The sequence below is a fragment of the Dendropsophus ebraccatus genome, chromosome 8 (assembly GCF_027789765.1).
Source record: "Dendropsophus ebraccatus isolate aDenEbr1 chromosome 8, aDenEbr1.pat, whole genome shotgun sequence".
Lineage (NCBI taxonomy): Eukaryota > Metazoa > Chordata > Amphibia > Anura > Hylidae > Dendropsophus > Dendropsophus ebraccatus.
In genome coordinates, this window is record NC_091461.1 from 124,569,436 (window position 1) to 124,857,793 (window position 288,358).

Sequence of the window (288,358 nt, forward strand, 5' to 3'; positions counted from 1 at the left end):
TGTGATGGTGCCCAAGGCGAGAGCTCCCGGACCCCCACCACCCCCTGCCTCTGATGGTCAGGATAATGGGCAATTCAGCTAGATGCCCCCCCGTCCCCCCTTTTCCCATCAATTCCTGACATTCCTACTTCTAATACATTCCAGTTCTCAGTCTGGCTCCTTCATCTGTAATACGCTCCATTGATTCCTGCAGCTTCTCTTCCCATTATATATATATATACACACTGGGAAAAGGGGCAGGCAGAGGAGGCGGCTGCTCGGGGCTCCATAGAGGAGGGGGCTTCATTTACAGTTATCTCCTCCATTTATGGTTTTCTACTAATGTAAGTTTTTCCGTATATGTAAGAATTACAGGGACAGTCAGGCTATGTTCACACTACGTTTTCTGGATCCGCCCACCGACTACTGAAGACTATGCTTCTGAGTCCGGCAGAATTTACATGTATATTTGTAATAAGGGCCAAATGCAGTCACTACTCGTGCAGGAACTCCATTTAAGGGGTTGTTCACTAATTATTTTTTTCTTTTAAATCAACTTTTCAGAAAGTTCTATAGATTTGTAAGTTACTTCTATGTAAAAATCTCCAGTCTTCCAGTACTTATCAGCTGCTGTATGTCCTGCAGGAAGTGGTGTATTCTCTCCAGTCTGACACAGTGCTCTCTGCTGCCACCTCTGTCCATGTCAGGAACTGTCCAGAGCAGGAGAGGTTTTCTATGGGGATTTGCTGCTGCTCTGGACAGTTCCTGACATGGACAGAGGTGGCAGCAGAGAGCACTGTGTCAGACTGGAGAGAGTACACCACTTCCTGCAGGACATACAGAAGCTGATAAGTACTGGAAGACTGGAGATTTTAATAGAAGTAAATTACAAGTTTCTGGCACCAGCTGAGTTGAAAGAAAAAAACATTTTTGGTGAACTACCCCTTTAAAGTCTATGGGCCCATCAGGAACACACATCAGCTTGTAACCAACATAAAGTGCGGACAAAGATGGAAAAGGTGATGTGAACATGGCCTTATATAAATCAGCTACCACTACCACTACTACCAAGGGGGGCGCCAATAGAAGAAAGGCACGGAACAGGTTAGTGTAAGTGCAGACTGCGCACAGGGGGGTAACATGAAATCTCAGCCGTCATTCAGTGTAGATTAGGATCAGCGTTTATTAGAGGGAAGCCTTGGAATCCGACCAAACCCAACACCTAAAGTATGATCAGCGCGGCTGCACCAAGGCGTAGAATGGTTTCCTTTGTTTAGGTCCTTTCCCTATATTACACCCCGGGCAGTAAGGCCACGTTCACACTTCCCTAATTCCGTCCTCAATTGCCGACAGAACATAGGACCAATGTTACTCAACATACTCGCTTGTACATGTGTACGGGGCCGCGATCCGTGTCGCTATGTCTAAGCAGTGCTAATGTAGTGCTCCATGCTGCACTATGGATGGGCGAATGTGCCCCAAGGCCTAAATCTACCTTGTCTGACACTTCTGCCATGTTCCATACACCTGTATGACATTTTCAATAAACTTTCTGTAACTAAACTGTACAAGCAAATTTACTTTATAATATATCTTATCAGAGAAAAATGCTTCTCTCTCCATTTCTTCGGACTACATTTCTGGGAAGAGTGGCGGATAGACAGAAGTGACAGTCACACTAGGAGGCTCCAGCAGCCTGTAATAAGCCTTATATTTAAAGGACAATTCCGGTAAGGTTTTTTTTCAGGCAATTAAAATAGATTATAAAGTTATATAACTGTAATGTGCTTTAATCTTCTGCCCCCCCTACGTGTGCGATAAACCGCGATATTGATTTTGGCCAGTATCGCCCAGCCCTAATGACAGCTTCTCTTGCTTCTCTCCTTTTTGTGGAACATATGAGCAGGCTCCGCCTAGCTTCTAGCAAGTTCTAGAAAGAGCTGGACCTTCCACACTACCTGAAGCAGTCCCCACTACAGCCTGCGGGTGTCACTGTTGCTGCACAGTTAGTGTAGTGTGTGTGAGGCCATGTAACCCGTGAAGGACATTGCTTGTATTCTCTCCTGATTCTATAAGTATATAAGACACTAGAGACAGTGGTTGTTCCCCGAGGTGGTGAGTATACACCTCACACATTATGTTATCCATTGAAAGGGTATTCTCCCCCCAGAATGTTATCCACAGGATACAGGATTGCTTGTGAATTAGTGGGGGTCTGGCCACTGGGACCCCCAAAGATCCTGAGAATGCAGTAAAATTGTATTCTTATATCTTAAGTGAGCAGCATGTATGTGTGGGGGCCCAGCTCCATTCATCTCTATGGGCCCCTCCATCACTGCTGATCAATGCTTGGCAATGTGTGGAAGACCCATAGATGGGAAATGGATTGTTGGCCACACAGGTACAGCTATGGCTCTAGCCCTGTTTTCCAGGCATTTTCCAGGCGGTTCCCGGGTGTATCTGTATGGAGCCGGCAGGGACATGAGCGCACAACGTACGAAGCAAAATGAATCTCACTCTCTCATCTCTAGCTGTGACTATTGTTCAAACTGCCTGAAACTGATACTGGATGAAGGACGAACCCCGGTGAGTAAATACCGCCGTAACAGCCATGGCAACTGCTACAGGGCCCGCCACATCAGTGGGCCCGGTGACCTGCTTAAAGGACAAGTGCCATGAAAAACTTTTTCCCAGTAATTGAAGCACATTACAAAGTTATATAACTGTAATATGCTTCAATCACCTATCTGCCTCCCTTACCTGTCTTTTCCCCCCTCCACCCCCCACCAGGAAGTGTAAGAAACTCACACAGACCTGATTACTGTCGTCACCATCACCAGGCAGCTCCTTCTTGTGAGGATGAGTCATCAGCAGGAGGGCTGCTCTAGCTCCTGTTACACCAGCCTCCCCCTCCCCCTCCTTGTCAGGTGACTCTGCTCCCTCAGCTTATCTTCTCTAGTGACATGACTCCTTCACTGAGTCCACGCAGCAGGAGAGAGGGTATGTGGGGAGGGGGGAGAGAGGGTATGAGGGGAGGGGGAGAGAGGGTATGAGGGGAGGGGGAGAGAGGGTATGAGGGGAGGGGGGAGAGAGGGTATGAGGGGAGGGGGGAGAGGGTATGAGGGGAGGGGGGAGAGAGGGTATGAGGGGAGGGGGGAGAGGGTATGAGGGGAGGGTGAGAGAGGGTATGAGGGGAGGGGGGAGAGGGTATGAGGGGAGGGGGAGAGAGGGTATGAGGGGAGGGGGAGAGAGGGTATGAGGGGAGGGGGAGAGAGGGTATGAGGGGAGGGGGGAGAGGGTATGAGGGGAGGGGGGAGAGAGGGTATGAGGGGAGGGGGGAGAGGGTATGAGGGGAGGGGGGAGAGAGGGTATGAGGGGAGGGGGGAGAGAGGGTATGAGGGCAGGGGGAGAGAGGGTATGAGGGGAGGGGGAGAGAGGGTATGAGGGGAGGGGGAGAGAGGGTATGAGGGGAGGGGGGAGAGGGTATGAGGGGAGGGGGGAGAGAGGGTATGAGGGGAGGGGGGAGAGAGGGTATGAGGGGAGGGGGGAGAGAGGGTATGAGGGGAGGGGGAGAGAGGGTATGAGGGCAGGGGGAGAGAGGGTATGAGGGGAGGGGGAGAGAGGGTATGAGGGGAGGGGGGAGAGAGGGTATAAGGGGAGGGGGGAGAGAGGGTATGAGGGGAGGGGGAGAGAGGGTATGAGGGGAGGGGGGGAGAGAGGGTATGAGGGGAGGGGGAGAGAGGGTATGAGGGGAGGGGGAGAGAGGGTATGAGGGGGAGGGGGGAGAGAGGGTATGAGGGGAGGGGGGAGAGAGGGTATGAGGGGAGGGGGGAGAGGGTATGAGGGGAGGGGGGGAGAGAGGGTATGAGGGGAGGGGGAGAGAGGGTATGAGGGGGGGGGGGAGAGGGTATGAGGGCAGGGGGAGAGAGGGTATGAGGGGAGGGGGGAGAGAGGGTATGAGGGGAGGGGGAGAGAGGGTATGAGGGGAGGGGGGAGAGAGGGTATGAGGGGAGGGGGGAGAGAGGGTATGAGGGGAGGGGGAGAGAGGGTATGAGGGGAGGGGGGAGAGAGGGTATGAGGGGAGGGGGGAGAGAGGGTATGAGGGGAGGGGGGAGAGGGTATGAGGGGAGGGGGGAGAGAGGGTATGAGGGGAGGGGGAGAGAGGGTATGAGGGGAGGGGGAGAGAGGGTATGAGGGGAGGGGGAGAGAGAGTATGAGGGGAGGGGAGAGAGGGTATGAGGGGAGGGGGAGAGAGGGTATGAGGGGAGGGGGGAGAGAGGGTATGAGGGGAGGGGGAGAGAGGGTATGAGGGGAGGGGGGAGAGAGGGTATGAGGGGAGGGGGGAGAGGGTATGAGGGGAGGGGGAGAGAGGGTATGAGGGGAGGGGGGAGAGAGGGTATGAGGGGAGGGGGGAGAGGGTATGAGGGGAGGGGGGAGCTGCCTATGTGCTGGAGTCAGTCAGAGGGAAGATAAGCAAGTGAGATGTGACAAGTGATGGCTTGCAGTAGTTCAGCCAATGGGAGCTGAGCAAGCCTGTCACCTGACAATGCAGGGGAGGGGGGAGGCTGGTGTAACAGGAGAAGGAGCTGAGAGAAGAGCTTGGTGACGGTGACGACAGTAATCAGGTCTGTGTGAGTCAGGACACTTCCTGGTGGGGGGTGGAGGGGGGGAAAGACAGGGAAGGGAGGCAGATAGGTGACTGAAGCATATTACACAGTTATATAACTTTGTAATGTGCTTCAATTACGGGGAAAAAGTTTTTCATGGCACTTGTCCTTTAACTCTGTAATGTCCCTGATTAGCTGTTCAGGACCTTTGTCCTGGAGATGGCCAACCAGGGATATGGTGTGTACTGCAGTCGGGCCCCCTGCTACACTAGGGGCCCGGCACCTCAGACTCCCCTCCTCCGGGCTCCTGGGACACTTACTGCTGGACAGGAGCCGCAGGGGCTGCACACAGAGGGAGAGGGAGAAGTATGAAGGACCTGAGTCACATGACCTGCAGCTGCAGGTCCTCAAATTTACACTGTGAAGATCGGCCTGACTGCAGGAGAGGGGAAGACTGAGCTGTAATGGCTGCATGTCAGTAAGTATATGTGTGTCAGTAAGTATATGTGTGTGTGTCAGTAAGTATATATGTGTGTGTGTCAGTAAGTATATGTGTGAGTGTGTCAGTAAGTATATGTGTGTTAGTAAGTATATATGTGTGTGTGTGTGTCAGTAAGTATATGTGTGTTAGTAAGTATATATGTGTGTGTGTCAGTAAGTATATATGTGTGTGTCAGTAAGTATATGTGAGTGTGTCAGTAAGTATATGAGTGTGTGTCAGTAAGTATATATGTGTGTGTGTGTGTGTCAGTAAGTATATGTGTGAGTGTGTCAGTAAGTATATGTGTGTTAGTAAGTATTTATGTGTGTGTCAGTAAGTATATATGTGTGTGTGTCAGTAAGTATATGTGTGTTAGTAAGTATATATGTGTAAGTGTGTCAGTAAGTATATGTGTGTTAGTAAGTATATATGTGTAAGTGTGTCAGTAAGTATATGTGTGTTAGTAAATATATATGTGTGTGTGTCAGTAAGTATATGTGTGTCAGTAAGTATATGTGTGTGTGTGTGTCAGTAAGTATATATGTGTGTGTGTGTGTCAGTAAGTATATGTGTGTTAGTAAGTATATGTGTGAGTGTGTCAGTAAGTATATGTGTTAGTAAGTATATATATGTGTGTGTGTCAGTAAGTATATATGTGTGTGTCAGTAAGTATATGTGTGAGGGTGTCAGTAAGTATATGTGTGTCAGTAAGTATATGTGTGTGTCAGTAAGTATATGTGTGAGTGTGTGTGTGTCAGTAAGTATATATGTGTGTGTGTGTCAGTAAGTATATGTGTGTGTGTGTGTGTCAGTAAGTATATGTGTGTTAGTAAGTATATATGTGTGTGTGTGTCAGTAAGTATATGTGTGTCAGTAAGTATATGTGTGTGTGTCAGTAAGTATATATGTGTGTGTGTGTGTGTCAGTAAGTATATATGTGTGTGTCAGTAAGTATATGTGTGAGTGTGTCAGTAAGTATATGTGTGAGTGTGTGTCAGTAAGTATATGTGTGAGTGTGTCAGTAAGTATGTGTGAGTGTGTGTGTCAATAAGTATATGTGTGAGTGTGTGTGTCAGTAAGTATATGTGTGAGTGTGTCAGTAAGTATATGTGTGAGTGTGTCAGTAAGTATGTGTGTGTTAGTAAGTATATATGTGAGTGTGTGTGTCAGTAAGTATATGTGTGTGTGTGTGTCAGCGTAGTGTGTGTGTCAGTGGATTGCATGTTTGTGTATGTAGCTGCTGCTATTCATTCTGAGCTCTGATCTTAGTTGTTAGACCCCCCCCCCTCCCTGCTCCATTACATATGGAAGAGGTTTCCCCTATATTTTGCCCCTCTGTAGTATTTATCAGGTGATTTACAGGTCTGAAGATGTTCTGCAGCAGCTGCTATCCATGCTGGGTTCTGATTTTCAATGCTATGATCATCTATCACATGATCTCTGTGCTGGGAGATGTCTTCCCTCTATCCTGTCACCTCTGGCACTTCTGCTGTGTAATTCCACATAAAGTCCACTTCAAAAGATGTTCTGCAGCAGCTGCTATCAATGCATTGTTAATCACAAGGGTCCCCACCACACATAAATATATTTATCTCACACTTTAGCTTATTTCAGCAATCAGTTGATTGGTAGTTTTGCTACTAAAGATGTTCTGCAGCAGCTGCTATTAATACTAGGCTTTAACACTTAACAAATTTTATAAGATGGTATAGAATGTGTTTAAATATGAATCCCAAGTGTGTATAAAGTGACCAGTGCACCGTGCCAACGGTAAGTATGTAAAAAAATACACAAACAGATGACATCTCGATAAAAGTGATGTATACTGGTCTGCCCTGGATGACTGTGCGCTCCTATCCGGACGGGTGTTTCAGCATCTGCCATTGCCAGGGGGTTGACAAAGGCAGATTCCCAAACGTGTGCTGGGGCAGGGGTGTGTGGTGATCCCACTGATCGTCTGCTAGGATTAGGGGCAGGGGTGCATAGTGATCCCACTGATCGTCTGCTAGGATTAGGGGTAGGGGTGCATAGTGATCCCACTGATCGTCTGCTAGGATTAGGGGCAGGGGTGCGTGGTGATCCCACTGATCGTCTGCTAGGATTAGGGGTGCGTGGTGATCCCACTGATCGTCTGCTAGGATTAGGGGCAGGGGTGCATGGTGATCCCACTGATCGTCTGCTAGGATTAGGGGCAGGCTTGCATAGTGATCCCACTGATCGTCTGCTAGGATTAGGGGCAGGGGTGCATGGTGATCCCACTGATCGTCTGCTAGGATTAGGGGCAGGCTTGCATAGTGATCCCACTGATCGTCTGCTAGGATTAGGAGTAGGGGTGCGTGGGGATCCCACTGATCGTCTGCTAGGATTAGGGGTAGGGGTGATCCCACTGATCGTCTGCTAGGATTAGGGGTGCGTGGTGATCCCACTGATCGTCTGCCAGGATTAGTGGTGTGTGTTAATCCCACTGATCGTCTGCTAGGATTAGGGGCAGGGGTGCGTGGTGATCCCACTGATCGTCTGCTAGGATTAGGGGCTGGGGTGCGTGGTGATCCCACTGATCGTCTGCTAGGATTAGGAGTAGGGGTGCATAGTGATCCCACTGATCGTCTGCTAGGATTAGGGGTGCATAGTGATCCCACTGATCGTCTGCTAGGATTAGGGGTAGGGGTGCATAGTGATCCCACTGATCATCTGCTAGGATTAGGGGTGCATAGTGATCCCACTGATCGTTTGCTAGGATTAGGGGTAGGGGTGCATCGTGATCCCACTGATCGTTTGCTAGGATTAGGGGCAGGGGTGCATAGTGATCCCACTGATCGTCTGCTAGGATTAGGGGTGCATAGTGATCCCACTGATCGTTTGCTAGGATTAGGGGCAGGGGTGCATAGTGATCCCACTGATCGTCTGCTAGGATTAGGGGCAGGGGTGCATGGTGATCCCACTGATCGTCTGCTAGGATTAGGGGTAAGGGTGCGTGGTGATCCCACTGATCGTCTGCTAGGATTAGGGGTGCGTGGTGATCCCACTGATCGTCTGCTAGGATTAGGGGCAGGGGTGCATGGTGATCCCACTGATCGTCTGCTAGGATTAGGGGCAGGCTTGCATAGTGATCCCACTGATCGTCTGCTAGGATTAGGGGCAGGCTTGCATAGTGATCCCACTGATCGTCTGCTAGGATTAGGGGCAGGCTTGCATAGTGATCCCACTGATCGTCTGCTAGGATTAGGAGTAGGGGTGCGTGGGGATCCCACTGATCGTCTGCTAGGATTAGGGGTAGGGGTGATCCCACTGATCGTCTGCTAGGATTAGGGGTGCGTGGTGATCCCACTGATCGTCTGCCAGGATTAGTGGTGTGTGTTAATCCCACTGATCGTCTGCTAGGATTAGGGGCAGGGGTGCGTGGTGATCCCACTGATCGTCTGCTAGGATTAGGGGCAGGGGTGCGTGGTGATCCCACTGATCGTCTGCTAGGATTAGGAGTAGGGGTGCATAGTGATCCCACTGATCGTCTGCTAGGATTAGGGGTGCATAGTGATCCCACTGATCGTCTGCTAGGATTAGGGGCAGGGGTGCGTGGTGATCCCACTGATCGTCTGCTAGGATTAGGAGTAGGGGTGCATAGTGATCCCACTGATCGTCTGCTAGGATTAGGGGTGCATAGTGATCCCACTGATCGTCTGCTAGGATTAGGGGTAGGGGTGCATAGTGATCCCACTGATCATCTGCTAGGATTAGGGGTGCATAGTGATCCCACTGATCGTTTGCTAGGATTAGGGGCAGGGGTGCGTGGTGATCCCACTGATCGTCTGCTAGGATTAGGAGTAGGGGTGCATAGTGATCCCACTGATCGTCTGCTAGGATTAGGGGTGCATAGTGATCCCACTGATCGTCTGCTAGGATTAGGGGTAGGGGTGCATAGTGATCCCACTGATCATCTGCTAGGATTAGGGGTGCATAGTGATCCCACTGATCGTTTGCTAGGATTAGGGGCAGGGGTGCATAGTGATCCCACTGATCGGCTGCTAGGATTAGGGGTGCATAGTGATCCCACTGATCGTCTGCTAGGATTAGGGGTAGGGGTGCATCGTGATCCCACTGATCGTCTGCTAGGATTAGGGGTAGGGGTGCACTGATCCCACTGATCGTCTCACTGCTGAGATCTCATCCCAGGATACAGTCGGGGGGAGAGCATAGCTGCGTCTTTTTCTGTCTGTCAATCAAATCCCACTTGTTCACTTCATTAGAGTCTGGACAGAAAGGGGGACATTTATCAGGACTAGTGTATGAGTAGCAGTCCTATGTAAAGTCCCCAGTTTCCCAGACTGATTTGCTAGGAGGCGCACACCTCTTGGCGCAGGTAGGTAAGAGACAAGTAGACAAGGGGGAGGGGGGCATTTTAAAAGTTTGCTATGGGGCCCAGCCATTTATAGTTACACCCCTGGACGAGCCAATGATACTTTGTAATCTAAAGGACAAGTGCACCAGCAGCCTTTCCATCTCCCATTCCCTTTAGCAGAAGACTCAGAGGAGGAAAAAGACCAGGCCACCCCCCCACCCCGACTCTGACAACATCGTCACAAGATGGCGCCCGGGAGAAGAGGACGGGGCTTGACTGTTATTAGGTATGTATACTTTATTTAACTGGGGGGATGGGGGGTGGTTGTCAGCTTATTGACACACATTACAAAGTTTTATAATAAGCTAAAAAAAAGAAAATCATTGTCCTTTAATTTATATAGGGGACATTTATGCTGGGTTTACACGGAACGATTATCGTGCGAATTTGCACGATAACGATCAAATTCAAACGATAATCGTACGTGTAAACGCAGCAAACGATCGAACGTCGAGCGAGAAATCGTTCATTTTGATCTTTTAACTTGTTCTTAAATCGTCGTTCGCAAAAAATTCGGCGATCGTTCCGTGTAAACAGTCGTTCACTGATTTTACCTATGTGTGAGATAGGCTTAAGCGATCGCAAAACGAATTTTCTGTACGATATATCGTTCCATCTAAACGCTGATCGTTATAAAAGAAAAATCGTTACTTAGAAATCGTTAATCGTACCATTGGGCGAATTATCGCTCCGTGTAAACCCAGCATTAGACTCTGCTCCTTGACTTGTTTCCTTGCTACACCACAGCAGCACAGAGGACAACAAGAAAAGCAGCTAGGTCTGTTGTATCATCTGGAAAATATTGGGACAGTTGTGTCCCCAGCAGCACCTGGTATGTGTAACCGATCCTCTGTGTATATAGGGTATATATGTTGGATATTAGATACAGTCTGTTCCTGTTATCGGGAGAGGCAGAACACACTGTTCCTCAATGAGATTATGTCCAGAAGAACATCTGCCCCCTGTATGTTACCTCTCGTAGCTTCTGGGAACGGACGGAAACATTTCTCTGCATACATGTGAATGACATCGGACGCTCTTCCTGCATCGCGAGCTTTAATGTTTAATGATGAGAACAACGTAAGTCGTCTGTAATAAGAAGGTCTGTGTGAGGTGAAGACAAGGAGATGTGAGGTCACTCGAGTGGAGTCACTTTTCTTCCTAATGGAAATGAGGAGCAGGAATGGAGAGTCCGCATGATGGAGAGCAAGTGAAGACGATGGCCGCCTCGCCTCACACAAAACATACTGGAGGGACCAATGAAACCATCCACTCCAGGGTTGTATTCTACATTTAGGTGTTACTGTATGTGCAATATATATATATATTCTGTCATAGGGATTTAAAAATAAAACATCAATCGAAAATTTGTGGAGCTTTTTCTCCAAACTAAAAAAGCTGAAAAACAAACAAACTTAATTTGGGGCTATTTTACTATTGTCCTCCACTTGTAGGGAGGTAGGGAGGGTTTGCCTGAGTCTTCTGTTCAGTGGCTGTATATATTTTAACACATGGGTTATGGTAATATTGGACTACAGTGATGTTGGGCTATGGTAATGTTGGGTTATGGTAATATTGAGTGATGAGCGAATAGTGAAATATTCGAATATTCGATATTCGTACGAATATCTCCCGAATATTCAAATATTCGATCGAATATTCGATCCCATTAAAGTCAATGGGAACAATTATTCAATTATTGAAAAACATCTATTCGGCCACTTGGAGGTAAAAACCGGAAGCTGGGGGATTTGAACGCTTATCGAATATTTTTCGAATATACTGCGAACTATTCGATAATATTCAATAGAACGAATACGTTACTATTCGATCGAATATCTATTCGATCGCACAGAATTCGCTCATCACTAGTAATATTGGACTATGGTAATGTTGGATTATGGTAATATTGGACTATGGTAATGTTGGATTATGGTAATATTGGACTATGGTGATGTTTGGTTATGGTAATATTGGACTATGGTGATGTTGGGCTATGGTAATGTTGGGTTATGGTAATATTAGACTATGGTAATATTGGACTATGGTGATGTTGGGTTATGGTAATATTAGACTATGGTAATATTGGACTATGGTGATGTTGGGTTATGGTAATATTGGGCTATGGTGATGTTGGGCTATGGTAATATTGGGCTATGGTGATGTTGGGCTATCTTAATGTTGGGTTATGGTAATATTAGACTATGGTAATATTGGACTATGGTGATGTTGGGCTATGGTAATGTTGGGTTATGGTAATATTAGACTATGGTAATATTGGACTATGGTGATGTGGGGCTATGGTAATGTTGGGTTATGGTCATGTTGGGTTATGGTAATGTTGGGTTACGGTAATGTTGGGCTATGGTAAAAGCCCAATGGAAAAGTAAAGGCACTGGAAATGCAATGCCACACAAACAAGCCAGGAAGAAGCTAAAACTGAAATAATAGGAGACAGGGGCGTTGACATATGATGGGTTTGTGGTCAGTCAGGGGAGGGAGGCCCAGTGGAAAGTTTGCTATGGGGCCCAGCCATTTCTTGTAACGCCCCTGATAGGGGGCATTTTTGCACCATCCAATCAACATTGTTAAGCAAAGAGACTGAACTCTTTGGGGGAGATTTATGAAAGGGTGTAAATATACACCTGGTCTAAACTGCCCACAGCAACCAATCACAGCTCAGCTTCCAGCTCTGGTAAAATATAAGAGGAGCTGTGATTGGTTGCTGTGGGCAGTTAAGACCAGGTGTATATTTACAACCTTTTATAAATCTCCCCCTTTGGGTTCAGCAATGTTCTCCAAACCTGAACGGCCATCATATGACTCCCGGCAGCTGTGGATAGGGGAAAAGTACATTTTTCTTGGACACCCTCTTTAAGACTTTCATGGGACAATTATCGTGCGAGAAATGTTTATATCATTCAGATTTAAGTCGTATTCATTTGGCGTGAAATGCTGAATAAGAAGTTGCTTGTCATTGATCTCATCTTTTGTGCTGACATAAAGGTCATTGTCAATCTTCACAAGTCTTTCAGCGTAAACAGACGTCATCTGAAGGTTCGCAGGGATCGGTTCGATAACTCTACCAATACTGCTTTACCAAACAATATGAGAACAAACTTAGTTTTGGAGTGATTTATCTTTTCGTATAAATGTCTATCGATCACGACAACAAATCATCGCTGTTCACTAAACTATCACTTTAAGGACTTTTCTTTACATCTAACCAGAGCCTTAAAGGGATTGTCCAGGGGATAAAGCATTCTGCCCACCGATGCTAATCTTTTTCTCCCCCTCCCTTGGGAGACGTAGGGAGAGTCCACAACATCGGAGATAATGTGCAGCTATCTGACATTGCTGCCGTTGTTTCACCCACACGCTATGATCAGGACTTGGTCCCGCCAGCCAAGTAAGCCATCCGAGACATGGGATCCAAGAAAGTGAGTGCTGGGGAGCAGAAAGTCACAGGCTTGTTGGCTACATGGAGCAGATGGTTCTTTTCTGCCGATAATCTTCTATGTTTCCGATAAAATACATGAGCTATTTTAATTCTGTGGACCCATTGTAGTCTACAGAGGGGGATGAGAATTCGTTTGCACCCACATCTGATGTGTCATCGGTATTTTCGTTTATTTTGCGCCTGTTTTTCACACTATTTCCTTACTAGAAGATGCACAGTATTTGCTGTACAGAATACAGATGCAGTAGTGAAGCAAAGCTGATGACTTCATCTATAATCTGTCCATATGCTGTACGTCTCCTTATACGCTTCTCTGTATCTCGTGTAACCTTCCTCACATGAACCCTACAGGTGACTACATCAGCCTTTCCTCGGGACAGGAAAACTCCTTTTAGTTTTTTTCCTCTTCATCGGCGCACAGCTCCGACCTCAGAGGTTCAGTGTCCAGCACGTCGATCTCTGCACAATCTTTAGCCAAGTATATTCACCGTACTGCATTACACGCTGGCTGCTTCCACCTCACCACAATGAGAGGTGATCCCGGCCAATACAAGGCAGAAATATATCAGGATTTTGTCACAGCCAAACCTGAACTCCTTCCCAGCCTCTGAATTGTGTATTTCATAGTTTAAGACTGGCAGCCATATTGGCACTGAATCAGTTAAAGGATGCAAGTTATTATATATGCCTCATAAGTACATTGCATACGGCCAATTGCAGCCGTGATGGACTGAACCGTGGCTTTTACGCTGCATTAGTCCATAGGCAGAAGCTTATTTTTCTTATGCCTAGAACCACTACTGCCCATACCCCCTCCTCTATTCAAATCCTATCCCGATCATTCCCAGTGGTCTGGAGTGCTCGTCTCTATCCAGCATGCGCTGGTGGAAGATCTCAGCCGGTACCCTGCAATGGGCCCCTAGCACTTGTTGGCAGAAATGACTTGCTCCGATCAGCACAGATAGTACTTCAGAAGGAGAGAAAAAAAAATAAAAAATAAAGAGGGGGGGGGGGGGGGGGAGAAAGGGAAGGAACACAGGGTGAGAAGTGAGAAAAAGACTCGAAGATGAGAGAGAGGAAAGAACGAGGTATGTAAGCGAGGCATAAGACAGGGAGGTGGCCCGCCAGCCGAGGACGGCAGAAAATGTAATGGACAACATAACCTGGGCAGAGAGAAAGAGAGACACGAGAGACAATTACTGGAGAGACACAAAGGACAATAACTGGAGAGACATGAGGGACAATAACTGGAGAGACATGAGGGACAATAACTGGAGAGACACGAGGGACAATAACTGGAGAGACATGAGGGACAATAACTGGAGAGACATGAGGGACAATACCTGGAGAGACATGAGGGACAATAACTGGAGAGACTCGAGGGACAATAACTGGAGAGACATGAGGGACAATAACTGGAGAGACATGAGGGACAATAACTGGAGAGACATGAGGGACAATAACTGGAGAGACATGAGGGACAATAACTGGAGAGACATGAGGGACAATAACTGGAGAGACACGAGGGACAATAACTGGAGAGACTCGAGGGACAATAACTGGAGAGACATGAGGGACAATAACTGGAGAGACTCGAGGGACAATAACTGGAGAGACATGAGGGACAATAACTGGAGAGACACGAGGGACAATAACTGGAGAGACTCGAGGGACAATAACTGGAGAGACATGAGGGACAATAACTGGAGAGACTCGAGGGACAATAACTGGAGAGACATGAGGGACAATAACTGGAGAGACTCGAGGGACAATAACTGGAGAGACATGAGGGACAATAACTGGAGAGACACTAAGGTCAATAACGAGAGAAAGAGGGACAATAACTGGAGAGACATGAGGGACAATACCTGGAGAGACATGAGGGACAATAACTGGAGAGACATGAGGGACAATAACTGGAGAGACATGAGGGACAATAACTGGAGAGAAAGAGGGACAATAACTGGAGAGAAAGAGGGACAATAACTGGAGAGACATGAGGGACAATAACTGGAGAGACATGAGGGACAATACCTGGAGAGAAAGAGGGACAATAACTGGAGAGAAAGAGGGACAATAACTGGAGAGACTCGAGGGACAATAACTGGAGAGACATGAGGGACAATAACTGGAGAGACATGAGGGACAATAACTGGAGAGACATGAGGGACAATAACTGGAGAGACATGAGGGACAATAACTGGAGAGACATGAGGGACAATAACTGGAGAGACATGAGGGACAATAACTGGAGAGACTCGAGGGACAATAACTGGAGAGACATGAGGGACAATAACTGGAGAGACACGAGGGACAATAACGAGAGACTCGAGGGACAATAACTGGAGAGACATGAGGGACAATAACTGGAGAGACTCGAGGGACAATAACTGGAGAGACATGAGGGACAATAACTGGAGAGACTCGAGGGACAATAACTGGAGAGACATGAGGGACAATAACTGGAGAGACATGAGGGACAATAACTGGAGAGACACTAAGGTCAATAACGAGAGAAAGAGGGACAATAACTGGAGAGACATGAGGGACAATACCTGGAGAGACATGAGGGACAATAACTGGAGAGACATGAGGGACAATAACTGGAGAGACATGAGGGACAATAACTGGAGAGAAAGAGGGACAATAACTGGAGAGAAAGAGGGACAATAACTGGAGAGACATGAGGGACAATAACTGGAGAGACTCGAGGGACAATAACTGGAGAGACATGAGGGACAATACCTGGAGAGAAAGAGGGACAATAACTGGAGAGAAAGAGGGACAATAACTGGAGAGACTCGAGGGACAATAACTGGAGAGACACGAGGGACAATAACTGGAGAGACTCAAGGGACAATAACTGGAGAGACTCAAGGGACAATAACTGGAGAGACATGAGGGACAATAACTGGAGAGAAAGAGGGACAATACCTGGAGAGACACGAGGGACAATACCTGGAGAGAAAGAGGGACAATACCTGGAGAGACACGAGGGACAATAACTGGAGAGAAAGAGGGACAATACCTGGAGAGACATGAGGGACAATAACTGGAGAGACATGAGGGACAATACCTGGAGAGACACGAGGGACAATAACTGGAGAGACATGAGGGACAATAACTGGAGAGACATGAGGGACAATAACTGGAGAGACATGAGGGACAATACCTGGAGAGACATGAGGGACAACACCTGGAGAGACACAAAGGACAATAACTGGAGAGACATGAGAGACAATAACTGGAGAGACATGAGGGACAATAACTGGAGAGAAAGAGGGACAATAACTGGAGAGACACAAAGGACAATAACTGGAGAGACATGAGGGACAATAACTGGAGAGACATGAGGGACAATAACTGGAGAGACATGAGGGACAATAACTGGAGAGACATGAGGGACAATAACTGGAGAGACATGAGGGACAATAACTGGAGAGACATGAGGGACAATAACTGGAGAGACATGAGGGACAATACCTGGAGAGACATGAGGGACAATAACTGGAGAGACATGAGGGACAATAACTGGAGAGACATGAGGGACAATACCTGGAGAGACACAAAGGACAATAACTGGAGAGACATGAGGGACAATAACTGGAGAGACTCGAGGGACAATAACTGGAGAGACATGAGGGACAATAACTGGAGAGACACGAGGGACAATAACTGGAGAGACATGAGGGACAATAACTGGAGAGACATGAGAGACAATAACTGGAGAGACATGAGGGACAATAACTGGAGAGACACTAAGGTCAATAACGAGAGAAAGAGGGACAATAACTGGAGAGACATGAGGGACAATAACTGGAGAGACATGAGGGACAATACCTGGAGAGACATGAGGGACAATAACTGGAGAGACACGAGGGACAATAACTGGAGAGACTCGAGGGACAATAACTGGAGAGACATGAGGGACAATAACTGGAGAGACACTTGGTGAACAAGGTGTAAAGTTTAAAAAGTTGTTAAGCACAATAGAAGTTTGCACAAAAATGTCACAACTTTTTACAGTCTTTGTCTAATATAGATGCAGACTGCCATTCACTCCCACGTCTTCCCTACTGTAATGCTGGGCTGATTTTTATGATTCTCAGACCATAGAACCAGCCTAGGAGCCGTCTTGAAGATGAACTCAAATTTTTTTCTCTGCTTTTCAATAGAGATGAGATGAAGGTATAGTGTCATATACTGGTAAATGGCATCCATCTCTAAATGACGGCTTATGGACCTATAGATGGAGTATGAGCTGAGAACGGACTAACCCGGGGTCAGCAATGCTCTCCATGCTCTCCTATGGCAGTAAAACGCTTGTCTGCATGAGGCCTTATACACTACGTGAGCTCATGAATTCCTTTTCGCTAACATTTTACATGCGGCTGCTGCTGTATAATGCCATGAAAATGCTGGATGTAGCCGAAGGCCTACAGGGCAAACCAATAAAACAATCAAATGCTTTGAAGAAAAAGAACACATCAGTATAAGAGGATAACAAGTCCTTCCTCAAATCCTCTCCGTCTTGTCAGCCGCCACTTGTCATCCGGTGGCTCCTGTCCAGTCAGGTTGTTATCACCCGGATGATTGATGTTTGCTAAAGATCCATGTCTTCAATTATTGACTTGCCTGGAGCGGTATATTGGATTTACCTTACAGAAGAGGGCCCTGCGGATTGCTGGGAGGGTTGGTTAGCTTTATTAGGCCAGGTTCACACTGGGATTCTTCAATAAATGTAAAATTCCTTTTTAGTGTTGAGCAGAGTTGCCGAGATCTCCAGGTTCAGCAAATTCTCCATGCTGAAGGTTCTGCATTTCCCTTCCGGCAGCTGGAGAAGTTGGATGCTGCCCTAGGGCTGCCGGTGAAACAAGGATACGGCACAGGCTCGGAGAACGTGGCTGAACCCGAACAGCTCGGAAACTTTGCTCCCCATTAGTCCCGTGTTGTTGTTTTTTTGGAGTAGGAGACAATAGAAAGACTTTTTTAAAGCATAAGTATCATTTTTACAAACTTCTGAAGGTCAAGTCAGCAGTTTTGATCGGTGGGGGTCCGGATGTAAAAGTACTCAATCCTCCAGAAATTTGATTTTTGCAAATTTGCTAATTTAAGGGGAACTCCAGAGACTGAATAAAAATATTTATTCTTTGTTTATGCGTTGCCTTAATAAAGTTATATTACTTTGTAATATAATTTTATTTAAAAATAAATAATAGTTTCTTATGTATATATAGGGAGGGATTTACCAAGACTGGCGTACCCCCAGGGGCACAGCTAATGTCCCTTGGGCCTTGATGCAAGAGTTCAACTTGGGCCCCCCCCTTCCTCGACCAAGTGATGCGATAGAGAGAGAGAGAGAGAGAGAGAGAGAGAGATAGGAGATAGATAGATAGATAGATAGATAGGAGATAAATAGATAGATAGGAGATAGATAGGAGATAGATAGGAGATAGATAGATAGATAGATAGATAGATAGGAGATAGATAGATAGATAGATAGGAGATAGATAGGAGATAGATAGATAGATAGATAGATAGGAGATAGATAGATAGATAGATAGATAGATAGGAGATAGATAGATAGATAGGAGATAGGAGATAAATAGATAGATAGATAGATAGATAGATAGGAGATAGATAGGTAGATAGATAGGAGATAGATAGATAGATAGGAGATAGATAGATAGATAGATAGATAGATAGATAGATAGATAGGAGATAGATAGATAGATAGATAGATAGATAGATAGATAGATAGATAGATAGGAGATAGATAGGTAGATAGATAGATAGATAGATAGGAGATAGATAGATAGGAGATAGATAGATAGATAGATAGATAGGAGATAGATAGATAGATAGGTAGATAAGAGATAGATAGATAGATAGATAGATAGGAGATAGATAGATAGATAGATAGATAGGAGATAGATAGGAGATAGATAGATAGATAGATAGATAGGAGATAGATAGATAGGAGATAGATAGATAGATAGATAGGTAGATAGATAGATAGATAGATAGATAGATAGGAGATAGATAGGAGATAGATAGATAGATAGATAGATGGATAGATAGATAGATAGATAGATAGATAGATAGATAGGAGATAGATAGATAGATAGATAGGAGATAGATAGATAGATAGATAGATAGGTAGATAGGAGATAGATAGATAGGAGATAGATAGATAGATAGATAGATAGATAGATAGATAGATAGGAGATAGATAGATAGATAGATAGGAGATAGATAGATAGATAGATAGATAGATAGATAGATAGATAGGTAGATAGGAGATAGATAGATAGGAGATAGATAGGAGATAGATAGATAGATAGATAGATAGATAGATAGGAGATAGATAGATAGATAGATAGGAGATAGATAGATAGATAGATAGATAGATAGATAGGAGATAGATAGATAGGAGATAGATAGATAGGAGATAGATAGATAGATAGATAGATAGATAGATAGATAGATAGATAGATAGATAGATAGGAGATAGATAGATAGATAGATAGATAGATAGATAGATAGGAGATAGATAGATAGGAGATAGATAGATAGATAGATAGATAGATAGATAGATAGGAGATAGATAGATAGATAGATAGATAGATAGATAGATAGATAGATAGGAGATAGATAGGAGATAGATAGATAGATAGATAGATAGATAGGAGATAGATAGATAGATAGGAGATAGATAGATAGGAGATAGATAGATAGATGATAGATAGATGGATAGGAGATAGATAGATAGGAGATAGATAGGAGATAGATAGGAAATAGATAGATAGATAGATAGATAGATAGATAGGAGATAGATAGATAGATAGATAGATAGATAGATAGATAGATAGGAGATAGATAGATAGATAGATAGATAGATAGGAGATAGATAGGAGATAGATAGATAGATAGATAGGAGATAGATAGATAGGAGATAGATAGGAGATAGATAGATAGATAGATAGATAGATAGATAGATAGGAGATAGATAGGAGATAGATAGATAGATAGATAGATAGGAGATAGATAGATAGATAGATAGATAGGAGATAGATAGATAGATAGATAGATAGATAGGAGATAGATAGGAGATAGATAGATAGATAGGAGATAGATAGATAGATAGATAGATAGATAGGAGATAGATAGATAGGAGATAGATAGGAGATAGATAGATAGATAGATAGATAGATAGATAGGAGATAGATAGATAGGAGATAGATAGATAGGAGATAGATAGGAGATAGATAGGAGATAGATAGGAGATAGATAGGAGATAGATAGATAGATAGATAGATAGGAGATAGATAGATAGATAGATAGATAGATAGGAGATAGATAGACTGTGACACTGTTTGCAGTCACAAGAGTGATTGATCAATGGGGCGGCGGCGGGCGGGCACAGGGTATAGAAAGCCTCAGTGCTGAGGCCCCCCTCGCTGGCGGGCCGGGTCGCAGTAGCGACCGCTGCGACCACGGTCGCTACTGCAGTGCGTACCCCCTTTTCTCCTGCTAAATTCCCTAAGAGGTGCAGGCCCCTTTGTTAATGTCCCCTATAGATTTCTGATGACTGGCAGCAGTAAGGGCGACACGGCCACCTCTGCAGGGCTCTAAGGCACACAGCGCTATACAGAACAGGGTCCCCCCCCCTCCCCGTAGGACTCTGTACACTTTGAGGCTTAGTGTAGGCTTGGCTTGAGTAGGTTAAATCAGGTTTTAGGTTGGGTTGACTTGATTTGTGTAGGCTAAGGGGCCACCGAGGGGCCTTGTCTAAGTAGTAGCAGAACTCTGCCAGGATGACTTGACTTGTAGGAATCTTGATAGAAGATACTTGTACTCACATTTTAGGAGTGCCAGGTCTGGTATTGCGAGCCCCGAAGTTTCACAACCAGGCAGAGCTAGCCACTCAAGGTTCCCCAAGATGGCCGAGTGAAAATCAATGTAGTACTTCGGCTTAGTGACACTTTGCCCCACTGCAAACAAACCTTTGCTTGCTTTCTTTGTAATGCCCTGACTAGATAAGAAACAGTCATCCCTGATGTAGACAACGCTATCCCCTTTGGGTTGTTACCCCAGCTTTTACTTTAGCATTGCACAGATTTTAAAACACACACTAGCAAGAACTCCTCTCACTCTCCTCTAGACTAGTTCACCCACCCAGATACCTACAGGGAGTTTTATTGTGGATATATTTGTCTGCCATTGTTGAGGAAGCTTCTGGAACTGTGTGTGTGATAGACTGGGTGCCACTCACACCACAAGCTAAGGATTGGACAATACTAACACAAGTGAGACCTATTACATGGGGCGACTGGAGGAGCAAACAAGCTGTTCCCTGCTCTGCACTCACCTTCTCGGGGGGTAGCTGCGGGTGGGCTGCCCCGAGAATCGCTAGATTGTCCAGACTGCCCGAGAGGATAGCAGCGGGCTGCTGCCACCGCTCCTATCCCACAGAGCGGCGGCAGCAGATCGCTGCTATCACAGTCGTTTGTCTTCCAACATGTTGAAAGGCAAGCGACAGCAACGATCAGCCGACATCGTTCATGTCGATTGATCGTTGCCTTCTATTACACCGGACGATTATCGGCCGTAACGGCCAGTATCGGTCGAATGCAGCCAATAATCGTTCCATGTAATAGGGCTTAACCCTTTTTCCACCTCCAGCTGTGCAATAGATAGGAAAGTGAGACACCAAGTGGCCAGAATGTAGAAAGCAGCCTTCAGTCCGGAGCATATATATATATAGACACTAGACACAAGAATACCTGACAACAGGTGGTGCTAGACGTAGTGGCACTCCTCCTCTGGGTAACTATACAGTGGTACCTTGGTTTAAGAGTAACTTGGATTGAGAGCGTTTTGCAAAGAAGAGATCACAGTTTTTCAATATTGTAACTTGGATTAAGAGCATTGCTTTGGTGTAAGAGCTTCCTGTACTGGGTGGGAGGGGGAGTGGGGGAGTGACATGGTCTGCATAGCGGGGTCTACAGCCCTGTACTCTGATCCAGGAAGTCTCCCCACCTTTCAAATCATAGCAGATCCACTTCAGGCTGGGGCTTACATCAGGGGACAGGACTGTGGAGGTATTCTCTCCATAGCTGTAACCCCTCTCTCCCCAGACAGAGAGTGCTCCATGTATCGCCAACATATGCCCTACTCATTCCTTCATGCTCCCTGCAGTCTTCGTCAGCCCTTGTGTTTCCCATCCTCTCCATTCCTGCTATAATGTGCCTACACTTACACTCAGCTATACACAGTACTGCTATAATGTGCCCACACTCACACTCAGCTATACACACTGCTGCTATAATCTGCCTGCACTTACACTCAGCCATTCCCACTGCTGTATTGGAAAGTTTCTGTCTCTGTCCTCCTGCACAGCTCTGTGATTCTAACTCCCTGATTGGTCCATGCTGAGCACAACAGCCTGTTGTTCTAGCCTGCAGTTACTATACATAACCACATTCTGCTATACTGTACAGTAACTTATATATCACATATCCAGCTGCTGTGTTATCAGGGTTATACAGTTACTATACATTATATACCACATGCTGCTATACTATACAATAACTTATATATCACATATCCAGCTGCTGTGCTATCAGGGTTATACAGTTACTATACATTATACACCACATGCTGCTATACTGTACAGTAACTTATATATCACATATCCAGCTGCTGTGTTATCAGGGTTATACAGTTACTATACATTATACACCACATGCTGCTATACTGTACAGTAACTTATATATCACATATCCAGCTGCAGTGTTATCAGGGTTATACAGTTACTATACATAACCACATTCTGCTATACTGTACAGTAACTTATATATCACATATCCAGCTGCTGTGTTATCAGGGTTATACAGTTACTATACATTATACACCACATGCTGATTGCTATACTGTACAGTAACTTATATATCACATATCCAGCTGCTGCTGTGTTATCAGGGTTATACAGTTACTATACATTATACACCACATGCTGCTATACTGTACAGTAACTTATATATCACATATCCAGCTGCTGTGTTATCAGGGTTATACAGTTACTATACATTATACACCACATGCTGCTATACTGTACAGTAACTTATATATCACATATCCAGCTGCTGTGTTATCAGGGCTATACAGTTACTATACATTATACACCACATGCTGCTATACTGTACAGTAACTTATATATCACTTATACAGCTGCTGCTGTGTTATCAGGGCTATACAGTTACTATACATTATACACCACATGCTGCTATACTGTACAGTAACTTATATATCACATATTCAGCTGCTGTGTTATCAGGGTTATACAGTTACTATACATTATACACCACATGCTGCTATACTGTACAGTAACTTATATATCACATATCCAGATGCTGTGTTATCAGGGCTATACAGTTACTATACATTATACACCACATGCTGCTATACTGTACAGTAACTTATATATCACTTATACAGCTGCTGCTGTGTTATCAGGGCTATACAGTTACTATACATTATACACCACATGCTGATTGCTATACTGTACAGTAACTTATATATCACATATACCAGCTGTTGCAGTGTTATCAGGGTTATGCAGTTACTATACATTATATACCACATGCTGCTATACTGTACAGTAACTTATATATCACATATCCAGCTGCTGTGTTATCAGGGTTATACAGTTACTATACATTATACACCACATGCTGCTATACTGTACAGTAACTTATATATCACATATCCAGCTGCTGTGTTATCAGGGTTATACAGTTACCATACATTATATATCACCTGCTGCTATACTGTACAGTAACTTATATATCACATATCCAGCTGCTGCTGTGTTATCAGGGTTATACAGTTACTATACATTATACACCACATGCTGCTATACTGTACAGTAACTTATATATCACATATCCAGCTGCTGTGCTATCAGGGTTATACAGTTACTATACATTATATACCACATGCTGCTATACTGTACAGTAACTTATATATCACATATCCAGCTGCTGCTGTGTTATCATGGTTATACAGTTACTATACATTATATACCACATGCTGCTATACTGTACAGTAACTTATATATCACATATCCAGCTGCTGTGTTATCAGGGTTATACGGTTACTATACACTATATACCACATGCTGCTATACTGTACAGTAACTTATATATCACATATCCAGCTGCTGCTGTGTTATCAGGGTTATACAGTTACTATACATTATACACCACATGCTGCTATACTGTACAGTAACTTATATATCACATATCCAGCTGCTGTGTTATCAGGGTTATACAGTTACTATACATTATATACCACATGCTGCTATACTGTACAGTAACTTATATATCACATATCCAGCTGCTGCAGTGTTATCAGGGTTATACAGTTACTATACATTATACACCACATGCTGATTGCTATACTGTACAGTAACTTATATATCACATATCCAGCTGCTGTTATCAGGGTTATACAGTTACTATACATTATATACCACATGCTGCTATACTGTACAGTAACTTATATATCACATATCCAGCTGCTGTGTTATCAGGGTTATACAGTTACTATACATTATATACCACATGCTGCTATACTGTACAGTAACTTATATATCACATATCCAGCTGCTGCTGTGTTATCAGGGTTATACAGTTACTATACATTATATACCACATGCTGCTATACTGTACAGTAACTTATATATCACATATCCAGCTGCTGTGTTATCAGGGTTATACAGTTACTATACATTATATACCACATGCTGATTGCTATACTGTACAGTAACTTATATATCACATATCCAGCTGCTGCAGTGTTATCAGGGTTATACAGTTACTATACATTATACACCACATGCTGATTGCTATACTGTACAGTAACTTATATATCACATATCCAGCTGCTGTTATCAGGGTTATACAGTTACTATACATTATATACCACATGCTGGTATACTGTACAGTAACTTATATATCATATATCCAGCTGCTGTGTTATCAGGGTTTTACAGTTACTATACATTATATACCACATGCTGATTGCTATACTGTACAGTAACTTATATATCACATATCCAGCTGCTGCTGTGTTATCATGGTTATACAGTTACTATACATTATATACCACATGCTGCTATACTGTACAGTAACTTATATATCACATATCCAGCTGCTGTGTTATCAGGGTTATACGGTTACTATACACTATGTACCACATGCTGCTATACTGTACAGTAACTTATATATCACATATCCAGCTGCTGCTGTGTTATCAGGGTTATACAGTTACTATACATTATACACCACATGCTGCTATACTGTACAGTAACTTATATATCACATATCCAGCTGCTGTGTTATCAGGGTTATACAGTTACTATACATTATATACCACATGCTGCTATACTGTACAGTAACTTATATATCACATATCCAGCTGCTATGTTATCAGGGTTATACAGTTACTATACATTATAACCACATGCTGATTGCTATACTGTACAGTAACTTATATATCACATATCCAGCTGCTGTGTTATCAGGGTTATACAGTTACTATACATTATATACCACATGTTGCTATACTGTACAGTAACTTATATATCACAGATTCAGCTGCTTCTGAAAGTTTGTTTCATCTCTTCTACATATTATTCAGAATAATAATCAGTATATTTGGGGTGTGAAACCAATTGTCTGCAGATCAGTGATTTGCTTTGGTATAAGAGTGATTTGGATTACAAGCGCTGTCCCGGGACGGATTATACTCCTAATCCAAGGCACCGCTGTATATGTATAGTTTTTTATGTACACATTATTTTTCACTGACTGGCAGCAGTAATGCAGTGACCGGGTTCTGAGGGTATTATGCAGCAGGTGGGCTCTGGTGTTCGTACTGGGACACTTGTCACGGTTGCCAGGAGTGGTGATACCCACCCCCGGACACACGGGCACTGCGCTTAAAAAAAAAGGGTGAACAATAGGCGTAGGTGAAGGTTCAGGTATGGCTGGAAAAACAGCACAGAGCCCAGCGGGGGTGGCGGTCACTGACCGACACGGTGTGGAGTTAGCGTACGTACCCGCGTGGTGTTGATTTTTAATATAGGCCAAGCAGCATTAGTATCAGCCGTAGGTGGGATGTGCAGCCGCTCCTTTCTCTCCAGTTTCCGTGTTTTACAGAGTCCAGCACTTAACCGAAGGTGACCATACAGGTGAAGTAGTGCGTGAGGTGAGAAAAGCTAGTAGTGTGACTTGAGTTAGAGGAGAGCATGGGGACCGTCTTGGGGGCCTTGTCTACTGTAGTAGTGTACTCTGCCGGTATTAGTGTAGAGAATAGTAGAAGAGAATACTCGTACTCGTGTTTAGATAACTAGGTATCTGACCGCCTTCTGCCCAATCAGATCAGGGAGTGCCAGGTTGGGTAATATGAGCCCCAGGCCTATATAACTGGGCATAGTAGGCCTCCCGAGACCCCCAGGAGAGCTGTGCGACAATCAGTAAGATACTTCAGCTTTCTGCTCTTTGTCTTACTGTGGATCAGTTGCTTGACGCTGGTAACTGTCCGGAGAGTAGTGGAGAAGGATCCCTGGCATGGAGAAGGTTTAGTACTGCATCATCAGGAAGTCTCTGACAAGAATCTGTCTTGGTCACTGACAAGGGCTCTGGCCAGGCCCTGTTTCCACTGCAGCAGGAACTCTCTCTCTCTGTCTTTGTCTGTCTCTCTCTCTGTGTCTCTCTCGCTCTGTCTTTGTCTCTCTCTCTCTCTCTCTCTCTCTCTCTCTCTCTCTCTCTCTCTCTCTCTCTCTCTGTGTCTCTCTCTCTCTGTCTTTGTCTCTCTCTCTCTGTCTCTCTCTCTCTGTCTCTCTTTTTCTCTCTCTCTGTCTCTCAATGTCTTTGTCTCTCTCTCTGTCTCTCTGTGTGTGTCTCTCTCTCTGTCTCTCTGTCTCTCTCTTTGTCTCTGTCTCTCTCTCTTTCTTTTTCTCTCTCTCTCTGTCTTTGTCTCTCTCTCTGTCTCTCTCTCTGTCTCTGTGTGTGTGTGTGTCTCTCTGTCTCTCTCTCTCTCTCTGTCTCTCTCTCTCTTTGTCTCTCTCTCTCTTTCTTTTTCTCTCTCTCTCTCTCTGTCTCTCTGTGTGTGTCTCTCTCTCTGTCTCTCTCTCTCTCTCTCTTTGTCTCTGTCTCTCTCTCTGTCTCTCTATGTCTTTGTCTCTCTCTCTCTGTCTCTCTGTGTGTCTCTCTCTCTCTCTGTCTCTCTCTCTCTCTTTGTCTCTCTCCCTCTTTCTTTTTCTCTCTCTCTCTCTTTGTCTCTGTCTCTCTCTCTGTCTCTCTATGTCTTTGTCTCTCTCTCTCTGTCTCTCTGTGTGTGTGTCTCTCTCTCTCTGTCTCTCTCTCTCTCTTTGTCTCTGTCTCTCTCTCTTTCTTTTTCTCTCTCTCTCTCTCTGTCTTTGTCTCTCTGTCTCTCTCTCTGTCTCTGTGTGTGTGTGTGTCTCTCTGTCTCTCTCTCTCTCTGTCTCTCTCTCTCTTTGTCTCTCTCTCTCTCTTTCTTTTTCTCTCTCTCTCTGTCTCTGTGTGTGTGTGTCTCTCTCTGTCTCTCTCTGTCTCTCTCTCTCTCTCTTTGTCTCTGTCTCTCTATGTCTTTGTCTCTCTCTCTCTGTCTCTCTGTGTGTGTCTCTCTCTCTGTCTCTCTCTCTGTCTTTGTCTCTCTCTCTCACTTTCTTTTTCTCTCTCTCTCTCTTTGTCTCTGTCTCTCTCTCTCTCTTTCTTTTTCTCTCTCTCTCGTCTGGCTCTTTCTCACAATACACTGACAAAAAAGCAAACAAAGGAAAACTCTGACCAGGAACTAACTGAGCGTATATAGGGGTGACAGGGTCTAACCTCCTATTGGTGGGGCTGTATAAGGGGAAGGAAAGTGTAGTTGGTTGAGAGCTGTGTGTGGCCCCGGCACCTGTAATTGGTCAGAACAGTAGATAGTGCAGCGTTAACCCTTTTGTCCTTCAGCTGTGCGCATACAAACAGGCAGTTTAGGGGAACAGAGACATCTAGTGGGGAAAATATAAATAGCAGCCCTATCCCCTTCTGTGGGACACCTATTACCTCTTATCTAGGCGACACAAGACTTAGTGGACCAGCCGTTCCGGGACACTACAGTAAGAGGCAACACTGGTCTCTCTGCTGCCACCAATGTTCGTGTTGGAAACTGCAGGATTGTCTAAGCCCTGGTCGCTGCTCTGATCCAGTGCTGCCGCACACAGAGCACATAGGTTGTGTATTAGGATATATAGTACCAGGTGTGCGGCAGCCAATATAATATACAATAATAACAACAATAATATGTAATACAATATACTATACAATACTAATAACAATAATAATATAATATATTATAATATACAATAACAATAATAACAACAATAACAATAATATATAATACAACAATAATAATAATAATAATAATAATAATAATAACAACAACAACAATAATATATAATACAATATACTATACAATACTAATAATAACAATAATAATAATATAATATATTATACAATACTAATAATAATAGCAACAATATAATATAATATACAATAATAATAATGATAATTATAATAATCTGTATATTGCTGCATCCTTAAGGAAACAACATGATAGTCAATTGGAACACAAGGACCTTTGGATGAGGTGACATGCTGGGAATTGTAGTGCAGTCACATGGCGTATGTCATAGTCCTGACCTGACCGGTCAACAATGAAGGATGCAATGAATCAGATAATGGGATTGTATACGTTCAGGTCCCAGTAATTGCAGTTCTAATCCCAGTTTGGGAGACTGTGACCTGTAATTAGGAAGAGACTTGTCATGTGGATGAGCAGTGATCTGTGTGAGACGGCTGCAGCCTGCTGACTCCTGGGACTTGTAGTCATTATAGTTAATTCTCAGTTTGTTTAAATTGAAGATACTAAAACATTATAATTATTACTTTTATAATCTTTTTCTACTTTCTTAATTTTTTTATTATTTTTTTTATGTTTTATTGTTCTGTCACCCCTCACCGGCCGCACACCCCTCACCGTCCGCACACCCCTCACCGTCCGCACACCCCGCACCGGCCGCACGCCCCTCACCGAACACAGAACAATGCTGCTCCTCATGTATATACAAAGGACAATGCTGCTCCCCATGTATATACACAGAACAATGCTGCTCCTCATGTATATACAAAGGACAATGCTGCTCCCCATGTATATACACAGAACAATGCTGCTCCTCATGTATATACACAGGACAGTGCTGCTCCTCATGTATATACACAGGACAGTGCTGCTCCTCATGTATATACACAGGATAGTGCTTCTCCTCATGTATATACACAGGACAGTGCTGCTCCTCATGTATATACACAGGACAGTGCTGCTCCTCATGTATATACACAGGATAGTGCTGCTCTTCATATATATACACAGGATAGTGCTTCTCCTCATGTACATAAACAGGACAGTGCAGCTCCTCATGTACATACACAGGACAGTGCCACTCCTCATGTATACACACAAGACAGTGCTTCTCCTCATATACATACACAGGACAGTGCTGCATCCCATGTACATAAACAGGACGGTGCTGCTCATCATATACATACACAGGGCAGTGCTGCTCCTCATATACATACACAGGACAGTGCTGCTCCTCCTCATATACATACACAGGACAGTGCTGCATCCCATGTACATACACAGGACGGTGCTGCTCCTCATATACATACACAGGACGGTGCTGCTCCTCATATACATACACAGGACAGTGCTGCTCCTCATGTATATACACAGGACGTTGCTGCTCCTCATATACATACACAGGACGGTGCTGCTCCTCATATACATACACAGGACAGTGCTGCTCCTCATATACATACACAGGACAGTGCTGCTCCTCATATACATACACAGGACTGTGCTGCTCCTCATGTATATACACAGGACAGTGCTGCTCCTCATGTATATACACAGGACAGTGCTGCTCCTCATGTATATACACAGGATAGTGCTGCTCCTCATGAAGAGCAGCACTGTCCTGTGTATATACATGAGGAGCAGCACTATCCTGTGTATATACATAAGGAGCAGCACTATCCTGTGCATATACATGAAGAGCAGCACTGTCCTGTGTATATACATGTATATGCACAGGATAGTGCTGCTCCTTATGTATATACACAGGACAGTGCTGCTCCTCATGTATATGCACAGGACAGTGCTTCTCCCCATATACATACACAGGACAGTGCTGCTCCTCATGTATATACACAGGACAGTGCTGCTCCCCAAGTACATACACAGGACAGTGCTGCTCCCCATGTATATACACAGAACAGTGCTGCTCCTCATGTATATACACAGGACAATGCTGCTCCTCATGTATTTACACAGGACAGTGCTGCTCCTCATGTATATACACAGGATAGTGCTTCTCCTCATGTATATACACAGGACAGTGCTGCTCCTCATGTATATACACAGGACAGTGCTGCTCCTCATGTATATACACAGGATAGTGCTTCTCCTCATGTACATACACAGGACAGTGCAGCTCCTCATGTATATACACAGGACAGTGCTGCTCCTCATGTATATACACAGGACAGTGCTGCTCCTTATGTATATACACAGGATAGTGCTTCCCCTCATGTATATACACAGGACAGTGCTGCTCCCCATGTATATGTACAGGATAGTGCTTCTCCTCATGTATATACACAGGACAGTGCTGCTCCTCATGTATATACACAGGATAGTGCTTCTCCTCATGTATATACACAGGACAGTGCTGCTCCTCATGTACATACACAGGACAGTGCTGCTTTTCATATATATACACAGGATAGTGCTTCTCCTCATGTACATACACAGGACAGTGCAGCTCCTCATGTACATACACAGGACAGTGCTGCTCCTCATGTATATACACAGGACAGTGCTGCTCCTCATGTATATACACAGGACAGTGCTGCTCCTCATGTATACACACAGGACAGTGCTGCTCCTCATGTATATGCACAGGACAGTGCTGCTCCTCATGTATATACACAGGACAGTGCTGCTCCCCATGTATATACACAGGACAGTGCTGCTCCTCATGTATATACACAGGATAGTGCTTCTCCTCATGTATATACACAGGACAGTGCTGCTCCTCATGTATATGCACAGGACAGTGCTGCTTCCAATAGTTTAAAACATGAAGTACAGCTGACAGATACCCATTAAAGTGTATGGAACTGAATACCTGACAAAACCAGAGGACATGGGTGGCACTGTTTTTTCTGTGTTTTTGCCTATGCATTGGTATTGAACTCCATAACTCTCGATTGTTGACCATGATAAATGTTGGAGATGTAACCAAGATGACACAAGAATGTTATCACACATCTGGTTTCCCTGTGTGGTGTCCCAGCACAGGGTACTGGTTCTTGGCACCTGTGTAGGTAACTGCCTTAGGTTGACACGAGTGGGAGTTGGTGCCACTGTATTATTGTGTTTTCCCCACTAGGTGTCACAAGTAGTAAGTTAGTTAATGGCTGAGGGTCGAATTGAGTGGATGTGTGAGGAATAGTTTCGCCACGAAGTTCTTCTTGTGAAAGCTAAAATAACTATGCAGTGCTAAGCTCTACAAAGTGGACAGAAGCCAAAAAGGGAACGCCAGGAACCTTTCAAAAACGTGCAGGTCAGTTACCTGAAGCTATAGGAACTGACCCAGTGGGACAAAGCTACATTACGTCAACGTATCCCACTGCGCAGCGCAGGATGACTTGAAAATCCTGGGAGTCTGCTTTACCCAGATAACCGACAACTGGGGCTCATATTACCCACCTAAGATGGCTAGCCTGCAACTAGGGGGCATAAGGCGGTCAGAGACAGCAAGTCATCACTGGATACAAGTATTTTCTTTCATCTCTTCTGCTACTTCACCTGTTCTAGCAGAGCACACTTACTACATTGGACAGGGCCCCTCTGGCAACCCCTCTTCTCTCTCTCTCTCTCTCTCTCTCTACTGCAAAGCACCTACCTACTACTACTACAAGTACTGGTTCCTTCTCAACTGTAAGCACCAAAGTTTCTGTAAAGATTTGTACTGTTCTACTGCACTGTAATCACGTGTACTGTTTGCACCAAGTTACTCTCCAGTAAAGTATCCTCTTTTTGTCAAATGCATTACTCTTTGAGCACCTGCACCTACACACTTCTGTATACTTGGGTTATCCTCTTTCTCTGGCACTGCCAACAGTCCGAGGTGGGTCTAACACCCCTCAGGCTACCCTGACAAGTGCCCAAGTGCCCCTAAACTCTCCCAAGGCTACCGCCCACCATACCTGCACTGGATTCCAGAAATACTGGACTGATGTAAAGGTTTTTGCTCCATTGATACCTCTTACCTCTGAATTAGTAATACTGCAGGCTTCCATATCCTAACCCAGGTATAAGAACATTCTACACCTCTCGAAAAAAAAATAAAAATAAAATAACCCTGTCAACTGACAAACATTTGTTGGGTGGTTGTTGGCCATATGACCCCATGTAGTATGGCTCGAGGGCTCAGAAACAGAATTGGAGTATCCCTTTAACCACCTTCTTTTTAATATTTGGTAATTGCTGTTTTATGTGACCGTAGCCATACAGAGGCCATTAAGCTTATAGCGAGGGTCGTGAGCAGACGTGTATCTTCTATAAAGTCTCTATCCAATATAAGGAATTAACCTTCGATGTAGCAGAAGGACACTTGTTTATAGTCAGATAAAACGAGCATTTACAAATGGAAAAAGTGTAAATCAATGTCTGTCACCGGTGCCCCAGCAGCCAACCATGAGTATTTTATGGTTCTCGGTATTAATTATTACCTACTGGAAAAAGGAGAACATTACAGGGCATTGTAGAAAGTCATATAGAGGGGAGGGTCCGTCAAAGTCAAGATGGACTCCACACCTAGTGGCGGAAATGTCTCCTTAGAGGAAATCTCATATTATAGATCAATACAGTGCTGATCTATAATGCAGCTGATCGGAGAATAGTCAGTATTCACGTGGGCAATGATTTCTGTGGGTCCATGTAAAAGCCTAGATGGGCCCCACTCACCCACTGGATACATGCCCCCGCCCTCTAGATACATGCCCCCCACTGGATACATGCTTCCCACTAGATACATACCACCCACTGGATACATGCCTCCTACTAGATACATACCACCCACTGGATACATGCCCTCCCCACTAGATACATGCCCCCCGAATGGATACATGCCCCCCCACTGGATACATGCCCCCCACTAGATACATACCCCCCCCCCCCACTGGATGCATGCTTCCCACTAGATACATACCACCCACTGGATACATGCCTCCCACTAGATACATACCACCCACTGGATACATGCCCCCCCACTAGATACATGTCCCCCCACTAGATACTTACCACCCACTGGATACATGCCCCCCACTGGATACATGTCCTCCCACTAGATACATACCACCCACTAGATACATGCTTCCCACTAGATACATGTCCTCCCACTAAATACATACCACCCACTAGATACATGCTTCCCACTGGATACATGCCCCCCCCCACTAGATACATGCCCCCCCACTAGATACATGCCACTCACTGGATACATACCACCCACTGAATACATGCCCCCCACTGGATACATGCCCCCGCCCACTAGATACATGCCCCCACCACTAAATACATACCACCCACTGGATACATGCCACCCACTGGATACATGCCCCCCACTGGATACATGCCCCCCCACTAGATACATACCACCCACTAGATACATGCCCACCCACTGGATACATGCCTCCCACTAGATACATGCCACCCACTGGATACATGCCACCCACTGGATACATGCCACCCACTGGATACATGCCCACCCACTGGATACATGCCACCCACTGGATACATGCCACCCACTGGATACATGCCCACCCACTGGATACATGCCACCCACTGGATACATGCCCCCCACTAGATACATACCACCCACTAGATACATGCCCACCCACTGGATACATGCCTCCCACTAGATACATGCCACCCACTGGATACATGCCACCCACTGGATACATGCCACCCACTGGATACATGCTTCCCACTAGATACATGCCACCCACTAGATAAATGCCACCCACTGGATACATGCCACCCATTGGATACATGCCCACCCACTGGATACATGCCCACCCACTAGATACATGCCACCCATTGGATACATGCCCACCCACTGGATACATGCCCACCCACTAGATACATGCCACCCATTGGATACATGCCCACCCACTGGATACATGCTTCCCACTGGATACATGCCCACCCACTGGATACATGCCCACCCACTAGATACATGCCACCCATTGGATACATGCCCACCCACTGGATACATGCCCACCCACTAGATACATGCCACCCATTGGATACATGCCCACCCACTGGATACATGCCACCCACTGGATACATGCCCCCCACTAGATACATACCACCCACTAGATACATGCCCACCCACTGGATACATGCCTCCCACTAGATACATGCCACCCACTGGATACATGCCACCCACTGGATACATGCCACCCACTGGATACATGCTTCCCACTAGATACATGCCACCCACTAGATAAATGCCACCCACTGGATACATGCCACCCATTGGATACATGCCCACCCACTGGATACATGCCCACCCACTAGGTACATGCCACCCATTGGATACATGCCCACCCACTGGATACATGCCCACCCACTAGATACATGCCACCCATTGGATACATGCCCACCCACTGGATACATGCTTCCCACTGGATACATGCCCACCCACTGGATACATGCCCACCCACTGGATACATGCCCACCCACTAGATACATGCCACCCATTGGATACATGCCCACCCACTAGATACATGCCACCCATTGGATACATGCCCACCTACTGGATACATGCCCACCCACTGGATACATGCCCACCCACTGGATACATGGCACACACTGTCACATTCCTGTTACTGGACACTTGCCACCCATAGGACACACGCCAATGCATACCCCATATAGCCCACTCTGCATTTTCACATACAAGTGGTACCTCGGTTTTCGAACATAATTGGTTCTGGAAGGTTGTTCCAAAACGGAGCAGTTCGAGAACCGAGCTGTAAGTTCCCATAGGGAACAATGTAAATGTGATTAATTGGTTTTTACACTCCGTGGGTCAGGTGCAGAGCACCCGGCCCACAGAGCGCAAAAACACTCCACATCCCCCGCAACACTGAGAGGCGGGAGCGGGCGGCTATTTAAACTTGCCGCCGTGCTCCTGCTCCAATCAGCTGCGGGGGACACCCTGTAAAGAAGGGGGATTCCCCTCATAATGATGGGATTCCCCACTTCTTTACAGGGTGTCCCTGGCAGCTGAGAGGAGCAGGAGCACGGCTGCAAGTTTAAATAGCCGCCCGCTCCTGCCTCTCACTGCGGGGACAGGCTGTAAAGAAGCCGGCTCCCAGCGCTGTCCTCCTGTCTCTCCCCACCAGCCCCCGCCGGCCCGGAGCGCTTCCGATAAACTTACCCAGCCTGTACACCCCTATAGACTGTGGCGCACCCGTGCTGTTGCGACCGCAGCCCCGCTCCACAGCTTCTTGCTCCCTGGTTTGCGGGGCTGTGGGAGTATAGGAGGAGTATAGACGGGGGCTGCGGGAGTATAGGAGGAGTATAGACGGGGCTGCGGGAGTATAGGAGGAGTATAGACGGGGGCTGCGGGAGTATAGGAGGAGTATAGACGGGGCTACGGGAGTATAGGAGGAGTATAGGAGGAGTATAGACGGGGGCTGCTGGAGTATAGGAGGAGTATAGGGGGAGTATAGGTGGAGTATAGACGGGGCTGCAGGAGTATAGGAGGAGTATAGACGGGGGCTGCGGGAGTATAGGAGGAGTATAGACGGGGCTGCGGGAGTATAGGAGGAGTATAGGAGGAGTATAGGAGGAGTATAGGAGGAGTATAGACGGGGGCTGCGGGAGTATAGGAGGAGTATAGGAGGAGTATAGATGGCGGCTGCGGGAGTATAGGAGGAGTATAGACGAGGGCTGCGGGAGTATAGGAGGAGTATAGACGAGGGCTGCGGGAGTATAGGAGGAGTATAGACGAGGCTGCGGGAGTATAGGAGGAGTATAGATGGCGGCTGCGGGAGTATAGGAGGAGTATAGACGGCGGCTGCAGGAGTATAGGAGGAGTATAGACGGGGGCTGCGGGAGTATAGGAGGAGTATAGACGGGGGCTGCAGGAGTATAGGAGGAGTATAGACGGGGGCTACGGGAGTATAGGAGGAGTATAGACGGGGGCTGCAGGAGTATAGGAGGAGTATAGACGGGGCTGCGGGAGTATAGGAGGAGTATAGGAGGAGTATAAGAGGAGTATAGACGAGGGCTGCGGGAGTATAGGAGGAGTATAGACGAGGGCTGCGGGAGTATAGGAGGAGTATAGACGGGGCTGCGGGAGTATAGGAGGAGTATAGACGGGGGCTGCGGGAGTATAGGAGGAGTATAGGAGGAGTATAAGAGGAGTATAGACGAGGGCTGCGGGAGTATAGGAGGAGTATAGACGAGGGCTGCGGGAGTATAGGAGGAGTATAGACGGGGCTGCGGGAGTATAGGAGGAGTATAGACTAGGCTGCAGGAGTATAGGAGGAGTATAGACTGGGCTGCGGGAGTATAGGAGGAGTATAGGAGGAGTATAGACTGGGCTGCGGGAGTATAGGAGGAGTATAGACAGGGCTGGGGGAGTATAGGAGGAGTATAGACGGGGGCTGCGGGAGTATAGGAGGAGTATAGACTGGGCTGCGGGAGTATAGGAGGAGTATAGACTAGGCTGCAGGAGTATAGGAGGAGTATAGACGGGGGCTGTGGGAGTATAGGAGGAGTATAGACGGGGCTGCGGGAGTATAGGAGGAGTATAGGAGGAGTATAGACGGGGCTGCGGGAGTATAGGCGGAGTATAGGAGGAGTATAGGAGGAGTATAGGAGGAGTATAGACGGGGGCTGCGGGAGTATAGGAGGAGTATAGACTAGGCTGCAGGAGTATAGGAGGAGTATAGGAGGAGTATAGACGGGGGCTGCGGGAGTATAGGAGGAGTATAGACGAGGTTGCGGGAGTATAGGAGGAGTATAGACGGGGGCTGCGGGAGTATAGGAGGAGTATAGGAGGAGTATAGACGAGGTTGCGGGAGTATAGGAGGAGTATAGGAGGAGTATAGACGGGGCTGCGGGAGTATAGGAGGAGTATAGACGAGGCTGCGGGAGTATAGGAGGAGTATAGGAGGAGTATAGACGGGGCTGCGGGAGTATAGGAGGAGTATAGACGGGGCTGCGGGAGTATAGGAGGAGTATAAAAGGAGTATAGACGGGGCTGCGGGAGTATAGGAGGAGTATAGGAGGAGTATAGGAGGAGTATAGACGAGGCTGCGGGAGTATAGGAGGAGTATAGACGGGGGCTGCGGGAGTATAGGAGGAGTATAGACGAGGGCTGCGGGAGTATAGGAGGAGTATAGACGGGGCTGCGGGAGTATAGGAGGAGTATAGACGGGGCTGCAGGAGTATAGGAGGAGTATAGACGGGGCTGCGGGAGTATAGGAGGAGTATAGACTGAGCTGCGGGAGTATAGGAGGAGTATAGACGGGGCTGCAGGAGTATAGGAGGAGTATAGGAGGAGTATAGACGGGGCTGCAGGAGTATAGGAGGAGTATAGGAGGAGTATAGACGGGGGCTGCGGGAGTATAGGAGGAGTATAGACTGGGCTGCAGGAGTATAGGAGGAGTATAGACGGGGCTGGGGGAGTATAGGAGGAGTATAGACGGGGCTGCGGGAGTATAGGAGGAGTATAGGCGGGGCTGCGGGAGTATAGGAGGAGTATAGACGGGGGCTGCAGGAGTATAGGAGGAGTATAGACTGGGCTGCGAGAGTATAGGAGGAGTATAGGGGGAGTATAGACGGGGCTGCGGGAGTATAGGAGGAGTATAGGAGGAGTATAGACGGGGCTGCGGGAGTATAGGAGGAGTATAGACTGGGCTGCGGGAGTATAGGAGGAGTATAGACTGGGCTGCGGGAGTATAGGAGGAGTATAGACGGGGCTGCAGGAGTATAGGAGGAGTATAGGAGGAGTATAGACGAGGCTGCGGGAGTATAGGAGGAGTATAGACTGGGCTGCGGGAGTATAGGAGGAGTATAGACGGGGGCTGCGGGAGTATAGGAGGAGTATAGACGGGGGCTGCGGGAGTATAGGAGGAGTATAGAAGGGGCTGCAGGAGTATAGGAGGAGTATAGGAGGAGTATAGACGAGGCTGCGGGAGTATAGGAGGAGCATAGACGGGGCTGCGGGAGTATAGGAGGAGTATAGACGGGGCTGCGGGAGTATAGGAGGAGTATAGACGGGGCTGCGGGAGTATAGGAGGAGTATAGACTGGGCTGCGGGAGTATAGGAGGAGTATAGACGGGGGCTGCGGGAGTATAGGAGGAGTATAGACGGGGGCTGCGGGAGTATAGGAGGAGTATAGACGGGGCTGCAGGAGTATAGGAGGAGTATAGGAGGAGTATAGACGAGGCTGCGGGAGTATAGGAGGAGCATAGACGGGGCTGCGGGAGTATAGGAGGAGTATAGACGGGGCTGCGGGAGTATAGGAGGAGTATAGACGGGGCTGCGGGAGTATAGGAGGAGTATAGACGGTGGCTGCGGGAGTATAGGAGGAGTATAGACGGGGCTGCGGGAGTATAGGAGGAGTATAGACGGGGGCTGCGGGAGTATAGGAGGAGTATAGACGGGGGCTGCAGGAGTATAGGAGGAGTATAGACGAGGCTGCGGGAGTATAGGAGGAGTATAGGAGGAGTATAGACGAGGCTGCGGGAGTATAGGAGGAGTATAGGAGGAGTATAGGAGGAGTATAGACGAGGCTGCGGGAGTATAGGAGGAGTATAGACGAGGGCTGCGGGAGTATAGGAGGAGTATAGACGGGGCTGCGGGAGTATAGGAGGAGTATAGACGGGGGCTGCAGGAGTATAGGAGGAGTATAGACGAGGCTGCGGGAGTATAGGAGGAGTATAGGAGGAGTATAGACGGGGGCTGCGGGAGTATAGGAGGAGTATAGGAGGAGTATAGACGGGGCTGCGGGAGTATAGGAGGAGTATAGGAGGAGTATAGACGGGGGCTGCGGGAGTATAGGAGGAGTATAGGCGGGGCTGCGGGAGTATAGGAGGAGTATAGACGGGGGCTGCAGGAGTATAGGAGGAGTATAGACTGGGCTGCGGGAGTATAGGAGGAGTATAGACGGGGGCTGCAGGAGTATAGGAGGAGTATAGACTGGGCTGCGGGAGTATAGGAGGAGTATAGGGGGAGTATAGACAGGGGCTGCGGGAGTATAGGAGGAGTATAGACGGGGCTGCAGGAGTATAGGAGGAGTATAGGAGGAGTATAGACGAGGCTGCGGGAGTATAGGAGGAGTATAGGAGGAGTATAGACGGGGCTGCGGGAGTATAGGAGGAGTATAGACGGGGGCTGCGGGAGTATAGGAGGAGTATAGACGGGGGCTGCGGGAGTATAGGAGGAGTATAGACGAGGCTGCGGGAGTATAGGAGGAGTATAGACGAGGCTGCGGGAGTATAGGAGGAGTATAGGAGGAGTATAGGAGGAGTATAGGAGGAGTATAGACGAGGCTGCGGGAGTATAGGAGGAGTATAGACGGTGGCTGCGGGAGTATAGGAGGAGTATAGACGGGGCTGGGGGAGTATAGGAGGAGTATAGACGGGGGCTGCGGGAGTATAGGAGGAGTATAGACGGGGCTGGGGGAGTATAGGAGGAGTATAGGAGGAGTATAGACGGGGGCTGCGGGAGTATAGGAGGAGTATAGACGAGGCTGCGGGAGTATAGGAGGAGTATAGGAGGAGTATAGGAGGAGTATAGACGAGGCTGCGGGAGTATAGGAGGAGTATAGACGAGGGCTGCGGGAGTATAGGAGGAGTATAGACGGGGGCTGCGGGAGTATAGGAGGAGTATAGGGGGAGTATAGGAGGAGTATAGACTGGGCTGCGGGAGTATAGGAGGAGTATAGACTGGGCTGCGGGAGTATAGGAGGAGTATAGACGGGGGCTGCGGGAGTATAGGAGGAGTATAGACGGGGGCTGCAGGAGTATAGGAGGAGTATAGACGAGGCTGCGGGAGTATAGGAGGAGTATAGACGGGGCTGCGGGAGTATAGGAGGAGTATAGACGGGGCTGCGGGAGTATAGGAGGAGTATAGACGGGGCTGCGGGAGTATAGGAGGAGTATAGACGGGGGCTGCGGGAGTATAGGAGGAGTATAGACGGGGGCTGCAGGAGTATAGGAGGAGTATAGACGAGGCTGCGGGAGTATAGGAGGAGTATAGGAGGAGTATAGACGAGGCTGCGGGAGTATAGGAGGAGTATAGGAGGAGTATAGGAGGAGTATAGACGGGGCTGCGGGAGTATAGGAGGAGTATAGACGGGGGCTGCGGGAGTATAGGAGGAGTATAGACGAGGCTGCAGGAGTATAGGAGGAGTATAGACGGGGCTGGGGGAGTATAGGAGGAGTATAGACGGGGGCTGCGGGAGTATAGGAGGAGTATAGGAGGAGTATAGACGGGGCTGCGGGAGTATAGGAGGAGTATAGGCGGGGCTGCGGGAGTATAGGAGGAGTATAGACGGGGGCTGCAGGAGTATAGGAGGAGTATAGACGGGGGCTGCAGGAGTATAGGAGGAGTATAGACGGGGGCTGCGGGAGTATAGGAGGAGTATAGACGGGGGCTGCGGGAGTATAGGAGGAGTATAGACGGGGCTGCGGGAGTATAGGAGGAGTATAGACGGGGGCTGCAGGAGTATAGGAGGAGTATAGACTGGGCTGCGGGAGTATAGGAGGAGTATAGGAGGAGTATAGACGGGGCTGCGGGAGTATAGGAGGAGTATAGACTGGGCTGCGGGAGTATAGGAGGAGTATAGGAGGAGTATAGACGGGGCTGCGGGAGTATAGGAGGAGTATAGGAGGAGTATAGACGGGGCTGCGGGAGTATAGGAGGAGTATAGACTGGGCTGCGGGAGTACAGGAGGAGTATAGGAGGAGTATAGACGGGGCTGCGGGAGTATAGGAGGAGTATAGACTGGGCTGCGGGAGTATAGGAGGAGTATAGACTGGGCTGCGGGAGTATAGGAGGAGTATAGACGGGGCTGCAGGAGTATAGGAGGAGTATAGGAGGAGTATAGACGAGGCTGCGGGAGTATAGGAGGAGTATAGACGGGGGCTGCGGGAGTATAGGAGGAGTATAGGAGGAGTATAGGAGGAGTATAGACGGGGCTGCGGGAGTATAGGAGGAGTATAGGGGGAGTATAGGAGGAGTATAGACGGGGCTGCGGGAGTATAGGAGGAGTATAGACGGGGCTGCGGGAGTATAGGAGGAGTATAGGAGGAGTATAGACGGGGCTGCAGGAGTATAGGAGGAGTATAGACGAGGCTGCGGGAGTATAGGAGGAGTATAGACGGGGCTGCAGGAGTATAGGAGGAGTATAGGAGGAGTATAGACGGGGCTGCAGGAGTATAGGAGGAGTATAGACGAGGCTGCGGGAGTATAGGAGGAGTATAGACGGGGCTGCGGGAGTATAGGAGGAGTATAGGGGGAGTATAGGAGGAGTATAGACGGGGCTGCGGGAGTATAGGAGGAGTATAGACGGGGCCTGCGGGAGTATAGGAGGAGTATAGGAGGAGTATAGACGGGGCTGCAGGAGTATAGGAGGAGTATAGACGAGGCTGCGGGAGTATAGGAGTAGTATAGACGGGGCTGCAGGAGTATAGGAGGAGTATAGGAGGAGTATAGACGGGGCTGCAGGAGTATAGGAGGAGTATAGACGAGGCTGCGGGAGTATAGGAGGAGTATAGACGGGGCTGCAGGAGTATAGGAGGAGTATAGACGGGGCTGCGGGAGTATAGGAGGAGTATAGACGGGGCTGCAGGAGTATAGGAGGAGTATAGACGGGGGCTGCGGGAGTATAGGAGGAGTATAGACGGGGCTGCGGGAGTATAGTAGGAGTATAGACGGGGCTGCGGGAGTATAGGAGGAGTATAGACGGGGGCTGCGGGAGTATAGGAGGAGTATAGACGGGGCTGCGGGAGTATAGGAGGAGTATAGACGGGGGGCTGGGGGAGTATAGGAGGAGTATAGACGGGGCTGCGGGAGTATAGGAGGAGTATAGACGGGGGCTGCGGGAGTATAGGAGGAGTATAGACGGGGCTGCGGGAGTATAGGAGGAGTATAGACGGGGGCTGCGGGAGTATAGGAGGAGTATAGACGGGGGCTGCAGGAGTATAGGAGGAGTATAGGAGGAGTATAGACGGGGGCTGCGGGAGTATAGGAGGAGTATAGACGGGGGCTGCGGGAGTATAGGAGGAGTATAGGAGGAGTATAGACGGGGGCTGCGGGAGTATAGGAGGAGTATAGACGGGGCTGCGGGAGTATAGGAGGAGTATAGACGGGGCTGCAGGAGTATAGGAGGAGTATAGACGGGGCTGCAGGAGTATAGGAGGAGTATAGACGGGGCTGCAGGAGTATAGGAGGAGTATAGGAGGAGTATAGACGGGGCTGCGGGAGTATAGGAGGAGTATAGACGGGGCTGCGGGAGTATAGGAGGAGTATAGACGAGGCTGCAGGAGTATAGGAGGAGTATAGACGGGGCTGCAGGAGTATAGGAGGAGTATAGACGGGGCTGCAGGAGTATAGGAGGAGTATAAGAGGAGTATAGACGGGGCTGCAGGAGTATAGGAGGAGTATAGACGGGGCTGCAGGAGTATAGGAGGAGTATAGACGGGGCTGCAGGAGTATAGGAGGAGTATAGGAGGAGTATAGACGGGGCTGCAGGAGTATAGGAGGAGTATAGACGGGGCTGCAGGAGTATAGGAGGAGTATAAGAGGAGTATAGACGGGGCTGCAGGAGTATAGGAGGAGTATAGACGGGGCTGCAGGAGTATAGGAGGAGTATAGACGGGGCTGCAGGAGTATAGGAGGAGTATAGACGGGGCTGCGGGAGTATAGGAGGAGTATAGGAGGAGTATAGACGGGGGCTGCGGGAGTATAGGAGGAGTATAGACGGGGCTGCGGGAGTATAGGAGGAGTATAGACGGGGGCTGCAGGAGTATAGGAGGAGTATAGACGGGGGCTGCAGGAGTATAGGAGGAGTATAGACGGGGGCTGCAGGAGTATAGGAGGAGTATAGACGGGGCTGCGGGAGTATAGGAGGAGTATAGACGGGGCTGCGGGAAAGGGGTTACATTAACTCATTTCAACATTTGGGACTTTGGTTCTGGGAATGACCCTATAATCAGGTGGGTTATCAGATAAACAGCACTATTGGGAATGCAGTTTTGGCCGCGGGAACTTGGAAGACACAGAAAAGAAGAAGTTTTCTGAATTATGTAACAAAAACTGAAGAAGTGAAGAAAGATCCCAAAATGATCATCTCCATACATATCATAGCGATAAAAGCCAATGTGCCGAGGCAAGTAGTCCTTAAAGGGGTTATCCAGCGCTACAACATGGCCATTTTTTCACCACTCTTGTCTCCAGATTGGGTGGGGTTTTAAGCTCAGTTCCATTGAAGTAAATGGAGCTAAACTGCAAACCGCACCTGAACTAAAGACAAGAGAGGGGCAAAAATGGCCATGTTTTTGTAGTCCTGGATAACCCCTTTAAGGTTCTGTATAGTAGAGATATATGCCGCCATATAGTGTCTCCATATTGGGAAGGATAGTCTGGGGCAGGCTATCCTACAGGCGGTGTGTTACAGTTCTCTACTGCTCAGATATTGTATGGAGCTGTAATAAGAAGTGCGCATGCGCTCGAAATGGCCGTCGTGTGTGATGCACCTGTGAGATGTGGCGTCTGACGTCCCAGATACATGCACTGATCCCATATTTTAATCGTGAATAAATAAAGAAATACTGCAACAGAACCGGTGAGTGCCCGCAACTTTCTTCTCTCTACTTCGTCGAGCTGTAATAAGACTTATTCTCTAGGGTTTACCCCAAGTGACTGACTGGTCCCAGTGGGCGATCACTTCTTTACCAATCGCAGTGTCCTCTAGTGTTCAGTCGGAATTTTTTCCTGTATAGTCGTGATTTTTGGTGTTTGCAAGTTACTAGCAGTGAGTGAGCCTCACCAGTCACATACACAGCTCTGTGCACTATAGTCATGTGGAAGGTTTGGTGCTGCTTATATCGGGTGTATGTAGGGTGGGCCCCTAGAATTATATTCCCTGGTGGGCTCACGGTACCCCAGTCAGACACTGCGGTAGGTTATAGTTTTCTGCATAACCAGGTGTCCACAAGGGCCGCCGTGCAAGCTCCTCCTCCTCTTTCTGCTGTAGACATCCATTGCCTGGTAGACACTCCTGGTATTATTGTATATCAGACATGGAGACCACCATGTATTGCCTTAATGATTTCTATTGTTTTGTACTTAATTCCTGACAGACAAAGAATTCCTGAAAGAACTTTGAGCGGCGTCCTGGAATCACTCAATGAAGAACGTCCCCATTTGTTCCTTCTCCCTGGATGATGATCCCACCGCTGCCACCAGAAAAGTTAAGTTGTCCCGACACATCACACTGGTCGCTGCGTTTTCTTGTCTCCCAGTAAGTGTTATTTTTTACAGTGATGGATCAATGATAAATCATAGTTTTATTGTTTCTCCTGAGTTTACGTTGCTCATAGTTAGGAAATACACAGATGGTGACACAGAATTTTCACTTGTCATTTTTACAAACATTCTGATACATGAATTATTGCAATGGAAATCTGCCTTGTGTGAACATAACCTTAGATGGCGGATTACAGGGTACTATAACAGGGAGGCAGTACTATCTGTGCCTACAGCTGTATCACCTACAGGAAGAAGCAGAGGGAAGTACTATCTGTGCCTACAGCTGTATTACTTTACAGGAAGAAGCCGGAAGGCAGTACTATCTGTGCTGTATCACTTACAGGGAGGAGCAGGGAGGCAGTACTATCTGTGCCTACAGCTGTGTCACTTACAGGAAGAAGCAGGGAGGAAGTACTATCTGTGCTGTATCACTTACAGGGAGAAGCAGGGAGGCAGTACTATCTGTGCTGTATCACTTACAGGGAGAAGCAGGGAGGCAGTACTATCTGTGCTGTATCACTTACAGGGAGAAGCAGGGAGGCAGTACTATCTGTGCTGTATCACTTACAGGGAGAAGCAGGGAGGCAGTACTATCTGTGCTGTATCACTTACAGAAAGAAGCAGGGAGGCAGTACTATCTGTGCTGTATCACTTACAGGGAGAAGCAGGGAGGCAGTACTATCTGTGCTGTATCACTTACAGGGAGAAGCAGGGAGGCAGTACTATCTGTGCTGTATCACTTACAGGGAGAAGCAGGGAGGCAGTACTATCTGTGCTGTGTCACATATGGAAGAAGCAGGGAGGCAGTACTATCTGTGCTGTATCACTTACAGGGAGAAGCAAGGTAGCAGTACTATCTGTGCTGTGTAACATATGGAAGAATCAGGGAGGCAGTACTATCTGTGCTGTATCACTTACAGAAAGAAGCAGGGAGGCAGTACTATCTGTGCCTATATATAGAATGAAATGAAGGAGGTTCAGTCATTTTAGCCACCTTAACCATGAGGGAGGGATAGTTGGGACCCTGGTGGAGTAATGGCCGCCCTGGTATTGGCTTCTACTGAGGTGGCACCATCTGCGGCAGAATTTAGTAAATCCAGAAATAAATCCTTTATATCCAGAGCAGTAACATCATCATCATCGCAGCGGCTGGCCTTCCTCACCGGTGATGTCACTACCTGGAAATCCTCCCATCAAAATCCAACTGAAGGAAATATTTGTCGAGTCGGTAGACGTGGGAACGTCCTGCTAATCTAACCAGCTGCGGAACAGAAGCGGCTAATTGTTTGCTCCCACTTTTATTACAGTCCAGGCCGACTGGTCAACGACTAGACAGGAATCAGAAGCAGTGGCGAGCGTGCACTCCGTCAGTCCCAGAGTAATATAAGTGACAGCGGCGCGGATCGCTGCGATGAATAACGGCCCATTAACGGCGATGAAGGAGAGAGTGAGGGACGGGGCGCGGGGAGGAAAGGGTGGACGCAGGAGATAGCTGAGGAGCAGGACGGGATGTCAGAACCCAGGAAAACACTCAAAGGTTTGAAGATTTTTTTGTTGTTCACTTTAAGCTGCCAAAATTTGAAGTGGAGAGTGGTGAGCTTGGGAATGAAAGAGAGAAGGGGGTGGAGAGTAAGAGAGAGAAGAGAGAGAGAGAGAAGAGACAAGAGACTAAACACTCCGGGATCTGGATGTGGAAATGATCAAACTTGTTATGAATGGATTAGTAGCCGCAGCCGGAGAAGCTTCACGGGGGGATAAGCCGGAGCCAATCTAGGTGATGGGAGCCCTGGGAGCCTAGGTAAGAGCACCCTGCTGCTGCTGTGTATATGGATGAGGTGATGTCCGCCCACACACGGCTGACTGTCTGTGAACTGGTGACCCTGCATCTCTGCCCGCTGTGGATGAAGCCGCCACCTTCTCCTCTTCACCCCCCCTCACTTTACTTCTTCTTTATCCTCTTCCTTATTTCTATGAAGAACAAGTGTATCCCGGTCACTTGTCACAGGAGACCCAGGAGCCAGCGCTCCCGGGCACACACAATGGGCTCCTGTGCCAGGAGGGAGCGGGCAAAGCCGGGCTGGATTGGCAGCGGCTTCACAGCAAGGTCGTAATCTTTATTCCACAAATATAAAGTGACGGCTCCTGTTTGTTCTCGATTTTCTTTCCATCAAACACCTAATCGCTGGGTCCTGACTCTCCTCTCTGTTTGTTTTAGTAACACCTCCGTCCGTCTGTCTTTTCCAGTATCTTTTTTTTTTTTTTTTCTCATTCCCTTTTTTTTTTCCCTCCGGCAGAATGAATAAAGTAGTACAGTATGTGCAAGCGTAAATCAGCCCTGAGTGCGGGGTCTGGAGAGGGGCACCGAGACGTTATTTTTCTACTCTGTGGCTTGTTCCTCGCAGGACAGGCAGGTGTGAAAACAGACATGTTCCCTGGGATTTCCGAAAAAAAAATTAAAAAAAATTGCAATGATGAAAACAAGCGTGGAGTGAAGGTAGTGAGGGCTGGGAGAGGATGAGCTCATCCTGATATGAAAAGCCCACCTGAATAGGGACCTGCTGGAGCGAGGGGGTCCATAGCCTGGGGGGCGGGGTCTGAAAATAAAAAAAAGGGGAAAAAAAAAGAGGAGACCCTGACTATGAATAGGAGGAAGGGGAACAGAAAGAGGGGCACCGGGAGGGGGCAGGGGGGAACACCAGAGGAGAAGAGAGATAAAAGGACGGAGGGATGGAGTCATAGAGGAGACAGGAGAACACCAGAGGCAGGAGCTCACCTACCGACTGCCAGGTAACTCAGCCACAACCGTCTGCAATATCATGCTGCAACTAACACCAACAGGATGACTGCAGCCACTGCTCCAGAGGAAGGGAAGCCAGTCAGACTTATTCATAGGTGTCCGAGATCACTGGGGTCCTGCCAGCCGGAGACTAGAGAGAGATCATCTATCGGATGGACGGGACACGGCAGCTTACTGAGGAGGGGTATGTAGAGGATAGTCTAGGGCGGGGGGTCTCGTGTGCTATAGATGATGATGACCACCTATACAATGGCACATGAGATGCTCCACGCTGTGGGATGGGGGTAGACTACCTGAGCTGTGTATGATGGGATGGGGGTAGACTACCTGAGCTGTGTATGATGGGATGGGGGTAGACTACCTGAGCTCTCTATATGATGGGATGGGGGTAGACTACCTGAGCTCTCTATATGATGGGATGGGGGTAGACTACCTGAGCTCTCTATATGATGGGATGGGGGTAGACCACCTGAGCTGTATATGATGGGATGGGGGTAGACTACCTGAGCTGTGTATGATGGGATGGGGGTAGACTACCTGAGCTCTCTATATGATGGGATGGGGGTAGACTACCTGAGCTCTCTATATGATGGGATGGGGGTAGACTACCTGAGCTCTCTATATGATGGGATGGGGGTAGACTACCTGAGCTCTCTATATGATGGGATGGGGGTAGACTACCTGAGATGTGTATGATGGGATGGGGGTAGACTACCTGAGCTGTGTATGATGGGATGGGGGTAGACTACCTGAGCTCTCTATATGATGGGATGGGGGTAGACTACCTGAGCTCTCTATATGATGGGATGGGGGTAGACTACCTGAGCTCTCTATATGATGGGATGGGGGTAGACTACCTGAGCTCTCTATATGATGGGATGGGGGTAGACTACCTGAGCTGTGTATGATGGGATGGGGGTAGACTACCTGAGCTGTCTATATGATGGGATGGGGGTAGACTACCTGAGCTGTGTATGATGGGATGGGGGTAGACTACCTGAGCTCTCTATATGATGGGATGGGGGTAGACTACCTGAGCTCTCTATATGATGGGATGGGGGTAGACTACCTGAGCTGTGTATGATGGGATGGGGGTAGACTACCTGAGCTCTCTATATGATGGGATGGGGGTAGACTACCTGAGCTATCTATATGATGGGATGGGGGTAGACTACCTGAGCTCTCTATATGATGGGATGGGGGTAGACTACCTGAGCTGTATATGATGGGATGGGGGTAGACTACCTGAGCTGTGTATGATGGGATGGGGGTAGACTACCTGAGCTGTGTATGATGGGATGGGGGTAGACTACCTGAGCTGTGTATGATGGGATGGGGGTAGACTACCTGAGCTGTGTATGATGGGATGGGAGTAGACTACCTGAGCTCTCTATATGATGGGATGGGGGTAGACTACCTGAGCTGTGTATGATGGGATGGGGGTAGACTACCTGAGCTCTCTATATGATGGGATGGGGGTAGACTACCTGAGCTCTCTATATGATGGGATGGGGGTAGACTACCTGAGCTCTCTATATGATGGGATGGGGGTAGACTACCTGAGCTGTGTATGATGGGATGGGGGTAGACTACCTGAGCTCTCTATATGATGGGATGGGGGTAGACCACCTGAGCTCTCTATATGATGGGATGGGGGTAGACTACCTGAGCTGTGTATGATGGGATGGGGGTAGACTACCTGAGCTGTGTATGATGGGATGGGGGTAGACTACCTGAGCTGTGTATGATGGGATGGGGGTAGACTACCTGAGCTGTGTATGATGGGATGGGGGTAGACTACCTGAGCTGTGTATGATGGGATGGGGGTAGACTACCTGAGCTGTGTATGATGGGATGGGGGTAGACTACCTGAGCTCTCTATATGATGGGATGGGGGTAGACTACCTGAGCTGTGTATGATGGGATGGGGGTAGACTACCTGAGCTGTGTATGATGGGATGGGGGTAGACTACCTGAGCTCTCTATGTGATGGGATGGGGGTAGACTACCTGAGCTCTCTATATGATGGGATGGGGGTAGACTACCTGAGCTGTGTATGATGGGATGGGGGTAGACTACCTGAGCTCTCTATATGATGGGATGGGGGTAGACTACCTGAGCTGTGTATGATGGGATGGGGGTAGACTACCTGAGCTGTGTATGATGGGATGGGGGTAGACTACCTGAGCTGTCTATATGATGGGATGGGGGTAGACTACCTGAGCTCTCTTTATGATGGGATGGGGTAGACTACCTGAGCTGTGTATGATGGGATGGGGGTAGACTACCTGAGCTCTCTATATGATGGGATGGGGGTAGACTACCTGAGCTGAGCTGTGTATGATGGGATGGGGGTAGACTACCTGAGCTGTGTATGATGGGATGGGGGTAGACTACCTGAGCTCTCTATATGATGGGATGGGGGTAGACTACCTGAGCTGTGTATGATGGGATGGGGGTAGACTACCTGAGCTCTCTATATGATGGGATGGGGTAGACTACCTGAGCTGTGTATGATGGGATGGGGGTAGACTACCTGAGCTCTCTATATGATGGGATGGGGGTAGACTACCTGAGCTGTGTATGATGGGATGGGGGTAGACTACCTGAGCTGTCTATATGATGGGATGGGGGTAGACCACTTGAGCTGTATATGATGGGATGGGGGTAGACTACCTGAGCTGTATATGATGGGATGGGGGTAGACTACCTGAGCTGTGTATGATGGGATGGGGGTAGACTACCTGAGCTCTCTATATGATGGGATGGGGGTAGACTACCTGAGCTCTCTATATGATGGGATGGGGGTAGACTACCTGAGCTGTGTATGATGGGATGGGGGTAGACTACCTGAGCTGTCTATATGATGGGATGGGGGTAGACTACCTGAGCTCTCTATATGATGGGATGGGGGTAGACTACCTGAGCTGTGTATGATGGGATGGGGGTAGACTACCTGAGCTCTCTATATGATGGGATGGGGGTAGACTACCTGAGCTCTCTATATGATGGGGATGGGGGTAGACTACCTGAGCTGTGTATGATGGGATGGGGGTAGACTACCTGAGCTGTGTATGATGGGATGGGGGTAGACTACCTGAGCTGTATATGATGGGATGGGGGTAGACTACCTGAGCTGTGTATGATGGGATGGGGGTAGACTACCTGAGCTGTCTATATGATGGGATGGGGGTAGACTACCTGAGCTGTATATGATGGGATGGGGGTAGACTACCTGAGCTGTATATGATGGGATGGGGGTAGACTACCTGAGCTGTATATGATGGGATGGGGGTAGACTACCTGAGCTGTGTATGATGGGATGGGGGTAGACTACCTGAGCTGTCTATATGATGGGATGGGGGTAGACTACCTGAGCTGTATATGATGGGATGGGGGTAGACTACCTGAGCTGTATATGATGGGATGGGGGTAGACTACCTGAGCTCTCTATATGATGGGATGGGGGTAGACTACCTGAGCTGTGTATGATGGGATGGGGGTAGACTACCTGAGCTGTGTATGATGGGATGGGGGTAGACTACCTGAGCTGTGTATGATGGGATGGGGGTAGACTACCTGAGCTGTGTATGATGGGATGGGGGTAGACTACCTGAGCTGTGTATGATGGGATGGGGGTAGACTACCTGAGCTCTCTATATGATGGGATGGGGGTAGACTACCTGAGCTCTCTATATGATGGGATGGGGATGATCAATCACACAGGACTATTATATGTATGTATGTAGTATGTGCTGGTGCAAGGACAGGTGCTGGAGGTAATGCCTGTAACGTATAACTATAACTCCAGATGTGTGAGACTTTATATAAGAAGCATTTATATCAGAGACTTTATATAGAAGACAGATGGATGGAAGTGATTTCTGTACACTGCTATCCCTGTATCATCCCTACACTATATACACTGCTATCCCTGTATCATCCCTACACTATATACACTGCTATCCCTGTATCATCCCTACACTATATACACTGCTATCCCTGTATCATCCCTACACTATATACACTGCTATCCCTGTATCATCCCGACAATATATACACTGCTATCCCTGTATCATCCCTACACTATATACACTGCTATCCCTATATCACCCCTACACTACAATATATACACTGCTATCCCTATACAATCCCTATATCACCCTACACTACACTATATATGACTATATATATGAACGGAAGAGGCTGCAAAGTCATTTAGCAAAGTGTGAAGCAAATAAACAATTGTCTAAGTGACAAGAAAGCTCAGACATAACTTTTGATCAATAGCTGCCCATGGTGAGAGTAACAATTCCTTCCATACTTGGTATTATCAGTTCAGTCTCCTTCCCCCAGTTCTCAGCTGCTGCTTTCTGCTCAAGACATAAAAATCTGTGTGAGCTTTTCCTTATGTATCCCCCTCCTCCCCCCTCCCTTCTGAGACAGCTGATGTAAACATGTCCCTGGCAGGATGTATCTGCAACATTGTAGCTTCTTTGTAGTGCAGGAGAGTAATCACAGTGAGTTCATCAGCAACTTGACCTTAGAATAACCTCCCAGCATTACAACTGTTGCAGATTTGGGGAGGGGAGAGAGAGAAATGGGTCACCTCCACAGCATCAACACAAGGAAGGGTTACCTCAAAAAATCAGCCCTGGTCTAAGCAATGAACTGCTGCTGCTGATGGTGGTGGGAAGATTATATTCAGGAGGCAGCTCTGTCTACATAATACTAAAAAGAAGAGGGTAGAGGGAAGCCTTGATTTACCTTTCAGGCACAGTGTGGACCCTCTGGGCTCAGCCTAATAACACACAGTCCAGACTTTCTCCACTGTATAACACCACTAAAACCCCCACTTCATGTCTATCATCTTGGAATCCCCCTGACAACAGGCAGTGGGCAGCAGCTTACCCCTAGTGGCCAAGCTTTCTTCTGGGATATGGAGTCATAAGTTAGCGATCACACTTACTGTCACATTGAGGAAAGCGATTTGGAATAGACGGTAACCATTGATATTGGTATTGCCCAAAATGTTGCTTACAATCAATAGTATCAGCAAATAGGAAAAACTTTGTGTTATATTTTATTAGAGGGAAGTGCCTCTTTCTTTATCATTCACTATTTTCCTGCAGACTCATTGTTTACTTAGCAAAAACTGCTATGAGACAAGATGGACTATCAGCTAACTGAGGGATCTGGTTACAGATGTCCATAGAAGTCTAAAGAGGGAGAGGGGGGTGATAGGGACTGGCAAGAGACTCCAGCAGACACAGAGACACAGCGATAATAATAATAATAATAATAATAATAATAATAATAATAATAATAATTTTTATTTATATAGCGCCAACAGATTCCGCAGCACTTTACAATTCTGGCGGTACAAACGTAGACAAAAAATAGACGTTACAGAGAGATATATATATAATTATCAGTCATACATGAGGAGTGAGGTCCCTGCTCGCATGCATGCGCTTACATACTATCAGGAGGGGGTGCGAGACAGAATGGCAGAGGGGCAAAGTGCATCATTGTTCTTATGCAGCTAGTAGTGAGTAACTCATTCCAGGATTTAATTCACAGCTAATTTTACTCAGTACTTCTATATAATGTCCTCCATGCTACTGCTTCTGTCCTAGAGACATATAGACAGGGCTGTGTTACCAGCTGCTGCTGCCCTAGGCGCAAAACCTGAAGCCGCCCCATCTTGAGGAGCATTGGGGAGCCTGGTTTCAGCCACATTCTCTACATGGAGAAACATTGTGTGAATCGCAGTTTTCATGGTTTTCAACGGTTTAAACATAAAAAATTTCCACATTTAATCAATGATTAGAAGCGTCTGCATATTGTCTGAGGGAATTCTCACCACAGGATTGGTAGACGCTCCAGGCGTCACATTTATCACCGCCACACCAGGCCTGACCAATACCACCATATTGTGACTGGATAACACCTCCATACCAGACCTGACCAATATCGACACACTGTGACTGGATAACACTGTCATACCAGACCTGACCAATACCGCCATACTGTGACTGGATAACACCACCATACCAGACCTGGCCAATACCGCCATACTGTGACTGGATAACACCACCATACCAGACCTGGCCAATACCGCCATACTGTGACTGGATAACACTGCCATACCACACCTGACCAATACCGCCATACTGTGACTGGATAACACTGCCATACCAGACCTGACCAATATCGACACACTGTGACTGAATAACACTGTCATACCAGACCTGACCAATACCGCCATACTGTGACTGGATAACACCACCATACCAGACCTGGCCAATACCGCCATACTGTGACTGGATAACACTGCCATACCACACCTGACCAATACCGCCATACTGTGACTGGATAACACTGCCATACCAGACCTGACCAATACCGTCATACTGTGACTGGATAACACTGCCACACCAGACCTGACCAATACCGCCATACTGTGACTGGATAACACTGCAATACCAGAACTGACCAATACCACCATACTGTGACTGGATAACACCACCATACCAGACCTGACCAATACCGCCATACTGTAACTGGAGAATACTGCCACACCAGACCTGACCAATACCACCATACTGTGACTGGAAAACCCCGGCATACCACACCTGACCAATACCACCATACTGTGACTGGATAACACCACCACACCAGGGTGTGCTATAGAGATATAGGTGAGCAGGATCTCCTCTCTTCTGAGGGTGTGCTATAGAGATATAGGGGAGCAGGATCTCCTCTCTTCTAAGGGTGTGCTATAGAGATATAGGGGAGCAGGATCTCCTCTCTTCTGAGGGTGTGCTATAGAGATATAGGGGAGCAGGATCTCCTCTCTTCTGAGGGTGTGCTATAGAGATATAGGGGAGCAGGATCTCCTTTCTACTGAGGGTGTGCTGTAGAGATATAGGGGAGCAGGATCTCCTTTCTACTGAGGGTGTACTGTAGAGATATAGGGGAGCAGGATCTCCTCTCTTCTGAGGGTGTGCTCTAGAGATATAGGGGAGCAGGATCTCCTCTCTTCTGAGGGTGTGCTATAGAGATATAGGGGAGCAGGATCTCCTCTCTTCTGAGGGTGTGCTGTAGAGATATAGGGGAGCAGGATCTCCTTTCTACTGAGGGTGTGCTATAGAGATATAGGGGAGCAGGATCTCCTTTCTACTGAGGGTGTGCTGTAGAGATATAGGGGAGCAGGATCTCCTTTCTACTGAGGGTGTACTGTAGAGATATAGGGGAGCAGGATCTCCTCTCTTCTGAGGGTGTGCTCTAGAGATATAGGGGAGCAGGATCTCCTCTCTTCTGAGGGTGTGCTATAGAGATATAGGGGAGCAGGATCTCCTCTCTTCTGAGGGTGTGCTGTAGAGATATAGGGGAGCAGGATCTCCTTTCTACTGAGGGTGTGCTATAGAGATCCTAGGTGCATTGCCCCCTGGGAAACATCAATATGCAAAAAAAGAGCCTGTGGAGCCTCATTAAAGAGTCTCAAAATCCAGGAGTAACCAGATATCCCTCCGGGAAGGACCCGGCCAGGGGCGGCTCCTGCAGGGAAACCACCAAGCCCCCCATATTAAGTGGCCCTATAAGTCGATGTAATGACAAGGGAAAAAACAAGGCCAGGTATCCATCCATATACAGCTGTTTCGGGGTGTTGCCCCTCATCAGTGTGGAGCAGGATTCTGGCTAGGTGGGAGCAATGCCTAATAGAGCCATAAGAGAAACAGATCGCTGATCTCTGTGAGACCGGCCAAACGATAACACTGCTGGCTGCTGGTTAAAGCGCTCAATGCAGTGACATCCTAGGTGACTTGCTACCTAGGAAACATCAGTATCCAAAAAAGAGAGCCCGTGGACCAGGGGCGTGACTAGAAATGGCTGGGCCCCACAGCAAACTTTTGATTTGCCCCTCCCCCCCCCCCCCCCCCCCCCCGACTGACCACTAAACAGTCAAGTGAAGTCATAACTACATAACTGCTCTGGTCAGGAGTGCTTGCAGTTAAAGGGACATTTGCAAAACCCAAGAGACCAGCAGGGCCACCCGGTGCTGCAAATGATGACGGCTCAGGGGGGCCCAGTGTATTGCAGGAGCAGGCCATGGGGCCCCCTGATGCGGCGGGCCCCATAGCAGCCGCTATGGCTGCTATAGTGGTAGTTACGCCCCTGCCGTGGACCCCTGGCTGGGTCCTCCCTGGAGGGATATCTGGCTAGTCCTGTGTTTTGAGACCGTTAATGAGGCTCCACAGGCTCTTCTTTTTTAATATTCATGTTTCCCAGGGAGCAATGCACCTAGGATGTCACTGCATTGAGCGCTTTAACCAGCAGCCGGCAGTGTTATCTTTGGCTGGTCTCCCTGAGATCAGTGATCTGTTTCTCTTATTATTTATTCTGGTCCTGGATAATCACTTTAAGAGTATATTCACATGTGACGACATCTCTGGGACTGCCCCCTTCATGTGGGTATGGCTGGGAGAGAGCCATGTGCTTCCCGCCAACTCCATGATGATGACCCGCGGGGACCGGAAGATCAATCACCTTTCTGTTAAAGACCGCCTACTTTCTGTTAAGCCCCACCCACCACATTAGCTTAGTCTAGAGTAGTGTAGAGACACTTTTTTTTTTAAATGCAAAATAACGGCGACTTCATGAGCCCAAACATTGGGGCGGCTGGTATCTGCTTCCTCCCCATGTGTGATGGCTGCAGCTGTCCGCAGGGGCCGGATAGGGGCCGGGGAGTTTATTATGTGGATTATTGTGTGATTATTACGGTCACTTTTCCGTTTTATTCCTCTCACACACAGCACACTTGTCTTTTACTATTATTGCACATTTATGGATTCTGTAACCGCATTTACTTCAATGTTTGCTTTAAAAACTGCGGCCGCCGATGAAACGTCTTTTATTAAATCCTTTAAGTGATTGCTATATTATTGTCACAGGTTTCTAGAATCACTTGGGAAAAGCTTATGGGGTTGTTAAGGATCAGTAAAGGATCAGACAAACATGGCAGCTTACAAAAGTGTAGGTTTTCTGCTGTGTGAGGTGCACATCACTCTATTACATCACTGTATTACATCACTCTATTACATCACTCTATTACATCACTCTATTACATCACTGTATTACATCACTGTATAACACTCTATTACATCACTCTATTACATTCTATTACATCACTCTATTACATCACTGTATAACACTCTATTACATCACTCTATTACACTATTACATCACTCTATTACATCACTGTATTACATCACTCTATTACATCACTCTATTACATCACTCTATTACATCACTCTATTACATCACTGTATAACACTCTATTACATCACTCTATTACATTCTATTACATCACTGTATTACATCACTCTATTACATCACTGTATAACACTCTATTACATCACTCTATTACATCACTGTATAACACTCTATTACATCACTGTATTACATCACTGTATTACATTCTATTACATCACTGTATTACATCACTGTATAACACTCTATTACATCACTCTATTACATTCTATTACATCACTGTATTACATCACTCTATTACATCACTGTATAACACTCTATTACATCACTCTATTACATCACTGTATAACACTCTATTACACCACTCTATTACATCACTGTATAACACTCTATTACATCACTCTATTACATTCTATTACATCACTGTATTACATTCTATTACACCACTCTATTACATCACTCTATTACATCACTCTATTACATCACTCTATTACACTCTATTACATCACTCTATTACATCACTCTATTACATCACTCTATTACACCATTCTATTACATCACTCTATTACATCACTCTATTACATCACTCTATTACACTCTATTACATCACTCTATTACATCACTCTGTTACATCGCTATTACATCACTCTATTACATCACTCTATTACATTCTATTACATCACTGTATTACATCACTCTATTACATTCTATTACATCACTCTATTACATCACTATTACATCACTCTATTACATCACTCTATTACACTCTATTACATCACTGTATTACATCACTCTATTACATTCTATTACATCACTGTATTACATCACTCTATTACATTCTATTACATCACTCTATTACATTCTATTACATCACTCTATTACATCACTCTATTACATTCTATTACATCACTGTATTACATCACTCTATTACATCACTCTATTACATCACTCTATTACATTCTATTACATCACTCTATTACATCACTCTATTACATTCTATTACATCACTCTATTACATCACTCTATTACATCACTGTATTACATTCTATTACATCACTGTATTAGATCACTCTATTACATCACTCTATTACACTACTCTATTACATCACTGTATTAGATCACTCTATTACATCACTCTATTACATCACTCTATTACATCACTCTATTACATCACTCTATTACATCACTGTATAACACTCTATTACATCAAACTGTATGGGGCCCCATGAATCCTGTACACTCCCCCCCCCCCCCTCGCCAAACACAGACAATGACGCACATATACACACACAGAGGCACCAATAACATATATACAGATACGCCACTGACATACACACATATATACGCTGTAATGTGATGACACTAGTGCTGATGTATACACCATGAATAGACTGTACACAGGGAAATCATCTCAGTGTAATAAGAAATACTCAACCAGAAATAAAAGAAAATGCAGCAGATATTAGTGGTGGGTTCTTTTATTAGTGCCCAACATTAATAGAAGCTGCTGCAGAACATCTTTGGGAGCAAACCTGTCAATCACTTCAGACACAACTGACATACACAAACACACACATATACTCCAGTGTTACAGACATTGCTGATATACACACACATATAGCCACAGATACACATACTGACATATACATATATACAGATACATATATACACACAACTGACGTACACAAACACACACATATACACCAGTGTTACAGACACTACTGACACAAACACACACACACACACACACACATAGCCACAGATACATACACATACTGACATATACATATACCCACAGATACATATATACACTCACTGACACAAATACACAGCACTTACAGCTCCCAGGCTCCCCCCCCTCCTCCTCCTGTAGTCCGGGCTGATCTTCACATAGAAGTATTCAGGACCTTTGGGTCATGTGACGCAAAGGTCCTTTATCCCTCTCCTGTGCCGTGCAGGACCTGGCAGGTCCTGCTCCTCTGTTCAGCCCGCTCACCCGGCACTACAGTGAGGGGGCTGAACAGTGCAGTGGGGGTCCCTCTTCCACTGGACCCCTGGGGGAGCGGGGTACAGTGGTCGGATGTCAGTGTTAGTGCCTACCATGAAGGCAGTGCAGGCTTCCTCGGGCCCCCTTCCTGCAGGGGCCCCATAGCAGTCGCCTTCCCTGCCTTCATGGTAGCTACTGTACGCCACTGCTCTATTACATCACTCTATTACACTCTATTACATCACTCTATTACATCACTCTATTACATCACTCTATTACAACACTCTATTACACTCTATTACATTACACTATTACATCACTCTATTACATCACTCTATTACAACACTCTATTACACTCTATTACATCACTCTATTACATCACTCTATTACACTCTATTATATCACTCTTTTACATCACTCTATTACATCACTCTATTACATCACTCTATTACACTCTATTACACTCTATTACATCACTGTTACATCACTCTATTACACTCTATTACACCACTCTATTACATCACTATTACACTCTATTACATCACTCTATTACATTCTATTACATAACTCTATTACATCACTCTATTACATCACTGTTACATCACTCTATTACACTCTATTACATCACTCTATTACATCACTCTATTACATCACTGTATTACATTCTATTACATCACTCTATTACATCACTCTATTACACTCTATTACATCACTCTATTACACTCTATTACACTCTATTACATCACTCTATTACACTCTATTACACTCTATTACATCACTCTATTACACCACTCTATTACATCACTCTATTACATCACTCTATTACACTCTATTACACTCTATTACATCACTCTATTACATCACTCTATTACATCACTCTATTACATCACTCTATTTAATCACTCTATTACACTCTATTACATCACTCTATTACATCACTCTATTACATCACTCTATTACACTATTACATCACTCTATTACATCACTCTATTACACTCTATTACATCACTCTATTACATCACTCTATTACATCACTCTATTACATTACTCTATTACACTCTATTACATCACTCTATTACACTCTATTACATCACTGTATTACACTCTATTACACCACTCTATTACACTCTATTATATCACTCTATTACATCACTCTATTACATCACTCTATTACATCACCCTATTACACTCTGTTACATCACTCTATTACATCACTCTATTACACTATATTACATCACTCTATTACACTCTATTACATCACTCTATTACATCACCCTATTACACTCTGTTACATCACTCTATTACATCACTCTATTACACTATATTACATCACTCTATTACATCACTCTATTACATCACTCTATTACACTCTATTACATCACTCTATTACATCACTCTATTACACTCTATTACATCACTGTATTACATCACTCTATTACATTCTATTACATCACTCTATTACATCACTCTATTACATCACTCTATTACACTCTATTACATCACTCTATTACATCACTCTATTACACTCTATTACATCACTCTATTACATCACTCTATTACACTCTATTACACCACTCTATTACATCACTCTATTACATCACTCTATTACACTCTATTACACCACTCTATTACATCACTCTATTACATCACTCTATTACACTCTATTACACTCTATTATATCACTCTATTACATTCTATTACATCACTCTATTACATCACCCTATTACACTCTGTTACATCACTCTATTACATCACTCTATTACACTATATTACATCACTCTATTACACTCTATTACATCACTCTATTACATCACCCTATTACACTCTGTTACATCACTCTATTACATCACTCTATTACACTATATTACATCACTCTATTACATCACTCTATTACATCACTCTATTACACTCTATTACATCACTCTATTACATCACTCTATTACACTCTATTACATCACTGTATTACATCACTCTATTACATTCTATTACATCACTCTATTACATCACTCTATTACATCACTCTATTACACTCTATTACATCACTCTATTACATCACTCTATTACACTCTATTACATCACTCTATTACATCACTCTATTACACTCTATTACACCACTCTATTACATCACTGTATTACATCACTGTATTACATCACTCTATTACACCACTCTATTACATCACTGCATTACATCACTCTATTACATCACTCTATTACATCACTCTATTACACTCTATTACATCACTCTATTACAACACTCTATTACAACACTCTATTACATCACTCTATTACATCACTCTATTACACCACTCTATTACATCACTCTATTACATCACTCTATTACATCACTCTATTACACCACTCTATTACATCACTGCATTACATCACTCTATTACATCACTCTATTACATCACTCTATTACACTCTATTACATCACTCTATTACAACACTCTATTACAACACTCTATTACATCACTCTATTACATCACTCTATTACACCACTCTATTACATCACTCTATTACATCACTCTATTACACTCTATTACATCACTCTATTACATCACTATTACACTCTATTACATCACTGTATTACATCACACTATTACATCACTCTATCACTCTATAACAGTACTTATCAGCTGTTGTATGTCCTGCAGGAAGTGGTGTATTCTCTCCAGTCTGACATAGTGCCCTCTTAAAGGGATTGGCCTCTTTATTATCATCTTTTCCAGTGTTATAAAGTTATGGGGGAGATTTAGGAGGTGCAAAGCAGAACTGGCCCAGTCGCCCCCGGCAGCCAATCAGATTCCACCTCTCATTCGTCACAGATTCTTTGGAAAATGACATGCGATGCCCTGGCCCCTAGGGGCCACTCCGCAGTGTAGATGGTGCTAACAGACAGGAACCGGGGCAGCTGTAGGATAATGTGGTCACGGTGTAGGTACGAGGGTGATACAGCTGGAAACCGGGCTCCTGACCCTGCGGGAATACTGGGCATGCGATTCTTCGTTGTCCTTAGTCAGGGCACCAATTATCACACCAATGCCAAGGTTCAGAAACAACGGTAGTTGTGTATTTATTGTAACGGTGGTAACTAGTAGCAACAGTCTCTCCGGATGCAACCGGGAATAAGGCAATCTTGAATAAAGCAGAATAATGGGTGATGCTGCAATAGGCTGTGAGATTAGCGTGCTGAATGATGGGAGTAGTAGTGATACTGAAGCAGAGATGCTGGGTGGAATGAGACTTGAATGAAATACTTGCTGTTGATGATTTGAGAAGATGATGATGAGAGGAACTGAAGAATGGCTGAAGAATCGACACCCAGATGAGAATCTTGAGACTTGAGACAGGAACACAGCCAGTGGACTGGAGCAGCAGAGCACACAGAGGCCTCTCTCTTAGCAGGGAGAGAGAACGGACACAACTTGTCTCCTGAAGGTGGAGAACAAGACTACACTGTGGTAGCACAGGAAGTCACATGGTAACCCCAGCCAAAAGCTCGATGACCATTGGTGTTACCATGGAAGCAGGGCACAGTCACGTGACATCCAGCCATTGCATCATCACACCATTAGGCATATACAGAGAAATATACATGAGGAGTACCATACTTGAACACTAGGAGGCGACATAATACCATTAGACACTGATACCTGAGTACACATGCAATAAATGAATGAAATAGCAGACCTGAATACTGAGAAGGGTGACACAATACACGCAGTTTGCAGTGGACCATAGCTTTCCAGAACTGGTTATAACAAAAGTGTGAGCATAAGAAGGGCTGTTCTGGGACACTGCAGACAGGTGGAATCTGATTGGTTGCCGTGGGTAACTAAGACCATTCTCCTTTAGGGTGCCTTCACACCTACCGTATCGCAGCAGAAAATCCGCAGCGGATTTACAGTGCGTATTTAATGCTGTGTGCATTCATTTAGTTAAATCTGCTGCGGATCCGCAGTGGATTTTCTGCTGCGATACGGTAGGTGTGAAGGCACCCTTACAGCAGTTTGATAAATCTTGGTGCTGTAATTCTTGTCGTGTAGTCGTGCGGCCAAGCACAGCGCTAGAAGTGTAAGTCATCACAGCACATAGAAAAAACGTACAATAATGTGGCCGACCCCTTTAAGAGTCTGTGGGCCGGACTGTCCCTCTAATTCTATAGACACACAGGATTTCCCTATGAATGTCCCATAACAGAGAGGTGTATACAGGGGGCTGCAGTATATACGGGGAGCCTGGACCCCTGGGACTCCCAGTAACCATGTGCTCGGTGCAGATGGTGGGCGTCACATGTCCCCTTTAATTCTCGCTCCTTACAAGGTTTTCTCTTTGTATTTTCCTGCAGGAATTTGGAGCGTCACCAATTCACAAAGAACACAGAAATCCCAGAAAACCCTGAAACGAGATAACATTCTTTGTCCTCCTTCATAGTACGAGGAAACAAGGCCCGGCAGCGGCCAAACATTGTTATACGAGATCCCTCAGCCAAATATCTGCCCATGGATTCTGTGTCCTCTGCTGTATCCCAGGCTGCGAGGTAGCCGCCATCTTTGTCCCCTCTCAGTCCCCGGTGATGCATCTGCTGCCGCCCCCGTGCATGCTCGCAGGGTTTACGTGCTCTATGGTATCTCAGTATTTTAGGTAAGGATTCCGCCCGTATTTATTGCTGGAGAGTGCCGGAATATTCCATACGGTGGCGGCGTGCATTGCTCCAGCTGACAGCACACCTGCCGCCTGCTCCATGCTCCCTAGAATCCTACTGGGCCTGTAGCAATTGCTTCCCTCCTTACCGCCCACACTGAAGAGAGGGCCGGCAGGTTATATATATATATATATATATATATATATATATATATATATATATATATATATATAGATGAGAAGGAGAGAAAGGGAAAGTTTACTAGAGATCTGAAATATGGATGTGGAGGCCATGTGCTAAACACATGCGTCCGCTCAACATCTGGCTCAGGAACATAGATTAGGAATCCACCGGGGATCAGCCATCCCAGAGCTCCTGCACTACGCAGAAAACACTAGCTACCGGAACTAAAAAATGTAAAGGAAAAAGGGCAACAGTGGCCGGCCACCAAACACATGTCCAAGGCCTGAGTGTCCAATGAGAAACCAAGACCGGATTCGGCATCATGGAGGACATTCATACTTTTGTTGACGCAGACAAAGAGAATCTCCCCAACCTAATAACCCCGCCAGACGTCGTGTAGATATAGATGTATGGTCCAGTTCCTTGACGTGGCTGTGGTCATTGTGCGTTCCTCCATTGTACTAGTAGTGTTTGGCCGGTGAGGACCAAGATGAGATGCTTGGAGATACCTTTTTTGACTTTTATCTTCTTGACTTGTTGGGGAAGACCCCATAAAGAGAACCCAACTCTTCAGTACAAGCAAGAACTGGTTTTGAGAGCTGAACAATTGAGGTTACTCTCTATGAGAGAGTCCTGTAGACTTGGTCAGGAGAGAAGGTCCTTGGTTAACTTCCAGCTCCCTCCCCAGGAAGTGTACCCTATTAGAGAGCATCAGTTCAGGACAGTAGACAAGAGCGTTGATTGCCTATCGAAGGATGGGTCAGAGGACTGTGGCAAAGAAAGGAAGAGCAGAGATACAATCCATCGCTCTATGGTAGAGACCAATGACTGGACCATGATCCACAACCATAGACCGCGCACTAACACCTCCAGCAGGCACTCTCTCAGGAGAGGCACAAAAACACTGCAAGAACATTTTGCTCCTCTGAAAAGAAACACAAGATTCCGCCGAGATACAGAGCCAAGTAACGTGCAAAGGATATTATCCGATTACTCCGGACCCTTCTTACTACAAAAGAACAGCTCTGCCGAAGGCTCCGTCTACTTCTCGGGTGCACACAGTCGACTGGTGTTGAATCCGGAAGCCGAGCAGCAAATACCTCGAGAAACTTTCACTGTAGAATTATGGGTAAAGCCAGAAGGAGGACAGAATGGTCCAGCCGTCATAGCAAGTAAGACCCACTCCTTGTATCAGTGTTCAGGTGTCTTTACCTGTGGTCGGTCGATCCCAATAGTCAGGTGTAGAATGATAACTTCCTATAATTTCTTATAGCCGCCAGGAAGGAATTGCATGACCCGTAGAGTGTTTTCCAGAGATTATTTCTAGTACGTTTTACTACTCTTTCTACTTTAACAGGTTGTGGGGAAGCAATAGGAGGTGAAACAGGGATGTCTGCTGCCACCAGTGTTTGTGTGGGGAACTGCAGGGCATGAGCAGTGAGTCAGTGAGGACCAGGGCATGAGCAGTGAGTCAGTGAGGACCAGAGCATGAACAGCGAATCAGTGGGGACCAGGGCATGAGCAGTGAGTCAGTGAGGACCAGGGCATGAACAACGAGTCAGTGAGGACCAGAGCATGAACAACGAGTCAGTGAGGACCAGAGCATGAACAGCGAGTCAGTGAGGACCAGAGCATGAGCAGCGAGTCAGTGAGAACCAGGGTATGAGCAGCGAGTCAGTGGGGACCAGAGCTTGAGCAGCGAGTCAGTGGGGACCAGGGCATGAACAGCGAGTCAGTGAGGACCAGGGCATGGGCAGCAAGTCAGGGGGAACCAGGACATGAGCAGCGAGTCAGTGGGGACCAGGGCATGAACAGCGAGTCAGTGAGAACCAGGGTATGAGCAGCGAGTCAGTGGGGACCAGAGCTTGAGCAGCGAGTCAGTGAGGACCAGAGCATGAACAGCGAGTCAGTGAGGACCAGAGCATGAACAGCGAGTCAGTGAGGACCAGAGCATGAACAGCGAGTCAGTGAGGACCAGAGCATGAACAGCGAGCCAGTGAGGACCAGGGCATGAACAGCGAGTCAGTGAGGACCAGGGCATGGGCAGCGAGTCAGTGAGGACCAGGGCATGAACAGCGAGTCAGTGAGGACCAGGGCATGGGCAGCGAGTCAGTGAGGACCAGGGCATGAACAGCGAGTCAGTGAGGACCAGGGCATGGGCAGCGAGTCAGTGAGGACCAGGGCATGGGCAGCGAGTCAGTGAGGACCAGGGCATGGGCAGCGAGTCAGTGAGGACCAGGGCATCAGCAGTGAGTCAGTGAGGACCAGGGCATGGGCAGCGAGTCAGTGAGGACCAGGGCATGGGCAGCAAGTCAGGGGGAACCAGGACATGAGCAGCGAGTCAGTGGGGACCAGGGTATGAGCAGCGAGTCAGTGGGGACCAGGGTATGAGCAGCGAGTCAGCAGGGAGCTGACTCGGCAGCTGTGAAAGTAGATGGTAATAGTATACAAGGGATGGATGACACAGGATGATAATGATCGCTGGGGGTCTCCTGGCCTGGACCCCCACACAGCTCACACAGGCTGGAAGGAGAAAGAAGGGAACAGACTGCTGGGGAGAAAGAAGCCACCAAACTGTACAGACTGAAGGATCTCAGGCACAAGGACCTTCCCAATCAGCCAATCAGTGTCCGCAGCGATGGACTGCCTCAGCAGCTGATTGGCTGAGCAGGAAGGTCACTGTGTGACACAGCACAGGAAGTGAGATAGCGGAGGTCAGGATAGGATTTCATTCCTGTTTAGCTGCACCCTGAGCACAGTTAGTTAGACAAACACTCTCTGGAATTCCCCCTTTAAGGCTCCAAAATTATTTGAAAAGAGGGACATAGACACGCCCCAACCAGTGGCGTAGCTACCATGAAGGCAGGGAAGGCGACTGCTATGGGGCCCCTGCAGGAAGGGGGCCTGAGGAAGTCTGCCCTGCCTTCATGCTAGGTACCGACCACTGTACCCCCAGTGGTCCAGAGAGGAAGAGGGACCCCCACTGCACTGTTCAGCCCCCTCACTGTAGTGCCGGGTGAGCGGGCTGAACAGAGGAGCAGGACCTGCCAGGTCCTGTACGGCACAGGAGAGGAGTGAAGGACCTTTGGGTCACATGACCCAAAGGTCCTGAATACTTCTATGTGAGGATCAGCCCGGACTACAGGAGGAGGAGGAGGGGGAGCCTGGGAGCTGTAAGTGCTGTGTATGTGTGTCAGTGAGTGTATATATGTATCTGTGGGTATATGTATATGTCAGTGTGTGTGTATATATGTATCTGTGGGTATATGTATATGTCAGTGTGTGTATATATGTATCTGTGTATATATGTATCTGTGGGTATATGTATATGTCAGTGTGTGTATATATGTATCTGTGAGTATATGTATATGTCAGTGTGTGTATATATGTATCTGTGTATATATTTATATGTCAGTATGTGTATGTATCTATATGTGTGTGTATGTATCTGTGGCTATATGTGTGTGTATATCAGCAATGTCTGTAGCACTGGTGTATATGTGTGTTTGTGTATGTCAGTTGTGTCTCAAGTGATTGACAGGTTTGCTCCCAAAGATGTTCTGCAGCAGCTTCTATTAATGTTGGGCTCTAATAAAAGAACCCACCACTAATATCTGCTGCATTTTCTTTTATTTCTGGTTGAGTATTTCTTATTACACTGAGATGATTTCCCTGTGTACAGTCTATTCATGGTGTATACATCAGCACTAGTGTCATCACATTACAGCGTATATATGTGTGTATGTCAGTGGCGTATCTGTATATATGTTATTGGTGCCTCTGTGTGTGTATATGTGCGTCATTGTCTGTGTTTGCCGGGGGGGTGGGGGGCGTACAGGATTTATGGGGCCCCTTACATTTTTTTGCTATGGGGCCCTATGAGTCCTAGCTACGCCCCTGGCCCCAAACGAACCCAAAAAATGCCCCCTAACCACACCCATGCACCAGGACACGCCCCTTAACCACGCCCAAACACTTCTCCCACAATGCCACCGCTGCTACTGTATAATCCACTGTACAAGGATCAATATCACCTCATCCAGTCATATAGACGTATCCCCAGCCCCACACAGGCTCTGTACACCATATACATTACAGTGCAGTTATATCAGGTGACTCACAGGGGACGTCTTCTCTGATCGGAGTTCTTCCCTTTTCATCTTCTTCTCCATTTGCCCTGGGCCGTTATGAGAACTTCTCCGAGCCACAAATCCACAGAATCTGCCAGACAGACATATTAGTCTCCTCACTCTGTCACCATCTCCATCTCTCTACACACTGCACATCTGTATTGGTCCCTGTACACCCTCATTTAGTGGGTAGGCTGCCTCTATGTGATCCCCTTATAGTATATGCCCCCCTCTGTGTAACCTCCTTATAGATGTATGATAGATAGTATGTCTCTTATAGTATGTCTCCCGTTGTGAGATCATAGCAGAGACACACTATAAGAGACATCCTATAAGAGACACACTATAAGAGACATACTATAAGAGACACACTATAAGAGACATCCTATAAGAGACATACTATAGGAGACACACTATAAGAGACACACTATAAGAGACATCCTATAAGAGACACACTATAAGAGACACACTATAAGAGACATACTATAAGAGACATACTATAAGAGACATCCTATAAGAGACATCCTATAAGAGACACACTATAAGAGACACACTATAAGAGACATACTATAAGGGACACACTATAAGAGACACACTATAAGAGACACACTATAAGAGACACCCTATAAGCGACACACTATAAGAGACTTTAGGAGACATACTATAAGAGACACGCTGTACAAGACAAGCTATATGTATGGCGGCAGGATCAGCATTGTGCGCTGTATGGCGGCAGGATCAGCATTGCGCACTGTATGGCGGCAGGATCAGCATTGTGCGCTGTATGGCGGCAGGATCAGCATTGTGCGCTGTATGGCGGCAGGATCAGCATTGTGCACTGTATGGCGGCAGGATCAGCATTGTTTGCTGTATGGCGGCAGGATAAGCATTGTGCTCTGTATGGCGGCAGGATCAGCATTGTGCACTGTATGGCGGCAGGATCAGCATTGTGCGCTGTACGGCGGCAGGATCAGCATTGTGCTCTGTATGGCGGCAGGATCAGCATTGTGCGCTGTACGGCGGCAGGATCAGCATTGTGCTCTGTATGGCGGCAGGATCAGCATTGTGCTCTGTATGGCGGCAGGATCAGCATTGTGCGTTGTATGGCGGCAGGATCAGCATTGTGCACTGTATGGCGGCAGGATCAGCATTGTGCTCTGTATGGCGGCAGGATCAGCATTGTGCTCTGTATGGCGGCAGGATCAGCATTGTGCGCTGTATGGCGGCAGGATCAGCATTGTGCTCTGTATGGCGGCAGGATCAGCATTGTGCGCTGTATGGCGGCAGGATCAGCATTGTGCGCTGTATGGCGGCAGGATCAGCATTGTGCGCTGTATGGTCTGATTGCTTGGATATGAATGCTGTGCGGGTGCTGTGGCTGTGCAAGTGCTGTGGTGACTCTGCAAGTTCTATTGCGATGGCTGTATAGGTGCTGTGGCGGTTGTTGTGCAGGTGCTGTGGCGGTGGCTGTGCTGTGGCGGTTGCTGTTCAGGTGCTGTGGCGGTGGCTGTGCAGGTGCTGTGGCGGTGGCTGTGCAGGTGCTGTGGCTGTGCAGGTGCTGTGGCGGTTACTGTTCAGGTGCTGTGGCGGTGGCTGTGCAGGTGCTGTGGCGGTGGCTGTGCAGGTGCTGTGGCGGTGGCTGTGCAGGTGCTGTGGCGGTGGCTGTGCAGGTGCTGTGGTGGTGGCTGTGCAGGTGCTGTGGCGGTGGCTGTTCAGGTGCTGTGGTGGTGGCTGTGCAGGTGCTGTGGCGGTGGCTGTGCAGGTGCTGTGGCGGTGGCTGTTCAGGTGCTGTGGTGGTGGCTGTGCAGGTGCTGTGGCGGTGGCTGTGCAGGTGCTGTGGCGGTGGCTGTTCAGGTGCTGTGGCGGTGGCTGTGCAGGTGCTGTGGCGGTGGCTGTGCAGGTGCTGTGGTGGTGGCTGTGCAGGTGCTGTGGCGGTGGCTGTTCAGGTGCTGTGGTGGTGGCTGTGCAGGTGCTGTGGCGGTGGCTGTGCAGGTGCCGTGGCGGTGGCTGTGCAGGTGCTGTGGCGGTGGCTGTTCAGGTGCTGTGGCGGTGGCTGTGCATGTGCTGTGGTGGTGGCTGTGCAGGTGCTGTGGCGGTGGCTGTTCAGGTGCTGTGGTGGTGGCTGTGCAGGCGCAGAGGATTGAAGTAATAAAATGACCCTCGTCCACATCACCCCGTGCTCTACAGGGACAGAGCCGCAGCCTACATGCTTCCAACCTGCTGATCATGGGGGTCCCAGCAGTCAGACCCCCACTAATCTGCTGGTTACCCCCTCTGAAGGATCTGCTAGTAAGGTCTTGGTGGCAGGTGCCGGATTACACCCCCCTCTGAGGTCTTGTGGAGTCCGGGCATTGCTTAGGGGGTCCTATACAATTATAGGCAGGTTGTTTGGATGTTGAGGCTATTTAGCATGTTTGAGGCTACCCAGCATTGTTACACTGTATTGTTCTGGGAAATACTGAGACCACTTGAGGTGAAAATTGTTGCTCGCCTCTAGTTACAAATTGTTTTTCTAGAAGTTTTGCGTTTGGCAGCGATGTAAATGCTAAATTCTCCCGCTAACTCGGTAATGATTACAATCTGCAATTTGGGAGCCCGCTCTTTATTTGTATGTTCTGCAAATTCCAAACCATAAAATAAGGACCACATAGAGGTAAATGATACTGCGGGATTTCTGTAACACGGAACATTCCGCCACATTCCGCAGACTGGAGAAAATAGGTTAACAACAAAGTCAGATTATCCCATTGTTATTAGGGCGATTGTTCTGGGAATGATGGGGGATGCCGCGTGATGGGGACTGATGTGTGATGGGTGATGCGTGATGGGGGCCGCATGATGGGGGATGCCACGTGATAGGAGCTGATGTGTGATGGGTGATGCGTGATGGGGGCTGATGTGTGATAGGTGATGCGTGATGGGGGCCCCGTGATGGGAGATGCCACGTGATGGGGGCTGATGTGTGATGGGTGATGCGTGATGGGGCCGCGTGATGGGGGCCGTGTGATGGGAGATGCGTGATGGGGCCGTGTAATGGGGGCTGCGTAATGGGGGATGTGTGATGGGTGATGAATGATGGGGGCTGCGTAATGGGGGATGTGTGATGGGGGCTGCGTAATGGGGGATGTGTGATGGGGGCTGCGTAATGGGGGATATGTGATGGGGCTGCATGATGCGGGTTAAGAAGCCACATTCCGTGGCCTCCGGGCGGGGGGGTGTCATTAACTTCGGAGATCGGCCAGACTCGTCAAACAACGAACTAGGACAAGTGCGGCTTTTGTCGTCGGACTCATCAGGTTGGATTCTCACACGTCTCATGGTTTTTTACCTGCAGCGATAAGTCCATCGATTGTTTAACGATTTTAGAGCGACAATTTTTATGCCAATCAATGTTTAGATGGAGATATAAATCATTAAACGTTTTTACGATCGCTGTAAGATCATTCAAGGCGTCTCACACATTAGGGTGAATCGGCAACAGACTGTTTAGATGTAGGATCTGGGAATTATTGGTGAGCGACCAGCGATGATGTGAGAATCTGCTGAAGGATCAGGAATAACGATTTCTCACTTGTCGCTTCATCGTTAATTGTGTTTACACAAGCCGATAATCGCTCAATGCCATCGCTATTGGCAGATCTGACCGATAATCGCTGCCTGCACACGGACCCTAAGCCCCTGGCTCTGAAGATTGATGGATGACGGTTATGATGTGAAGCGATTACCGATGATTAGTCTGTGTATAATGACACGGAGCCGTCTACTCATTGATGATTACTGGGATGGAGATGAATCTGACGGGTGTAGTCAGACGAACCAAACGGCAATGATCACAGCGATCACCGCGGAGCGCTATAGAGGCGACCGTCCATGTGGCTGCATTTTATTGCCGTATTACTGACACAGCGCTCAGATCTCGCCCGGTTCTAATGAAGCAAACGCCGCTCATCATGGGGCTGTATGGCGATCTGTAGGATGACTGTACCAGGCCTCAATGGTATAAAGGGGACCTGCTTGTAAGAGGGGCCTGATGCCTGCTTGTAAGAGGGGCTCCCGTCCTGCTTGTAAGAGGGGCTCCCCGCCTGCTTGTAAGAGGGGCTCCCCACCTGCTTGTAAGAGGGGCTCCCCGCCTGCTTGTAAGAGGGGCTCCCCGCCTGCTTGTAAGAGGGGCTCCCCACCTGCTTGTAAGAGGGGCTCCCCGCCTGCTTGTAAGAGGGGCTCCCCGCCTGCTTGTAAGAGGGGCTCCCCACCTGCTTGTAAGAGGGGCTCCCCTCCTGCTTGTAAGAGGGGCTCCCCGCCTGCTTGTAAGAGGGGCTCCCCACCTGCTTGTAAGAGGGGTCTGATGCCTGCTTGTAAGAGGGGCTCCCCACCTGCTTGTAAGAGGGGCTCCCCACCTGCTTGTAAGAGGGGCTCCCCACCTGCTTGTAAGAGGGGCTCCCCGCCTGCATGTAAGAGGGGCTCCCCACCTGCTTGTAAGAGGGGCTCCCCGCCTGCTTGTAAGAGGGGCTCCCCGCCTGCTTGTAAAAGGGGCCTGACGCCTGCCTGTAAGAGGGACTCCCCACCTGCTTGTAAGAGGGGCTCCCCGCCTGCTTGTAAGAGGGGCTCCCCACCTGCTTGTAAGAGGGGCTCCCCGCCTGCTTGTAAGAGGGGCTCCCCGCCTGCTTGTAAGAGGGGCTCCCCGCCTGCTTGTAAGAGGGGCTCCCCGCCTGCTTGTAAGAGGGGCCTGACGCCTGCTTGTAAGAGGGGCCTGACGCCTGCTTGTAAGAGGGGCCTGATGCCTGCTTGTAAGAGGGGCTCCCCGCCTGCATGTAAGAGGGGCTCCCCACCTGCTTGTAAGAGGGGCTCCCCGCCTGCTTGTAAGAGGGGCCTGACGCCTGCTTGTAAGAGGGGCCTGATGCCTGCTTGTAAGAGGGGCTCCCCGCCTGCTTGTAAGAGGGGCTCCCCACCTGCATGTAAGAGGGGCTCCCCACCTGCATGTAAGAGGGGCTCCCCGCCTGCATGTAAGAGGGGCTCCCCACCTGCTTGTAAGAGGGGCTCCCCGCCTGCTTGTAAGAGGGGCTCCCCACCTGCATGTAAGAGGGGCCTGATGCCTGCTTGTAAGAGGGGCTCCCCACCTGCATGTAAGAGGGGCTCCCCGCCTGCATGTAAGAGGGGCTCCCCACCTGCATGTAAGAGGGGCCTGATGCCTGCTTGTAAGAGGGGCTCCCCACCTGCATGTAAGAGGGGCTCCCCACCTGCATGTAAGAAGGGCTCCCCACCTGCTTGTAAGAGGGGCTCCCCACCTGCTTGTAAGAGGGGCTCCCCACCTGCATGTAAGAGGGGCTCCCCGCCTGCATGTAAGAGGGGCTCCCCACCTGCATGTAAGAGGGGCTCCCCATCCTGCTTGTAAGAGGGGCTCCCCGCCTGCTTGTAAGAGGGGCTCCCCACCTGCTTGTAAGAGGGGCCTGATGCCTGCTTGTAAGAGGGGCTCCCCGCCTGCTTGTAAGAGGGGCTCCCCACCTGCTTGTAAGAGGGGCTCCCCACCTGCTTGTAAGAGGGGCTCCCCACCTGCTTGTAAGAGGGGCTCCCCGCCTGCTTGTAAGAGGGGCTCCCCGCCTGCTTGTAGGAAGGCCCCCCCGGAGTGTGATAGATGTTAAAGATAATGGGGCACCTTGTTTATTGTTTTAAATGATTTGCTTTTTAGCCCCTGATGCCCTGAAGCCAACACTTTTATTTTGCTGGTGTGCCCCTATTGCAGGGATGTAGCTGCACTTTCCCCTGAATAGTCAGGATTCCTGCCTCCTCAGCCTCATATTCACACCCCCTGAGCCTGATTCCTGCCTCCTCAGCCTCATATTCACACCCCCTGAGCCTGATTCCTGCCTCCTCTGCCTCATATTCACACCCCCTGAGCCTGATTCCTGCTCCTCAGCCTCATATTCACCCCCTGAGCCTGATTCCTGCCCCTCAGCCTCATATTCACACCCCCTGAGCCTGATTCCTGCTCCTCTGCCTCATATTCACCCCCTGAGCCTGATTCCTGCTCCTCTGCCTCATATTCACCCCCTGAGCCTGATTCCTGCCCCTCAGCCTCATATTCACACCCCCTGAGCCTGATTCCTGCTCCTCTGCCTCATATTCACCCCCTGAGCCTGATTCCTGCTCCTCTGCCTCATATTCACCCCCTGAGCCTGATTCCTGCCTCCTCTGCCTCATATTCACCCCCTGAGCCTGATTCCTGCCTCCTCTGCCTCATATTCACCCCCTGAGCCTGATTCCTGCCTCCTCTGCCTCATATTCACCCGCTGAGCCTGATTCCTGCTCCTCGGCCTCATATCCACATCCTCTGAACCTGATTCATGACCCTCAGCCGCATATTCACCCCCTGAGCCGTATTCACACTCCTCGCGTCTTAGCTAAGCATTCCCTCCGCTTTTTTAAATATAGTTTCACACTATCTGACTATTTAGAGAAAGGGATCAGGGAGGGAACCTAAGGCTACAGATCTTATTCTCTTTTGTGCTTTCAAGTGACTAGTGGTAATTTGTTTCCAACTGATGAGGTTACACTCCGCACCCCGGTTTGGAGACTAAGCCCCTGAGTCCCCTGTTGGAATAGGGTGGTGGTGGCACCAGGGCTCCATTTGTTTTCTATGGGAGCACTAGTGATAGCCTAGAACTGTACTGAGTTATCCCCACATCTTGGATAGACAATGAGTGGAGTGGCAGGGGATTCTGAGCCCTGTGAGGATAGGGTTAAGTGTTACAGGCTGATGGCTAGGTGACTGGTTCACATTTTTTAAAATTCAGAGTTTGTGGGATGTTCCCAGTGTATAGAGGTTAGTTCCTAACGTAAGGGGTCCAAGGAAGGACAACTGGTAAACCTGTGTCAGGGCTATGGACATCCAGGTCTGATACGCTATCCCATCTGGTCCAATTTCATCAAAGAGCTTGTGTAGCAGAAATGTGTGCCAGATACCACCGGACACCTTCAGAGGAGGTCAGAGAAGCTCACATGGCTGCCAATCACAGCTGGTTCACGGCCAGGAAAATGATTTCATGACATGGAAGGAGAGGAGAGGCTTCCCCTCTCAGCATCTGAGCAGAATAGCTACAAGGGGAGCTCCACATGGGTTATGGATGAGGCTCCTTAATCGTCTTGTATAAGGAGAAAACAATAAAAAAACAGATTAGTAGGGCGTAACCTTCAAGTGGTCAAAAGAATTCATCAGGAAACCAGCAAGGAAAAAATCTGCAGGATGGGGAAGGTCAATGGTCCTGCAGACAGTGGCCGCCATCATCTAAGGAGGATCTCATACATGGAACTTCTTATCCTTCATTGTTTCTCTGCTGATAGACATTGTAGTACACGTCTCCTCGCCTTCTGCAGATTTATTCATTTGCTTTTTTCACCGCGGTTAAGCCTTTGGCCGGGGACGTATCTCCAGTCAGCACAGTCTCCGTACAGCTCTAAATATATGAAGGCTTTTCTGCTCAATGAGACATAAGGTGTTAATAGCGGCTGAGCCGTCTCCAGGATCCGGCGTCTGAGTGTCACAAAGTGGCTGAAGTTTGTCATTAAGTCATTGGGCCTTGGGGAAACAGCTTATCCCAACTCCCAGGATCACAGAGTAACATCTACGTCAAGGGCAGAACATACATTGTATAAATCACTTATTATTTCCCGGTTTGGAAGTTTGAGATGAAATAACAACTTTTGTGCCTGACAGTTCCTTTATTCTGAGGCCGTTTGAGCCTTAGTTCTTTCCACTGGGTTCACTGTGGTGCATCCTTAAAGGGGTATTCCGAACTAGTGACGTTATCCTCGATACATAGGATGGGGTATAACCAGCTCAGTAGGAGTCTGACGGCTGGGGTCCCCGCTAATTTAGGGTAAATTTAGGGTTTGTCCAAAATGAAGCTTAAATTAACCGCACTAAAACAGCTTAACGATAGCAGGAGAATCACTGTGTTAATGTGGTTCTGCAAGTTCACTACCCAGTCCACCCCCCCGTGTCTCCTGCTGATCGAAGACGCCTCCACTTCCTGACTGAGTTGAGAGTTTAAGCCCACTCATCCAATCACTGGCTGCAGCAATGTCCCGTCTCAGTCAGTCAGAGCCTATGCTGACCACAGCCACCTCTGGCCCCCCCAGCCAATCACCGACAGCCTACTCAGCCAATCACCGACAGCCTGCTCAGCCAATCACCAACAGCCTGCTCAGCCAATCACCGACAGCCTGCTCAGCCAATCACTAACAGCCTGCTCAGCCAATCACTAACAGCCTGCTCAGCCAATCACTAACAGCCTGCTCAGCCAATCACCAACAGCCTGCTCAGCCAATCACTAAAAGCCTGCTCAGCCAATTACTAGCCACAGTGCTGTCCCGTCTCGGTCAGTGATTGGATGAAGGGGGTGGGGGAGGCTGGGATTAGTGGGGGCACCGGAGACCCGTAGGAGGACACTGGGGGAGCATGGACAGGTAAGCATCTTTACACAATTTGCAAAAAACTTGGCTCTGTGACGAACCAAACCTTTTGCAACGTTCGTAACAAATCTTGGTTTGTGAAGTTTGGTTCACTCACCTCTATTCACCACCAATCATGAGAATCACAAAAAACTGCCCTACGAATAGAGAGAGTGCACTGCACATGTACAACCAGCAATCCAACCGTTCTCTCTCAAACATTGCTCAGTACTGATCCCAATAGTGTTCAGAAGCCCAGCAGAGGATTGGTAGGATTGTGGACTCTGCAGTGGTTGATCCCTGGGGGGAGCACCTAAATGGTTAAGATGTAGCTCCCAGCAGACTTACGTGAGTGGTGTGCACTCACAACCGGCTCTGTACAATGAGCAGTTGTACATACAGTCCTATGTGCATCACCACCAGTAATGTGGAGTTCAGCAATAGACAGGAGTCTTCTGTGGTGCCTTACGGTGATGGTGTAGGCTTCCACCCATGTGTTCTGTAGTCAGAGTGGCCTTAAAGAACATCTAGGTAAAGTATCAGTGTAACAATGTGCACCAGCTGAGCTTTAGGTAGGACTTTAATAGATGTTTCTGCCGTGGTCACTGGATAACGCCCTGTGGTGATGGTAGCACAGCAGAGCTGCCACCTACATACTACCATCTGGATATTGAATCTTGTTTGTAATAAATGGTAGTTTTAGTTGTGAGGATAGTTATGGCATTAAACAATACAACATGGAGGTATCACCTGGAGCATGTAACGAATACTCCGGTGTTGGACATGGAGGTGGCTGAACATAACACTATGCACCTACCTCCCCGGCTCCAGCGCTGGGGTCTGCTGTTCCAGGTTCCTGGTCCCCCCGGCTGCTTTCTGGTCTGAGTGGGGTCCATCCCCGGCAGCTGAGCGTCACTGACACATCACGACCCAGGTCCCCGCTCAGGCCAGGAAGCGGCTTGGGGACCGGGAACCGGAGTGGGGGACAGCAGATCCCAGTTCTGGAGCCGGGGAGGTAGGTGCATAGTGTTATGTTCAGCCACCTCCTCCCCGGATGTTTTGAAATAAAGTCAGACCCTGGGCTTCCCCTTTATTACCTTTCCACCGAGAGATGATGTTAGTTAAGAGAAGGGTTGAGTATGTTGGGTTTTCACTCCCTGGAGGGATAAGTTGTCACCAGAGCTGTTGGGTTAGGATTCACCTTATAGAAGTTCCATGAATGTTTTTCCCTGCCGGATGTTCTTGAATATGGGGAGGTCAGGAGAGACAACTACCGGCCAGGCTCTGCTAGGGTGGTAGAGGTTTTTCCAGCAATTGTGCATTATTCTAGAAGGAAAACTGAATGGTTTAATGGATGGCATAGATCTACAGATACATAAAGAGGCCTCACCTAGAGCAACAGATAATGAGACCTCTCTAGTTCCTAAACTCTCTGTTTTGTTTCCACTGCTAGTAACCCAACCAGGGCTCAATGTTCTCTTTGTCATCATGGTTAACATCCAGCACACAGACCATCACAATGACCACCCCACCAATCGTTTGATTTTTGACCAGACTTAATGTACTCTTTTAGCTTTATGATCTCCGCTGGACTTCTCTACATAGAAAGCTGACCTAACATGACCCAACCAGTCCTGCTCGCTGTTATAAAATCCTCCGGCCCTGTAAATATTACCCTGTGGTCCACAAGCCTTAGCGCTTCAGAGGACATCCAAAAACACTGACTAATATGACCTTGTCTACCTAAAACTAGGCAAATCCTAAAACTAGGGCAGCCAAGAGACCTAAATATGACACCTAGGGTTGATCTGACATGTATATGTGCCATGGGCCCTAAAACTTTCTACTGGCTCCTTTATTAAGCGTGGCACCTGAACCAAGTTATGGATCTGTAGCCTCAATTCTCATAAATGAGGCCGGCTGTGGGTTGGCAACAAGTGCACTCGAACTGGAGCGATCTGCGTCTTTTACACAAAATTCTAATTTTACTTTACAACAGAAACTTTTGGAGCAGAAGCCCAATATTTGTCTAGTAATATTGCACGTCTGTTGACTCGGCTGGGATTTGCCAAAATTACATGAAAAAGTTGGATGACTTTTCAGTATTCTTGGACAGACGCATATGGAAACAGAGAATGTTGACAGCCGCGGTGATCCGAAAATAAGGTGGACTGAGGTGCCGGTCTCAGGTAGCGCTAAACGGAGGGAAACTACTCCAACTTTTTCTTGTTTCTACTGTTTGATTTAATGTTTTTCTAGTTAGAAAATGAATAATTTGTGGGGAATAAATGGTTTCCTAGGATGTAAGAATGAGAAGCAATGGACACACTGGACAGAAGGGAAGTTTATACCAGAGAGCAGAACTTCTCAGACCTCAGCGATTCACAGAGGGGTTTCCTACTTTTAATACCCCCCTTGCCATGTTGCAGCCCCAACTTATGACTAGCCGGGTTATCCTGAACCCAAACAGTTGGGCTTCTCCACTGAACACTATCCACCTAGTTCAATGACTTCCTTTTATTTCAATGTGTTTAGCTCTGATATGGCCGGCTCTTTACCAGCCACTGGGATTAAACAGGGACAGCTTTTCTCCTCTCTTGTGGTCCCAGTGATTAGTCCCCTGCCGGGTTCTTTAGTCTCTTGTTGAAGAATCATATAAACCTTTCAGGGCTATCCACATAAAGTGACAAATGTTACAAAAGTGGAGATTTGAAGGCTGAGACCTCCACCAGTTGTAGGAACATATGACCCAAGGCACCACTCCTCCCTATTGCAGTTAAACTAGTGGGGATGTGTCTAAGGGGGGGGAGGGTCTCAGTACATTAAAGCTTTATTCATATAAAGCTTCATTGTTCTGTTATCACCTGTTCTGTGCAAAGTGCAGATAGTAGTGCAGAAAGTGCAGGGTAACTAGATAGGACACATGGTGGAGTAAGGGGCTAGGTCAACATTAAGTGCTGGGGCCTCTCACCCCTTTACCTAATTCTTCACATAGTCTTCTGAGATATTTTGTGACTTCTTTAGGGAAGTGCCACCTTGACATAGAAGTAGTTGTGGCACAATAACTGTACCATGAAAGATGTATTTCTGTTCTGATAGTAATAATGCTTCCTGCTGTGCCCCCATATAGTATAAATGCCCTCTGTACCCCCATACAGTAATGTCTTCTGTTGTGCTCCCCATATAGTAATAATGTCCCCTGCTGTGCCCCAACATAGTAATAATGACTCCTGCTGTGCCCTCCATATAGTAATAATGTCTCCTGCTGTGCTCCCTTATAGTAATAATGTCCATTTGTACCCCATACATTAACAATATCCCTGTGTTTCCCCATATAGGAATAATGCCTCCTGCTGTGCCTCCATATAGTAATAATGCCTCCTGCTGTGCCTCCATATAGTAATTATGCCCCCTGCTGTGCCTCCATATAGTAATAATGTCCCCTGCTGTGTCCTCCATAAAATAATAATGTCTCCTTCTGTGTCCTCCATATAGTAATAATGTTCCCTGCTGTGCCTCCATATAGTAATAATGTCTCCTGCTGTGTCCTCCATATAGTAATAATGCCTCCTTCTGTGCCTCCCATATAGTAACAATGTCCCTGCTGTGCCTCATATAGTAATAATGTGCCCTGCTGTGCTCCCATATAGTAATAATGTCCCCTGCTGTGCCCCCATATTGTAATAATGTCTCCTGCTGTGCCTCCATATAGTAACAATGTCTCCTGCTGTGCCCCCATATAGTAGTAATGCCCCCTGCTGTGCCCCAAATAGTAATAATGCTCCCTGCTATGCCCTCCATATAGTAATAATGCCTCCTGCTGTGCCTCCATATAGTAATAATGTCTCCTGCAATGCCTCCATATAGTAATAGTAATAATGTCTCCTGCTGTGCCCTCATATAGCAATAATGCCTCCTGCTGTGCCTACATATAGTAATAATACCCCCCGCTGTGCCCTACATATAGTAATAATGCCTCCTGCTGTGCCTCCATATAGTAATGTCTCCTGCAATGCCTCCATATAGTAATAATGTCTCCTGCTGTGCCCTCATATAGCAATAATGCCTCCTGCTGTGCCTACATATAGTAATAATGCCCCCTGCTGTGCCCTCCATATAGTAATAATGTCTCCTGCTGTTCCCTCATATAGTAATAATGCCTCCTGCTGTGCCCCATATAGTAGTAATGCCCCCTGTTTTGCCCCCATAAAGTAATAATGTCCCCTGCTGTGCCGTCCATATAGTAATAATGTCCCCTGCTGTGCCGTCCATATAGTAATAATGTCCCCTGCTGTGCCCCCCATATAGAAATAATGCCCCCTGCTGGGCCTCCATATAGTAATAATGTCCCCTACTGTGCCCCCATATAGTAATAATGTCTCCTGCTGTGCCCTCCATATAGTAAAAATGTCCCTGCTGTGCCCCATATAGTAATAATGCCTTCTGCTGTGCCCTCCATATAGTAATAATGTCTCCTGGTATGCCCTCCATATAGTAAAAATGTCCCTGCTGTGCCTCCATATAGTAATAAAGCCTCCTTCTATGTCCTTCATATAGTAATAATGTCTCCTGGTATGCCCCTATGTAGTAATAATGCCTCCTGCTCTGCTGTGCCCCCATATAGTAATAATGTCCCCTGCTGTACTCCCATATAGTAATAATGTCCCCTGCATGTAAGATCCCCTGCTCCATATAGTAATAATGTCCCCTTCTGTGCCCTCCATATAGTAATACTGTCTCCTCCTGTAGCAAAAAATATTGTATATAACACAATACATCCCTTTATGGTTGTGAATTCAATCAAATTTGCTCAGATTTTTGGAAATTCCTTTTCAGTCGATAACCTATACATATATATGTAGAATTAACTCCAATGGCTGTTACACCAATCTCTGTAGATTTGCTCATCTCTAATAGTCACCTACGCATAGAACTAAACCAGCACTAAACATACAACATCAGCGGATTTTCTGTGCAGCTCTGTGCAGTCTGTTGTTCTCTGTTATCAGCCATATGAGACTGGGAAGCAGCCGACTATAATCGCTATCTCACATATCTACAGCTCTGAGAACCTTCTCGGCTTTTTAGCGCAGTTTCTAGCCGTTTAACCCTTTCCTTTTAGAGCAGTACCCGACTTTGACCACTAGAGGGAATTATTGCTTCAAAGATTTAGCTCAGAGAAATTATTATTTTTCAGAAATTGGAATTTTTCTTTTAATGAAAGAGAAGCTGATGGAGGCCGTAATGAAGCTCGGCCACTATTCTGGGCCGCTGATATTTATTGCTTTGCTATGACCTTTTCACCAGTTCTAAGTATGCATGGAAATTGACACAGGTCCCTGGCTTGTTAAGACATCACATTGGAGCCGCTGCCAGCCGGGCCCTGTGGGCTTCTTGGCCTGGAGAAGTGGACATTTGGGGGAAGCTCTTGCAGATTCTGACATATTCTGACTTTCATTGTGCAGGCAATAATATTTGTCATTGTCTAACCTGTTCTCCAGGCTCATCAATAGGCGATGCTGCTCTTCCTCACATGACCTGCAGGGGGCAGCATTGTAACTCTTTCTGCTTTTCTGTGTTTTCAGGGTTTCTGCTGCTTCTCATCAGTTTTAGAGGAGCTGTGACTTCTGTGTAATAGGTATTAGGGCTCAGGATTTTCCATCAGGCCTGTAAGATACGCACTTTGTATTATGGCCATATGTGATGCGCTGAATAACCACAAAAACCGCGCTTCACAGTAAATCAACAGATTAATGGAAATCACAATGTGAGCTGATGCTGCCCCAGGTGGAGGGGGATAATGGCCGTCTCCTCCATAGCCGCAACTACACAGTCTCTGTACTGCAGACACCCGGCCATGTAATACTCAGAGAACTACAGTATACTGGCGACACCTGATCCAGGCAAAGCATCGACTATAACTATAGAGCTACAGAACCATAGACTATAACTATAGACCAATAGAATATAACTATAGGGCAATAGACAATAACTATAAAGCTACAGAACCATAGACTAAAACTATAGAACAATAGAATATAACTATAGGGCAATAGACAATAACTATAGAGCCACAGAACCATAGACTAAAACTATAGAACAATAGACTTTAATTATAGAACCATTGACTGTAACTATAGAGCCATAGACTGTAACTATAGAGCTATAGACTGTAACTATAGAACCATTGACTGTAAATATACAGCTATAGACTGTAACTATAGAGCCATAGACTGTAACTATAGAGCTATAGACTGTAACTATAGAGCTATAGACTGTAACTATAGAGCTATAGACTATAACTATAGAACCATTGACTGTAAATATACAGCTATAGGCTGGGTTCACACTACGTATATTTGAGGCTGTATGTTTGAGGCTGTATAGCAACCAAAACAAGGAGTGGATTGAAAACACAGAAAGGCTATGTTCACATAATGTTGTAATTGAGTGGATGGCCGTCATTTAATGACAAATATTTGCTGTTATTTTAAAACAACGGCTGTTATATTGAAATAATGGAAGTTATTTACCGTTATATGGCGGCCATCCACTCAATTTCAACATTGTGTGAACAGATCCTTTCTGGGTTTTCAATCCACTCCTGGTTTTGGTTGCTATGAGGACCTGACATGAGGACCAAATACAGCCTGAAATATACATAGTGTGAACCCAGCCATAGACTGTAACTATAGAGCCATAGACTGTAACTATAGAGCCATAGACTGTAACTATAGAGCTGTAGACTGTAACTATAGAGCTATAGACTGTAACTATAGAGCTGTAGACTGTAACTATAGAGCTATAGACTGTAACTATAGAGCTATAGACTATAACTATAGAACTATAGACTGTAACTATAGAGCTATAGACTGTAACTATAGAGCCATAGACTGTAACTATAGAGCTATAGACTGTAACTATAGAGCTATAGACTATAACTATAGAGCCATAGACTATAACTATAGAGCTATAGACTGTAACTATAGAGCCATAGACTGTAACTATAGAGCCATAGACTGTAACTATAGAGCCATAGACTGTAACTATAGAGCCATAGACTGTAACTATAGAGCTATAGACTGTAACTATAGAGCCATAGACTGTAACTATAGAGCTGTAGACTGTAACTATAGAGCTATAGACTGTAACTATAGAGCCATAGACTGTAACTATAGAGCTATAGACTGTAACTATAGAGCCATAGACTGTAACTATAGAGCCATAGACTGTAACTATAGAGCCATAGACTGTAACTATAGAGCTATAGACTGTAACTATAGAGCCATAGACTGTAACTATAGAGCTATAGACAGGGATCATACTAAATACCTATTCAAACGGATAAATATGAACTTAAAAATCGACCTACGCAATAGAGAGCGACTGTGAAACTGTTTGTACTGAGATGGTGGGGGAGGAGTGGGTGCAACAGCCAGGGCTGATCTAGATGGGAAAGTCGGGATTCCTGACCAGCTGACCCCATGCTAAATAAAATTAAAATAATACCTTAAATAATGTGAGTTAAACTTGAATGGAGGATGGAGGGGGGGTGGGGGGCTTTTGCACCCCATGGAAATGAATGTGAAAACTATTTGTATTTTGTGGAATTTGTGCTATAGAGATCAAAACAAAAAATAATTGATTTATTCTTTCAGACATCTGATGACATAATACATTTTGATGTAAATTGCTTATTTTGATAAAGAAAAAAAGTGGGAGTTAAAATTTGTAATTTTTTGATGGCTCAGGGCTAAAAACCATGAGGGTTATGTCCTTCCTTCACCCTACAGGAATTACCTAAGGGTTGTAGTGTCCTAAGGGAGCGTTCCTTAGGGACCCTACTAATGCAGCAAAAATCATTCCTGCAAAACCTGCACCAAAAAAAGTCTAACGTACCAAACAGCATTCTGATACCAGTTTATGACCTCATATGTGGGAGAGAGTGCACAACAAATTATGTGTTTTATCTTATGAAAATGAAAAATGAAAATGGGGCTAAACAGTGGCGTAGCTACCATAGTTACAGGTAAGCAACAGCTATGGGGCCTGTGCAGGAGGGGGGGCCCGGGGGAGAAGGTAAGAGCTATCCTGTCTCCTTTTGCTTAACCCCTTATGTATTGCAGTGTGTAAGTGACCCAATGTTTACTTACATGCTGCAACACAAAAAAGGGTTAACAAGCAGAATACAAGGAGATCTCTGCTTCACTGCTCTGATAACCCGTGACCTCTGCTCTCGCCTGCAGATATCTCTCTGTATGCTGAACACTGGGTCACTTACACACTGCAGTACATAAGGGGTTTAGCAGAAGGTAGTCCGCTCCTGCACCTGTGTAACCATAGTGGCTCCTAATGGGCCCTTATAGGTAAAAACAGTGGACCGTCATAGCAAGCAGCCATTGGCTCTCTGCTCTGCCAATCTCTTGTAGCTGCAGGTAGCATTCTGCCTCTGGCCACATGAGATTTTATTTGTTGTGTGTAGGGGAAGGGGGGGCCTTTACAATTGCTATGGGGCCCCGTGAATCCTAGCTACTCCTCTGGGGCTAAAACAAAATTTTATTGTGAAAAAACAAAGTTCAGTTCTGAAGACCCTAGAAAAAAATCTGTTTTTTGAAGTTTTTATAGAAAATTTGAAAAAAATTATAACTTATAATCCTTTTAATTTCCTTAAAAAGTAAAGTGGGTGCTCCAGGCAGCAGTGAAAATCCAGGGGTGCACAGGAAGGAAATAATAAAGAAGTCCTACACATCCCCCGCAGTGAAGCGTCACCTGTTCCTCCTCCTGAAGCTCCCAGTCCGGTGACGTCATGGTCCTGACCAATAAGTGGTGGGACAGAGCTGCAGTCACTGACTGGCTGAGCGGGTGGTTCCTTTGAGGTTGTGACAAAACTGAAACTCAGGACATTTAGGAGCCCCGTGATGAGGAACAGGAGCGGTGCTGCGGGGGTTATGGGGTCAAGAAAGTTGGTCTTCTTTATTATGTTCAGTAAGGGGTTCAGAGCGTCTTCAAGTGCAGCCAAAACTATGTTGAGGAAACTCCTCCGGAGGATTGCCATAGCAAGGAGTTAGCTGTGCTCTACAAGGTAGGTTTATTCCGAGTGACCAGCCTCAGAAAACAACTGGTAACCGCAAGTTGGATTAGAAGCCAAGGAAATTCTTGGAATTCTGAAATTGAGTTCAAGCAGCAAACACATCTCAACATCGTATCCTCAGAGGAAAGTGCGAGAATCAGGCCTCCATGGTGGGATTGCTGCATCTAAACTACTACTGACAGAGGGAAATTAGAAGCCACCTTGACCGGCCAAGGAACACGCAATGGAGATCAAGTCAGTGGAAATCTGCTACCTGGTCCAAATCTGAGATTTCTGGTTCCAGCTGCCGTATCATTATAAGGGGCAAACGTGCCCAACATGGCCACCGCAACGTTAGGCAGCTCTCCTCATCCCATCTGCTCTCTTCTTACTTGGCTTTGACTTTGTTTTAAAAAGTACTGACCCGAAACACGAGTCCACGATGAATGACTAACGCAAAAAGTTGGACTAAAACGGTAATAGCTTCTTGTTTCTAAATCCATTTAAATTGTTATGATCTGTCCATAAAACGAAACCTATGAGGCTGACGATAGGATAGGTAGAGTGATAGATATTCTAGAAAGACTTAGAGGGGTATTCTAGAAAGACTTAGAGGGATATTCTGGAAAGACTTAGAGGGGTATTCTAGAAAGACTTAGAGGGATATTCTAGAAAGACTTAGAGGGATATTCTGGAAAGACTTAGAGGGATATTCTGGAAAGACTTAGAGGGATGTTCTTGAAAGACTTAGAGGGATATTCTGGAAAGACTTAGAGGGGTATTCTAGAAAGACCTAGAGGGGTATTCTAGAAAGACTTAGAGGGATATTCTGGAAAGACTTAGAGGGATATTCTGGAAAGACTTAGGGGTATTCTGGAAAGACTTAGCGAGGTATTCTGGAAAGACTTAGAGGGATGTTCTTGAAAGACTTAGAGGGGTATTCTAGAAAGACTTAGATGGGTATTCTGGAAAGACTTAGAGGGATATTCTAGAAAGACTTAGAGGGGTGTTCTGGAAAGACTTAGAGGGGTATTCTGGAAAGACTTAGAGGGATATTCTGGAAAGACTTAGCGGGGTATTCTGGAAAGACTTAGAGGGGTATTCTAGAAAGACTTAGAGGGATATTCTGGAAAGACTTAGAGGGATATTCTGGAAAGACTTAGAGGGGTATTCTAGAAAGACTTAGAGGGATATTCTGGAAAGACTTAGAGGGATATTCTGGAAAGACTTAGAGGGATATTCTGGAAAGACTTAGAGGGGTATTCTAGAAAGACTTAGAGGGGTATTCTGGAAAGACTTAGAGGGATATTCTAGAAAGACTTAGAAGAATATTCTGGAAAGACTTAGAGGGATATTCTAGAAAGACTTAGAAGAATATTTTGGAAAGACTTAGAGGGGTATTCTGGAAAGATAATCGGCAAAATAGAGACAATGGTCAGCAGAAGAGTCGATCATTAGCTAATCGTTGTCTTGTGTTACAACAGGTGTGAATTTGCTGTGATATAACAGGTGTGGACTTGCTGTGCTACCCAACTGGTTTTCACTTAAATTTTGGAGCGGACTCTAAATACCCTGTAGCTTTTCACTCTGGATGTGGACTCTGAACACCATGTTGCGTCCATAGAGTGGTTGGCCCAATGGATCAGAAAACACTAGTGTAGGGCAGCAAGGGGTCAGGCAAAGGGAAGTCAAGGTCCAAGCGTAGGTTGTGGGAAGACAGTAAGACAGTATGGTCAGCAGTAAGCAGATAGGACAGATTCAGGATCAATGGTTTAGGTCAAGCACATCACGTTAATACGGTACAGAACGGTCAGGCAGACATGGAGCTGAGCGGCACCATACACAGGATTTCAGATCAGCTTCACAGAATACTATTCTGTTACTAGAGTAGACTGTAAGGAGCACTACCCGCCCCCATAGAGATGCTCTGTCCCACCCCTGGGCATCCCGCTCCATTCATTATCATTAGAAAGGGGTCGGCCAGCTGGGGGTAGATTGGCGCTATGGGGGCGGGCAGTGCTCCTATTGGTCTTACCGGACCATGGAAAACATGACTAACTGCACCGGAACAGAGGAAGAAGGCAAGAGACGTACTATAAGAGACATCCTATAAGAGACACACTATAAGGGACGTACTATAAGAGACATACTATAAGAGACACACTATAAGGGACACCCTATAAGAGACACACTATAAGAGACATACTATAAGAGACACACAATAAGAGACATACTATAAGAGACACACTATAAGAGACACACAATAAGAGACACACAATAAGAGACACACTATAAGAGATACGCTATAAGAGACACGCTATAAGAGACATGCTATAAGGGACACACTATAAGAGACACACAATAAGAGACATACTATAAGAGACACACTATAAGAGACACACTATAAAAGACACACAATAAGAGACACACAATAAGAGACACACTATAAGAGATACGCTATAAGAGACACGCTATAAGAGACACACTATAAGAGACACACTATAAGAGACATACTATAAGAGACACGCTATAAGAGACATACTATAATAGACATCCTATAAGGGACGTACTATAAGAGACATACTATAAGAGACACACAATAAGAGACACACTATAAGAGACACACTATAAGAGACACACAATAAGAGACACACTATAAGAGACACACAATAAGAGACACACAATAAGAGACACACTATAAGAGACACACAATAAGAGACACACTATAAGAGACACACTATAAGAGACATACTATAAGGGACATACTATAAGAGACATACTATAAGGGACATACTATAAGGGACATGCTATAAGAGACACAGTATAAGAGACATACTATAAGAGACATACTATAAGAGATACTATAAGGGACATACTATAAGAGACACACTATAAGAGACACACAATAAGAGACACACTATAAGAGACATAGTATAAGAGACATAGTATAAGGGACATACTATAAGAGACACAGCTTCCTCCTCAGCATCTTCTGTGCAATAGGGACATATTAGCAGGTTAGGTTCCTCTAACCTGCTGATAGTTTCCCTTTAAGTAGCACCCTACAGGCCGGATGAGCAACAACAGTAGAGGAGGTTGCAGACAGAAAGAGAGTGGGGAATGGAAAAAAAACCCCGGGGTGGCAAAGGTGTCAAAGGTCACCTCCAAGTGGTCTGTCCTCTACGTGACCTTGTGGCCCATTATAGTATCAGAATCTGGGTCCACTTGAATATTGGCTGGTGGGCCCAGTTATATCGAGGTTCCCATAGATCCGCAGTCCTGTACCTCTGGAATAACCTGCAGATAATAAGTGAATCCGTGTTGTAGAGCGGTTGTGCCGGCGGCGTCCGCTGCTGCCCATCCACTCTCTAACACCTTGTACATTAAAGATTCAGTGGTAATAGCTCGTACTGTACTTAAGTGAAAAAAACAAGTAATTGGTAGGAAGGTGATGTTCTTCTACTCAGCTACAAAATGTATCATCCTCAGATTAGCTTTATTAGTTTTAATAATTTCTCGGCAATGATCGGGTTTTAGCTGTTCGTGTCATTAAAGATTAGTGGAGAATTCTGCAGCTTTACATGAATGTCTGTAAAAAATGCTAATGTTCTCGTATAATTAAAGAGGACTGGTAGCGGTGGTGGAGACGCAGCGAGTAATGACCAGGTAATGGTGGAGGGAAGCTCCTGTGACCCGGCGATTTACCACTCTGCATGGAATATCCATTTAGTAAATTGGCACGCAAAGGGTCGTGTTTCCCAAGAGTGAGAGGATGACTGGTGCGTCCTGTCCTTCCTGGACTGTGTATATTAGGAACAGGGGCTGCTGGGACCCTCATAGACCGGGACCATTTGCAGACACTACACTACTCTTACCCATCCATAATGTGTCCTAGTGCATAGATGTGAGGAGCCCACAGCACGTATTGGGCTCGGTCTGTTCACATTATTTGCAATTTTTTTTTCCCTTATAAAATTCAGTCCCAGTGCACTTCAAAAATATTGTTTGAGTAGTTATGAGTTGGGCAATAAGGGGTTTGCCCATACCTATTCCGTAAGTGTTTCTTACAGATGTACAGAGATCTCAGCCGGGGAGTGAAGCACACAGCCGTACTCTTCTCCTAGCTCCTTCTAATGATAGGTTGGGTGTGATCGATCAAAATGCAACCAATAAAAATTTTTTTACACGTCTTAGTGATGTGTTTCTTACCAAAAGACAGGGTCATTTTAAATAGGGCAGGTGTGTGAACTGAGGCATTGGGCATGTTAAAGTCCAGACAGTGGGGGGGGGGGGGGGGGGGGGGGGATGAGCTGTGGAAAGTGTCTCCAGGGCAAGCTGTAGTCATCTTTATTAGTGTTGAGCAGAGTTACCGAACCTGAATTATCGGTATTTGACCCCTGGCGCCTGGAGAAGTTAGATGACTAAAAAACATGGTTGAAGCCATAGGCTATAGGCTGTATCAATGTTTTCCAGGACTGCCTAGGGCACCATCCAACTTCTTCAGGCGCCAAGAGTCAAATACCAAGTGTTCGGGTTCGGAAAATGTTGCCATATCTGAACAGTTCAGCATCTTTACTATCTGGGAAATTAGACTTAGATATCCATTAGACTTAGATATACATTAGATTTAGATATAAATTAGACTAATGGTACATTAACAAAGACAGATTTTTCAGACAGATTTTTTAAGCCAAAGCCAGGAATGGATTTCAAAAGAGAGGAAATCTCAGTCTTTCCTTTATGAAATGTTCCCTGTTTATAGTCTGTTCCTGGCTTTGGCTTTAAGGACCTGTCAGATAAATCTGTCTTTGTAAACGCACCATTAGATAAACATTAGAATTAGATAATTAGTCTTAGTTGTAAATTAGACTTAGATATAAATTAAACTTAGATATAAATTAGACTTAGATATACATTAGACTTAGATATAAATTAGACTTAGATATAGATTAGACTTAGTTGTAAATTAGACTTAGATATACATTAGACTTAGATATACATTAGACTTAGATATAAATTAGACTTAGATATACATTAGACTTAGATATAAATGAATACAGTCTACACTGTAACATCCAGCATCTATGGAGCTGTTTATCCACGTACATCTCTATCTACATCCAGCACTGGAAGTCACGATGAACTCTCGGCAGGCGTCATAAGGATGTAAGTGGGTATTAAAATATGCAATAGCCTTTTAGGTGTCAGGCGCGGATGTGAAGTTCTAATACATCATCCTCTACAAGCGGATAAATATTTCAGGTGCCTCTTACCTTTCTCCCACTTTATTTGTGGATTGCACTTGTCTGCTGCCCTAAGGTTGTGAAAACTTCTGCTTCTGCTTTAATTATAGAGGGAAGAATTGAAAAATGCCTTTTGTAAAGTCAATTGTCAGGCGGTTTTGACTCGCTGGGAAAATGTTTATCAAAATCAGCAGATTGAAATAGGTTTTTTTATGTTAATTGGGAAATGCACTTTTTACAATGTGTTGATTAGGTCCTTGAGAAACTAATGATACTATGAATCCCGGAGACTACCTGCGACTTCACCATAATCCTAATTCACACTGACGAGATCTTTTTCTGCAGTCATTGGGACAAAACTCAAATTGGCTTTATTACCCTGCCATCTCTTCCTGGCTCTCACATGGGTTGAAGGTGATTTTGCTTTATCACGACGAGTAATAGATTTAAAGGGGTATTTTTATCTTATCACTAGGATATGTTATTACTTAAAGGGGTAGTCTGATTTAAGGGGGTACTCTGATGGTTTCTTTTTCTTTCTAATCAACTGGTATTAGAAAATTATATAGATTTGTAAAGAATTCCATTTAAAAATCTCCAGTCTTCCAGTACTTATCAGCTGCTGTATGTCCTGCAGGAAGGGGTGTATTCTCCACAGTCTTCCAGTACTTATCAGCTGCTGTATGCCCTGCAGGAAGTGGTGTATTCTCTCCAGTCTGACACAGTGCTCTCTGCTGCCACCTCTGTCCATGTCAGGAACTGTCTAGAGCAGCAGCAAATCCCCATAGAAATCCTCTCCTGCTCTGTACAGTTCCTGACATGGACAGAGGTGGCAGCAGAGAGCACTGTGTCAGACTGGAGAGAATACACCACTTCCTGCAGGACATACAGCAGCTGGTAAGTACTGAAAGACTGGAGAGAATACACCCCTGCACACCAATGCTCCGGTCCCTGCACACCAATGCTCCGGTCCCTGCATACCAATGCTCCGGTCTCTGCACACCAATGCTCCGGTCTCTGCACACCAATGCTCCGGTCTCTGCACACCAATGCTCCGGTCTCTGCACACCAATGCTCCAGTCCCTGTACACCAATGCTCCGGTCCCTGCACACCAATGCTCCGGTCCCTGCACACCAATGCTCCGGTCCCTGCACACTAATGCTCCGGTCCCTGCACCCCAATGCTCCGGTCCCTGCACCCCAATGCTCCGGTCCCTGCACACCAATGCTTCGGTCCCTGCACACCAATGCTCCGGTCCCTGCACACCAATGCTCCGGTCTCTGCACACCAATGCTCCGGTCTCTGCACACCAATGCTCCGGTCTCTGCACACCAATGCTCCGGTCTCTGCACACCAATGCTCCCGTCCCTGCACACCAATGCTCCGGTCCCTGCACACCAATGCTCCGGTCCCTGCACACCAATGCTCCGTTCCCTGCACACCAATGCTCCGGTCCCTGCACACCAATGCTCCGGTCTCTGCACACCAATGCTCCGGTCTCTGCACACCAATGCTCCGGTCCCTGCACACCAATGCTCCGGTCTCTGCACACCAATGCTCCGGTCTCTGCACACCAATGCTCCAGTCCCCGGCTACTTCCTGGTCTGAGTGGGACTTGGATTGTGACGTGTCAGGTCTAGAGTCTAAATCTAAATCCAAGGTTTGATCAAACTTGAACATTCCCGAACCTGCCGCATTAGATTGCTGATGTCTTCATGGTCTGTGGGGAAGGCGGAGCGTGCCTGGGGACCGCATGGAATTCCGGGATTCAGCCTATTACCTAGACTATTACCTAGGCTGAATCTGGGAATTCCAGGTGGTCCCCGGGCACGCTCCGCCTTCTGCACGGAGGTCTGCTCAGCCAGTCAGCGGTTGTAGTGGGGTTCCGCCTTGGCTGAGTGGACCTGACACATCCTGACACAGATCCCCACCGGACCAGAAAACGTCCGGGGACCCAGGGACTGGAGCAGCAGTGTGGGGTCACCAGCATTGGAGCCAGGGAGGTAAGAGCATGTTATTTCCTTTATCCTTTCCCGCCACTTGTTAAAAAAATAGGTCTGTCCGGATTTCTTCTTTAAACCTTAAAGGGAGGGAATTTTTAAAATCAAGTTATGTTACTGACCACCACTCGCCGGTCATCCATCATCACAATGACACAAATCTTCTATAATATATCCAAACAGAAATACAGATAAGTAATACAGCTGTTTTAGTATTTAACTAGGATAATACACGTAGGAGATGACGTCCCTTTCACGTTCTCTCTTGTATTTCCCCCCAGGCATGTTTGACAATTGCTCCCACGTGGCCAGTGACCGCGGTTGGTCCATCGGGATTCGCCCAGCCGTAGCAGAAGAAAAAAGAGATGCACGTTTCTACTTTTCCCTTCGGACTGACCGCTCTCAGAGTGCCACAGTCTTGATGTCTCCACATCGATACCAGCCCGGCATCTGGACACATATCGCTGCCACCTATAATGGACAACAAGTTTTGCTCTACATTGACGGAGCTCAGGTTTCTAGGGCCAAAGGTCAATTGGGTCCTCTCCATAGTCCCTTTATTTCTTTATGTAGATCTCTTATGCTTGGAGGAGACAACTCAGAACCCGGTAACTACTATCGGGGTCACCTTTTCTCCATACGCCTGTGGTCGGAGGTTAGGACTCACCGTCAGTTACGATGGGAAGCCCTAAGAAGATCTTCTCCGACCTTACCACTCACTCACTCAATTCTGTCCAGTCATATCTGGAGTCTATATAAAGATGGAGTTCATCCAGAAGTGATACCAGGGCTGATGCCAGAGATGGAAACCATCTCTACTATTTCACTCCCTCCTTGTGGTCGAACGCTTTGTGATTTACCTGATGTGACTAGCGGGTACAGCAGGCCAGAAGTAAAATGGGAAAAAGTAGTCCATTACCGGGTGGTAAATGTGTGTGAAGATGATGGCTCCAGACCATTGGTAAGCACTGAACAGATTCAGAGACAGCATGAGGCCTTGTCCAATGCGTACAGTCCGCACGGCATCCATTGGCAACTTAATGTCGTAGAGATTCATAATTCCAGCTTACGAAATCGAGTAGTGTTGTCTGGATGTGAACCAGGCCGAGTTGGCAATGATCAATGTGACTCTGAATGTAAGCACCCCCTTACTGGCTATGACGGTGGAGACTGTGGTTTCTTCAGGCCTTGTAGTTCCAGTAAGAAGGGTGATGGGGTGTGCCACCTGGAATGCAACACAGCAAGGGATGACTATGATGATGGAGACTGTTGTCCGAACAAAGAATCGGGAAATAGTACAAAGACATGCTTTGATCCTGACGCACGGGGAAGGTAAGGGATCATTCTCTACTCTTATGTGATTGGTTTATGTTGACATCATTTGAATTTAGTGGGACAAATGTTTACTTAAAGGGGAACTACAGTATTAGCAGAGGAATCTCATCTGCTATGTCTCAGGAGATGCGAAGGAGGAAGCTATGTCTCTTATCTTCCTCCTCGGCACCGGCTCCGGTGAAACCGTCAGAAGCAATGCCTGCCCCCATAGTGGCCTGGGATGGAGTGGGCTGGCCGGACATGAGCCGGATCGGCACTATGGGGGCGGGCAGTGATCCTAAGGGTCTCACTGGACTGTGGAGAAAACCACTGACTGCACGGGAATGGGGCAGAGGAGGAAGGTAAGAGACATCCCATGAGAGACATCCCGTAAGAGACATCCCATGAGAGACATCCCATGAGAGACATCCCATGAGAGACATCCCGTAAGAGACATCCCATGAGAGACATCCCGTAAGAGACATCCCATGAGAGACATCCCATGAGAGACATCCCGTAAGAGACATCCCATGAGAGACATCCTATAAGAGATATGTTATGAGACATACCTTCCTCCTTGGCGCCTCCTGTGCCATAGGGACATATCAGCAGGTTAGATTCCTTTCACCTGCTGAGAGTTTGCGTTTAAAGAGGTATTCCCGTCTATATATGTATAAGTGTCTGATAGATGATCCCAGCTCCCCAGCTTCTTCATTTTAGTTGCAGATGGAGAGTTAAGAACTTGTGAACTGGCCGATTAACGCAGTTTGCGCATCTCCCCTTTAATGGGGGTAGCTAGACAAGGCTGGGGCCGGGCTAAGCTGTTACTGTAAGCAAACGATATGGCTTGTGGTGTTACGCTGCTCCACAACCACCACTAACATCTATGGAAACTAAGGTGTTTGGGCCTCCAGGGGCCCTTGGGTCTACTTGTGAGGCCCTAACCACAAGATTTAGGTCCCAAAAGTGGATATCCTCTGAGAAGGCCTCTTTTAATGTAACATTTGTGAGGATAACTGTAAAATAAAGGTGTATATAGAATTAAGGAACTGCAACAACATCTACATCCCCTAAACCAGGCACCTGTGATGTTTTATCATGAAGAGTCCATGTCAAGAACCTTCTAGAAATTCCCCTAGACATCTGCACTATAAATCTAAGCTCGGTTCTTTCTTGTAGTTATTCCCTTCCCTGTAGCAGCGGTCTCCATCCATTTGTAGCTGGTGTGAGACACTTCTGCATATGATGATGTTATATACTGATATACTGTATATGGTTTGCACCAACTTCTAGTAACATAATGATATTTCTGGTGTCGCTAGAGGACAACGATTTGTATAGCTGGAGATGCAGATGTTACCGGTTGGGGGACACTCTCTGGAGCGTCACAGATGTCCGCAGGTTGAGGTGTGGTTGGTTGGTTGGTTGGTTGGTTGGCAGGTTACTAACTCATTGATTAGTTATTAATTCACTTGATTTTTGCGCCTATGTAAGTTAAATAGTAATTAAATAGGTTTAAAAGTGAACTAGAAAAGCTCAGAGAGCGCCGTGAAGCTGCAGCCACGGTGCCGGGACGCAAGCAAAGGGCAAGAGAATGTACTGAAACTGGTTGCAGGATGAGTCTCCACCGACTCCAAGATTTTGATTGGCAGAAATCTAATTGCTGAGACCCCCAGCGATCACTAGAAGGAATGGGAAGCTAAGCCGAGCTCTTTCCCGTCATCATCTTGCTGCACATTCTATAGAAAGGGTTTGGTATCTGTCCCGGCTGGGAGAAGAAGCGCCTAGCTGAGTGCTTCTTCCCATTGGGTTTATCAAGACCCCCTACTGATCAAAACCTTAGAAATGATAGTAAAGGGGTAGTTCACCAAAAAAGATTTTTTTTTTCAAATGACTTTTAAGTGTTGCCATACTTATCAGCTGCTGTATGTCCTGCAGGAAGTGGTGTATTCTTTCCGGTCTGGCACAGTGCTCTCTGCTGCCACCTCTGAATTTTTTCGTGAACAACCCCATTAGACAAAACTCCCCTTTGGCTTTTTAGTTCCTGGATTTCTTTCTTTTCTCTTTTAATTTTTGAAGTTGATGAAACATTTCACTTGTTTCTGAGAGGAAACTATTTGTTATTTTATATAATAAGAGACGATCTAATGATGCCACATGGTTACAATCCTGCGCCCCATAACAATAAGACTTATAAAGCCGAGGAGTACTTTGCCCCGGTGAGGTCGCCCCCCCCCCCCCCGCCTGTATGAGAGCGCGGCGGCGTCCTGATACGTTGCGTCGGTAACGCACCCGCTCATTGTTCCTGCCATACAAATAAAGATTAACATAGACACATAAAAAGAGATATAAACAAACAATTTGAATTGCTAATTTCCACATATTTTACCCGAATCTCAATCTTGCATGAAATGAATATGCACTATTTGACAAATATGCTGACGCTTTGGGTTTTTTCTTTGCCGGATGCGATTTCACTGACTTTTCCCATTTATTAAATTTAAGGCATTTATTAATTCAGCTGAACCAAGAAATAAATTAATCAAGTCAGCGAGAGTTTTCCAGCCAATTGCAGAGAATTCAACAAGTTTTGAATAACAATGAGGCCCCGGACTCGGAATGAGTGCGGCAACACAACCGGACGGCAACTCATTGATTGGTTCATATTTTAGTCCCTGGCAATAGAATAAATATTGATCGAGAAGTCAGCAATGGGTCTTAATAAAGACGTCCAGAAAATCAGCAGAATTCCTCGGACTCTGATCTTTGCAACTCAATTTGAAATTTGGCCGTCACTTTCACCACAGACCCGACTTATATCAAGCCTTAAAGGGGTTGTTCACCAAACTTTTTTCTTTCAAATCACCTGGTGCCAGAGACTTGTAATTTACTTCTATTTAAAAATCTCCAGACTTCCAGTACTTATCAGCTGCTGTATGCCCTGCAGGAAGTGGTGTATTCTCTCCAGTCTGACACAGTGCTCTGCTCTCTGCTGCCACCTCTGTCCATGTCAGGAACTGTCCAGAGCAGGAGAGGTTTTCTATGGGGATTTGCTGCTGTTCTGGACAGTTCCTGACATGGACAGAGGTGGCAGCAGAGAGCACTGTGTCAGACTGGAGAGGTTACACCACTTCCTGCAGGACATACAGCAGCTGATAAGTACTGGAAATCTGGAGGTTTTTAAATAGAAGTAAATAACAAATCTCTGGCACCAGTTGATTTGAAAGATTTTTTTGTTGTTGTTGGAGGAACTACCCCTTTAACACAGCTAAAGATTTCCATAATGTCCCCATAGAGAACAGAGGGAGCACTGGCTGGGCACATTTTTGTCCCTGTTCTTGTGATCAAAGTCCCAAAATTAAACTCCCCGTCCCCCTCCTGGTCCAGGGAACAATGGCAAATTACAAGTGGGATTGATGAGAACAGATCGCCCATGCGCAGTCGGCACGTCTCTCATTTTCTATAGGACTGACGCACGTTTCCGGGTTCGGCCTTTGAAATGTCCGACTGAATGAAGCTCCAACCGTAGGACACCGCGCCGGACAGTTATTCCGGGGGTCGTTCTATTTCTGTTCTCATGATCAGGTCCCAGTGGTTGGATCCCACAGATCAGCATGTTATCCCCCACTCTGTGCATAAGGTAGAGCAGGTCAGATAGGAGTTCCCCTTTAAGCAATTATATCATTGGAAGTCGTGGTAAATGGGAGGAATCTGCAGGAATTGTGAACAGTTAAACTGCGATTTTCCCCTTTTACATTTGTACAATCTGCAGAAAAAGAACTTCCAATATTTTATGGATATAATTAAAACTAAAACTCTTTCCTACAGACATGAATTAATAATATTCTAGCGATAGAGCAGAGGCGGAATCCGTGTAACTAAAGAACTCCGAGCTGAATTGATTTAAAGAACAGCTATGCTAATATCAGATGTTTCCTTTGTTTGAGGACGTGAAATCTCATCTCTGCGTTACGAGGCCACAATCCGGTAATGTCACAGCTCGGCATCTGGTGCTCGGTTTGCCAGGCTGGCAGAGGTGGCTCCGGGAAGTCTGCTCCGCGCTCCGTAGGGTTGTGGTAGGATTAGGGTTTGGGTTCCATCCCGGCAATCTTTCTTACAATTCCCTGGAAGGAGCAAAAACCAGGATCCAGAGGAATTCTGTGAAGTAAAAAGAGTAATGAATATCTGAGCAGATTCTAGGACCCCTCCAGCTCTCCTGACCCTCAAATCCACAGCAGACCTCCTGGAGCCACCTCACCTGGCAAAGCCCCTGAGATGCAACCAAGAATCCAGAATCCTAAGCCGTAAAAGAAATGAGGTGCCCCAAACCCGTCATTAGGCCGAAGGCCATTGTAATGTGTAATATGTTATTATGTTGTAACGTGAAGACGAGAAATAGCTAAACGTTATGTAACACAATGGGAGGAATGTGCTAGAATAATGGTCTGAACACCCGATCCCGTCCACAAAAGGAAAAATGTGGTCTGCACAACAACGGCTTCCATATCAGATGCAGGTTTTCTAGGTCAAACACTTTAAAAGCAAAAACAAAAACAGGAACAGAAAAGAACAGAGACAGGAAAAGAAACAGAAAAGGAGCCGAACAGAACAGAACAGAACAGAGACAGGAAAAGAAAAGGAGCCGAACAAAACAGAACAGGGACAGGAAAAGAAAAGGAGCCGAACAGAAGAGAACAGGAAAGGAAAAGAAAAGGAGCCGAACAGAACAGGGACAGGAAAAGAAAAGGAGCCGAACAGAACAGAACAGGGACAGGAAAAGAAAAGGAGCCGAACAGAACAGAACAGGGACAGGAAAAGAAAAGGAGCCGAACAGAACAGAAACAGAACAGAACAGGGACAGGAAAAGAAAAGGAGCCGAACAGAACAGAAACAGAACAGAACAGGGACAGGAAAAGAAAAGGAGCCGAACAGAACAGAAACAGAACAGAGACAGAGACAGGAACAGAAAAGGAGCCGAACAGAACAGAAACAGAACAGAGACAGAACAGAGACAGAGACAGGAAAAGAAAAGGAGCCGAACAGAAGAGAACAGGAAAGGAAAAGAAAAGGAGCCGAACAGAATAGAACAGGGACAGGAAAAGAAAAGGAGCCGAACAGAACAGAAACAGAGACAGAGACAGAAAAGAACAGAGACAGAGACAGGAACAGAAACAGAAAAGGAGCTGAACAGAACAGGGACAGGAAAAGACAAGGAACCGAACAGAACAGAGACAGTCAGTATCCTCCTCCACTCCAAGGCGAGTAAAACAGGCGCAGGTCCGAAGGGTAATAGTGATATTAAATATCATAAAATTTATTAAAAGAATTATGCCAGCGACACAACACGTTTCGAGACCGGTCCAGCCTCTTAATCAAGTGTCTCGGCACAATCATTTAAGTAAACGAGCGCTGATCTGCTAGATGGGCGCTCGTTTACTGGATTTATTAGACGGCTCGATACCGGTTGTATGGACATTGTTAGCGATGTCCATGCAGCCCTTGCCCAAACACATGATACCTTACCTCTCCTCACTCCCAATCTTAGACTGCAGTGCAGAATGTCAGACCTGTTCCCGGAGCTGCATTTACAATTCTGCTCCTTTAAGGCTATGTTCACACGGTGTATAAACAACGGCAGTTATTTGCCACTCAAAACAATGGCTGCTGTTTTAAATGCAAATTGCACTGCAATCTTTGGACAACGTCAAGAAATAATTGACATGATCATTACTTCGATGGCTGTAGGAAACAACGGCAATTGTCTAATACATTGTGTGAACAATGGCCATTCTTTTCATAAAAAGTACGTTGTGTGAACATAGCCTTAAGCTTAAGTTGCCAGTCAATGAAAGTATACATAAAAAATTGTTTATTAAATCTTTATTACAAAATGATAACATTTTATAAAAGAAATAAAAAAAATAAATCTCCAGAATACCCCTCTAACACGATCCTGGACACAAATATCTGTGAAAGGGTTTTTTTGAATACCCCTTTAAGGATATATCCAAAACAATGAGCAGAACTATGCATACAGCTCCAGAAGGTAATATACACAGTAACTCAATACAACTGGTGAATCAATGCAGAATAGGTGAAACAATCTGTTGTACAAAGTCAATGAATTTTTTATGCAGCATAGATTATATGTAACCTGTAAAATGCTGAACACGCTCTTTATCTTTATTAACCCTTTTCAGCACTAACTAATAGCTGTGTCTCCATCCCTGTGTCCATTAAAGTGGCTTCCGGGCCAAGAAGGTCCTCAGGGTTTTATGAGGAAACACGTTGTGTGCATGATAATTCATCTTAATGCAATCTCCTAATAAGACCGGCCGCAGAGGAGCTCGGAAGACGGACCTTCACATTAATCTGAGCCGCTGATCCAGAAAGGTCCCGAACCTGACTGGAAATGGCTTCATTGTATTTTTCGAGTGATGTTCTTCCCATCTTGGGGTCCTAATATTCAGGACATGGGATGTAGATGAAAACTGATCTTTTTCTCCCAGTGTGTTCTGGATGGTGAGGAGACCCTGATTCCAGTGCTCGGCCGTCTGTCCCTGGATGGTGATGAGACCTCGGTTCTGGTGCTCGGCCGTCTGTCCCTGGATGGTGATGAGACCTCGGTTGCGGTGCTCGGCCCTCTGTCCCTTTATGGTGATGAGACCTCGGTTCTGGTGCTCGGCCATCTGTACCTTTATGGTGATAAGACCCCGGTACCAGCGCTCGGCTACCTGTCCCTGGATGGTGATGAGACCTCGGTTATGGTGCTCGGCCATCTGTCCCTGGATGGTGATGAGACCTCGGTTATGGTGCTCGGCCGTCTGTCCCAGGATGGTGATGAGACCTCGGTTGCGGTGCTCGGCCGTCTGTCCCTGGATGGTGATGAGACCTCGGTTGCGGTGCTCGGCCGTCTGTCCCTGGATGGTGAGGAGACCCTGATTCCAGTGCTCGGCCGTCTGTCCCTGGATGGTGATGAGACCTCGGTTGCGGTGCTCGGCCGTCTGTCCCTGGATGGTGAGGAGACCCTGATTCCAGTGCTCGGCCGTCTGTCCCTGGATGGTGATGAGACCTCGGTTGCGGTGCTCGGCCGTCTGTCCCTGGATGGTGAGGAGACCCTGATTCCAGTGCTCGGCCGTCTGTCCCTGGATGGTGATGAGACCTCGGTTGCGGTGCTCGGCCCTCTGTCCCTGGATGGTGATGAGACCTCGGTTGCGGTGCTCGGCCCTCTGTCCCTTTATGGTGATGAGACCTTGGTTGCGGTGCTCGGCCGTCTGTTCCTGGATGGTGATGAGACCTCGGTTCTGGTGCCCGGCCGTCTGTCCCTGGATGGTGATGAGACCTCGGTTGCGGTGCTCGGCCGTCTGTCCCTGGATGGTGAGGAGACCCTGATTCCAGTGCTCGGCCGTCTGTCCCTGGATGGTGATGAGACCTCGGTTGCGGTGCTCGGCCGTCTGTCCCTGGATGGTGAGGAGACCCTGATTCCAGTGCTCGGCCGTCTGTCCCTGGATGGTGATGAGACCTCGGTTGCGGTGCTCGGCCCTCTGTCCCTGGATGGTGATGAGACCTCGGTTGCGGTGCTCGGCCCTCTGTCCCTTTATGGTGATGAGACCTCGGTTGCGGTGCTCGGCCCTCTGTCCCTTTATGGTGATGAGACCTCGGTTGCGGTGCTCGGCCGTCTGTTCCTGGATGGTGATGAGACCTCGGTTCTGGTGCTCGGCCGTCTGTCCCTGGATGGTGATGAGACCTCTGTTCTGGTGCCCGGCCGTCTGTCCCTGGATGGTGATGAGACCTCGGTTGCAGTGCTCGGCCGTCTGTCCCTGCATGGTGACGAGACCTCAGTGGCAGTGCTCGGCCCTCTGTCCCTTTATGGTGATGAGACCTCGGTTGCGGTGCTCGGCCTTCTGTTCCTGGATGGTGATGAGACCTCGGTTGCGGTGCTCGGCCGTCTGTCCCTGGATGGTGATGAGACCTCGGTTGCGGTGCTCGGCCCTCTGTCCCTTTATGGTGATGAGACCTCGGTTGCGGTGCTCGGCTCTCTGTTCCTGGATGGTGATGAGACCTCGGTTGCGGTGCTCGGCTCTCTGTTCCTGGATGGTGATGAGACCTCGGTTCCGGCGCTTGGCCGTCTGTCCCTGGATGGCTGTATATGTCCTAATTTCATTGCTTCTTGCATCACTTTGCTGCATTTCTCTTGCTCTAATGTTTCCTTTTTAGCATATTTATGACTGGAATATGACACCATATTGACTGTTCTGCTAGTTGACGTTGTTACCGTAATGACTTGATCTCATCTGAGAGATTGTCACTGGTTCTTGTGATAACAATAAAACACATTTCCTAATTGCAGACTAAATAAAAGCGTTCTATAGAGACAAGTTTTGTTTAATGACAATTTGCTTCATCTTCTCTTTTGCATCCTAATAGGGCGTATATGAGTGTAAAGGAGCTGAGGGAGGCCGTGCAGCTCAACAGCACTGCGTTCCTGAATGTTTTCTTTGCTGGTTCTGCAGGGGAGGAGTTGGCTGGAGCCGCAACGTGGCCGTGGGACAAGGATGCCCTCGGTGTGCAAGGTGGGTGTGGCCAATCATTTACATAATCATTTTTTTTTCTTTCAAATCAGCTGGTGTTACGCTTATTATTAGGGTTGGTACGAACCCGAACTCTCGGAAATTATTCCCGCTGTCTGTCCGCTCCGTGGAGCGGGTGGATACAGCGGGAGGACCGCCTGGAAAACTGGGATACAGCCATAACCATAACTGTATCCACCTGCTGCACGGAGCGGGCAGACAGCGGGAATCTGATCATACACCCCCTCCATGTTAGCCCACCATCACTCTGCTAAGCTCTCTTGCCGCATCGGCTGTAGAAAGTATCTAAAACTCATAATAAATGTGTAGACCAAAATGCCGTCAAATCTTTCACCTAGTTCCTGATGCCGATTGGCCGTATTGCATATTCTGTATTAGGAACCATTTCATGGCTGAGCCGATGCTCTGTGATTTCTAACCCGTCCATCATTGTGCTCGGAGGCCACTGAGGTTCCCAGCCTCCTTTGTCCACTATATGTTTGTTTGCCGTAAATCCCGTCTTCCTCCAGCTCCATCTCAGTATATATATATATATGGATCACTTTGCCGGCCTGGTGTGCATTACAGAGCCTTTCATCAGATAGTAATTTCGCCGGGCTCCTTCTTTTAAGTGCCAGACATATTAATTACACAGCAATCGCTTTAAGCAACGTCGTTCCCTCTTATTTAAAATAAAAAAGTAACAGAAACTTCTTGGCAGGAAAGATAACGGCCAAAACAAAAGGCGCTGTTTCTTTAAGTAATGGGTATATTTCCTCCCATAGTAAGGGATGGTTTTCTAAGTGGCGGCTGATTTATTTCTTTGTATTATTCAGTCGTCTTTTGGAAACGTCCCTATTTAAATTATAGACACGCTATTTAATTTCACACTTCTAAAAAAGCCCTGAGTCCTGTGTAATTACAGCTGGAGGGGAAGTTACTGGAATATGACCAGATCAGTGGACAATGGAGAGCCAATTTAATTACATCAAGAGGGATGGATGCTCCGGACATTAAGCATTGCATTGTGGTTAAAAGTCGCTTTGGATTGCACTAAATGACCATCACTATGCTTCAGGTTTACAACACGCCGAGCTTCAATGTCATATGGAGTGCCGCTATCTCTATTTATTAGGATACTGGTCACTTCCAGCTTGCTCTGCAATTTATGAGCGCACCGTCAGGGGAAGATGTTGCATACAGATTTTCTTCTAGAACGTTGTTCTTCTTCTGCTAATTCTCTGGAAGGGTTTTTAGGGTTTTATTAGATGGTCCGATCAGTAATATAAATGAGTGCCGATCTGCTATAACACGGCTCAATGATTGTTCAGCAAGGGCTGCAGGGACATCATTAGTGATGTCCATGCAGCCCTTGTCCTTATACATTACCTCTCCAGCCAATCTCTGTCCGGGACCGCCGCGTTGCCAGGAGAACAGAGGGCAGGAGAAGACCGGGAGCGTAAAGAGGTAATGTATAAGTTGTTCAATCGTTTGCCACCAGCCTCACATCGCCGAGGATTTTAGGTTCGGACCTAAAGACACGATCAGCCGATGATTGTTTTCTCTAGAGGGATAAACCTCTTCTGCTGATCACTCCGTGTAATAGGGCCCTATTACACGGCCTGATTACTTTCTGTAAGGGAGCGTTGTTCTCCTAGATACTGAACCCATACAGTGCCCTACATACCTCGCTACGCTCCTTGACGTCCTGCTAGTTCCTGCTTGGCCCACCACTGGCACTGGCACCACTGAAGTCACAGGCCGCTTAGCTAATCACCAGGACAGTGCCGCAACGCTATCCTGGTGATTGGCTGAATGGCCTGTTACTTCAGGGGTCTATTCCACGGAGCGATAAACGGCCGAATCGGCCCAATTCGGCCGATTATTGCTCCGTGGAATAGAGAGAACGATCAGTCGATGATCGTGTCATCGTCTAATCGTTCATTTAGGTTCATACCTAAAATCATCGGTTGCCACCCGCGCATCACTACGTGGAATAGCGGGCGTGGAGGCGACCGACGATTACACAAACGTCATACATTACCTGTCCAGGCGCAGGTCTTCTCCTTCTCCCGGTCCCGCCCAGTGGCATCAGCTTCGGAGCGACCCGTCTGAGCTGACAGAGCGATCAGCCAATCACTGGCCAGGACTGCCGCGGCCAGTGATTGGCTGAGCGCTCTGTCAGCTCAGACAGGCCGCTCCAAAGCTGATGCTGCCGCGCGGGACCAGGAGAAGAAGAAGACCTGCGTCTGAACAGGTAATGGATGGAACAAGGGCTGCAACGACATCAATAACAATGTCCCTGCAGCCCTCGCTAACGATTGTCGGACCATGGAATAGGCCCAGTAAACGAGCGTGGAATAGGACCCTCAGACAGTGGCAGGAGATAACCGAGCAGGAGCTAGCAGGACGTCAGGGACCATAGAGTGGTATGTAGGGTTGGCTCTCAACATCTTCTAGAAGGCAACCACATGTGGAAGTAATTTGGAAGCCATTCACTTTCCTCTAGTATTAGTTTTTTATGGTATAAATCTCCTTATATAACACTTTATAATATGAGGAATTTTGGGAAGTCAGTCCATTGATCTGTGTTCTACGCCCATAAACCATTCTTGAAGAGTTATCTTGCCGTTAGAAGCCGTTACTATTAGGTAGTCCTCCTACTCCCATGAGCGGGTGTACAATGTTTAGGCAGATGATATTCCTACATGATGCCAAGCTTTGCCCATCACGTTGGCTCATCCATCTGGCCTCCTTCTTGTAGTGTCTCTCTGCCATCTCTTGCCTGAGTAAGTTACACACATACACACAGCTATCTGCACCATCTAGAAACCAAAGTCATTCATCAGAGCTGGCCACCTTCTGCCAGTGCTCTGTGGTCTAGTGTCATTGCCCATGTATCTGTTGCCTTCAGAGGTGGACGGATTGGCATGGGCACTCTGACCAGTATGTGGCCACACAGCCCATACACAACAAGCCATGGTGGGCGGCATGTCCAGACACTTTTGTATTACAGCCAGAATTAATGGTTTTCAGCAGAGTAGTTTTTCTGTGGCATCAGACCAGATCGGCTCCATTCCTCTAAGACGTCGATAACCCTTCGGCCCCAATGACCCGGTCACTGGCTCATCATATCCCCTTCCTTCCACCACCTTTGGTAGGTTCTAACCACTGTATACCAGGAAGAGCTGTCATTTTGGAAATTCTTTTAACCATCACAATTTGGCCCAGTCTTGTGGAGTTCCTTAGCCCGACAATTTACCAACATTAAGCGGACCTGTAAGTAGCTTACTGCTGTGTATAAGAACAGTGAGGTGGAATTGGGATTCTTACCCTGAATCAGAAGATAATATACACTGATGTTACGTCAGTCCGTTGCTGACAGGTCCACTTTAAGGAACTGACTGTTATATAATATATCCCACCGCTTGCCAGGTACCATCATCAGTGCTCTGACTGTTCTATCTATGTACTGAGTGTAGAATTACTACAGCAAGTAAAAGTAGACCTGGTGTGTAGATATAGAGGTTGGGTCTTGGAGTCATTTGCTCCGGTGGGCCTACAGAACCCCAGACTGATCTGTGACCACCTTGGTTTTTGGTCAGATGTGACCAAATCTTGTAACTACATGAAGCCAAATAACCCACAAGAACGAGTAGATTTCCTCTTGATTTTTCGATGAGTTGCGATCCATAATGCGGTGTAATGATCCCTATCAGGTACCAGTGATATGATTCCTTTCATCCCTCAGATAATTTTACTTATCCATCAGGATCTGGAATATCCACTGGACTTTACGTGATATGTGATATTATTGTGTATTGCAGGGGGCATAGTCCTGAATACGTCTTATTACGGAACGCCAAGCCACACCAACACAATGATTCACGAGGTTGGCCATGCTCTGGGACTTTACCATGTGTTTAAAGGAGTCAGTGAAGTCAGTGAATCTTGTGACGATCCTTGTAGTGAAACTGAACCTTCCATGGAGACTGGAGACCTGTGCGCAGACACCGCTCCCACGCCAAAAAACAAGCTGTGCCGAGACCCCGACCCCACAAATGACACCTGCGGAGCCATGCTTTACACTGGAACTCCTTATAATAACTACATGAGCTACTCAGGTGAGACTACTGCCTATGGATATATATATATGCATATAACTATGGAACCACGAAGGTTCAACGTGTTTGGCACCACTCATATATCAGGCCAGCATTCACCCAATGGAGGCCAAACGTGTGTCCTATCGGCCATTGTCAGGGTGGTATTTGTCAATGTATATAGTGGGGGACCGCACATATAGCGTACAGTGGGATTAGGATAGTAAAGCCGGAAAAATAACCGATGGGGCCAGTTCCCTCTGGAGCAACAACCACCCAGGGGTCCTGTTACCTGATATTGTCCTGTGTAATAGGGATTTGTGGGCTGATCGACTGTCAGTCACATGTGTGACATCTGATAGCAGGCAGCGCTCCTTACTGTCTCACCGGACCAACTAATTGTACTGGAACGGCACCAAGGAGGAGGGTAAGAGACATCCTATAAGAGACATCCTATAAGAGACATCCTATAAGAGACATCCTATAAGAGACATCCTATAAGAGACATGCTATAAGAGACATGCTATAAGAGACATACTATAAGAGACACACTATAAGAGACATACTATAAGAGACATACTATAAGAGACACACTATAAGAGACACGCTATAAGAGACATCCTATAAGGGACACTATAAGAGACATGCTATAAGTGACATACTATAAGAGACATGCTATAAGAGACACGCTATAAGAGACACACTATAAGAGACATCCTATAAGAGACATCCTATAAGAGACATCCTATAAGAGACATGCTATAAGTGACATCCTATAAGAGACACACTATAAGGGACATACTATAAGAGACATGCTATAAGAGACACGCTATAAGAGACATACTATAAGAGACATCCTATAAGAGACACGCTATAAGAGACACCCTATAAGAGACATACTATAAGAGACATCCTATAAGAGACATGCTATAAGAGACACCCTATAAGAGACATGCTATAAGAGACACACTATAAGAGACATACTATAAGAGACATACTATAAGGGACACGCTATAAGAGACACGCTATAAGAGACACACTATAAGAGACATACTATAAGAGACATCCTATAAGAGACATCCTATAAGAGACATGCTATAAGAGACACCCTATAAGAGACATGCTATAAGAGACATACTATAAGAGACACACTATAAGAGACATACTATAAGAGACATACTATAAGAGACACACTATAAGAGACACACTATAAGAGACACCCTATAAGGGACACACTATAAGAGACACACTATAAGAGACACACTATAAGAGACACACTATAAGAGACACCCTATAAGGGACACACTATAAGAGACACACTATAAGAGACACACTATAAGAGACATACTATAAGAGACACACTATAAGAGACACACTATAAGAGACACCCTATAAGGGACACACTATAAGAGACACACTATAAGAGACACACTATAAGAGACACACTATAAGAGACACCCTATAAGGGACACACTATAAGAGACACACTATAAGAGACACACTATAAGTGACATACTATAAGGGACACACTATAAGAGACACGCTATAAGAGACACACTATAAGAGACACATTATAAGAGACATATTATAAGAGACGAGCTGTAAGAGACATACTATAAGAGACACACTATAAGAGACATATTATAAGAGACGAGCTGTAAGAGACGTACTATAAGAGACACATTATAAGAGACATATTATAAGAGACGAGCTGTAAGAGACATACTATAAGAGACACACTATAAGAGACATATTATAAGAGACGAGCTGTAAGAGACACACTATAACAGACACACTATAAGAGACATATTATAAGAGACGAGCTGTAAGAGACACACTATAAGAGACATACTATAAGAGACATAGCTTCCTCCTCAGCGTCTCCTGTGCTATTGGGACATATCAGCAGGTTAGAGTCGTCTCACCTGCTGAGAGTTCCCCTTTATACCAGGCTCCTTCCTGTATCTCTGGGCACTTCCCCTCACTCCCGCAGTGCGCAGGCTGGAATCCTTACTGTCTCTGATTATACCGTAGTTTACATTGGGGGTTCGGGATAGTCCCAGCATATACTGCACCTTCCATAGAAACCAATAACCAGATAGAAACAGAGCCTGAATTACTTCATTTCATGAGCTGTTTTTTTTTTTTTTTGGATATCTGTCAATTTTGCGACCAAATAACGGCCGTTATTTCTGGATGACAGCTATACATAAAAACATCCGTCAAACGGCCAAAAAGTGACGTGTGGTTGTGGCCGTTATCAGTGCATCCACCTGTCCCTATGTTGTAGTAAGTTGCTATAAAATTAGAGAGAACTCTGTATAGCCAGGTATCCGCCAGTCACTCTTTCTAAAGAACGGACACAATGTCTGCATCTCCCCTGCAGAATCCCCTGAAATAGACAGTCACTCTCAGAGCCGTGGTTACAGGAGCGCTGTACTGATGGAAAAACCCTTTAAGCTTCCATAGGATTTATTTATTTGTACATTTTTCCTCGGCCACCGTTTTTCTATATATCCCTTTAACTTGTATCTATAGGTGAAAACATCCAAAACGAGCACAATGCGTAAAAAGAAGGAAGCCGCCACTTTTATCTACTCTGTCAGTGAACTATGTGACACTTTCACGGCTCCGGAGACGCATGCGGCAGTAAAATCCTTCCATTACTGATTCCTATTAGTGATACAACCAGCAGCAGAGTTTTCATTACCGCCTGCGCTCTGTTAATGTGCCGCGCTGTGTTACTTAGATATTACACAATCCCGGCCTCCTTGCCCCTTAGTCTTAGTTTTCGGGATGGAGCGGCGTCCCTGCTGCGTCTTACAATTGTATGTTGTCTGGCTGTGTATATAGATATAGGATATAGGAGGCCCCTATAGATGGGAAACATTACAGTCATGGCGTGAGAGCGAGGAGAGCGAGGCAATGTAATATATATATCCTACATATGGCGAGCAGACCACCGACTCACCCTCTATGTCACATCATAACTCTTATCATCTACCTGTGCGGTGGAAATGAGCGCACCACGGACGCAGCCTGACCTAGTTATTAGCAGGGAATATGCGGGAACTCTTCCTGCTTTCCACATGCTTAAAGAAGTTCACAAAAAGTTATTATTGGCCCCCCGGTAGGCGCTGGCACGTGCACTCACCGCAGCTGATCGGTGTCCCGCGGCGAGGCTTCGTTCTGGTCGCGCGGTGCCATTCAAATCCGGCGCGCACTTACGTCAGCCTCTGCTGTGACTCCTCTTCTGTCTCCTGTGTACGCCGGAACTCACCCGCTGCAATGCATTCTCTATGGAAGCGCCTGACTTCTGGCGTTCAGTCACAGGAGACAGAGGAGGAGTCACAGCAGAGGCTGACGTAAGCGGGACCGGTACGGAGCCACACCGCAGGACCGGAACAGAGCCACACCGCGGGACCGGAACAGAGCCACACCGCGGGAGCGGAATAGAGCCACACCGCGGGACCGGAACAGAGCCGCACCGCGGGACCGGAACAGAGCCGCACCGCGGGACCGGAACAGAGCCGCACAGCGGGACCAGAACAGAGCCGCACCGCGGGACCGGAACAGAGCCGCACCGCGGGACCGGAACAGAGCCGCACCGCGGGACCGGAACAGAGCCGCACCGCGGGACCAGAACAGAGCCGCACCGCGGGACACCCATCAGCTGCGGTGAGTATACGTTCCAGCACTGACTACGGGGACCAATAATAATTTTTTGTGATCTGCTTCTTTAGGTGTCTCCATCATTAGAGCTTGTCCTGGAGCAAACAGCGGAGCAGAGATGTGAGCCCAGAGCATAGAGCAGGGGGGGGGGGGGGGACCTAGAGCCCTCCAGCCGTAACTCCAGCAGTATACAGTGGTAACTCCAGCAGTATACAGTGGTAACTCCAGCAGTATACAGCGGTAACTCCAGCAGTATACAGCGGTAACTCCAGCAGTATACAGCGGTAACTCCAGCAGTATACAGCGGTAACTCCAGCAGTATACAGCGGTAACTCCAGCAGTATACAGCGGTAACTCCAGCAGTATACAGCGGTAACTCCAGCAGTATACAGCGGTAACTCCAGCAGTATACAGCTGTAACTCCAGCAGTATACAGCGGTAACTCCAGCAGTATACAGCGGTAACTCCAGCAGTATACAGCGGTAACTCCAGCAGTATACAGCGGTAACTCCAGCAGTATACAGCGGTAACTCCAGCAGTATACAGTGGTAACTCTAGGTGGCTAGGCCTCTCCTGTGTGTATAGTGCTAAGCTCTGGAGTGAGAAGTGTGTGGCAGGATGTATGTGTGTGGAGAGATGATGGCGGTGTGTGGAGGGATGATGGTGGTGTGTGGAGAGTCTGGTGGTGTGTGGAGGAATGATGGTGGTGTGTGGAGAGATGATGGTGGTGTGTGGAGAGATGATGGCGGTGTGTGGAGAGATGATGGTGATGTATGGAGAGATGATGGCGGTGTGTGGAGGGATGATGGTGATGTGTGGAGAGATGATGGTGTGTGGAGGGATGATGGTGGTGTGTGGAGAGATGGCGGTGTGTGGAGAGATGATGGTGATGTATGGAGAGATGATGGCGGTGTGTGGAGGGATGATGGCGGTGTGTGGAGGGATGATGGTGGTGTGTGGAGAGATGGTGGTGTGTGGAGGGATGATGGCGGTGTGTGGAGGGATGATGGTGGTGTGTGGAGGGATGATGGTGTGTGGAGAGATGGTGGTGTGTGGAGGGATGATGGCGGTGTGTGGAGGGATGATGGTGGTGTGTGGAGGGATGATGGTGGTGTGTGGAGAGATGATGGTGGTGTGTGGAGGGATGATGGTGGTGTGTGGAGGGATGGTGGTGTGTGGAGAGATGGTGGTGTGTGGAGGGATGATGGCGGTGTGTGGAGGGATGATGGTGGTGTGTGGAGGGATGATGGTGTGTGGAGGGATGATGGTGGTGTGTGGAGGGATGATGGCGGTGTGTGGAGGGATGATGGTGGTGTGTGGAGAGATGATGGTGGTGTGTGGAGGGATGATGGTGGTGTGTGGAGGGATGATGGTGGTGTGTGGAGAGATGGTGGTGGTGTGTGGAGAGATGGTGGTGGTGTGTGGAGAGATGGTGGTGTGTGGAGGGATGATGGTGGTGTGTGGAGAGATGATGGTGGTGTGTGGAGGGATGATGGTGGTGTGTGGAGAGATGGTGGTGTGTGGAGAGATGGTGGTGTGTGGAGGGATGATGGTGGTGTGTGGAGAGATGATGGTGGTGTGTGGAGGGATGATGGTGGTGTGTGGAGAGATGATGGTGGTGTGTGGAGAGATGGTGGTGGTGTGTGGAGGGATGATGGTGGTGTGTGGAGAGATGATGGTGGTGTTGTAGTATACCAGAGCATGGTTCCTGTGGCTGGGCTGAGGATGGCACCTGTCAACAAGTGTTATTATATATTTAACATGTTTTATGTGCAACTATTCTGTGTATTTCTCTGTACCAGTAATTGGCAGGCAGAGATGGGTTACATACTTACACTGCACACTACACAACAGCGACATCTACTGACCTTAGTGGGAACTGCTCTAGGTAGTGTGGTAAGCTTAGAAGTTGCTAGAAGGGGGTGTGGTTATGCAGATAGGCCCCCTATATAAGGCTGGCTGTTGCAGTGTTTAGCTGAGACAAGTTGAGACAAGTGACCAGCTGTAGAGGGGATAACATCACCTCAGGAGATCACCACAGAGAGAGAAGCTGCTGAGGGGAACAAGGAGAAAGATCTTACACAGAGCAGCAAGAGAACAGACAGCTGGAGGTGAGAGAAAGAGAGACCCTGAGAGACAGTTTGTCAGGTGCCCCCTCAGGAAAGGGCCCGCACATATACAGTCAGTGGGAATCCTATAGACAGACACCCAGTGGAGAGACTTGGCTGTAGGAGGGAGCAGAGTTAACCTAGGCCTCGGCACCCATCTTCCTGACATTCGGGGGGTAGGATTGACTAGGACCCCTGGATCCTCTGGGACCCGAAAGTTGTGGCCTAAGGCCCGGCCCAGTAACTTTGCAGGAAGCTCCCTGGCAGATACGGAGGGGAGAAGCAGACTCAAGCGCCATTGGGAGAAGTCCACAGGATCACAGTGCTCACCAGCGTCCCACACGTACTGGCAGACCAGGACCTAAGGCAGGTCGTCCCTCTAACACCACCAGGCTCTCACAAGTACAGTAGCTCAGTCAAAGCCGCCAGTATTCACCACTGTATACTAAAGGACTGTATACCACCTGCACGTCTAACAGTAAAGGAGTTGTTGTTACACTGCCTCCCTCCTTGTCTCCCTGTTTTCTGGTCCACCTGCACCACACCACCATCAAGGGCCATATTACCAGGCAGCAGTATTTTGGGGTTGGCCCCGGGGGAACTACAGGTCCACACCACCGACCACCTTACACACGGGTGCAGCCCCCCTACAGAAACCGCTGCAGCAGCCACAGAAGAGAGAGAGATACCAGGGAAGCGCCAGAGAGTCCCCCTGTACCTGCAGAAGCCCTCGTGCCCACCTGTGACTGTGACAAGTTCCAGCCATCCTGCAGGTATAGCACACTCTCCCTCTGCAGCCCTCAGTGCATCCCCTCACAGAGGAGCTCAGCGCCACGCTCAGGAGAGACTACTACCACCATCATCCTCTCCTCATCCCCCTCACAGAGGAGCTCAGTGCCACACTCAGGAGAGACTACCATCACCATCATCCTCTCCTCATTCCCCTCACTCTCTTCCCGTTACCCCGGCTCGCTGCAGTGTGTGGAGGGATGATGGTGGTGTGTGGAGAGATGATGGTGGTGTGTGGGGAGATGATGGTGGTGTGTGGGGAGATGATGGTGGTGTGTGGAGAGATGATGGTGGTGTGTGGAGGGATGATGGTGGTGTGTGGAGGGATGATGGTGGTGTGTGGTGAGATGATGGTGGTGTATGGAGAGATGATGGTGGTGTGTGGAGGGATGATGGTGGTGTGTGGGGAGATGGTGGTGTGTGGAGAGATGATGGTGGTGTGTGGGGAGATGATGGTGGTGTGTGGGGAGATGATGGTGGTGTGTGGGGAGATGATGGTGGTGTGTGGAGGGATGATGGTGGTGTGTGGGGAGATGATGGTGGTGTGTGGGGAGATGATGGTGGTGTGTGGAGAGATGATGGTGGTGTGTATAGAGATGATGGTGTGTGGAGAGTCTGGTGGTGTGTGGAGAGATGATGGTGTGTGGAGAGATGATGGTGGTGTGTGGAGAGATGATGGTGGTGTGTGGAGGGATGATGGTGGTGTGTATAGAGATGATGGTGGTGTGTGGAGAGATGATGGTGGTGTGTGGAGGGATGATGGTGGTGTGTGGGGAGATGGTGGTGTGTGGAGAGATGATGGTGGTGTGTGGGGAGATGATGGTGGTGTGTGGGGAGATGATGGTGGTGTGTGGAGGGATGATGGTGGTGTGTGGAGAGATGATGGTGGTGTGTGGAGGGATGATGGTGGTGTGTGGGGAGATGGTGGTGTGTGGAGAGATGATGGTGGTGTGTGGGGAGATGATGGTGGTGTGTGGGGAGATGATGGTGGTGTGTGGAGGGATGATGGTGGTGTGTGGGGAGATGATGGTGGTGTGTGGAGGGATGATGGTGGTGTGTGGGGAGATGGTGGTGTGTGGAGAGATGATGGTGGTGTGTGGAGAGATGGTGATGTGTGGGGAGATGATGGTGGTGTGTGGAGGGATGATGGTGGTGTGTGGAGGGATGATGGTGGTGTGTATAGAGATGATGGTGGTGTGTGGAGAGATGATGGTGGTGTGTGGAGGGATGATGGTGGTGTGTGGAGAGATGATGGTGGTGTGTGGAGAGATGGTGGTGGTGTGTATAGAGATGATGGTGGTGTGTGGAGAGATGATGGTGGTGTGTGGAGGGATGATGGTGGTGTGTGGAGAGATGATGGTGGTGTGTGGAGGGATGATGGTGGTGTGTGGGGAGATGATGGTGGTGTGTGGAGAGATGATGGTGGTGTGTATAGAGATGATGGTGGTGTGTGGAGAGATGATGGTGGTGTGTGGAGGGATGATGGTGGTGTGTGGAGAGATGATGGTGGTGTGTGGAGGGATGATGGTGGTGTGTGGGGAGATGGTGGTGTGTGGAGAGATGATGGTGGTGTGTGGGGAGATGATGGTGGTGTGTGGAGGGATGATGGTGGTGTGTGGGGAGATGATGGTGGTGTGTGGAGGGATGATGGTGGTGTGTGGGGAGATGATGGTGGTGTGTGGGGAGATGATGGTGGTGTGTGGAGGGATGATGGTGGTGTGTGGAGAGATGATGGTGGTGTGTGGAGGGATGATGGTGGTGTGTATAGAGATGATCTGCCTCAGACCTTGGACTATAACTATCCTGTGGACCTTTCCTCCAATGGTGCCTGAGTCTTTCCCTCCTTGTCAGCTGGGCAGCTTTCTGCTTAGTATCTAGGCCGGGCCATAGGCCACAACTTGCAGGTCCTAGAAGTATCAAAGGTCTTTGTTCAACCTCCCCTTTGAATCCTAGAAAGAGATGGCACAGAGGCCTCAGTTACCTCTGCGTCCCAGTATACTCAGGTCCTCCTGCTTATGCTTCCTGTCCTGAGGATTCCCACTAACAGCAGAGAAGCACCTTGTGTCTCTGTAGATTCTCCCTCTCTCCCCCCTCTCCCTCTCTCTCTCTCTCTCTCTCTCCCTCTCTCTCTCTCTCTCTCTCTCCCTCTCTCTCCCTCTCTCTCTCTCTCCCTCTCTCCCCCCCTCTCTTTCTCTCTCCCTCTCTCTCCCTCTCTCTCTCTCCCTCTCTCTCTCTCTCTCTCTTCCCCCCCCCTCTCTCCCCCCTCTCTTTCTCTCTCCCTCTCTCTGTCTCTCCCCCCTCTCTTTTTCTCTCCCCCCTCTCTCTCTCTCTCTCTCTCTCTCTCTCTCCCCCCTCTCCCCCCCCCCCTCTCTCTCTCTCTCTCTCTCTCTCTCTCTCTAACTTCCAGCTTTCCTTCTAATTTTGTTCAGTTTCTCCTTCTCTTTTATAGCTTTCACCTTCTTTAGCACCTGACAGGCTTGTCCGGCTGACCAGGCCACAGAACGGCCCCCAGCTGCCCTGCACACTGACAGAACACTACTTCCTGCTACAGCTGGGGTTTGTGAGGAGGCTGCTCCGCCTACCTTCTAGCAGGTTCTGGAAAGAGCTGGAAAGTCTACACTGCCCAAAGCAGTTCCCACTACAGCCTGTAGGTGTCACTGTTCCCTAACAGTCTGTGTAGTGTGTGAGGGGTGTAACCCATTCTCTGCCGGCCAGTTACTCTGCTACATAGAATACATAAGAACATCTTACCTTATAGAATATACAATAAACCACTTGTGGACAGGAGCCACCCTAAGCCCGGCCGCAGGAACTGCGCTCTGGTATACTACATACATATTGTTCTGTGGGTAGTTTGGGGTCTTTCCTGCCTAGAATCAGCTATATCCTCCCTCTCCCTACTCCAGCCTCTCTCCCTGACTAGCTGCAAGATGGCGTCTGACGACGAGCAGGAAAAGCCAAGTTCTTCTACCCTAGAGGTCACATGAGTAAGCCAGCCAATGAATGTAAACTGTTCCTGGGATGCCAGTGTGCTCCTTGGGCCCCTCACCACCCCCTGCAGTTATTGGCTTGAAAAAAAGCCGCAACCATGGTGGGAGGGGAACTAATTTTTACTGCGTATTTGGTCAGATCCTCAGATATGAATATATCGAATAGTATAGCTTTCCATCAGTCAGCTACTCAGTCAAGTACTACTCGCTCATCTCTAGTAACAATATAAGGCTATGTTCACATAACATATTTTTTTATGACAAGTACGGCCGTTGTTGCTCTTCAAAACAACGGCAGTTCTTGTCATCAAAAAATGTGTTGCATTGAAATCAATGCGAACAACGGCCATTGTTCAATACGGCCATGGAAGTAATTGACATGTCAATTATTTCCGGTCATTGTGCATTAAAATCAATACAAGTTTCACTGCAACAACGGCTGTTGTTTAACATTCAGAAGAAGGGCCGTTGCTTATTCAGTGTGTGAACATAGCCTGAAAGAGTTTTTTCTCGCTCCTACAATTAATAATTTGCATGAAATGCTCTATTAGGCTATGTTCACACAGCATACGAAAGGCCGTTGTTGCACTGAAAATTGCATTGATTTCAATGCACAACGGCTGGAAATAATTGTCATCGATTATTTTATGTCAACCAAACCCTCTGCCAGCGGTGAGTTTAGCCGGCATCAGTGTAAAGTATATGGACACATAACATAAATGGATTTTTGGTGGTTTTAGAACTAGAGGCAGACAGGTTAGTGACGCTTTATGCCTCTGCGGCATTCGCATTGTATAACCTGACTTCGGAATACCCCTTTAATTATTACTGAAAACGTCTTTGTCCTTAAAATGTCTGACCCTGAAGGGGTTATTCTGTAGATTTGGAATCGGCAGGCGCTCTGGTTGTTCCTAATTAGTGACAAGCGAGCATGCTGGTCCGAGCTTGGTACTGGATGGAGTATTAGGGTACTCGATGGTACTCGTTACTCGGACGAGCATCTCGCGATACTCAAGAAAATCTCATCATCCGTTTCCGATAAGTTTGGGCGCTATTTCTCAGCCAATAAACATGCAGGAGACTCTTTGGTACATCCTGGGATGACGTGGGACCCATACATGTCGATAGCAGCGATTGGTTGGTCAGATCAGATGACCCTGCCATATAAAACTGGGCGGGGGCAGTGCTGGCTTCAGACGCATGCTGTGAGAGATCAGGGAGAGAGCTGCTGCTGGTCAGGGAGAGTGTCAGTGTAGGATATAGCCTTCCAGTAGGCCGGGTATATACCAGCAATACAAACACACAGACCTTTTATTAATACTATTACTACAGACTGCTGGCTGGGAGTTGTAGTGCTGCTACCGCGATTTCACCAGCACACTGTGGTGACCGGCTGCTGGCAGAAAGGGGGCATTAGGTGTTGTATACACCCCCCTAAGAAGTGCTCAGTACTATTATATTGGGACCTCTACTATATTTCCTGATCTCTGTATTTCTTACACAAGATATATCTAAGCTCACTACTGCTTGTTCAGTGTAAGGGGGTGTCACAGAGTGTATATAGGTGCAGCCACCAACACATTGTATCCCACAGCTGTTGGCCAGAATTAGGCATAATGGTGGCATTAGGCGGCCTCAGAGGCGTCCATACAAGCTGCCCCTGCTGTTTCCTGTCCATTTCCGTGGTGTTTCCATCATTTTCTGAGGTTGACAGGTTTTCACACGACCTTCCCTCTACCGAACTTGGGTCCCCTGCAAAAATGCTTAAGTTTCCCATTGACTTCAATGGGGTTCGTTACTCGAAACGAGCACTCGAGTATCGGGAGATATTCGTCTCGAGTAACGAGCACCCGAGCATTTTAGTACTCGCTCAACACTATTCCTAATGTAAGATTACCCAGTGTCCAGGGTCACGGTGTTCATCCTTGAAGGGCTATCTACACAATGATGACATTTACATTTCATAAAACAGGAAATAATATGGAAATTACAAATCTGCAAATAAATTCTATGGTGCAGGGGTGTAAAACGACACGAGGGGAAACCAGGCCCCATGTCCTTCTCGGAGATCCTGCAGAAGAGGTTGGATGAGAGCGGCTGCTGCTGTGGGGAACCCTGGCACTGCATACATCTCAGCAGAAGAGGCTGGATGAGAGCAGCTACTGCTGTGGGGAACCCTGGCACTGCATACATCTCAGCAGAAGAGGTTGGAGGAGAGCGGCTACTGCTGTGGGGAACCCTGGCACTGCATACATCTCAGTCAGAAGAGTCTGGAGGAGAGCAGCTACTGCTGTGGGGAACCCTGGCACTGCATACATCTCAGCAGAAGAGGTTGGATGAGAGCGGCTGCTGCTGTGGGGAACCCTGGCACTGCATACATCTCAGCAGAAGAGGTTGGATGAGAGTGGCTGCTGCTGTGGGGAACCCTGGCACTGCATACATCTCAGCAGAAGAGGTTGGATGAGAGCGGCTGCTGCAGTGGGAAACCCTGGCACTGCATACATCTCAGCAGAAGAGTCTGGAGGAGAGCGGCTGCTGCTGTGGGGAACCCTGGCACTGCATACATCTCAGCAGAAGAGGTTGGAGGAGAGCGGCTGCTGCTGTGGGGAACCCTGGCACTGCATACATCTCAGCAGAAGATGACTGTGTTGTATATTATATATCGCATATATTATGAATGTTCTGGATTTGATCCCAAGTCCTCTCTCTTCCCATCACAGATGACGACTGCGCCAACAGCTTCACCCCGAACCAGGTGGCCCGGATGCATTGTTACCTGGATCTCAAATATCAGAGATGGACTCGCTCCCAGAAACCTTCACCTGTTCCTTTTGCTCCAATAGTAACGAGACAGGGTCCGAACTTTATCACCATCCGATGGCTGCCGCCCATCAGCGGAGAACTGTACGAGAGGTAAGAGACTCTATGTGCTACACTATAAGTTACTGTACAGTATAGCAGCATGTGGTGTATAATGTATGGTAAGTGTATAACCCTGATAACACAGCAGCTGGATATATGATATATAAGTTACTGTACAGTATAGCAGCATATGGTATATAATGTATAGTAACTGTATAACCCTGATAACACAGCAGCTGGATATGTGATATATAAGTTACTGTACAGTATAGCAGCATGTGGTATATAATGTATAGTATCTGTATAATCCTGATAACACAGCAGCTGGATATGTGATATATAAGTTACTGTACAGTATAGCAATCAGCATGTGGTATATAATGTATAGTAACTGTATAACCCTGATAACAGCAGCTGGATATGTGATATATAAGTTACTGTACAGTATAGCAGCATGTGGTGTATAATGTATAGTAACTGTATAACCCTGATAACACAGCAGCAGCTGGATATGTGATATATAAGTTACTGTACAGTATAGCAGCATGTGGTGTATAATGTATAGTAACTGTATAACCCTGATAACACAGCAGCAGCTGGATATGTGATATATAAGTTACTGTACAGTATAGCAGCATGTGGTGTATAATGTATAGCAACTGTATAACCCTGATAACACAGCAGCTGGATATGTGATATATAAGTTACTGTACAGTATAGCAGCATGTGGTGTATAATGTATAGTAACTGTATAACCCTGATACCACAGCAGCTGGATATGTGATATATAAGTTACTGTACAGTATAGCAGCATGTGTTATATAATGTATAGTAACTGTATAACCCTGATACCACAGCAGCTGGATATGTGATATATAAGTTACTGTACAGTATAGCAATCAGCATGTGGTGTATAATGTATAGTAACTGTATAACCCTGATAACACAGCAGCTGGATATGTGATATATAAGTTACTGTACAGTATAGCAGCATGTGGTGTATAATGTATAGTAACTGTATAACCCTGATACCACAGCAGCTGGATATGTGATATATAAGTTACTGTACAGTATAGCAGCATGTGTTATATAATGTATAGTAACTGTATAACCCTGATACCACAGCAGCTGGATATGTGATATATAAGTTACTGTACAGTATAGCAGCATGTGGTGTATAATGTATAGTAACTGTATAACCCTGATAACACAACAGCTGGATATGTGATATATAAGTTACTGTACAGTATAGCAGCATGTGGTATATAATGTATAGTAACTGTATAACCCTGATAACACAGCAGCAGCTGGATATGTGATATATAAGTTACTGTACAGTATAGCAATCAGCATGTGGTGTATGATGTATAGTAACTGTATAACCCTGATAACACAGCAGCAGCTGGATATGTGATATATAAGTTACTGTACAGTATAGCAATCAGCATGTGGTGTATAATGTATAGTAACTGTATAACCCTGATAACACAGCAGCTGGATATGTGATATATAAGTTACTGTACAGTATAGCAGCATGTGGTATATAATGTATAGTAACTGTATAACCCTGATAACACAGCAGCAGCTGGATATGTGATATATAAGTTACTGTACAGTATAACAATCAGCATGTGGTATATAATGTATAGTAACTGTATAACCCTGATAACACAGCAGCTGGATATGTGATATATAAGTTACTGTACAGTATAGCAGCATGTGGTATATAATGTATAGTAACTATAACCCTGATAACACAGCAGCTGGATATGTGATATATAAGTTACTGTACAGTATAGCAGCATGTGGTATATAATGTATAGTAACTGTATAACCCTGATAACACAGCAGCAGCTGGATATGTGATATATAAGTTACTGTACAGTATAGCAGCATGTGGTATATAATGTATAGTAACTGTATAACCCTGATAACACAGCAGCTGGATATGTGATATATAAGTTACTGTACAGTATAGCAGCATGTGGTATATAATGTATAGTAACTGCATAACCCTGATAACACAGCAGCTGGATATGTGATATATAAGTTACTGTACAGTATAGCAGCATGTGGTATATAATGTATAGTAACTGTATAACCCTGATAACACAGCAGCAGCTGGATATGTGATATATAAGTTACTGTACAGTATAGCAGCATGTGGTGTATAATGTATAGTAACTGTATAACCCTGATAACACAGCAGCAGCTGGATAAGTGATATATAAGTTACTGTACAGTATAGCAATCAGCATGTGGTATATAATGTATAGTAACTGTATAACCCTGATAACACAGCAGCTGGATATGTGATATGTAAGTTACTGTACAGTATAGCAATCAGCATGTGGTATATAATGTATAGTAACTGTATAACCCTGATAACACAGCAGCTGGATATGTGATATATAAGTTACTGTACAGTATAGCAGCATGTGGTATATAATGTATAGTAACTGTATAACCCTGATAACACAGAAGCAGCTGGATATGTGATATATAAGTTACTGTACAGTATAGCAGCATGTGGTATATAATGTATAGTAACTGTATAACCCTGATAACACAGCAGCAGCTTGTAGATACAGGATGGAGGTGCAGATCCCCATAATGCAGTAGTGTAGTACAACTGGCTAGAACAGAGAAGCAGGGCTGCTGTCAGAGGTCTGTGTGGTCACATGACAGCAATGGGGAAAGGGTGTGTTCTCAGCATGGACCAATCAGGACTGACAGAGACTGCAGGGAGAGAGGGGTTACAGCTATGGAGAGATTACCCCCACGGTCCTGTCCCCTGATGTAAGCCCCAGCCTGAAGTGGATCTGCTATCATTTGGAAGGTGAGGGAGACTTCCTGGGTCAGAGTACAGGGCTGTAGACCCCGCTATGCAGACCATGCCCCACTCCCCCTCCCACCCAGTACAGGGAGCTCTTACACCAAAGCAGTGCTCTTATACCAAGTTACTATTTTGAAAAACTGTGAGCTCTTCTTGCAAAGCGCTCTCAATCCAAGTTACTCTTAAACCAAGGTACCACTGTGTATCCTGTTATACACCACCATTTCCTGAGGGGGCACACTATTGTTCCTTACACACTGTGACCAGGAGAACATTCAGCCATCTTCATCTCCTGTCTCCCCCAATCACTGCATCAGCTCATAGAACATGGAAGCATAGACTGGAAGCCTTCGTGTCCGTCTGCCACATATTAGCCACACTCACCTCTTATGCCGTGGACGCCACTCCTCTATCCATAACGTTTCTGCACAATAAGAACTTAGAGGCCAGTTCCATAGAATTAGTCTCCAGCTGTCTATAAGCGTGTCCTGCAATGTGCTCCAGCTATTTGCTGCTGTCCGTCAGTACCTATGTCGTACCGTCTATTGGGACCGCACATCATTATATATAAACCGGTGTGGACAGGTTTCCGGCAATGTTCTTACAACGGACGGATTCTTTACACAGGTAGGAAAGACAACGGTAACTGCAGGGGCTACGAGGTGGGTTCCGTCCTGGTTCACACAAAGGATTGTTTATAAAGTTCTATTAAAATGTCGAAATATTGCAGCTTAATCCTATTCAGTCAATCATCTTACAGCAATAATGATGAACTACGTCCTCCCTTTTCTGTCTCATTAGAAATGTTTTCCATCTACGTATGTGGCCCCAGAAATCGCTGGTTTACCGATAGCGTTATAGTATTTGCTGTAAGAGCAAAAAACAACAATGCAATAAACAGATTAAAAAAACTTACAAAATGGTAGAAAAAACATTGGTTGAGGCTGAAAATAAACCCAGATCCCCGAGGGCTCGCTCCATGGTGTGCCCATCCGCCATGTTATATCAGGTGCACAGTCACAACACCTGCAGTCCCATCACATAGCACATGGATTGTGAGTGCAGAAAGTGCCGCTCCTCTGGGGGCCTCATGGTGGTGGCAGCTCCAGTATAAGAATATCTCCCCCTTTTATTACCAGGGATTCCGCATCTACTTGTGAGTCTTGTGCGTCTGATGGATCGTTCCTACAATACGCATATCAGGCCTCCTCACCCCGGGCGTGTGACAATTCTGGCTACTGGACCCCTGAAGAAGCCGTGGGTAAGTGATCAGATTGCCGGTAATATCGTCCATAGTCCTAGTCAGCTCTTCTGTTATGAGAATTGGTTCTGGGAAGATACATCTGAGGCGTTGTAGCTTCACTCCGAGAGGTACGACAAGTATAAATGACGCGAGACTAACCTTGGAGGTGTTACAGAGGACAAAGGGGGTTCCTACACTACTGAAGCCCACATTGGGTTATGGGCCATTTTTAGCATAAATTCTGTAAAATTTGTGTCCTTAGTTGTTTTTAACTTTGGGATTTGGAGGAAGAAGAACTTGGAGAGAGCCGCCAAGTCTTGTTGCAGTGTGATCTGCCGAGAACCTAGAAGTATTGGTCCACTTCATTTCCATTGGACAGCGTCTCATCTTGGAGCTTGGCCATCATGTAGGGTTCCATTGTCAGACAATGGTGGTGTGGCCAAACATGAGGTAGCAGATAAAGGAGACAATGGTGGTGCGGCCAAACATGAGGTAGCAGATAAAGGAGACAATGGTGGTGCGGCCAAACATGAGGTAGCAGATAAAGGAGACAATGGTGGTGCGGCCAAACATGAGGTAGCAGATAAAGGAGACAATGGTGGTGCGGCCAAACATGAGGTAGCAGATAGGGAGACAATGGTGGTGCGGCCAAACATGAGGTAGCAGATAAAGGAGACAATGGTGGTGCGGCCAAACATGAGGTAGCAGATAAAAGAGACTCTTCTTGGTTCTTGCTCGGACAGAACTTGTTTTCTCCATTTTAGGGCTTCTGTGCCGTCTTGTTTTTGTTGTACACCAAGTAATTTCTACAATGACCGGACTGAGATATTTCACGTATTATTTTTTACAGCCTTTGGGTTCCATCTCCCGGTCACTAACCGGAATAGCGTATCCGAGGGCTAAATGTTACCGTATCCTAATAGAACATAATTACAAGTACTAAGGGAATAATATTGATACTAATTTCACAAGTAAAATTTCCAGGAATCCTGACTCATTGGGTGGAATTCAGACCAATGTACTTTGCTTTCCAATAAAATTTCCATGAAATGTCATATTAGTTATAGTTCTGGCATTTCACCCTGTTCCTTCTCCGGCGATCGGCTGTTGTAGCTTATTCGGAGGAGAAATCTGCTGAGTGTAATAACAGCGCTGAGAATAGGTAGAGAAGGCGGCTGACCCCCCATCTGTGATGGATCTCACCCCAGGACCAGGGGCCACAATAGCTTCAGGAGCCCACTCCAGGACCGGGGCCACAATAGCTTCAGGAGCCCACTCCAGGACCGGGGCCACAATAGCTTCAGGAGCCCTCCCCAGAACTGGGGGCCACAATAGCTTCAGGAGCCCACTCCAGGACCGGGGCCATGATAGCTTTAGGAGCCCACTCCAGGACTGGGGCCACAATAGCTTCAGGAGCCCACTCCAGGACCGGGGCCACAATAGCTTCAGGAGCCCACTCCAGGACCAGGGGCCACAATAGCTTCAGAAGCCCACCCCAGGACCGGGGCCACAATAGCTTCAGGAGCCCACTCCAGGACCGGGGCCATGATAGCTTTAGGAGCCCACTCCAGGACTGGGGCCACAATAGCTTCAGGAGCCCACTCCAGGACCGGGGCCATGATAGCTTTAGGAGCCCACTCCAGGACCAGGGGCCACAATAGCTTCAGAAGCCCACTCCAGGACCGGGGGCCACAATAGCTTCAGGAGCCCACTCCAGGACCGGGGCCACAATAGCTTCAGAAGCCCACTCCAGGACCGGGGGCCACAATAGCTTCAGGAGCCCACTCCAGGACTGGGGCCACAATAGCTTCAGGAGCCCACCCCAGAACCGGGGGCCACAATAGCTTCAGGAGCCCACTCAAGGACCAGGGGCCACAATAGCTTCAGAAGCCCACCCCAGGACAGGGGGCCACAATAGCTTCAGAAGCCCACCCCAGGATCGGGGCCACAATAGCTTCAGAAGCCCACTCCAGGACCAGGGCCACAATAGCTTCAGAAGCCCACCCCAGGATCGGGGCCACAATAGCTTCAGAAGCCCACCCCAGGACCGGGGCCACAATAGCTTCAGGAGCCCACTCCAGGACCGGGGCCACAATAGCTTCAGAAGCCCACTCCAGGACCGGGGGCCACAATAGCTTCATGGTTACTATCCTGAAAGTGGGAGCAAAGACATTTCTTCCATCTCCAACTTCTCATTTTTAAGATCAAGTGAAAAAGAAAATTTCCGGTTTCTTTATGAAATGGCCAAAAAGTCTTGATTTTGAGTCTGGATATGTGTAATATTCCTGGTACAGAATAAGAATAGGAAGCAGCGTAGGGTAATAACTAGAGATGAGCGACGCTGGAGCAGCTGGAGCCCATCCGGCCCGATCGTTCGGCATTTGATTAGCGGGGGCTGCTGAACTTGGATAAAGCTCTAAGGTTGTCTGGGAAACAAGGATACAGCCAATAACTATATCCAGGATTCCACATAGCCTTAGGGCTTTATCCAACTTCAGCAGCCGCCGCTAATCACATGCCGAACGATCGGGCCGGATGGACTCCAGCTGCTCCAGGTTCGCTCATCTCTAGTAATAACCTTTGTGCAAGAGCAGGAATGGGGAAGCTTGAAATTAACTCACCTATATATGTTACGGCTACATCAATTATCACCTTACTGCACTATTATCACATTGCGGCACTATTATCACATTGCGGCACTATTATCACATTACTGCACTATTATCAAATTGCGGCACTATTATCACATTGCGGCACTATTATCAAATTGCGGCACTATTATCACATTGCGGCACTATTATCACATTACTGCACTATTATCACATTGCGGCACTATTATTACATTGCGGCACTATTATCACATTGCGGCACTATTATCACATTACTGCACTATTATCACATTGCGGCACTATTATTACATTGCGGCACTATTATCACATTACTGCACTATTATCACATTGCGGCACTATTATCACATTACTGCACTATTATCACATTGCGGCACTATTATCACATTACTGCACTATTATCACATTACAGCACTATTATCGCATTGCGGCATTATTATCGCATTACGGCACTATTATCACATTACTGCACTATTATCACATTGCGGCACTATTATCACATTACTGCCTTATTATCACATTGAGGCACTATTATTACATTACTGCACTATTATCACATTGCGTCACTATTATTAGATTACTGCACTATTATTACATTGCGGCACTATTATCACATTACTGCACTATTATCACATTACAGCACTATTATCACATTGAGGCACTATTATTACATTACTGCACTATTATCACATTACTGCACTATTATTACATTACTGCACTATTATCACCTTACTGCACTATTATTACATTGCGGCACTATTATCACATTACAGCACTATTATCACATTGCGGCACTATTATTACATTGCGGCACTATTATCACATTACTGCACTATTATCACATTGCGGCACTATTATTACATTATAGCACTATTAATACATTACTGCACTATTATCACATTGCGGCACTATTAATACATTACAGCACTATTATCACATTACTGCACTATTATCACATTACTGCACTATTATCACATTACTGCACTATTATCACATTGCGGCACTATTATCACATTACTGCACTATTATTACTTTGCGGCACTATTATTACATTGAGGCACTATTATCACATTACTGCACTATTATCACAGTGCGGCACTATTATCACATTACTGCACTATTATTACATTACTGCACTATTATCACATTGCGTCACTATTATTAGATTACTGCACTATTATTACATTGCGGCACTATTATCACATTACTGCACTATTATCACATTACAGCACTATTATCACATTGAGGCACTATTATTACATTACTGCACTATTATCACCTTACTGCACTATTATTACATTGCGGCACTATTATCACATTACAGCACTATTATCACATTGCGGCACTATTATTACATTGCGGCACTATTATCACATTACTGCACTATTATCACATTGCGGCACTATTATTACATTATAGCACTATTAATACATTACTGCACTATTATCACATTGCGGCACTATTAATACATTACAGCACTATTATCACATTACTGCACTATTATCACATTACTGCACTATTATCACATTACTGCACTATTATCACATTGCGGCACTATTATTACATTGCGGCACTATTATCACATTACTGCACTATTATTACTTTGCGGCACTATTATTACATTGAGGCACTATTATCACATTACTGCACTATTATCACAGTGCGGCACTATTATCACATTACTGCACTATTATCACATTGCGGCACTATTATCACATTACTGCCTTATTATCACATTGAGGCACTATTATTACATTACTGCACTATTATCACATTGCGTCACTATTATTAGATTACTGCACTATTATTACATTGCGGCACTATTATCACATTACTGCACTATTATCACATTACAGCACTATTATCACATTGAGGCACTATTATTACATTACTGCACTATTATTACATTGCGGCACTATTATCACATTACAGCACTATTATCACATTGCGGCACTATTATTACATTACTGCACTATTATCACATTACTGCACTATTATCACATTACTGCACTATTATCACATTGAGGCACTATTATTACATTACTGCACTATTATTACATTGCGGCACTATTATCACATTACAGCACTATTATCACATTGCGGCACTATTATTACATTACTGCACTATTATCACATTACTGCACTATTATCACAATGCGGCACTATTATCACATTGCGGCACTATTATCGCATTGCGGCACTATTATCGCATTACTGCACTATTATCACATAGCGGCACTATTATCACAGTGCGGCACTATTATCACATTACTGCACTATTATCACATTGCGGCACTATTATTACATTGCGGCACTATTATCACATTACTGCACTATTATCACATTGCGGCACTATTATCGCATTGCGGCACTATTATCGCATTACTGCACTATTATCACATAGCGGCACTATTATCACAGTGCGGCACTATTATCACATTACTGCACTATTATCACATTGCGGCACTATTATTACATTGCGGCACTATTATCACATTACTGCACTATTATCACATTGCGGCACTATTATTACATTATAGCACTATTAATACATTACTGCACTATTATCACATTGCGGCACTATTATCACATTACTGCACTATTATCACATTACTGCACTATTATCACATTACTGCACTATTATTACTTTGCGGCACTATTATTACATTGAGGCACTATTATCACATTACTGCACTATTATTACATTGCGGCACTATTATCACATTACTGCACTATTATTACATTACTGCACTATTATCACATTGCGGCACTATTATCGCATTACGGCACTATTATTACATTACTGCCTTATTATCACAGTGCGGCACTATTATCACATAGCGGCACTATTATCACATTACTGCACTATTATCACATTACTGCACTATTATCACATTGCGGCACTATTATCACATTGCGGCACTATTATCACATTGCGGCACTATTATCATATTACTGCACTATTATCACATTGCGGCACTATTATTACATTGCGGCACTATTATTGCATTACTGCCTTATTATCACAGTGCGGCACTATTATCACATTACTGCACTATTATTACATTGCGTCACTATTATCACATTACTGCCTTATTATCACAGTGCGGCACTATTATCGCATTACTGCCTTATTATCACAGTGCGGCACTATTATCGCATTACTGCCTTATTATTACATTGCGGCACTATTATCGCATTACTGCCTTATTATTACATTGCGGCACTATTATTACATTACTGCACTATTATCACATTGCGGCACTATTATCACATTGCGGCACTATTATTACATTACTGCACTATTATCACATTGCGGCACTATTATCGCATTACTGCCTTATTATCACAGTGTGGCACTATTATCGCATTACTGCCTTATTATCACATTGCGGCACTATTATCGCATTACTGCCTTATTATCACAGTGCGGCACTATTATCGCATTACTGCCTTATTATCACATTGCGGCACTATTATCGCATTACTGCCTTATTATCACAGTGCGGCACTATTATCGCATTACTGCCTTATTATTACATTGCGGCACTATTATCGCATTACTGCCTTATTATCACAGTGCGGCACTATTATCGCATTACTGCCTTATTATTACATTGCGGCACTATTATCGCATTACTGCCTTATTATTACAGTGCGGCACTATTATTACATTACTGCACTATTAATACATTACTGCACTATTATTACATTGCGGCACTATTAATACATTACTGCACTATTATTACATTGCGGCACTATTATTACTTAACGGCACTATTATTACATTACTGCACTATTATTACTTAACGGCACTATTATTACATTACTGCCTTATTATCACATTGCGGAACTATTATCACATTACTGCCTTATTATCACATTGCGGCACTATTATCACATTACTGCACTATTATCACATTACTGCACTATTATCACATTACTGCCTTATTATCACAGTGCGGCACTATTATCGCATTACTGCCTTATTATCACAGTGCGGCACTATTATCGCATGCCGGGTACAGTATTCAATAGTATTGTCGCATATTGATCCAATTGGAGCCTATGAGTCACTAGAGTGTTAGAAAAACCAATCGGTTTGGAGGTGCATAAACCTTCTGTATTGTAGGCTCAGCGCGTTTCGGGGCACCTGGTCCGCTATTTACTTTACTCTCAATGCGGTTGTGTGTCGGGTTTAGTTTTAGGTTCTGGTCGGATCGTGCTAGTTATTATTTTATAATCTATTTTCTGGCCTCTTTTTATTTTTATTGTATGTGTATTGTTATCACATGACCGGCGTTACTCGCGACATCACGGCGGTCAGTTCTTCTTTTATGATTAGTCCAATACTATACTATACCGCTATACGCTCACATTATCGGAGCTGTGGGAGGCCGGGCAAAGGTCTGCATCTTCTCATTTTTAAACAGTGTTGGTTTCCATGTTTGTTATGATGTCCAGGCCCCCCCACAAGCATTGTCTTCTGAGACTACAATACAGAAGGTTTGTGCACTTCCCAACCGATCGGTTTTTCCAACACTCTAGCGCCTCTTATGTTCCATTTGGATGGCGTGCAGCAACGCTATAGATCTACAGCTCCTACCTGACTGGCGGTCTACAGAAGGAAAGGGAATAACTGGGTTCCCTGAACGTTATCAACTATCCGCAGGTGTCACACTGGTGTGGGTCCGACCACTGGGACCCCCAATAATCGTAATGTCCCTTATTTTGAATTAAATGGTGGTTGGAAAGCTGGAGATTTTCTTTGGTCCCATTGATTGCAGTGTCCATCATATTAGTCATACATATAGGGATCATGGGGCCCCTGTTCTCATGGTTCATAGTGGTTCTAGTGGTTGGACCCCCAGTATTACTTATTACATGAGAAAACCTCTTTGAAATACTAACGTCACTTTAAAAGCTTTTGAGGTGTAAAGTTTTGGTTGGCCAATGTTTCGGTGCTGAGACCCCCAACAGCTGAACGCTTCACCCCCCAGTCCGCTGCTCGATCTGACTACAATAGGGCCCCTCACCTGCAAACAGTTGGATCGAGCAGCAGAGTTCTCCTCTGCTCTCTTCTAGTGTCTCTATCTATTAGTGGGGGGGGGGGAGGTGTCTCAGCTCCAAAACCCTGACTGACAGGAACGCTTAAAGGAGACCTGTCACCCCCCGTGCCGGGGTGACAGGCTCCCGACTTCCCGTTAGAGCCCCCTATACTCACGTGATCCCGCCAGGTCCCGCTTCCTGAGCCGGTCGGGTCACGGAGATATCAGCGCCCGAAGCCCGGCGCGCGCGCTGACAGCAGTCAGATGCCCATAGAGAATGAATGGGGAGTCCGATGCTCCGTTATTCTCTATGGGCATCGGACTCTCCTGTCAGCGCGCGCCCCGGGCTTCGGGCGCTGATATCCGGCTCAGGAAGCGGGACCCGGTGGGATCACGTGAGTATAGGGGGCTCTAACGGGAAGTCGGGAGCCTGTCACCCCGTCATGGGGGGGGACAGGTCCTCTTTAAATATTATCACTGGGATCCCCAAACACATTGGAAAGAGATTGGCTGAAGCTGCTGATTCTGGCAGGACTGACCAGCTCTCTCTTAGGTATGGGGGGTTCCTGACTCTCCCCAGACAGATTGTATGTAATCTACCAGAACCCAATAGAGAGTCCAGTATGGGCAGAGTCCTCCCGGCTGCCATCACAACCCTTGGGCAGTCACATGCATGTGCATTATGGAACCAAAGGCGGCTATGATACAACTTTCTGACTGCGTAGCCACGTACCACTAGACCACTGTGTTGTACGCCAAGATTGCTTCTTCAGTGGATGCTTAGTGATTCCAAATGGGAATTTCCATTACCTAGCAATGTCCAGTGTATATACTGTGTGTATGAGAGTCTATAGGGGCTGCATGTTCACAGAGTTGTGTATTTTAATCCAGGCCCTCCTGATGTGGATCAGCCGTGCCAGCCGAGCTTACAGGCCTGGAGCCCCGAAATCCACCTGTTTACCAATATGTCGGTCCCCTGTACCGAGCCTCAGGGATGTATGCTGGAGCTCCAGTTCTCAAAACCCGTCCAACCGCAAACCCTCACCATGTGGATAACGTATTTGTCGCCCAACTTACCCAACCCCCTCTCAGATATCGAGTTAGTAACGGAACATAATGAATCTTTACACCTGGGAAGCATGGAAGCCTTTTGCGACACTCCGTTGACCATTAGACTGACCACCGATCAGAAAGTTTCGGGAGTGCGTGTGTACACGTTTGATGCAAGCATGGAGATAGATGCAGCCCTCCTTACGTCCGTGCCTCATGATCCGCTTTGCTCATCCTGTAGACCCGTGAAATACAAAATAGTCCGGAACCCTCCTTTCCTGCGAGAGTCTCAAGGTACGAAGACTCAAGCACAGCGCACTTTCACAGACACGTGAGTAGATCCAATGGTAATGGCTGCCACCTTTCTCTCCTATATACTGTATTGTTTGCTGCCATGTTATTACAGTGACGGCTTTATAGCTTTATTACTTTATATACCAAACTTTACAGGACTATAACACGGACTACAGAGGTAGAAGCTGCTGCGTTTATCGGTGGCACGCCATGTTGTAGTGTAGGGAAAGGTGTCCTGTACAGTAGAGGTTCGGGGTGCTACTGACTGCACATCACTCTCTCCTCCTGCCACTATGCCGCATAGCCACATCATAGGATCCGCACCTCTTCATATCGGGCACAACAGATGAGCACCATTACTCCCCACCATCACCCATAGTCCCACCTTCATACCAAATGGCCACTAACCTCGGAGCTGATGGTCATGGCTCCACAGCAGAGCTCAGGTTATACACAGCAGTGATCTACATAAAGGTGGCATCCTTCTGTATCCACAGTGGTATAGCTCCCTGTCCTAGCCTGTGGACATCGGGCACCTGTACTGTTGCGTCATCTTGCCACTCGCCATCTTCTTCCTCCTGGCTCCACTTCCTGCCAGGCCCGCTCTCCTCACCAGCTCCATGCTGGAGGCATCTTCTATTCCCAAGCATATCACAATACATTACATGGTAAAATGAAGTATGCCATTTAAAAGTACAACATGTCTCGCAATAAACAAGCCCCCATATGACCCAGTAATGGAGGAAAAAAATAAAATGGCTGCAACATTGTGATCCTCTCACTGCCTTTGTGTAGGCGCCATTTTCATCTGCAACTGTGTCTTCTGCACATTCCCAATATACTTTGTCCTTGTCAGAAAGGCTGTTACTCCTCGGTGGACAGTGCCATCAGGGCGGGGCTAGGGTTCTCTACCTACCAATGATATAAAACCTTTCTGCACCTAAAGCCAAGGACACACTCACTGATGGCACCAAAAACAAACAGTTTTGCAGCAGCTGAGAAGCCACATTGGGAAACGCTGCTGGGGTTCAGATCAGGTGAAGCTTAGGATCATACGGGGTGAGGTGTCTCCCCACCGGGGTGTATCCTCCTCACCGCTATAAGGTGCGGCCTGGCGCTCACGGATACAACCCCCCTCGGCTGCAGCAGGATAAAACACATTATTGGGGAGAAAACGCAATTTCTGGTTTAAAGTGAAATTAATCACAAAATTTATGTTAAGAAATCTCCCACCCACCTTCAGTCTGGTTCATTAGCTTCAAGGATAATGACTTATTATGTTGATGGCGGCCGCCCTCCCACTGCGTCCTGCCCGATTCCTCACACACAGCGGCATTAGTCACTCACATCAGTCTGATAATGGCCGCCATCCATCTCTGCCACATGTGCTGCAGCGGCTACAGTGTCTGGCGGGTAACCCTCCGCAGCCGCCAGGATAGCCAGCAGGTTAGGTGGCTGATACTGCGTCCCACCGGAAAGTGAGGGTTTACCGAAACCAACAGAAGCACAAAGTATTTCAGCACAGACGACCCCCCCCCATCCCTGCACACTCACTATAAGACTGACAGCAGCCTTACCAATGCCAGGAGATGTATGGAAATGGGGGGAACCTTTATTATTACCCAAAATGCAACACAATTTAAACTAGGACCTGTCCCCTGTCGCCTCTTCTCACCTGTCACCTCTTCTCACCTGTCACCTCTTCTCACCTGTCCCCACTCCCGACCAGTCACCTCTCCTTACCTGTCCTCACTCCTCACCTGTCCCCACTCCTGACCAGTCACCTCTCCTCAACTGTCACCTCTCCTCACCTGTCTCCTCACCTGTCACCTCTCCTGACCTGTCACCTCTCCTGGCCTGTCCCCTCTCCTCACCTGTCACCTCTCCTGACCAGTCACCTCTCCTCACCTGTCACCTCTTCTTACCTGTCACCTCTCCTCACCTGTCCCTACTCCTGACCTGTCACCTCTCCTCACCTGTCACCTCTACTAACCTGTCACCTCTACTAACCTGTCACCTCCCCTCACCTGTCCCCACTCCTCACCTGTCCCCACTCCTCACCTGTCACCTCTACTAACCTGTCACCTCTACTAACCTGTCATCTCTCCTCACCTGTCCCCACTCCTCACCTTTCCCCACTCCTCACCTGTCACCTCTACTAACCTGTCACCTCTACTAACCTGTCACCTCTCCTCACCTGTCCCCACTCCTGACCTGTCACCTCTACTAACCTGTCACCTCTCCTCACCTGTCCCCACTCCTCACCTGTCCCCACTCCTGACCTGTCACCTCTACTAACCTTTCACCTCTACTAACCTGTCACCTCTCCTCACTCCTGACCTGTCACCTCTACTAACCTGTCACCTCTCCTCACCTGTCCCCACTCCTCACCTGTCACCTCTACTAACCTGTCACCTCTCCTCACCTGTCCCCACTCCTCACCTGTCCCCACTCCTGACCTGTCACCTCTACTAACCTGTCACCTCTCCTCACCTGTCCCCACTCCTCACCTGTCACCTCTCCTGACCTGTCACCTCTCCTGACCTGTCAACTCTCCTGACCTGTCACCTCTCCTCACCTGTCACCTCTCCTGACCTGTCAACTCTCCTCACCTGTCACCTCTCCTGACCAGTCACCTCTCCTCACCTGTCACCTCTCCTCACCTGTCACCTCTACTAACCTGTCACCTCTACTAACCTGTCACCTCTCCTGACCTGTCCCTTGTCACCTCTTCTCACCTGTTCCCACTCCTCACCTGTCACCTCTCCTCACCTGTCACCTCTCCTCACCTGTCACCTCTCCTGACCTGTCACCTCTCCTCACCTGTCACCTCTCCTCACCTGTCACCTCTCCTCACCTGTCACCTCTCCTCACCTGTCAACTCTACTGACCTGTCCCCACTCCCGACCAGTCACCTTTCCTCACCTGTCACCTCTCCTGACCAGTCACCTCTCCTCACTTGTCACCTCTCCTGACCAGTTACCTCTCCTGGCCTGTCCCTACTCTTTACCTGTCCCCACTCCTTACCTGCATGCTCCCCATTATAACCTGTGTTCTCCTGTCATTCCTGCAGGGAGGTGAAGCTCGGCCTCACATATCAGTACCAGGTCTGTGTGGTGGCTGGGACCTCAGTAGGAGAACCTTCCCCTGCGCTGACCCTCATACATGGGGCCCCGTATTGTGGAGATGGAGAGGTTAATGAGTAAGTACTGTGGTTATAGTGAGGGGGTCGGCAGAATCGGGGTGTAAGTTGGTGCAGAGGTTGTTGGTCACACAAAGTCCTTGGCAATCATGAACTGAGTTTCTCAACCTTAATGTATTTGTAATGATTGTTGTCCAGGTCACCAACCACAGCTCTGCTCTAAAAGCAGTGGTCCGGCTCACACTCTCACACAGACCAGTGTATTAGCCAGACCGCTGCTGTTAGAGCAGAAATAGTTACCCTGAGGCCCTAAGTGTAACTAGTGGTGTCAGGAGTCCCCCTTTAATAAATATTCCGCACAGCGCTATCTGCCGACAATATCCCTCATCTATCAGTGCGGCTGCAGCTGTCGCTAATATTTCAGTAATAATTATCAAAGCAACGAGACAACGGAATCGGATTCAGAGGGTCCAGGATTCTAAGGGTTCTACACTGGGTCCAAATAACATTTATGGGGGGGGGGGGGGGGGCTATCGGGGGAGCAGGAAAGGGATCAGCAGTCCCAGCGCTCCACGTCCAGAGGGGCCGAATATAGTCCAGGGGAGGCTGGAGGATTATTCCATGTCCATTCATGGCGATATGTCCACCCAGCCGATCCATTCATGGCGATATGTCCACCCAGCCGATCCATTCATGGCGATATCTCCACCCAGCCGATCCATTCATGGTGATATGTCCACCCAGCCGATCCATTCATGGTGATATCTCCATCCAGCCGATCCATTCATGGCGATATGTCCACCCAGCCGATCCATTCATGGCGATATGTCCACCCAGCCGATCCATTCATGGTGATATCTCCATCCAGCCGATCCATTCATGGTGATATGTCCACCCAGCCGATCCATTCATGGCGATATGTCCACCCAGCCGATCCATTCATAGTGATATGTCCACCCAGCTGATCCATTCATGGTGATATCTCCACCCAGCCGATCCATTCATGGCGATATGTCCACCCAGCCGATCCATTCATGGCGATATGTCCACCCAGCCGATCCATTCATGGTGATATGTCCACCCAGCTGATCCATTCATGGTGATATCTCCACCCAGCCGATCCATTCATGGCGATATGTCCACCCAGCCGATCCATTCATGGCGATATGTCCACCCAGCCGATCCATTCATGGTGATATGTCCACCCAGCCGATCCATTCATGGTGATATGTCCACCAGCCGATCCATTCATGGTGATATGTCCACCCAGCCGATCCATTCATAGTGATATGTCCACCAGCCGATCCATTCATAGTGATATGTCCATCCAGATGATCCATTCATAGTGATATGTCCACCAGCCGATCCATTCATAGTGATATGTCCATCCAGATGATCCATTCATGGTGATATCTCCACCAGCCGATCCATTCATAGTGATATCTCCACCAGCCGATCCATTCATAGTGATATCTCCACCCAGCCGATCCATTCATGGTGATATCTCCACCCAGCCGATCCATTCATGGCGATATGTCCACCCAGCCGATCCATTCATGGCGATATGTCCACCCAGCCGATCCATTCATGGTGATATGTCCACCAGCCGATCCATTCATGGGGATCTTTATCCTTAAAGGGGTTATCCAGGATTATAAAAACATGGCAGCTTCCTACTAGAGATAACCCATGTATTCCTGTCTGTGCATTGTGTCTGGTGTTACAGCACTGCCCCATTGAGGTGAGTTGGCCCCAGCTGCAATACCACAAGTAACCTGGAGAGAGGTGTGGGGCTGTTTTTAGAAGTAATCAGCCAAATCTTTTCTATTCCCCCTTAGATGTTTATATTATTCACCCATAGTAATATCTAATAAACATCAGCACTCCTCCGTGCAGCAGTGTGTGTGTGACTGTGTGTATGTGTGCATGTGTGTGTGTGTGTATATGTGTGTATGTGTATGGGTGTGTTTATAGTGTGTGTGTGGTGTGTATCTATGCGTCTGTATGTATGTGTGTGGTGGGCTGTGTATGTGTGTGTGACTGTGTGTGTGTGTGCTTGTGTCAGACTCTGTGTGTGTATGACAGTGTGTGCGTGTGTGCACGTGTCTGAGACTGTGTGTGTGTGCGAGACTCTGTGTGTGACTCTGTGTGTGTTAGTGTGTGTGTGACTGTGTGTGTGTATGAGTGTGTGTATGTGTATTGGTGTGTGTGACTGTGTGTGCATGCGTGCAAGTGCGTGTGTGTGTGTGGTGTGTATCTGTGCATCTGTATGTATGTGTGTGGTAGGGTGTGTTTGTGTGTGTGGTGGGGTGTGTATGTGTGAGTGGTGTGTATGTGTGTGTGGTGTGTATGTGTGTGTGTGTGACTGTGTGCGCGTGCATATGTGCGTGTGTGTGTATGGTGTGTGTGTGTGGGGGGGTTACGGCCACATTTACAGGGACCCACCACCCTATGGACCTACAGTAAGTTTCTGTCCTTGTGTATCTTACGGCTGCAGGGATCGGAGTGAAGAGTGTGATGATGGCGGAGTGCAGAGCGGTGACGGCTGCTCCTCTAAGTGTCAGCTGGAGGCCGGTTATCTGTGCACAGGTGAGGAGCGCAGGGTGTAGATTTAAAGGGATTTTTGGGGAATGTTTTGCTGCTTCTTTACCTGGTGTCTGTGTGCAGGAAGGCCGAGCCTCTGTTATACACCCAGTGAGGATGGAGACTCCCTCGAAGATGAAGCTGATTGTGCTGAGGTCCCCTCCCAGGAATACAAGGACCAGTGGGCGTCTCACGCGGCCGCTTCACATGACGACCCGAAGAAGTGTCCGCTCTCTGCAGTGATTGGAGAACCCAGCCAAAAGGTACTGAGATTGGAGGCAGCGCACAAGGAGGCAGCACACAAGGAGGCAGGGCACAAGGAGGCAGGGCACAAGGAGGCAGCGCACAAGGAGGCAGGGCACAAGGAGGCAGCGCACAAGGAGGCAGGGCACATGGAGGCAGCGCACAAGGAGGCAGGGCACATGGAGGCAGCGCACATGGAGGCAGGGCACAAGGAGGCAGCACACAAGGAGGCAGCGCACAAGGTGGCAGCGCACATGGAGGCAGCGCACAAGGAGGCAGCGCACATGGAGGCAGCACACAAGGAGGCAGCACACAAGGAGGCAGGGCACAAGGAGGCAGCACACAAGGAGGCAGGGCACATGGAAGCAGCGCACATGGAGGCAGGGCACAAGGTGGCAGCACACAGAGGCAGCGCACAAGAAGGCAGCGCACATGGAGGCAGCGCACATGGAGGCAGGGCACATGGAGGCAGCGCACAAGGAGGCAGGGCACATGGAGGCAGGGCACAAGGAGGCAGCGCACAAGGAGGCAGGGCACAAGGAGGCAGCGCACAAGGAGGCAGCGCGCAAGGTGGCAGCACACATAGAGGCAGCGCACAAGAAGGCAGCGCACATGGAGGCAGCGCACATGGAGGCAGCGCACATGGAGGCAGGGCACATGGAGGCAGCGCACAAGGAGGCAGCGCACATGGAGGCAGCGCACAAGGATGCAGCGCACAAGGAGGCAGCGCACATGGAGGCAGGGCACATGGAGGCAGCGCACAAGGAGGCAGGGCACAAGGAGGCAGCGCACATGGAGGCAGGGCACATGGAGGCAGCGCACAAGGAGGCAGGGCACAAGGAGGCAGCGCACAAGGAGGCAGGGCACATGGAGGCAGCGCACATGGAGGCAGCGCACAAGGAGGCAGCGCACAAGGAGGCAGCGCACTTGGAGGTAGCGCACAAGGAGGCAGCGCACAAGGAGGCAGGGCACAAGGAGGCAGCGCACAAGGATGCAGCGCACAAGGAGGCAGGGCACAAGGAGGCAGCGCACAAGGATGCAGCGCACAAGGAGGCAGGGCACATGGAGGCAGCGCACAAGGAGGCAGGGAACAAGGAGGCAGCGCACAAGGAGGCAGCGCACATGGAGGCAGCGCACAAGGAGGCAGGGCACAAGGAGGCAGCGCACAAGAAGGCAGAGCACAAGGAGGCAGCGCACAAGGAGGCAGCGCACATGGAGGCAGCGCACAAGGAGGCAGCACACATGGAGGCAGCACACTGGGACACATGGAGGCAGCAAACCGGGACACATGGAGGCAGCACACCGGGACACATGGAGGCAGCACACCAGCACACATGGAGGCAGCACACCAGGACACATGGAGGCAGCACACATGGAGGCAGCACACCAGGACACATGGAGGCAGCACACATGGAGGCAGCACACCAGGACACATGGAGGCAGCACACATGGAGGCAGCACACCAGGACACATGGAGGCAGCACACCAGGACACATGGAGGCAGCACACATGGAGGCAGCACACCAGGACACATGGAGGCAGCACACATGGAGGCAGCACACCAGGACACATGGAGGCAGCACACATGGAGGCAGCACACCGGGACACATGGAGGCAGCACACTGGGACACTTACCACTAACATTGCCGCTACACAACATGTATTCCGGTTAGGTGTTTAAAACCTGAGACTTTATGGACCTTGTGAAGTGTAATGCAGCAACCAATATAACTGCAGCATCTATTATAATTGCAGCAAATAATATAACTGCAGCAACTAATATACCTCCAGCAACTAATGTAACTGAAGCATCTAATATACCTGCAGTGTCTAATATAATGGCAGCATCTAATATACCTGCAGCGTCTGATATAACTGCAGCAACTAATATACCTGCAGCAACTAATATAGCTGCAGCATTTAATATACCTTCAGCAACTAATATACCTGCAGCGACTGATATAACTGCAGCAACTAAAATACCTGCAGCGTCTAATATACCTGCAGCAACTTATATTCCTGCAGCGTCTAATATAACTGCAGCAACTATTATATCTGTAGCGTCTGATAGAACTGCAGCTTCGAATATACCTGCAGCAACTAATATACTTGCAGCAACTAATATAACTGCAGCAACTAATATACCTGCAGCAACTAATATAACTGCAGCATCTAATATACCTGCAGTGTCTGACATAACTGCAGCACCTAATATACCTGCAGCGTCTGATATAATGGCAGCAACTAATATACCTGCAGCAACTTATATAACTGCAGCAACTAATATAACTGCAGCATCTAATATAACTGCAGCGTCTAATATACCTGCAGCAACTTATATACCTGCAGCAACTAATATACCTGCAGCATCTAATATACCTGCAGCAACTTATATACCTGCAGCAACTAATATACCTGCAGCATCTAATATACCTTCAGCAACTAATATACCTGCAGCGTTTAATATAACTGCATCCAGAAATAAATAGTAAGTTGTGAGTGTACACATTGGATACATTCGTCGGTCGGCACAATCCAAACACTCTGACGGCTGAGTCTGCGCCAGGGAGCAGGATTTATTTTCTTACAATATTTATCTAGAACTTTAGATCCCTGGGAAATATTTCCGCCACAGATGTAGAATCTTTCATCTTGTCACAAATCCTGAAGTATCGGAGAGGAGCTTCATCCTTCTGGCTGATCCCACAGTGATGCCGCCATCTATAACGTCAGACTACAGCCGGGGGGGGGATACTGTGTGACCACTGTCTGTATCACGGATTATCATGGAGTATATGGCACTGGATGCTATGGAGTCACTAAGTATACGGTATATCACCCTGAAGGAGAGACGCCGGACATGGAGGCTGAACGCAGCAATAATAGCGCAGATCAGAGGAGATAAAGAGACATAAACGAGGAGACCGACCAGCCACGCAGGTTTCTGCATCAGTCGTCTGGCGGCTTCGCTCTCCAGCTGCGAGTTTGCTGACAATTTATTTAGCGTAGATACAGAAATTGAGTCATAGTTCTCAAGGACGGACAAACTATTGTGTGTTTCTATAGTAATAATACAAGTGGCCGTGTATGAAGTGTAGCTGGAGGGACGGTACTGCTGGACTGAGGAGACCTTAAAGGGGAACTCCAGTGGATTTTTTCTTTCTTTTAGATTAACTGGTTTTAGAAAAGTTCTATAGATTAGCAATTTACTTCTATTTAAAAATCTCCAGTCTTCCAGTACTTATCAGCTGCTGTATGTCCTGCAGGAAGTGGTGTATTCTCTCCAGTCTGACACAGTGCTCTCTGCTGCCACCTCTGTCCATGTCAGGAACTGTCCAGAGCAGCAGCAAATCCCCATAGAAAACCTCTCCTGCTCTGGACAGTTGGTGGGATGGTGGGAAGCAATGGTTTTACTCTACTGATATGTTAGGAATCCTCATTCATTTGTCAGAAGTGGCCGTTCCCGGACGTTGCGCTGGATTTCCCGACTCCTCACACATGTTTATATCATTGGAAACCGCATGGAAGTAACTGATAAACCTAAACAAACACTAAAGATGAAAAACAGCCGGATGAGGCACAACAAACACTTCTCACCCGTATCGCAGAGCCGAGAACTCCGAGCCACAAGTTTCGATTGATTCCTCGGAGGCACTCCGCAGATCCCTGCACCCTGGAGGACTCCGCAGATCCCTGCACCCTGGAGGACTCCGCAGATCCCTGCACCCTGGAGGACTCCGCAGATCCCTGCACCCTGGAGGACTCCGCAGATCCCTGCACCCTGGAGGACTCCGCAGATCCCTGCACCCTGGAGGACTCCGCAGATCCCTGCACCCTGGAGGACTCCGCAGATCCCTGCACCCTGGAGGACTCCGCAGATCCCTGCACCCTGGAGGACTCCGCAGATCCCTGAACCCTGGAGGACTCCGCAGATCCCTGCACCCTGGAGGACTCCGCAGATCCCTGCACCCTGGAGGACTCCGCAGATCCCTGCACCCTGGAGGACTCCGCAGATCCCTGCACCCTGGAGGACTCCGCAGATCCCTGCACCCTGGAGGACTCCGCAGATCCCTGCACCCTGGAGGACTCCGCAGATCCCTGCACCCTGGAGGACTCCGCAGATCCCTGCACCCTGGAGGACTCCGCAGATCCCTGCACCCTGGAGGACTCCGCAGATCCTTGCACCCTGGAGGACTCCGCAGATCCCTGCACCCTGGAGGACTCCGCAGATCCCTGCACCCTGGAGGACTCCGCAGATCCCTGCACCCTGGAGGACTCTGCAGATCCCTGCACCCTGGAGGACTCTGCAGATCCCTGCACCCTGGAGGACTCCGCAGATCCCTGCACCCTGAAGGACTCCGCAGATCCCTGCACCCTGGAGGACTCCGCAGATCCCTGCACCCTGGAGGACTCCGCAGATCCCTGCACCCTGGAGGACTCCGCAGATCCCTGCACCCTGGAGGACTCCGCAGATCCCTGCACCCTGGAGGACTCCGCAGATCCCTGCACCCTGGAGGACTCCGCAGATCCCTGCACCCTGGAGGACTCCGCAGATCCCTGCACCCTGGAGGACTCCGCAGATCCCTGCACCCTGGAGGACTCCGCAGATCCCTGCACCCTGGAGGACTCCGCAGATCCCTGCACCCTGGAGGACTCTGCAGATCCCTGCACCCTGTGGATCAGCAGCATTTGGACCTGGTATTATATATTCTCCAATTATTTATAATTAATAAAAGTTTAATCAGATGTTAGACTCATCTTAAAGGGGTACACCGGTGAAAATCTTTTTCTTTCAAATCAACTGGTTTCAGAAAATATACAAATTTGTAATTTAAGTCAATTTAAAAATCTGCAGTCTTCCAGTACTTATCAGCTGCTGTATGTCCTGCCGGAAGTGGTGTATTCTCTCCAGTCTTGCAGTACTTATCAGCTGCTGTATGTCCTGCAGGAAGTGGTGTATTCTCTCCAGTCTGACACAGTGCTCTCTGCTGCCACCTCTGTTTCTCTAGAATTGGTGCAGGATTCCCGTTCTCCTGTATTGCGGCTGCACTTCTGTTATTCTAATATTTTGGCTTCTGAGAATATTTATTCCATGGAATTATTTACAATGCAGAAAAGCTGCGGTGGGTAGAGCGCGTCCTGCGGCCGTCACCAGATAATGCAGCTCATTATATGCTCGGATGCTTCTGTACAGGAGCGGAGTCCCTGCAACTAAACTATCTGCAAATGAGGTGAAAAAGGAAGAAATCAGGAAACGTCAGTGTATTTGTCTTGTGTTTTGTTGTAGAATTGTCTCAGTCCGATAGCTGGAAACAAGATGGCGTCCTGGGCCCCCTGCACCGACAACCCCGAACATTCACTATGGTTAAAGGTACAAGAACTGGGCTTAAAGGGGATCTGCATGTTCACAGAGATGACAGTATGGTGATCGGGGGTCTGCTGGTCTACAACAGAAGTCAGAGCTAGTCCTGGAAATGAACAGACGGGCAGCATTAAAGGGGAACTCCGGCGAAAATCTTTTTCTTTCAAATCAGCTGGTGTCAGAAAGTTGTATAGATTTGTCATTTACTTCTGAAGTCTTTCAGTACTTATCAGCTGCTGTATGTCCTGCAGGAAGTTGTGTATTCTCTCCAGTCTGACACAGTGCTCTCTGCTGCCACCTCTGTCCATGTCAGGAACTGTCCAGAGCAGCAGCAAATCCCCATAGAAAACCTCTGCTGCTCTGGACAGTTCCTGACATGGACAGAGGTGGCAGCAGAGAGCACTGTGTCAGACTGGAGATAATGCACCACTTCCTGCAGTACATACAGCAGCTGATAAGTACTGGAAGACTGGAGAGTTTGTAATAGAAGTAAATTATAAATCTATATAACTTTCTGACACCAATTGATTTGAAAGAAAAAGATTTTACCAATCCTCTATAATATGTGTATAATATGATCATTCATTCACAAAGGAATACGCAATTACCGATCCTCTATTATATCTGTGTAATGGGGTCATTTCATTCCCTCGATACAGTTGACAATATCGCTGACTGTATGACGGGTGTCCTTGACTGTATGATGGGTGTTCCTAACTGTAAGACAGGTGTCCCTGACTGTATGATGGGTGTCCCTGACTGTATGATGGGTGCCCGTGACTGTAAGACAGGTGTCCCTGACTGTATGATGGGTGTTCCTGATTGTATGACAGGTGTCCCTGACTGTATGATGGGAGTCCCTGATTGTATGACGGGTGTCCCTGACTGTATGATGGATGTCCCTGATTATATGACAGGTGTCCCTGACTGTATGACGAGTATCCCTGACTGTAAGACAGGTGTCCTTGACTGTATGACGGGTGTCCCTGACTGATGGGTTACCCTGACTGTATGACGGGTGTCACTTAGTGTTATCCGCCTCCTACATGATACATTGTGATACACATTACCTTCTCACTATTAATCTGCCCTCAGGTGAGCTTTGATAGCCCCAGTCCTGCACATTCATTCCTCGTCTACCTGTCCTCTGATGGCGACCGTCCTAACAGCGCCCTGAAGACAACAGTCACTGCTCATCTGACCGATGTGACAGGACGCGACTATTCGCTCGGTGAGTAAAGTGAAGGGGAAGAGAAATAGATTGCTCTAGGTGCATGGAGGGGGGAGGGGAGGAAGCTCTAGGTGCATGGAGGGGGGAGGGGAGGAAGCTCTAGGTGCATGAAGGGGGGAGGGGAGGAAGCTCTAGGTGCATGGAGGGAGGGGAGGAAGCTCTAGGTGCATGGAGGGGGGAGGGGAGGAAGCTCTAGGTGCATGGAGGGGGGAGGGGAGGAAGCTCTAGGTGCATGGAGGGGGGAGGGGAGGAAGCTCGAGGTGCATGGAGGGGGGAGGGGAGGAAGCTCTAGGTGCATGGAGGGGGAGGGGAGGAAGCTCTGGGTGCATGGAGGGGGGAGGGGAGGAAGCTCTGGGTGCATGGAGGGGGGAGGGGAGGAAGCTCTAGGTGCATGGAGGGGGGAGGGGAGGAAGCTCTAGGTGCATGGAGGGGGGAGGGGAGGAAGCTCTAGGTGCATGGAGGGAGGGGAAGAAGCTCTAGGTGCATGGAGGGAGGGGAGGAAGCTCTAGGTGCATGGAGGGAGGGGAGGAAGCTCTAGGTGCATGGAGGGAGGGGAAGAAGCTCTAGGTGCATGGAGGGAGGGGAGGAAGCTCTAGGTGCATGGAGGGAGGGGAGGAAGCTCTAGGTGCATGGAGGGAGGGGAGGAAGCTCTAGGTGCCCTGTCCCCTTTATTCTTGGATGTGGAGATGGTGTGAGGAAGAAAGGTTGGGGAGGGTCAGGGAGAGGAGGAGGGGCATATAAATAGGGACCTGTGTTCTGGGTGTCAAAATTGGGGGAGGAGGCTCAGTTTTGATCAGTTTGATCTTCGGTCTCTGATATTCCCCGACCAGTTTGCAGACCTCACAACATTTTGGACGGCCAAAGAGGGACACTTGCGGTTCACTCTAGGAAACTTTTACAGACATTTCTATACTTTCTTATTCAAGGATGCATTCACACATGAAGGAGCTGCTGCAGATTGATGCATTTACACATCCAAGATCTGCTGCAGAATAATGCATTCACACATGAAGGAGCTGCTGCAGATTGATGCATTCACACATCCAGGAGCTGCTGCAGATTGATGCAATCACACATCCAGGAGCTGCTGCAGATTAATGCATTCACACATCCAGGAGCTGCTGCAGATTGATGCAATCACACATCCAGGATCTGCTGCAGAATAATGCATTCACACATCCAGGATCTGCTGCAGATCATCCAGGATCTGCTACAGATTGATGCAATCACACATCCAGGATCTGCTGCAGATTGATGCATCACACATCCAAGATCTGCTGCAGATTGATGCATCACACATCCAGGAGCTGCTGCAGATTGATGCAATCACACATCCAGGAACTGCTGCAGATTGATGCATCACACATCCAAGATCTGCTGCAGATTGATGCATTCACACATCTAGGATCTGCTGCAGATTGATGCATTTAGTTACATTAATATCTGCAGATCTGCTGCAGATCCTGTGTACTGTATGTTACTGTATCCTTAGGTCGCAGTCACACATCAGTAACCCTGTCTGTAATTGGGGACCGGCAACTGCAAACCGGATTACTATGTGTTTAAGTAACTGTCGCATTTGCAGCGACCTACATTTTAGATAGGTGACACGGACGCACAATGGCTTAAAGGGGTAATCCAGCGCTACAAAAACATGGCAACTTTCTTCCAGAGACAGCCCCACTCTTGTCTCCATCTTGCGTGGGGTTTTTCTGCTCAGTTCCATTGAAGTGAACAGAGCTTAATTGCAAACCGCCCCTGAGCTGGAGACAAGAGTCGTGTTTAGAGATGAGCGAACCTGGAGCAGCTGGAGTCCATCCGAACCCGAACTTTCGGCATTTGATTAGCGGTGGCTGCTGAAGTTGGATAAAGCCCTAAGGCTATGTGGAAAACATGGATATAGTTATTGGCTGTATCCATGTTCTCCAGACAACCTTAGGGCTTTATCCAACTTCAGCAGCCACCGCTAATCACATACCGAACGTTCGGGTTCGGATGGACTCCAGCTGCTCCAGGGTCGCTCATCTCTAGTCGTGCTGTCTCTGAAAGAAAGTGGCCATGTTTTTGTAGCACTGGACAACCCCTTTAATCATTGTTTTGCAGCACAGAACGTGACCCCAAAACAAATCTTTAACATCTACAGATATGTGTATGGGACCATATGAACTTCATGTGTGACAGGGGCCATCATGTCACATGATTTATCTGAATATAACAATTTTTAGGATCCATAGAGGTACATAGCAAGTTTATTAATGCAAATCTAATTCCTAGATCAAAAAGAGAGACATGTAAGGGGCAAAGAGGGACAGGGGGACGTGGGTCAAAAGTAGGGACTGTCCCTCCAAAAGAGGGAGACTTGGGAGGTATGCAGTTTGTTAATAATTCCTGCAGTATCTCCTTCTATCAGGATGACAATTAGGAGGTAGGTGCACTGGAGGTATTAGGAGCGGGGTGCACTGGAGGTATTAGGAGCGGGGTGCACTGGAGGTATTAGGAGGGAGGTGCACTGGAGGTATTAGGAGCGGGGTGCACTGGAGGTATTAGGAGGGAGGTGCACTGGAGGTATTAGGAGCGGGGTGCACTGGAGGTATTAGGAGCGAGGTGCACTGGATGTATTAGGAGGGAGGTGCACTGGATGAATGAGGAGGTAGGTGCACTGGATGTATTAGGAGCGAGGTGCACTGGAGGTATTAGGAGCGAGGTGCACTGAATGTATTAGGAGGGAGGTGCACTGGATGTATTAGGAGGGAGGTGCACTGGATGTATTAGGAGGGAGGTGCACTGGATGTATTAGGAGCGGGGTGCACTGGAGGTATTAGGAGCGAGGTGCACTGGATGTATTAGGAGCGTGGTGCACTTGATGTATTAGGAGCGAGGTGCACTGGAGGTATTAGGAGCGAGGTGCACTGGAGGTATTAGGACCGGGGTGCACTGTAGGTATTAGGAGCAAGGTGCACTGGAGGTATTAGGAGCGAGGTGCACTGGAGGTATTAGGAGCGGGGTGCACTGGAGGTATTAGGAGCGAGGTGCACTGGATGTATTAGGAGCGGGGTGCACTGGAGGTATTAGGAGGGAGGTGCACTGGAGGTATTAGGAGGGAGGTGCACTGGACGTATTAGGAGCGAGGTGCACTGGATGTATTAGGAGCGAGGTGCACTGGATGTATTAGAAGGGAGGTGCACTGGATGTATTAGGAGGGAGGTGCACTGGATGTATTAGGAGGGAGGTGCACTGGATGTATGAGGAGGGAGGTGCACTGGATGTATTAGGAGGGAGGTGCACTGGATGTATTAGGAGCGGGGTGCACTGGAGGTATTAGGAGCGAGGTGCACTGGATGTATTAGGAGCGGGGTGCACTGGAGGTATTAGGAGGGAGGTGCACTGGACGTATTAGGAGCGAGGTGCACTGGAGGTATTAGGAGGGAGGTGCACTGGATGAATGAGGAGGTAGGTGCACTGGATGTATTAGGAGCGAGGTGCACTGGAGGTATTAGGAGGGAGGTGCACTGGATGTATTAGGAGGGAGGTGCACTGGATGTATTAGGAGGGAGGTGCACTGGATGTATTAGGAGGGAGGTGCACTGGATGTATTAGGAGGGAGGTGCACTGGATGTATTAGGAGCGAGGTGCACTGGAGGTATTAGGAGCGAGGTGCACTGGAGGTATTAGGAGCGGGGTGCACTGTAGGAGTTAGGAGCAAGGTGCACTGGAGGTATTAGGAGCGGGGTGCACTGGAGGTATTAGGAGCGGGGTGCACTGGAGGTATTAGGAGCGAGGTGCACTGGATGTATTAGGAGGGAGGTGCACTGGAGGTATTAGGAGGGAGGTGCACTGGAGGTATTAGGAGGGAGGTGCACTGGATGTATTAGGAGGGAGGTGCACTGGAGGTATTAGGAGCGTGGTGCACTGGAGGTATTAGGAGGGAGGTGCACTGGATGTATTAGGAGCGAGGTGCACTAGATGCACTAGGAGGGAGGTGCACTAGATGTATTAGGAGCGAGGTGCACTGGATGTATTAGGAGCGAGGTGCACTGGATGTATTAGGAGGGAGGTGCACTGGATGTATTAGGAGCGAAGTGCACTGGATGTATTAGGAGGGAGGTGCACTGGATGTATTAAGAGGGAGGTGCACTGGATGTATTAGGAGCGAAGTGCACTGGATGTATTAGGAGGGAGGTGCACTGGATGTATTAGGAGCGAGGTGCACTGGAGGTATTAGAAGCGAGGTGCACTGGAGGTATTAGCAGGGAGGTGCACTGGATGTATTAGGAGGGAGGTGCACTGGATGTATTAGAAGCGAGGTGCACTAGATGTATTAGGCGGGAGGTGCACTGGATGTAGTAGGAGGGAGGTGCACTGGATGTATTGGGAGGGAGGTGAACTGGATGTATTAGGAGCGAGGTGCATTGGAGGTATTAGGAGGGAGGTGCACTGGATGTATTAGGAGGGAGGTGCACTGGATGTATTAGGAGGGAGGTGCACTGGATGTATTAGGAGGGAGGTGCACTGGATGTATTAGGATGGAGGTGCACTGGATGTATTAGGAGGGAGGTGCACTGGATGTATTAGGAGGGAGGTGAACTGGATGTATTAGGAGGGAGGTGCACTGGATGTATTAGGAGCGAAGTGCACTGGATGTATTAGGAGGGAGGTGCACTGGATGTATTAAGAGGGAGGTGCACTGGAGGTATTAGGAGCGAGGTGCACTGGAGGTATTAGCAGGGAGGTACACTGGATGTATTAGGAGGGAGGTGCACTGGATGTATTAGAAGCAAGGTGCACTGGATGTATTAGGCGGGAGGTGCACTGGATGTAGTAGGAGGGAGGTGCACTGGATGTATTGGGAGGGAGGTGAACTGGATGTATTAGGAGCGAGGTGCACTGGAGGTATTAGGAGGGAGGTGCACTGGATGTATTAGGAGGGAGGTGCACTGGAGGTATTAGGAGCGAGGTGCACTGGAGGTATTAGCAGGGAGGTGCACTGGATGTATTAGGAGGGAGGTGCACTGGATGTATTAGGAGGGAGGTGCACTGGATGTATTAGAAGCGAGGTGCACTAGATGTATTAGAAGCAAGGTGCACTAGATGTATTAGGCGGGAGGTGCACTGGATGTAGTAGGAGGGAGGTGCACTGGATGTATTGGGAGGGAGGTGAACTGGATGTATTAGGAGCGAGGTGCACTGGAGGTATTAGGAGGGAGGTGCACTGGATGTATTAGGAGCGAGGTGCACTGGAGCTATTAGGTGGAAGGTGCAATGCATGTATTAGGAGGGAGGTGCACTGGATGTATTAGGAGGGAGGTGCACTGGATGTATTAGGAGCGAGGTGCACTGGATGTATTAGGAGGGAGGTGCACTGGATGTATTAGAAGAAAGGTGCACTGGATGTATGAGGAGGGAGGTGCACTGAATGTATGAGGAGGGAGGTGCACTGGATGTATTAGGAGCGAGGTGCACTGAATGTATGAGGAGGGAGGTGCACTGCATGTATTAGGAGCGAGGTGCACTGGAGGTATTATGAGGGAGGTGCACTGGATTTATGAGAAGGGAGGTGCACTGGATGTACGAGGAGGGAGGTGCACTGGATGTATTAGTGAGGTGCACTGGATGTATTAGGAGGGAGGTGCACTGGATGTATTAGGAGCGAGGTGCACTGGATGTATTAGGAGCGAGGTGCACTGGATGTATTAGGAGTAAGGGGCACTGGATGTATTAGAAGGGAGGTGCACTGGATGTATGAGGAGGGAGGTGCACTGGATGTATTAGGAGCGAGGTGCACTGAAGGTATTAGGTGGGAGGTGCAATGCATGTATTAAGAGGGAGGTGCACTGGATGTATTTGGAGCGAGGTGCACTGGATGTATTAATAAGGAGGTGCACTGGATGTATTAGAAGGGAGGTTCACTGGATGTATTAGGAGCGAGGTGCACTGGATGTATTAGAAGGGAGGTGCACTGGATGTATTAGGAGGGAGGTGCACTGGATGTATTAGGAGGAAGGTGCACTGGATGTATGAGGAGGGAGGTGCACTGGAGGTATTAGGAGGGAGGTGCACTGGATGTATTAGGAGGGAGGTGCACTGGATGTATTAGGAGGGAGGTGCACTGGATATATTAATAAGGAGGTGCTTTGGATGTATTAGAAGGGAAGTGCACTGGATATATTAGGAGCGAGGTGCAGTGGATGTATTAATAATGAGGTGCTTTGGATGTATTAGAAGGGAGGTGCACTGGATGTATTAGGAGGGAGGTGCACTGGAGGTATTAGGAGGGAGGTGCACTGGAGGTATTAGAAGGGAGGTGCACTGGATCTATTAGGAGCAAGGTGCACTGGATGTATCAGGAGCGAGGTGCACTAGATGTATTAGGAGGAAGGTGTACTGGATGTATCAGGAGGGCGGTGCACTGGATGTATTAGGAGGGAGGTGCACTGGATGTATTAGGAGGGAGGTGCACTGGATGAATGAGGAGGTAGGTGCACTGGATGTATTAGGAGCGAGGTGCACTAGATGTATTAGGAGGGAGGTGCACTGGATGTATTAGGAGGGAGGTGCACTGGATGTATTAGGAGGGAGGTGCACTGGATGTATTAGGAGGGAGGTGCACTGGATGTATTAATAAGGAGGTGCACTGGATGTATTAGGAGGGAGGTGCACTGGAGTTATTAGGAGCGAGGTGCACTGGAGGTATTAGGAGGGAGGTGCACTGGATGTATGAGGAGGGAGGTGCACTGGATGTATTAAAAGGGAGGTGCACTGGAGGTATTAGGAGGGAGGTGCACTGGATGTATTAGGAGGGAGGTGCACTGGATGTATTAGGAGGGAGGTGCACTGGATGTATTAGAAGGGAGGTTCACTGGATGTATTAGGAGGGAGGTGCACTGGATGTATTAGAAGGGAGGTGCACTGGATGTATTAGGAGGGAGGTGCACTGGATGTATTAATAAGGAGGTGCTTTGGATGTATTAGAAGGGAGGTGCACTGGAGGTATTAGGAGCGAGGTGCACTGGAGGTATTAGGAGGGAGGTGCACTGGATGTATTAGGAGGGAGGTGCACTGGATGTATTAGGAGGGAGGTGCACTGGATGTATTAATAAGGAGGTGCTTTGGATGTATTAGAAGGGAGGTGCACTGGATGTATTAGGAGCGAGCTGCACTGGATGTATTAGGAGGGAGGTGCACTGGATGTATTAGGAGCGAGCTGCACTGGATGTATTAGGAGCGAGGTGCACTGGAGGTATTAGGAGGGAGGTGCACTGGATGTATTAGGAGCAAGGTGCACTGGAGGTATTAGGAGGGAGGTGCACTGGATGTATTAGGAGGGAGGTGCACTGGAGGTATTAGGAGGGAGGTGCACTGGATGTATTAGGAGGGAGGTGCACTGGATGTATTAGGAGCGAGGTGCACTGGAGGTATTAGGAGGGAGGTGCACTGGATGTATTAGGAGCAAGGTGCACTGGATGTATCAGGAGCGAGGTGCACTAGATGTATTAGGAGGGAGTTGCACTGGATGTATTAGGAGGGAGGTGCACTGGATGTATTAGGAGGAAGCTGTACTGGATGTATCAGGAGGGCGGTGCACTGGATGTATTAGGAGGGAGGTGCACTGGATGTATTAATAAGGAGGTGCACTGGATGTATTAGGAGGGAGGTGCACTGGAGTTATTAGGAGCGAGGTGCACTGGAGGTATTAGGAGGGAGGTGCACTGGATGTATGAGGAGGGAGGTGCACTGGATGTATTAGAAGGGAGGTGCACTGGATGTATTAGGAGCGAGGTGCACTAGATGTATTAGGAGGGAGGTGCACTGGATGTATTAGGAGGGAGGTGCACTGGATGTATTAGAAGGGAGGTGCACTGGATGTATTAGGAGGAAGGTGTACTGGATGTATCAGGAGGGCGGTGCACTGGATGTATTAGGAGGGAGGTGCACTGGATGTATTAATAAGAAGGTGCACTGGATGTATTAGGAGGGAGGTGCACTGGAGTTATTAGGAGCGAGGTGCACTGGAGGTATTAGGAGGGAGGTGCACTGGATGTATGAGGAGGGAGGTGCACTGGATGTATTAGGAGGGAGGTGCACTGGATGTATTAGGAGGGAGGTGCACTGGATGTATTAGGAGGGAGGTGCACTGGATGTATTAGAAGGGAGGTTCACTGGATGTGTTAGGAGGGAGGTGCACTGGATGTATTAGGAGGGAGGTGCACTGGATGTATGAGGAGGGAGGTGCACTGGATGTATTAATAAGGAGGTGCTTTGGATGTATTAGAAGGGAGGTGCACTGGAGGTATTAGGAGCGAGGTGCACTGGAGGTATTAGGAGGGAGGTGCACTGGATGTATTAGGAGGGAGGTGCACTGGATGTATTAGGAGGGAGGTGCACTGGATGTATTAATAAGGAGGTGCTTTGGATGTATTAGAAGGGAGGTGCATTGGATGTATTAGGAGCGAGCTGCACTGGATGTATTAGGAGGGAGGTGCACTGGAGGTATTAGGAGGGAGGTGCACTGGAGGTATTAGGAGGGAGGTGCACTGGATGTATTAATAAGGAGGTGCTTTGGATGTATTAGAAGGGAGGTGCACTGGAGGTATTAGGAGCGAGGTGCACTGGAGGTATTAGGAGGGAGGTGCACTGGATGTATTAGGAGGGAGGTGCACTGGATGTATTAGGAGGGAGGTGCACTGGATGTATTAATAAGGAGGTGCTTTGGATGTATTAGAAGGGAGGTGCATTGGATGTATTAGGAGCGAGCTGCACTGGATGTATTAGGAGGGAGGTGCACTGGATGTATTAGGAGCGAGGTGCACTAGATGTATTAGGAGGGAGGTGCACTGGATGTATTAGGAGGGAGGTGCACTGGATGTATTAGGAGGAAGGTGCACTAGATGTATTAGGAGGGAGGTGCACTGGATGTATTAGGAGGGAGGTGCACTGGATGTATTAATAAGGAGGTGCACTGGATGTATTAGGAGGGAGGTGCACTGGAGTTATTAGGAGCGAGGTGCACTGGAGGTATTAGGAGGGAGGTGCACTGGATGTATGAGGAGGGAGGTGCACTGGATGTATGAGGAGGGAGGTGCACTGGATGTATTAAAAGGGAGGTGCACTGGATGTATCAGGAGGGCGGTGCACTGGATGTATTAGGAGGGAGGTGCACTGGATGTATTAGGAGGGAGGTGCACTGGAGGTATGAGGAGGGAGGTGCACTGGATGTATTAGGAGGGAGGTGCACTGGAGTTATTAGGAGCGAGGTGCACTGGAGGTATGAGGAGGGAGGTGCACTGGATGTATTAGGAGGGAGGTGAACTGGATGTATTAAAAGGGAGGTGCACTGGAGGTATTAGGAGGGAGGTGCACTGGATGTATTAGGAGGGAGGTGCACTGGATGTATTAGGAGGGAGGTGCACTGGATGTATTAGGAGGGAGGTGCACTGGATGTATTAGGAGGAGGTGCACTGGATGTATTAGGAAGAGGTGCACTTGGATATATTAGTTGGTGCATGCCTTGTTGTACCTTCGTCCCGACTTTGGTCATCCGTGCACCATCAGATACCAGCTGGAGTAGGTTTCATATGCTATTCACACCAGTTATTATTAGTGTATACCAATTTCCTGGCATACAAGAGTATACAGGGTATGAGAAATCCCTCCCGATACCTTACTTGCTCTTTGCAGGGAGGCAGCACATCCATTGTATATTGTGTCATAGAGACCTGGGCACGGTATAAAGCAGCAGCTGCAGTATTTACTTCTATATATCCGTAGGAGTCATCTAAGGATAACCTGTTATGTATACTAGGTATATATATATACAGTGTCCCGAATGTAGTAGCAGACAACTCCAGGCGTAGCACCCATAAGTAAGAGCGGAGACTGTTGCGTAGCAACCTCCCCGGCGCTCTCGGCGTGTCATAGGTGTTATCAGATGATCTCTCCGGTATTTTTAATCATTAAGTCACGCCATCTGCCGGAGTTATTTTGGCTTCATTGCTGTCACGTTACTTATTACTTAACAACTCGTGAAGGTGTTTATAGAAGTAACCACAAAAACAAAACATTGTGTCACCGCCAGCCAATCGCGGATACCGGAGACATCTGCTCCTCGGAGGAGTCCAGCAACGTCTTTACAGTCACATGATGAACATTTGAGTAAAGTCTCTTATGTTATCACCCTATTAGCTGATGTCTCCCGATATACCGAGAACTCTGCGCTCTATCACTTACAGTATAACCGTATAGGAACAGTGTTGCGGCTCCTCGCTGCGCCTGGCACCCAGCCCTCTACATGTACATGATGGAACGTTCCGTGAGGATACACTTGGCTGAAGAATATAAAGGATCTTTTTTAAGGGGGATCTTTAAAGGGGTCCCCTCCATCTATACCTCACTCTCTATGTCTCCACCATTCCCAAGATCTGGATAGTGTCCGGTTCCTCTTGTACTTGGAATGTATTTCCATGTGTATTTCCTATTTCCGGCTCCCAGCCTCCCTATTGGGTGGATGTAGATGGTAGGAGGGGCCTCCGTATCGCTGCCCTCCCTCCTAATGGTCACACAACCTCCAACTGAAAATTTATCATGGAAATAAAAAATGGCAAAAGTTCCATCCAGGAGAACTGATCAGTCATTGAGAACGTTGGAGCCAGTGATGTAGGATTATCGGAGAAGTCATAGGAATCACATGTGAAGAGCAGAAAAGTTATGATGACATTTCTTCCTCCATATGATTCTGAATTCCATAGTTTTTTCCTTAATATCGAGTGATTCCATAATTATTTCCACAACTCGAGCTGGAACTATAAAAAAACGTTCATTTCCTTGAGATTGTTTAAAGGGATTATCCAGCGTTACAAAAACCTGGCCGCTTTCTTCCAGAGACAGCACCCACTCTTGTCTCCAGGTCAGGTTGCAATTAAGCTCAATTTACTTCAATGGAATTGCGTTATGGCGGTTTACACAGACAGATTTATCTGACAGATCTTTGAAGCCCAAACCAGGAACAGACAATAAACAGGGATCAGGTCATAAAGGAAAGACTGGGATCTATCCTCTTTTCAAATCCATTCCTGGCTTTGGCTTCCAAAATCTGTCAGATAAATCTGTCTGTGTAAACGCAGTATTACAAAAACGTGTAAGTGTTCTAGTCACAGGTGGACACTTTATCTTACTGATTGGAGGCCACGTTCCTTCCTTTGGGTCGCTCATTACCACGGGGCGTACCTGGCTTATAGTTTACTGACGGTATTAGCAGACGGAAAGAATCAGCAAAGATTTCTCTGTTCTCTTCCTCGTCTCTTGTCGCCTGTGAATCGATTTACTTGCACATCTTAGAATCCCCTGTAAAAGGGCTACTTACCCCAATAGGCTAGGTTCTCACCATTATAACGCCCGCCATTGTGCAAATAACTCCCGTTATTTTTGTTTAAAAATTAACGTTATTTGCAAAATGAATGACGTCCACAATTATAAAAGATGGCCGTTCTCTTTACATAGCGGGAACCTGGCCATAAAATGCTATTTCTTTATTGAACTCATACAGCACAGTAGGATAAGGTTTGGAGCCCCCTCGTATAGTATTAGGTTTGGAGCCTCCTTGTATAATATTAGGGTTGGAGCCCCCTTGTATAGTATTAGGTTTGGAGCCCCCTTGTATAGTATTAGGTTTGGAGCCCCCTTTTATAGTATTAGGTTTGGAGATCCCTCGTATAGTTTGGAGTCCCCTTGTATGGTATTAAGTTTGGAGCCCCCTCATATAGTATAAGGTTTGGAGCCCCCTTGTATAGTTTGGAGCCCCCTGGTATAGTTTGGAGTCCCCTTGTATAGTATTAGGTTTGGAGCCCCCTTGTATAGTATTAGGTTTGGAGCCTCCTTGTATAATATTAGGGTTGGAGTCCCCTTGTATAGTATTAGGCTTGGAGCCCCCTTGTATAGTTAGGAGCCCCCTCATATAGTATTAGGTTTGGAGCCTCCTCGTATAGTATTAGGTTTGGAGCCTCCTCGTATAGTATTAGGTTTGGAGCCCCCTCGTATAGTTTGGAGTCCCCTTGTATAGTATTAGGTTTGGAGCTCCCTCGTATAGTTTGGAGTCCCCTTGTATAGTATTAGGTTTGGAGCCCCCTTGTATAGTATTAGGTTTGGAGCCCCCTCGTATAGTATTAGGTTTGGAGCCCCCTTGTATAGTATTAGGTTTGGAGCCCCCTTGTATAGTATTAGGTTTGGAGCCCCCTCGTATAGTTTGGAGCCCCCTCGTTTAGTATTAGGTTTGGAGCCCCCTCATATAGTATTAGGTTTGAAGCCTCCTCGTATAATATTAGGGTTGGAGCCCCCCTCATATAGTTTGGAGCCCCATTGTATAGTATTAGGTTTGGAGCCCCCTTTTATAGGTTTGGAGCCCCCTTGTATAGTATTAGGTTTGGAGCCCCCTTGTATAGTATTAGGTTTGGAGCCCCCTTTTATAGTATTAGGTTTGGAGATCCCTCGTATAGTTTGGAGTCCCCTTGTATGGTATTAAGTTTGGAGCCCCCTCATATAGTATAAGGTTTGGAGCCCCCTGGTATAGTTTGGAGTCCCCTTGTATAGTATTAGGCTTGGAGCCCCCTTGTATAGTTAGGAGCCCCCTCATATAGTATTAGGTTTGGAGCCTCCTCGTATAGTATTAGGTTTGGAGCCCCCTCGTATAGTTTGGAGTCCCCTTGTATAGTATTAGGTTTGGAGCTCCCTCGTATAGTTTGGAGTCCCCTTGTATAGTATTAGGTTTGGAGCCCCCTTGTATAGTATTAGGTTTGGAGCCCCCTTGTATAGTATTAGGTTTGGAGCCTCCTTGTATAATATTAGGTTTGGAGCCCCCTCGTATAGTTTGGAGCCCCCTCGTTTAGTATTAGGTTTGGAGCCCCCTCATATAGTATTAGGTTTGAAGCCTCCTCGTATAATATTAGGGTTGGAGCCCCCCTCATATAGTTTGGAGCCCCATTGTATAGTATTAGGTTTGGAGCCCCCTTTTATAGGTTTGGAGCCCCCTTGTATAGTATTAGGTTTGGAGCCCCCTTGTATAGTATTAGGTTTGGAGCCCCCTTTTATAGTATTAGGTTTGGAGATCCCTCGTATAGTTTGGAGTCCCCTTGTATGGTATTAAGTTTGGAGCCCCCTCATATAGTATAAGGTTTGGAGCCCCCTGGTATAGTTTGGAGTCCCCTTGTATAGTATTAGGCTTGGAGCCCCCTTGTATAGTTAGGAGCCCCCTCATATAGTATTAGGTTTGGAGCCTCCTCGTATAGTATTAGGTTTGGAGCCCCCTCGTATAGTTTGGAGTCCCCTTGTATAGTATTAGGTTTGGAGCTCCCTCGTATAGTTTGGAGTCCCCTTGTATAGTATTAGGTTTGGAGCCCCCTTGTATAGTATTAGGTTTGGAGCCCCCTTGTATAGTATTAGGTTTGGAGCCTCCTTGTATAATATTAGGGTTGGAGCCCCCTTGTATAGTATTAGGTTTGGAGCCCCCTTGTATAGTATTAGGTTTGGAGCCCCCTCGTATAGTTTGGAGCCCCCTCGTTTAGTATTAGGTTTGGAGCCCCCTCATATAGTATTAGGTTTGAAGCCTCCTCGTATAATATTAGGGTTGGAGCCCCCCTCATATAGTTTGGAGCCCCATTGTATAGTATTAGGTTTGGAGCCCCCTTTTATAGGTTTGGAGCCCCCTTGTATAGTATTAGGTTTGGAGCCCCCTTTTATATTAGGTTTGGAGATCCCTTGTATAGTTTGGAGCCCCCTTGTATAGTATTAGGTTTGGAGACCCCTTGTATAGTATTAGGTTTGGAGCCCCCTTGTATAGTATTAGGTTTGGAGCCCCCTTTTATAGTATTAGGTTTGGAGATCCCTCGTATAGTTTGGAGTCCCCTTGTATGGTATTAAGTTTGGAGCCCCCTCATATAGTATAAGGTTTGGAGCCCCCTTGTATAGTTTGGAGCCCCCTGGTATAGTTTGGAGTCCCCTTGTATAGTATTAGGCTTGGAGCCCCCTTGTATAGTTAGGAGCCCCCTCATATAGTATTAGGTTTGGAGCCTCCTCGTATAGTATTAGGTTTGGAGCCCCCTCGTATAGTTTGGAGTCCCCTTGTATAGTATTAGGTTTGGAGCTCCCTCGTATAGTTTGGAGTCCCCTTGTATAGTATTAGGTTTGGAGCCTCCTCGTATAATATTAGGTTTGGAGACCCCTCGTATAGTTTGGAGATCCCTTGTATAGTATTAGGTTTGGAGCCCCCTTGTATAACATTAGGTTTGGAGACTCCTCGTATAGTATTAGGTTTGGAGCCCCACGTATAGTTTGGAGCCCCCTTGTATAGTATTAGGTTTGGAGCCCCCTTGTATAGTATTAGGTTTGCAGCCCCCTTGTATAGTATTAGGTTTGGAGCCCCCTTGTATAGTATTAGGTTTGCAGCCCCCTTGTATAGTATTAGGTTTGGAGCCCCACGTATAGTTTGGAGCCCCCTTGTATAGTATTAGGTTTGGAGTCTTCTTGTATAGTATTAGGTTTGCAGCCCCCTTGTATAGTAGTAGGTTTGGAACCCTCTTGTATAGTTTGGAGTCCCCTTGTATAGTATTAGGTTTGGAGTCCCCTTGTATGGTATTAGATTTGGAGCCCCCTCATATAGTATAAGGTTTGGAGTCCCCTTGTATAGTTTGGAGCCCCCTTGTATAGTTTGAAGTCCCCTTGTATAGTATTAGGTTTGGAGCCCCCTTGTATAGTAAGAAGCCCCCTCATATAGTATTAGGTTGGAGCCCCCTCATATAGTTTGGAGTCCACACGTATAGTATAAGGTTTGTAGCCACCTTTTATAATTAGGAGCCCCCTCGTATAGTAATAGGTTTGGAGCCCCCTTGTATAGTTAGGAGCCCCCTCGTATAGTATTAGGTTTCGAGCTCCCTCATATAGTTTGGAGCCCCCTCGTATAGTTTATAGTCCCCTTGTAAAGTATTAGGTTTGGAGTCTCCTCGTATAGTTTGGAGTCCCCTCGTATAGTATTAGGTTTGGAGTCCCCTCGTATAGTATTAGGTTTGGAGCCTCCTCGTATAGTCTGGAGTCCCCTCGTATAGTATTAGGTTTGGAGCCCCCTTGTATAATAAAGAGCCCCCTCTTAAAGTATTAGGTTTGGAGCCCCCTCGTATAGTTTGGAGTCCCCTCGTATAGTATGAGGTTTGGAGCCCCCTCGTATAGTTTGGAGTCCCCTCGTATAGTATTAGGTTTGGAGCCCCTTGTATAGTTTGGAGCCCCCTTGTATAGTCTGAAGTCCCCTTGTATAGAATAAGGTTTGGAGCCCCCTCGTATAGTATTAGCTTTGGAGCCCCCTCATATAGTTTGGAGCCCCCTTGTATAGTCTGAAGTCCCCTTGTATAGTATTAGGTTTGGAGCTTCCTCGTATAGTTTGGAGTCTTCTTGTATAGTATTAGGTTTGGAAGCCCCTTGTATAGTATTAGGTTTGGAGCCCCCTCATATAGTTTGGAGTCTTCTTGTATAGTATAAAGTTGGGAGCCCCCCTCGTGTAGTTTGGAGTCTTCTTGTATAGTATTAGGTTTGGAGCCTCCTCGTATAGTATTAGGTTTGGAGCCCCCTCGTATAGTTTGGAGTCTTCTTGTATAGTATTAGGTTTGGAGCCTCCTCGTATAGTATTAGGTTTGGAGCCCCCGTATAGTTTGGAGCCCCCTCGTATAGTAGTAGGTTTGGAGCCCCCTCGTATAGTTTGGAGTCTTCTTGTATAGTATTAGGTTTGGAGCCCCCTCGTATGGTTTGGAGTCTTCTTGTATAGTATTAGGTTTGGAGCCCCCTCGTATAGTTTGGAGTCTTCTTGTATAGTATTAGGTTTGGAGCCCCCTTGTATAGTATTAGGTTTGGAGCCCCCTCGTATAGTTTGGAGTCTTCTTGTATAGTATTAGGTTTGGAGCCCCCTTGTATAGTATTAAGTTTGGAGCCCCCTCGTATAGTTTGGAGTCTTCTTGTATAGTATTAGGTTTGGAGCCCCCTTGTATAGTATTAAGTTTGGAGCCCCCTCATATAGTTTGGAGCCCCCTCGTATAGTAGTAGATTTGGAGCCCCCTCGTATAGTTTGGAGCCTCCTTGTATAGTAGTAGGTTTGGAGCCCCCTCGTATAGTTTGGAGTCTTCTTGTATAGTATTAGGTTTGGAGCCCCCTCGTATAGTTTGGAGCCTCCTTGTATAGTATTAGGTTTGGAGCCCTCCTAAACTTCATATAAAACATGATAATACAATCACTTTCTCTCTCCTTCCTGAAGTGATCGGTTTTACCTCTTTCAGCTGGAAATGTCCAAGTACAATAAGATTTTTGACCTTACATGGGATGAAGAGGGTTGTGGTTTGTTATTATACCAAGTCTTCTCCTCACAGGGATAATTAATTCACATCCCTCCACTGGCAGATGATGATTATATAACAGACGTTTGCTGGATTCTCGGAAATTATATCTGTATATTTGAGGGATTGAAGACAATAATCTGGACCTAAGAAAATGTATAATAAAGCAAATCACAGGGGCTGTCAGTCAAATGCAGGAGGAAGAGACAAGCCATAGGGGGAGGTGCTGGGCACTTGAGGTGTCTGGCTCCACCTTGCGGACACTTAGCCCCTCCCTGTGGACACTTAGCCCCTCCCTGTGGAGATCAAGTCCCTCCCTGCGGGCACTTAGCCCCTCCTTGTGGAATTTGGTACTGATGTACCTCAAAATGTGATGTAACCCCTACCTGGAGCAGGGATTAGGGACACTTCCTGTAGTATTATTATTAGTATTATTATTGTTTGTTTTCATAATATATTATTTATAATAAAGATTGTCGACATTTATTATGACATAATGTGGGATCCATAGATGTCCAAAGGGTGGACTGTATCTTCACGTGCCTCTTATTTCATACATTGGCTATATGGGCTATATGAATTATATGAGTTATATGGGCTATATGAATTATATGAGTTATATGGGCTATATGGGTTATACGGGTTATATGGGCTATATGAGTTATATGGGTTATATGGGCTATATGGGCTATAGGGGTTATATGGGTTATATGGGCTATATGAGTTATATGGGCTATATGAGTTATATGGGTTATATGGGCTATATGAGTTATATGGGTTATATGGGCTATATGGGTTATATGGGCTATATAGGTTATACGGGTTATATGGGCTATATGAGTTATATGGGTTATATGGGCTATATGGGTTATATGGGCTATATGAGTTATATGGGTTATATGGGCTATATGAGTTATATGGGTTATATGGGCTATATGAGTTATATGGGTTATACGGGTTATATGGGCTATATGGGTTATATGGGCTATACGGGTTATATGGGCTATAGGGGTTATATGGGTTATATGGGCTATATGAGTTATATGGGCTATATGAGTTATATGGGTTATATGGGCTATATGGGTGATACGGGTTATATGGGCTATATGGGTTATATGGGCTATATGAGTTATATGGGTTATATGGGCTATATGAGTTATATGGGTTATATGGGCTATATGGGTTATATGGGCTATATGGGTGATACGAGTTATATGGGCTATATGGGTTATACGGGTTATATGGGCTATATGGGTTATACGGGTTATATGGGTTATACGGGTTATATGTGCTATATGAATTATATGAGTTATATGGGCTATATGGGTTATACGGGTTATATGGGCTATATGGGTTATATGGGCTATACGGGTTATATGGGCTATATGGGTTATACGGGTTATATGGGCTATATGAGTTATATGGGTTATATGGGTTATATGGGCTATATGGGCTATATGGGTGATATGGGTTATATGGGCTATACGGGTTATATGGGCTATATGAGTTATATGGGTTATATGGGCTATATGGGCTATATGGGCTATATGAGTTATATGGGTTATATGGGCTATATGAGTTATATGGGTTATATGGGCTATATGAGTTATATGGGTTATACGGGTTATATGGGCTATATGGGTTATATGGGCTATACGGGTTATATGGGCTATAGGGGTTATATGGGTTATATGGGCTATATGAGTTATATGGGCTATATGAGTTATATGGGTTATATGGGCTATATGGGTGATACGGGTTATATGGGCTATATAGGTTATACGGGTTATATGGGCTATATGGGTTATATGGGCTATATGAGTTATATGGGTTATATGGGCTATATGAGTTATATGGGTTATATGGGCTATATGGGTTATATGGGCTATATGGGTGATACGAGTTATATGGGCTATATGGGTTATACGGGTTATATGGGCTATATGGGTTATACGGGTTATATGGGTTATATGGGCTATATGAGTTATATGGGTTATATGGGTTATATGGGCTATATGGGCTATATGGGTGATATGGGTTATATGGGCTATACGGGTTATATGGGCTATATGAGTTATATGGGTTACATGGGGTATATGAGTTATATGGGTTATATGGGTTATATGGGCTATATGGGTGATACGGGTTATATGGGCTATATGGGTTTTACGGGTTATATGGGCTATATGGGTTATACGGGTTATATGGGCTATATGGGTTGTACGGGTTATACGGGCTATATGAATTATATGAGTTATATGGGCTATATGGGTTATACGGGTTATATGGGTTATACGGGTTATATGGGCTATATGAGTTATATGGGTTATATGGGGTATATGAGTTATATGGGTTATATGGGCTATATGGGTGATACGGGTTATATGGGCTATATGGGTTATACGGGTTATACGGGTTATATGGGTTATACGGGTTATATGGGCTATATGGGTTATACGGGTTATATGGGTTATACGGGTTATATGGGTTATACGGGTTATATGGGCTATATAAGTTATATGGGTTATATGGGTTATGTTCCCACCACTTTTTTTTCTTGTCCATCTATAATTCCTTAAAATGCAGTGACGGCCGTCGGTATGTTATTCTTGGTCAGGTGGACGAGTCGCCCTTTGTCTTTAATTAAAAAGTCCATTGAATCTAACTGTGAAGACGGTGAGAAAAAAAAAACTGTGTGACCAACCCAAAAAATAAAGTCCAGTGTTTGCAAAAGAAGTCCGAAAATATTTGTCATGAGCATTGTTTGATGTCAGCCTCAAAAGACGTCCATCATTTAAAGGGGTACTCTGGCAAAAATAATTTTCTTTCAAATAAGCTGGTGTCAGAAAGTTATAGAGATTTTTAATTCTATATAAAAATCTCTAGTCTTCCAGTAGTTATCAGCTGTTGTATGTCCTGCAGGAAGTGGTGTATTCTCTGCAGTCTGACACAGTGCTCTCTGCTGCCACCTCTGTCCATGTCAGGAACTGTCCAGAGCAGCAGCAAATCCCCATAGAAAACCTCTCCTGTTCTGGACAGAGGTGGCAGCAGGGAGCACTGTGTCAGACTGTATTTGTATTCCCCTGCCCCACAGCTAGGGGGTGCCCTTCCCAGCTCTCTATCAGTGCATTATGTTATTTTGCAGTTCTTTGGCTCTCTCTATGATTGGCGGGTGAGCTCAGTTCTGTTCTCCTCCTCCTCTGACTCTTCTCTGGACGGGGGCATTTGTGTTATTTTTGCCCCCTGATGTCACCATCTTACATTATAGACATCAATATCCTGAGATTCTACAATAAATCATACGGGGCGGTGGCGCTCGGCGAACGCGACACAGCGGTATTATGCATCTGATTCTCCGACATACAGAAGCAGAAAGATGATGGATAAAGGAGGATTCCTGGGAGTGAAAGGCGCCCCCTACAGGCTGCGAGAGATGATGGCCGCTCATTATTTGGGTTATTTAGTGGGAATGTGATCAGAGTCAGATACTAAAACTTCTTCTTTTATTCTAATCTGTTTCTATTTCCTCACTTTATAGTTATGGGGGGGGCCATCTTGCCTGGGCTGCTGTTAACAGCATTTAGTGACATGCTTTACAGCTAGGCTCATGGACATAAATGACAATAGAATAGACAGACTCTGTCCCTTGAGATGAATGTGAGACATTACTGAGCGCGCTCTGTGACCTGTGAAGAGGTCATTCCACAGGGAGCTGCTATTGTCTCCTCTATCTACTGGTGTCACATGATGCTGCAATGCTGTACAGATCACTTTACTGCAGCCTCCTCTTATCACCACAGACTGGTTTTATCTTGGTGAGAATGAGAACTGCGCGATATCAGGATTATTATATAATATAGAGAGAAAAAATGGGAAATTAGAAAATAAAAAATGGGAAATAAAAAAAAATCAGTCAGAAAATAGAAACAGATGAGAATAAAGGAAGAAGTTTTAGTATCTGACTGATCAGTAACAGAACGTTTAGGTGACACCGTCCCTCCAGTGACAGCAATTTGAGGTGGAGTCCGTGTTACGTTTGATACATTGGAAATGATGCCTGTAGCGTCTGCAGAGAACGTCCCGGAGGTGGGGAATGGGAGTGAACGCTCTGCGGGTACAGCGCCATCCGCTCTGCATGGAGGCCCATTCTGTACAGCGGCCCTCTCATTACACAGGTCACCCGGCACAGGAAGCAGCCCGTCCGGCCGTTACTTTTCTACATCACACATAATAACCTGTGCCGCTAATTCTCTTGTATTGTGTTTCCGAAGCTTCTTGTATCTTCCTATTGATGACAACAATAATCTCAGTGTTACGGCTCCTGATCATTGTGCTACGTTGTGCTACTGTCCCGGCATGTGTTAGGGCCCGGCATGTGTTAGGGCCCCGGCATGTGTTAGGGCCCCGGCATGTGTTAGGGCCCCGGCATGTGTTAGGGTTCCGGCATGTGTTAGGGCCCGGCATGTGTTAGGGCCCCGGCATGTGTTAGGGCCCCAGCATGTGTTACAGCCCTGGCATGTGTTAGGGCCCCGGCATGTGTTAGGGCCCCAGCATGTGTTACAGCCCCAGCATGTGTTACAGCCCCAGCATGTGTTACAGCCCCAGCATGTGTTAGGGCCCCGGCATGTGTTAGGGCCCCGGCAAGTGTTAGGGTCCTGGCATGTGTTAGGGCCCCAGCAAGTGTTAGGGCCCCAGCAAGTGTTAGGGTCCTGGCATGTGTTAGGGTCCTGGCATGTGTTAGGGCCCCAGCATGTGTTAGGGCCCCAGAATGTGTTAGGGCCCCGGCATGTGTTAGGGCCCCAGTATGTGTTACGTCACCAGCGTGTGTTAGGGCCCCAGCACCTGTTAGGGCCCCTAGCACCTGTTAGGGCCCCAGCATGTGTTACGTCACCAGCACCTGTTAGGGCCCCAGTATGTGTTAGGTCCCCAGTATGTGTGACGTCACCAGCACCTGTTAGGGCCCCAGTATGTGTTAGGTCCCCAGCACCTGTTAGGGCCCCAGTATGTGTTAGGTCCCCAGCACCTGTTAGGGCCCCAGTATGTGTTACGTCACCAGCACCTGTTAGGGCCCCAGTATGTGTTAGGTCCCCAGCACCTGTTAGGGCCCCAGTATGTGTTAGGTCCCCAGCACCTGTTAGGGCCCCAGTATGTGTTAGGTCCCCAGCACCTGTTAGGGCCCCAGTATGTGTTACGTCACCAGCACCTGTTAGGGCCCCAGTATGTGTTACGTCACCAGCACCTGTTGGGGCCCCAGTATGTGTTACGTCACCAACTCCTGTTAGGGCCCCAGTATATGTTACGTCACCAGCACCTGTTAGGGCCCCAGTATGTGTTACGTCACCAGCACCTGTTAGGGCCCCAGTATGTGTTATGTCACCAGCACCTGTTGGGGCCCCAGTATGTGTTATGTCACCAGCACCTGTTAGGGCCCCATCATGTGTTATGTCACCAGCACCTGTTAGGGCCCCAGTATATGTTACGTCACCAGCACCTGTTGGGGCCTCAGTATGTGTTACGTCACCAGCACCTGTTGGGGCCCCAGTATGTGTTACGTCACCAACTCCTGTTAGGGCCCCGGCATGTGTTACATCACCAGCTCCTGTTAGGGCCCCAGTATGTGTTACGTCACCAGCACCTGTTAGGGCCCCAGCATGTGTTATGTCACCAGCACCTGTTAGGGCCCCAGTATGTGTTACGTCACCAGCACCTGTTAGGGCCCCGGCATGTGTTATGTCACCAGCACCTGTTAGGGCCCCAGTATGTGTTACGTCACCAGCACCTGTTAGGGCCCCGGCATGTGTTACATCACCAGCTCCTGTTAGGGCCCCAGTATGTGTTACGTCACCAGCACCTGTTAGGGCCCCAGTATGTGTTACGTCACCAGCACCTGTTAGGGCCCCAGTATGTGTTACGTCACCAGCACCTGTTAGGGCCCCAGTATGTGTTACGTCACCAACACCTGTTGGGGCCTCAGTATGTGTTACGTCACCAGCACCTGTTAGGGCCCCAGTATGTGTTACGTCACCAGCACCTGTTAGGGCCCCAGTATGTGTTACGTCACCAGCACCTGTTAGGGCCCCAGTATGTGTTACATCACCAGCTCCTGTTAGGGCCCCAGTATGTGTTATGTCACCAGCACCTGTTAGGGCCCCAGTATGTGTTAGGGCCCCAGCATGTGTATCTGGACACTTTGATATTGTCACAGATTTGCACAGAACAACCAGCTAAAGCCATTCTCGTGTGTTTTCCCAGGGACGCACAGACTTTCATGTCGCTATAATCCTCTGGTCATAAATTGTCCAAAAAACCCAATGCGCAGAGCGCTGTCGCTCACGCTCAGGTTCTCCTCCCCATCCGTCGGGGTTCATGGAGTGGCGCTCAGGTCTCCAGCCGGCATCAGGGAGTCACCTGTCGGGGGGCCCCATAATGGAAGGAATTGCAGGTAATTGATAAGGTTCTGTTGGTTCTTGTCGGGGACTCTCAGGGTTCTAGATATATAGGATGTTATCATTAATAGTGTCTCTATAATCCTCCAGCTCATGTCCTGCTCTGCACGTCCTACATGGGACCACCCAATGTTCCACAGATGTGGATGGAGAGACCCTGTGTTGGGTGACGTGTGACCAGGGCTTCGTTCTCCATACAGTCAGTAAGACAGGACATAACATTGTACAGGTAAGAGAGAACCTCAGCTATCAATCATTTACTGCAGGGATGGGGAACCTCCGGCCCAACTACAATGCCCATCATGCTAGCGAAGGGTTAACAGGGTCCAGCACCTGATTGGACTAGAGATCCAGAATCCAGCAAGAGTAAAGACCGTATTACACCCGTCAATTATCCGGCCCTCTGTCCCCTGCTCCAGTTCTGAGGCTGTCAGTCCCTCTCAAACCAGGAAGCAGCCGGGGAACCGGGAACCGTAGCGGAGGACAGCGGACCCCAGCGATGGAGACGGGGAGGTAGATGCAAAAAAGTCTGATCCCGGACTCCTTTCTAACTGTGAAGCGGCCAGAGGGAAGTGAGAGGAAGAGACGGGTGTGGCAGATAATTCAATCACCAGAGCAGAAGGATTAGAGCAGTGTTCAGACAGGAGCAGATAAAGCACAGAATAAGCACTAATTCATTGGTAAAAATGCAGTCTCGGTCGTACCTTACAGAGGGCCGTGCCGAGGTCTGACTAAACACGGACATGACATTCACAATATGTTATCCTCCGTCACAGCGATATGTGGATCTTGTTCTTGTGAGTTTTCTCAGTTCATTGTTATCCTGGGGATGGAGCACTCATAGACCAGATCCTGCACCATCACCACCAATGGCGGATTAGCTTCATTCCTGCAGATGTAGCTGATTATTCTATACGTCCCAATGACCGGTCTCTGAGTAGCTGCACCATCACCACCAATGGCGGATTAGCTTCATTCCTGCAGATGTAGCTGATTATTCTATACGTCCCAATGACCGGTCTCTGAGTAGCTGCACCATCACCACCAATGGCGGATTAGCTTCATTCCTGCAGATGTAGCTGATTATTCTATACGTCCCAATGACCGGTCTCTGAGTAGCTGCACCATCATCACCAATGGCGGATTAGCTTCAAAAATCTTAAAAAACATCTATGCGATTAAGAGAAAACAAAGATGGCATTACTGGATAGCATTACACCCCCCCTTACTCACATCCCCCCCCCGGTATAATACACTAGTACACTCTATATAATACACTATGCAGGTAGTATGTGTGTATAGATAAATGTATATGAGTCATACTGTATAAGGAAGCCCTTTACTTCCATGCTGTCTTCACTAAATCAGGACGCCTCCTTAAAGTGCTCGGGGGGGCACTGGAATCTGAGTGTAACATGCGGATTATTGGATTGTGGACCTCCGCCTACATCGCTCGTATTCCACACTAATTTCTTTTGCCCAGATGGAACAGGTCTAGGAAACCGCTGCTACTTCACCTGCCTCCCACCTGCCATATTCCAAGGTAAATACCTACAACTGTCTCGGAATTGTGTGTGTGTCTATGTGGTTATATATGTATATATGGTCTGTGTATATGTGTTTACTGTAAGAGCAGTGAGGCTATGGTACTCTCTATATTCTTTACTGTAAGAGCAGTGAGACTATGGTACTCTCTATATTCTTTACTGTATGAGCAGTGAGACTATGGTACTCTCTATATTCTTTACTGTAAGAGCAGTGAGACTATGGTACTCTCTATATTCTTTACTGTATGAGCAGTGACACTATGTAAGAGCAGTGAGACTATGTAAGAGCAGTGAGACTATGGTACTCTCTATATTCTTTACTGTAAGAGCAGTGAGACTATGGTACTCTCTATATTCTTTACTGTATGAGCAGTGACACTATGTAAGAGCAGTGAGACTATGTAAGAGCAGTGAGACTATGGTACTCTCTATATTCTTTACTGTAAGAGCAGTGAGACTATGGTACTCTCTATATTCTTTACTGTATGAGCAGTGACACTATGTAAGAGCAGTGAGACTATGTAAGAGCAGTGAGACTATGGTACTCTCTATATTCTTTACTGTAAGAGCAGTGAGACTATGGTACTCTCTATATTCTTTACTGTATGAGCAGTGACACTATGTAAGAGCAGTGAGACTATGTAAGAGCAGTGAGACTATGGTACTCTCTATATTCTTTACTGTAAGAGCAGTAAGACTATGGTACTCTCTATATTCTTTACTGTATGAGCAGTGACACTATGTAAGAGCAGTGAGACTATGTAAGAGCAGTGAGACTATGGTACTCTCTATATTCTTTACTGTAAGAGCAGTGACACTATGTAAGAGCAGTGAGACTATGTAAGAGCAGTGAGACTATGGTACTCTCTATATTCTTTACTGTAAGAGCAGTGAGACTATGTAAGAGCAGTGAGACTATGTAAGAGCAGTGAGACTATGGTACTCTCTATATTCTTTACTGTAAGAGCAGTGAGACTATGGTACTCTCTATATTCTTTACTGTAAGAGCAGTGAGACTATGTAAGAGCAGTGAGACTATGTAAGAGCAGTGAGACTATGGTACTCTCTATATTCTTTACTGTAAGAGCAGTGAGACTATGGTACTCTCTATATTCTTTACTGTAAGAGCAGTGAGACTATGGATCTTTCTGCCACATAGAAATATAGAAACATAGAAGATAGAAAAAGACCACTGGGTCCATCTAGTCGCCCTTTTAGTATTTTCTTTGTTATTATCGTTGGATAGATGTATGTCTATCCCAGGCGTGTTTAAATTCTGTTATTGTAGATTTACCAACCACCTCTGCTGGAAGTTTGTTCCAGGTACAGTATCTACTACTCTTTCAGTAAAATAATATTTTCTCACATTGCTTCTGATCTTTCCCCCAACTAACCTCTCACTGTCTCCTCTTGTTCTTGACACTTAACACTTCCCTCCTGAACCTTATTTAGTCCTCTAACATACTTAAAGGTTTCCATCATGTCCTCCTTTCCCTTCTTCCTCCTGTAACATATATAAAGGTTTCCATCATGTCCCCCTTTCCCTTCTTCCTCCTGTAACATATATAAAGGTTTCCATCATGTCCTCCCTTTCCCTTCTTCCTCCTGTAACATATATATAAAGGTTTCCATCATGTCCTCCCTTTCCCTTCTTCCTCCTCTAACATACTTAAAGGTTTCCATCATGTCCCCCTTTCCCTTCTTCCTCCTGTAACATATATAAAGGTTTCCATCATGTCCCCCCTTTCCCTTCTTCCTCCTGTAACATATATAAAGGTTTCCATCATGTCCTCCCTTTCCCTTCTTCCTCCTGTAACATATATAAAGGTTTCCATCATGTCCTCCCTTTCCCTTCTTCCTTCTGTAACATATATAAAGGTTTCCATCATGTCCCCCCTTTCCCTTCTTCCTCCTGTAACATATATAAAGGTTTCCATCATGTCCTCCCTTTCCCTTCTTCCTCCTGTAACATACTTAAAGGTTTCCATCATGTCCCCCTTTCCCTTCTTCCTCCTGTAACATATATAAAGGTTTCCATCATCTCCTCCCTTTCCCTTCTTCCCCCTGTAACATATATAAAGGTTTCCATCATGTCCTCCCTTTCCCTTCTTCCTCCTGTAACATATATAAAGGTTTCCATCATGTCCTCCCTTTCCCTTCTTCCTCCTACATATATAAAGGTTTCCATCATGTCCTCCTTTCCCTTCTTCCTCCTGTAACATATATAAAGGTTTCCATCATGTCCTCCCCTTTCCCTTCTTCCTCCAGTAACATATATAAAGGTTTCCATCATGTCCTCCCTTTCCCTTCTTCCTCCTGTAACATATATAAAGGTTTCCATCATGTCCTCCCCTTTCCCTTCTTCCTCCAGTAACATATATAAAGGTTTCCATCATGTCCCTCCTTTCCCTTCTTCCTCCTGTAACATATATAAAGGTTTCCATCATGTCCTCCCTTTCCCTTCTTCCTCCTGTAACATATATAAAGGTTTCCATCATGTCCTCCCTTTCCCTTCTTCCTCCTGTAACATATATAAAGGTTTCCATCATGTCCTCCCCTTTCCCTTCTTCCTCCTGTAACATATATAAAGGTTTCCATCATGTCCCCCCTTTCCCTTCTTCCTCCTGTAACATATATAAAGGTTTCCATCATGTCCTCCCTTTCCCTTCTTCCTCCTGTAACATACTTAAAGGTTTCCATCATGTCCCCCTTTCCCTTCTTCCTCCTGTAACATATATAAAGGTTTCCATCATGTCCTCCCTTTCCCTTCTTCCTCCTACATATATAAAGGTTTCCATCATGTCCTCCTTTCCCTTCTTCCTCCTGTAACATATATAAAGGTTTCCATCATGTCCTCCCCTTTCCCTTCTTCCTCCAGTAACATATATAAAGGTTTCCATCATGTCCTCCTTTCCCTTCTAACATATATAAAGGTTTCCATCATGTCCCCCCTTTCCCTTCTTCCCTCCAGACTATACAGATACAAATCCTTCAGTCTTTCCTGATATGGTTTATCCATCGCACCCTCCACCATTTTTGTAGCCGTCTTTGGACCCGTTCTATTTTATCAATGTCCTTTGTTAGATGACGTCTCCAGAACTGTACACAGTATACAGATGTGATGTCACCAGAGCTCTATACAGCGGGATCACAATCTCTCTCTTCCTACTGGTTATACCTCTAGCTATACACCCCAGCATACCATTATATATATATACACCCCAGCATACCATTATATATATATATATATATATATACACCCCAGCATACCATTATATATATATATACACCCCAGCATACCATTATATATATGTATATATATATATACAGCCCAGCATACCATTATATATACATATATACAGCCCAGCATACCATTATATATATATATATATATATATATATATATATATATATATATATATATACACACCCCAGCATACCATTATATATATATACAGCCCAGCATACCATTATATATATATATACACAGCCCAGCATACCATTATATATATATACAGCCCAGCATACCATTATATATATATACAGCCCAGCATATATATACAGCCTAGCATACCATTATATATATACACCCCAGCATACCATTATATATATACTACCCAGCATATATATATACACACCCCAGCATACCATTATATATATATACAGCCCAGCATACCATTATATATATACAGCCCAGCATATATATACAGCCTAGCATACCATTATATATATACACCCCAGCATACCATTATATATATACTACCCAGCATATATATATATACACCCCAGCATACCATTATATATATATATACAGCCCAGCATACCATTATATATATACAGCCCAGCATATATATACAGCCTAGCATACCATTATATATACACCCCAGCATACCATTATATATATACAGCCCAGCATACCATTATATATATATATATATACACCCCAGCATACCATTATATATATATACATATATACAGCCCAGCATACCATTATATATATATATATATACACCCCAGCATACCATTATATATATATACATATATACAGCCCAGCATACCATTATATATATATATATATACACCCCAGCATACCATTATATATATACATATATACAGCCCAGCATACCATTATATATATACACCCCAGCATACCATTATATATATACAGCCCAGCATACCATTATACCATTATATATATATATATATATATATATATATATATATATATATATATACAGTATATACACCCCAGCATGCCATTATATATACATATATACAGCCCAACATACCATTATATATATACAGCCCAGCATACCATTATATATATGTATATATATATATATATATATATATATATACATCCCAGCATACCATTATATATACATATATACAGCCCAGCATACCATTATATATATACAGCCCAGCATACCATTATATATATATATATATATATATATATATACAGCCGCCCAGCATACCATTATATACACATATATATATATATATATATATATATATATATATATACACACCCACATACCATTATATATTTACAGCCCAGCATACCATTGTATATATATATATGTATATACACCCCAGCATACCATTTTATATATATATATATATATATATATATATACAGCCCAGCATACCATTATATATACAGCCCAGCGTACCATTATGTATATATATATATATATATATATATATATATACATACAGCTTATCTACAACCACACACACTTATCTACAACCACACAAACTTATCTACAACTACACACACACTTATCTACAACCACTTACCACACACACTTATATACAACCACACACACTTATCTACAACCACACACACTTATATACAACCACACACATTTATCTACAACCACACACACTTATCTACAGCCATACACACTTATCTACAACCGCACACACTTATATACAACCACACACACTTATCTACAACCACACACACTTATATAGAACCACATACACTTATCTACAACCACGCACTTATATACAACCACACACACTTATCTACAACCACACACACTACTATAGAACCACACACACTTATCTACAACCACGCACACTTATCTACAACCACACACTTATATACAACAACACACACTTATCTACAACCACACACTTATATACAACCACACACACTTATCTACAGCCACACACACTTATATAGAACCACACACACTTATCTACAACCACACAAACTTATCTACAACCACGCACACTTATCTACAACCACACACTTATCTAAAACCACACACACTTATCTACAGCCATACACACACTTATCTACAACCATACACACACTTATATACAACCACACACACTTATCTACAACCACACACACTTATCTACAACCACGCACACTTATCTACAACCACACACTTATCTAAAACCACACACACTTATCTACAGCCATACACACACTTATCTACAACCATACACACACTTATATACAACCACACACACTTATCTACAACCACACACACTTATCTACAACTATACACACACTTATCTACTGCCACACACACTTATCTACAACCACTCACACTTATCTACAACCATACACACACTTATCTACAGCCATACACACTTATCTACAACCACACACACTTATATACAACCACAAACACTTATCTACAACCAAAGACACACTTATATACAACCATACACACACTTATCTACAACCATACACACACTTATCTACTGCCACACACACTTATCTACAACCATACACAAACTTATCTACAGCCACACACACTTACCCACAGCCATAAACACTTATCCACAACCACGCGCACTTATCTACAGCCACACACACTTATCTACATACACACACTTATATAGAACCACACACACTTATCTACAACCACATACACATATCTACAACCACACACACTTATCTACAACCACACACTTATCTACAACCACACACACTTATATACAACCACACGCACTTATATACAACCACATGCAGTTATATACAACCACCCACACTTATCTACAGCCACACACACTTATATACAACCACACACACTTATCTACAACCATACACACACTTATCTACAACCACACAAACTTATATACAACCACACACACTTATCTACAACCACATACACATATCTACAACCACACACACTTATCTACAACCACACACACACTTATCTACAGCCACACACACTTATCTACAGCCATACACTTATCTACAACCACACACACTTATCTACAACCACACACACTTATATACAACCACACACTTATCTACAACCACACATACTTATATACAACCACACATGTATCTACAACCACACACTTATTTACCACCATGCACACTTATCTACAACCACACACACTTATCTACAACCACACACACTTATCTACAGCCATACTTACTTATCTACAACCACACACACTTATCTACAGCTATACATACTTATCTACAACCACACACACACTTATATACAACCACGCACACTTATCTACAACCATGTACACTTAGGCTGGGTTCACACTACGTATATTTCAGTCAGTATTCTCCTCATATTGCAACCAAAACCAGGAGTGGATTAAAAACACAGAAAGGCTCTGTTCACATAATGTTGTAATTGAGTGGATGGCCGCCATATAACAGTAAATAACGGCCATTATTTCAATACCACAGCCGTTGTTCTAAAATAACAGCAAATATTTGCCATTAAATGGCGGCCATCCACTCAATTACAACATTATGTGAACAGAGCCTTTCTGTGTTTTTAATCCATTCCTGGTTTTGGTTGCAATACTGACTGAAATATACGTAGTGTGAACGCAGCCTTATACAGTATACAACCACACACACTTATATACAACCACACACACTTATATACAACCACACACACTTATATACAACCACACACACTTATATACAACCATGCAAACTTATCTACAACCACACACACTTATCTACAAGCACACACACTTATCTACAACCATGCACATTTATCTACAGCCATCCACACACTTATCTACAACAATACACACACTTATATACAATCACACACTTATCTCTAACCACACACACTGCTCTACAACCACACACACACTTATCTACAACCACACACACTTATATACAACCACACACACTTATATACAACCATGCAAACTTATCTACAACCACACACACTTATCTACAAGCACACACACTTATCTACAACCATGCACATTTATCTACAGCCATCCACACACTTATCTACAACAATACACAAACTTACATACAATCACACACTTATCTACAACCACACACACTTATCTACAACCATACACACACTTATATACAATCACACACTTATCTCTAACCACACACACTGCTCTACAACCACACACACACTTATCTACAACCACACACACTTATCTACAACCACACAAACTTATCTACAACCACACACACTTATCTACAACCACACAAACTTATCTACAACCACACACACTTATATACAACCACACACGTATCTACAGCCACACACTTATCTACAACCACACACACTTAGATACAACCACACACGTATCTACAGCCACACACACTTATCTACAACCACACACACTTATCTACAACCACACACACTTATCTACAACCACACACACTTAGATACAACCACACACGTATCTACAGCCACACACACTTATCTACAACCACACACACTTATCTACAACCACACACACTTATCTACAACCACACACACTTAGATACAACCACACACGTATCTACAGCCACACACACTTATCTACAACTACACACACTTATCTACAACCACACATACTTATATACAACCACGCACACAAGCAGAATTACTCACCTCATTCCTCCAATACCGCCGCAGTGATTGAGAGAAAGATTCTGGAGGCGCTGCGGTTGTGTAGGGGGTCTGAGGTCTCCCGTACTCCCAGAGGTCTCCCGTAATCCTGCCTCTCTGTTTATGGATCCAGGGCCGGCGTCAGCATCCACCTCACTGTTTATGCATCATTAACTATTTTAAAGCAGTACTCCGGCAAAAATCTTTTTTATTTTTGTCAACTAGTGTCAGAAAGTTATATAGACTTGTAATTTACTTCTATATCAAAATCAGTCTTCCAGTACTTATCAGCTGTTGTATGTCCTGCAGGAAGTGGTGTATTCTCTCCAGTCTGACACAGTGCTCTCTGCTGCCACCTCTGTCCATGTCAGGAACTGTCCAGAGCAGCAGCAAATTCCCATAGAAAACCTCTCCTGCTCTGGACAGTTCCTGACATGGACAGAGGTGGCAGCAGAGAGCACTGTGTCAGACTGGAGAGAGTACACCACTTCCTGCAGGACATACAGCAGCTGATAAGTACTGGAAGACTGGAGATTTTTATAGCGAAGTAATTTACAAATCTGTTTAACTTTCTGACACCAGTTGATTTGAAAGAAGAAGAATTTGGAGGGGAGAGACAGGTGATGATAAATTCTGCTGATTGTATTAGTGGAGGACTCCTTGTTAGCTCCGATATGGTTTGCTGCTCCCCCCACACTGAGGCTATGGACACATATTGGTTGGACGTTCTGTTTGAAACCAACGTTGCAGATTCTGTCAAGAATTCTGGAAAAAAAAGCATAAAGTAATATGGCGGAAAGGCAGCAAAGCTGATTGTAGTTAGTAGGATCTGTCAGGCGGCATTATCGTCCGTCTTCTGACAGATCCGTCCCTGCTGTCATCTGATTGGTGGAGCTCTGTTTCCATAGTTACATTTATAGTATAATTGTTATATACAAATAAGGAAATATATGAAGAAATAGAAAATAAACATCGTTATAGGATGAAGGTGGGAAAGGTCAGCGAGGCGGCGGAGGCGGAAGCTTAATGATATCCTCTATTTTTATATCCTGTTATATAACAGTGACAGCGATTACAGTCACACCAACAATTTTATATATATATATATATATATATATATATATATATACTGTATATATATATATATATATATATATATATACCTGATATAGAACCATTTCTGAGGACTAATTGCTGAATACGGAACACCATCCTGTTCTCTTAATGTAGACAGCGACATATTCTCATTACTATAATTCCTGTAGATTCCAGGACATTCTCATTATGTGGCGTCCATACTCCAAACCGAATAAACCTAAATCTATACGCTGCCCTATAATAAGGTCATGATCCTAAGTGTCAGCACTGACCCAGGGAACATTAGGCCGTGGAATCTTTCTGCCTGGTCTCGTTCCCTCCTACTCTCGGTGTTTGGTCCCGTTCCCTCCTACGCTCGGTGTTTGGTCCCGTTCCCTCCTACTCTTGGTGTTTGGTCCCGTTCCCTCCTTTTCTCAGTGTTTGGTCCCGTTCCCTCCTACTCTCGGTGTTTGGTCCCGTTCCCTCCTACTCTCGGTGTTTGGTCCTGTTCCCTCCTACTCTCGGTGTTTGGTCCCGTTCCCTCCTACGCTCTGTGTTTGGTCCCGTTCCCTCCTACTCTCGGTGTTTGGTCCCGTTCCCTCCTACTCTCGGTGTTTGGTCCCGTTCCCTCCTACGCTCGGTGTTTGGTCCCGTTCCCTCCTACGCTCGGTGTTTGGTCCCGTTCCCTCCTACGCTCGGTGTTTGGTCCCGTTTCCTGCTACCCTCTGTGTTTGGTCCCATTCCCTCCTACGCTCGGTGTTGGGTCCCGTTCCCTGCTACGCTCTGTGTTTGGTCCTTTTTCCTCCTATGCTCGGTGTTTGCTCCCGTTCCCTCCTACGCTCGGTGTTTGGCCCCATTCCCTCCTAGGCTCTGTGTTTGGTCCTGTTTCCTCCTACGCTCGGTGTTTGGCCCCATTCCCTCCTACGCTCGGTGTTTGGCCCCATTCCCTCCTACGCTCGGTGTTTGGCCCCATTCCCTCCTACGCTCAGTGTTTGGTCTTGTTTCCTTCTCCTCTCTGTGTTTGCTCCCGTTCCCTCCTTCCCTCAGTGTTTACTCCCGTTCCCTCCTTCCCTCAGTGTTTGGTCCCGTTCCCTCTTTCCCTCAGTGTTTGGTCCCGTTCCCTACTACGATCAGTGTTTGGTCCCGTTCCCTCCTACGATCAGTGTTTTGCCCTGTTCCCTCCTACGATCAGTGTTTGGTCCCGTTCCCTCCTACGATCAGTGTTTGGTCCCGTTCCCTCCTACGATCAGTGTTTGGTCCTGTTTCCTCCTACTCTCGTGTTTGGTCCCGTTCCCTCCTACGATCAGTGTTTGGCCCCATTCCCTCCTATGCTCGGTGTTTGGTTCCGTTCCCTCCTACGAACAGTGTTTGCTCCCGTTCCCTCCTTCCCTCAGTGTTTGGTCCCGTTCCCTCCTACTCTCTGTGTTTGCTCCCGTTCCCTCCTACTCTCTGTGTTTGCTCCCGTTCCCTCCTACCCTCGGTGTTTGGTCCTGTTCCCTCCCACGATCAGTGTTTGGTCCTGTTTCCTCCTACTCTCGTGTTTGGTCCTGTTCCCTCCTACTCTCGTGTTTGGTCCCGTTCCCTCGTATGATCAGTGTTTGGTCCCGTTCCCTCCTATGCTCGGTGTTAACGCGTTTAACTTGACTTTCTAATTGACTTAACATAGCTCCCACAATTGTTGTATCAGGGAACAAGTTACCCTGACTACATCTGTATTGTAAAGGGTATCCAGACCCTGAGAGTATGTTCACACTACAGGCAGAAATTTTAAGCAGAATTAGCGCTGTGTACTCCCCTTGAAATTCAGCCTGTCCCATTGATTCAGTTCGTTTGGCGGATGGTGGATTGAGCTTGAGAAATCCCATTGAATTAATGGGACAGGCAGAATTTCAAGCGGAGTAGACAGCATAAACTCAACTTAAAAGAGATCTCAATGAGGAGCTCCTTCTCCTCGACCCTACGTACCAAGCTGGAAATCTCAATGTCAATGAAGAGTGGGGATAGAAGAAGAGTGGGGATAGAAGAGTCAGCTGTTCGCTTCTCTCCTCACTCGTTATAGCGATCAGTCAGCGTCTGACCAATCAAAACTTGCCAGGTAATAAAGGAATGAGACTGTCAGCGACCGCAGCGAGGAGATGGACCGGAGGATTGAGTTAAAGGGGTTTTGCTGCCAATAAGCAGATGGCCCCGTTATACCGAGTTACTGTCACTCATCTTCCCTGGACGGTCGCTGATCTGCAGTAACCAGTCACCATCTCTACACATGTAATCAGAGCCAACGGCTGTATAGTATGGACGCCGTACCGCTGACTGACCAGGGTGACGGCGGTCGGAGCTCTTACAATCAGAGATTGGCTGCTCTGCACATAGTTATGGAGGGAGATAGTATAAAATAAGATGGATGAGTATTGTCACCATCGGTGATGTCAGCGGGAACGCAGTATCATCTCCATAGTAGATTGTGATGTCACTGGGTAAAGCTTTAGGACAATACACGGTGTTACACGTCTCTACAGGCATCTCTTTGGGTTTCAGGTCTGAGCCGGTGGGTGACGTGTATGTGGGACGGCCATTGGTCTCTTCCGGAAGGTTACTGTAAGATCGAGTGTGATTCTCCACCAGCCATCGCCAATGCCCGGCTCCTCAGCCCTCGCTGCCATCTGGGTAACCATGACGTGGGCTCCACCTGCAGATACAGATGTAAGCTGGGATACCACGTGGCGGAGGTGTCAGAGAGGCGTCCTAGGAGGTTAGTAGAGGATTGGGATCCTGTATCATGTTATCATGTGATCCATGGTCATCTATTATGTAACATGACCCATCATCCCCGTATTATACATCCATATCAGGCATATAGGTCACATACGCCTGGGGGTGGGAATGCCGGCGGCACCAAGATGGTTGTAGTCATCATCTCCTCTGGGGATCCATAAGAATCTATAGACACGAAGGCCCCAGATGCAAATATATATGCGGCTACAAGGGTGTAACTAGACATGGCCGGGCCCCTTAGCAAACTTTCAATTGGGCCCCAACCGACTGACCACAAACACTTCGGGGGAGATTTATCAAAGGGTGTAAAATTTAGACTGGTGCAAACTGCCCACAGCAACCAATCACAGCTCCTCTTTCCTTTCAGCACTGCCTAAAGCTGAGCTGTGATTGGTCGCTGTGGGCAGTTTGCACCAGTCTAAATTTTACACCCTTTGATAAATCTCCCCCTTCAAGTGTAGTCATGACCTTTAACATTTAAATGCAAGGGCTCATCAGGAAAGCTGGAAGCTAAAAGGACATTTGTAGCATCAAGAAGGCCGACCTGACCACCGGGTGCTGCAAGTGCATTGCCCAGTGTATTGCAGGAGTGGGCCCCCGGGCCCCCTGATTGCTGGGCTGTACCCTAGGGAACCATGCTGGATCATCAGATATCACATCTACAGTCACCATTGCTTCTCTTTTGTATTGCCGAGACCCACCACAGTAACACTATAACATGGACTGGATAAATATATATATGTGGATTCTTCTTTCGTCGACATACAGATACTACAAACCAATGGCTACTTGGCCATCTGACGGCCGGTGTCTATGGCCGATGTTACCCTGCGGCTCCATTATTTTCCTGTTTATGTTTTGCAGGAAGTTCCTGAAGATTCACTGTCTGCAGACGGGCGTGTGGGCGGCCGGGCGGTGCATCCCCATCACATGTGACCCGTTGCCCCTCATCCTCCGGGGCCTGTATAACTGCACCCGCGGCGTGGAGGTGGACAGCCGCTGCACACTGTACTGCACGTCCTACACAGTAATGGAGATTTCTCTTCCTTCTCATTCTCTATGTGATAGATCGGCAGCTTGTGCGCCAGTAATGCGGATATTGTGCTGTATTAATATTGTAGCAGAATTAATGATCAGTAATAATTCAGTTAGCACAGTGCTGAGGCTATGCTAATCCGGATGATTCTATTCACAGCCGCCCCCCCCAGAACCCAGATCCACCCACACAGCATCTCATCACAATCCACTGACTGGCCCCGCCCAGCGCCGGCACCTTCATCGACATTGGGTCATGAAACTGGGTTGGGAAAAAAAGCTGAATAATCCTTTTACTTTCTAAAACAGCAAAGTTTATGACTTTAAAGGGAAGGTGTCGCCTAGATTTTCTGTTACTGATCAGAGTCAGATCCTTAAACTTGTTCTTTTATTCTAATCTGTTTCTATTTTCTGACAGTAATTTACATTTTCTTTCCCCTTTTTCTATATTGTTATAGGGGCGGCCATATTGCCTGGGCTGTTCTTAACAGCATTTAGTGACATGCTTTACAGCAAGACTCATGGACATAGACGACAATAGATTGCGCTCACCACAGAAAGATATTATGGATACCAATGTTCTCACTAAAACACAATTTATTCAGTCCAATAACAACGCGTTTCAGGGCAATGGCGCCCCTTCGTCAGATTCAGGACATACATAGTTTGCTCATGACACAAACCATACTTAAATACAACAAGGAATGACAATTGGGCAAAGGAAGAGGCGGCCCACTTCCTACTCCAGGATAGTTAACCCTATACACATCAGTGCAAAGTTTACACAATAATGGTGGTATCGACAGCATAATTCACATTAGATTCATAAAAAAATAATTAAAAAATCCATAGAATACCAATCCACATATACATACTAGTCCATATGATTCATAAAAAACAATTCATATAAATATAACTATACCAATCCATAAAAGACAACCAGTTTATAATTCTATATCCAGTATATAGTGTTCTCACCATCCTGTGCACATGGGCTCAAACACTTCTAATTCCGCCTCACTTACCACCTGCGTTCTATTTGATGCCTCACTTTGCACTTTTTTTATGTATGTAACATTGTACGTGATACTGACCGAGCTGATCTTGTCATTTGTCACCGTAGTTCAGTAATCTACAAGCCAAGCAGCTTTACCAGTTGGCAGATATTAGCTTATAAGGTTTCTGGGATTTCCAGGGGTCATCTCTAACCGTGAGGGTCGGTGCCAGGCTGTAACCTTGAGGGTCGGTGTCATGTCGTAACCTTGAGGTTTAGTGTCAGGTTGTAACCTTGAGGGTTGGTGTCAGGTCATAACCCAGAGGGTCGGTGTCAGGTCTTAATCTTGAGGGTCGGTGTCAGGTCTTAATCTTGAGGGTCAGTGTCAGGTCGTAACCCTGAGGGTCGGTGTCAGGTCGTAACCCTGAGGGTTGGTGTCAGGTTGTAATGTTGAGGTTCGGTGTCAGGTCGTAACTAGAAATGAGCGAGACTTTTGGTCCGGCAGCCGCTCACTCCAGTGCGATGCCTGGTGCATAATTGCGCTCCCGGAAATCTGCGGCCGGGATCTTCCAGGGAATTCAAGATACATATCCTGGAAGATCCTGCCTGCAGATTCCCGGTAGCGCAACTATGCACCCGGGATCGCAGGCATTGCAGGCATACTAACTGAGCGAAGATGCTTTTGGTCCGACGGTTCGCTCATCCTTAATCGTAACCCTGAGGGTTGGTGCCAGGTATTAACCCTGAGGGTTGGTGTCAGGTTGTAACCCTGAGGGTCGGTGTCAGGTTGTAACCCTGAGGGTCGGTGTCAGGTTGTAACCCTGAGGGTCGGTGTCAGGTTGTAACCCTGAGGGTCGGTGTCAGGTTGTAACCCTGAGGGTCGGTGTCAGGTTGTAATGTTGAAGTTCGATGTCAGGTTGTAACCCTGAGGGTCGGTGTCAGGTTGTAACCCTGAGGGTCGGTGTCAGGTTGTAACCCTGAGGGTCGGTGTCAGGTTGTAACCCTGAGGGTCGGTGTCAGGTTGTAATGTTGAAGTTCGATGTCAGGTTGTAACCCTGAGGGTCGGTGTCAGGTTGAACCCTGAGGGTCGGTGTCAGGTTGTAACCCTGAGGGTCGGTGTCAGGTTGTAATGTTGAAGTTCGTTGTCAGGTTGTAACCCTGAGGGTCGGTGTCAGGTTGTAACCCTGAGGGTCGGTGTCAGGTCGTAACCCTGAGGGTCAGTGTCAGGTTGTAACCCTGAGGGTCGGTGTCGGGCTGTAACCCTGAGGGTCGGTGTCAGGTTGTAACCCTGAGGGTCGGTGTCAGGTCGTAACCTTAAGGGTCAGTGTCAGGCGGGTGCTGATCAGCTCGGCTCTAATGTTCTCCTTTTGCTGAGATAACAGCTCGGCTCTCTTCCATTGACCCGGTAACCCCGGCCGGTAACCTAATATTCTCGCTCTCCAGCAGGGATGAGCTCTGCGGCCTCCGGAGTATCAGCAATTCTGCAGGTGCGGAAGATAGAATAATACAGAACGTGTTACTTTCTCAAATTGCTCATCCAGCACAAAGTGGGATTTTTTCTTCTTAGGAGGCGGCTCCTGTGATGGAGTCCGCCGCGGTGTGCGGCTCCATATATATATAGTGGAGGCAGGAATGGCGGATGGCGGAGAAGCCGCTCGCATTGTCTCCTCATAGAGTCACATCTCATTCTAACAGGGAAACATAATTAACACCTAATTAAGTTGATTATCTGTGACAGTGATGAGAGTGCTGGAATAAATTTGTTTTTCGCACCTTTGCTAGAAGTGCTTAGTTCACAATGTGCCGAACGAGATTTTTAATTGAACTTTGTGTCCCTCATCTGCGTTAAAACCATCAGTCATTTAAATCTTCTAAATTGGATTACAAGAGGTAGGGACTCACAAAGGGAAGTCTGGCGCACCGTTCAGCATATGGACCTTCCTCCTTTCATCAGCCGGCGGAAGCTTTGACTTCAGATCTCCGTCCCTTTTATCCTTCATTAAAGTGGCGGCCGACCTTCCAGCGACCTTCATGGGTTGGCGAGCAGGTGCACCGCCGCAGCCTCCTCCGCTCACTGCATCGCCCAAACTTGCTGCTCTCCTCTGCTGTTTGCTCAATGTGTAAGACGTCTTAGCTACAAATAAGATCAAAGTAGATTCAAGTTTATGATGATTTCCAGTAATACTGTCCTGTTACTGATAGTCATGTAGCACCAGCTTAACCCCTTAAAGGGGAACTCTCGCACAAAATATTTTCTTTCATATCAGTTGGTGTCAGAAAGTTATACAGATTTGTAAATTACTTCTATTTAAAAATCTCCAGTCTTCCAGTACTTATCAGCTGCTGTATGTCCTGTTGGATGCTCCATCTCTATAGGGCTATAAATAACAGAAAGGTATATAGGAGAAATATACAAAAGCTTCAGCTGAGCCGCAGTGTATCAGAGAGCGAAGATGCCCATAAACCTGCAAGAGCTGTGATGGTGCCGATACCTCCCCATACACATGGCCATGTATGTTCTCGATGGGGAGGCTCTGGGATCAGTATGAAGTGTATGGGGTCCTTTAGCGTCTTATCTTGTCTGTGGGTTAGTATCCTTCTCGGTGCGGTGGACCTCATCCATGGGATTGGGTTACTTAGTCTTCGGAGTTTGTTGATGGATCCCGGCCGCTTACTCTGCTGCCAAGTTCACTAACATCTCTAAGGGGCCGCGTCCAGGACAAACCTCATGCATGGTCCAAATATTCTTATGATCTTCTTCTTCATTGATAAATTGTGTGTTTAGACTGTCTAGTCTAGGTTTACATCCACTGGTAGCCGGCTTACCAGCATTGTGCCCCATCAGTGCCTTTTGCCTCTATCCTTTTCGGGGCCCCTGACTATATCTCGCTATGTAGAGTTAGATCCAGTATTCTGGTGCAGCGGCCATAGTACATGTGACCCTGGCTCACTTGGTGATGGTATTCTTACAATAGTGTCTTGGTATTGCTTGATATTGCTTGGTAGAATTGTGGCACCTCCATGTCACGTTATCTGCTCGGCAGCACTTGTATTATATTTGCAGGTCTTGTGCTTTGTTTTTCTGTATATTTTGTATGGAGAGAAGCAATGAATCCATCTCATCTGGAGAGATCCCATGTTCCTCATCCATCGAGTCCTCCTGCCTCCTCTAGAGCGCTGTCATATGGCGGCTGCGCTATCATACTGACTCATCTTCTCTGCTCATCTAGTGATACTTTGGCGCATGGAGGAAAGACGTCTCCTTGTCCGTGTAGAGCCCTTCAGCTTGCAGGATGGGACAGGAGGACGCTGCTGATCTGCTGCCAAAAACCCCACAACGGCTTCCAGTGCGCGATTCTGGCTCTGGAGATTCGGGGACTCTTACTCTTGTATCGTGGCTTCTGCTTTAATTTACTGTGGATACGTTTTTTTGGATAACTAAAATGCTTCTGATTTCCTTAGAGAAATACACAGATATATGGTATAAGAACAGTGCAGCTATAGGCTGGGTTCACACTACGTATATTTCAGTCAGTATTGTGGTCCTCATATTGCCAACAAAACCAGGAGTGGATTAAATACACAGAAAGGCTCTGTTCACACAATGTTGATTGAGTGGATGGCCGCCATTTAATGGCAAATATTTGCTGTTATTTTAAAACAACGTCTGTTATATTGAAATAATGGCCATTACTTACTGTTATATGGCGGCCATCCACTCAATTTCAACATTGTGTGAACAGATCCTTTCTGTGTATTCAATCCACTCCTGGTTTTGGTTGCAATATGAGGACCACAATACTGACTGAAATATACGTAGTGTGAACCCAGCCTCCAGGGGTATTCCTGTCTCAGCTTATTATGGATAGGGCTTAAAGGAGAAGTCCAGGGTCGGACAAAGAGCCTGGGAGAAGGTGGCAGAACATAACACCATGCACCTACCTCCCTGGCTCCAGCGCTGGGGTCCGCTGTCCTTCACTTAGGTTCCTGGTCCCGCGGCCACTTCCTGGTCTGAGTAGGGACCTGGATTGTGAAGTGTCAACCCACTCACACAGTCAACGGCCGAGGAACCGGGAACTGGATCAGAGGACAGCGGACCTCAGAGTTGACGCCGGGGAGGTAGGTGCATAGTGTTATGTTCAGCCACCTCCTCCCCTTTTGAAAAAATGTCTGAGACCAGACTTCTGCTTTAGGAGCTGATTATGAGGGTCCACACGATCAGGAGAACAGGGGCACAATCACCCCGCAATGAATGGAACGCTCTATGATTGAATCCCCATTCTCAGGATCAGTAGGGGTCCCTCCCCCTATTCTCAGGATCAGTATGGTCACCCTCTTTCTCAGGATAAGTAGGGGTCCTCCTCATTCTTAGGATAAGAAGGGGTAGCCCTGTTCTCAGGATCGATAGGGATTTCCCCATTCTCAGGATTACTAGGGCCCCCCCCCTTTTCAGGATAAGTAGGGGTACCACTGTTCCCAGGATCGGTAGGGGTTTCCCCATTCTCAGGATTAGTAGGGGTCCCCCCCTGTTTTCAGGATAAGTAGGGATACCCCTTTTCTTAGGATCGGTAGGGGTTTCCCCGTTCTCAGGATAAGTAGGGGTACCCCTGTTCTCAGGATCGGCAGGGGTTTCCCCGTTCTCAGGAGTAGTAGAGGTCCCCCCATTCGATGAATCAGTAGGGCTCTCCCCCATTCTCAGGATCAATAGGAGTACCCCCATTATCAGCATCAGTAGCCCCCCCTTAACAGGATCAGTAGGGCCCCCCCTAGTTCTTGGAATCAGTAGGAGTCTCCCCTGTTCTCAGGATCAGTAGGGGTCCATGTGTAAGAGGTAGATGTTGGCTGAACCTATTACAGGTGTATGGGCATCGGAAGAGCCGCATAGTGATAGATGAATAAGGGACACGACGTCCATGATAAATTGGCTTTGTGCCTTAGGATCTGACTTGGATAAGTAGATAAAGCGAAGTGTCCTACAGTGAGACAGGAAGGCGTAAATGGCTGCCTGCATGGGTCCTAGAAGTTATCCCTGCAATTCTCTCCTCTAAGAGTTTCCATTCATTTCCATAAAGCAGCTTCCAGCTATGCCGGTATGGTAAGAGATCCCGATTTCCATAGAAGCCGTGTAGTGTGGTAATTGTGCATCCCGAGGCTCAACGCTTCAAGATAGTTAAACAAACGCTTTGAGATTCGCAGCGAGTTCTCCACGATGTAAAGATTTTGTAGAATGTAACCAAACCGAACCCCAAACCCCATCAGCCGAGCCCGTTGTCTGTGCACAAATACCAGAAATTATAATGGGACCAATTAAAGACCGGGCACAAGCGAACTGGTTTCACCTCTCCATCTGTGCATCCCTCTGGCGGAGTATTGATTCCAGGATACGTGTTTGGAATCCAATCGGATTCGATGCATTGAAACGGTCTTGTATATTCTGTATTTACTTCTCCATTGTGGGGGGAGAAGGCGGTGGCGGCTGAGCCATTAGATCATCCCAGCTGTGGGATAGATCCATAGAATATCGATGAGTGGCGGATGGCGGAGGACTCATGTGGACATTACGCAGCTCTATGTGCAGGAAGGGAAATTGTTTCCTGTTGTGAAAGTGTTTTCAATAAAACTTACAAGTTGTCGGGAAGCGCGTCTCCCTGGTCGGGCTTATCACGCCGTATCGATATCTGGCAGCCGCTCTGTAGGTTACACCGGATGCCGCTGCTCGGCTCAATCATCTCGCTAAACGCTCCGCTCTGCCAGTTCTTGTCAGACACCGTGGTGATTAACACCCTCCGTACACCCTTAACTTTGCTGATTCTCTTTCTGTCATGTAGGATTTCAGCTCCGTTCTCTTTCACCAGATCTATGGCAGCTATGTCTGATGCAAGTAGATGGAGAAAAATCCTGATAGACCCCATAGCTGCAGACTAGTTGTATCTAATGGACGGGCAGAGCAAGTTGTATCTATTAGACTGGCAGAGCAAGTTGTATCTATTAGACTGGCAGAGCAAGTTGTATCTATTGGACTGGCAGAGCAAGTTGTATCTATTAGACGGGCAGAGCAAGTTGTATCTATTAGACGGGCAGAGCAAGTTGTATCTATTAGACGGGCAGAGCTAGTTGTATCTAATGGACTGGCAGAGCAAGTTGTATCTAAGGGACTGGCAGAGCAAGTTGTATCTAAGGGATTGGCAGAGGTAGGTGTATCTAAGGGACTGGCAGAGGTAGTTGTATCTAAGGGATTGGCAGAGCTATTTGTATCTAAGGGATTGGCAGAGCTATTTGTATCTAAGGGACTGGCAGAGGTAGTTGTATCTAAGGGATTGGCAGAGCTAGTTGTATCTAAGGGACGGGCAGAGCTAGTTGTATCTAAGGGATTGGCAGAGCTAGTTGTATCTAAGGGACTGGCTAAAACACCAATGGAGTTGCCGAGCTGTTCAGTTTCAGCAATGTTCTCAGAACACTCGGCATTTGACTTCTGGCATCTGGACAAGTTGGACGCCGCTCTAGGGAGAAAAACCTGGGTACAATCTATGACCCAAGACTATATCCATGTTTTCCATCCAACTTCTTCAGATGCTGAAAGTCAAACGCTGAGCCTTCGGCTTCGGAGAACTTTGCCAATCTCAGGCAGTTCGTATCTAAGAGATTACATATCGATGCTCATAGTGTAAGACAGTCGCCACCATTGTAATCTAAACTGGTAACTTTACCGAGCTGTTTTATTTATAATAACACCGCTATCTTAGTGGTTGCAATTTTCAATCAAGGCACAAAAACTTAAGGCGCTATTCCATGGAACGATTATCCCATGGAATAGAGGGCAACAATGTTCATATCGGCTGATCATTGTGTCACTTGTTTTTCAAACATGTTGAAAAACAAGCGACTGTGATAGCAGCGATCTGCTGTATGGTGGAGTATGGATAGCGAGCAGGCGGTGGTGGCCACACAGGCACAGAGGTCGCTCCAGTCATTCTGTATGGTGGGGTATGGATGGTGAGCAGGCGGTGGTGGCCACACAGGTCGCTCCAGTCATTCTGTATGGTGGATTATGGATTGTAAGCAGGCGGTGGTGGCCACACAGGCACAGAGGTCGCTCCAGTCATTCTGTATGGTGGATTATGGATAGCGAGCAGGCGGTGGTGGCCACACAGGCACGGAGGTCGCTTCATTCTGTATGGTGGATTATGGATGGTGAGCAGGCGGTTGTGGCCACACAGGCACAGAGGTCGCTTCATTCTGTATGGTGGATTATGGATGGTGAGCAGGCGGTGGTGGCCACACAGGCACAGAGGTCGCTTCATTCATTCTGTATGGTGGATTATGGATAGCGAGCAGGCGGTGGTGGCCACACAGGCACAGAGGTCGCTCCATTCTGTATGGTGGGGTATGGATGGTAAGCAGGCGGTGGTGGCCACACAGGCACAGAGGTCGCTCCAGTCATTCTGTATGGTGGATTATGGATGGCGAGCAGGCAGTGGTGGCCACACAGGCACAGGGGTCGCTCCATTCATTCTGTATGGTGGAGTATGGATGGCGAGCAGGCGGTGGTGGCCACACAGGCACAGAGGTCGCTCCATTCATTCTGTATGGTGGAGTATGGATGGCGAGCAGGCGGTGGTGGCCACACAGGCACAGAGGTCGCTCCAGTCATTCTGTATGGTGGATTATGGATGGTGAGCAGGCGGTGGTGGCCACACAGGCACAGAGGTCGCTCCATTCTGTATGGTGGGGTATGGATGGTGAGCAGGCGGTGGTGGCCACACAGGCACAGGGGTCGCTCCATTCTGTATGGTGGATTATGGATGGCGAGCAGGCGGTGGTGGCCACACAGGCACAGAGGTCGCTCAATTCATTCTGTATGGTGGAGTATGGATAGCGAGCAGGCGGTGGTGACCACACAAAGGAGTGGTCGCTCTATTCATTGCAAGGACAATCTCAGGATCATTATGGATTCTAGTGGTCGGACTTCTAGTGATCAGCTTGTTATCTCCTCTCCTATGGATAGGGTGGAGCTTAGATGGGTATACCCCTGTATAGTAAATGTGGCAGTCTATGGCATAGTCCCAAGTGGAAATAATGCACATTTTTGCACAAGATACTTGTTTTGTCACCCTATAAACCGGCATTAGAATGTCAATAAACGTCCCCTTGTGTATGGATGTCTCGCCTTTCCCACCTGCCCGTGCACCATCACCCTTATTATAACATATTATAGCTAGACTTACAATGGGCGGCTGCATCTATATATGTGTCTCATGTAACACAATGAAATTACTCATATGGAAACTGGGGAAAAAATCCAATTTCAATGTATTTAGTCTGGAAGAACAATGATATTTTACCTAAATGAAGACGACCTGCTAATTGGAAGCTAATTTTTCTGAAGATTGCGTTTGATCTTCTCACGACAGGAAAGCGGTGGGTGGTGTTGGCGCGTCTAATAGCTTCAGATCCCACTTCACTCAATGAGCCATTAAAATCCCCTCAATGTGGCAGCTTTAATCTTCTGATGTAAATTATAAATAAACATTATTGATAGAAAACGGTTATAATGGGAATGTAAACAGACGCGGTGGCCGAGGAGTGAAGGTCGGAAGGCTGGTGCGGGCGGCCGGGCACGCCGCTGTCTGACTGTCACATCTAGTGATGGCGCCGCTCTGACATGGACCACTTAATAACAGCAGGAGGGAGGCGTCACAAGGAGAGGATTTTAATATCACAGTTTTAGCACTCAAGTGTCACCGCTGCCTGACATGTCTGAACTGTGGGATAATTTACTGCAGTTTTATCATCCTGTCAACTAAAGGAAGTGAAGACTTATATGAGATGATATTGATGTTTATACAACCCGGCTCTCTGCTTCACAGATGATACTGCTATATAGAGCACAGGGCAGCGATACTGCTATCTGTAAGGAGTCTGCGCCTCAGCTGATACGTTTGGTGTTAGCAAACAATAATAACAAGAAAAATGATGCTAACAATATAATAATAATAACAACAACAAGAATAATTATATCTCACAGTAAGGAATTTAAAGGGGATAAACTAGGTTTATTCCGCCTTAAATGAGGGCAGCGAAAACTAGTGACAGAAATGCTGAACAGATCGGTGTATTACTTACATCATTCTGCTCAGCCGTTCTCCTAATATGCAGGAGAATAGGATTCTTGCCGCACCCCTCCCCCGCCCTACTGGGAACAATCAGCAGGTTTCTATGCACAAACCTGCTGATAGTTTCCCTTTAAGGTGTCAGAGTTTAGTAATCAGTCAGGTACTAATCATGAATGTTTAGGCTATGTTCACACTGCGTATGAGTCCGGCCGTAGTGTGAACTGCGAATATACGCACGTAGTTTTGAGGTTGATGCGTTCGCTTGAAAGTATACGATATACGCCCGCACAGTGCACACTACGTATGAGCTTACGGCCGGATCGTAAAATGAAAAATGAACACGACCATTGTTTGAGGACGGAAATGTTGAAACTCACGGCCGTGGATGTCCATGCGGTCCCGTACGGAGTACTTATTTCAGCCAAATCGAACTTGATTTTTCGATCCAAAAGGTTCTGTGAGTTTTACTGGGCTGGGCGAAGATTTCCAAGTAAATGAGCTGCCTCAGATCGCTTCAAAACAAGCTAGGGAAGCAGAACTCTACTACAGGCGTTCGCGGTTCGCCCCGTATGTTCGCAATCCGCCCGCATGTCAAATTTTCCCACGCCCGTAGTTTCAGCCGCACATGTAATGCCGAAATGCGGACGGACTCATACGCAGTGTGAACATAGCCTTAATGTACAAATGTTCTTGGATCCTACTGGTTGAATCTAGAGACAAACAGATCTTGAGCCCACTTTGGTTCATCCAAACCCGAACGCTCTGCATTTGATTACCGGAGCCTGAACAAGTTGGATACCACAATAGGGAGGGAGCCTGTGGCCTATGGCTGTTTCCATATTGTCCAGGACTCCTTAGGACTCCTCAACTTCTCCTGCCACTAATGTTCCGATGCAGAGTGATCGGGTTTGGACCGAGTGTGCTGGAGATTCGCTCATCTCTAGTTAAATCAGTTCTTCTTTCTTAATTTTCCCATTTTTACCTCTTTTCTATTCTTCAGGTTTCCACAGTCTGCAGTAAAGACGGCGCCTGGAGCGAACGGCTGAGCCTGTGCACGGATCTGACCGGCAGTTGTCCTCCCCCGTCCGAGCTCAATGGTATCCACTACATGTGTGACCGTGGTCATGCCATCGGTAAGGAGATACACACAGGAGTCCTCCGCCGCTCCTCTCCATAACAAGCCTCGTGCTGGAAGATTATTTTTACATAGTTGACTCATATTCCGTATCACGTTCTTTCATTTTTCATGTAACGCGGTGATTGTGCGTCAGAGCGGCGTCTGCTGCCAGAACCGAAATCAGAGAATAACAGAGAAGAAGACGCCTATGCAGGATGAATCACTGCCGATCCTCCTCTCATCATTAGCTGCAGTTTTGGTTTAATATAAATAATAATAAAGAAGTAGATGATATTTTGGTTCCTTGTTTAGAGATAAGAGAACTTTTCTCGGGTTCGGCAGATTTGCTGAGGTTAAAAAACCTTAAAGGAATCGCGCTAAAGCAGCTAAATGATTGCAGGCGTTCAGCAAGTTCACCCATCATTACCTGTCCCTGCTCCCCCTGGTGTCCCTCCTTCCCTCCGGTGTCCCCCATTTTCCCTGGTGTCCCCCTTTTCCTCCGGTGTCCCCCCTTTCCCATTTTTCCCTAGTGTCCCCCCTTACCTCTGGTGTCCCCCCTTCCCTCCAGTGTTCTGCTTTCCCCCGGTGTTCCCCCTTCCCTCCAGGGTCCCCCCCTTCCCTCCGGTGTCCCCTCAATCCCCTGGTGTCCCCCCTTCCCTCCAATGTCCCCCCTTTCTCATTCTCCCTGGTGTCCCCCCCTTTCCTCCGGTGTCCCCCTTTCCCCTGGTGTCCCTTCTTCCCTCCGCTGTCCCCCCTTTCTCATTCTCCCTGGTGTCCCCCCCTTTCCTCCGGTGTCCCCCTTTCCCCTGGTGTCCCCCCTTCCCTCCGGTGTCCCCCCTTTCTCATTCTCCCTGGTGTCCCCCCCTTTCCTTTGGTGTCCCCCTTTCCCCTGGTGTCCCTCCTTCCCTCCGGTGTCCCCCCTTTCTCATTCTCCCTGGTGTCCCCCCCTTTCCTCCGGTGTCCCCCTTTCCCCTGGTGTCCCCCCTTCCCTCCGGTGTCCCCCCTTTCTCATTCTCCCTGGTGTCCCCCCCTTTCCTCCGGTGTCCCCCTTTCCCCTGGTGTCCCCCCTTTTCTCCGGTGTCCCCCCTTTCTTATTCTCCCTGGTGTCCCCCCCTTTCCTCCGGTGTCCCCCTTTCCCCTGGTGTCCCCCCTTCCCTCCGGTGTCCCCCCTTTCTCATTCTCCCTGGTGTCCCCCCCTTCCCTCCGGTGTCCCCCTTTCCCCTGGTGTTCCCCCTTCCCTCCGGTGCCCCCCCTTTCTCATTCTCCCTGGTGTCCCCCCCTTTCCTCCGGTGTCCCCCTTTCCCCTGGTGTCCCCCCTTCCCTCCGCTGTCCCCCCTTTCTCATTCTCCCTGGTGTCCCCCCCTTTCCTCCGGTGTCCCCCTTTCCCCTGGTGTCCCCCCTTTCTCATTCTCCCTGGTGTCCCCCCCTTTCCCCTGGTGTCCCCCCTTCCCTCCGGTGTCCCCCCTTTCCCATTTTTCCCTAGTGTCCCCCCTTACCTCTGGTGTCCCCCCTTCCCTCCAGTGTTCTGCTTTCCCCCGGTGTTCCCCCTTCCCTCCAGGGTCCCCCCCTTCCCTCCGGTGTCCCCTCAATCCCCTGGTGTCCCCCCTTCCCTCCAATGTCCCCCCTTTCTCATTCTCCCTGGTGTCCCCCCCTTTCCTCCGGGGTCCCCCTTTCCCCTGGTGTCCCTCCTTCCCTCCGGTGTCCCCCCTTTCTCATTCTCCCTGGTGTCCCCCCCTTTCCTCCGGTGTCCCCCTTTCCCCTGGTGTCCCCCCTTCCCTCCGGTGTCCCCCCTTTCTCATTCTCCCTGGTGTCCCCCCCTTTCCTCCGGTGTCCCCCTTTCCCCTGGTGTCCCCCCTTTTCTCCGGTGTCCCCCCTTTCTTATTCTCCCTGGTGTCCCCCCCTTTCCTCCGGTGTCCCCCTTTCCCCTGGTGTCCCCCCTTCCCTCCGCTGTCCCCCCTTTCTCATTCTCCCTGGTGTCCCCCCCTTTCCTCCGGTGTCCCCCTTTCCCCTGGTGTCCCCCCTTCCCTCCGGTGTCCCCCCTTTCTCATTCTCCCTGGTGTCCCCCCCTTTCCCCTGGTGTCCCCCCTTCCCTCCGGTGTCCCCCCTTTCCCATTTTTCCCTGGTGTCCCCCTTTTTCTCCGGTGTCCCCTGCAGCTGTATTCAACCCGCTCAGCCAATCACTGACTGAGACAGGACAGCACAGTTATCAGTGATTGGCTGAGCGGGCTGGAGGCGGCTGGAGACACTTGAGGGGAGTATAGAGAGGTGAGCACACCTATTAAATTGTGCAGCCGCCATCTCTACTAATTTGTTACAAACTTTGCAAAAAGTTTGGTTCACTACCAAACTAAATTTTTTGCAAAGTTCTTAACAAACCTCGTAAGATTCAGTTTGCTCATCTCTAACCTTGTTCCTATAGGGGCGAACTGCACGGCGTACTGCAACTACCCCACGAATGAACCAGTAATACTACCTGAAGGCATGACAGCGGATTCTGTGGAACACTGGATGAACCCAACCAAGGTGCAGGTATGATGTGGATGCCGGGCGGGGGCTATTCTGCAGTATATAGATGTATATAGATCCTCGCTGACTATTTTGCTGTATAGAGATGTATATAGATCCTTGCTGGCTATTCTGCTGTATATAGATGTATATAGGTCCTGGCTGACTATTCTGCTGTATATAGATGTATAGAGACCCTCACTGACCATTCTGCTGTATATAGATGTATATAGATCCTTGCTGGCTATTCTGCTGTATATAGATGTATATAGGTCCTGGCTGACTATTCTGCTGTATATAGATGTATAGAGACCCTCACTGACCATTCTGCTGTATATAGATGTATATAGATCCTCACTGACTATTCTGCTGTATATAGATGTATATAGATCCTCACTGACTATTCTGCAGTATATAGATGTATATAGATCCTCTCTGACTATTCTTCTGTATACAGATGTATATAGATCCTCACTGACTATTCTGCTGCATACAGATGTATATAGATCCTGGCTGACATTATTATGGTTCTTTAGGTCAGGTTTTACATTGAATCTGTTAGCTGTAATTCATGTTCCAGACCTCTGACACTGCTACATGCTGTTAGGACAAGGAGACACTTTCATCTTTCGGAAGCACAGACAGTTATATGACAGGTCCCATGTGTCTCCTGACCTCTATATAACAGTGTCAGCAGTCTGGAAGCACAGACAGATATATAAGGGGTCCCATGTGTCTCCTGACCTCTATATAACAGTGTCAGCAGTCTGGAAGCACAGACAGATATATGACAGGTCCCATGTGTTCTGACCTCTATATAACAGTGTCAGCAGTCTGGAAGCACAGACAGATATATAAGGGGTCCCATGTGTCTCCTGACCTCTATATAACAGTGTCAGCAGTCTGGAAGCACAGACAGTTATATGACAGGTCCCATGTGTCTACTGACCTCTATATAGCAGTGTCAGCAGTCTGGTGTCTCATTGTTTGTATGGTGTGTGACTATCTGTTGTTTCCCCTGTCAGGATATTATGTGCACAGGAACTCTGCAGTGGTATCCGGATCCTTCTACTCTGCACTGTATCCCATCCTGTGAGGTAAGACGCCATGTTGCTTCACAATGGACATATCTGAATACTTCTGCAAGTAATAATCGTGTTGTGTGTGTGTGTGTGTGCGTGTGTGTGTGTGTGTGTGTGCGTGTGTGTGTGTGTGTGGGTGGGGGGGCTTCAATTTTTTAGGTTTTGTCCAGCACATGGCTGCCATCTTGAAAGCCGCCATATTGGATCAAGGGCAAGTTTTTCCAATGGGAGGGTGGTCATGTAGCGTTAGAGAAGATGAGAGTCGTCTCAGAAATGGATCGCTGCTGCCTTCACATCTGCAATATCTCTTGTGACTTGAAAGTTATCATAAGTCCAAGAGCCATCAAAACTTCATAATAATTGGATCCATATTCAGCACCATTGTGATCCAAGATGGCGGCTACGTACTTGACCTAGAAGATCGACCCCTCACGAATTACATGCTGGGGTATCAGATATGTCTTTTGCCCTTTTGACCCTTTTGACCCTGTATGGCATTTTGGCAGCGATATTTAGATCCCTCCTGCATTTAGTTGTACTTCATCATTTCACCAATGTCCTGAGGCCACAACACATGATAGATGATTCTTACACCACTTGCGACTTAGAAGACGTACCACTTACTCCTGGACCTAGAGGACGTACCACTTACTCCTGGACCTAGAGGATGTACCACCAACCACTGGACCTAGAGGACATACCACTCATTACTGGACCTAGAGAATGTACCACTCACTACTGGACCTAGAGGACGTACCACTTACTTCTGGACCTAGAGGACGTACCACTTACTTCTGGACCTAGAGGACGTACCACTTACTCCTGGACCTAGAGGATGTACCACCAACCACTGGACCTAGAGGACATACCACTCATTACTGGACCTAGAGAATGTACCACTCACTACTGGACCTAGAGGATGTACCACTTACTTCTGGACCTAGAGGACGTACCACTTACTTCTGGACCTAGAGGACATATCACTTACTCTTGGACCTAGAGGATGTACCACTTACTACTGGACCTAGAGGGCGTACCACTAACTACTGGACCTAGAGGACGTACCACTAACTACTGGACCTAGAGGACGCACCACTCACTACTGGACCTAGGGGATGTACCACCAACCACTTGACCTAGAGCACGTACCACTTACTACTAGACCTAGAGGATATACCACTTACTGCTGGACCTAGAGGACGTACCATTCACTACTGGACCTAGAGTATAAACCACTTACTACTGGATCTAGATTATATACCACTCACTACTAGACCTAGAGGACGTACCACTAACTACTGGAACTAGAGGACGTACCACTAACTACTGGACCTAGAGGATGTACCACTTACTACTGGACCTAGGGGATGTACCACCAACCACTGGACCTAGAGGACGTACCACTTACTACTGGACCTAGAGGGCGTACCACTAACTACTGGACCTAGAGGACGTACCATTCACTACTGGACCTAGAGAACGTACCACTCACTACTGGACCTAGAGGACGTACCACTAACTACTAAACCTAGAGAATGTACCACTCATTACTGGACCTAGAGAATGTACCACTAACTACTGGACCTAGAGTATGTACCACTAACTACTGGACCTAGAGTATGTATCACTTACTACTGGACCTAGAGGACGTACCACTAACTGCTGGACCTAGAGTACGTACCACTTACTACTGGACCTAGAGGACGTACCACTCACTACTGGACCTAGAGGATGTACCACCCACTACTGGATTTAGAAGACGTACCACTAATTACTGGAGCTAGAGCACGTACCACTAACTACTGGACCTAGAGGATGTACCACTCACTACTGGACCTAGAGGACGTACCACTAACTGCTGGACCTAGAGTACGTACCACTAACTACTGGATTTAGAGGACGTACCACCCACTACTGGACCTAAAGGACGTACCACTAACTACTGGATTTAGACGACATACCACTCACTACTGGACCTAGAGCACGTACCACCCACTACTGGATTTAGAGGACGTACCACTAATTACTGGATTTAGAGGATGTACCACTTACTTCTGGACCTAGAGGATATACAACTCACTACTGGACCTAGAGGACGAACCACTTACTACTGGATCTAGAGGACTTACCACTCACTACTGGACCTAGGGGATGTACCACCAACCACTGGACCTAGAGGATGTACCACCTACTGCTGGACCTAGAGGACGTACCACTTACTACTGGACCTGGAGGATGTATCACTAACTACTAAACCTAGAGGACGTACCACTAACTACTGGACCTAGAGGACGTACCACTTACTACTGGATTTAGAGGACGTACCACTAACTACTGGACCTAGAGGACGTACCACTTACTACTGGATTTAGAGGACGTACCACTTACTACTGGACCTAGAGGACGTACCACTCACTACTGGACCTAGAGAACGTACCACTCACTACTGGACCTAGAGGACGTACCACTAACTACTAAACCTAGAGGACGTACCACTAACTACTAAACCTAGAGGACGTAGCACACACTACTGGACCTAGAGGATGACCAATGTCCTGAGGCCACAACACATGATAGATGATTCTTACACCACTTGCGACTTAGAAGACGTACCACTTACTGCTGGACCTAGAGGACGTACCACTTACTCCTGGACCTAGAGGACGCACCACCCACTACTGGACCTAGAGGACGTACCACCTACTGCTGGACCTAGAGGACGTACCACTCACTACTGGACCTAGAGGACGTACCACTCACTACTGGACCTAGAGGACGTACCACTAACTACTAAACCTAGAGGACGTACCACTAACTACTAAACCTAGAGGACGTACCACTCACTACTGGACCTAGAGGATGTACCACTTACTACTGGACCTAGAGGATGTACCACTAACTACTGGACCTAGAGGATGTACCACTTACTACTGGACCTAGAGGATGTACCACTTACTACTGGACCTAGAGGATGTACCACTTACTACTGGACCTAAAGGATGTACCACTTACTACTGGACCTAGGGGATGTACCACTAACTACTGGATTTAGAGGACGTACCACTTACTGCTGGATTTAGAGGACGTACCACTTACTACTGGACCTAGAGGACGCACCACTCACTACTGGACCTAGAGAACGTACCACCTACTGCTGGACCTAGAGGACGTACCACTTACTACTGGACCTAGAGGACTTACCACTAACTACTAAACCTAGAGGACGTACCACTAACTACTGGACCTAGAGGACGTACCACTAACTACTAAACCTAGAGGACGTACCACTAACTACTAAACCTAGAGGACGTACCACTTACTACTGGACCTAGAGGACGTACCACTTACTACTGGATTTAGAGGACGTGCCACTTACTACTGGACCTAGAGGACGTACCACCCACTACTGGACCTAGAGGACGTACCACCTACTGCTGGACCTAGAGGACGTACCACTCACTACTGGACCTAGAGGACGTACCACTAACTACTAAACCTAGAGGACGTACCACTAACTACTAAACCTAGAGGACGTACCACTCACTACTGGACCTAGAGGACGTACCACTCACTACTGGACCTAGAGGACGTATCACTTACTACTGGACATTACAATTCAGTTTCGGTTTTGGACTACAAGAAAATGTCCTCTCTTATGTGTACACTCAGATACGATGAAATGATCTCAGTCATAGGCGACAATAATCCGCACTGACTGGTATTTCCATCATATGAGAACATTTTTTTTTCCCTCAAAAACATCCCCCTTGAACACCCCCTCTAAGCCGGCACACGCTCTCCTGTCTATTACACTACATTTCTTCTTCATATTTTTGTGCAGGTTTTGGGTTTTGATAATTCGGGCAGAATGAGATCACCGCAAAGTCTTTTGTTTTTGTGCTCTCAAAGCTGCTGAACTCGAAAAAAAAACCCCTTCTGTAGTGACAAAGCGGAGCCTTGCTGGCAGTGATACAGCTCTGAGAGTGCGGAGCCATATGTCAGCAGAACTGACGGCTTTATAAGCACATGTTCTGGGATTTACTAAGTGTCAATGACTTCAGCGGCAATTTATTTCCAAATCAGGGTGTGATATCTCTCATTAGTGCCTGGTGAATCCGCTCCGCCGAGAGTGATTTACTTCTGCTCAGAGTCCAATGATCTTTCAAAAGGAAATTAAACACAACCGTCCTGCTTAAGTAAAATCCGGCAACATTTTTAGAGAGTATAAATTCCCGGGAAATGGAGAACATTAGTGGAGATTTTGATTGGGGGATCATTGGATTTGACTTGTGCCATATATAATATTTTTATATAGAATTTTATGCAAGAGCAGGGAATGGATTAAAAAGCTTCACATCAGATTGATGGGACGTTGTGTCCGGCTCATCCGTAACTTCCCTCCTTTCTAAATGTCAGTCGGCCATAGCGCTGGAGTGGGGGTGTCAGGTGGGACCGGAGAAGCAGACACCGGTCTAGGTTAGATTGTTATTGATGGCGTCCAATCAGTCAATGCAAATAGAAAACTTATCTAGAGATGGTCAGCGAGTGAGTGGTGGGACCAAGGCTACGGCTAAGAACATCACGGTCGCCATAGTTGGGGGGAATCCAGTATGAAAGCCGGGGCTTCTCTGTGCAGTCAATGTGATACCAATCCAAGAAGAGGTGTCGAAGGAGGAGATATGTTATGGAGAAATTAACTTTTCTAGTTGTTAGAATTAAGCAAATTCACTTTTAGCTATGTTCACACTATGTGCACACTGCGTCATCTCAGCAGTAATATACATACTTACCAAGCTCCAGATCTCAGCAGCGCTCGCAGGGATGCACAACCTTCCTGACATTATGATGTAATAGTTTGTTAAATGTCAGGAAGGGGTAAAACATCTAATAGATAGGACAGGGGGTCAGGAGAAGCCTGAATGAAGGTGTGGCCGCACATGTGCTCTCACCATGGATGGGGGTAACAGATTTGGGACTCTCTCCCAGCAGATATTTGTAGCATAAGAGATGATGATGTCATAAGTTTTTAAAGTAAAACATTCCCTTTGGGTTAGGGCTGCATGGTGTCCTGGCACATGGTATCGCAATGGACTTGCAAGAAAGGAAGATCAGCGGCATCCGTAGTGCGTTCCAGATCTGGCTTTTATCGTAGGATCAGGTACAGAAGTGCATCGTTTTGTCCCTCAGGGTCTCAGGATGCTTAAAGAAAACCCTTGGGGTTGAAACGTCGCAATTCTGCTTTACCTGATCCTACAATAAAAGCCTGACTTAGAGTTCACTGTGGAGGCGGATGATCTTCTTTCCCTTCAAGTCCATTTGTCTCCATCTGTGATTATAAGCTGATCAATCTGCATCTATAATCGGACCTGGTATCTGGCGTTGTTGGACCTTTCTTCACTTGTTATCACAGGGTTGAATCTAATGACTGTCGTGATGTCCCTATCACAACACTCACCTAAAATCCAAATTTGATTGCACGTTGCATATGACCTGCCAACTCCGGCCTACTAACTCCGACCTGGCAGCTCTGACCTGGCAGCTCTGACCTGACAACTCTGACCTGACAACTCCAAATTTCCAACTCCGACCTACCAACTTCTACCTGACAACTCTTACCTGACAAATAATTTGACAACCATGACCTGCCAACTACGACCTGCTTGTGGTTTGTGTTCTTTTATTTTTTTACAGCCAAATTGTAACTGCAATACCTGGCGATCGTCTGGTGACTCGCAGGTCATTTGTCCTCCTGTCATCCTGCAGTCCTTGTGGGTCTATAATTATGTTGACATAGTAAGACGCCATGGTTTTCTTGCACGCTCTGTGTAGGTCTGAATTTCTCTCAAACTACAGAAACTTCTCACTGTTGGCTTTGAGTCTTTGTTCCCGAGCAGCCAGCGTGCGCGCTCTAATTCTCCTTTACTTCACCACTAATCTAAGTAAACAAGTTTAATTGTAGAAATGGCGATAAAAGAATTTTTTGTTTGGAATCCACTGGTGTCCTCGCTGGTGCGGCCATATTTTCTACATCTGTAGCCTGAAGCGGAATCATTGTGTTCCCCTGCGTGAGCGGCATACAGATCCGATAGATTAGCTTCATTAACGTCTTTCCTGTTCGCCTCAGTCCCTTCCATTACAGAAGCTTCAGTTTGGGAATCTTTTCTGCTCTTTTCCAGTTCTGCGCTTTTCTAGATATTTACTGTGTCTGCCGCTCAATAAACAACTGAACTACACGGCCGTGTTAATGGGTTATGAAGTTTTTATCGGCATTTTTATTTTATTACGTTATTTGTACACTTCTCGAGTCCTTTGGCTAAAATATCCGGAAATTCTACTTTGTGAAGTTCTCCGATATATTATAAGCAGCTGAATCCCATTTACTGCAATCGTGATACGAATTCTAATGGTTTCCATGCAGCCAGTCAGCTGGGGGTAGGATGAGCTTCCATATTCAACGTCCCGATCCCACAGATTATAGAGGGGGTGGACGGTTATTTATATATGCAAATTAGATATAGTCCAGAAGGTAGGAAGCTCCTTAGTGCCACCTATTGGTGGTAGCCTCTCTGCAGATAATTCTTAATGGATTTCATAGGTACAGTACACTAAGGTGCGGTTTTTATCACTTGAGAATCTGGTTTGTTGGCTTTCCCTTGGTCCTTGGCAGTGTCGGACTGGGGTATATGGGGCCCACAAGTAGAAATGATCCTGGGGGACCACCAATAAAGGACCAGTGAGAAACAACATGCCAGTCAGTGTTAATGCAGGTTCTAAAGCCGGGGGCCCACCGGAGGATTCTCTGGGGCTCTGGTGAGCCAGTCCGACACTGGTCTTTGGAATCTCTGCTTTAGCAGGCAGTATGAACTGAGGAATACTTGGGAATACTTTAAATAGACTATGGCTTAGTGATGACAAGGTGGACTACCTAGAGGTGGATCTGTCCAAATAGCATGGCACTCCGCTGTATGGGGTTCTAGCAACTTTGACTGAATGCTTGAAGAATACCCAGTATTCACAGTATAGGATAAAGAGAATCTGGCACTGCTAGAAGAGAATGTGGAGCGGTACATTCCAGAAGTACAGTCACCGGGGTTCAACTACTGGGAGGAGTTAAACCCTCAACCTAGGCAGAGAAGGTCGAGCAAACTGCAGCAGGGCATGCAGGCGAGAAGCACTTCTCCATCCACTGTCTTACTGTGATAGGACCTCTGCAGACTCGCAGGACTTAAAAGATGACTCTAATAACCCCCTTAGCATCGACAAGTCTGGGTCCCTCCTCAGTAGCAGTCGTACCCCAGGCGGTTTAGCCATCCATAGCTAGTAGACAAGAACACAGGATACTCAGAATACACTCCAGGGATGCAGCATCAGGCTCTGGCCACCTGGCCAGGCCCCGTGTACAGCACACTCTCTGGCCTTATAGGGTAACTGGATACTTTAGCCGGAACTGTGCTGAACTCTAGACCAGAACAAACTGAGCACATGGCCTTTTCCAACATAACTTATAGACTTCTGGATGGCTCCCTATTGGTGAAGAGAAGCCTGAGGTAGCTTGATACAGGATTGGACAGAACTGGAGGGAAAGTTTTTACAGGGCTGTGATAGGCCTAGAGGCAGGGAGGTGGCTGACAGAAAGTGTTTAGTCACAGACAATAATTAACCCTTGCACAAACCTGCTGAAGAGCTTATAGTGGAAAACACAGATACATGCAGTCCCCAGTCCTATAGATAAAACCCTGAAATAAAGAAATAACATTGTCGTCCTACATACATATCTCTTCTCTGAAATGTCGAAGGAACACCTTCCCATTGGTAAAAAAAAATCGCCCTTGATCCAACTTCAGGGTGAGGGCCATGTTCCAGACATAACCTAAAAGATAGCCCCCCTTGCTCATTACCTGCTGGGTTAAAGGGGTTATCCAGCGCTACAAAAACATGGCCACTTTTCCCCCTACTGTTGTCTCCAGTTCAGGTGCAGTTTGCAATTAAGCTCCATTTACTTCAATGGAACTTAGTTTCAAAACTCCACCCAAACTGGAGACAACAGTAGGGGGAAAGTGGCCATGTTTTTGTAGCGCTGGATAACCCCTTTAATCAGATGTAATTTTTTATTTATTTCTGAAATAAGAGTTAGGGGGTCCTGAGATTTGTGACAGGTCACAGAGCATGCCTAAGAAACTCTCCCATCCGTAAAGGATTGGATCCAGGCTGGTTAGTAGTGCACACATACGGAGACTAGATCTAGCCTGTAAGATGTGATGCTCTATGCCCTATGTGGCATTGTTTATGCCAGCAGCTGCAGCAGTGCCCCCTTACACATTGCTGCCAGAGATACGGACCGGTGCCAGTATACAGTGAGGAGGCCATGCTGCTTGTATAGGCCCTGTGCCCCCTTACACATTACTGCCAGAGATACGGACCGGTGCCAGTATACAGTGAGGAGGCCATGCTGCTTGTATAGGCCCTGTGCCCCCTTACACATTGCTGCCAGAGATACGGACCGGTGCCAGTATACAGTGAGGAGGCCATGCTGCTTGTATAGGCCCTGTGCCCCCTTACACATTGCTGCCAGCGATACGGACCGGTGCCAGTATACAGTGAGGAGGCCGTGCTGCTTGTATAGGCCCTGTGCCCCCTTACACATTGCTGCCAGCGATACGGACCGGTGCCAGTATACAGTGAGGAGGCCGTGCTGCTTGTATAGGCCCTGTGCCCCCTTACACATTGCTGCCAGCGATACGGACCGGTGCCAGTATACAGTGAGGAGGCCGTGCTGCTTGTATAGGCCCTGTGCCCTGAACAGCTGATCAGCGCGGAGGCCATGGGCTGGATCCCCACCAATTTAATATTGATGACATATTCAGAGGATAGGCCACCACAGTTCTTACAGGCTGGATAGCTGCTATAAAGTGAATCTGTCATCTGTAATTCACACACCAAACTGCTGACACTGTTAGGACAAGGAGACACATGGTACCTGTCATATATCTGTCTGTGCTTCCAGACTGCTGACACTGTTATATAGAGGTCAGGAGACACATGGGACCTGTCATATATCTGTCTGTGCTTCCAGACTGCTGACACTGTTATATAGAGGTCAGGAGACACATGGGACCTGTCATATATCTGTCTGTGCTTCCAGACTTCTGACACTGTTAGGACAAGGAGACACATGGTACCTGTCATATATCTGTCTGTGCTTCCAGACTGCTGACACTGTTATATAGAGGTCAGGAGACACATGATACCTGTCATATATCTGTCTATGCTTCCAGACTGCGTACACTGCTATATAGAGGTCAGGAGACACATGGGACCCCTCATATATCTGTCTGTGCTTCCAGACTGCTGACACTGTTATATAGAGGTCAGGAGACACATGGGACCTGTCATAATCCTGTCTGTGCTTCTAGAACATAGAAAATTCTTTTACTCTCTAGTACAAAGTTGTTGCAAGCGGAAGTGACTCACCCTCCCCCAACCCGATCCCCATCTTTGCTTGGAGTCCAGCTTGGAGAGGTGATCAGCTGATCTAGTGAACACCCCAGCTCTGACCAATCCCATTTCAGCACAAATCTCTGTAACATGGAAGGAAGAGGGTCCAGCAGCATCATCCAGTACTGTACATGCAACATTTTGACCCTATGTGGTTCTTTCTCAACCATGTAGGGTTAAAACATTGCATTTACTGTACCGGGCTATACTAATAAAGCTTTTCAATGGTACTATGGATGCTGCTGGACCCTCGTCCTTCCGTATACCCATGCCTACTCTTTCATGGTAAGCTTCTCCAGTGTGTGTTCACCTTCTTCTTCTGGCCGTCCTCTGGATACAGATTCTTGGTGCTGTTGAGATTCTTTCATTTGGAAGTGATATCTCTGTTATGTGTCAAAAAGTTATGTGATAAGAACTCTTTTTTACTCTTACTGCTGAAGTGTCTGGAGGGATATGGGTGCTGGTCCTTACACCTCTCTATATTTTGGCTATGAGTCTATGCTTAAAGTGTCCCTGTCATTATAATCTTCAAAACCTAAATCAACAATAGATATGAAATAAAACGAGTTTGCAATTTACATTTATTATTATTATTATTATTATGGAAAACACGTCACTTCCTGTGTTTGGACCCTTTTTTTTTCCAAAGAATCTAAACACAGGCAGTCTCCCAGGTCCTCTGCACTCACAGAGAAGGTAGTCGGTAAGAGCCGTGACTCTGTCTACTGGCCGGGACTTCATGTGTTTAGTCTCTTATATTAACCAGCAAAAGACTAAAAAGCTTCAGGAGGCTGGACCTGGATACAGTAAGTATAGCTGGTATATAGCTGCCTTCAGGAGACTGGACCTGGATACAGTAAGTATAGCTGTTATATAGCAGCCTTCAGGAGACTGGACCTGGATACAGTAAGTATGGCTGTTATATACCTGCCTTCAGGCGACTGGACCTGGATACAGTAAGTATAGCTGTTATATACCTGCCTTCAGGAGACTGGACCTGGATACAGTAAGTGCAGCTGTTATATAGCTGCCTTCAGGAGACTGGACCTGGATACAGTAAGTATAGCTGTTATATAGCTGCCTTCAGGAGACTGGACCTGGATACAGTAAGTATAGCTTTTATACAACAGCCTTCGGGAGACTGGACCTGGATACAGTAAGTATAGCTGTTATATAGCTGCCTTCAGGAGACTGGACCTGGATACAGTAAGTATAGCTGTTATATAGCTGCCTTCAGGAGACTGGACCTGGATACAGTAAGTATAGCTGTTATATAGCAGCCTTCAGGAGACTGGACCTGGATACAGTAAGTATGGCTGTTATATACCTGCCTTCAGGAGACTGGACCTGGATACAGTAAGTATAGCTGTTATATACCTGCCTTCAGGAGACTGGACCTGGATACAGTAAGTGCAGCTGTTATATAGCTGCCTTCAGGAGACTGGACCTGGATACAGTAAGTATAGCTGTTATATAGCTGCCTTCAGGAGACTGGACCTGGATACAGTAAGTATAGCTTTTATACAACAGCCTTCGGGAGACTGGACCTGGATACAGTAAGTATAGCTGTTATATAGCTGCCTTCAGGAGACTGGACCTGGATACAGTAAGTATAGCTGTTATATAGCTGCCTTCAGGAGACTGGACCTGGATACAGTAAGTATAGCTGTTATATAGCAGCCTTCAGGAGACTGGACCTTAATACAGTAAGTATAGCTGGTATATAGCTGCCTTCAGGAGACTGGACCTGGATACAGTAAGTATAGCTGTTATATAGCAGCCTTCAGGAGACTGGACCTGGATACAGTAAGTATAGCTGTTATATAGCTGCCTTCAGGAGACTGGACCTAGATACAGTAAGTATAGCTGTTATATAGCTGCTTCAGGAGACTGGACCTGGATACAGTAAGTATAGCTGTTATATAGCAGCCTTCAGGAGACTGGACCTGGATACAGTAAGTATAGCTGTTATATAGCTGCCTTCAGGAGACTGGACCTGGATACAGTAAGTATAGCTGTTATATAGCAGCCTTCAGGAGACTGGACCTGGATACAGTAAGTATACCTGTTATATAGCTGCCTTCAGGAGACTGGACCTGGACACAGTAAGTATAGCTGTTATATAGCTGCCGTCAGGAGACTGGACCTGGATACAGTAAGTATAGCTGTTATATAGCAGCCTTCAGGAGACTGGACCTGGATACAGTAAGTATAGCTGTTATATAGCAGCCTTCAGGAGACTGGACCTGGATACAGTAAGTATAGCTGGTATATAGCTGCCTTCAGGAGACTGGACCTGGATACAGTAAGTATAGCTGTTATAGAGCAGCCTTCAGGAGACTGGACCTGGATACAGTAAGTATAGCTGCTATATAGCAGCCTTCAGGAGACTGGACCTAGATTCCTGGTAACTATAGCTTTGTTTTACAGAATAACTAAAAAAATATATACAGTATATATATTGCAAACTTGCTTTATATCACATCTAATTCTGATCAAGACGGTGAAAGTTATAACATCAGGGACACTTTAATATCGGCTTACTGAAGAATAGTTAATAGTTCCTTGTGAATCCATAAATATTATGGTTATATCATGTATACAGCTTCCTGTTATATCATGTATACAGCTTCCTGTTATATCATGTATACAGCTTCCTGTTATATCATGTATACAGCTTCCTGTTATATCATGTATACAGCTTCCTGTTATATCATGTATACAGCTTCCTGTTATATCATGTATACAGCTTCCTGTTATATCATGTATACAGCTTCCTGTTATATCATGTATACAGCTTCCTGTTATATCATGTATACAGCTTCCTGTTATATCATGTATACAGCCTTCTAGTACAATGGGAGCTTTGTGAGGTCTTTGGGATACATATATCCTCATTATATCCAGTGTTTTCCGAGTCTCCTGTTATCTGTATCAGACCAGACTGAGCGTTGGATGCCGCCACGTCCAGCCGTTTCCCTTTGACGTGGATTTGCCTATTGTTTGGGCGCTGAGTAAATGGCGGCGTCCGGCGCAGCATTCGCTCCTCTTCATCTGCGCCCGGCGGCGTCTCCCATTTATCCACCTACACATCAGGAATCTATCGTAACACACAAAGCTTTTCATCCAACAATTTTCTGCCAACCATGAAGCTAATATTGTTCTTTCCCGGTCCCCTCAGAGTCGGAGCTGTAAAGGTTCTGTATTTCTATTGATTTCTTGGTGTATTTTGGTGACTGATTCTCTGTGTTCCTGTTTAGCCCTTTCAAGCAGATGGCTGGTGCGACACAATTAATAACCGGGCGTATTGTCAGTATGACGGAGGGGACTGCTGTGCTTCCACATTGTCCTCACACAAGGTAAGGAAACAATTCAGCCAGCGGGTCAGATCCGATCCCACAATGATTCTGTATCCGCACAATTGCATCAATGTAGCCGCTGAGCAGGAGAATGGCTTCCTGTGTTACAGATACGTAGAGTCGGGATTGCTGCCTCTCGTATTCTTCATATCAGTTAGGATCGCTGATATGATTCATGGGGCCCCATAGCAAAAAACTGTACGGGGCCCCACAAATCCTTTATAGAGATACTTCTCCCAGGACTGGATCCAGCTTTTCCAGGCACCCAGGGTGGAGCGGCACGGGCTGGCAGTGATTCGCTTCATTGTACTGTAAATTCGCTCCTCTCTAATTCAGACCAGAATACTTTCCATGTGTCTCTGTAACTCACCAAAAGTTTTTTTTCAACGATTTTGACTTTATTTAATATGTAAATAAGCAGTTTTGTGCACTGGGGGCGGAGCTAGGCGGAGCAGGTCGGGGATTATCATCCTGCCATATAAAATGGCCTTCACACCAATGGACCATGCATGATGTGGTTGCTTATTCAGGACAGCCCCGCCCCCAGGGCACCAAACCACATCATTTGCATATTGTATTAAGTCAACATTTATGGAAAATAGAGCTGAGGATAAAGGTAAGAAACAAACCTCCTTCCTCAGCCCCCTGTGCCCTAAGGGAGAGCGGCTGATGATTAGATATATAGCAGGGTCCCCATCATCATTATAGCGGGATCAGCATTATAGCAGGGTCCCCATCATCATCATAGTGAGGTCTCCATCATTATTGTAGCGGGGTCTCCATCATCCTTATACTGTGTAGACACTATTGTCCTCCATCTTTGTTGCAGGGACAGGTCATCCCTTTCGGGGTGGAGTGTGAGAAGGATGAGTGTACGTGTCGGGACCCAGAAGCGGAGGAGAACAGGTCTAGAACTAACTGGCTGTCGCTCCATCCACCGGATATCGGGGAGCCGGTGCATCTGCCGCTGACCTGAGAGACCTGGCGGAGGAGAGAGTCCACCATCCTCAGTCATCTATGCCTCCTCCCACCCAGGGTCTCCACTACCCAAACAAGTCAGGAGATGAGGAGGAGAGGACCTGGGAGGAATACGGGAGCGGAAACGGACGTTCAGGAGCCGTGTTCTCAGCATTGCAGCACAGAAGCTTTATGTTCTCCCGACCTCCATCTCTTATTTACCAAATGTTAGACTGATATCCTGAGCACTTCTACTCGTTGTGTCCATCATCTGCCGCTCAGTATAGACTCAGACCCAGTAACCAAAGGCAGATCTCATAGCGTCCGTAGCGTCTCCGTGTTGTGTCCAGTCGTTTGCATGAGCACAGTATGTCGTGTATATTGGATTAGCAACCGTCACTATGTCTGCAGTCCAAGGTATTTTATAAGATTATAATATATGAATAAATACAAAGGTATTAACAGATCTCGCAGGTTCTTACATCTCCCTAATCTACTGGATAGATGGACGTTTCAGGAAATGATTCAATAATAGAAATATATAATAATAGTAATATCATCTAATAATAATGATAACAGCAATAATAATAATAATGGCAGCAGTTTGGAGGTGTGGTGGACAGTTTGGAGGTCTGGTGGACAGTTTGGAGGTCTGGTGGATAGTTTGGAGGTCTGGTGGACAGTTTGGAGGTCTGGTGGATAGTTTGGAGGTCTGGTGGATAGTTTGGAGGTCTGGTGGACAGTTTGGAGGTCTGGTGGATAGTTTGGAGGTCTGGTGGACAGTTTGGAGGTCTGGTGGATAGTTTGGAGGTCTGGTGGACAGTTTGGAGGTCTGGTGGATAGTTTGGAGGTCTGGTGGACAGACTGCTTTTACTAGAGGATAGTGCTGAGTGAATCTTTGGCTTCAGAACATTTTCTGAACCTGAAAGCTCGGTATTGACTCCCTTCTTTTGGAGCAGTTTGGCTCCCTAAGGTTTCCAGGAAAACATAGGTACAGCCTATGGCCTCCTGATGATGGCCTCCCGATAATGGCCTCCCGATGATTGCCTCCTGATGATTGCCTCCCGATGATGACCTCGTGATGATGGCCTCCTGATGATGGCCTCCCGATGATGGACTCCTGATGATGGACTCCCGATGATGGACTCCCGATGATGGCCTCCTGATGATGGCCTCCCGATTATGGACTCCTGATGATGGCCTCCCGATGAGGGCCTCCCGATGATAGACTCCCGATGATGGCCTCCTGATGATGGCCTCCCGATGATGGCCTCCTGATGATAAACTCCTGATGATGGCCTCCCGATGATGGCTTCCCGATAATGGCCTCCTGATAATAGCCTCCCGAAGATGGCCTCCCGATGATGGCCTCCCGATGATGGCCTCCCGATGATGGCTCCTGATGATGGCTCCTGATGATTGCCTCCTGATTATGGCCTCCAACTGCTCCAGCCACCGGGAGTCAAACATCGAGCTTTCAGGTTCGGAGAAGGTTGCTGAAGCCAATCAGTTTGGGAAGTTGATTCAATAGTAATAGAGGACGAGCAGCCGATAGTCTTGTGAACAGCAACATTCAGGTAAGTGAAACTTGGAGAAGATAGAAAGCTGCGCAGAACTGGGTGAAAGCCGAATTTTCCTGATCTGCCCAGAGCTGCACTCCGCTCAATCCCTTCTGGAGCTTTTGCTCTATATAGTGATTTTTTTCTGCATTACATGTTCACTTTTAAGCCTCATATTTATAGAATCAAAGTTTCATTTTTTTACGCTTGAAGATGAAACGAGTCCATCTGTAGTCTTTACGCTGCGTCTCACCTTCCTGAGGGGCAGCGCGCTTTACAAATCCTTTTCATTGATTCTCATAATATACAATTAAAGTGCTAGATGCACAAATGAAGAAACTGCGGGAAGATAAGAAGAAGAGCCCGAGGCAAAGATCTGCACACAAAACCTGGCAGTATGGCGAGCACCTCACTGTAAAGGGGTTTTACACAATGTTTAGGACACTTGGGCCTTGTTCCTTGTTCAGGACAAATTACAGAAAGTGGGGGAGGGGTTTAGCTTGTTCTATGTGCAGGAATGAGGGGGAGAGAGCTTAGGCTCTGTACCTGCAAGCTGAGTCTGTCTGCTGAACATGATCCACCCTCTTCCTTAAGAGTAAATCAAGGCTTTTCTCTCTGACCACCGCAGGGTCCGCAGTGCTGCAGTGTCACTATGAACTGCAGGCCAATGCTTAGTGTAACCCCTTCTTTGCTGTCATTGTGCTGCTGCTGTTTCTTTCCTCTCTGCTCACCTAGCACTTTGTAAAGCCAGTGCATCAGTAACTCCTTCTCCCTCCACACATTAATATAGTCCTGTATGTGAACACGCCCAACACAGTACAGCCTGTTCAGTCCAGTTCACTTTCTCCAGCAGGAACACAGACAAAGTACAGACAAAAAGACAAGACACAGAACGGTATGGTCAGACAGGCCGGGTCAGCAACAGAGAGGGTGAACAATGATGTCAGACAAAGGCAAAGTCACAAAAACCAGGCAGAGAAAGCACAGAAGGACAGAGGAGGAGAGACCTGTCCATCAAAGCCCAGCAGAGACAATAAGTGACAAGAGAACAGCAAAGGTGCAGGGAGAGCTGACAAACACAGAACGGAGAATGGAGGTCAAAATTCTAATCTTTGCTGCAGACGTCGTAACTTCAGCCTAGAGGGCGACACTGATGTCTTATCCGGTGCGGCAAAAAGACCCGGGCAGTCATCATGGGAGTAGTAGTGTTCAACAACTGGAGAACCACAGGTGGGGGACACTTATCTTACGGCCCTATTACATGGAGCGATAATCAGCTGCAGAGACCGGAACAGAAGGCAGAGCTGCAGAGACTGGAACAGAAGGCAGAGCAGGAGCTGCAGAGACCGGAACATAAGGCAGAGCTGCAGCTGCAGAGACCGGAACAGAAGGCAGAGCTGGAGCTGCAGAGACCGGAACAGAAGGCAGAGCTGCAGCTACAGCGACCGGAACAGAAGGCAGAGCTGCAGCTGCAGAGACCGGAAGAGAAGGCAGAGCTGCAGCTACAGAGACCGGAACAGAAGGCAGAGCTGCAGCTGCAGAGACCGGAAGAGAAGGCAGAGCTGCAGCTGCAGAGACCAGGACAGAAGGCAGAGCTGCAGCTGCAGAGACCGGAACAGAAGGCAGAGCTGCAGCTGCAGAGACCGGAGCAGAAGGCAGAGCTGCAGCTGCAGAGACCGGAACAGAAGCCAGAGCTGCAGCTGCAGAGACTGGAACAGAAGGCAGAGCTGCAGCTGCAGAGACCGGAACAGAAGGCAGAGCTGCAGCTGCAGAGACCGGAACAGAAGGCAGAGCTGCAGCTGCAGAGACCGGAACAGAAGACAGAGCTACAGCTGCAGAGACCGGAACAGAAGGCAGAGCTGGAGCTGCAGAGACTGGAACAGAAGGCAGAGCTGCAGCTGCAGAGACCAAATCAGAAGGCAGAGCTGCAGAGACCGGAACAGAAGGCAGAACTGCAGCTGCAGCTGCAGAGACCGGAACAGAAGGCAGAGCTGCAGCTGCTGAGACCGGAAGAGAAGGCAGAGCTGCAGCTACAGAGACCGGAACAGAAGGCAGAGCTGCAGCTGCAGAGACCGGAACAGAAGCCAGAGCTGCAGCTGCAGAGACCGGAACAGAAGCCAGAGCTGCAGCTGCAGAGACCGGAACAGAAGGCAGAGCTGCAGCTACAGAGACCAGGACAGAAGGCAGAGCTGCAGCTGCAAAAACCGGAACAGAAGGCAGAGTTGCAGCTACAGAGACCAGGACAGAAGGCAGAGCTGCAGCTGCAAAATCCGGAACAGAAGGCAGAGCTGCAGCTGCAGAGACCGGAACAGAAGACAGAGCTGCAGCTGCAGAGACCGGAAAAGAAGGCAAGGCTGCAGCTGCAGAGACCGGAACAGAAGGCAGAGCTGCAGCTGCAGAGACCGTAACAGAAGGCAGAGCTGCAGCTGCAGAGACCGGAACAGAAGCCAGAGCTGCAGCTGCAGAGACCGAAACAGAAGCCAGAGCTGCAGCTGCAGAGACCGTAACAGGAGATAGAGCTGCAGCTGCAGAGACCGGAACAGGAGATAGAGCTGCAGCTGCAGAGATCGGGACAGGAGATAGAGCTGCAGCTGCAGAGACCGGAACAGGAGATAGAGCTGCAGCTGCAGAGACCGGAACAGGAGATAGAGCTGCAGCTGCAGAGATGGGGGAACATGGTGAAGTATTTTATTACTTTATTACTTTACACTAAAGGCAAGAACTGCACGGACATCACTAATAATATATATATATATATACACACACACACACACAGCCCTTGCTGCCCGGTAGTTGGCCGTGTACTTACTCAGTAAACGAGCTGATCTAGCAGATTGGCGCTTGTTTACAGTTTATGATCGGCCCGTGTAATAGGACCCTAAGAATGTCCGTTTTTCTTCATCTCCCGCTGTGTTTGTCTTCTGTATCTTCTGTAATTGGATTCTTTAGAAGTTTCTCATCTGGACTGACTTGTATCATGTATAATCCTTGCATCTACTTATGTGTCGAGGAGTCATCATACCTGAGACCCCAGGCTTCACACTGCCAGAACCCCCCTGAATAGACGACAATAATAGAAATTCTGGAGATATTCAGATTAAAACAATAAAAACAAAGAAACCTTCCCGCTATCTGATAGTATAAGTTCTAGGCTACATAGACGTCTCTTCCTCTAATTATACAGGAAACCCGCCGAGTAATGAAAGAACTGACAATGAGAATGGACATTTTTACTCCTGTCATAAAGAACACGTTAATAAGATTTTTATCGCTTCCTCCAGATTCTGATCTGATCTGACGTTCTAGTTCATCACGAGTAGCGGAGCCGCAGCACAACAACATCAGTCCCATCAATTACTGATGAAAAATGCATGTGTGCTCCATCCAACCAGACTCCCGCATCCGCCATGGTTTCTGATGTCTCAGCATTATGGCCAATAATTACCATTTTATGAGAGTCCGTTCCCAAGTCACAGAGAAAGTTATTTCAGCTAACAAGCATAATGGGGCGGAATGGGGAGAGGAGGAATACGCCGGCAGGTCCGGGACAGGTAGCGCATAGAAATGGCTCTTTACTTTATGAGAAGCTTCTGTCCCCATATTGTTTCCTCTCTATGGTTTTCATGTTAGAAAATATCCCGAATCCATTTCCTGAATGATAAATATTCACCGGTGATTACACTTATTGAAAAATAGTGCTAGTCCGGCTATTTTCAAAGACTGGCAGCCGGTAAATGGAGGGGGAATGTAATAACCAGTCCTTACCTACCTCTTCCCGTGCCCGTGTTGCGGCACCTGACTAGCTCCAGGATGCCCGCCGGAAGCATTTTACCCAGAGTTTTGATGACGTAAATGCCCATCCCAGCTGATAGACTGTGCACTCACCCAATCAGTGACTGGAGCGGTGTCCATCAGCCGGGTCATGACCTTGGCTCAGAAGAGATCCGGAGTCAAGCCGGGGTCCCGGGGCGGTGATCCGGCGCTGGACAGGCATAGGGACAGTTGAGTTATGATAGATTATTATGGCCCTCCCCTGCCTTATGAAGAATTCTTGAGAGCGCAGGACTTCTCCTTTTAACAGCTTCCACTATACCAGGGAAAGGAAACCTTCGGCACACCAGCTTTTACAAAACTATAATTGCCATCATGGTAGGAATTGTAGTTTTGCAATGGCTGGAGGGCTGAAGGTTCCCCATTCCTGATCCTGATTCCTGATCAGTGGTTTTTACTCCCATATGTGTTCGTATCCAGCCTGTAGACTCAGAGATCACGAATCCTTCTCCGCACTCGAGAGCCGTCAGGACACAACAACTAGTCGGAGACAACATTTGATTGAACCGTCCTGTGAGGATATCTTGTAATATAATATTGATAAGTATGGCCACAAATGCTCTTTAACATTCTTCTAGTGTGTTTTACGAACAGTACAAGATAATACACCAGACTTCAAAGAGTGGCCGAGGCTGATAACGGTGACCTGAGAGAAGACGTCAGCCGTCAAGATGGGAAACTACGCGGCTTCTCGTGTGTTTTAATAGCTGGTTAACGTGAAATGTATTTCTTATTAGAATGGTTAAATGGTCTTAGAAAACTTAGGGACTGAATGGCGGGAGGTTTTGGGTCTTATGGGGTTGGGATTAGTTGGCTTCATGTCTTCTCCCATGGGCATTGTAATACGTGTGCCTACTTGAACCTCATTTTTATACAGGAATTGCAAATGTACCAAACATAAGTGAACCTTTCAAAAATTTGGTTTTGGCAGATTTGCTGAACTTTAATGTAAAGTTCTGGTTCGTGTTGAATCACCAAACTGTAAAAAAACAGCAGTAAAACCGCTAAACTCAGGCAGGTTTTTAGCTGTTTTAGTGCAGTTTCTAAAGTTTCTTTTACTTACATGTCTTTCTTCTTTGGTCCATGTCATCTACAGTGAAGGCCCGCTCAGCCAATCACAAGCTGATTAGGACAGGAGAGCACCGCGGCCTGTGATTGGCTGAGTAGGCTGCGGTATTGCCCCATCTTAGTGAGCCTGTGATTGGCTGAGTAGGCTGCGGTATTGTCCCATCTTAGTGAGCCTGTGATTGGCTGAGTAGGCTGCGGTATTGCCCCATCTTAGTGAGCCTGTGATTGGCTGAGTAGGCTGCGGTATTGTCCCATCTTAGTGAGCCTGTGATTGGCTGAGTAGGCTGCGGTATTGCCCCATCTTAGTGAGCCTGTGATTGGCTGAGTAGGCCTTCACCGTAGAAAACACTGGGATGGGACCAGAGAGCCACCAGGAGACACTGGGGGACCATGGACAGGTGAGAATATGTTTATTTATTTATTTTTTTTACATGAGTGACGCCATCTTTCCAGAATGAATTTGGGTTTGGGTAACTCGGTTCACTCATCTCTATCCAGAACTGATTTGCTTCTCTGTAACGATCACCGGTATATTAGATGTCTGGTTAGGGCACGATCTGGTCCACACAGCGTAGACCTAACAGGCAGAACATGAGACAACAGCAGAAGAGCAGTAAACATCGGTGATACTTACTTTACATAAGGTGTTTGCTGGCGGCCTCGGGAGAAGCCGCATTGCAGACCCCTTTGTGTACAGATATTGAAGTCAATCACCGTTTCAACAAATTACCAATTCGTTTTGATAAAATGCAAAGTTATCCATGTACAACCGGTGCGATGGGGAATATTTCCACGATAACAGGGAATTATTCATCTGACTTGGCAACACTGTTTAGTAAAACCTCGGTGTAACTAACCTCGTCTAAAGGGAAGAAGCAATTTTCTACGTGGTGATACCGGAATGAACTCTTGTATTGCAGAAGTAACTTTACTTCATACACTGCACATTTCTGATTTTTTTCCAGTCCCATTTGGATTTTAAGGGAAAACGGCCAACCTTGTTTTTTTGTGTTCATCAATTAATTGCGTTCTTCTTGCAATACGTTCCGTTTTTCGATGCTTATAGTACATGTGCAAAGAGCTGCACATCCGTATCATAGCACGTTATTGTCCTGTACATTTAGACTGGGGATCGGTAAGATTTATGTCACCGTCTAGTGATGAGCGAATACTGTTTGATCGAATAGTGAGATATTCGAATATAAAGTATGGTGCTTGTGGAATTGTTGGTCACCCGCTGCGCATTGCTATTCCATGCAGCGATGCACGGTCGGTGCGCGATGATTTTAGGTTTGAACCTAAATAAACCATCAGTCGTTGTCTCTAGTACACGGACTGATTCGGCCCATTATCGCTCCATGTAATAGGGTCCTAAGGGCCCTATTATACAGAGCAATAATCTGCAGATCAGGCAGAGTCAGTAGATTATCTCTACCCCTTAATAAAGACAACGGTCAGAAGAGCCGATCATCAGCTGATCAACAATTGTTGTTTAAATTTGCTTAAATATCATTGTCCGCCATCTGCGTATCGCTATGTGTAAAGTTCATACTTACCTATTCTCCCGCAATGTTCTGCAGCCTTTTGCCCATGTTCCCCGCTCACCACTGAGGCTTCTGGCCCAATCTCTTTAGTGACAGGCTGCTCAGCCAATCAGTGGTCATGGTGCTGTCCCATCTAGTTCAGTGATTGGATGAACAGCCTCTGACTGAAGAGATGGGTCCAGAAGCCTCAGTGGTGAGCGGGGAACATGGGCAAAAGGCTGCAGGACACCGGGATGAATAGGTAAGTATGAACTTGAGATATATATATAAGTACGCTCAGTAAGCGAGCGCTAATCGGGAGGATTGGCTCTTACTTACACTGCGGGGTCCTAACCAGTATAATTATCTCAGCTTTCTTTAAACACTGAAATGTTTTGGCGCTTTTTTTTTTTTTATATTTTACGAGTTCTAAATGGGGCGATGCCAATCATGTTAGTTTTTTTATGTTTTTGTTTGGGCATTTGCTGCGCATTTCCACTTCAGGAAAAAATTGCAACTTACACGGCTGACAAAGAGAAGTTTGTAAACCTAATGTATCCCCATGAAGGTGTTCTTAAAGCGGGTTCTAGGGGAATATATTACTATGGTAGATGGCGTCCTTAACTCTGGTCCCCACTGTGCTCCTCGCCTTCATCCTACTGATGTGCAGCAAGAGCTGCCTCATGATTGGCTGATCAGACATATAATGTGCTTTGAAGGAGCAAGAAGAGAACCGTGCGGGGGGGGGGCTGTGGATCTGGCAGGAGGGTAAGCGGGGGGAGGTAAGTATGCTGATTTTTTTGTTTGTTCTTTTATGTTGTGTTTGATCAAACAATCCCTTCTTCCCCTTCCTGGTGCTGTGATTAGTTACAATATGCGAAACCATCCTACAGATTCTCTTTAAATCAGTCAATTAATTTGTATACAAAGCAAATAGTGATGTCATTATTAACATTCATGAGAAACAACCCAAAATCTTTCATCTCTCTGTAACCTGAGCAGTCAGTGTTCTGTAAGCAGAGATTCTCCGCACGCTAATACATCCCATGGGACCGCCAAAGTAACATGCATAAAAGAACAAAGATCCTCGCAGAAAGCCAATTACCATCTGGAGATAAAACGATGCTGGACAGACCGTCACCATGATCCGTATACTGAGCCAACGCCGCCTTACTAGCTGACATCGATCTGTAGGTTTGGTGGGAGATTTTATCATTTACCATTGAGTCAATCTGTAGTTGTACATAAAGTCCATATTTATAGAACGGACAAATAGAGATGACGCAGCCGACGGCCATTAGTCGCATTATTTCCTAACAACAGTAAACGATGAAATAAGCAGCTGCCGACTGCCGGAATAGCGAGCAACGCACGTTTCTGCTTTATTACGTATACCTATCCAACCAGTGCGGAAATCTACTGGGGATTTAGTAATTTACTTCTATTCCAAAATCTCCAGCCTTCCAGTACTTATCAGCTGCTGTATGTCCTGCAGGACGTGATGTATTTTCTCCAGTCTGACACAGTGCTCTCTGCTGCCACCTCTGTCCATGTCAGGAACTGTTCAGAGCAGCAGCAAATCCCCATAGAAAACCTCTCCTGCTCTGGACAGTTCCTGACATGGACAGAGGTGGCAGCAGAGAGCACTGTGTCAGACTGGAGAGAATACACTACTTCCTGCAGGACATACAGCAGCTGATAAGTACTGGAAAATGGGAGATTTTTTAAATAGAAGTAAATTTCAATTCTATATAGCTTTCTGATGGCGGTTGATTTGAAAGGGGTACCCCTTTAATATAAAGTCATGTGACACATAATAAGCAATGCATCTGCAGTAAATGACTGAGCTGTCAGGTGTGAGGGGGGCGGCGGGGAGTGGGAGGAGTGATGAGCGGATCGGCGCTTTAATGCGTCTTCTAATCATTTTAGTACGTGAGTTAGTAGCTAACAGGCCACAATTGGCTCTTCTGTCATGGCGCCTTCATTAAGATCCTTCTCCTTTGTTTCATTACTCGGCTCCAGAGCCCAAACGTCTTAAATTCTCGATAAACAGTCATAAAGAGCGACGCCTTTTATCGCTTCACAACGTGAAAATCCACCAGAGGTTTCAATACTTCATCATTTTAAATATCCAAAAGAGCAGAAAGTATTCCGATATTTATTTACAGTTTAACAAATATTCAGGGAATATCATAGACTTTTATGGAGTCGACATAAAACAATCAGGATGGTAGAAATGATAGAAGACGCCAACAATAAACATTGGAAACAATATCGAACCGTAAAACCTCGCAAATTCATTCAAGCTCAAACCTGGAAGCAATTAAAGGAGTTGTCCAGGATTAGATGAAAGACACCGCTTGGTTTTTCCTGAAATAGCGCCACTCTTCTCCTCAGGCCGTGTCTGGTATTGCAGTGCTGCCACATTCACTAGATATAATCCATGTAGGCCGTCTATGTAATCTCACCTAACCCTATTTTCTAATTGTCCCTCCTGGTAATGGGCTGTTGTCTCCAGCACAGTACGGGGTGTAGGAATACGTTCATCACTATCAGGGGGTCTCTGGAGGCTTCTCCCCACCCCACAGGGTCTGACTGTGTATAGGGCCAGCGAGGCAGGCAGAAGCCGCCACAGACCGTCCTGATGACTCATGGGTAAGTAAGGCAGTAATGGGTAAGAACATGGCCGCTTTCAGTTACAATAGAGGTGGCACTGTATTGCTTGTATTGCTGCTTTCCTAACTCTTCCACTTATTTTTTAATTTTTTTTTACACACAAAACCTTTCCTTGTCGTGTCCTTTCATCATCAGGATGTAAGGAAGGAGTAATGGCTTCCGTCACATATTCCCCTGTAAGATGGAAGGTTCTAGTGATGCATAGGCCATAGAACACTTACCAGTCCCAGCAGTTACCAATGCAGAAGCCTCACCAGTAATACAGGCTCTAAACACTTACCAGCCCCAGCAGGGGTGTAGCTAGGATTCAGCAAAAAACTGTATGGGACCCCCCCCCCTCCCCTACACACTATAATATGTATATATATATATATATATATATATATATATATATATATACTACCGTTGAAAAGTTTGGGGTCCCCCAAACAATTTAGTGTTTTCCATGAAAAGTCACACTTCTTCACCACCGTAAGTTGTGAAATGAATAGAAAATAGAGACAAGACATTGACAAGGTTAGAAATACTGATTTGTATGTGAAATAACATTGTTCTTCCATCACACTTTGCTTCCGTCCCAGAATCCTCCTTGTGCACCAATTCCAGCAATGCACACCTTTGGCCTTCTAGCTATTAATCTGTTGGGGTAAGCTGGAGAAATTGCCCCCCACGCTTCTAGAAGCAGCTCCCACAAGTTGGATTGGTTGGATGGGCACTTCTGGCGTACCATACGGTCCAGCTGCTCCCACAATGGGGTGGTGATCTGGTGACTGCGCTGGCCACTCCATTACCTATGATAGAATACCAGCTGCTGCTTCTGCTGGAAATAGTTCTTGCACAATTTGGAGGTGTTTAGGGTCATTGTCCTGTTGTAGGATGAAATTGGCTCCAACCAAGCGCTGCCCACTGGGTATGGCATGGCGGTGCAGAGTGATCGCTTTCCTTATTCACAATCCCTTTTACCCTGTACAAATCTCCCACCTTACCAGCACCAACCCCAGACCATCACATGACCTCCACCATGTATAACAGATGGCGTCAGGCATTCTTCCAGCATCTTCTCATTTCTTCTGCGTCTCACAAACCTTCTTCTTTGTCATCCAAACACCTCAAACTTGGAATCATCCATCGTCCACAACACTTTTTTCCAGTCTTCCTCTGTCCAATGTCTGTGTTCTTTTGCCCATCTTAATCTTTTTCTTTTATTGGCCAGTCTCAGATTTGGATTTTTCTTTGCCACTCTGCCCTGAAGCCCAAAATCCGTCAGCCGCCTCTTCCCTGTAAATGGTGACACTGGTGTTTTGCGGGGACTATGTAATGAAGATGCCAGTTGGGGACCTGTGAGGCGTCTTTCTCAAACTAGAGACTCTAATGTGCTTATCTTCTTGCTTAGTTGTGCAACGCGGCCTCCCACTTCTTTTTCTACTCTGGTTAGAGCCTGTTTGTGCTGTCCTCTGAAGGGAGTAGTACACACGGTTGTAGGAAATCTTCAATTTCTTAGCACTTTCTGGCATGGAATAGCCTTCATTTCTAAGAACAAGAATAGACTGTGGAGTTTCAGATGAAAGTTCTCTTTTTCTGGCCATTTTGAGCGTTTAATTGACCCCACAAATGTGATGCTCCAGAAACACAATCTGCTCAAAGGAAGGTCAGTTTTGTAGCTTCTGTAACCAGCTAGACTGTTTTCAGATGTGTGAACATGATTGCACAAGGGTTTTCTAATCATCAATTATCCTTCTGAGCCAATGAGCAAACACATTGTCCCATTAGAAGACTGGAGTGATAGTTGCTGGAAATGGGCCTCTATACACCTATGTAGATATTGCACCAAACACCAGACATTTGCAGCTAGAATAGTCATTTACCACATTAGCAATGTATAGAGAGGATTGGTTTACAGTTAGGACTAGTTTAAAGTTATCTTCATTGAAAGGTACAGAGCTTTTCCTTCAAAAATAAGGACATTTCAATGTGACCCCAAACTTTGGAACGCTAGTGTATAAATATATATATACATTCTCGGTGATGTGGCAGATACAGGCTCTAAACACTTACCAGCCCCAGCAGTTACCAGTGTACGGCTCTCACTAGTGATGCAGCCGAATCTCACGCAGGACAGCCGAATACCATGTGGGACACTCATGCGGGGCAGCCGAATGGGACAACCGAATATCACGCTGGGCAGGCTAATATCATGTGGGGCAGCCAAATATCACGCCGGACAGCTGAATATCACGCGGGGCAGCTGAATCTCACGCGAGACAGCTGAATATCAAGCGGGGAGCCGAATATCACCCAGGGCAACCGAATATCATGCGGGACAGCTGAATATTATGTGAGACAGCCGAATATCACATGGGGCAGCCGAATATCACATGGGGCAGCCGAACATCACGCGGGGCAGCCGAATATTACATGAGACAGACGAATATCACATGGGGCAGCCAAATATTACGTGAGACAGCTGAATATCACATGGGGCAGCCAAATATTACGTGAGACAGCTGAATATCACATGGGGCAGCCGAATATTACGTGAGAGGGCAGCCAAATATCACGGGCAGTCTAATATTACACAAGACAGGCGAATCTCACGCGGGGCAGCCGAATCTAATGCAGGACAGCTGAATATCACACGAGATAGCCGAATATCACACAGGACAGCCGAATATCACACAGGACAGCCGAATATCACACAGGACAGCCGAATATCACACAGGACAGCCGAATGGGACAGCCGAAAAAATGACGCTGGGCAGCCAAATATCATGTGAGACAGCTGAATATCCTGCAGGCCAGCCAAATATCATGCAGGGCAGTCCAATATCCCGCCGGACAGCCGAATCTCACATGGGGCAGCCGAATCTCATGTGGGACAGCTGAATATCACGCGGGGCAGCTGAATCTCATTTAGGACAGCCGAATATCACGCAAGGCAACCAAATATCACCCAGGGCAGCCGAATATCATGCGGGACAGCCGAATATTACGTGAGACAGCCGAATATCACATGGGGCAGCCGAATATCACGCGGGACAGCCGAATATTACATGAGACAGCCGAATATCACATGGGGCAGCTGAATATCATGCAGGGCAGCCGAATGAGACAGCCGAATATCACTCTGGGCAGCCAAATATCATGCAGGGCAGTCGAATTTTACGTGGGACAGACGAACATCACGCGGGGCAACCGAATATAACGTGGGACAGCCGAATATTAAGTGGGACAGCCGAATCTCATGCGGAGCAGCCAAATCTCATGCAGGACAGCTGAATATGACGCACGCAGAGTCTTTGGGAGAATAAGTTATGGAAAGCGATTGAACCCATAACTCGATCGGTAATGATCCCGATTCCTGCAGTTATACGGTGATATTCTCCTCGGTTTCTCGTGCTGCTCTTCGCACCGGCTCTGATTACCGATAACCTTCATTCTCCATTCCCGTCTATGAGGGCGGCCGCTCTCCTTAGTAGTCACGATTAGAATTCCCATCACTCCGCTACTCGCTCTCTAATTGGCTCTTTTTCCAATCTCATTTAGGGGATGAAATGTTTACTGCAAATTTTTCAAAACATATTTCGACTCATTTTCTCATTTTCCTTTAAAACTGAACTTGGATTCGGAAAACGTCTGTTTGTGCTAAAGGACTAAAGTGAATATTTAATGGCGTCTCCGTAGAGAGGAAATGTGATTGGGAAGGAATAATCTGGCGCATTTCAGGCTTCTTCTCGCACGGACAAACAACTAAACTCTATCTACTTTATTCTCCGCCAACATCTGAAAGCTTTGTAATCTCCACAAACGTCCCCTAAAAGCGGCTTTTAAGAAGAACGAGCTGCGGCTGCACGGTGTACGGAGTTATTTATACCTGACTAATGTGTATAATCAGTGGCGCACATGGGATGTTATTAGTGGGACGACGGAACTCTTCCAGCAGAGAGGACTGAATAGATGCGGCACCTCGCTCATTGTTTGGTGTCATGGGAGCGGGTTACTGCTTAGTCTTGTGTTCCAGTTCATCTCTGCACCCCGATAATATCACAGACCACTGAGGTGTGCGGACCACAGGCCTGGCCAGGGGGGTTATAATGGTTTCCCATTTAAAGGGTCTCTGCCCCCCCCAACTAAAGTTATCTGTAAATTAAAAATAAATGCTGATTCCAAATCTGTAATTTTTAGCTTTCTACTCCCTATTCCTCACTGTAGGTCGTCTACAAACATGGCCATGCTGATACATAGAGGGCTAATCAAATATCATAGAGGGAACCGCTGAGACTGCTCAGGGTCAGCAAGGTTATGGCGTCCTATCTCAGGGTCAGCAGGTGTATGGCGTCCTATCTCAGGGTTATGGCGTCCTCTCTCAGGGTCAGCAGGTGTATGGCCTCCTATCTCAGGGTCAGCAGGTGTATGGCGTCCTATCTCAGGGTCAGCAGGTGTATGGCGTCCTATCTCAGGGTCAGCAGGTGTATGGGGTCCTATCTCAGGGTCAGCAGGAGGTTATGGCGTCCTATCTCAGGGTCAGCAGGTGTATGGCGTCCTATCTCAGGGTTAGTAGAGTTATGGGGTCCTATCTCAGGGTCAGCAGGTGTATGGCGTCCTATCTCAGGGTCAGCAGGTTATGGTGTCCTATCTCAGGGTCAGCAGGTTATGGCGTCCTATCTCAGGGTCAGCAGGTGTATGGTCGTCCTATCTCAGGGTCAGCAGGTGTATGGCGTCCTATCTCAGGGTTAGTAGGGTTATGGGGTCCTATCTCAGGGTCAGCAGGTGTATGGCGTCCTATCTCAGGGTCAGCAGATTATGGGGTCCTATCTCAGGGTCAGCAGGGTTATGGCGTCCTATCTCAGGGTCAGCAGGGTTATGGCGTCCTATCTCAGGGTTAGTAGGGTTATGGGGTCCTATCTCAGGGTCAGCAGGTGTATGGCGTCCTATCTCAGGGTCAGCAGGGTTATGGCGTCCTATCTCAGGGTCAGCAGGGTTATGGCGTCCTATCTCAGGGTCAGCAGGTGTATGGCCTCCTATCTCAGGGTCAGCAGGTGTATGGCGTCCTATCTCAGGGTCAGCAGATTATGGGGTCCTATCTCAGGGTCAGCAGGGTTATGGCATCCTATCTCAGGGTCAGCAGGTGTATGGCGTCCTATCTCAGGGTCAGCAGGTGTATGGCGTCCTATCTCAGGGTCAGCAGGGTTATGGCGTCCTATCTCAGGGTCAGCAGGTGTATGGCGTCCTATCTCAGGGTCAGCAGGTGTATGGCGTCCTATCTCAGGGTCAGCAGGTGTATGGCGTCCTATCTCAGGGTCAGCAGGTGTATGGCGTCCTATCTCAGGGTCAGCAGGGGTATGGCGTCCTATCTCAGGGTCAGCAGGTGTATGGCGTCCTATCTCAGGGTCAGCAGGTGTATGGCGTCCTATCTCAGGGTCAGCAGGTGTATGGCGTCCTATCTCAGGGTCAGCAGGTGTATGGCGTCCTATCTCAGGGTCAGCAGGTTATGGCGTCCTATCTCAGGGTCAGCAGGGTTATGGCGTCCTATCTCAGGGTCAGCAGGGTTATGGCGTCCTATCTCAGGGTCAGCAGGGTTATGGCGTCCTATCTCAGGGTCAGCAGGGTTATGGCGTCCTATCTCAGGGTCAGCAGGGTTATGGCGTCCTATCTCAGGGTCAGCAGGGTTATGGCGTCCTATCTCAGGGTCAGCAGGTGTATGGCGTCCTATCTCAGGGTCAGCAGGTGTATGGCGTCCTATCTCAGGGTCAGCAGGGTTATGGCCTCCTATCTCAGGGTCAGCAGGTGTATGGCGTCCTATCTCAGGGTCAGCAGGTGTATGGCGTCCTATCTCAGGGTCAGCAGGGTTATGGGGTCCTGTCTCAGGGTCAGCAGGTGTATGGCGTCCTATCTCAGGGTCAGCAGGTGTATGGCGTCCTATCTCAGGGTCAGCAGGGTTATGGCGTCCTATCTCAGGGTCAGCAGATTATGGCGTCCTATCTCAGGGTCAGCAGATTATGGCGTCCTATCTCAGGGTAGAATAAACTAGTGACAGAGAAGCTGAACAGAATGATGGATCACTTACATTGTTCTGTGCAGCTGATCCAGAGATCTCCTCCTAAATAACATGGACAATAAGTAGTCCTCTCCATTATGTGCATGAGCTCAGTAGTCCTGGATATTCATGAGAAGCAGAGAACTCCGCCCACCAGCTGCTGATTGGCAGTTATCTATCCATGCTGTGTATAGGCAGTCAGCTGTCAATCAGCAGCTGGAGGGCGGGGAGAGGGGTGTGGCAAGAATCCTATTCTCCTGCATATTAGGAGAACGGCTGAACAGAATGATGTAAGTAATACACCGATCTGTTCAGCATTTCTGTCACTAGTTTCTGCTGCTCTCATTTATGGCACCGTACACCTAGTGACAGATTCCACACACCTTTTTTTGCTATCAGGTATACAGTATCACTTGCAGAAATCCATTGCATTTTTTATTCAGTTTTTTGTATATTTTGTCCCTTGAAGGGATGTTTAAACAAAAAATAGAATGAAAAATGCAATAGGTTAACCCGGAACTCTCCACTCTGCATATCAGGGGGAACCTGGTCAAAAGCTTGAGTCTCCCATTGATTTCACTTGGAGATTTTTAAGTAGAAGTAATTTATAAATCTCTGGAACTTTCTGCCACAAGTTGAAAGATTTTTTTTTTTTGTGAACACCCCCTTTAATTATAAGGAAGTTCGGTGGTCGGCCACCCACCCCTGTATATAACACCATGATAGACGTGTATGTCACAGCCACAAGAAGATGGTAACAGAAGTATTTATTGCACATGCAATCTAGTAAATAATTACAAGTCAAATAAATTCAGGTAATTTAAAAACACACATTTATACATCATGGATGATCGGAAATGGAAATCAAAAATCAAAACATCCCGTTTTGTTTCCTATTGTGACACAAATGCAAATTAAAAGAACAATTTCTATGGCTGTAAAAATAATAAACCAAGATATACAGGACCATCATACAGGACCATCATACAGGACCATCATACAGGACCATCATACAGGACCATCATACAGGACCATCATACAGGACCATCGCTGCATACAGGACCATCATACAGGACCATCATACAGGACCATCGCTGCATACAGGACCATCATACAGGACCATCGCTGCATACAGGACCATCATACAGGACCATCGCTGCATACAGGACCATCATACAGGACCATCGCTGCATACAGGACCATCATACAGGACCATCCCTGCATACAGGACCATCATACAGGACCATCCCTGCATACAGGACCATCATACAGGACCATCGCTGCATACAGGACCATCATACAGGACCATCCCTGCATACAGGACCATCATACAGGACCATCCCTGCATACAGGACCATCATACAGGACCATCATACAGAACCATCACTGCATACAGGACCATCATACAGGACCATCCCTGCATACAGGACCATCATACAGGACCATCACTGCATACAGGACCATCACTGCATACAGGACCATCATACAGGACCATCCCTGCATACAGGACCATCATACAGGACCATCCCTGCATACAGGACCATCATACAGGACCATCATACAGGACCATCATACAGGACCATCCCTGCATACAGGACCATCATACAGGACCATCGCTGCATACAGGACCATCATACAGGACCATCACTGCATACAGGACCATCACTGCATACAGGACCATCATACAGGACCATCCCTGCATACAGGACCATCATACAGGACCATCATACAGGACCATCACTGCATACAGGACCATCATACAGGACCATCATACAGGACCATCATACAGGACCATCACTGCATACAGGACCATCGCTTCCAGAAGCAGCACCTCTCTCCTCTCCAGATTTGTGTGGGGGGTAAGGGTCCTATTTCACGGGCTGAGGAGGGCCCGATCAACGATGTAAACGAGTGCCGATCTGCTAGATCGCCGCTCGTTTACTGGGCCTATTCCACGGCCCGATAATCGTTGAGTGAGGGCTGCAGGGACATCGTTACCAATGTCCTTGCATCATACATTACCTGTCAGGTCTTCTGCTCCACTACGTCTTCCTCCCAGGGTCCCGCGCGCTCTAGCTTCAGAATGGCCTGTCAGCTGACCGGCCACTCAGCCAATCACAGGCCGCGGGGGTCCCGGCCTGTGATTGGCTGAGCGCTCCGTAAGCTGACAGGCCATTCCGGAGCTACCGGGGAGGAGGACGGAACGGAGCAGAAGACCTGACCGGTAATGTATGCTGCTGCTGCTTCTCAAATCGTCGGTCGCCCGCCGTGCACCGCTATTCAACCGTATCAATGCGCGGTGGGGGAACGATGATTTTAGGTCTGGCCCTAAATGAACGATCAGCTGATGACACGATCATTGGCTGACCGTTCTCTCTATTTCACAGAGCAATAATCGGCCGAATCAGGCCAAATGGGGCCGATTATCGTTATTGTGGAATAGGGCCCTAAAAGAAGATGAGCTGCAATACCCCACACAACCTGAGGGCAGATGTGGCGCTGTGATTCTGGATATGCTGCATTGTATATATGACCTGTTATTGTAGTGGCCACTATGATGTATCACCGATATAGAGGGGACTAGCTATAAGTGGCCCAAGTGACGGTACTTGATACTTGACCGAGTACCACTTTGTGCTCCAGTAAAAACAATAGTCTCCTCCTGGCCAGGCTGGCGGCTTTAATCAGCCAAAATACATGCAGGAACGGGACGGGCACATCCTACTATATCACAGCCATGTTAGCTGCTGTCATAGCCGTGATTGGCCGGCTGCATCAGGTGACCTGGATGTATATAGACTGGGTCACAGCTTATCTCCCACAGCAACCAATCACAGCTCACCTTCCACAGCAACCAATCACAGCTCAGCTCCCACAGCAACCAATCACAGCTCAGCTCTCACAGCAACCAATCACAGCTCACCTCCCACAGCAACCAATCACAGCTCAGCTCTCACAGCAACCAATCACAGCTCACCTTCCACAGCAACCAATCACAGCTCACCTCCCACAGCAACCAATCACAGCTTATCTCCCACAGCAACCAATCACAGCTCACCTTCCACAGCAACCAATCACAGCTTATCTCCCACAGCAACCAATCACAGCTCAGCTCCCACAGCAACCAATCACAGCTTATCTCCCACAGCAACCAATCACAGCTCACCTCCCACAGCAACCAATCACAGCTCAGCTCCCACAGCAACCAATCACAGCTTATCTCCCACAGCAACCAATCACAGCTCACCTCCCACAGCAACCAATCACAGCTCAGCTTCCACAGCAACCAATCACAGCTCAGCTCCCACAGCAACCAATCACAGCTCAGCTCCCACAGCAACCAATCACAGCTCAGATTTATTTGAATTTACAAATATCGGCGATTTAGATATATAAAAAAAAGCATTTTGAAATTAACCAAAGTTTGGGTCAGGTTGGTGACATCCACCCAATATGTTGAAATACCAATGACGCCATCTGTAGAACCATCCGGTATATCTCGTGATACGTGGAGTACTGCCGGTGTACCCAATAAGGAACCGCTTCAGGACTATTAGCTATGCTGCCGATTATTATGGTCCCCAATGCAATCAAATGCAGCATTAGGCTTCTCACTATTTATAATTTAATTAAACAACGGCCGTAGTTGCAGTTTTTTAATCACGGCCGTTATTTAATGAAATCACCAATCACATTCATTTCAATGGAATCCCAGCCAGGGTGTACACACTCTGTATACATACACTCTGTATAAACTCCGGCCGGGATTCCTTGTGGCCACACAAAAAACGGACATGTCATGTGCTATTCATTGAATAGTGGCCGCAAAAGACTGACAGAGCAGACAATGTAAAGTGCGGCTCTGGCTCCGGCCGCACTTTACATTGTCAGCTATGGTGATTTGGAATGCGCACTGGAATGTTATACATATACACCCAAATGTTCACCCAAATGTGCCCGCATTCCAAATCAAACAGCAGTAACAGCCGGGTTGAACTTCACTGACACTGGCCGTTCTGTGACACGGAAAGTCTTCCCAAAGAAAGCTACAGTCAATGAAAGCAATTCTTTATACCATTTCATTGGTAGATTTCTTATAAACAGCAACCAATCAACATATAATTTTAAACATAAAAAATGTTTATACAGTTTATACAAAAGTAACATCTCATTGGTTGATTTTTGAAACCCAGAGACTGAATGCCCACTTTTTTATGTAGAACGTTTGATGACGGCCAGAGATGAGCGCAACTCGATCGGGTCCCATCATTTGGCATCACTTGAGTTGCGCTCATCTCTACTGCCTCTTATCCTAGCCCTGGTCATGATGGATCTGGGGCGTAATAAGTCCCAGTAGATTTTACTGAATTGGGTCCAACAGGTTTCTATATCTCTGTAGCTTTATAGAAAAGGGTAAAGAGATTGCTATCCTGACCAATAAAAAGCAATGGTTGTGTGAACAAAACAAACAAAGTGGACCTGTAGGCAGAAAAACTACAGCTAAACCGAGCTTGTCATCGTGATTTTTTTATTTTAATCTCCCTGGTCCTTTCTAATGCTGAGATCTAAGCCTTTTGTTAAAGGAGAAGTCCGGCCAAATTTGTTATTCAAGTATTGTATCGCTCCCCAAAAGTTATACAAATCAACAATATAGACTTATTACGGGAAATGCTTATAAAGGGCTTTTTTCCCTGCACTTACTACTGCATTAAGGCTTCAATTCCTGGATAACATGGTGATGTCACTTCCTGGATAACATGGTGATTTCACTTCCTGGATAACATGGTGATGTCACTTCCTGGATAACATGGTGATTTCACTTCCTGGATAACATGGTGATGTCACTTCCTGGATAAAATGGTGATGTTACTTCCTGGATAACATGGTGATGTCACTTCCTGGATAACATGGTGATTTCACTTCCTGGATAAAATGGTGATGTTACTTCCTGGATAAAATGGTGATGTTACTTCCTGGATAACATTGTGATGTCACTTCCTGGATAAAATGGTGATGTTACTTCCTGGATAACATTGTGATGTCACTTCCTGGATAACATTGTGATGTTACTTCCTGGATAACATTGTGATGTCACTTCCTGGATAAAATGGTGATGTTACTTCCTGGATAACATTGTGATGTCACTTCCTGGATAACATTGTGATGTTACTTCCTGGATAACATTGTGATGTCACTTCCTGGATAACATGGTGATGTCACTTCCTGGATAAAATGGTGATGTCATGACGCGACTCCCAGAGCTGTGCGGGCTGTGGCTGCTGGAGAGGAAGATGGCAGGGGAATGCTCAGTGTCCCTCCAGTGCCCTGTATCCCTCAGTGTCCCTCTGCCACCATCCTCTCCAGCAGCTACAGCCCGCACAGCTCTGGGAGTCGGGTTGTGACATCACCATGTTATCCAGGAAGTGACATCACCATGTTATCCAGGAAGTGACATCACTATGTTATCCAGGAAGTGACATCACCATTTTATCCAGGAAGTGAAGCCTTGATGCAGTGGTAAGTGCAGGGATAAAAGCACTTTATGTGCATATACCGTAATAAGTGTATATCAGTAATCTGTATAACTTTTGGGGGGCAATACAATACTTTAATAAAAATTTTCGCTGGACTTCTTCTTTAATATGTAAATAAGGCTCAAGTGCCCAGGAGGTGGTCCCCAGCATGGCAAGTGCCCAGGGCTAGTTGCCCATTCTCTCATAATCACTACATCCTTGCCTGACTGACAGAGAAAACAGAATCTGTGAATAGGAAGACACTTTGGGCTCTTGCCATGCTGGGGAACACCTCCTGGACACTTACACCTCATTTACATATTAACAAAAAAGATTATATCTGTACACTAGAGATAAAAAAAAAGGTAGGCCCAGAATTATGATGACCAGGCCCGTCTGGTAGAGATGAGAGAACTTTTTAAAAGTTTGATTTGGTGCCTTCAATAAACTTTGAAACAAAATACAAGTTTTTTTTAAACCAACCCTTAAACAAACCACACTAAAATTTCAGCAAGCTTGCTCATTTGTACTTACCTGTCTGTGCTCCCCACTTTCCTTATTCTCCGGGGTCTCCAGCTACCTCCAGCCCACGTGACAGCCTGCTCAGCCAATCACTGGTCGTGGCACTGTCAGTGATTGGCTGAACAGGCTGGAGACACCAAAGTCCCACAGGAGGACACTGGGGGAGCATGGACAGGTGAGCATACACTTTTTTTTTCTTAATGTGTATTAAATTGTGCGGCTGCCATCTTTACAAATTCGTTACCAACTTTGCAAAACTTAACAAATCTCAGTTTGTAAGATCCTGTTGACTACTCTCTATAGCCATGGGCCTATTTCCACCCCTGCTTTCCTGCTGACAGATCTGCTTTCAGTTATAGTAACATTTATTATGGGAAACCAAAATTCTGGGTGACCCCTCAAATTTCTGCAAATCTGACACTGCAGGTAGCGTCTGTCTTTAAATGTAATAATGCTGTTGGCTTCTTAGCAGGACAATGGATTAGAAACAAAATCTGTTTACAAAGAAGCCGTCGAGAAGCTAAAAATTCTCATAATTTGCTTATCCAGATCCACAGACCAGAACAGTGATTGTCAACTCTGCTGCCAAGGTGGCCAGTGTCCAGGAGATGGAGTGACGGCTCCACCCTGTACAGGACACAGTATTTCCCTTGTAATGATATTAGTTTTCCATTCGCTATTAACCGCCATGTTTTGTATTTTTGAAAGGATTAAATCATTTACAAATTTATGATAAAATATGGATAATGAGCGGAGATGTAAATCAGTGTTAGAGCAGATGAGAGCGGGGGAGGCTGTCCTCCCTTTACCTCCGCACCCAATGAATACAAGGCTAAGAAAGAGATGGGCCCTGGGAGCGCCGAGACTCCGCACTGCTGGGAATGCCACTTCTTATAAAATTATCCAAAATACTAAATAAAAAAACTGGCCTTAGTAGTTTTTGGCAAAAATAAATCAAGTCTCAATTGTCATCTATGGACAAGCAGCTGCCAATTCCCTGGCCAGTTCCGCCAATGATTCGTCCGCTGTTCCTATTAACGGACACCATGGGTAGCGCTTTTCACATTTTCGGGCTACAAGTATTATAGTTCAGATTATTATTTTTTTTTAACAAAACCAATGTGTTAACTCAAGTTTGAACTCAAAGGACCAGGAGTTAAAGAGAACCTTCACATTATATACAGGTCATCCCCATTGGAGAGAAAATGATGAATCTAACTAAAAACATTAAAAAAAAATCCAAAATATACGACTCTCTACAAAGGCTTAAGAGTTGTTCAAGTGAGGGTGGAAGCCACAAACCTTCTAACTACCATACATGACCAGGCGGAGCTTCCTTATATATGTTCTGCATGATCTGTATGAATGATATGAGGAAACTGAGAAAGTCAAATGAAAGTCAGAGAAGGAACAGACAATGGAATCATAATTCTATAACAATAGATATGAAATCTGTTCCTGTAATCTATGAAAATATCAGAGAATATTTCCTCACTTCATGCATATGTTGTGGCCACGAACGGTCAATCTCTTCATTCAATGTAAACAATTGGGTAAACTTTATTGCTTCTTATTTGAATGGATAAAGAGATGGATGGAATCCTGGACACCTAAAAGGTTGAATGGTACAATGGACAGGTTTGGTGGGGAGGACGGGAAGAGTAGACATCAACCTGTAAAATTCCATAAATGATGATGGATGGTTGTGAACTCCCAGTCATGTGGAAAGTATTGTCCGTCTGAGAATTGGAGACTAAATAAAATTAACTTTTTTTTTTCTTGGGAAACACAACAAGTTGAAATGGAGATGTCACCAAGAATGGGGTCAATGGTTCCAGTGAAGAGACACACAAGGGACACTATAGATTCCCACTTCCATAATAATCATGTTGGCAGAATGGAGGCTTTTAACCATTCGCCCGGCTCATCTCTCCTCATATCCTGAAGTTGAGCCCCTTACTCTGTCGGCTTTGGAACATATTTTACATTGGGCATAAAGAAACCTTTCACATAACTCATCTTGGCTTTAAGGTCCTGGTCTGTTGAGATCAATAAAAAAATGATTTCAACTTATTTTGTTAGTAAAAATAGTAAAGTGTAAAAAAGGCCTTTCTGGCTCCGGTCAAATTGTTTAGCGGGAAAAAGGGACTTGGATCTTCTTCCTGGGGCAAAGCTGCTGCGGAACCAGTTGTTGCGGCTGTGCAGCTGGAAGACACCGATAAATAGACCAAAGCCAGCAAAAATCAGGCACTACGTGATCAGCTCCGATGCCTCTCGACTCTCCAAGAAGCCAGAGGAATTCCGAGCCCCAACAAGGTCACCGAACACATGAAGAGAACTCTCAGTGTGGAAATATCCTTATTTATCACTTGAAGGGGTTGATTTAACATTTTATACATCTTTAGGTTGGACATTCTTAACCAAGGCAGGACACTGACTCTTACTACCTATATACACCAGAGCAAAAGCATCGGATCATTCCCATTGGGTTTTAAATCTTGGTTAACATTGCACAGACCTTGGGGGTAATGGGGGTAAACAGTTCTGTTACATAGAGCCTGAGTTACATCATCGTTGCGACCATTTAGGTATTTATGTCCATAACATTGGGTGCAATACTGTAGGACATTACACGATATACATCGGGGGGTTGGGATTCCGGTATTACACTTGCTTTGTACTTAGTGCACCATGGCTGAGGAGGTCATCTCTTGCCATGTTCATACATCCAGAAACTAACAGGTGGCAGTCAGATATGTTGTCCACTTTAATTTCTGTTGTAAGATCAGAACTCAACAAAGGGCTAGTTGATCAGGGCTAGTTTTTTAGTTTTTTTTTGTACATTTGCGAATCCAGCTTGGTTTTATATGAAGCACAAGCTGTTCCTGAGTCCTGGCACTGGACGAGGCACCAGTGACGTTCAGTTGTCCTTGCTGTCCCCGTAGTCGTTGCTCAGCACTATAAGTATTTGTTCCTCACAGTTCTTCCTCAGGTCTCTACTCAGTTCAGTCCAGTTCATTGCGATAGGTTTGGGCTCACTGTAGCGACAGGCAAGGTAGCGTAGGGAAGAACGCCGTAGGCTGATTCTGGGCTCTCCTAGGAGATAGCTGCATCGTGGACTCAAGGACTCCAGCTGAGATAATACTAAGCCGGCTTTCCTGTAAAAGGTGGGAGAAGTATGGAAAATATTTCTATATGTGACACATATTACATCGTCTCTAAGAATTTTGAGATAAAAAATATAACGTTTTGTTTGCATATATTAGTGCTTACATGAAGTTTCAGCCCACAATCATCGCTCATTTTCACATTCTCTAGTATTGAGTTAATTGATTAATTGATGTGGTCCTGTCATCTTCATTGATACATGCTGGATGTGAGACCTGTGTATTCAGGAGTTTCCACTGTGGGTGTTAGTTTTGTATTTGACACTTGATGACACATGTGATTCATCCCCCTTGTGTGTGCTTTCCTCCCTACCTACATAATGTGTGAGCTGCCCTCCTTGCATGCTCTCCCCCCTCTCCATAATATAATATGCTTTGTACAACCTTCTCCCTCTCCCTGCTGCTATCTCTAACAGCGCCACCCTTGTCCTGAGGTTTAGTGGGGTATTACAATTCACCTCCATTCACTTCAATGGAACTGAGCTGCAAAACGCAGCTATTTAACATAAAAATACATAAAGAAGCACTGCAGGTTTGCCCCATGTAATGTACACTCACTATCAGTAATCCTACAGTGCCATGTGTTTACAAGTATCAATGTCTTTCATTACTGGGTCATGTGATCACCCACCTGCCCCACAGAAAATTACACTGCTTAATGCGTCATAACAAGTGGTCTATGCTGGGTCAGCTGACTTCCTGTGAACTAAAGTATGACATCTTCACCTATCAGATCTCTTCTGGCTGCTCACTGACTCCTCCCCACTCAGATCTGTATTTGGCTGTTATATGGGATAAGGATACATTATACTTATACATCTCCGCTGAGGCTGTGTTCACATGGGGTCTTGTTTCCTCAACTTGCAGCAAATGCTGTGATTTACTGCGATTGGGGTAAATCACTGCAAAAATGCAGCATGTAAAACTTCATAGCTTCATAAAACACCTTATAGGTCAAATGAGGTCTTCTCATCAAAGCTGCATATAATGTGAACTAACACCAACCAAGTCTAACCTCGCCAGACTCCACCGCTTCATCACATCACCAGATCTAATCAGGATCTGCTAGATAAGACTCTACTGTCTCCCTCTGCCAAACTAGAGGATTCATGGGAAATGTACCTTTAATCACTTCAGTGGGCAAAAACAAAACCAAGATGGCTGAAATCCTATACAAGCAAGAAAACAAACAAACACATCCTGGGTGCTTCTTTAATTCCAAGCTGCTCTGTGAGTGATAGGTCCTTAACACTGTACAGTAGAGGTTGGCAAACAGATGCTCCATTCTTTCATTACATCACTTCCTGCTCTATTGTGATTGGCTGAAGCATCGCTCAATAGACTTCCTGCACTACATGCAAATAATACTGTGTTAAGGATGTCATATTTTATGGATTTGGTGAAGCCATTACAATATGGCAATATGTAGAAATGTTACATTCTTTAAAGCTTATGTAAGTAAGCACTGATTTCCCCTTCTCAGATGATTAAGAAGAATCCAAAAGCCTGAAGCCATGAACAAGGAAGAAGCCAAGCCACCCCCATATCTTCCATATTAGAGAGGAATAGACTAGAATCTGACTTTTGACCTCCCTTTGTATAAGCCCATTGAAGAATGTCCTCGGAACACACACACAGTGGGACAGATTGTTAGCCTAATGACCTAGGGGTGAAGGGCAGCTGCTTTTCATAATGGCTTCAAAGTGGGGACTGTTAAGGATGTGATATTTTGTATATTTAGTGAAGTCATTACAATATGGTGCTGACCTTCTAAACACGTAGAGAGGTTACATTCCCTAAAGCTTACGTAAGTAAGTAACTGTTCTTGGACCTCCGTCAATGAAGTAATGACACAAGCGTTAGAAGAAGAACATCGCTCCCAGGATATATAAAGGTGCTGCCATCTTTGAATTGAGGAGATCCACCTTAACCATCAGTGTGTCAGGGTGTTTGGTTCTCAGTGCTAACTATAAACTATATAACTTGTAATTCAGAGCAGAGAGTGGATATGACAGCCCTCCTGAGGTGCATCCATAAGAACTGGGGATAAGAGCTCTGATCACCCATACACGCACACATAACGTATACCTGGGCCCAAGTTCATCCTCACAACGCCAGGTAAACTCTCCAAAGCTCTGGAAATGCTGGTTGTAATGGAAGCGTACGCGATGCAGACTGGGGGAGCCCAGTTCCAGCAGGGTGTTGTATGCCGTCTGCTGCTCCTTTCCGCTGGTGTAGCCATTGAAGAGGTTATAAATTTTATCCGCCACCTCTGGATTGGAGGAAACAAATACAGAAGTATTAACGAAAGGCAGTAAAATTTCTGCAAGTTAATGATGCATTTTTGTGAACTCATCGCCATCGTAATGACCACCGCCGCCTCTACCAGGACTCAGATTAGACCTTAATTCTCACATTTTTCCTAAACTCATTATTTTCTTAATAGCAGAACCTGAAAATACACGAGAGCATATTCTGGAGACGCAGCCAGACAAAACAATAACCCATTGTAAACGCTCTCCGTCATCTAAAACAGTTTATTAACTTCAGTCTTAATTATATTTAATTGTTTTGCCAAAGAAGCTAAACTGCAAGAACCGCGAATATCCCTGAATATACAAGAGATGACCGTAAAGGTCCAGACACCAAACAGAGAACGTTCCAGCAGTTTATTACATTTAATTCATTAGAATCAATCAGAGGAAATTTGATCTTAGTTTCTAGAATGTTCCATTTAGGTTTTGGGGGAGAATTCCTGAGACAGAACCAGTCATGGTCCGGGAGCTAAAGGCAACCAGATATGGGAACCAGTCGTGGTCCAGGAGCTCAAGGCAACCAGATATGGGAACCAGTTGTGGTCCAGGAGCCCAAGGCAACCAGATATGGGAATCAGTCGTGGTTTAGGAGCCCAAGGCAACCAGATATGGGAACCAGTTGCGGTCCAGGAGCCCAAGGCAACCAGATATGGGAACCAGTCGTGGTTTAGGAGCCCAAGGCAACCAGATATGGGAATCAGTCGTGGTCCAGGAGCCCAAGGCAACTAGATACGGGAACCAGTCGTGGTCCAGGAGCCCAAGGCAACCGGATATGGGAACCAGTCGTGGTCCAGGAGCCCAAGGCAACCGGATATGGGAACCAGTCGTGGTCCAGGAGCCCAAGGCAACCAGATATGGGAACCAGTCATGGTCCAGGAGCCCAAGGCAACCAGATATGGGAACCAGTCGTGGTCCAGGAGCCCAAGGCAACCAGATATGGGAACCAGTCGTGGTCCAGGAGCCCAAGGCAACCAGATATGGGAACCAGTTGTGGTCCAGGAGCCCAAGGCAACCAGATATGGGAACCAGTTGTGGTCCAGGAGCCCAAGGCAACCAGATATGGGAACCAGTTGTGGTCCAGGAGCCCAAGGCAACCAGATATGGGAACCAGTCGTGGTTTAGGAGCCCAAGGCAACCAGATATGGGAATCAGTCGTGGTTTAGGAGCTCAAGGCAACCAGATATGGGAATCAGTCGTGGTCCAGGAGCCCAAGGCAACTAGATACGGGAACCAGTCGTGGTCCAGGAGCCCAAGGCAACCAGATATGGGAACCAGTCGTGGTCCAGGAGCCCAAGGCAACCGGATATGGGAACCAGTCGTGGTCCAGGAGCCCAAGGCAACAGGATATGGGAACCAGTCGTGGTCCGGGAGCCCAAGGCAACCAGATATGGGAACCAGTTGTGGTCCGGGAGCTCAAGCTCATTTTATTTCTTTTTATAGCCAGAAGGGCAGATATAAAAACCAGTCATGCCCTGGTGGAATAACCCTTCCCCCCAGTGCCCCCTAGCTGCCCAGGATAAGCTGTCAGATATGTATGCAGTGGCCCACATTTTGTGTAGGGCGGCACAATTCTATCCTTTATTAAAGCGAATGCACCGTCCAGTAAATGCCTGAGCTTTTTAACCTTGATGAATCAGCGTTGGCCAGCGGGATGCCAGTGACACTGGTCTTTTCCTGAGCACTGGCCCGGAGCACTGGTGGCCCCCAATGTGAGGAAACCCCCTTCCTTCTGTGATGCAGCTTTTTTAGGATCACAGAGGGGAGGGGGTTTAAGTCTCTACAGCCTATTGTGTGTGATGATGGAGGTTGTGCTGCATTTACTATGTTTTCTCCTAAGGTTCTATTCACTTACAGGAAGCATATGCTGCAGGATTACAAAGGGTTATCTGTGTACACAATGTTTTGCAGTTACTCGTCTGCCACCTGCTTGTGGAGCCGCTCTGTCTGTTTCCTTCCTATCAGGGCCTTAACTTCAGTCCCCCTTTCCAGTCGACCTATCATTGATCAGGATACCTCAGGATGCGTCCACCAATGGGAAAGCCTCCCTGCACTATATAAGGGTGGTTAGTGCAAGCCTAGGGGGCTCAATGTCTTCTGTTCCAGTTTGCCAGGGGTCTGGATTGTGGGCAGAGCCCACCGCTACCAATACTGCTGAATAACAATGCACTGCTAAACCACCAGAGGTGCGACTATGACTGAGGGAATCTGCCTATCCACGCTGAGAGGGTCGTCTACAAGTCTTCAAGTCTCATATCAAGTCAAGTCTGGTCAGGGGTTGCAGAAGCTGCGTTTCTTTCTTTTTTGTGGGGATACTGAAAAAAATAGAATTTTGCATCTTCTTTTACGCTTTTAATGCTCGCCTTATACTGTGCGGTAAAAAATCGCATTGTATTGATATTTTGTGGCTTAGTACGATTACAAAGATATTCTTATTTCTATTCCGGAGTTTTTTGATTTTTTTTTCCAAAGAAACTTATTATAGTTTTTATGCGTATCTTTTCTCATAATATGAATTTTTAATCATTTTTCTTATTTTTTATTTTGCATTGTTTGTTTTACAGAATTGACATGCATGGTAGATAAGTACATATTTTTCTAACTAATTTTTTAAAAAATTATATTATAAGAAAAAAAAGGAAATATATATATATATATATATATATATATATATATATATATATATATATATATATATATGGGAAATTATTACATTATACTGACAGGCAATATGTAGCCGGCCCGGAGGCCTTCAAAACGCCCCTGGCTGCCATGGAAACCCATCTGCACCTGGTGATTGTGTTACCAGGCTGCCGATGGAGTCACAGAGCCCTGCAGGTGTGTTTTATGCCTCGAGTTGACGGTAGACCTGTGTGAGAAGGGAGACCCGTACCAGGCTGCTTGGCTGCCACCCTATTGGGTTTTCTCTGCTGATTATTCTGCATTACATTACTGTGCTTTACATTATCCTGCATTGCATTATTGTACATTGCATTATCCTGCATTGCATTATTGTACATCGCATTACTGTGCTTTGCATTATTCTGCATTGCATTATTGTACATCGCATTACTGTGCTTTGCATTATCCTGTATTGCATTATTGTACATCGCATTACTGTGCTTTGCATTATTCTGCATCGCATTATTGTACATCGCATTACTGTGCTTTGCATTATTTCGCATTTCATTATTGTACATCGCATTACTGTGCTTTGCATTATTCTGCATCGCATTATTGTACATCGCATTACTGTGCTTTGCATTATCCTGTATTGCATTATTGTACATTGCATTACTGTGCTTTGCATTATTCTGCATCGCATTATTGTACATTGCATTACTGTGCTTTGCATTATCCTGCATCGCATTATTGTACATCGCATTACTGTGCTTTGCATTATTTCGCATTTCATTATTGTACATCGCATTACTGTGCTTTGCATTATCCTGTATTGCATTATTCTGCATCGCATTATTGTACATTGCATTACTGTGCTTTGCATTATCCTGTATTGCATTATTGTACATCGCATTACTGTGCTTTGCATTATTCTGCATCGCATTATTGTACATCGCATTACTGTGCTTTGCATTATTTCGCATTGCATTATTGTACATCGCATTACTGTGCTTTGCATTATTCTGCATCACATTATTGTACATCGCATTACTGTGCTTTGCATTATTTCGCATTTCATTATTGTACATCGCATTACTGTGCTTTGCATTATTCTGCATTGCATTATTGTACATCGCATTACTGTGCTTTGCATTATTTCGCATTTCATTATTGTACATCGCATTACTGTGCTTTGCATTATTTCGCATTTCATTATTGTACATCGCATTACTGTGCTTTGCATTATCCTGCATTGCATTATTGTACATCGCATTACTGTGCTTTGCATTATCCTGCATTGCATTATTGTACATCGCATTACTGTGCTTTGCATTATCCTGCATTGCATTATTGTACATCGCATTACTGTGCTTTGCATTATTTCGCATCACAATGCACTGAATACATAACCCATAGGACATTATTGTAGCGGTAGTAAAATATATTGTATCAGTATTTCATTTATAGATGAAGATTCCTGCACTGAAACCAGTCGGACTTGTGATGTCGCCTAAAGTAAAAAAAAAAAACTAATAAAAAAGTGTTTGACAAAGTTAGAGCTGCTTGTAGTGCAAGTGGTGATAGCTAAATCCTACCCAGGAGCGACATGAGAGAGCGGCTCCTCCACCATGAAGGGAACAGGGATGCGCACTCCCCAAAAGCCGCCGGGATCGGCCACAATTGAATAAATTAATATTTAAGAGTCTCGGGGAGAATATATGGCGCCGACTCTAAAAACCTCGGCGGGAACAGTAAGAAACATTCTACTTTGTGTTTCATGAATTTTTGACGACTTAATGTAATCCTGATCTGTGTGTTACAGGGAATGATGGGAGGAGGTGAGGACGGCCGCAACGTCCCTCCCGGCTCCAGTCTCACCAGCACCCATCCGTCACCTCCTCACTCATTGCTGCATATTATGTCGTACATTCTCTCTTGTTTTGTAACATCGGCTTCTTAGTCATTTATTTACTGCGCACGACTTTCTGTTATGAAATATGTGAAATAAAGATAATATCAGCGGAAATATGGAAAGATTGGCGCTGTGATACTGGCGGGAGCGGAGAGCTGAGCGTTATGTCATAGGGGAGTATAGTGAGAGGACAAGGACTCCCCCAGGTGACATCAAGGCTTTCTGGGAGAACAGATCACAAGAACGTCCACAATAAACCATCCATAATCCATAGAACGTCCATAATAAACCATCTATAATCCATAGAACGTCCATTATAAACCATCCATAATCCATAGAACGTCCATAATAAACCATCTATAATGCATAGAACGTCCATAATAAACCATCTATAATCCAAACATTGTAAATATTAAACCATCCATAATCCATAGAACGTCCATAATAAACCATCCATAATCCATAGAACGTCCATAATAAACCATCCATAATCCAAAGAACGTCCATAATAAACCACCCATAATCCATAGAACGTCCATAATAAACCATCCATAATCCAAAGAACGTCCATAAACTACCCATAATCCATAGAAAATCCATAATAAACCATCTATAATCCATAGAACGTCCATAATAAACCATCCATAATCCATAGAACGTCCATAATAAACCATCTATAATCCAAACATTGTCAATAATAAACCATCCATAATCCATAGAACGTCCATAATATACCATCTATAATCCATAGACCGTCCATAATAAACCATCCATAATCCATAGAACATCCATAATAAACCATCCATAATCCAAAGAATGTCCATAATAAACTACCCATAATCCATAGAAAATCCATAATAAACCATCTATAATCCATAGAACGTCCATAATAAACCATCCATAATCCAAAGAACGTCCATAATAAACCATCCATAATCCAAAGAACGTCCATGGTAAACTATTCATAATCGATAGAACGCCCATAATGGATTTTATTCTATATGCAAAGAAAGATAAACAATATCCTGAAATGTATGTAGTCCTAGAGTATCTGTAATGCTGGTATCATCCTACCCAGGAGAGGGGCATGTGGGACCCCCCCCAGGTACTAGAGCCTAAGGGTGACTGCTGTGGTATCTTTGTGCCCCCCCTATAGCTATACCCCTGGTTATCTGCTGCAGTATCTCTGTGTCCCCTATAGCTATACCCCTGGTTATCTGCTGCAGTATCTCTGTGTCCCCTATAGCTATACCCCTGGTTATCTGCTGCAGTATCTCTGCCCCCTATAGCTATACCCCTGGTTATCTGCTGCAGTATCTCTGCCCCCTATAGCTATACCCCTGGTTATCTGCTGCAGTATCTCTGTGCCCCCCCTATAGCTATACCCCTGGTTATCTGCTGCAGTATCTCTGTGCCCCCCCTATAGCTATACCCCTGGTTATCTGCTGCAGTATCTCTGTATCCCCTATAGCTATACCCCTGGTTATCTGCTGCAGTATCTCTGTGCCCCCCCTATAGCTATACCCCTGGTTATCTGCTGCAGTATCTCTGTGTCCCCTATAGCTATACCCCTGGTTATCTGCTGCAGTATCTCTGTGTCCCCTATAGCTATACCCCTGGTTATCTGCTGCAGTATCTCTGTATCCCCTATAGCTATACCCCTGGTTATCTGCTGCAGTATCTCTGTGCCCCCCCTATAGCTATACCCCTGGTTATCTGCTGCAGTATCTCTGTGTCCCCTATAGCTATACCCCTGGTTATCTGCTGCAGTATCTCTGTGTCCCCTATAGCTATACCCCTGGTTATCTGCTGCAGTGTCTCTGTATCCCCTATAGCTATACCCCTGGTTATCTGCTGCAGTATCTCTGTGCCCCCCCTATAGCTATACCCCTGGTTATCTGCTGCAGTATCTCTGTATTCCCTATAGCTATACCCCTGGTTATCTGCTGCTGTATCTCTGTATCCCCTATAGCTATACCCCTGGTTATCTGCTGCTGTATCTCTGTGCCCCCCTATAGCTATACCCCTGGTTATCTGCTGCAGTATCTCTGTGTCCCCTATAGCTATACCCCTGGTTATCTGCTGCAGTATCTCTGTTTCCTCCCTATAGCTATACCCCTGGTTATCTGCTGCAGTATCTCTGTGCCCCCCTATAGCTATACCCCTGGTTATCTGCTGCAGTATCTCTGTGTCCCCTATAGCTATACCCCTGGTTATCTGCTGCAGTATCTCTGCCCCCTATAGCTATACCCCGGGTTATCTGCTGCAGTATCTCTGTATCCCCTATAGCTATACCCCTGGTTATCTGCTGCAGTATCTCTGTATCCCCTATAGCTATACCCCTGGTTATCTGCTGCAGTATCTCTGTATCCCCTATAGCTATACCCCTGGTTATCTGCTGCAGTATCTCTGTGCCCCCCCTATAGCTATACCCCTGGTTATCTGCTGCAGTGTCTCTGTATCCCCCCTATAGCTATACCCCTGGTTATCTGCTGCAGTATCTCTGTGTCCCCTATAGCTATACCCCTGGTTATCTGCTGCAGTATCTCTGTATCCCCTATAGCTATACCCCTGGTTATCTGCTGCAGTATCTCTCTGCCCCCTATAGCTATACCCCTGGTTATCTGCTGCAGTATCTCTGTGTCCCCTATAGCTATACCCCTGGTTATCTGCTGCAGTATCTCTGTGTCCCCCCTATAGCTATACCCCTGGTTATCTGCTGCAGTATCTCTGTGTCCCCCCTATAGCTATACCCCTGGTTATCTGCTGCAGTATCTCTGTGTCCCCCCCTATAGCTATACCCCTGGTTATCTGCTGCAGTATCTCTGTGCCCCCCCTATAGCTATAGCCCTGGTTATCTGCTGCAGTATCTCTGTATCCCCTATAGCTATACCCCTGGTTATCTGCTGCAGTATCTCTGTGCCCCCCCCTATAGCTATACCCCTGGTTATCTGCTGCAGTATCTCTGTATCCCCTATAGCTATACCCCTGGTTATCTGCTGCAGTATCTCTGTATCCCCTATAGCTATACCCCTGGTTATCTGCTGCAGTATCTCTGTGTCCCCTATAGCTATACCCCTGGTTATCTGCTGCAGTATCTCTGTGTCCCCTATAGCTATACCCCTGGTTATCTGCTGCAGTATCTCTGTGTCCCTCCTATAGCTATACCCCTGGTTATCTGCTGCAGTATCTCTGTGTCCCCTATAGCTATACCCCTGGTTATCTGCTGCAGTGTCTCTGTATCCCCTATAGCTATACCCCTGGTTATCTGCTGCAGTATCTCTGTGCCCCCCCTATAGCTATACCCCTGGTTATCTGCTGCAGTATCTCTGTATCCCCTATAGCTATACCCCTGGTTATCTGCTGCAGTATCTCTGTATCCCCTATAGCTATACCCCTGGTTATCTGCTGCTGTATCTCTGTGCCCCCCTATAGCTATACCCCTGGTTATCTGCTGCAGTATCTCTGTACCCCCTATAGCTATACCCCTGGTTATCTGCTGCAGTGTCTCTGTATCCCCTATAGCTATACCCCTGGTTATCTGCTGCAGTATCTCTGTGTCCCCTATAGCTATACCCCTGGTTATCTGCTGCAGTATCTCTGTTTCCTCCCTATAGCTATACCCCTGGTTATCTGCTGCAGTATCTCTGTGCCCCCCTATAGCTATACCCCTGGTTATCTGCTGCAGTATCTCTGTGTCCCCTATAGCTATACCCCTGGTTATCTGCTGCAGTATCTCTGCCCCCTATAGCTATACCCCGGGTTATCTGCTGCAGTATCTCTGTATCCCCTATAGCTATACCCCTGGTTATCTGCTGCAGTATCTCTGTGCCCCCCCTATAGCTATACCCCTGGTTATCTGCTGCAGTGTCTCTGTATCCCCCCTATAGCTATACCCCTGGTTATCTGCTGCAGTATCTCTGTGTCCCCTATAGCTATACCCCTGGTTATCTGCTGCAGTATCTCTCTGCCCCCTATAGCTATACCCCTGGTTATCTGCTGCAGTATCTCTGTGTCCCCTATAGCTATACCCCTGGTTATCTGCTGCAGTATCTCTGTGTCCCCTATAGCTATACCCCTGGTTATCTGCTGCAGTATCTCTGTATCCCCTATAGCTATACCCCTGGTTATCTGCTGCAGTATCTCTGTATCCCCTATAGCTATACCCCTGGTTATCTGCTGCAGTATCTCTGTGTCCCCTATAGCTATACCCCTGGTTATCTGCTGCAGTATCTCTGTGTCCCCTATAGCTATACCCCTGGTTATCTGCTGCAGTATCTCTGTGTCCCTCCTATAGCTATACCCCTGGTTATCTGCTGCAGTATCTCTGTATCTCCTATAGCTATACCCCTGGTTATCTGCTGCAGTATCTCTGTATTCCCTATAGCTATACCCCTGGTTATCTGCTGCAGTATCTCTGTGTCCCCTATAGCTATACCCCTGGTTATCTGCTGCAGTATCTCTGTGTCCCCTATAGCTATACCCCTGGTTATCTGCTGCAGTATCTCTGTATCCCCTATAGCTATACCCCTGGTTATCTGCTGCAGTATCTCTGTGTCCCCTATAGCTATACCCCTGGTTATCTGCTGCAGTATTTCTGTATCTCCTATAGCTGTACCCCTGGTTATCTGCTGCAGTATCTCTGCCCCCTATAGCTATATCCCTGGTTATCTGCTGCAGTATCTCTGTGTCCCCTATAGCTATACCCCTGGTTATCTGCTGCAGTATCTCTGTGTCCCCTATAGCTATACCCCTGGTTATCTGCTGCAGTATCTCTGCCCCCTATAACTATCCCCCTGGTTATCTGCTGCAGTGTCTCTGTATCCCCTATAGCTATACCCCTGGTTATCTGCTGCAGTATCTCTGTATCCCCTATAGCTATACCCCTGGTTATCTGCTGCAGTATCTCTGTATCCCCTATAGCTATACCCCTGGTTATCTGCTGCAGTATCTCTGTGTCCCCTATAGCTATACCCCTGGTTATCTGCTGCAGTATCTCTGTGTCCCCCCTATAGCTATACCCCTGGTTATCTGCTGCAGTATCTCTGTATCCCCTATAGCTATACCCCTGGTTATCTGCTGCAGTATCTCTGTGTCCCCCCTATAGCTATACCCCTGGTTATCTGCTGCAGTATCTCTGTATCCCCTATAGCTATACCCCTGGTTATCTGCTGCAGTATCTCTGTATCTCCTATAGCTATACCCCTGGTTATCTGCTGCAGTATCTCTGTGCCCCCCTATAGCTATACCCCTGGTTATCTGCTGCAGTATCTCTGTATCCCCTATAGCTATACCCCTGGTTATCTGCTGCAGTATCTCTGTATCCCCTATAGCTATACCCCTGGTTATCTGCTGCAGTATCTCTGTATCCCCTATAGCTATACCCCTGGTTATCTGCTGCAGTATCTCTGTGTCCCCTATAGCTATACCCCTGGTTATCTGCTGCAGTATCTCTGTGTCCCCCCTATAGCTATACCCCTGGTTATCTGCTGCAGTATCTCTGTATCCCCTATAGCTATACCCCTGGTTATCTGCTGCAGTATCTCTGTGTCCCCCCTATAGCTATACCCCTGGTTATCTGCTGCAGTATCTCTGTATCTCTTATAGCTATACCCCTGGTTATCTGCTGCAGTATCTCTGCCCCCTATAACTATCCCCCTGGTTATCTGCTGCAGTATCTCTGTGTCCCCTATAGCTATACCCCTGGTTATCTGCTGCAGTATCTCTGTATCTCCTATAGCTATACCCCTGGTTATCTGCTGCAGTGTCTCTGTATCCCCTATAGCTATACCCCTGGTTATCTGCTGCAGTATCTCTGTATCCCCTATAGCTATACCCCTGGTTATCTGCTGCAGTATCTCTGTATCCCCTATAGCTATACCCCTGGTTATCTGCTGCAGTATCTCTGTATCCCCTATAGCTATACCCCTGGTTATCTGCTGCAGTATCTCTGTGTCCCCCCTATAGCTATACCCCTGGTTATCTGCTGCAGTATCTCTGTGTCCCCTATAGCTATACCCCTGGTTATCTGCTGCAGTATCTCTGCCCCCTATAGCTATACCCCTGGTTATCTGCTGCAGTATCTCTGTGTCCCCCCTATAGCTATACCCCTGGTTATCTGCTGCAGTATCTCTGTATCCCCTATAGCTATACCCCTGGTTATCTGCTGCAGTATCTCTGTATCTCCTATAGCTATATCCCTGGTTATCTGCTGCAGTATCTCTGTGTCCCCTATAACTATCCCCCTGGTTATCTGCTGCAGTATCTCTGTATCTCCTATAGCTATACCCCTGGTTATCTGCTGCAGTATCTCTGTGTCCCCCCTATAGCTATACCCCTGGTTATCTGCTGCAGTATCTCTGTATCCCCTATAGCTATACCCCTGGTTATCTGCTGCAGTATCTCTGTATCCCCTATAGCTGTACCCCTGGTTATCTGCTGCAGTATCTCTGTATCCCCTATAGCTATACCCCTGGTTATCTGCTGCAGTATCTCTGTATCCCCTATAGCTATACCCCTGGTTATCTGTTGCAGTGTCTCTGTATCCCCTATAGCTATACCCCTGGTTATCTGCTGCAGTATCTCTGTGCCCCCCCTATAGCTATACCCCTGGTTATCTGCTGCAGTATCTCTGTATCCCCTATAGCTATACCCCTGGTTATCTGCTGCAGTATCTCTGTATCCCCTATAGCTATACCCCTGGTTATCTGCTGCAGTATCTCTGTATCTCCTATAGCTATACCCCTGGTTATCTGCTGCAGTATCTCTGTGTCCCCCCCTATAGCTATACCCCTGGTTATCTGCTGCAGTATCTCTGCCCCCTATAACTATCCCCCTGGTTATCTGCTGCTGTATCTCTGTATCCCCTATAGCTATACCCCTGGTTATCTGCTGCAGTATCTCTGTGTCCCCCCTATAGCTATACCCCGGGTTATCTGCTGCAGTGTCTCTGTATCCCCTATAGCTATACCCCTGGTTATCTGCTGCAGTGTCTCTGTGTCCCCTATAGCTATACCCCTGGTTATCTGCTGCAGTATCTCTGTGTCCCCCCTATAGCTATACCCCTGGTTATCTGCTGCAGTGTCTCTGTGTCCCCTATAGCTATACCCCTGGTTATCTGCTGCAGTATCTCTGTATCCCCTATAGCTATACCCCTGGTTATCTGCTGCAGTATCTCTGTGTCCCCTATAGCTATACCCCTGGTTATCTGCTGCAGTATCTCTGTATCCCCTATAGCTATACCCCTGGTTATCTGCTGCAGTATCTCTGTGTCCCCTATAGCTATACCCCTGGTTATCTGCTGCTGTATCTCTGTATCCCCTATAGCTATACCCCTGGTTATCTGCTGCAGTATCTCTGTGTCCCCTATAGCTATACCCCTGGTTATCTGCTGCAGTATCTCTGTATCCCCTATAGCTATACCCCTGGTTATCTGCTGCAGTATCTCTGTATCCCCTATAGCTATACCCCTGGTTATCTGCTGCAGTATCTCTGTATCCCCTATAGCTATACCCCTGGTTATCTGCTGCAGTATCTCTGTGCCCCCCCTATAGCTATACCCCTGGTTATCTGCTGCAGTATCTCTGTGCCCCCCCTATAGCTATACCCCTGGTTATCTGCTGCAGTATCTCTGTATCCCCTATAGCTATACCCCTGGTTATCTGCTGCAGTATCTCTGTGCCCCCCCTATAGCTATACCCCTGGTTATCTGCTGCAGTATCTCTGTATCCCCTATAGCTATACCCCTGGTTATCTGCTGCAGTATCTCTGTGTCCCCTATAGCTATACCCCTGGTTATCTGCTGCTGTATCTCTGTGCCCCCCTATAGCTATACCCCTGGTTATCTGCTGCAGTATCTCTGTGTCCCCTATAGCTATACCCCTGGTTATCTGCTGCTGACTGGTAGCTATGGGAACTGTAATTGTCTTTATGGGATCTGTGGCTGGTTGCTATGGCGCTGTGACTGGTTGCTATAGGAGCTGTGATTGGTTGCTATGGGAGCTGTGACTGGTTGCTATGGGAGCTGTGACTGGTTGCTATGGGAGCTGTGACTGGTTGCTATAGGAGCTGTGATTGGTTGCTATGGGAGCTGTGACTGGTTGCTATAGGAGCTGTGATTGGTTGCTATGGGAGCTGTGACTGGTTGCTATAGGAGCTGTGATTGGTTGCTATGGGAGCTGTGACTGGTTGCTATAGGAGCTCTGATTGGTTGCTATGGACAACAAAGACCATTCTTACTGTGTGATAAATCTCCCCCAAGGTCCCTATAATGGTATGCCTTGTTTTCTGTGTTCTGGGCTTCAGGCCTGTACGTCCATAGACTTGAATGGGACAACATTCTGTCCACAATTGCGCACTCACTCAGCCCATCTCAACTCTATGGATCTTATAAAGTTTTGTAAAATTTCCTTCAATAATCCATGGATAAGAAGTATGGCCCCCTCCCCCCCTTACCTTGTGACTTCACGTCGTCGACCTCCGGACAGGGCATCCGCACGGTCACATGACTCGGCTCCGAGCGCCTCCCTGTGTTATCCACACCCCGTAACGTGAACCTAATCGAGGCGGGAGACAAGGCGGTTTTATTTCGGTTCCTTTTTTTCGGTTCCTTCCGTCAGGGAATCGCAGGGTTAAGCTACAAACCCGTCTATGATGAAGAGCGCAAATGACATTACCTGCTACCATCTAAAGAGCGGAGGCCCGAGGCGGGGTGCAAAGCTTATCATACTCCGGCCAAACTAAGACCTCAGCCAGACCATGATTAAACGGCAGTAATAGGAAAAGATTCATTTAGCCACCCGGGTTATTAACAGGCCCATAAGTCCTAAGGCAACAGCACGTCACCTGTTAAATAATAGGGGGGCTATTAATAGCAAAATCTATTAACCTTCTTCTCCCACAATGCTCCACAATAATTCACTTCACTGATTCACTTTACTAATGTTAAAGATGGTCAATTTAAATGAAAATAGAATCAGAGCACTTTAACCGGCAGAGTCTGACTCCATTATATCCCTGATAATCAAATAACAGTATGGAGCGGAGGAGGAGGATGGGCAGGAGGAGGATGGTCTCACGTGTAAGAAGTGTCAGACTCCAGGCAGCGCACCACAATCGATATCACGGAGGAATGTTTGTCAGGGACCTGGGCCGGCATCACACACGGAGATTTGGCTCCTGAGATGATGTCTTCCACGAAGCTCAGCACCGTCTCTGATGATGAAGATGATGATAATAATAGGAGAGAGATATTAATCCGGATGGAACTACACCACGTGGAGCGCACTGCTACAAAAACACAAAGTACAAATCAGCCAGATACAAGTCAGATCGATTTCTCAGCTTAAAGGAGAACTTCAGCAAATGTAAAAAATGACAGAGGGCCGGAGGGGTGGGAACATAGCAATAAAGGGGTACTTACCTGTCCCCGTGCCCCCCCCAGCCTCAGCGCCATCGCTCACTGTCACCCAATGGTCACATGTCTCTCCCAATGCTGTGTTCTCACAACTAAGTGTCATCTACCGACTCAGCTAATCAGTAATTGCAGAGATGTCCCGCCTCACTGACTGACTGCAGAGATCTCCCGCCTCACTGACTGACTGCAGAGATATCCCGCCTCACTGACTGACTGCAGTGATATCCCACCTCACTGACTGACTGTAGAGATATCTCGCCTCACTGACTGTCTTACTGCAGAGATGTCCCGCCTCACTGACTGACTGCAGAGATGTCCCGCCTCACTGACTGCAGAGATGTCCCACCTCACTGACTGACTGCAGAGATCTCCCGTCTCACTGACTGCAGAGATGTCCCGCCTCACTGACTGACTGCAGAGATGTCCCGCCTCACTGTGTGACTGCAGAGATCTCCCGTCTCACTGACTGCAGAGATGTCCCGCCTCACTGACTGACTGCAGAGATGTCCCCCCTCACTGTCTGACTGCAGAGATGTCCCGCCTCATTGACTGCAGAGATGTCCCGCCTCACTGACTGCAGAGATGTCCCACCTCACTGACTGACTGCAGAGATCTCCCGTCTCACTGACTGCAGAGATGTCCCGCCTCACTGACTGACTGCAGAGATGTCCCACCTCACTGACTGACTGCAGAGATCTCCCGTCTCACTGACTGCAGAGATGTCCCGCCTCACTGTCTGACTGCAGAGATGTCCCGCCTCACTGACTGCAGAGATGTCCTGCCTCACTGACTGACTGCAGAGATGTCCCGCCTCACTGACTGACTGCAGTCCCGCAGTCCCGCCTCACTGACTGACTGCAGAGATGTCCCGCCTCACTGTCTGACTGCAGAGATGTCCCGCCTCACTGACTGCAGAGATGTCCCGCCTCACTGACTGACTGCAGAGATGTCCCGCCTCACTGTCTGACTGCAGAGAAATCCCGCCTCACTGACTGTAGAGATGTCCCGCCTCACTGACTGCAGAGATGTCCCGCCTCACTGACTGACTGCAGAGATGTCCCGCCTCACTGACTGACTGCAGAGATGTCCTGCCTCACTGACTGACCAACTGCAGAGATGTCCCACCTCACTGACTGCAGAGATGTCCCGTCTCACTGACTGCAGAGATGTCCCGCCTCACTGACTGACTGCAGAGATGTCCCGCCTCACTGTCTGACTGCAGAGATGTCCCGCCTCACTGACTGCAGATGTCCTGCCTCACTGACTGCAGAGATGTCCCGCCTCACTGACTGCAGAGATGTCCCGTCTCACTGACTGCAGAGATGTCCCGCCTCACTGACTGCAGAGATGTCCCACCTCACTGACTGCAGAGATGTCCCGCCTGTCTGACTGCAGAGATGTCCTGCCTCACTGACTGATTGCAGAGATGTCCCGCCTCACTGACTGACTGCAGAGATGTCCCGCCTCACTGACTGACTGCAGAGATGTCCTGCCTCACTGACTGACTGCAGAGATGTCCTGCCTCACTGACTGCAGAGATGTCCCGCCTCACTGACTGACTGCAGAGATGTCCCGTCTCACTGACTGCAGTGATGTCCTGCCTCACTGACTGATTGCAGAGATGTTCCGCCTCACTGACTGATTGCAGAGATTTCCCGCCTCACTGACTGCAGAGATGTCCCACCTCAATGACCGACTGCAGATATGTAAGGTATTTGTCCCTTGATTATGTCCCCCCAACTCCTGCCCTTCATTATTTTTTGTACTTTTTTCTGAAGTATTTCCTTTAATTCCTTTAATTCCAGGGGCGGCCCTATGAACTTATTTTTTAAAAGGGAGGAGGATATGCAAATTGGCATTAAGGGGCGTTATCCACAATGTGAAATTCTAATTTAGAAAACTGCCTGAAAAGAGAAATTTTATAACTTTTTTATCGGTTGGTTGTGTATAAATGCCATTCTTCTCTCATTTTTTGGCCTCTGTTGCCCCGATTCCAATGCTGCTCCCCCCCCCCCCCCCCGCCCCCCGCCCCCCGAGCACGGCCTTATTACGGAAGCTTTCATATTTGGTTATTTATAGCAGCACTTTTCTTGAACAGTCATGTGAGAATGAACGCACCTGATTCACACCCCCCGAGCCTCATATTCACACCCCCCGAGCCTCATATTCACACCCCCGAGCCTCATATTCACACCCCCGAGCCTCATATTCACACCCTCTTAGCCAGGAATTGACACCCTTTCACCATTTCTGAAGAGAAGTTCATGACCACCCAACTACAGAGTGAGAAGTGCAGAAACACGACTCAATAGGAGCGCGGGAAGGCTTTCCAGAGGATCAAAGTTATCAACAGTATAAAAGTATAACACCAGTTTGGGCTGGACGGGAGCTGCAGCAATCTACAGAACTTCTTACATAAGACGCACGTTCAGGGTTTTCTAATCTTGTACAATTTTTTGGAAATTTGTAAATTACCAGAACAGATTATAGTAAGGCGTCACTTCTAACCTCTGCTCCAGTTGTCAGTCCGCACTTGGGAGCTGATTCATATGTTACTATGTGGTGGCTGCACAGGTGTATGACCGTGACTGCGATATTACAGCGGTCTCTTAATAGTCAAAATCAATTGTGTAGAGCTCCAAAAGTGTTGGTGTAGCCCGGGCCCTATGGTGCTGGTGTCACCCCTCAGGATAGAAGCGCGTGGGGCCTACAGTCCTCATGTCAGCTGACTACTGTATAGAGATGAGCCCGGTCGGCACTCATCTCTGTAATTCCTTTCGTAGTCTGAAGAAGGACGGACCTGCAGAAACCTAGTTCTTGAAAATTACAAAAACTGACCGTAGTGATGACCAAAAATTCTCAAAGCAACATTAAAAACTCAGCAATAATTACTAATATTTTCTAATGTAAAAGAGTTGGCCTCACCGTCATTGTTACCTGCTTCCATCTTGGAATGGTCCAGTTTGTCAGAAACCTTCTCTTGGCTGATGAGATAGTCTACTATCCGCGCCCCGATGGGGGATTCATAATGCATCCATTCCAGCACCAGGAGGGAACTGCTGGGCTCCTGCACCATGGACAGGTGTAACCTATAGTTACAAAAAGGTGACAACTGAGGCCTATGATCTCCTGATACTGAGAATGGTTGTAGACAAAATCATACATACAGGATGTCAAAAAATTGTTACATTTATACACAATCCATTATGTTTAAAAAAAAAAAGAGACTTTTTGATGATCTGTGCACATCTAGGGGGTGCGGCTTAGCATAGAAGGTTTGGGTCAAAGGGTCATCTCCTTTAACCAAATTTACTATATTTTACACATGCTCACACTGGCAGCCTCAGAAATACCCAGAGGTTGATAATTCTTACATGACAGTACCCAGAAAGGGGTTTACTTAAAGGGAAACTGTCACCATGAAAATGCTACCTAGGCTATTGGCATCATGTTATAGAACAGGAAGAACTGAGCGGATTGATATATAACTTTACGGGAAAAGCTGCTAAGGAGTCCAATAACTGATTCTATCATTGAGTGACCCCGCCCACTGGACTTCTTAACACAGAATAAGCAGGTGTTTCAATTAACAAGTTACAAGTTATACTGATTCTTTTCGCACAAAGATATATATCAATCTACTCAGCTCTGGCTTCTCTATAACAAGATGCTGATAGATTAGATAGCATTGTCTTGGTGACGGGTACCCTTTAAGACAGGCATATGAAATGCTGCTGTTATAAATCCCCCCCTCCCCCCCCCCGTATATTACAGATGTCAGAGCGGCATGAGAAATTTTTCAAAGTGCGCTCATGTTCTGGCTTATATTGAGGCAGTGTTCTGGTGCTCACGCCGTGTGTCATATAAAAGAAAAGCTAAAAGCTTATGGGGGAGGGGAAAGGACTCTCCAAGGAGGGGGGGACTTAAAGTGTACCTGTCGTTATAACTGTCAAAAGCTAAATCAGCAGTAGATGTAATAGAGAGCAAGTTTGCAATGTACATTATTGTTATCTTTTTTTTTTTTAGTTATCATGGAAAACACGGCACTTCCTACTTTCTGACTCTTTTTTTCCCTCAAGCAAATAGAAAACAGTCAGAAAACAGGAAGTCCTGTGTATCCCAGGCGATCTGAGCGCTCACAGAGAGAAGACAATCATGTGACTGATGGACACATTGAGCCGTGACTCTCTGTACTGGACAGAATTACTGTGTTTTTTTCAACCAGCACAAGTAGGAAAATCGGCCTTCAGGAGACTGGACCTGGATACAGTAAGTATAGCTGTTATATAGCAGCCTTCAGGAGACTGGACCTGGATACAGTAAGTATAGCTGTTATATAGCTGCCTCCAAGAGACTGGACCTGGATACAGTAAGTATAGCTGGTATATAGCAGCCTTCAGGAAACTGGACCTAGATACAGTAAACATAGCTGGTATATAGCAGCCTTCAGGAGACTGGACCTGGATACAGTAAGTATAGCTGTTATATAGCAGCCTTCAGGAGACTGGAGCTGGATACAGTAAGTATAGCTGTTATATAGCTGCCTTCAGGAGACCGGACCTGGATACAGTAAGTATAGCTGTTATATAGCAGCCTTCAGGAGACTGGACCTGGATACAGTAAGTATAGCTGGTATATAGCAGCCTTCAGGAGACTGGACCTGGATACAGTAAATATAGCTGGTATATAGCAGCCTTCAGGAGACTGGACCTGGATACAGTAAGTAAAGCTGTTATATAGCTGCCTTCAGGAGACTGGACCTGGATACAGTAAGTATAGCTGTTATATAGCTGCCTTCAGGAGACTGGACCTGGATACAGTAAGTTTAGCTGTTATATACCTGCCTTCAGGAGACTGGACCTGGATACAGTAAGTATAGCTGTTATATAGCTGCCTTCAGGAGACTGGACATGGATACAGTAAGTAAAGCTGTTATATAGCAGCCTTCAGGAGACTGGACCTGGATACAGTAAGTATAGCTTTTATATAGCTGCCTTCAGGAGACTGGACCTGGATACAGTAAGTATAGCTGTTATATAGCTGCCTTCAGGAGACTGGACCTGGATACAGTAAGTACAGCTGTTATATGGAGACTGGACCTGGATACAGTAAGTATAGCTGTTATATAGCAGCATTCAGGAGACTGGACCTGGATACAGTAAGTATAGCTGTTATATAGCTGCCTTCAGGAGACTGGAGTGAATACAGTAAGTATAGCTGTTATATAGCTGCCTTCAGGAGACTGGACCTGGATACAGTAAGTATAGCTGTTATATAGCAGCCTTCAGAAAACTGGACCTGGATACAGTAAGTATAGCTGTTATTTAGATGCCTTCAGGAGACTGGACCTGGATACAGTAAGTATAGCTGTTATATAGCAGCCTTCAGGAGACTGGACCTGGATACAGTAAGTATAGCTATTATACAGCAGCCTTCAGGAGACTGGACCTGTATACAGTAAGTACAGCTGTTATATAGCAGCCTTCAAGAGACTGGACCTGGATACAGTAAGTATAGCTGGTATATAGCAGCCTTCAGGAGACTGGACCTGGATACAGTAAGTATAGCTATTATACAGCAGCCTTCAGGAGACTGGACCTGTATACAGTAAGTACAGCTGTTATATAGCAGCCTTCAAGAGACTGGACCTGGATACAGTAAGTATAGCTGGTATATAGCAGCCTTCAGGAAACTGGACCTGGATACAGTAAATATAGCTGGTATATAGCAGCCTTCAGGAGACTGGACCTGGATACAGTAAATATAGCTGGTATATAGCAGCCTTCAGGAGACTGGACCTGGATACAGTAAGTAAAGCTGTTATATAGCTTCCTTCAGGAGACTGGACCTGGATACAGTAAGTATAGCTGTTATATAGCTGCCTTCAGGAGACTGGACCTGGATACAGTAAGTTTAGCTGTTATATACCTGCCTTCCGGAGACTGGACCTGAATACAGTAAGTATATAGCTGCCTTCAGGAGACTGGACATGGATACAGTAAGTATAGCTTTTATATAGCTGCCTTCAGGAGACTGGACCTGGATACAGTAAGTATAGCTGTTATATAGCAGCATTCAGGAGACTGGACCTGGATACAGTAAGTAAAGCTGTTATATAGCAGCCTTCAGGAGACTGGACCTGGATACAGTAAGTATAGCTGTTATATAGCTGCCTTCAGGAGACTGGACCTGGATACAGTAAGTATAGCTGTTATATAGCTGCCTTTAGGAGACTGGACCTGGATACAGTAAGTATAGCTGTTATATAGCTGCGTTCAGGAGACTGGACCTGGATACAGTAAGTATAGTTGTTATATAGCTGCCTTCAGGAGGCTGGACCTGGATACAGTAAGTATAGCTGTTATATAGCAGGAAACTGGACCTGGATACAGTAAGTATAGCTGTTATATAGCAGCCTTCAGAAGACTGGACCTGGATACAGTAAGTATAGCTGTTATATAGCAGCCTTCAGGAGACTGGAGTGGATACAGTAAGTATAGCTGTTATATAGCTGCCTTCAGGAGACTGGACCTGGATACAGTAAGTATAGCTGTTATATAGCTGCCTTCAGGAGACTGGACCTGGATACAGTAAGTATAGTTGTTATATAGCTGCCTTCAGGAGAATGGACCTGTATACAGTAAGTACAGCTGTTATATAGCAGCCTTCAGGAGACTGGACCTGGATACAGTAAGTACAGGTGTTATATAGCAGCCATTAGGAGACACAACTTGGATACAGTAAGTATAGCTGTTACATAGCTGCCTTCAGGAGACTGGACCTGGATACAGTAAGTATAGCTGATATACAGCAACCTTCAGGAGACCGGACCTGGATACAGTAAGTATAGCTGTTATATAGCAGCCGTCAGGAGACTGGACCTGGATACAGTAAGTATAGCTGTTATATAGCAGCCTTCAGGAGACTGGACCTGGATACAGTAAATATAGCTGGTATATAGCTGCCTTTAGGAGACTGGACCTGGATACAGTGAGTATAGCTGTTATATAGCAGCCTTCAGGAAACTGGACCTGGATACAGTAAGTATAGCTGTTATATAGCTGCCTTCAGGAGACTGGACCTGGATACAGTAAGTATAGCTGTTATATAGCAGTCGTCAGGAGACTGGACCTGGATACAGTAAGTATAGCTGTTATATAGCAGCCTTCAGGAGACTGGACCTGGATACAGTAAGTATAGCTGTTATATAGCAGCCATTAGGAGACACAACCTGGATACAGTAAGTATAGCTGTTATATAGCTGCCTTCAGGAGACTGGACCTGGATACAGTAAGTATAGCTGTTATATAGCTGCCTTCAGGAGACTGGACCTGGATACAGTAAGTATAGCTGTTATATAGCTGCCTTCAGGAGAATGGACCTGTATACAGTAAGTACAGCTGTTATATAGCAGCCTTCAGGAGACTGGACCTGGATACAGTAAGTATAGCTGTTATATAGCTGCCTTCAGGAGACTGGACCTGGATACAGTAAGTATAGCTGTTATATAGCTGCCTTCAGGAGACTGGACCTGGATACAGTAAGTATAGTTGTTATATAGCTGCCTTCAGGAAAATGGACCTGTATACAGTAAGTACAGCTGTTATATAGCAGCCTTCAGGAGACTGGACCTGGATACAGTAAGTACAGGTGTTATATAGCAGCCATTAGGAGACACAACTTGGATACAGTAAGTATAGCTGTTATATAGCTGCCTTCAGGAGACTGGACCTGGATACAGTTAGTATAGCTGATATACAGCAGCCTTCAGGAGACCGGACCTGGATACAGTAAGTATAGCTGTTATATAGCAGCCGTCAGGAGACTGGACCTGGATACAGTAAGTATAGCTGTTATATAGCAGCCTTCAGGAGACTGGAGCTGGATACAGTATATATAGCTGTTATATAGCTGCCTTTAGGAGAATGGACCTGGATACAGTGAGTATAGCTGTTATATAACAGCCTTCAGGAGACTGGACCTGGATACAGTAAGTATAGCTGTTATATAGCTGCCTTCAGGAGACTGGACCTGGATACAGTAAGTATAGCTGTTATATAGCTGCCTTCAGGAGACTGGACCTGGATACAGTAAGTATAGCTGTTATATAGCAGTCGTCAGGAGACTGGACCTGGATACAGTAAGTATAGCTGTTATATAGCTGCCTTCAGGAGACACAACCTGGATACAGTAAGTATAGCTGTTATATAGCAGCCTTCAGGAGACTGGACCTGGATACAGTAAGTATAGCTGTTATATAGCAGCCTTCAGGAGACTGGACCTGGATACAGTAAGTATAGCTGTTATATAGCAGCCTTCAGGAGACTGGGCCTGGATACAGTAAGTATAGCTGGTATATAGCTGCCTTCAGGAGACTGGACCTGGATACAGTAAGTACAGGTGTTATATAGCAGCCATTAGGAGACACAACCTGGATACAGTAAGTATAGCTGGTATATAGCTGCCTTCAGGAGACTGGACCCGGATTTCTGGTAGGTTCAGCTTACTTTTACAGCATGATAACAAGAAAAAAAAAAAATAAATGTATATTGCAAACTTGTTTTATTTCACATGTACTGTTAATTTAGTGAAGAGAGAAGCTCCCCAGTGTCTGAATGTAACATGCAGCAATATCCGCTGTGATAAACGCAACTCGTCTGGGTTTACGGCTGTATTGATAAATCTGCCCCCACAGTCCGCACTCACTCATTGTATCTTAATATCAGATCCAGGTGAATCAATAATGAGGACGGAAGATATAGAATGCTTCATGATCAAACAATAACTCGCCTTCCCTCATTGATCATTGTCTTTGATGTTTTGCAATACTTGGCTCAGTAATTATTAAAGCAAATTGGCTTTTTATTAAGTGGGCCCCACAGAGTGATCCATCTCCGTGACATCTGTGGTCGATGGTACATCGATGGAACGTCTCCCCACTCCTAAATCTACTCTGTGCTTCCACAGCCACCGGGGAAAGCCAATCGTATATCCCCATTGTATCTGCAAAATCTACGGACACTTCCTGCTGATCAATATCCGGAATATCCAGAGTATCCAGCACTCCTGAGGGAAAGCTGCACTACAGTTATTATAGGAGTACAGTTATTATAGAGAAGCTGCAGTACAGTTATTATAGGGAAGCTGCAGTGCAGTTATTATAGGGAAGCTGCAGTACAGGTATTATAGGGAAGCTGCAGTACAGGTATTATAGGGAAGCTGCACTACAGTTATTATAGGAGTACAGTTATTATAGGGAAGCTGCAGTACAGTTATTATAGAGAAGCTGCAGTACAGTTATTATAGAGAAGCTGCAGTACATGTATTATAGGGAAGCTGCAGTACAGTTATTATAGGAGTACAGTTATTATAGAGAAGCTGCAGTACAGTTATTATAGGAGTACAGTTATTATAGGGAAGCTGCAGTTCAGTTATTATAGGGAAGCTGCAGTACAGTTATTATAGGGAAGCTGCAGTACAGTTATTATAGGGAAGCTGCAGTACATGTATTATAGGGAAGCTGCAGTACAGTTATTATAGGGAAGCTGCAGTACATGTATTATAGGGAAGCTGCAGTACAGTTATTATAGGAGTACAGTTATTATAGGGAAGCTGCAGTACAGGTATTATAGGGAAGCTGCAGTACAGTTATTATAGGGAAGCTGCAGTACATGTATTATAGGGAAGCTGCAGTACAGTTATAGGGAAGCTGCAGTACAGTTATTATAGGGAAGCTGCAGTGCAGTTATTATAGGGAAGCTGCAGTACAGTTATTATAGGGAAGCTGCAGTACAGTTATTATAGGGAAGCTGCAGTACAGTTATTATAGGAGTACAGTTATTATAGGGAAGCTGCAGTACAGGTATTATAGGGAAGCTGCAGTACAGTTATTATAGGGAAGCTGCAGTACATGTATTATAGGGAAGCTGCAGTACAGTTATAGGGAAGCTGCAGTACAGGTATTATAGGGAAGCTGCAGTACAGTTATTATAGGGAAGCTGCAGTGCAGTTATTATAGGGAAGCTGCAGTACAGTTATTATAGGGAAGCTGCAGTGCAGTTATTATAGGGAAGCTGCAGTGCAGTTATTATAGGGAAGCTGCAGTACAGTTATTATAGGGAAGCTGCAGTACAGTTATTATAGGGAAGCTGCAGTACAGGTATTATAGGGAAGCTGCAGTGCAGTTATTATAGGGAAGCTGCAGTACAGTTATTATAGGGAAGCTGCAGTACAGTTATTATAGGGAAGCTGCAGTACATGTATTATAGGGAAGCTGCAGTACAGGTATTATAGTAGTACAGTTATTATAGAGAAGCTGCAGTACAGTTATTATAGGGAAGCTGCAGTACAGTTATTATAGGGAAGCTGCAGTACATGTATTATAGGGAAGCTGCAGTACAGGTATTATAGTAGTACAGTTATTATAGAGAAGCTGCAGTACAGTTATTATAGGGAAGCTGCAGTGCAGTTATTATAGGGAAGCTGCAGTACAGGTATTATAGGGAAGCTGCAGTACAGGTATTATAGGGAAGCTGCACTACAGTTATTATAGGAGTACAGTTATTATAGGGAAGCTGCAGTACAGTTATTATAGAGAAGCTGCAGTACAGTTATTATAGAGAAGCTGCAGTACATGTATTATAGGGAAGCTGCAGTACAGTTATTATAGGGAAGCTGCAGTACAGTTATTATAGAGAAGCTGCAGTACAGTTATTATAGGAGTACAGTTATTATAGGGAAGCTGCAGTGCAGTTATTATAGGGAAGCTGCAGTACAGTTATTATAGGGAAGCTGCAGTACAGTTATTATAGGGAAGCTGCAGTACATGTATTATAGGGAAGCTGCAGTACAGTTATTATAGGGAAGCTGCAGTACATGTATTATAGGGAAGCTGCAGTACAGTTATTATAGGAGTACAGTTATTATAGGGAAGCTGCAGTACAGGTATTATAGGGAAGCTGCAGTACAGTTATTATAGGGAAGCTGCAGTACATGTATTATAGGGAAGCTGCAGTACAGTTATAGGGAAGCTGCAGTACAGTTATTATAGGGAAGCTGCAGTGCAGTTATTATAGGGAAGCTGCAGTACAGTTATTATAGGGAAGCTGCAGTACAGTTATTATAGGGAAGCTGCAGTACAGTTATTATAGGAGTACAGTTATTATAGGGAAGCTGCAGTACAGGTATTATAGGGAAGCTGCAGTACAGTTATTATAGGGAAGCTGCAGTACATGTATTATAGGGAAGCTGCAGTACAGTTATAGGGAAGCTGCAGTACAGGTATTATAGGGAAGCTGCAGTACAGTTATTATAGGGAAGCTGCAGTGCAGTTATTATAGGGAAGCTGCAGTACAGTTATTATAGGGAAGCTGCAGTGCAGTTATTATAGGGAAGCTGCAGTGCAGTTATTATAGGGAAGCTGCAGTACAGTTATTATAGGGAAGCTGCAGTACAGTTATTATAGGGAAGCTGCAGTACAGGTATTATAGGGAAGCTGCAGTGCAGTTATTATAGGGAAGCTGCAGTACAGTTATTATAGGGAAGCTGCAGTACAGTTATTATAGGGAAGCTGCAGTACAGGTATTATAGGGAAGCTGCAGTACAGTTATTATAGGGAAGCTGCAGTACAGTTATTATAGGGAAGCTGCAGTACAGGTATTATAGGGAAGCTGCAGTACAGTTATTATAGGGAAGCTGCAGTGCAGTTATTATAGGGAAGCTGCAGTGCAGTTATTATAGGGAAGCTGCAGTACAGGTATTATAGTAGTACAGTTATTATAGGGAAGCTGCAGTACAATTATTATAGGGAAGCTGCAGTACAGTTATTATAGGGAAGCTGCAGTACAGGTATTATAGGGAAGCTGCAGTACAGTTATTATAGGGAAGCTGCAGTACAGGTATTATATGGAAGCTGCAGTACAGTTATTATAGGGAAGCTGCAGTACAGGTATTATAGGGAAGCTGCAGTACAGTTATAGGGAAGCTGCAGTACAGTTATTATAGGGAAGCTGCAGTACAGTTATAGGGAAGCTGCAGTACAGTTATTATAGGGAAGCTGCAGTGCAGTTATTATAGGGAAGCTGCAGTACAGTTATTATAGGGAAGCTGCAGTACAGTTATTATAGGGAAGCTGCAGTGCAGTTATTATAGGGAAGCTGCAGTACATGTATTATAGGGAAGCTGCAGTGCAGTTATTATATGGAAGCTGCAGTACAGTTATTATAGGGAAGCTGCAGTGCAGTTATTATAGGGAAGCTGCAGTGCAGTTATTATATGGAAGCTGCAGTACAGTTATTATAGGGAAGCTGCAGTGCAGTTATTATATGGAAGCTGCAGTACAGTTATTATATGGAAGCTGCAGTGCAGTTATTATATGGAAGCTGCAGTACAGTTATTATAGGGAAGCTGCAGTGCAGTTATTATATGGAAGCTGCAGTACAGTTATTATAGGGAAGCTGCAGTGCAGCTTTTGTCTTTATAGTAAAATATTGCACATTTCAGGGTAATTTCAATTTACTTTACTTGAAAAAAACATATAGGTCCTAAAAGGTGGCGTGGAAAGGAACGAGAAAAAAAACAACAATCCTTGTCTTTAATTGGTTAAGACGATGAGGGCTGCAGACCGTATCTTCTTAGACCTCATGCACACGGCAGGACTGTATGACTCTATCACACAGGGCCCATAGAAATCCTAACATGTTTCTTGCTCGGCCTTTGATCTCATAGTTCTTTTTTTCTTGGATTCCTCTGGAATCTGTCACAATAACATTGCACTGTGTTATAGATAGCGGCATATGACAGTAGCATACAGCGGCACATGGAGCACCTATGGCACCTAAGGCAGGCACCAGGCACTATATATACGTCTTTAGCTGTTTACAGACATTACATGTTTAATTGTAACTTGTAATTCCCATTTAAGTGCATAGAAATGTGATGTACATGAATGCTGTATGGATGTAACGCCAGCTCACACATTCATTATTGAACGAGGACTCTCAGGGTGCTTTGACATAACTTACACAGGAACATGTCCTTCTACTCCATTCACATGATTGAAGACTCTTTCCAGTTACATTATTCTATCGACTTGCCATATTTGTAATGATTTGGTCTTCTGAATCAGTGACACAACCCTATAGATGTGATTACGGAGCAGAGAGAGCGCTTTATAGCACAGGAAACATACAGAGGGGAGACGGGCTGCACACGGATTACAAAATTGGTTTAGCAAGCTGCGATCCATAACTTAATAAAAAGAAAATTATTACTCATATCCTACAAAGCTCAGAGATGTGTGAAACAGAACATGAGACTGGGAACTGTGGAAACATAATTATCAATAAAATATGTTTTATTGCATCATATAAAGGAAGAGACAGCTACAAACAATATCCCGTTAGCGAGACGAGAAGTGACTGCCAGCACTCCAAGCGGGGACTAAGGACGACAGAGACGGTGAAAGGTGATGACGGAGAGACCAAAAGGGGCAGCAACCAATAGGGAAGACGAGAAGTGACCACCAACATTCCAAGCGGGGACTAAGGACGACAGAGACGGTGAAAGGTGATGGCGAAGGGACCAAAAGGGACAGCAATGAATAGGGAAGACGAGAAGTGACTGCCAGCTCTCATTGGGGGACTAAGGACGACAGAGACGGTGAAAGGTGATGACGGAGAGACCAAAAGGGGCAGCAATGAATAGGGAAGACGAGAAGTCACTGCCAGCACTCCGAGCGGGGACTAAGGACGACAGAGACGGTGAAAGGTGATGACGGAGAGACAAAAAGGGGCAGCAACGAATAGGGAAGACGAGAAGTGACCACCAACATTCCGAGCGGGGACTAAGGACGACAGAGACGGTGAAAGGTGATGACGGAGAGACCAAAAGGGGCAGCAATGAATAGGGAAGATGAGAAGTGACTGCCAGCACTCCGAGCGGGGACTAAGGACGACAGAGACGATGAAAGGTGATGACGGAGAGACCAAAAGGGGCAGCAATGAATAGGGAAGATGAGAAGTGACTGCCAGCACTCCGAGCGGGGACTAAGGACGACAGAGACGATGAAAGGTGATGGCGAAGGGACAAAGAGAGGCAGCAACGAATAGGGAAGACGAGAAGTGACTGCCAGCTCTCCGAGCAGGAACTAAGGACGACAGAGACGGTGAAAGGTGATGGCGAAGGGACCAAGAGGGGCAGCAACAAATAGTGAACACAAGAAGTGACTCCCAGCACTCCCAGCGGGGACTAAGGACGACAGAGATGGTGAAAGGTGATGACGGAGAGACCAAAAGGGGCAGCAACGAATAGGGAAGACGAGAAGTGACCACCAACATTCCAAGCGGGGACTAAGGACGACAGAGACGGTGAAAGGTGTTGACGGAGAGACCAAAAGGGGCAGCAACGAATAGGGAAGACAAGAAGTGATGGTGGAGGGACCACGAGGGGCAGCAACGAATAGGGAGGATAAGAAGTGTCTCCCAGCAGTTCAAGCGCAGACTAAGGATGACGTGATAGTTAAAGGAGATGGGGTAGGGACCAAGAGGGGCAGCAACAAATGGGGAAGACAAGAAGTGACTCCCATCACTCTGAGTGGGGACTAAGGATAACTGTGACGTTGAAAGTGGAGAAGTGACTCTCAGCACTATGAGTGGGGACTAAAGATGACAGCGATGATGAAAGGTTATAGCAGAGTGACCAAGAGGGGCAGCAGGGAATAGGGAAGGACGAAAGGGTGACTCCCAGCACTCTCAGGGGTGACTAAGGACAACAGTGATGGTTAGAGGTGATGGTGGAGGGACCAAGAGGAGCAGCAACAAATGGGGAAGATGAGAAAAGACACCCGTCACTCTGAGCGGGGACTAAGGATGATGGTGATGGTGAAAGGTGATGGTGGGACCAAGAGTGGCAGCAACAAACAGGGAAGACATGCAGGTTTAAAGGGGTTGTATTCCAGAAGGGGGAGAACCAGGGCCGTCTTTCCCATTGGGCAGGGTAGGCGGCTGCCCGGGGGCCTATGACTCATGGGGGGCCCCAGTGGCAGTCGCCTACCCTGCAGAAAGGAAGGGAAGCTGATAAGCCACGCTGTGCCCCCTCTCCCCAGTACATTACAGGGCCGCACAACGCTGCACACTGCCCCAGCGCTCTCCTCTCCTCACATAAATAGGCTGCAGGGCCGGTCTGTGATGTGGGCGGCTGAAGCTCCTCCCCCTCCGTTAAGCCCCGCCCCCTGTGGACTGGTCCCATGTTCCTCCTGGCCTGGGACTTCCTGCCCCCAGCAGGCCTTGGGATGGTTATGTGTGGAGCCTCACAGCAGCTGCAGCCTGTGCTGCCATAGCAGGAGACCAGCAGTGTGGAGAGCAGGAGGCTACAGGCTGCTAACCTCCAGCTACACAGCGGCCTCCAGCTACAGGGCTTCCTGACCATACCCCTGCTGTCCTGGGCTCCACTGCAGGAAATGTCAGGTACCTGGGGCTGTAGATAGCGGGGAGGTCGGGACAGAGAGGAGGGGGGAGTCTGCAGATCTGGGCTGAGAGAAGAACACACACACACACCCCTACCCCTGTTCCCCCATAGCTGCCCCCTCTCCCCCAGGCTGCTTTGCCCCTGTCCACCTGTAGCTGATCTGTACCTCCCAAGCTGCAATGTGCACCCCTCCCCCCAGACTGCTGTGTTCTCCCCTTCAGGCTGCTGTACCCCCATACACTTGAGGCTGCTGTACCCCCCCCCCCCCCCCAGACTGCATGTATGGCCAGGTTTGCACTATGTAAAAACAAGCCTAACATGTGTAAAGATTTTATATATATATATATATATATATATATACATATATATATATATATATATATATATATATATATATGTGTGTGTGTGTAAAGATTATTTATTTATATATATATATATATATATATATATATATATATATATATATATATATATATATATATCTTTACACATGTTAGGCTTGGTTCCTATTTGTGGTTTTTTTTTTTTTTCTGCTCCTGAGCATTGAAGGAGAGGAATGACCCCCCCCCCCCCAAACACACACAGATGCTGCAAAACTGGTCCAGACAGAAGGATACACACATACAGAACAATATGCATCCATACAGAACGATGCACACCCATACAGAACCATACAGTACAATATACACCCATACAGTACAATATACACCCATACAGAACCATACAGTACAATATACACTCATACAATACAATATACACCCATACAGAACCATACAGTACAATATACACCCATACAGAACCATACAGTACAATATACACCCATACAGTACAATATACACCCATACAGTACAATATACACCCATACAGAACCATACAGTACAATATACACCCATACAGTACAATATACACCCATACAGTACAATATACACCCATACAGAACCATACAGTACAATATACACCCATACAGAACCATACAGTACAATATACACCCATACAGTACAATATACACCCATACAGAACCATACAGTACAATATACACCCATACAGTACAATATACACCCATACAGTACAATATACACCCATACAGAACCATACAGTACAATATACACCCATACAGTACAATATACACCCATACAGTACAATATACACCCATACAGAGCCATACAGTACAATATACACCCATACAGAACCATACAGTACAATATACAGTACACCCATACAGTACAATATACACCCATACAGAACCATACAGTACAATATACACCCATACAGTACAATATACACCCATACAGAACCATACAGTACAATATACACCCATACAGTACAATATACACCCATACAGTACAATATACACCCATACAGAACCATACAGTACAATATACACCCATACAGTACAATATACACCCATACAGTACAATATACACCCATACAGAGCCATACAGTACAATATACACCCATACAGAACCATACAGTACAATATACAGTACACCCATACAGTACAATATACACCCATACAGAACCATACAGTACAATATACACCCATACAGTACAATATACACCCATACAGAACCATACAGTACAATATACACCCATACAATACAATATACACCCATACAGAACCATACAGTACAATATAAACCCATACAGAACCATACAGTACAATATACACCCATACAGAACCATACAGTACAATATACACCCATACAGTACAATATACACCCATACAGAACCATACAGTACAATATAAACCCATACAGAACCATACAGTACAATATACACCAATACAGAACCATACAGTACAATATACACTCATACAATACAATATACACCCATACAGAGCCATACAGTACAATATACACCCATACAGAACCATACAGTACAATATACACCCATACAGTACAATATACACCCATACAGTACAATATACACCCATACAGAACCATACAGTACAATATACACCCATACAGTACAATATACACCCATACAGACCCATACAGTACAATATATACCCATACAGAACCATACAGTACAATATACACCCATACAGAGCCATACAGTACAATATACACCCATACAGTACAATATACACCCATACAGAACCATACAGTACAATATACACCCATACAGTACAATATACACCCATACAGTACAATATACACCCATACAGACCCATACAGTACAATATATACCCATACAGAACCATACAGTACAATATACACCTATACAGAACCATACAGTACAATATACACCCATACAGAACCATACAGTACAATATACACCTATACAGAGCCATACAGTACTATATACACCCATACAGTACAATATACACCCATACAGAGCCATACAGTACAATACACACCCATACAGAACTATACAGAACAATATACAGTACACCCATACAGAACCATACAGTACAATACACACCCATACAGAACCATACAGTACAATATACACCCATACAGTACAATATACACCCATACAGAGCCATACAGTACAATATACACCCATACAGAACCATACAGTACAATATACACCCATACAGTACAATATACACCCATACAGAGCCATACAGTACAATATACACCCATACAGAACCATACAGTACAATATACAGTACACCCATACAGAACCATAGAGTACAATATACACCCATACAGAATCATACAGTACAATACACACCCATACAGTACAATATACAGTACACCCATACAGAGCCATACAGAACAGTATACAGTACACCCCATACAGAACCATACAGTACAATATACACCCATACAGAACCATACAGTACAATATACACCCATACAGAGCCATACAGTACAATATACACCCATACAGAACCATACAGTACAATATACATCCATACAGAACCATACAGTACAATATACACCCATACAGAACCATACAGTACAATATACACCCATACAGTACAATATACACCCATACAGAACCATACAGTACAATATACACCCATACAGTACAATATACACCCATACAGAACCATACAGTACAATATACACCCATACAGAACCATACAGTACAATACACACCCATACAGAACCATAGAGTACAATATACACCCATACAGAACCATACAGTACAATATACACCCATACAGTACAATATACACCCATACAGTACAATATACACCCATACAGAGCCATACAGTACAATATACACCCATACAGTACAATATACACCCATACAGTACAATATACACCCATACAGAACCATACAGTACAATATACACCCATACAGTACAATATACACCCATACAGTACAATACACACCCATACAGAACCATACAGTACAATATACACCTATACAGAACCATACAGTACAATATACACCCATACAGAACCATACAGTACAATATACACCCATACAGTACAATATACACCCATACAGAACCATACAGTACAATATACACCTATACAGAACCATACAGTACAATATACACCCATACAGAACCATACAGTACAATATACACCCATACAGTACAATACACACCCATACAGAACCATACAGTACAATATACACCTATACAGAACCATACAGTACAATATACACCCATACAGAACCATACAGTACAATATACACCCATACAGTACAATATACACCCATACAGAACCATACAGTACAATATACACCCATACAATACAATATACACCCATACAGAACCATACAGTACAATATAAACCCATACAGAACCATACAGTACAATATACACCCATACAGAACCATACAGTACAATATACACCCATACAGTACAATATACACCCATACAGAACCATACAGTACAATATAAACCCATACAGAACCATACAGTACAATATACACCAATACAGAACCATACAGTACAATATACACTCATACAATACAATATACACCCATACAGAGCCATACAGTACAATATACACCCATACAGAACCATACAGTACAATATACACCCATACAGTACAATATACACCCATACAGTACAATATACACCCATACAGAACCATACAGTACAATATACACCCATACAGTACAATATACACCCATACAGACCCATACAGTACAATATATACCCATACAGAACCATACAGTACAATATACACCCATACAGAGCCATACAGTACAATATACACCCATACAGTACAATATACACCCATACAGAACCATACAGTACAATATACACCCATACAGTACAATACACACCCATACAGAACCATACAGTACAATATACACCTATACAGAACCATACAGTACAATATACACCCATACAGAACCATACAGTACAATATACACCTATACAGAGCCATACAGTACTATATACACCCATACAGTACAATATACACCCATACAGAGCCATACAGTACAATACACACCCATACAGAACTATACAGAACAATATACAGTACACCCATACAGAACCATACAGTACAATACACACCCATACAGAACCATACAGTACAATATACACCCATACAGTACAATATACACCCATACAGAGCCATACAGTACAATATACACCCATACAGAACCATACAGTACAATATACACCCATACAGTACAATATACACCCATACAGAGCCATACAGTACAATATACACCCATACAGAACCATACAGTACAATATACAGTACACCCATACAGAACCATAGAGTACAATATACACCCATACAGAATCATACAGTACAATACACACCCATACAGTACAATATACAGTACACCCATACAGAGCCATACAGAACAGTATACAGTACACCCCATACAGAACCATACAGTACAATATACACCCATACAGAACCATACAGTACAATACACACCCATACAGTACAATATACAGTACACCCATACAGAGCCATACAGTACAATATACACCCATACAGAGCCATACAGTACAATATACACCCATACAGAGCCATACAGAACAGTATACAGTACACCCATACAGAACCATACAGTACAATATACACCCATACAGAACCATACAGTACAATATACACCCATACAGTACAATATACACCCATACAGAACCATACAGTACAATATACACCCATACAGTACAATATACACCCATACAGAACCATACAGTACAATACACACCCATACAGAACCATACAGTACAATACACACCCATACAGAGCCATACAGTACAATATACACCCATACAGAACCATACAGTACAATATACACCCATACAGTACAATATACACCCATACAGAACCATACAGTACAATATACACCCATACAGTACAATATACACCCATACAGAGCCATACAGAACAGTATACATCCATACAGAACCATACAGTACAATATACACCCATACAGAACCATACAGTACAATATACACCCATACAGTACAATATACACCCATACAGTACAATATACACCCATACAGACCCATACAGTACAATATACACCCATACAGTACAATATACACCCATACAGAGCCATACAGTACAATACACACCCATACAGAACCATACAGTACAATATACAGTACACCCATACAGAACCATACAGTACAATATACAGTACACCCATACAGAACTATACAGTACAATATGCATCCATACAGTACAATATACACCCATACAGAACCATACAGTACAATATACACCCATACAGAACCATACAGTACAATACACACCCATACAGAACCATACAGTACAATATACACCCAAACAGAACAATATACGCCCATACAGAACTATACAGTACAATATACACCCACATGGGGCTGCAAAGCACAAGGTTGGGGGTAGGAGGGATGCGGGGACTTGATCTTGGGTCGGGGGGCCCAGTTCACAGCTATGCCCAGGGGCCCATCGTTTTGTTAAGACGGCCCTGGGGAGAACACGTGTGAGATGGTCGGGTCTAGAGGGGCCAGAGACGGATCCAAGGGCCAATCAGCTTGGGAACACATGACTAGGTATGTTGGCAGGGTAGAAGGAGAATTGGTGGAGCTATTATAGGGTGTTTCCTAGTTTTGTTAGCTTCCCTGGGCGGGCAGACATTCAAGTGCGGTTCATTTAGATATTTGTAGAAAGGGCTAGCACCCAAAAGAAGGTTGGGGCCAGGCAGTCAGTGGGGTCAGAGCAGCTAGGTGGGTGAGTTGTTGGACAAATGTGTTTGGTCCCCATCTGTCTGTAGATCAAATGTTAGGTTGTCTCGCGCCTTTTTGGTCTCTTTGAAAGGTGGGAGGTTCCTCACCTTCACGAGCTGGTGGGCCCAAATTGCTACCTTAGTGGCTATGGTGTCCCAGACATCTGCAGGAAAGTTTGGTTTTGTTGGATTTCTGTTTACTAGTAAGATTGTTCGGCGCCAGATTTTGTAGCTCCAAGGACCTCCCCATTATTGTTAGTGGTGCAATCCAACAAAAATGTTTCTGGAGTTTTACACACATATTACTTATATTTGTTTCTGATTGCTAAAAACTATATATGTTATATGTTTAATAGAAGGCCTCTGTGGCCAATTCATCCAAATCTAGGATTCCATGGTTATTTCAGGGCTGAAGGTAAGTGGTGGGAGAGGAAAGGTTTAGTCGGTCTTGTAGAAGAAGGTTCACCAACCAGACTCTATGATCCCTAGTCATGTGGTTTGTCACTGGTACGAGAGATCCCAGAAGGTTCTTCATACTCTGTGGCCTTCTGATAGGGGTAATAATCCCCCCGGGGAATCCCCTGTACAGTGTCCGGCCAGGCACCGGTATAACATATATGTAGTAAGTACAAAAATGGGCTCACAGCATCCTACACTATAACAGGATTTGGCAGGTTCTAGATCAATTTTTCTCAACTCCAGTCCTCAAGATCCACCAACAGGTCATGTTTTGCGGATATCCCATACAATGAACAGCTGTGGTAGTTACTGGTGCACTGACTATAAGTGTGAAATCCTTAAAACATGACCTGTTGGTGGGTCTTGAGGACTGGAGTTGAGAAACACTGAGCTAGGGTAACCCAAAAACTAATGCGCTCCACTCTAGTCTGTGTTATGGCACTGGGCCTATGTCTCCTTCCTAACCAGCTGGATTGTCACTGGAGCTGTAATATCCAGCTGTGGGGTGCTGGATTGTCCGTGCTAACACTGGAGCTATCATATCTAGCTATGGGGTGCTGGATTGTCCGTGCTAACACTGGAGCTGTCATATCCAGCTGTGGGGTGCAGGCCTTTATGTCTGGCAGGTTGGATGCCACCAGCCTGAGGCCTTGTAAGGTCCAGGTAAAGTTATAAAGCACATGTCCACCTTCTCATCACAGGCTCCTCTTCTCAGTCTGCTTCTCTTTAACTTATTCAGGGAGATGTAGGACAACTTGTTCTCAAGGACGGGGATATCCACAAGAGCCAAGGTCGTCTTACGTTGCAGACCATCTCTGCACAAAACTGCACCACATGCAACTAAATGGGCAGTGCCCAGAGCAAGCTGCTCTACGTATAGAGTATAAAACATGTGTAAAGCACGGAAGAAATCAACCAACACCCAACAGGCTGGAACCCCGCGGTCACATCCCCAGATCCACCTTAAACAGCTCATGTGTTTTTCTGCTGGCATCTATAGTACCTCTATAGGAGAAATGCAGGTGTAACGCATGTATGAGAGGACAGCATATAATAGCATATAATAGTATAAAACTGTGGTGATGTATGAAACATAGAATCTTACACTGGCTGCGGTAGAGGGGCGCATGTCGGAAGTCCGTCTATACCAAATGCTGTAGAGTCACATCGACACCAGTCTTCAATCACATCACCGCGACCTGAGCACCAAAGAGAGCTGAGCACTGCCTCCTGCAGCAACTGGAAGAAAGAGAGACAGAAAGCTGAGCATGACCACAGAATCCTGCAGCAACTGAGAGACAGACAGCTGAGCATGACCACAGAATCCTGCAGCAACTGAGAGACAGACAGCTGAGCATGACCACAGAATCCTGCAGCAACTGAGAGACAGACAGCTGAGCATGACCACAGAATCCTGCAGCAACTGAGAGACAGACAGCTGAGCATGACCACAGAATCCTGCAGCAACTGAGAGACAGACAGCTGAGCATGACCACAGAATCCTGCAGCAACTGAGAGACAGACAGCTGAGCATGACCACAGAATCCTGCAGCAACTGAGAGACAGACAGCTGAGCATGACCACAGAATCCTGCAGCAACTGAGAGACAGACAGCTGAGCATGACCACAGAATCCTGCAGCAACTGAGAGACAGACAGCTGAGCATGACCACAGAATCCTGCAGCAACTGAGAGACAGACAGCTGAGCATGACCACAGAATCCTGCAGCAACTGAGAGACAGACAGCTGAGCATGACCACAGAATCCTGCAGCAACTGAGAGACAGACAGCTGAGCATGACCACAGAATCCTACAGCAACTGAGAGACAGACAGCTGAGCTTGAGCACAAAATCCTGCAGCAACTGAGAGACAGACAGCTGAGCTTGAGCACAGAATCCTGCAGCAACTGAGAGACAGACAGCTGAGCTTGAGCACAGAATCCTGCAGCAACTGAGAGACAGACAGTTGAGCTTGAGCACAGAATCCTGCAGCAACTGAGAGACCGAGAGACAGACCGCTGAGCACGAGTACAGAATCCTGCAGCAACTCGGAAACAGACAAATGAGTTTGAGCACAGAATCCTACAGCAACACAGAGACAATCAGCTGAGCATGTGCACAGGATCCTGCAGCAACCAAGAGACATAAAGACAGTCAGCTGAGCATGTGCACAGGATCCTGCAGCAACCAAGAGACATAAAGACAGTCAGCTGAGCATGTGCACAGGATCCTGCAGCAACCAAGAGACATAGAGACAGTCAGCTGAGCATGTGCACAGGATCCTGCAGCAACCAAGAGACATAGAGACAGTCAGCTGAGCATGTGCACAGGATCCTGCTCAGTAAAAACATGATTGAAACGATCTGTAACTTTCTGATAACACATTCCTAAAAGAAAGTATACTCACCTTACCGATCCAGCACCGGTGCTCTGGTCCATCTGCTTACCTGCTCAGGTGACACACTCTCCTGCTTCTGCTGATGACAGGCTGCAGCTTTAGTGATTGGCTGCCCTGTGTCTGGGACCTCAGCAGGAGAGCTGTGACAGTGTGTCATTACGGTAAGCAAACAGAGGGACTGCTGTCACATCTATATGCTCTAATGGGAGGAAATAGTCACAACTTGCCTGTTGTGACTAGTGATGTCACGATACCAGAATTTTGAGTTCGATACCAATACTTGATTTTTTTAGTTCGATACTCAATACCAGTTCGATACCTCGAAAAAAAATACAACCCCCCCTTATAAGATCAGCCCCCTCCTCTCCTGACATCCTCTGTGCTGCTGTGACCTCCCCATAGATCAGCACACTCCTCTCCTGACATCCTCTGTGCTGCTGTGACCTCCCCATAGATCAGCACACTCCTCTCCTGACATCCTCTGTGCTGCTGTGACCTCCTCTATAGATCAGCACACTCCTTTCCTGACATCCTCTGTGCTGCTGTGACCTCTCATAAGATCAGCACACTCCTTCCTCTCCTGACATCCTCTGTGCTGCTGTGACCTCCCCTATAGATCAGCACCCTCCTCTCCTGACATCCTCTGTGCTGCTGGGACGCTGTGACCTCCCCTATAAGATCAGACCCCTCCTCTCCTGACATCCTCTGTGCTGCTGTGACCTCCTCTATCGATCAGCACACTCCTCTCCTGACATCCTCTGTGCTGCTGTGACCTCCCCTATCGATCAGCACACTCCTCTCCTGACATCCTCTGTGCTGCTGTGACCTCCCCTATAAGATCAGCACCCTCATCTCCTGACATCCTTTGTGCTGCTGTGACCTCTCCTATAAGATCAGTCCCCTCCTTTCCTGACATCCTCTGTGCTGCTGGGACCCTGCAACCTCTCCTATAAGATCAGCCCCCTCCTCTCCTGACATCCTCTGTGCTGCTGTGACCTCCCCTATATATCAGCACCCTCCTCTCCTGACATCCTCTGTGCTGCTGTGACCTCTCCTATAAGATCAGCCCCCTCCTCTCCTGACATCCTCTGTGCTGCTGTGTCCTCCCCTATAGATCAGCCCCCTCCTCTCCTGACATCCTCTGTGCTGCTGTGACCTCCCTATAAGATCAGCACCCTCATCTCCTGACATCCTCTGTGCTGCTGTGACCTCTCCTATAAGATCAGCCCCCTCCTTTCCTGACATCCTCTGTGCTGCTGGGACCCTGCAACCTCTCCTATAAGATCAGCCCCCTCCTCTCCTGACATTCTCTGTGCTGCTGTGACGCTGTGACCTCCCCTATAAGATCAGCCCCCTCCTCTCCTGACATTCTCTGTGCTGCTGTGACCTCCCCTATAAGATCAGCCCCCTCCTCTCCTGACATCCTCTGTGCTGCTGTGACCTCCCCTATAAGATCAGCCCCCTCCTCTCCTGACATCCTCTGTGCTGCTGTGACCTCCCCTATAAGATCAGCCCCCTCCTCTCCTGACATCCTCTGTGCTGCTGTGACCTCCCCTATAAGATCAGCCCTCTCCTCTCCTGACATTCTCTGTGCTGCTGTGACGCTGTGACCTCCCCTATAAGATCAGCCCCCTCCTCTCCTGACATTCTCTGTGCTGCTGTGACCTCCCCTATAAGATCAGCCCCCTCCTCTCCTGACATCCTCTGTGCTGCTGTGACCTCCCCTATAAGATCAGCCCCCTCCTCTCCTGACATCCTCTGTGCTGCTGTGACCTCCCCTATAAGATCAGCCCCCTCCTCTCCTGACATCCTCTGTGCTGCTGTGACCTCTCCTATAAGATCAGCCCCCTCCTCTCCTGACATTCTCTGTGCTGCTGTGACGCTGTGACCTCCCCTATAAGATCAGCCCCCTCCTCTCCTGACATTCTCTGTGCTGCTGTGACCTCCCCTATAAGATCAGCCCCCCTCCTCTCCTGACACCCTCTGTGCTGCTGTGACCTCCCCTATAAGATCAGCCCCCTCCTCTCCTGACATCCTCTGTGCTGCTGTGACCTCCCCTATAAGATCAGCCCCCTCCTCTCCTGACATCCTCTGTGCTGCTGTGACCTCCCCTATAGGATCAGCCCCCTCCTCTCCTGACATCCTCTGTGCTGCTGTGACCTCCCCTATAAGATCAGCCCCCTCCTCTCCTGACATCCTCTGTGCTGCTGTGACCTCCCCTATAAGATCAGCCCTCTCCTCTCCTGACATTCTCTGTGCTGCTGTGACCTCCCCTATAAGATCAGCCCCCTCCTCTCCTGACATTCTCTGTGCTGCTGTGACCTCCCCTATAAGATCAGCCCCCTCCTCTCCTGACATCCTCTGTGCTGCTGTGACCTCCCCTATAAGATCAGCCCCCTCCTCTCCTGACATCCTCTGTGCTGCTGTGACCTCCCCTATAAGATCAGCCCCCTCCTCTCCTGACATCCTCTGTGCTGCTGTGACCTCTCCTATAAGATCAGCCCCCTCCTCTCCTGACATCCTCTGTGCTGCTGTGACCTCCCCTATAAGATCAGCCCCCTCCTCTCCTGACATCCTCTGTGCTGCTGTGACCTCCCCTATAAGATCAGCCCCCTCCTCTCCTGACATCCTCTGTGCTGCTGTGACCTCCCCTATAAGATCAGCCCTCTCCTCTCCTGACATTCTCTGTGCTGCTGTGACCTCCCCTATAAGATCAGCCCCCTCCTCTCCTGACATCCTCTGTGCTGCTGTGACCTCCCCTATAAGATCAGCCCCCTCCTCTCCTGACATCCTCTGTGCTGCTGTGTCCTCTCCTATAGTATCAGCCCCCTCCTCTCCTGACATCCTCTGTGCTGCTGTGACCTCCCCTATAAGATCAGCCCCCTCCTCTCCTGACATCCTCTGTGCTGCTGTGACCCCCCCTATAAGATCAGCCCCCTCCTCTCCTGACATCCTCTGTGCAGCAAGGGACCAAACATTGTGTTTATTGGGGACAGCAGTGGGGGGGGGGGGGGGGCAGTAGTGGGCGGATTGACGGGGGGGGGGATCCAGGTTGGGTGAACAGCCCAGGGTACATTTAATCCGCCACTGGGTACAGACTACAACCCCCACACTGCAGGGAGCTGGTGAAGGCTGCCAGGTCTGGACAGACAAGAGAGGGTTCATCTGCCTGGCAGGTCAGTTCCTGTCAGAGGGCAGGGGTGTAAGGGCAGGAATGTTAGGGGCACACTAGAGGGCAGGGATGTGGGGGGGGGGGCACACCAGAGGGCAGGGATGTGGGGTGGGGCACACCAGAGGGCAGGGATGTGGGGTGGGGCACACCAGAGGGCAGGGATGTGGGGTGGGGCACACCAGAGGGCAGGAATGTGGGGGGGGGGGGGGGCACACCAGAGGGCAGGAATGTGGGGGGGGGGGGCACACCAGAGGGCAGGAATGTGGGGGGGGGGCACACCAGAGGGCAGGAATGTGGGGGGGGGGCACACCAGAGGGCAGGAATGTGGGGGGGGGGGCACACCAGAGGGCCGGGATGTGGGGGGGGGGCGGCACACCAGAGGGCAGGGATGTGGGGGGGGGGCACACCAGAGGGCAGGGATGTGGGGGGGGCACACCAGAGGGCAGGGATGTGGGGGGCACACCAGAGGGCAGGGATGTGGGGGGGGGCATACCAGAGGGCAGGGATGTGGGGAGGGGGGCACACCAGAGGGCAGGGATGTGTGGGGGGGGGCACACCAGAGGGCAGGGATGTGGGGGGCACACCAGAGGGCAGGGATGTGGGGGGGGCACACCAGAGGGCAGGGATGTGGGGGGGGGGCACACCAGAGGGCAGGGATGTGGGGGGGGCACACCAGAGGGCAGGGATGTGGGGGGGCACACCAGAGGGCAGGGATGTGGGGGGGGGCACACCAGAGGGCAGGGATGTGGGGGGGGGGCACACCAGAGGGCAGGGATGTGGGGGGGGGGCACACCAGAGGGCAGGGATGTGGGGGGCACACCAGAGGGCAGGGATGTGGGGGGGGCACACCAGAGGGAAGGGATGTGGGGGGGGCACACCAGAGGGCAGGGATGTGGGGGGGGGCACACCAGAGGGCAGGGATGTGGGGGGGGCACACCAGAGGGCAGGGATGTGGGGGGGCACACCAGAGGGCAGGGATGTGGGGGGGGGCACACCAGAGGGCAGGGATGTGGGGGGGGGGCACACCAGAGGGCAGGGATGTGGGGGGGGGGCACACCAGAGGGCAGGGATGTGGGGGGCACACCAGAGGGCAGGGATGTGGGGGGCACACCAGAGGGCAGGGATGTGGGGGGGGCACACCAGAGGGAAGGGATGTGGGGGGGGCACACCAGAGGGCAGGGATGTGGGGGGGGGGGGCACACCAGAGGGCAGGGATGTGGGGGGCACACCAGAGGGCAGGGATGTGGGAGGGGGGCACACCAGAGGGCAGGGATTTGGGGGGGGGGCACACCAGAGGGCAGGGATGTGGGGGGGGCACACCAGAGGGCAGGGATGTGTGGGGGGGGGGGCACACCAGAGGGCAGGGATGTGGGGGGGGGGCACACCAGAGGGCAGGGATGTGGGGGGGGGGCACACCAGAGGGCAGGGATGTGGGGGGCACACCAGAGGGCAGGGATGTGGGGGGGGTACACCAGAGGGCAGGGATGTGGGGGGGGGGGCACACCAGAGGGCAGGGATGTGGGGGGGGGCACACCAGAGGGCAGGGATGTGGGGGGCACACCAGAGGGCAGGGATGTGGGGGGGGGTACACCAGAGGGCAGGGATGTGGGGGGGGGGGCACACCAGAGGGCAGGGATGTGGGGGGGGGGCACACCAGAGGGCAGGGATGTGGGGGGCACACCAGAGGGCAGGGATGTGGGGGGGGGGGGCACACCAGAGGGCAGGGATGTGGGGGGGGGGCACACCAGAGGGCAGGGATGTGGGGGCACATATGTGATATATAAGTTACTGTACAGTATAGCAATCAGCATGTGGTATATAATGTATAGTAACTGTATAACCCTGATAACACAGCAGCAGCTGGATATGTGATATGTAAGTTACTGTACAGTATAGCAGCATGTGGTATATAATGTATAGTAACTGTATAACCCTGATAACACAGCAGCTGCATATGTGATATATAAGTTACTGTACAGTATAGCAGCATGTGGAGTATAATGTATAGTAACTGTATAACCCTGATAACACAGCAGCAGCTGGATATGTGATATATGTTACTGTACAGTATAGCAGCATGTGGTGTATAATGTATAGTAACTGTATAACCCTGATAACACAGCAGCTGGATATGTGATATATAAGTTACTGTACAGTATAGCAGCATGTGGTATATAATGTATAGTAACTGTATAACCCTGATAACACAGCAGCAGCTGGATATGTGATATATAAGTTACTGTACAGTATAGCAGCATGTGGTGTATAATGTATAGTAACTGTATAACCCTGATAACAAAGCAGCAGCTGGATATGTATATATAAGTTACTGTACAGTATAGCAGCATGTGGTGTATAATGTATAGTAACTGTATAACCCTGATAACACAGCAGCTGGATATGTGATATATAAGTTACTGTACAGTATAGCAGCATGTGGTATATAATGTATAGTAACTGTATAATCCTGATAACACAGCAGCTGGATATGTGATATATAAGTTACTGTACAGTATAGCAGCATGAGGTATATAATGTCTAGTAACTGTATAACCTTGATAACACAGCAGCTGGATATGTGATATATAAGTTACTGTACAGTATAGCAGCATGTGGTGTATAATGTATAGTAACTGTATAACCCTGATAACACTGCAGCTGGATATGTGATATATAAGTTACTGTACAGTATAGCAGCATGTGGTGTATAATGTCTAGTAACTGTATAACCTTGATAACACAGCAGCTGGATATGTGATATATAAGTTACTGTACAGTATAGCAGCATGTGGTATATAATGTATAGTAACTGTATAACCCTAATAACACAGCAGCTGGATATGTGATATATAAGTTACTGTACAGTATAGCAGCATGTGGTATATAATGTATAGTAACTGTATAACCCTGATAACACAGCAGCAGCTGGATATGTGATATATAAGTTACTGTACAGTATAGCAGCATGTGGTATATAATGTATAGTAACTGTATAACCCTGATAACACAGCAGCAGCTGGATATGTGATATATAAGTTACTGTACAGTATAGCAGCATGTGGTATATAATGTATAGTAACTGTATAACCCTGATAACACAGCAGCTGGATATGTGATATATAAGTTACTGTACAGTATAGCAGCATGTGGTATATAATGTATAGTAACTGTATAACCCTGATAACACTGCAGCAGCTGGATATGTGATATATAAGTTACTGTACAGAATAGCAATCAGCATGTGGTGTATAATGTATAGTAACTGTATAACCCTGATAACACAGCAGCTGGATATGTGATATATAAGTGACTGTACAGTATAGCAGCATGTGGTGTATAATGTATAGTAACTGTATTACCCTGATGACACTGCAGCTGGATATGTGATATATAAGTTACTGTACAGTATAGCAGCATGTGGTGTATAATGTATAGTAACTGTATAACCCTGATAACACTGCAGCAGCTGGATATGTGATATATAAGTTACTGTACAGTATAGCAGCATGTGGTATATAATGTATAGTAACTGTATAACCCTGATAACACAGCAGCAGCTGGATATGTGATATATAAGTTACTGTACAGTATAGCAGCATGTGGTATATAATGTATAGTAACTGTATAACCCTAATAACACAGCAGCTGGATATGTGATATATAAGTGACTGTACAGTATAGCAGCATGTGGTGTATAATGTATAGTAACTGTATAACCCTGATAACACAGCAGCTGGATATGTGATATATAAGTTACTGTACAGTATAGCAGCATGTGGTGTATAATGTATAGTAACTGTATAACCCTGATAACACTGCAGCAGCTGGATATGTGATATATAAGTTACTGTACAGAATAGCAATCAGCATGTGGTGTATAATGTATAGTAACTGTATAACCCTGATAACACAGCAGCTGGATATGTGATATATAAGTGACTGTACAGTATAGCAGCATGTGGTGTATAATGTATAGTAACTGTATTACCCTGATGACACTGCAGCTGGATATGTGATATATAAGTTACTGTACAGTATAGCAGCATGTGGTGTATAATGTATAGTAACTGTATAACCCTGATAACACTGCAGCAGCTGGATATGTGATATATAAGTTACTGTACAGTATAGCAGCATGTGGTATATAATGTATAGTAACTGTATTACCCTGATGACACTGCAGCTGGATATGTGATATATAAGTTACTGTACAGTATAGCAGCATGTGGTGTATAATGTATAGTAACTGTATAACCCTGATAACACAGCAGCTGGATATGTGATATATAAGCTATATACAGCTATGAAGAGATCACCCTTACAGTCCTGTCCCCTTATGTAAACCCCAGCCTGAAGTGGATCTGCCATGATTTGGAAGTTGAGCGAGATTTCCTGGGTCAGAGTACAGTGCTGATGACCCCACTTCCCTCTCGTCTCTGACCACCCATAAAGTACTCTTTGTACCCAGTGCTGTAGTTCAGTATTTAGTGGAACCCCTTCCTCTCTTATTTCTCATAGCAACTTGCAAATCGATGCGTCATGAACCCATTCTCCCCCCTTGTGTCCTGTGTAGTAGTAGTAGTACTGTAAATCATCCCCTATTGCAGTGCTTGTCTATTGCCTCTAGGGGGCTCACTACTTCATTTCCGAGCACTTTCCACAGCAATATGTCATGGCAGAGCTGTAAGGAGTGGGTGCTGTGCTGTGATTGGCCAGAGAAGCAATGAAAAGGAAGAGCCCATGTGAGTACTGCTGCCAAAAAGTGCAAAAACCCTGAACTGGAGAGAATGAGAAGTATCATAAAGGGGGCTTTATAACGGCCGTGACCGCACTCACCTGTCACCGAGGGGTTAATCTAACAAAGTCATGCGCTCTCGGCTTTATGGCGGACCGAGCTTGTGTTATAATTTTATACAGACGCGGGCTGTATGACCAATTGTTATTTGCTCAGGGTGGTACATAATAATTTATTACCGTTACGGAATAGGAGTTAATATTAATGGCGTGTGACGCCGGTCGCGCTCCCCGAGCGTCTCTAGTTTTCATTTCTCACCAGTTCAGAGATCCTCGCGTTAAAAAAGTGAAGGGCATTAAAGAGGTTTGTGTGTGTGATGGTGTGTACCCCGCGGGGCCGAGTACACCAGACGTCCTGTGCCGCCATAAAAGCAGCCAGCCGCACTCCCCCAGCCCAACGCCTAAATTATTCCGTCTTATCCATAAAAAGTGCCAGAATATGGTGAAACATTCAGGAGATTGGAGGGTGGAAAAAAGTCAAGAATAAGATGAAACCCCGAACAATATGGAAACAAGATGAAAAAACAAAAAGAAGGTGGATTTTTGTAGATTTCCCTACAGTTCTGTGTCTGTTATTAGAATGATGCACGAGGGTTATCATAGTGCACCTGGTATCATACAGGGCAGAACTGGGCCGCCGCTGCTGCTGCTCTCAACCCACTTAAAGGGGCACTCCAGAGAAAAAGAATCCACTGGGGTCAGAAAGTTAAACAGATTTGTCATTTACTTCTATTTAAAAATCTCCAGTCTTCCAGTACTTATTGCTGCTGTATGCCCTGCAGAAAGTGGTATATTATCTCCAATCTGACACAGTGCTCTCTGCTGCCACCTCTGTCCATGTTAGGAACTGTCCCCCATGGCAACAAAGAGCACTCCGTCAGACTGGAGAGAATGCAGCACTTCCTGCAGGGCACACAGCAGCAATAAGTACTGGAAGACTGGAGATTTTTAAATATAAGTAAATAACACATTTATGAAAGTTTATGAAACCAGCTGATTTAATTTTTTTTTTTTTATCGGAGTACCCCTTTAAGGTTATGTTCACATTGTATATTTATATTATTAAATGATTGAAATGAGATCTAATTTACATCCATTTTGCATTTTCCTTTCAATCACATTGAATTCCATAAGGAAACGCTGCACGTTTTTACGTTATACCCTGTGATCATTCCCTTACATTCCCTTGGAGGGTGATATACTATATCCTTGCTCAGTACATACAGATTATATAACTTACATATCCACGCCTTGTATCTCTGTTTTTCTGCATTGTCCCTCTTTCCTTTTGTGGGGTTGGGACGAGCTGTGAGATTTGTTAGGGGGGTTCTCATCACCATGTATTATCCTATATTATTATTATTATTAATCTTGCTGAGACGTCAGGTCAGAGAGGGTTAATCTGAGGATCCACCCTGGACCATACAGGGAAACATGGCAGGGAGTCCTAATCTGTGATTCCCTTAGGGGGTGACCTTATTGTACCTTGCAGGGTCGGAGTGACTCTCAGATTCCCCCCTGCTGCCCTGGAGACCAGTGAACAGATTATGACCCCCGACATGTTTTCCTGTAAGGTCCAGGGTGGATCCTCAGATTAACCCTACTGTGATATATTCAGTGTGCTGACACACCAGCAGATATGCTGGGGGATAGTAAAGCCTCACAAGGTTACAACAACATAAAGTAAGACAGGTCAGACTGCATCCTGAAGGGGTTAATGAACCAAATCCCTTCACTTTTTTATTATTTCAAAATATATTTAACCCCTCCCTTCCTATAGGGCACCATGTACCACGTTCACAGTGAGGGTCTTACCTGCTGGGTTACGTTGTTGTTGCTCACCAGCTCGTATATCGGCACCGCCTTTGTGACTTCTAGAAGAACGGGTTCTGGTGGAGCGTCTGGACTGGAGGTGACGTGGCACAGCTGGCAGTACGAGGAGCATCGCCCACGGCTCTGACACTCCATGCGTAACCCCTGAATCAGCCGCCTGGTGCCGGTGTCTAGAAGGCTGGTGATGTACTCAGGGAAGGTCAGCACTTTTGGTTCTCTCTCTCTTTCCTCAGACTCATCGGACGGTGTATTTCCTGTAAGAATAGAGAGTCTATAGGAGATCCTAGTCGGTCATCCCTATAGGTCTATAGGTCATCCCTCTCATAGGATTAGATGGTTGTACAAGGGTGAGATCCCAAATCATCAGACACTTGGGGGACAGCTCCACGCCATGAAGGTGTAAGTGTAAAAAGCTGAGACGTTAGTAGGCAAAGTGCGCTGGGTCACGATAGTCGTGAAGTGTGTCATGTGATCAGTAACAGACAGGGCACCAAGACATCCGCCAGTCAAGTCACAGAGACAGCTGAGCTCACAGAGACAGCTGAGCTCACAGAGACAGCTGAGCTCACAGAGACTTCTGAGGTCACAGAGACAGCTGAGCTCACAGAGACTTCTGAGGTCACAGAGACAGCTGAGGTCACAGAGACAGCTGAGCTCACAGAGACAGCTGAGCTCACAGAGACTTCTGAGGTTACAGAGACTTCTGAGGTCACAGAGACAGCTGAGCTCACAGAGACTTCTGAGGTCACAGAGACAGCTGAGGTCACAGAGACAGCTGAGCTCACAGAGACTTCTGAGGTCACAGAGACAGCTGAGGTCACAGAGACAGCTGAGCTCACAGAGACAGCTGAGCTCACAGAGACTTCTGATGTTACAGAGACTTCTGAGGTCACAGAGACAGCTGAGCTCACAGAGACAGCTGAGCTCACAGAGACTTTTGAGGTTACAGAGACTTCTGAGGTCACAGAGACAGCTGAGCTCACAGAGACTTCTGAGGTCACAGAGACAGCTGAGGTCACAGAGACTATACTTGTACACAGCATATACAGTATAATTTCCCTCTGCAGACTGCCTTTTATCTACTCTAAACTTGTACACGTCCTATATAATTCTCCCCTGCAGACTGCCTTGTATCTGCTCTTCTCTCTATACTTGTACACGTCCTATATAATTCTTCCCTGTAGACTGCCTTGTATCTGCTCTTCTCTCTATACTTGTACACGTCCTATATAATTCTCCCCTGCAGACTGCCTTGTATCTGCTCTTCTCTCTATACTTGTACACGTCCTATATAATTCTCCCCTGCAGACTGCCTTGTATCTGCTCATCTCTCTATACTTGTACACGTCCTATATAATTCTCCCCTGCAGACTGCCTTGTATCTGCTCTTCTCTCTATACTTGTACACGTCCTATATAATTCTCCCCTGCAGACTGCCTTGTATCTGCTCTTCTCTCTGTACTTGTACACGTCCTATATAATTCTCCCCTGTAGACTGCCTTGTATCTGCTCTTCTCTCTATACTTGTACACGTCCTATATAATTCTCCCCTGCAGACTGCCTTGTATCTGCTCTTCTCTCTGTACTTGTACACGTCCTATATAATTCTCCCCTGTAGACTGCCTTGTATCTGCTCTTTTCTCTATACAGGTGGTCCTCGGGTTACAACGGTCTCGAGTTACATCGTTTCGTGGTTACAACGCTTTATTCGACGCCTTATTCCAACTTACACGTTATGGACGTAACTCGAA

At 46.6% G+C, this 288,358-nt stretch overlaps 2 protein-coding genes across 8 annotated transcripts in view; one reads left to right on the forward strand and one right to left on the reverse strand.

The window, feature by feature from the left end:
* Window positions 1-9,635: 9,635 nt before the first annotated feature.
* On the forward strand, window positions 9,636-210,700 carry PAPPA2 (pappalysin 2). 7 transcript variants are annotated; one of them, XM_069981707.1, is made up of 24 exons: window positions 9,636-9,689; window positions 44,517-44,677; window positions 63,094-64,745; window positions 92,744-93,794; window positions 102,204-102,349; window positions 106,174-106,470; window positions 118,729-118,921; window positions 122,846-122,967; window positions 131,516-132,005; window positions 135,042-135,170; window positions 137,608-137,699; window positions 137,778-137,956; window positions 143,224-143,307; window positions 144,394-144,529; window positions 167,140-167,329; window positions 167,424-167,562; window positions 168,702-168,876; window positions 180,343-180,556; window positions 181,444-181,606; window positions 192,722-192,854; window positions 195,258-195,367; window positions 196,369-196,440; window positions 209,181-209,279; window positions 210,109-210,700. In XM_069981707.1, exons 3-24 carry the CDS (start codon window positions 64,064-64,066, stop codon window positions 210,253-210,255), a joined length of 5,043 nt encoding a protein of 1,680 aa, XP_069837808.1. In that variant the 5' UTR covers window positions 9,636-9,689; window positions 44,517-44,677; window positions 63,094-64,063; the 3' UTR covers window positions 210,256-210,700. The 7 variants fall into 7 exon arrangements, with proteins under 7 accessions (XP_069837808.1, XP_069837810.1, XP_069837806.1 ...); XM_069981709.1 differs by lacking the exons at window positions 9,636-9,689; window positions 44,517-44,677 and adding an exon at window positions 46,009-46,222; XM_069981705.1 differs by lacking the exons at window positions 9,636-9,689; window positions 44,517-44,677 and adding an exon at window positions 46,257-46,483.
* Window positions 210,701-235,204: 24,504 nt separating this feature from the next.
* Window positions 235,205-288,358, reverse strand: part of ASTN1 (astrotactin 1) — a 469,175-nt gene continuing 416,021 nt past the window's right edge. The window contains exons 17-23 of the mRNA XM_069981712.1: window positions 286,590-286,861; window positions 275,516-275,649; window positions 255,328-255,479; window positions 252,053-252,188; window positions 251,430-251,530; window positions 238,218-238,401; window positions 235,205-236,120 (exon numbers count right to left, since the gene is read on the reverse strand). Of these exons, the coding sequence (XP_069837813.1) occupies window positions 235,883-236,120; window positions 238,218-238,401; window positions 251,430-251,530; window positions 252,053-252,188; window positions 255,328-255,479; window positions 275,516-275,649; window positions 286,590-286,861 (1,217 nt within the window). The 3' untranslated portion in view covers window positions 235,205-235,882. The remainder of the gene's footprint in view (window positions 236,121-238,217; window positions 238,402-251,429; window positions 251,531-252,052; window positions 252,189-255,327; window positions 255,480-275,515; window positions 275,650-286,589; window positions 286,862-288,358) is intronic.

Excerpts from the sequence above, each read along its gene's own strand:
- PAPPA2 (XM_069981707.1), top strand. The coding sequence starts at position 64,064 with ATGAGATGCTTGGAGATACCTTTTTTGACTTTTATCTTCTTGACTTGT. Across the intron at positions 192,855-195,257 it reads TGACCGTGGTCATGCCATCG|GGGCGAACTGCACGGCGTAC; the intron begins GTAAGGAGATAC and ends TTGTTCCTATAG. Across the intron at positions 209,280-210,108 it reads CCACATTGTCCTCACACAAG|GGACAGGTCATCCCTTTCGG; the intron begins GTAAGGAAACAA and ends TCTTTGTTGCAG.